This window comes from Podarcis bocagei, assembly GCF_964188305.1.
Source record: "Podarcis bocagei genome assembly, chromosome: 4".
Classification (NCBI taxonomy): Eukaryota; Metazoa; Chordata; class Lepidosauria; order Squamata; family Lacertidae; genus Podarcis; species Podarcis bocagei.
In genome coordinates, this window is record NC_138128.1 from 102,883,945 (window position 1) to 103,172,302 (window position 288,358).

General features: G+C 44.5%; 1 protein-coding gene and 1 long non-coding RNA gene across 2 annotated transcripts; one reads left to right on the forward strand and one right to left on the reverse strand.

Annotated features, from left to right (window-relative positions):
• Nucleotides 1-22,555: 22,555 nt before the first annotated feature.
• Nucleotides 22,556-171,410, forward strand: CCDC91 (coiled-coil domain containing 91). Its single transcript, XM_081191051.1, has 14 exons — nt 22,556-22,738; nt 27,097-27,269; nt 38,683-38,726; nt 42,696-42,774; nt 51,348-51,517; nt 53,359-53,553; nt 54,063-54,167; nt 72,050-72,127; nt 120,328-120,435; nt 127,796-127,888; nt 130,524-130,592; nt 131,546-131,719; nt 147,051-147,164; nt 170,449-171,410. Exons 1-14 carry the CDS (start codon nt 22,689-22,691, stop codon nt 170,578-170,580), a joined length of 1,584 nt encoding a protein of 527 aa, XP_081047177.1. The 5' UTR covers nt 22,556-22,688; the 3' UTR covers nt 170,581-171,410.
• LOC308585420 lies at nt 122,489-141,086 on the reverse strand. The gene is made up of 4 exons (XR_014007385.1): nt 140,366-141,086; nt 139,797-139,994; nt 136,421-136,482; nt 122,489-124,297 (listed from the first exon to the last, which is right to left on the reverse strand). It is a non-coding gene; the product is annotated as an uncharacterized lncRNA (long non-coding RNA).
• Nucleotides 171,411-288,358: the final 116,948 nt, after the last annotated feature.

The window sequence follows — 288,358 nt, forward strand, 5'->3', positions numbered from 1 at the left end:
GTCCGGGGCGATCTTAAAATGCTGGCGGGCGGTATTTTAAAATCGCCCGGGACAGCGGAGGACTTCTCCGCTGTCCGGGGCGATGTAAAAGCCCCTGGGAAGGCAGGCAGGGGTGACAAAGACTTTTGCCCCCCGCCCGCCTTCAGAAGAGGTCCTGGACCTCTTCTGAAGGCGGGCGGGGGGCGAAAGTCTTTGCTCCCCACCGCCTGCCTTCCAAAGCCGTCCGGGATAGCGGAGAAACGCGCTGCCTTTCTCCGCTCTCCCGGGAAGGCAGGCAGGGGGGGAGCAAAGACTTTCGCCCCCTGTCCGCCTTCAGAAGAGGTCCAGGACCTCTTCTGAAGGCGGGCGGGGGGCGAAAGTCTTTGCTCCCCCCCGCCTGCCTTCAAAAACCGTCCGCGATAGCGGGAAGCGCTTCCCTGCTATCCCGGACTGCTTTTAAAATGCTGGCGGTGGGGAGCAAAGCCTTTCGGCCCCCGCCGGCCTTCCTGGACCTCTTCTGAAGGCCGGAGGGGGGGAAAGGCTTTGCTCCCCACCACCAGCATTTAAAAGAGGTCCCCGGAGATTTCCCTATGGGCTTTCTTCTTGCGGGTTTTCCGTCTTGCGAGGCATTCGTCTTGCGAGGTACCACTGTATGAGGGCAACACTTAAAACCCAGTTCATTTTATTGACATGAACATGACTGGCTAAAGGCCAGGCAAAGCATCAGTTCAGCTATTGCCAAACCACTACAAACAAGTAAAATCAAATATAGTTTATTAGTGTTCTTGATATTTCTCTGAATTAGATTAAAGTTAATTTTGGAAGTGAGAATTTAGCTGTACTGTAGAAGGCAAGCCAGCTGACATAATTTATTTGGGCTTACATAAGGCCTCTGACAAAGACTCTCACAAGGGTTGTTAAAGAAGTTGAAAAGTCACAGTGAGAAAATTAAATTTCTGTCCTGGATCACAAGCTGTTAGAGAAACAGTAGCAGTAAAGCAATTCCCTTAAATGCATCTGAAGGATTCACAGTGACCATATTGAAGAAATCTGTAGAATCAGATTTGTTAATTTTTAAAAACCCTCTGTCAATTGCTTGGGAATATTAAAGCAGCAAGATACACTGATATAAAATATTGAGAGAGGAAACTGATAAAGGTGGGATGTGACACCAGTCACATGTAGTCATGCCCTGGTCCATCCCAGTAGCCTACTTAGCTTCTTCTTAAGGGGGAAGAGGATGACACAGTGGGAGGGGCTGTATGCCCGGTTTGCCCTGTGTGGCAGCATGCCCTACCCACTTCTGAGCAAACGCGTCCTCTCTTGATATAAGCATGCTGTCTTTTGAATACAAGATTACCACCAGATAGAATAGAAAATATGAAGCTGTCAGTCCAGCATCAGGTACACAGCATCAAGAGTAAGTGTTATTTGTCAAATATTGACGGAGTGGCTTCTTATATACAGACATGGCAGGGAGGGCACCACATTTTGGACACTCCAGCTGCCACTGGTCTTGTAATTAAAAGCTACACAGTGAGATTCTCTTAGAAAAGATTAAATTTAAGAGTGAGATCTTGGAGAGACCAATTTTTTGCCTCCTTTCTTGACACAAAATAGAATACATTTGGCACTGGCAAGAGTAGATTAAGTGTGGAATTGACAAAATTTTATTGACTTGTTTGCTTTGTTTCATTAAAAACCACTGTTTTGAGTCTTAACTCTACATATTTCTGTGCATGTTTCAGTCTTTGAATATTTGTATGCAAATATCAAGCTGTAAAACATTTTTCATAGCCTCTATTCATAGAAGGAATGCAATGTTGATACTGAATAGTCTTTTGCCAGTAATTATCATATCATATATCCCTCAGAAACCTGTAATTTGATAATAATGACCTCTTTCGTGATCTGAATTCAGGAAAGAAGACCACACATTATTGTTTAGGGTCTATTAAAAAGGAAGAAAAATAAGCTGGTTCCTATTTTTATATTAAAGGATTAAATGCTTTAAATAGTATCTACTAGGATAGAATGTTAAAGCAAACTTGATCGTATTTTAAGGAAATAATATCTACAAGCTGGGAAGAAAGAAGTCTAGCCATTCAAAAAATATGCAAAAATTATTACAGTGATCTGTAGCCAACTTGGCAAAATGACCCCCTTTAAAGGAATTGCAGGAGCTTGGATGGGATGACCCTTTGAGTCCCTTCCAATTCCACAAGGCGTCCAACATGCTACTGAGGAAGAGCGGAGGACAAGTACAAGTAGATTCAGAGCTGATGAAGCAGCTGGGCCAAAGCCAAAAGGTCGCTCAGTTGCAGATATGCCTGGAAGCGAAAGGAAAGTCCAATGCTGTAAAGAAAAATATTGCATAGAAACCTAGAATGTAAGAACCATGAACCTGGGTAAGTTGGATGTGGTCAAAAATGAGATGGCAATAAATACTGACATCCTGGGCATCAATGAACTAAAATGGACGGGAATGGGCGAATTCAGTTCGGATGACCATCATATCTACTACTGTGGGCAAGAATCCCATAAAAGAAATGGAGTGGCCCTCATAGTCAACAAAAGAGTGGCGAAAGCTGTACTGGGATGCAATCTCAAAAATGATAGAATGATCTCGATACGAATCCAAAGCAGATCTTTTAACATGACAGTAATCCAACTACTGGTGCTGAAGAAACTGAAATTGACCAATTCTATGAAGACTTACAACATCTTCTAGAAATGACACCAAAGAAGGATGTTCTTCTCATTATAGTGGATTGGAATGCTAAAGTAGGGAATCAAGAGATAAAAGGAACAACTGGCAAGTTTGGCCTTGGAGTTCAAAACGAAGCAGGGCAAAGGCTAAAAGAGTTCTGCCAAGAGAACTAGCTGGTCATCACAAACACGCTTTTCCAACAACACAAGAGACGACTCTACACATGGACATCACCAGATGGGCAGCATCAAAACCAGATTGATTATATTCTCTGCAGCCAAAGGTGGAGAAGCTCTATACAGTCAGCAAAACAAAACCTGGAGCTGACTGTGGCTCAGATCATCAGCTTCTTATAGCAAAATTCAAGCTTAAACTGAAGAAAGTAGGAAAAACCACTGGGCCGGTAAGATACAATCTAAATCAAATCCCTTATGAATACACAGTGGAAGTGAGGAACAGGTTTAAGGATTTAGATTTGGTGGACAGAGTGCCTGAAGAACTATGGATGGAGGCTCATAACATTATACAGGAGGCAGCAACGAAAACCATCCCAATGAAAAGGAAATTCAAGAAAGCAAAGTGGCTGTCCAATGAGGTCTTACAAATAGCGGGAGAGAGCAGGCAAGCAAAATGCGAGGAAGATAGTGAAAGAAACAGGAAACTGAATGCAGATTTCCAAAAAATAGCAAGGAGAGACAAGAGGGCCTTCTTAAACAAGTAATGCAAAGAAATAGAGGAAAACAATAGAATGGGAAAAACCAGAGATCTGTTCAAGAAAATTGGAGATATGAAAGGAACATTTCGTACAAAGATTACCATAATAAAGGACAAAAGTGGTAAGGACCTAACAGAAGCAGAAGACATCAAGAAGAGGTGGCAAGAATACACAGAAGAATTATACCAGAAAGATATGGATGGCTCGTACATCCCAGGTAGTGTGGTTGCTGACCTTGAGCCAGACATCCTGGAGAGTGAAGTCAAATGGGCCTTAGAAAGCACTGCTAATAACAAGGCCAGTGGAAGTGATGATATTCCAGCTGAACTATTTAAAATTTTAAAAGATGATGCTGTTAAGGTGCTACACTCAATATGCCAGCAAGTTTGGAAAACTCAGCAGTGGCCAGAGGATTGGAGATCAGTCTACATCCCAATGCCAAAGAAGGGCAGTGCCAAAGAATGCTCCAACTACTGCACAATTGCACTCATTTCACATGCTAGCAAGGTTATGCTTAAAATTCTACAAGGCAGGCTTAAGCAGTATGTGGACTGAGAACTTCCAGAAGTGCAAGCTGGATTTTGAAGGGGCAGAGGAACCAGAGACCAAACTGCAAACATGCGCTGGATTATGCAGAAAGCTAGAGAGTTCCAGAAAGACATCTACTTCTGCCTCAATGACTATGCAAAAGCCTTTGACTGTGTCGACCACAGCAAACTATGGCAAGTTCTTAAAGAAATGGTAGTGCCTGATCACCTCACCTGTCTCCTGAGAAATCTCTATGTGGGACAAGAAGCTACAGTTAGAACTGGATATGGAACAACTGATTGGTTCAAAATTGGGAAAGGAGTATGACAAGGCTGTATATTGTCTCCCTGCTTATTTAACTTATATGCAGAATTCATCATGCGAAAGGCTGGGCTGGATGAATCCCAAGCCGGAATTAAGATTGCCAGAAGAAATTGCAACAACCTCAGATATGCAGATGATACAACCTTGATGGCAGAAAGTGAGGAGGAATTAAAGAACCTTTTAATGAGGGTGAAAGAGGGGAGTGCAAAATATGGTCTGAAGCTCAACATCAAAAAAACTAAGATCATGGCCACTAGGCCCATCACCTCCTGTAAAATAGAAAGGGAAGAAATGAAGGCAGTGAGAGATTTTACTTTCTTGGGCTCCATGTTCAGATCACTGCAGATGGTGACAGCAGTTACGAAATTAAAGAACGCCTGCTTCTTGGGAGAAAAGCAATGACAAACCTGGACAGCATCTCAAAAAGCAGAGACATCACCTTGCCAATAAAGGTCCGTATAGTAAAAGCTATGGTTTTCCCAGTAGTGATGTATGGAAGTGAAAGCTGGACCATAAAGAAGGCTGATCGCCGAAGAATTGATGCTTTTGAATTATGGTGCTGGGGGAGACTCTTGAGAGTCCCATGGACTGCAAGAAGATCAAACGCACCCATTCTTAAGGAAATTAGCCCTGAGTGCTCACTGGAAGGAAAGATTATGAAGCTGAGGCTCCAATACTTCGGCCACCTCATGAGAAGAGAAGACTCCCTGGAAAAGACCCTGATGTTGGGAAAGATGCCTGATGTTGGGGGGCACAAGGAGAAGGAGACGGCAGAGGACGAGATGGTTGGACAATGTTCTCGAAGCTATGAACATGAGTTTGACCAAACTGCGGGAGGCAGTGGAAGATAGGAGTGCCTGGCGTGCTCTGGCCCATGGGGTCACGAAGAGTCGGACACGACTAAACAACAACATGTTACTAGGGTTGTGCACAGCCCACCCCTGCCCCAGTCCACAACTTTGGACTGACCCTGACTAAGGGCAGTCTCAGCCTCAATTTGGGTCAAAACTCATTCACAGGAGGGGGAGATGGTTTTCCCCCTTCCTCCTTCCCTTCCCAACCACACATTTAATCTGAGTTCAAAACCCCTAATTAAACATATGGTTGGTAGGAGGACAGGATAAGAGAGAGACACTGGGTCTCATGCTCTCCACAACCACATTGCAGCCTACAGGACTGGCGCCTTCTGTAACCCTCCCTGCAAAGCAGATCCCTGGAGCCAAGGGGATTGAAGCACCTGCTGTTGAGCTGCTGGCCCTCCTCCAGCCCACCACCGAGTCCAGACACTGGTCCAGGGGTTGCACTGGATCTCCTGGTTCAAATGTTACAGAGAACTAGAGCTGGCTATCATCAGTGTACCCTCACCCCAAATCTTCTAATAAGCGCTCCAACATCTTCATGCAGGTGTCAAATGGCACTGGGGACATGGTGGTACCCTGCAGCACAATTGCCGCTATTGTCAGCAACCAGCCCAAGACATTTTGCTGCTGTAGGCAAAACACTCTGATGCTGCTCCCACCCCAATGCTGACCCCCCACAAGATCACGGTAATTGACACTAGAGATCAGTAAGAGGATGCTGGGAAGAGAAAGCCTCTGGAAAATAGAAACAATAGTTTAAAAGAGGGACGGCAAACCAGTGCCTGGAAGGCCTTGGGTGTACCTTGGGCTCCATGCCACATGAAATAACAAATTGTTTTGATTACCGTATTTTTCGCCCTATAGGACACACTTTTTCCCCTCCAAAAATGAAGGGGAAATGTGCGTGCATCCTATGGGGCGAATACAGGCCTTCGCTGAAACATGGAGAGCGAGAGGGGTCGGTGCACACCGACCTGTCTCGCTCTCCAGGCTTCAGGAAGCTCTGCTGGGCTCCTGAGGGTTGCGCGGAGCTGCCTGCACTCCGGGGCTTGCCGCAGCTCCACGCAACCCTCTTGCATTCCGAAGCTGCCTGCATTCCAAAGCCTGGGGCGCGCTGAAGAGCGCACCCAGGCTTCGCACAGCTCTCTGCAAGCCTGGGGAGACCGGCGCGGCTCCCTAGGCTTGCGGATAGTAGGCTGTTCTGGGGGCTGGGGTCGGGGGAAGCTCGGGCTTCCCCCGCGCCAGCCCAGTGCCTGGGGGGGGGGGAATAATTCCCCGCTTTATTCCCCCCAAAAAAACTAGGTGTGTCCTATGGGGCGAAAAATACGGTAACTTCTGCAAAATAATTTATGGTACTTAAGTTAAAAACAGAAAGAAAAAGGGGTAAGAATTAACTAAAAAGAGTTTACCAAAAACGATAAAAGAACCATGTTGAGGATGAAGGAAGTCAATTGGAAAAAAACAAGAACTGAAATATGGTATGTATGTGTGTGTGTGTGTGTGTGTGTGTGTGGGTGTGTATGACTTTGTTTTGTATAAGTTTTCATACAATATCATGTTTTATTTGTACTTTTTTGTTTTATTTTTTTCCCCCCAGGTAAATATTTATTGATTTTTCAAAAAAACAAAGAAGAGAAAAAAACAAACCATAGCAGCAAACATAAGAAAAAAGAAGAATAGCGATAAAGCACAGAGTATATATACAATATACACAATAAAAGTTTTAACCTCTCAAATTAACATTGTCATCTCTTGCTGGACTTCCTTCAGCTCGCCCGTAAATCTTCCGTAGTAAAAATCAAGAATACACATTGCCTGGTTTGTATTGTCATTACACATTCCTTTTCCTCTATTTTCCTTAAACAATACCTCTTAGTTTTTCACAGTGCTTCTCTAAGTCCCCTTAACGTTATTTGACCTTTACTAATATATTCCAGATAATCTACATATTTCCCCCAATCCTTGATGAACTTTTGGTCTCTTAGGTATCTGATCTTCCCTGTTAATCTATCCAGGTCCGCTTAGTCTAATAGCTTCAATCTCCACTCCTCTATTGTTGGCATTTCCTTTTTTTCCACTTCTGGGCAAGAACTATCCTTGCTGCTGTGACTGCATAGTAAACAAATTTGTGATCTTTCTTTTTTATTTCGTGCCCTAACATCCCTAACAGAAAGATTTCAGGTTTTTTAGTAAACGTATACTTTAGCACCCTCTTTAATTCGATGTAGACTTCTTCCCAGAATTCTCTCACTCTCCCACACTCCCACCACATGTGGTAAAAGGAGCCTTCCTTCTCTTCGCATTTCCAGCATTTGCTATCTACTTTATACATTTTCGATAGTTTTACAGGTGTTATATACCACCTGTAGAACATCTTCATGACATTCTCTTTCACTGTCATACACGCAGTAAAATCCAAGCCTTCTTCCCATAGGTTCTCCCAGTCCTCAAATTGTATAGCATGTCCTACATCATTGGCCCATCGAATCATTACTATCTTTACTTCTTCATCTGCCAAATTCCAGTCCAACAACATCTTATACATTTTAGATATTATTTTCACCTCATTATTTATGATTTCCGTCTGAAATTTTGAGTCTTTATCTGCATACCCTCTATCTTTGGCCTCTTTTCTAAACATCTCATTAACTTGAAAGTGATGTAGCCAGTCATACACATACTCCTTAACCTGCTCGTACGGTTTTAGTTTCCATTTCCCGTCTTCTTTCATTAGCAGTTGGCCATATGTTGCCCAGTCACTTCTCATATTAATTTTCTTAACACTCATTACTTCAAGAGGTGAGAGCCAATGTGGGATTTTGGGTTCTAATACGTTTTTATACCTTTCCCATACTTCGATAAGTGGGCCTCTAAAAATATGATTTTCAAACCCCTTGTGTATTTTCCTCTTGCCACAACATAGATAGGCATGCCAACCGAACCTGTTGTCGAAGCCCTCCAAATCGAGTAGCTCCTTGTTCTCTAATTTGGCCCAGTCTTTTATCCAGCAGAGGCATGATGCCTCATAGTATAGTCTCAGGTCTGGCAGAGCAAAACCTCCCCTTTCCCTTCTATCTGTCAACAATTTGAATTTTATTCGAGGTTTTTTGCCCTGCCAGATAAATCTTGATAACACTCTTTGCCATTCTTTAAACGTTCGGTTCCCCTTAACTATGGGAATAGTCTGGAATAGAAATAGGACCCTCAGCAATACATTCATCTTAATAGTGTTTATCCTTCCCCAAAGGGACAGTCTCAATCCTCCCCATATTTCCAAATCTTTTCTTATTTCTTTCCACATTGGCTCGTAGTTATTTTTAAATAGATCTATATTTTTGGGCGTGAGCCAAATCCCCAAATATTTCACTTTCTTGACCGCCTGTATCTGTGACTGATTTTGGATTATTTCTATTACACTTTGATCTATATTCTTTACCATCATCTTTGTTTTACTTTTATTTAATTTAAAACCTGCTATTTCCCCAAATTGGTCTATTTCCTTTAGAATTTCTTCTATTGTAGTTGTTGGGTCTTCCGTCATTATTACTAAATCATCCGCAAATGCTTTGGTCTTATAGGCATTTTGTCCAATTGTTATACCTTTAATTTTCCTATTTTGCCTGATTGAATTCAAAAGTACCTCTAATACCATTATGAATAGCAGCGGGGAGAGTGGGCATCCCTGTCTTGTGCCTTTCTGTATCTTTATTTCTTCTGTCACGATGTTATTTATAATCAGTTTGGCTTTTTGTTCTCTATATATTGCATTCACACCATTAAAGAAGTCCCTGCCTACTTCCATATGTTCCAAGTTCTTCAGCATAAAGTCCCACGCTACATTATCAAAAGCTTTTTCGGCGTCTACAAACATCATTATCGCCGGCTTATCAATCCTGACCGATAGAAATTCTAGGATGTTGATTATATTTCTTATATTGTCTCTCATATATCTGCCTGGGAGGAACCCAGCCTGATCTTTGTGAATAATTTCTACCAGTAGAGACTTCAGTCTTCTCGCCAGAATTCCTGCGAAGATTTTATAATCCGTGTTCAGCAGCGAAATTGGCCTGTAGTTTTTAACCTGGGTTAGATCTGCATCCTGTTTCGGAATGAAGGTGATAAATGCCTCTTTCCAGGTCTCCGGGATTTCCCCTTTTCTTAAGATGTTATTCATAATTTCCTTCAAAGGTTTCACTAGTACGGATTTCATCTCTTTGTAGTAGCCCGCTGTGAGTCCATCGGGTCCCGGAGCCTTCCCTCTTTTTAAATCTTTAATCGCCTCCTCTATCTCTTCTATTTCAATTGGCTCGTTTAGTCGTTGTTTCTTGTCCGTTGGAATTTTCTGCACCATTTTATCTTTCAGAAATCTTTCTATCCTCCTTGAGTTGTTTCTTTCTTTGTTTTTATAGAGGCATCTATAATAATCTAGAAACTCTTTCCTAATTCCTTTTGGGTCGGTAACCTCTTCTCCCTCTATTATAATTCTATTTATTGTACTTTGTTCCTTCCTCTTCTTAATTTGCCATGCAAGCCACTTACCAGATTTATTTGAGAATTCAAAGTTCTTTTGTCTTAGTTTTTTGATATTCCACTCCACTTCTCTATTTAATATTGCAGCGAATTGGGCCTGCAGAATTTTTATGTTTTCTTTTGTTTTCTGACAGTTAGGTTTCCGAATTAGTTTTTGTTCGTTATCCACAATCTGCCTTAAAATTTCTTCTTTTCCTTTCTCTCTGTTCTTATTTTTAATCGCATTCTGTTGGATAAAATGCCCTCTTATCACGGCTTTACTTGCGTCCCAGACTGTGTTAATATTTGTACCTTTATCACAATTATCCATAAAGTATTCTGTTAACTTTTTGTGTACGTTTTCTACAATTCCCTGATCGTCTAAGAGATATTCTTTCAGTCTCCATCTGAAGGTTCTTCTCTCATAACTCTCCAATTCCCATTCTATCGGACTATGATCAGAGATTACTCTTGGTTTTATTTCAACTTGTTTAACCCTTGGGCATAGTTCACTTGATATCCAGACCTGATCTATCCGTGACATCGACTGGTGTGGTTCAGAATGAAATGTATATTGTTTATCCAATGGGTGTCTAAGACGCCAGATGTCTATCAAATTGCAGTTTTTCACCATTGAGGAAAATGATTTTGGCAATTTCCCTTCTTTACTTACTCCTTCCCTGAGCTTGTCCGTTTCTAGGGAAACCACACCATTTATATCCCCCATTAGGATAATTTTCTGGTCCATATACTCCGAGATTTTCCCTTCAAGATATTTAAAGAAATCAGTCTTACTGCCGTTTGGTGCATAGATCCCAATCACGACCAGACTCTCCCCTTGCCAATTAATCCGAACAGCTACCATCCTCCCCTCTTCATCTTTAAATATTTGTTTAGCTTCAATCTTTTTTTTTATATACAGCACTACCCCTTTTTTCTTTTCTCTATCGGAGGATTCAAATTCAATTCCCAATCTTTTGTTAATTAGCAGTTTTTTGTGTCTTTTCGCTCTTGTGTTATTTGCTCTTGAAGGCAAATAATATCCAGATTTTTCTTTTTCAGAAACTGCTCAATTTTATTCCTCTTTTTTTTCTCATTCATTCCATTAATATTCCAACTCAAAATTTTTAACCCCATAATGCCTGACATTCACCCAACTTTTCTCTTTCTTTTTCTTTTCTTTCCTTTTCCCCCTCCCCTTTTCCCTTGTTAGTTTTCTGTACTTTCTTCTTCCCCTTCTTCTTCGTCCGATCTGCTTTCGTTCGCTTCTTGTTCGTCCTCTGTTCTTATGTCTTTAAGTGGTCCTCCTTCTGCTTCTTTTACTCCACCCTCCTCTAGTTTCAGCTCCTTATACTTCCTCAAGAATTTCCCAGTTTCTTCTGGGTTTGATAATTTGTGCCTTTTACCTCTGTATTCAAATGATATTCCTTCAGGGAACTCCCATCTGAATTCAATTCTGTTCTTCTTCAGGGTCTGTGCTAGTGGCTTATAAGAGTCTCTTCGTTTAAGTAGTCTAATTGGAACATCTTTGAAGATAATTATGTAATTTCCCCCTATGTTCAATCTTTTTTCCCTATTCCTTTGTAATATCCTATTTCTTACTTCCTTGTCCCTAAATGTAATCAGACAGTCGCCTGAGAATTTCTTCATTTTTGTTGTTTTAACACGCACTCTGAATGCACTCTGGACGTTTCTGACCATTTCTTCCACTGGTACCTCCATCCAGGCCGCAAGCTCTTTTATCAGTCTTTCCTTAATGTTTTCACCTTGTAATTCTGGGATGGCTCTCAGCCTAAGATTCGCCTCTCTTTGTCGGAGTTCATTCATTGCTATAACATCTTTTATCTCCTCTTGTGCTTTATTTAAATCCGACATTTCAGCTCTGATCCTTTCCTTATCCCGTTTGATATCCTTTAATTCCAATCTTGTCTTCTTCATCCCTTCCTCTACATTTTGCGTTCTTCTAAATACTTCTTTTATCTGGCCTTTAAGTTCATTTACTGTTTCATCAATCTTTTTATCCATATTTCCAATTTTATTATCTACTTGTTCTAGCTTATGCTCTAAGTTATTCTGACTCTGTTTGATTTCCACTAACATCTTCATAATGTCTGCCTTAGAATCTGTTTCTTGTTTCGATCCCCTCCTTTCTCCAGGGGTCCCCCCATTCATACCTTTCTTTACTGTGTGCGACATCTTATATTCTTATATTTTCCCCGTTCTCCCCGTTTCCATATAGCACCTTCACTTATACCTCCCTCCTCCTATTCTCCCTTTTTTACTGTTTAATCTGCATAGAGTTACTATTTCCCGCTCAAGTATTTACTAAGCATATAACACTCCCCTGCGGGACCTTTTTGCCATTCAAAACACCCCCCCCCCAGTCAGATAAACAGGTAATTCCGAAATTAATTGGGAGAGAGGTAGATTATCCAAAAAAATAAAGGGAAGAAAAGGAAGGAAACAGAGGGATAGGGGGGGGGGAGAGTGAATTGTAAGTCAATTTAGTCTTAGTCTTTCCGCTAGAGGTCACCAGATCACTTCCAAGTAGCTCTGTTTCTCAAGGCGCAGCCATATCCTGTCCCGAAAGCATACAGTCTCTCCGTCTATCAAATAGTCTCAAAGAGTAAAAAAAAGGGGGGTGAATACAAATGCAGTAAAGCCGAAGTGTATGCCTCTTTCCCCCCGCCACAGGAGTGGATAGAGTTGCGTTCTTTTCTTATTCTTTCTTTCTCCTTGTACTCTTTCTCAGTCCACCATGCTCCGAGATTTTTTTAATAGCGTTGGAGCCTTCTCTTCCGGTTCCCCTTCTCTTTACGCTTTTAAGTTCAAAAGAAGAGATAAGCGCTCTTTCATCTACTTCAACCTCCGTTTCATCATGAACTGTCTGCAGCAGCAGTTTGTCCCTGGTCTCCACTTTCCTCCCACAAGCCTTTTAATACTAAGTCTCTAAACAAAAGTTACTTTTGAAAGGGAGATAAGCAAGGAGAAGACAATGTATCCGCCAAGGCAACTCACTTTCACTTTTCCCGGCACTGGAGTCACGCTGTGTTAAGCAGATTTCGTTTTCGGGCTGAACTCCATTTATGTTTTAATTGCTCCCCGACTTCCTTGTTGGTGTTGCCACAAAAGTTAAAGTTCATTAAGCCGGAGTTCTTTTGTGTGAGAGCGCAGCGCTTTCAAGACAAGCTCGGGGCTTCGCTAAATGGAGGTCGGCAATGGCTTCCCTCGACCGCTGAGCAGCACCGCCGTACTCTTCGCTCCGTTTTGGAGCTACCTGACAGCTGAGTCACTCGCTTTTGGTCGCAACTGGAGCCAGGCTCTCTGGACACCCTCCAGAGATGTTTTCGGGGGGCTTCCGCGCCCTGAAGCACTCCCAATCCTCCAAAATAGCCCGGGGTTTCCCTCTCGGTAAAACCCCCGCTTGTGGCGAGATCGCGCAGCACCGGAAGTCCGAAGTCTGTACTTTTTTGTTTTATGTCTTGTTGCTTGTTTCTCTTTTGATTCAGTATTATTTTCATGTTCAGTTTGACAGGTGTATGTGTGTGTGTTGTAAATAAACTCAATTAAAAAAAAAAGAAATAAATTGTGAATGATGAATGCAGCTACCACCACAGCTTGCCCAGCCCATTGGTACTGGGACCAGGAGGCATGCTGGACTCCCAGGGAGCAGTAAAGGGAAAGCACTTTGTACAATGTCCTAGAATCATAGAATCATAGAATCATAGAGTTGGAAGAGACCACAAGGGCCATCGAGTCCAACCCCCTGCCAAGCAGGAAACACCATCAGAGCACTCCTGACATATGGTTGTCAAGCCTCTGCTTAAAGATAGAATCCTGGGAGTAGAAGGTGGCACACGAATAGTGAGTAGCTATTTATTTTTATTTCATGGAATTTGTAAACAGCTCAATTACAAATAAAATCTCTAAGCAGATTTAGTGACTCCTTGTGACATGAATAAAGGCTGATGAGTCGATATATATTAGTAAAAGAAGCAAAGAAGGGAGGTGCTGGATGTGACTAGAGAGAGATGAAGAAAAAGAGAGAAATCAGAAATGCAGTTGGAAGGGGCCCTGAAAATCATCTAGTCCAACCCTCTGCATTGCAAGAATATCCAGCTGTCCCAGAATGCGGCAGCTAGACTGGTGACTGGGGGCGGCCGCCGAGACCACATAACACCGGTCTTGAAAGACCTACATTGGCTCCCAGTACGTTTCCGAGCACAATTCAAAGTGTTGGTGTTGACCTTTAAAGCCCTAAACGGCTTCGGCCCAGTATACCTGAAGGAGCGTCTCCACCCCCATCGTTCTGCCCGGACACTGAGGTCCAGCGCCGAGGGCCTTCTGGCGGTTCCCTCATTGCGAGAAGCGAAGCTACAGGGAACCAGGCAGAGGGCCTTTTCGGTGGTGGCGCCTGCCCTGTGGAATGACCTACCATCGGATGTCAAGGTGATGGACAACTACCTGACATTCAGAAAACATCTTAAGGCGGCCCTATTCAGGGAAGCTTTTAATGTATGATATTTTAGTGTTTTTTGGTTTCTGTGGAAGCCGCCCAGAGTGGCTGGGGAGGCCCAGCCAGATGGGCGGGGTACAAATAATAAATTATTATTATTATTATTATTACTGGATCAAACCTCCAACCTTGGCATTATCAGCACCATGCTCTATCCAGCTGAGCTATCCAGGAGGAGGAGGAAGCGGAGGGGGAGAGTGAGGGTAGATTGTTGTTGCAGGCTCTCTCCCCCCTTCCCCAGGCTGCATCAGGGATATGAACAGCATGTGCATCTGGAATAATTTCAGACCTGCCAGTCAGCAAGATGTCATTCCTGTTATGTTGGAGCCTCTTGGGAAAGGCAGATAAGGAAATGGTGCTCTTGGGCAGTCAGAAGGCAGAACAGAGAAAGGGGATTCTGCCTGTGCTGGATGGGGTCCCACTTCCCCTGAAAACACAGGTTCACAGTTTAGGCATGCTCCTGGACTCAGCCCTGAGCCTGGTTGCACAGGTCTCCGCAGTGGCCAGGAGTACATTTGCACACTTACAGCTAGTGTGCCAGCTGTGTCCATTCCTTGAAATGACTGATTTAGCTGCAGTGACCAATGCCTCAGTTACATCCTGTTTGGATTAAATACTTTACACGGGTATTACTCTATACCCCGCCTTTGAAAAGGGCTCAGAAACTTCAACTGCCTCAAAGAGTTGCAGCCAGATTGCCGACGACTCACTTGTTAAAACAGCACCACTGGCTACCAGTCTATTTCCAGGCACAATTCAAAGTACAGCTTATGACCTATAAAGCCCTACAAGGCTTAGGTCCAAGCTATCTGCAAGACCATATTCTTTCATATGAACCTGCCTGCATTTTGATAATGCTTTATTATATAAATAAAACAAAACTAATACTTAGAATTTCTCCGCTCTTTTATCTCTATGGAAAAGGACGAGAATAACAAAAAGTTTGGAGAACAGCAGTTTCTTGGGACTCTGTGTGTGTGTGTGTGTGAGAGAGAGAGAGAGAGAGAGAGAGAGAGAGAGAGATCTACTCCTTCTACCTGTTAGTGGGGAACCTTCAGAACTCTTCATTGGCACAACAGCCAGCGGTAGGGGCAACAGCAAGGTCTAAGTCTTCAATGTTATACCAACTTAGTTAGCACAGTAAGTATCATTGAACTCAGTGGACTTTTTTTTGAACAGACATGCATAGGCTTGTACTGTATGTCTAGCAAAAAGTCTCAGAACAGGTTCTTCATATTACTGTGTTGCTACTGGGGGTTGATTCAAATCAGTTTTTTAAAAAGTATTATTGTTTCTTGGCTCCTTACAATGCACATGACACCCACTGCTACTTGTATTGATACCGCTACTTCTGACCTTTATTTCTGTGATTTCTTGGACTGGCTTTACAAACTTCGAGATACTATGTTTTGCTAGGTCTGCCATACGTTCGGATTTTCCTGCACATGTTCCTGGAGAAAGGCGGAGTTGATATCCGGTGTGAGTGTGTGTGGAGAATATCCAAAAGGTGGTGCTTTGTCCTAGAGCTTAGGCAAGTTATTTTTTAAAAAATAGGTTTTCTAAAACAACTTTTGGGGTGTCCTGGTTTTTACTTTGTGAAATATGGCAACCCTATGTTTTGCTGCTGTTCTTCATCTTCTGTGTTTGGATGGGGAGTGTCTTTGCTCCTGCAAAACTGGTTTGAAGCACTGTTTTTCACTTTTCACATCCCATCTTTTTGACCTTACAGTGGATCCATGGAAAAGTTGAATCTTCCATTTTATTCTCACTGGCTGAGAATATGAGAGTATTAACAACAGTCATACTTAAACAAAATGTTTATACACTACTTCTCAGGGTTTATAACATGGTATTCCATACAATATGCCAAATGAGCAGCAATTGCATTTAAAAAATAATAATCTAATGTTGCCTACAAAAACAAGAGGCTACAATGTGGATCAAGCCTGGGTTTGTCCTCAAATGAAATTCAAGTTCTGAAAGTTCCTTCACAGGAAAAATTTCTTAGAAATTTTAATAAAACAAATAAATGAAATACTTTCATAGAATCATAAAATCTCCAAGGAATAATAGCCTACCACCTTCCAAGGGAGCCCATTCCACTGTCGAACAGCTCTTACCATCAGAAAGTTCTTCCTGATGTTTAGTCAGAATCTCCTTTCTTGTAACTTAAAGCCGTTTGAATGAATGAATCTTTATTTGCCATAGCAACAAAAGAGCAACGCAATATACAAAGAACAGAAATAAAAAGTTGATTACAGTGGTACCTTGGGATGTGAACGGGATCTGTTCCGGAGCCCCGTACACATCCTGAATAGAATGTGTTTTGTGGCTTCTGTGCGTGACATCATTTTGAGTGTCTGCGCATGCGGCGAAACCCGGACGTAACACGCTCCGTTACTTCTGAGTTGCCGCAGAGCTCAACCCGAAAGTGCTCAACCTGAAGCACACTCAACCCGAGGTATGACTGTATATAAAACACACTTTAGGATCCTGAATCAGCAGTCAAATAGCCATTGGTTTGAGTCCTAGACTCCAGAGCAGGAGAAAACAAATCTTGTTCCATCTTCCACGTCACAGCCCTTTGAATACTGGAAGAAGGCTATCATATCTCCTCTCAGTCTGCTCTTATCCAGGCAACTATACCCAACTCCCTCAAAAGTTCTTCATAAAGCTTGGTTTCCAGTCCCTTTATCAAAGTTTGTAAAATTATCAGCACTTACTAACTTCTATTAAGCGTATTCATACACTTTCTGTGATCACAAGATGCAAGACAAAGGTCAAAGTTTTTAAAAGTTATCGCCCCACAACCTGAGGCACAATTTTATAGACTTGTGTGTCATTGCCTCAGCTTTGATGGCCTGGGACTTGGGGTCGGACTTGGAGCCAGAGGAGTCTCAGTCCGCACTGCATCAACACTGCATCGAAGGTGGTCAACACCTGGTAGAAGTAAGAACCAACCACCAGTTCTTACTTGGAGTACCTTCAGACCACCCGTAAGTTGAACCAGCGGCAGATGTGGTGGGCGCTGCTCTTCTCCCAGTTACAGATCTGCTACATCCCTAGCTCCCAAAACCAGAAGGCAGACGCTCTGTCTCGGAAACCAGAGGACATCGCGGAGACGGTGCAGCAGGCGGAGCCAACAATGATCGTACCTCCAGCTGCATTCCTGACTACCCAGGAGAGCAAGTCACTGCAGGATCGAGTGCGGGAGCAGCAATGAATCGACGTGTGGACTCAGGAACATATTTGGGAATTGGCCAGCAGAGCATGCCCTCCAGAACTGGTTCTGCACCAGGGTTTACTGATGCACCAAGGTAGGTTGTACATCCCAGCGGGACCATTGCGGGCCAAGGTACTCTAGATGGCTCATGATGCCCTGGCAGCTGGGCACTTCAGGAGATATCGGACAACCCACCTGGTAAGTTGGGAATTCTGGTGGCCCCACTTGAAGGCCGACATGGCGCGGTACATTGGGGGTTGCAACGTCTGCCAGTGGGCCAAGGGATCAACCAAGAGACCTCCTGGGTTGCTTCAGCCACTGCCAGTCCCGCCTCATCCGTGGCACACGGTTTCGTTGGACTTCGTGGTGAACTTACCCCCGTCTCGTCAGTGTACCTGCCTCCTGGTATTTGCGGATCATTTCACTAAGACGGTGCACTGCGCTCCGTGCTCGTCTGTACCCTCAGCCAAGGAGAAGGCGTGATTGTACCTGCAGCATGTTTTCCACCTGCATGGCGTACCGGAACGCTTGATCTCTGATCGTGATGCTCAATTCACCTTCCTGTTTCTGGCACAGCCTACACCAGGCTCTCGGGACAGAGGTCTGTCTATCGTCGGTCTACCACCCGCAGACTGACAGACAGGCCGAACGTGGTATTAGAGCAGTACCTCCAGTGCTACTGCAGTTTCCACCAGGATGATTGGGTCAACTATCTGGCGTTGGCCGAGTTCGTCTACAACAATGCAGTGAACACTTCCACCCAACAGACCCTGTTCCAGGCCAACTATGGGCACCACCAGTGTTTGTTCCCAAGCATGCTGCCGGCGCCTGCGGTTCCCGCAGTGATGAACTGGCTACAGGAGCTCTAATCCCAGCAGCAACTTCTAATGGAGCAACTAGGCCAGGCCAAGAACACCTATAAGACCCAGATTGACCGCCACCATCAGCAGGGGCCAGAACTCGATGTCTGCGATCGGGTGTGGCTCTCCACCTGTCACCTGCACTACTCTTGGCCCTCGTAGAAGCTGGATGCCCAGTTCACGGGCCCATTCCCCATTACTGCCCAGGTGTCGCCTGTGGCATATCGCCTCTGGTTACCTCCAACGCTCAAGGTTCACCCAGTATTCCATCAGTCGCTGCTCCGTCCAGTCACCCCACCTGATGAGTTTCACCCACACCGTCTGAGGCCTCAGCCAGTGTCGGTGCAGAGGGAGCCGGAATATGAGGTGGAACGTATCCTCGATTCCCAGTCCCGCAGAGGAAAGCTCTAGTACCTCATCGACTGGAAGGGATATGGGGCAGAGGACCGTTCTTGGGAACCAGCGGACAACGTTCACGCACCTGACTGCCTCCAGGCCTTCCACACTTCCAGGCCTTACCCCAGCAAGCCGGGCCTGGACCCTTGGCCAGAGGGGGGGCTTGGGAGGGGGGATGGTGTGATGGCCTGGGACTCAGGGTCAGACTCGGAGCCAGAGGAGTCTCAGTCCGCACCGGATCTTTTGCCTCAGGTGGCAGTTGAACCTAGTCTGGGGTCTGAGTCTGCACAGGTTCCCCTGCAACAAGCACCAGCTGGGCCGAGTCAGGGGCCTGAGCCTGCCCTGGCTCCAGATGCGGAGATTACCTCGTTGCCTTCAGCTGGGCAATCACTTACAGCTGCTCCACCACCAGTTGGATCAGAAGAGGCTGAGGCGGCCTCTGGGTCTAGTACCCACTGACATCTCCCGAGCTGCAGAGACTGAGTTCTGAGAGGAGAGACCCGAGTACTCGCAGGAGCAGGGCTCTCCTTCGGGCGAGACAAGGAGGTGAGTCACTGGGGGATCAGGACTGGCCGTTACCCTTACAGAGATAAAAGGCTGCAGGGCCCTGCCCCAGATTGCGGGAGCAATGCTGCTGTTTGCCAGAACCTGCCTGTGATCCTGTGCCTGACCTTGCCTGGTTTCCTGCCTTGTGTCCTGCCTTGGCCCGGTCGGACTGACTCCTCATGGAACCCTTGGATTTGGGACCGGACCTAGACCGCGTTACTCGGGTTACTCCCGGGCCCAGCACATCAACAAGATGTATTACAATGCACATACATGCTTACTACTTTTCTCTTCTTTTTTTACACAAACTACCTGCACTTTTGAAAACAAGATCAATTTATGGACATATCCCAATACTTATTTACTGTGACATGTTCATCTGAAATATCTTAATTGAAATGCTAATCATTTCATAGGGATGCGGGTGGCACTGTGGTCTAAACCACTGAGCCTAGGGCTTGCCGATCAGAAGGTTGGTGGTTCGAATCCCTGCAACGGGGTGAGCTCCTGTTGCTTGGTCCCAGCTCCTGCCAACCTAGCAGCTCAAAAACACATCAAGTGCAAGTAGATAAATAGGTACTGCTCCAGCAGGAAGGTAAACGGCGTTTCCGTGCGCTGCTCTGGTTCTCCAGAAGCGGCTTAATCATGCTGGCCACATGACCCGGAAGCTGTCTGCGGACAAACGCCGGCTCCCTCGGCCAGTAAAACAAGATGAGCGCTGTAACCCCAGAGTTGTCCGCGACTGGACTTAACGGTCAGGGGTCCTTTTACCTTTACAGTGGAACCTCGGGTTGCGAATGTGATCTGTGTGGGATGCACGTTCGCAACCCGCAGTGTTTTCAACCCGCAGCGCCACATCTGCGCACGCGTGGTTTGCGATTTAGCGCTTCTTCACGTGCGCCCGAAACCTGGAAGTAACCTGTTCTGGTATTTCCGGGTTTGGTGTGGCACACAACCCGAAAACACATAACCTGAAGCATCTGTAACCCGAGTTACCACTGTACTCATTTCATAAAATGTTTTCTTTGAATGGGGCTGTTATTCACTTTTCTAGTTTTCAGAACACTTTTGCATACAGATTACTATTCTGAATGTTACACAACTGTTTGACATTCAGCATTCAGCTTCATGTTACAAGATGACAGTGTAATACGAAGAGATACGGATCTCAGAATTATGCCTCCTGACTACCACTACTTGTCTTGTGGACACTGAACGATGGAATAGTCTTTAAAGGACTACTAAATAACAGCTGACCTTTTAATCTGGCCCAATAGCTATAGAGTTTTAATTCTCTATGGGAGGTGTAAGGCATGCTTAAATCAAACCTCTTCCACTGAAATCAACAGGGCTTAAAAGCATTTCATTTTTGTTCAATCAGGATTAGATGAGCCTTTTGGTCCCTTCCAATTCTACAATTCTATGAAATCTGAATAGATTAATTTAAAATAAGAGAGGAAAGTTAATGGCACTTAAAAGATGGTCAGATTTCATAGATCACTGAATCCATGGTTGTAGCCTGCTGTTAAGAAGAAGAAGAAGAAGAGTTTGGATTTGATATCCCGCCTTTCACTCCCCTTCAGGAGTCTCAAAGCGGCTAACATTCTCCTTTCCCTTCCTCCCCCACAACAAACACTCTGTGAGGTGAGTGGGGCTGAGAGACTTCAAAGAAGTGTGACTGGCCCAAGGTCACCTAGCAGCTGCATGTGGAGGAGCGGAGACGCGAACCCGGTTCCCCAGATTACGAGACTACCGCTCTTAACCACTACACCACACTGGCTCTCTCATGAGGGTATACTGCCATAGCAATGCTACAAGAGCTAAGCTCTTGGCTGCACAAGTCTTTAGGCTATGGGAAATATTTGGGAGAATTTTTATGCGCCTGGTGCACTCCCACCAGAATACATATCCAAAGTATGTTTCCTAACCATCTTAAATACAAAACATTACTGAAGGGCACCTGCGTGTTGCTGGAACCATGACGCCTGGTGGCCCCTGAACCTGGCTGGGCTCTTTGGCACTTCATGAGCAGATCAGTGACGTGGCTGTTTTTCTGGTTTCCTCCCTAGCAAAGCATTGCAGTTGTACAGATACCTGGCAGCTGACGGAAGCCTGCGGCCACCATCTCGAGCATTCAGGAGCAGGCCCCCGTGAATTCCATGGGGACTGAGCTGCCCCACAGGAATAAAGATCTACCTCAGGATCTGCTGCCCCTGAGGATCCCGCCATCTGAGACGCTCGCCTCAGGTCCCCTTGAACCGGCTCCCCGCCACTGCCGCGCGCCCAAGGGGACAGCCCACGCGCGGCTTTTGTCGCTCAGGAGGGACTGCGGGAAACCAAGAGGAAAGCCCCCACAAAGGCCCTTTGGGGGACCCCCTCCCCTCTTCCCGCCTCCTGCGCTTCCCCTCCCCCTCTCGGCCCGACAGGAGCATGCGCGCGCCGGCCAGGGGGCGGGCCGCAGAGGCGGAGTCGGCGACGTCGCGCGGGCAGGTGAGGGGAGCGGCGGTTACGGCGAGCAGGGGGGGAGGGCGCTGTTTTTCTGCGGGGGGGGGGTGGCTATCTGCGTCCCCCCTCAGCTTCCGGGCCTTGGCGTGATCTGCTAGGCGGCGGCGGCCGGGCGGGGGGCTCCCCGTTTGCCTCCCTTGAAGCTCCTCTTCTCCCCCCCCGCCACGTGGGTCCCCTCAGAGCCCCCCCCGCTCCCTCTCGGCCCCCTCTCAAAGGCTGCCGTCCTCTACGCCCCAGCCTCAAATGCCATTCATTTCCTATACAGTGGTACCTCGGGTTACATACGCTTCAGGTTACAGACTCCGCTAACCCAGAAATCGTACTTCAGGTTAAGAACTTTGCTTCAGGATGAGAACAGAAATCGGGCTCCGGCGGCGCGGCGGCAGCGGGAGGCCCTATTAGCTAAAGTGGTGCTTCAGGTTAAGAACAGTTTCAGGTTAAGTACGGACCTCCGGAACGAATCAAGTACTTAACCCGAGGTACCACTGTACTTGGGAGAATATCCAGGTGGGATGGAGAATTATGTAGTCACGACCATAAGCAAGAGAGATGGCCATAACCCTTAGAGCACGTGCAAGATGAAAGTCACTTGCTGTAAATAGAGAGCAGGTTCAAATGGACATGTAGAAATGTGGGTGGTGAAGAAACGCACAAATTAGAGTGTAAGAAAACGGTTGGCAGCAGGATGGAAAACATCCATGGCATCACAACTTCAGGCGATAGTACATTGCAATCATTGAAACAGGTGCACCTTACTGTATTGCATTTTGTTTTGTGGCCATGTGTTTTGGGCAGGAAATGGACACAGGAGGTAACCTTGTCATGATTTTGGTTCCCTTTCAGGCAGAGGTATGTGCAGGAATAACACCATGGTTTATTTGTATTCTGCCTTTCCATGTCAATGCTTGTAGCTGGATCTTTGCCTGGTAATTAGAATGTGCAACAGGAAGCTGAAGAACATCATAGAATTGTAGAGTTGGAAGGAACCCCAAGGGCCATCTAGTCTAGTCTCCTGGAATGCAGGATCTTTTGTTGGAGGCCACATATGCAGATTCTTCTTGCTCTTGGTAAATATTTGTAGCCTGGCATTCTTCTTCTTTGGGGAACTGTACACGTGACCCACTATGTCTTGGCACCTGAGTAACACCTATCCCCTCCAGTACCACTGACAAGGTAGCGCTGTTGCAAAAATATCTTCCAGCAGAACTTTTCTATGGCCATTGAGAATTGCATTTTGTTAACATGGAAGCTTAACAAGTTGTTTACAGAGCAGTCTCTTCTAATTGCCACCAGCAGACACCAACTCATCTTACACCTCTACCCCTCTTGTCCTAAGGACACCAGAGAGAAAGAGGGCTTGATATTCATTCATGGTAATGAATTGACTGCACATCAGCCCCAAAAGTGAATGTTTGTTTCTGTTCAGCAGCAAGACTCAAATCTAACAGTAAAAAATGACAGAATGTACAGTGGTACCTCTGGATGCGAATGGGGTCCGTCCCGGAGCCCTGTTCGCATCCTGAAGCGAACGCAACCCACGTCTGTGCGGGTCGTGATTCGCTGCTTCCACGCATGCGTGCGACGTCATTTTGAGCATCTTTGCGAGCGGCGAAACCCGGAAGTAACACATTCCGTTACTTCTGGGTCGCTGTGGAGTGCAACCCGAAAACGTTCAACCCGAAGCTACTTCAACTCAAGGTATGACTGTATTGCCATTGGATTTGGCACTGCAGAGTGAAAAATACATCAGTGTTATGGCCAACATTTCTGAGGTTTGGCATAACTTGATAGTCATAGATACGTATTTTCAAATCTAAATATGGGACTTCATGTAGAGCATCCACATCATTACTATTGGAGTGGATAAGTGTTCATCTGTTCTCCAGCTTTTGTAAGCAACAGTGCCATAGGACATTCAACATTTATATCATTTGGCTAGCATCTGGGGCATTAAGCAGTTGTAAAATTAAGCAGTCTCTAGATGTGCTTACCATCACCTTGATCATTTTTTTATGTTCTGCTGATGCGGCAATGTTTGAATATTATGATGAAGCAAATTTCAAAGTTTTTTTCAGTGGATCATGAAACTGGAGTTGCACTAATTAATCTTTACTTTAATCACATTACACACTGCAATTTGTATTCCTCTGTCATTAGCAACCAGCAAATCTTTGGTCACATCATCCATGCCTATATCATTTGTCAGGGAGATGAAAGTTACGTTATTGTCAGGCTCTGATTTCTATAGGTGCTATATTGAACACATCAAATCTCAGCAGATCAGCTGCATCATATGTTTGTCATGAAGGAGACCCTCAAAGCATACAAATGCAACTTTCTCACCATCATATTCTAGGCTGAATAGGTGTTTCAGATCCAGTGAGGTGCATCGTCAGTTAGACTTTGTCCTAGAAAATGTATTCCTGATGTTCCTTGCTTTGCCATTCTGTGTGATGCTAATGTCTTATGCATCTTGCTGCTCTTGTTTAACCAATCTCTATAAAAGTATTTTACTTTTGTGTAGAGCTCATGGTTATTGGTTGTCAGCTAATCCAAGCCACCGTACACACCACTATTCTGTGTATGTCATATGTCCTTATGATGGAGGGCAAAACAGCACAATAACATGTTTTGTTCTCCATCCTATGCATTTAGGTCAATGGATTTATTATTTACTGAATTTATATTATGTTGATTTATTAAATTTATATCCTGTCCTTCCGCCTGAAGGATCCCAGGATAGCAGTGGTCTATCCAGACTTTGACTAACACTGTATAACGGCCTATGATTTTTTTAAACAATTAAACAAGCAATTTAAATAAAAAATAATTATTATTTTTATACTTTTGCTGTATAATAGTATTCAAGGGTTTTTGTGCATTGCTTAAAAAGCAATTTGTGGGTGCATTTTGTGAAGCATTCCATTGAGTAGGTACCACTACAGAGAAAGTTGTTCTCTTTGTAGGTGCCTACTGGGCCTCACTACTATGTGAAGGGGTAGCGAAAATTGGGAGGGTATCCATAGCAATTTCTTGCTCTCCACAAGAGTAACAGGTCGTACCACATAGCAGCCCTTTGTGCAAACAGTGTTGACCTGATGCCCAGGGCTCACAGCTCCTGAGTCACCAGATTTGCCACAAATGGGAGACTAGTTGTTTGACACTCTGTGTATGTGCTTCCCTCCATGCCCAGCCCCCTACAATTCTTGCCTATGCCCACTCCTTTCCTACCTGTTGACAACCTCAGAGAACTCCCAAAAGGTTGATAAGGCAGGACTTCCCTTTGCAGGACCCATGCTAATTCTTCCCTAGCCTGAAGCAAAGTTCGGGAACGGCCGCCGAGACCATATAACACCGGTCTTGAAAGACCTACATTGGCTCCCAGTACGTTTCCGAGCACAATTCAAAGTGTTGGTGCTGACCTTTAAAGCCCTAAACGGCCTCGGTCCAGTATACCTGAAGGAGCGTCTCCACCTCCATCGTTCTACCCGGACACTGAGGTCCAGCACCGAGGGCCTTCTGGCGGTTCCCTTGCTGCGAGAAGCCAAGTTACAGGGAACCAGGCAGAGGGCCTTCTCAGTAGTGGCGCCCTCCCTGTGGAACGCCCTCCCACCAGATGTCAAAGAGAACAACAACTACCAGACTTTTAGAAGACATCTGAAGGCAGCCCTGTTTAGGGAAGCTTTTAATGTTTGATGTATCATTGTATTTTAATATTCTTTTGGAAGCCGCCCAGAGCGGCTGGGGAAACCCAGCCAGATGGGCGGGGTATAAATAATAAATTATTATTATTATTATTATTATTATTATTATTATTATTATTATTATTATTATTATTCTTAACCTGAAGCACTATTTCTGGGTTACCGGAGTCTGTAACCTGAAGCGTATGTAACCCGAAGCGTATGTAACCCGAGGTACCACTGTAATGTAATATTTTTTCAAGTGAGGTACCATTAATGTAATAGTTTTCTTTTAAATTCACAATTCATATACCAAGGCCTCTTACTGTGAATATGCACTAATTTCACTATTCCTTAGCCAGCAGTGCAGCCATCTTTTAAAAGTTAAGCAGTTATCTTCTGGGATAAGCAACAGCAAAAGCTTGTTTTTGTTTTTGTTTTTTTAAAACCTCTGGTTGTGTATCTAGTTCTCTTACACATACATAAACTGCAAATTACCGTATTTTTCGCCCTATAGGACGCACTTTTCCCCCTCCAAAAATGAAGGGGAAATCTGGGTGCGTCCTATGGGGCGAATGCAGGCTTTCGCTGAAGCTTGGAGAGCGAGAGGGGTCGGTGCGCACCGACCCCTCTCGCTCTCCAGGCTTCAGGAAGACATCCGCAGCCTACTTCCCGGAGCGCCGGGCACGCTGAAAGCAGAGCGCCCGGCGCTTCGGGAACACATCCGCAGCCTAGGCAGCCCTGTGGGAGTTCCCGCAGGGCTGTCTAGGCTGCGGATAGCAGCCTGCCGCCCGGCGCGAGGGGCGCCCTGAAGCAGAGCGCCCCTCGCGCCGGACAGACATCCGCAGCGTGGGGAGCCCTGCAGGAGTTGAAATTTTGGGAAGTCCCCCCCCCCCTATTTTCCTTTCCTTTCCAGGTTCTGTTTACAGTTTCATTTAAGATCTTTCTTTTGGACTAAAGGTAGAAAGGTTTTGGTTTTTTAAATCACTTTATGGACTAAACCCAGACATTAATAACAAATAATGTAACATTTTTAGTTCTGGCATTGTAGCACTTGGAAATAAATTAACGATGTATTTACTGTACCCATGTGATAGGATACTTATTTTAGAGATGGATAACTTGCATGCTACATTTGAACTGGATTAGTTACTGATGACATTTAAGATTTCCCAGATAATCAAAATATGCTATAAAATAATTGGCCACTATTCTTGGGGCCTTTTTCAAAAGAACAAAACTATCCAACCCTGATGTATAGCAACTGACTACTACACATTCCTCCAAGAAAGAAACTCAGTGAAACCTAAACCCATATTAGGTGAGAAGAATTTGATTGGCTCATCTGGTTCACAATTCTTCTACATTATTCCATGACCTGAAAAGGCAACTCTTCAACGTAAAAGGAAACATCCTCATTCTGAATGACCAGTAAATAAAAATACAGTGGTACCTCAGGTTAAGTACTTAATTCGTTTCGGAGGTCCGTGCTTAACCTGAAACTGTTCTTAACCTGAGGTACCACTTTAGCTAATGGGGCCTCCTGCTGCTGCCGCACCGCTGGAGCCCGATTTCTGTTCTCATCCTGAAGCAAAGTTCTTAACCTGAAGCACAGTTTCTGGGTTAGCGGAGTCTTTAACCTGAAGCATATGTAACCTGAAGTGTATGTAACCTGAGGTACCACTGTATTCTATTGGTGGTTCCACCACTTTCTGAAGATTCCTTCTTTTGCAACTCTGTAGGGTCTGCACACACCAGTCTCCAAGTGAGCTTGTATGTCCACAAGATGGTGCTCTTGTGCTGGGAAAAGTCCCATTCCAGGTTGATTCTGGACAAAGCTTGGGAAGATGGAACATCAACTGTTGTTCTGAAACTTCAGGAGGGTATGCCAATGCCTGGACAGATTATGTCCATGGTAATCCTCACTTCTTTTAAATATGGAATGGTGACAACTGGAATAGCGGGTAGACATATTGGATAACTTCATTGAAAACCTCCAGACAATGTAGTAATTAATTGCTTTTTATAGAGTGGGTGTAATTGCTTCTGTGAAAGAAGTGAATTTCAAGAGAAGTGCTTTTAGAGTCATCAGTCCCGAGTAGTATATGACATGCTGCATTCATGAAATGGTGGGCTGATGGTGGTGGTTTGTGCCTTACTAGAATGATGGTCCTGCTTTGTGGAAATTGAAATGGAAACTTTTTCCCCAATATTGTGCTGATTCTAGTTTATGCTAGGCAAGAAAAGTTACAGTGGTGCCTCGCAAGACGAAATTAATTCGTTCCGCAAGTTTTTTCGTCTTGCGGTTTTTTTCGTCTTGCGAAGCACGGTTTCGGAAAAGTTTTGGAAAAGCTTCAAAAATCACCAAAGTCTTCAAAAACCTCAAAAAAGGCTACCACACCGCTTCTATGAGTTGCTCCTCGAAGTCAAGTCGCAACTGTATTAACGGTTTTAAGAAAAAGGAAACAAACTTGCAAGACGTTTCCGTCTTGCGAAGCAAGCCCATAGGGAAAATCGTCTTGCGAAGCAACTCAAAAAACCAAAAACCCTTTCGTTTTGCGAGTTTTTCGTCTTGCGGGGCATTCGTCTTGCGAGGTACCACTGTAATTGAATAATTTTTGTTCAAGGCTTGTTCTATTTCTGAAATATTGGATACTGATAACTAGAAATAGTGACTGCATTCATATCCCAGAACAGGAAAGGGCTGTCTGTTTAGAACTGTGCCACATTGTTATAATTAACTCTGTTGTAAATAATTGTGGATGAAAATTAGTAACTATGAATGTCTTGAAGACTGATTAGAGCACTTAAGGGAAGTCTCTGACTCCCAACCCACATCAGCCTCAATCTGCATTACTGATGAGAGTTGTTGTCCAATAACATTTGGAGGGCTGCATGTGCCCTGTTCTTAGATTAGAGTAAGATACAATGGAACAATAAATATAGTTTCAGCATTGTTAATTTTATCTACAATTATTGTGCTGTGTAAAGTTTGTTCCTCTAAATGTTTACTTAGAAGCCTGTCTCACTGAGTTCAGTGGAGTTATTGCCAATTAAAGTGTGCATCAGTAGACCTTTTACTAAAATATGAGTTTCTTTTGTTTTTGCACAATTTCTAAGATCTATATACTTTTTAAGTATAGTGTTTAATGGTTTTGTTCGTGGCTTCAACTTTCAACTTCTGCTTAGTTTTTCCTGTTTTCAAAAGTATGTATTAATACTTAACTTTGAGTAAACTCCGTTGAGCCCATTAGAGTTTCCCTCTTAGTAAACACATGTATATGTAGCACAGTTAGGTGCTTCAGTATAAAGCATCTTGCACTGTTCTATCTACCTCTTATAAGTGTATACAGGTGCCTCTCAACTTACATGAGGGTTACGTTCTGGAGATAGTACATAAAGCCCAAATCTCATAGAATCATAGAATCATAGAGTTGGAAGAGACCACAAGGGCCATCGAGTCCAACCCCCTGCCAAGCAGGAAACACCATCAGAGCACTCCTGACATATGGTTGTCAAGCCTCTGCTTAAAGACCTCCAAAAGAAGGAGACTCCACCACACTCCTTGGCAGCAAATTCCACTGTCAAACAGCTCTTACTGTCAGGAAGTTCTTCCTAATGTTTAGGAGGAATCTTCTTTCTTGTAGTTTGGATCCATTGCTCCGTGTCCGCTTCTCTAGAGCAGCAGAAAACAACCTTTCCCCCTCCTCTATGTGACATCCTTTTATATATTTGAACATGGCTATCATATCACCCCTTAACACTGAAACAGAAGTTGCCAGATCCTTCTATATAGTGAGAAGGTGGGGAGGGGTATTACTCAGAAGGGTGGTGGGAATGGGAGATCTCCAATTTTTTTATTGAGGCAAAGAAGGCATTGAGGAGTTCAGCCCTTTCTGTGTCCCCTGTTTGCATTTCACCATCTTCTCCTCTGAGTGACCCCACTGTTTCTTTGTTCTTCCTTTTGCTACGAACATATCAATAAAAGCCTTTTTTGTTGCTTTAAACCCCTCTAGCAAGCCTGAGTTCATTCTGTGCTTTAGCTTTTCTGACTTTGTGTCTACACGTGCTGACTATTTGTTTGAATTCCTCTTTGGTGGTTTCCCCCCTTTTCCATTTTTTGTACACATCCTTTTTTAATCTTAACTCAGTTAAAAGTTCTTTAGATAGCCACCCTGGCTTCTTTAGGCACCTTCCATGTTTCCGTCTCATTGGTATTGCCTGACGTTGTGCTTTTACTATCTCCCTCTTAACAAACTCCCAGCCATCATGAACTCCCTTTCCTTTTAGTATTACTGTCCATGGGATCTCACCCAGCACTTCCCTAAGTTTTATGAAGTCGGCTTTCTTAAAGTCAAGAAATTGAGTCCTAGTATGCTTGGCTGCTCCTTTCCGCTGTATAGTAAACTTCAGAAGAGCATGATCACTCGCGCCTAATGATCCTTCCACTTCTACCCCACTAACCAGGTCATCAACATTGGTTAGGACCAGATCGAAAATGGCTGTTCCTCTTGTTGCTTCTCCCACTTTCTGGACAATGAAGTTGTCTGCAAGGCCAGTGAGGAATCTGTTTGACCTTATGCTCTTGGCTGAGTTTGACATCCAACAAATATCCGGGTAATTGAAGTCCCCCATTACTACTATCTCCCTTCCTTTTGCATGCTTGGCCATCTGTTCCAGGAAGGCATCATCTATGTCCTCCGTTTGGCTTGGGGATCTATAGTAAACTCCCACAATGAGGTCCCTATTATTCTTCTCTCCCTTAATTTTGACCCAAATGCTCTCACTTTGTTTGTTTGTTAGCATGGGACAGATGATTGATATGCACCTGAATGCACATCCACTTTGCCAAATGCTCTCACTTTGGCTTTGAGGTTCTAAATCTTGGATCTCTTCACAGGTATACACATCCCTGACATATAACGCCACTCCTCCTCCTTTCTTGTCTGGTCTGTTTCTCTGAAATAGATTGTATCCCCCCATTATTACATTCCAATCGTGGGACTTATCCCACCAGGTTTCAGTGATGCCTATTATGTCATATTTAGTTTGCTGTACCAAGAGCTCAAGCTCATCTTGTTTATTTCCCATGCTTTGCGAATTAGTGTACAGACATTGAAGTCCATTAATCATTCCCCCATGTCTCTTATTTAAGGATTTTTTCCTCCCACCACTAGGTCTGCGTGCTGTTTGCTCCATTTGGTCTATGACATTTGGATGATCATCTTCATCAATTGATAGACTCCTATCTTCAGGAGCACTGTCTCCCTCCCCACATTAGTCAGTTTAAAGCCCTCCTGATGAGGTTTCTGAGATTTTTGGCAAAAACATTTCTCCCAACCGTTGTGAGATGCAGCCCATCACTTGCCAGAAGTCCATCTTCAAGAAACTGCAGTCCGTGATCTAAGAATCCAAACCGTTTCTGTTTACACCATTTGCGAAGCCAGCTGTTCACTTCCACTATTTTTACCTCTCTCCCTGGGCCACGTCATTCAACTGGGAGGACAGATGAGATGACAATTTGTGCATTTAATTGCTTCAATTTCCTGCCGAGAGCCTCGTAGTCTCTTTTGATCTTCTGGAGGCTATTGCTTGCAGTGTCATTGGTTCCCACATGAACCAAGAGGAAGGGGTATTTGTCAGTGGGTTTTATGATTCCTTGCAGTCGTTCAGTTACATCTTGGATCTTAGCCCCGGGGAGACAGCACACTTCCCTAGACATCTTGTCAGGCCCACAGATCACTGCTTCTGTTCCCCTCAGTAGGGAATCCCCTATAACCACTACATGCCTCCTCTTAGGTTTGGTCGGGGTTCTTCCGTGTGCTGTCCGTTCCAAGGTCGCCTGCACATTCCCTGAGGACTGACTTTGCTGCTCGTCTTCATATACCTGATCGACTGTAACGAGGGAGAGATCCTCAAATGGAGTCTGCTCTTCGTCTTCCATGCTAGGGGAGAGGACCTCAAAGTGATTGTGTATTTCTAAACAATCAGAGCGAACCCTGGGCCTCCTACTTCTTTGAGTCACGTTTCTCCATATATCTGGCTCCTGTGTTGGTGAACTAGCCTCCTTCTCAGGGGAGTCCCCTGTCTCCTCCTTGGTGGAGACGGTGTGCTCTGTTGCTTCCAAGAAGAGCTCCAGCTCTCTAATTCTTTAGAGCGTAGCTACACGTTCCTCCAGTTGCTGGACTTTGTCTTTTAAGAGGGCAATCGACATGCAATTGCTGCAGGTAAAGCTGCCTGCAACCTTTGGCAAGATGGCAAACATTGCGCAGGAACCGCAGGCGACTGCAGCTGTTCCCTCCCCCTCCATCTTGAGAACGTGTCGTTGGGGGTGGCTACAGCGGTCCTCCATCATAAAAAGCGTGAAGACAGGACAAATAACTCCCCCCCCACAAAAAAAACCTAGCTCTCCCCCAACAAACGTTTGAGACTATCTCCCCTAAATCTAAAAGATGGATCAGACTGCCCTGCAAGCTCCTCCCACAGCTAATCACCTGCCTCAACAGAAACCCTGCCCCCTCTGACCTTTGCACAGGGAGAACAGCTAATCAGCCACAAAGAAACACACACACACAAGAAAACCCTTTTTGCTCCTTCTTCAACTGCTGCCCTGCTAGCTCTCTGCTAATCTCTTTTTTAATTCTTCTTCTTCTTTTTTTTGCCAAGCGCTTAAAACTGAATCCACACAAGTTAAATGTACATGAGTTGCGAATTACCTGTATTTGTAATTTGTAATTATTGTTGGTCCTGAGAGTGTTACTTGTTTAGAACTCCAGAAAATGGGCCACATTTCTGTGGAATTTTGGAGTTTTGTAGCAGTTTGATTAAATTATTTTAAAGCACTACTTCAACCATTATTTCACTTATTCTGAAAGAGAAAACATTCATCAGAGGTTTTAATCCCCCCTCTCAGAATTGCTACTTCTTCACTGGGAAAATCAGGAAGTTCTCATGGGGAGGGAATCCTGTGTGTTCCAATTTGTATCCTTTCTTTGCCTCATCAGTATGATACTGATAGTACATGTTCATTCAGCCATAGCACTCTACTGCTCTGTGTACACTGGGTTGAGTAGCTTTTAATTTATGAGCTGGGAAACTAGAATTCCTTAATGAGAAATCAGTAGTAGCTGGAAGTTTATTCACCATTACTTAGGAACAAATAAAACGCAAAACTGGATCAGACCAAAGCATCTTCCCTTGAAATGCAGAAATGCAGCAGACTGTTGGGGATATTATAAAAGCATCTTATAATCATGCAACATCACAAGCCTCGTTAAAATCCCAAATATCTCTAAATTCTGCCATGCACTCAATCCGATGCAACTAAAAAATATCTGGTGAGATATGGCATATTGATGCTGAAGGATAGGACAATTCCATGTCCAGGCTCTGCACCCCCCACCTTCCCTGAGTGGTTGCCTTTTGTTGTCTTGGGAGGAGGAAAACTTCTCATATTGTACTGAGTAGCAGCCCTCCCAAGAGGGCTAGGGGCAGCTGTGGAGGTTTGGCCCTAACTCTGCATATGCAAATGTGAGATGCCATTGGATCATTCATTGTAGGTGGTATTTCTGCTGGATGTGGGCAGTGCTACATAGGATTAAGTGGGATTTGTTGCTGAAACATGGCTGTGAGAAGCATCTGTAGTGTAGACATGCAGACTTGAAAGTGGGCGGTGCCATGCCTGCCAGTGTAGTTGTACAAGATGACAGCAGAAAGCTGCCCAAGTTTTATCAGATGTGTAGTGCAGATGGCACTATAGTAATGTATTACTGTGCCACAACTTTAGACCCCACATAATTTTTCCTCAAGCTACCTCTGAGATCCTTTATTTACTTGAATGTGGGAAAATTTATGACTCTTCTTTTCAAGCAAGTACAGTTTTCTTCCTCTTTTTGAATAGTGATTGAAAAATCTTTTTGTTTTTTAAAGGAAACTGAAATGACTGATTAATTGAATGTTCATGTTTGAGTAAGGCTCTTGCATGGATATAAGTTTCTTAATAATGTTTAGCTTTTACCATCATTGAAAAATTCTACAGGTATCCTATTCAGCAGTTGCGCCTTATCTAAATTCATTGCAAAAGTACCATATTTCTTACTAGAAGAGTTTGGATTCTGTCTCCGGAAATAATTAGCTTAATTTCCTACCCTACAGGTCATGTGTTGGCGTAAGTTCAGAAGTTATTAATGTGAGTTTTGTGTAAATTTTCTTAAACTTCGCCTTTCCTAAGTATATGTATCATGTACAGAATCCTCATTTTTCCTCTGTCATCTGGTTTTGTGAAGCTGACCTTTTGGAACTTAATACATGTGCTCCAAATTGTAAATGTTAAACAGGATCATGTAATTTTGAACTGCAGAAATGCTGATGAGTGCCTGTGAAAACTGTTAGAGTGAAGGGCTTATCCACACTTTCCTTTCCTTTGCTCTTTCCAAGCATGGTCAGTGTTTTAAAGCTCCATGTCCAAGAGTGCCCTTTTTTTGCTTTGGATATTTCACTGTAAAAATCCACTCTTTAAAGCTCAGTTACAGATAGGTAGCCGTGTTGGTCTGCCATAGTCAAAATAAAAAAAATTCCTTCCAGTAGCACCTTAAAGACCAACTAAGTTAGTTCTTGGTATGAGCTTTCGTGTGCATGCACACTTCTTCAGATACACTGAAACAGAAGTTGCCAGACCCTTCTATATAGTGAGAAGGTGGGGAGGGGTATTACTCAGAAGGGTGGTGGGAATGGGAGATTGGCAGATAGCTGAGATGAGCCTGTTGACGACTCTAAACGACTGTAATAGGTCTCACTATATAGAAGGGTCTGGCAACTTCTGTTTCAGTGTATCTGAAGAAGTGTGCATGCACATGAAAGCTCATACCAAGAACTAACTTAGTTGGTCTTTAAGGTGCTACTGGAAGGAATTTTTTTTATTTTTTCTTTAAAGCTCAGTTGGAGCAAACCATAATATATGCTCTGATTGAACACTAAAAAGTAGGTTTTTACTCCAAGACGAAAATAATCCGTTCTGCAAGTCTCTTTGTCTAGCGGGTTTTTCGTCTTGCGAAGCAACCCTATTAGCGGATTAGCGCTATTAGCGGTTTAGCGGCTATTAAAGGCTTAGCGGCTTAGCGGCTAAAAGGCTATTAGCGGCTTAGCAGCTTAGAAAAAGGGGGGGAAGCGAAAAAAATCGCAAGACTCGCAAGACGTTTTCGTCTTGCGAAGCAAGCCCATAGGGAAATTCGTCTTGTGAAGCGCATCGAAAAACGGAAAACCTTTTCGTTTAGCGGGTTTTTCGTCTTGCGAGGCATTCGTCTTGCGGGGCACCACTGTATACATCAAGTAAAACGATCCAGAATAAAACAAATTCAAGCTTCAAGGAAAATATTTTAGACCCTTCTCTAAGTGACATTTTGCTTTCCTGATGCCCCATAGCAGAAGTACTCTAGGAAGACTTCTAGGAAGACTGTGTAGGTTAAGAGTGTTGGGACTAAAACCTGGGAGATCAGGGTTCAAATCTCCACTTTCCATAGGTAATGTTCACAGCTGAGTGGAAATTGTTGGATGCTCTGGCCACCTTCTCTTCTGTGTCAGCAAGCAGTAGAAAACAAAAGAGAAAACTAAAGCAATTGATTAATCACCGTAATCCTCTCAGTTTACTTTTATAAACTTCAGGTTAATCAGAATTAATGCTGAGTCTCTTCTAAATAGGAAGGTAGCTGGTTACCTTCCAGTTTACTAAAAATCTCACTTAAAAGATTTGTGGAGGGGGCTACTAATTGAAAATTACCTTTAGCTATCAAGTGCTGTTGTTCTGCATGGTGTGTGTTAAGGTTGTGTGACAGTTTGTTTGGTCCTGCCTACTTCTGGAATTCTCCTTCTCTCCCACTTTCCATGGGAAGATGCAGACCATCAAAAAAACTTACCATCCCTGCTTTAGGAAGGATTATTTTTGGTTCAAATACAACTTAACTTTCTAAGCCACTAGTTGAATGGCTTGATCTTATTTATTTTGACTAGATACCAGGGAAGCAGGGAGCCCATGTATGTAATCCACCAACCCCCCCATCCCTCTGTGTACTTTTCCATGGTCAACTCATGGCTGAATTTATCTTCATTAGCAGGGTTCATAACTTAAAATTTTTCCAAAGAAGCAAGAGTGCTTTAGTTAAAAATATATCTGGCAATAGCCACAAAAGTCATGAGTGTACCAATCAGCTTCCAAACTGTAAATGAACCCTTTTAATGAAACTTAGGGAAGAACGTCTGTGGGGGCAGACACTCACCACAGTCATGTGTAAAGCTGTAGTTTGTGCTGAACCCACCAGGAAAGCTAAGGGGCAATGTGAAAAGCAGGAAACATTATTGCAATGAGCTGCTGTGCCAATTTGGAACAGCAACAGAGAATGTAAAAATATTTCCATCCCTAGTGCACAAAACTTAAGATTTCAGAGTAAATATAAAGATGAAAATGGACTTTTACTAACATATTTACTACTAATATTACACAAAATTATTATACTTGAGTTTATTTATTAAACAATTTGTATATTATACATAAACATGTGTACAAATGTGATAATAGTGATATCATGATAGTCCAGTCTAATACTTAAATGATTAAGTACTTAACAAGGAAAAACCCCTTAAGAAATAAACGGTACCTAATATTTAATTAGGGACGCGGGTGGCACTGTGGGTAAAAGCCTCAGCGCCTAGGGCTTGCCGATCGAAAGGTAGGCAGTTCGAATCCCCACGGCGGGGTGCGCTCCCGTTGCTCGGTCCCAGCGCCTGCCAACCTGGCAGTTCGAAAGCACATCAAAGTGCAAGTAGATAAATAGGTACCGCTTACTGGCGGGAAGGTAAACGGCGTTTCCGTGTGCTGCGCTGGCTCGCCAGATGTGGCTTTGTCACGCTGGCCACGTGACCCGGAAGTGTCTGCAGACAGCGCTGGCCCCTGGCCTCTTGAGTGAGATGGGCGCACAACCCCAGAGTCTGTCAAGACTGGCCCGTACGGGCAGGGGTACCTTTACCTTTACCTTTAATATTTAATTTATAAACTTATTATAATATTTGATATTTGGTTTAACCAATACATAACAGCCTCTCAATTTTTCATTGAATTGATCACTGAGTCTGCTCTCTCTTCTAGTAACTAAATTAATCAATTTTATCATTTGAACACTCCGCCCTCAACCAATACTCTAGATATCCAATCACCCAGTTCTGAAAAACTGGATTTCCCCCCAGTTATAACTGATTGCCATACATGAAGCTTTTAATAAATGTATTAGCAATTATCTATCTTTGGCATAGCCAGGTTGGATAGCAAGTGAGCTCACCGGCAGGACATCTCCTCTGATTACCTCCATTTCTTTAATTACCGCCATCTAAAAGGCTCTGGTTTTCAGACATGTCATATATACACCCTTGTGCAAATTAACTGAAACAAACAATGTAGTTTATTGTATAAAACTCACATATACATGTACAAAACTCACATATACAGTAAGGGAAAAAAGTATTTGATCCCCTGCTAAATTTGCCCGTTGGCCCTCTGTCGAAGAAATGACCAGTCCATAATTTTAATGGTAGGTTTATTGTAGCTGTGAGAGACAGAATAACAACAGGAAAACCTCCAGAAACCCAGAAGACAAAAGTCAGAGATTGATGTGCATTATAATGGGTGAAGTAAGTATTTGATCTCTTTGCAAAAGATGACTTAGTACTTGGGGGCAAAACCCTTGTTGGCGATTACAGAGGTCAGATGTTTCTTGTAGGTGGCCATCAGGGTTGCAAACACCTCAGGAGGTATTTTGTCCCACTCCTCTCTGTAGATCCTGCTGCAATATCCCAGCACTGTCAGGATACCTCTTTTCCAGCTCTGGAATAACTCTCTTTCGTAGAACCTCAGTATATTGCGGCAAGCGCATAATTCCTTCTGTTGGCTGCAGGCTTCTGACACCATAATGATCAACTGGCATTTCGTGTGTTTTTTTGAGTACAGGATTATGAGTAAGATAGAAAACATTCTTTGTTTCAGTTAATTTGCACAAGGGTGTACCTGCACTTCTGTTGTTCCATCTTCAACATAGATTGTTTGAACCTCTCTGAATAGAGTTGAGCTCTAGGAAGGTTAAGTACCAGCAAAGAATTAATTAACAAAAATAACTAATGCTGATTGTTTGGTGTGGAACATTTTGCCATAACCGTTTCCAAGTGTGCAGACTTGGTGCATTAATTGTAGATTTCATTATAAGACAAACATCCTACTTCTCAGTTACTCCCCCTCTGGTTGCATTATTAACTTTTTGTTCCTCCTTGTCCTGAGGGTTCTTGGTGGTTTATAGAGTTGAGAATTCTTGCTTAAACATTGAGAAAAACCTGTTTACTCTACTTACTGAACAAATGGTTTAAAAATGACTACATAAAGTATTTTAAGTGTACGTTATATCATTTTTCTGGTCTGCAATCTTCCAAAGTGGTGTACAAAGTTTGAAGTGATAAAGATTATACAGTACCATCAAAGACATTAAACAGTCAGTAGGATTGAAATTGTATCTAAAACAGTCTGGCGTTTGCTTGGGGCTGAAAAAACTATAAAGTAGGGGCCAGTCAAATGCCTTTGGGGAGGGTGTTTGACAACTGGAATGTTGTCACACTCTCACCAGTAGCAGCACAGGTCAGCTCAGATGCTGGGGTCACCTGCTGGAAGTGCTCCACTGGAGATCTTAATATTTGAGTTCATGAGGTAGACTCCATGAGGCAGCTGCCTTGAGTGGTGGAATTGCATGGGGTGGTGTTCTGCTAGCCCCTGATGCCACTGCTGGATAACTGAGGAGAACTGGCAGTGGCTTCCAGTGAGATCTTGCTAGAAACTCCCGCTGTTCAATCCCAGTAAGTGAGGCTTTGCCAGGCTGGGCGGGGGTGAGTGACACCTTCCCGTTTGGCTTCAGACAGCAAAATGGGATTGGCTGCCCTGTGTTTGGATACATGCAAGCAGAGTTGCATACATGCAAGGGGGTGGTGTTCTCTATATTTTAACACCTGGGCACATGATCTCCCTCTTGGAACCAATCCTTATAAATCTCAATACAAAGTTCTACCCACTTAAAACCACACCTACCTGTGGATCTTTAGTAAAGTCTGGATCAAAAATACTGGTGTTTGTGAGAGCTCTATACTCCATTCATTATGTGTTTTTTAATTGTCATTTAAACGTAGACTCAGGAGGGAATTTCAACGACATTTTTACCACTTAAGTTATTTCAGAGATTAAAGAGAAAGAGGATTATTAATGAACGGTAAAGATTTGTAAATGAACATCTTATATTGTTCTCTAGGTATTTCCAGGAAAATGGATGACGACGACTTTGGAGGTTTTGAGGTATGGAGCTAAGAAATAGTTTGTAAGCATTCAGTTAATACAGTGTTAAACTAACTTATTTACTGTAGATTCCGGCGTATTAGGTGACTGGGCATATAAGACGATCCCCAACTTTTGCTGTTCAATTTTAGAATTTTAGAGTTATAGAGTTTGAGCGCTGCCAGGGGCAGAGCACGCACCCCTCTACTGCCTCTGCCGTCGCAGCAGCAGCCCGAGGCGAGGCGTTTGGCGGGCAGGCGGGTGAGTGCCACGCTCGGAAGGACTTTCCGTGTCCCCTTCTGTGGGGAGGGAGGAGGAGCGACGGCAGAAGGGGCGACTCTGCTCACCGGCTCCCTCTCCTCCTTCCCAACGCGTATACCCGGCTTATACCAGAATTAGAACTTCAAAGGACAACAGAGTAAACAAAGCAGGAGTGACCCTTTACCAAATGGCCATTCGCTTGAATCTAGTATTCTTGAACGGCACCTTCCCCCCCGATATACCGGGGGAGTTCACTCACCTGGGACCAACATCTAACAGTGTTATCGATTACTTCTTGATCTCCGCAAATTTGGCCGTTAATGTACTTTCCTTCCAAGTTGAAAATCAACATTTCAGTGATCACCTCCCAGTAGTGACCACTTTGTCATTGTTCCGGCGCCAGAAGGACTATAAACACTCAGTTCTTCTGGAAACCTCATCATCGGTCCAAATAAGAGGGATCAAATGGTCGGAGGCTGTAGCCCAAAAATACCAGGATTTTTTCCATAGGGAAATCACTGCCTATCTACCTCAAATAACTACTGATTTACAAGATTCCAATTCGGTTTTGAAACTTTTTAACCTTCTTACAACAAACCTTACCACCTTTTTTACATCACCTCCTCAAAAGGTGAAAGTGGCGCATTACAGTGCTGGGGCCCCTTGGTTTAACACCTCTTGCAAACAAGCAAGATCCCTTCTTCGTTCCATCTATAATGAATACAAAAACTCTAATGCCCAAGCTCTACCATCCTCCTATTTACAAGCCAAAAGAGCATACAAACAGACTTTAAAGCTGGCCAAACGCGAGTGGCATCAAAAGCGTTGGCGAGCCTTGATAGCGGCCTCTAAATCCCGCAGACCCCAGGAATTTTGGGCTCTGATAAACATAAGAGGAAGGAAGTACCCACTGACGACTATCCCTGCGCCCACATGGGAAAAATTCTTGAGTAAATATTTTTCCTTGGCAGAGGAATCCAACTCATCCACGGAATTCCAAGCCGACCATCTACCTCTGTGGCCCTCTACCGACCCAGACCTGATAATGGACTTGATATTAGATCTGAAAACGGGCAAAGCCCCCGGGCCGGATCTAGTCCCTGCTGAGGCTATTGTTGCGCAACCGAGGTGGTGGGCTGAAATTCTGGCCAAAGTCTTTGACGCAATTAATTCTACGGGGCTTATCCCTAGGTCATGGAAGGAGGCCGTGATCGTGCCAGTCCATAAAAAGGGTCCCCCTGCTGACCCGGAGAACTATCGGAACATCAGCCTTTTGTCTATCATCGGGAAAATCTATGCAAAATTTTTGCTGTCTAAGCTGTCTCATTGGGCAAACGACTCAAATCTGATTGGCCATGAGCAAGCGGGCTTTAGGAACAATTACTCGACCTCTGACCATATGGTAATTATGTATCATCTTGCCAGAAAATATTCTGCCCCGAGGCGGGGGCGCCTATGTGTCGCTTTCATAGACCTAAAGGCCGCCTTCGACAGTATCCCAAGAAACTGTCTATGGAAGAAACTAGAGAGATGGGGCATAGATAGAAGACTGTTATGGCTTATAACCCAATTACACCACGGGTCGTCGGCTAGAGTGAGACTCACACCTGCGGGAAACCTATCCAACGAGGTCCCAATAAATAGAGGTGTGCGCCAAGGCTGCATTTTGGCCCCACTCCTCTTCAACCTGTTTATTAGCGATATGAAGCTCTTTCTGAATGAGTCTCAAGCCAACATTCATGCCCCCCGCCTAGCCGATTTCCGCTGCCCTTTGCTCCTATACGCCGATGATGCAGCGATCCTTTCCTACTCTAGAGTCGGTTTATGCAGAGCTCTAAAGATTTTTGCGGCTTATTGCAAACTCAACCATCTGACAATTAATCATGGGAAATCTAAAGTCCTGGTCTTTACCAGGTCTCGGAAAACTTACAGCTGGAAGTTAGATGGAGTCCAATTAGAACAGGTTTTCAAATTTAAATACCTGGGAGTCTTTTTTCACTACAACCTAAGCTGGAAGCCACAGATACAGTATTTACTAAACAAAGGGAAAACAATACTTTATGCTCTACTCCAATTTTTTGCGGCTGACGGAGCCTCCCACATCCCCTCTGCATTGAAGGTATACTACGCAAAAGTGGTTTCCACCCTCTGCTATGCTGCCCCGCTCTGGGCCCCTGGGTCCAATTTAACATCGCTGGAGACATTGCAGAATCAGTTTCTCCGTCGCCTCCTGAAACTCCCCATGTGTGTGAGCAACGCAGCCATACGTCTGGAGTTAAGGATTGCAACATTGGAGACTGTCATCTGGAAGCGAGTCTTTGGCTATTGGCTGTCCAGCTGGCATAGGCTTCCCGATCATTACCTTTTTCAGTGCCTCTGGCGGGACGAATTTGTTAATCCGTGGGTAGGAAAAATCCATGCCAAACTTCTGAGCATCGGAATCTCCCCAGCGGACTCCTTAAAGATGAACTTACGCTCAGCTAAAAGCCTCATTGAGCAAAGATTAGCAGACATTGAAAATCAACACAACCTTGCCAGAGGTGGGGGTGTCTGCTCCCCCAGGTATCACGGAATAACCCCACCACTTGACCTTCCATCATACATGTCATCTCTTTCATCAGTACCTCACCGACTTGCATTTATTCGTGCAAGGTTCAATGTCCTTCCATCGAACCTGCTGAGCCACAGATTTTCCAAGGGTTTGGTGTCTCCGCTATGCGTGTGTGATGGGAAAACTGTTGAATCTCTTCCACATATAATGTTCAACTGTCCCTTACATAGCATAGCCAGGACTAAATTCCTGGGCCCTGCTTTACTGCGCTTGGTTAGCAGGCCTGTTGAGTCACACGCCGCACTGCTTTTGCAGGATACAGATCCTTCTGTTACTCTGCAGGTGGCGAGATTCCTGAATGCGGTTATCTCACACGCAAAAACCACCAAAAAACAACAACAACATCAAAATCTAATCGGACAGTTATGATGAGAGTGCATGTCGGATCTCGTCTTCAGTTTTCCTTTTTCTGTGAACCGTCCCTTGGAGCTCTCCGGGCCACATCCTATTATTTGGCTCTGCCCAATGACCCACCCTTGCATCGCAGTGTTCACCTTCTGTTGCCAGATATTTCGGTTTTTAAGCCTTTGTGCTTTTTTATGTTTGTACATATTTTATGGGCTAATAGCCGTAAATAAATGAATGAATGAAATACCCGGCTTATAAGATGACCCCCAACTTTTGGGGTGATTTTCCAGGGATAAAAAGTTGTCTTGTACGCTGGAACATACGGTATGTTCAATCTTAAATAATTAAAAGTCTCTTCTTAAATAACTGTTGTTTTCAAGGGCAACCCAACATAGAATGTACTGCTGTAGTCCCAAGGAGCATGGCTACCATGGCACCCATGTAACATTTGTGGACTACAGATCTGGAAGAGGAATCATGTGGAGGTTGCAGCAATAGAGATGTGATATCGCAAAGAGCACAGAGTGGAAATGTCTTCTGTTGTTGCCCATGTGACTGGATTAACATAATGGAACCTCTCATTTGCAGTCCCTTCACATTGAGCTGGGGCGGTGGGGGAATATCATATCCTCAAGCGTATGGCAAAAACATGTTTAAACTAACATGGTATGCAACACTGTACTATACAAGAAATGTAATGTGTACCTGATCAGGACGTGGTGCTGGAAAGTCCACGTCTTAAACACTAATAATATGCCTTGTATTTTCAGGCAGCAGAAACCTTTAAGGATGGAAATGGTGAACCCCCAGTTACTTCTCCAGCTATTCCTTGGGCAGCATTTCCTACAGGTAGAGAGAACAAGGAAAATCAGGTTTTACTTTACCAGTTTAAATTAGAGCATCTGGAATAAGTCCATGAACTCTGAACCATTTTGTTGTTGTCCATGGCTACTATTGAAGTGACCTTGGAGACTATTTATAGTGTAAATACTGTAATTTTAAAGCACACTGCTTGATAAATGTACATTTGTAACTTCTCTATTTAGTGCTAGTGTGCAGTTTTGTTACTGAAAAGCAACAGCTGTCATAAATATATATATATATATATATATTAATATAATTTTTATTAACAAACCAATCAAATCACATTATTTCCAAATTACAAAGCCAAATTTTAAAATTTTTGTTGGGGGTACCCATGCTTTGAGCTCAGAAAGGGATCCAAACATCTCTCTTGCTGCTGCTTTGATGTTATAGTTCTGTCCAAATAGTATTCACAGTTCTATCCAATCTTCTCTTTATTATTTTCCTCATTTTCTTGTTGTTGTCATATATTCCTTTCTTTGTGACCTCTGATAGTCTCCACAAGCGGGTTGAAAACAGACGTTGTTTATCCCGTGTGGATTTTCCGTTCCTCCAAGAGCCATATTTCACACAGACACGCCATTTCCACACTTCCGAACAAAACATCATTAAAGTCTGCCCATTAAATCCTATCAGGTCTGACAATCTCTCCTCAATCTTAGGGGGTTCTGCCAGGTCAAACTCACATTCCAATTACCATGGTCTCCTCCCCCTCAATCGTAAATCCAGTAGCCTGGCCTGCTATTAAACAAGTCTCTTTTTATGACTGCGTCATTCCAAAGGCTCTTCGTTCCTTCCCCGATGTTTCACAAACCATGTTGTCAGAGCTGCCCTAGGTCCCAGCTCACAAAGGACCAACGCCACTTCGTTGTTATATACAAAAGTCTTTATTGAAGTTCAGTTTGTCTTTCACATCCGCGCGTGCAGCTCTACGTCTGAAACTCTAGACCGCCGAAGCTCCGTCTGAATCTCCTCCCCCCGTACACCAGTTTAAGACTCTAGCCCTGCTCCACCTTTTCCGCTGCTCTTTCCGCCTCTGGCTCCGCCTGTCAGCTGGGGTCTCGCCCTTCCTAGACTCTTCTGACGCTGAATCCCCTGATTCTTCTCCTTGCCTCCGGCGGGCTTTAGGACCTGGTTCCCAATCTGCTGTCCCGCGCGCCTGTACATTTGAACTTGGCGCGCGCGCCCAGCCGGCAACCTTCCTCCTGACCGTTACACTGCTCCTGTCACTGCTTCCCCCTTCGGTGGGGCTAGCTGGACCCGACCTCCCTTCCGTTCCCTCACTCTCCGATGGAGGCGTGGTCAGCCCTGACTCATCTTCTCTCCCTGCTGGAGGAGACGCTGGCCCTGCCCCATGGGACTCTTCCCCCCCACTACGCTCTGGTGGGGAAGCTGGTCCTGATTTCCAGCTGCTGCTTTGGGAGTCCCCGCTGGCCCCTCGTTTCTGGTGTGTCCCCCCTGGCACCCCCCTTGCCCTGACCATGGGCGCCTCCTTCTGGGAATCTTCTGATTCGCTGGAGAAGCTCATGGAATCTCTCGGGTCACTGTCGTATTCCCCTACGCTGCCCTCAGATTCTTCCCCTTCGCTTTCCATTTCCTCTCTCCCCTGTACCTCTGCTCCTGAGCCCCTGACACATGTCTTTGATTAGTAATTCATTTCCACACAGTTCTTAATCATCCCGCTTATAATCGGTAATTGCAACGGTTCTTCTTGGGGGGAGAGTTGTTGGGTAATCACATAAGGTAAAAGAAAAGAAAAGTCCCCCCCAATTCCGTCCCATTCCGACATACCGACCCTTTGATGTATCTTCTTTTTATGTTTTCCTGTTAAATCCAACCTATTGCTCCACTTCACAGAGGTCACTTCAGTTAGCAGTCTTAACTCCTGTTCTTCGCTCGAAAAATGTGCATTTGCTTCTCTCTAATTGTTTATTTTAAGCTCCTGCAACCAGGCCGCACGATCAGAGACAGCGTCCGGGAGAGCCGTCTCATACGAGGGCTGTGTGCCTAGTGCCCTCACCCCCTTCTTTCGAATCCGGGGGTGATTTATGGCAACCGCAGGCAAGGCAGTGTTCCCCATTCCCTTGGGGTAACAAGGGAGGCTGCATACTCCCACGTTGTTTAGTCGTTTAGTCGTGTCCGACTCTTCGTGACCCCATAGACCAGAGCACGCCAGGCACTCCTGTCTTCCACTGCCTCCCGCAGTTTGGTCAGACTCATGTTTGTAGCTTTGAGAACACTGTCAAACCATCTCGTCCTCTGTCGTCCCCTTTGCCTTGTGCCCTCAATCTCCCATATCAGCCTCTTAATTACCTCATGTGACCCGGAGAGATGGTATTGTCGGCTATCTTCCAATGCGCCCCTAGTGCCCCCCCTGTCATAAATATTTTTGAATGGGTCTGGTGCTATTGTGAAAGTCTAATGTCAAACATAATGTATTCTGTAGCTTAATGCTTCTGAAGTTGATAGTCTTTCCTTTTAAATGGATAGAACTTTAAGGAATGGGTTTTTTTAATGCAAACATATACCTACTTGACTTACTCTTTTTAGTTGTTACTCATAACCTACAAGAAGAGGCAGTGTTAGCATTTGTACAGGTTTTATGCTGATTTGTCATATTTGATACCTTAAGAATCTTTTGCTTTTACTATTGGCAGGATTTATGTAATTGGATGTGGAATTCATTCTAGTATTTCCACTATATATTTCTAATTAACAACACTATATTTTCTGGTCCCAGCAGTAGTATAAAGCTTTTATTTTATTTTATTTTATTTTATTTTATTTATTGTATTTCTGTGCCACTTTTCATTCAAAACAGCTTACAAACAATAAATTACAATAGCATAATAAAACAGAAAATAAACATCACAATTACAACATAAGTCATATGATTAACAAATCAGTATAAAACAATAGTTACAAAATAGCAACTAAAAGCTAAATAAGCTAAGCTAACGCCTGTTGTTAAGCTTGCTCAGCCAGAAGCTGTCTTGGCTGGGGTCCTTGAGCAGTGGGCCATGGGGGAGACGGTGGGGCTGTTGGCCCTATTGCCAGTGGCAAGGTGAATGTTGGCCCCAGGTAGCCTGCCCAGGTTCTGTTGATGACGAACTTACCCACATCACTCATTAATCAGGAGGTCCATTCCCACTTGGGGAAGTCCAAGCATGAAGCCTCCGCTTCTGACAGATCCCTGCCCTTCTCCTGCTTGCTCGCAAGTGGAGTGGAGCGCAGAGCCTCCACTCCCCAGCTGAGAGATCCCTGCCTCCATTCCTGCTTGCTTGCAAGTAGGAGCGGGATTGGGCAGCTCAGCTGAGGAGCTCCTGGCTGCCTTCAGGTGGTACAGGGGCTCTGATGAGGAGGTGGGGGCTCCTTTAAACTTCTTCCTTGAGGGGAGTGCAGCTGCAAACTCCTCAACGGAAAGTGTTACAGAGCCTGCACCTCCCCAGCTGAGTGGCCCGGGTCCAGCTCCTGTTCCCGTGCAAGCAGCAATAGATTGGGGCTCTCTAAACTGGGAAGCGGGAGCTTCGCACTGCCTAGCGGAGCAGCCCAATCCGACTCCTGCTTGCCTGCAAGCAGGAGCAAGCTGGGGCGGCGGCAGCGGCGATATCCCTTGCCTGCTCGCTTGCCGCCCCAGCCCAGCCTTCCCTCGCTCAGCGCCAGGGCTGCATTCAAAATTAAAACTGAAACTTTCCAGAAAACCACAAAGCCAACAAACTTGCAACTCACGAAAAAGCAGCAACACAACAAATTGAAAAAGCAAACCAACCCCAAATGAAACAAAATCGCAAGAAAACATGAAACAACACTTACTCTAACCCAATCCTAAAATTAACCCTAACCCTAACCCAGAAATGGTCTGGTTAGATAGTAAAATTCATGTTAAATTGCTTTTTTAGGGGTTGTTTTTAAAAGTCTGGAATAGATTAATCTGTTTTGCATTACTTTCTATGGGAAAGTGTGCCTTGGTTTTTGATAGCTTTGGTTTTGGAACAGACTTCCGGAACTGATTAAGTTTGAGAACCAAGGTACCACTGTACATCTTCGTTGTCTCTCTTCATGAAGTATTCTAAGCCAAGATAAAACAAGCCAGTCTCAATTTATTGTGTCTGCTGTGAACTGCACATTTAGGCTTCCTCGTGTGAAAGCCACTGCTTTTTAAAAAGGTTATAACTTTTCGTACAATATCCTTGCACTGACAAAGATTGCAAAAAGACAGTCTTTTCTTTGTTTCAGAAAGCATTTTGCTGTATCTATATAAGTGAATTTACTTGTGAATAGGAGCAACAATCATTCTCCCACTTTAAGTATTTTAAAATCTAAATATGCACACAGGACTTTGTATTTCAGGCCTAGCTCAACACATTCCTCCTCTTAAAACTGTCGTCTTATTTGTCTACCTAAGGAGGCCAGTTTATTATAACAGTGATCAATGTTTACAATGCTGAACTCGCAGCTTGGTTCTTTATAGGTTTGTAATCTGTATCAAGGATCTTTTGATATTCCTTACGATGTTTCCAACTTATTGGATGATGTTTCCAATAATAATAATAATAATAATAATAATAATAATAATAATAATAATAATAATAATAATAATAATAATAATAATTTATTATTTATACCCTGCCCATCTGGCTGAGTTTCCCCAACCACTCTGGGTGGCTTCCAATCAAGTGTTAAAAACAATACAGTATTAAATATTAATTATTATCTTAATATCTATGCTATAAGCAGTGGTGTAGGATGATCCCCCCCAAAAAATTTCCACAAGTTTTCTCACTGATCCGTGTGGGAGGCACGTTCACAACCCGTAGCGTTGCGTCTGCGCACGCGCGGGTCGCACTTTGGCACTTCTGTGCATGTGCAAACGCCGAAACACGGAAGTAACCCGTTCCGGTACTTCCAGGTTCAGTGCAGTACGCAACCCGAAAATGCATAACCTGAAGCGTCTGTAACCCAAGGTACCACTGCATTGGTTAAGTGTGCCAGTTTCTAAGGTTTTAGCTTTGTTTACCTGCTCAATTAGATCACACTCTAGGGCATCTGAAAATTTGTCTGTGTACATTACCTAATCGGAAACTCCGTAATGCAGCCAATCCCTGTGTAGCTTGCTGTAAATTCTAGCCAGCTGATTGGTGCTTACTGAAAGCTTTGCTTGCCAAGGAACACTTGGAAGTGCACTTTAAGGCTTCAGCTTGCTCCTTTGTAGCCTTTACTGCAAATGACTTTTTGGATTATCTTTGGGAAGTACGGAAACCAGATGGACAAATGCAGGTCTTTCCATGTTGAGCATCAGCATACTCCATGGTTTCCTGTGCCTCATTTGTGGTGTTGCTTCCTGTCACCTTAACAGCATTCTAACCCCCTTGATCCCTTTTCACTCCCTCCATTCTCATGTCATTCCAGTAGTGGCTGTAAAATATCAAACAGTCTTTGGAATACAGTTCAGAAACAGTACATCTGTGCATATTACCATTAAGAAATAGGTTTCCACTGGTGCAGGCTTTGTGGTTTTTGGCATGCAGTGTCTTGCTTGTGCATAATGAGAACCTAAGAGACTAAGACACACCTGTGTCTATTATCCAAATCTTGCAACAGATGGGGAGGAGATTCATGCATGTGCTTTGGGGTGCTTTTTGGGTCTGGGAAAAAGCAGCTCAACCATACATTGTGATGAAAAATGTGGGAGGCCAGGTTTCTCTCCATTTCATATATGTGTGTAGTAATGAGATAGTCTTTAGAGTTAATCTAAAAATGAAACATGTGATACTTGAAACTGGTGTTATCAGGGCACAGGTCAAAATCTAATATAGTCATAAGTTGTGTGCAGAGTGGAAGCTTGCTTGATTTGTAGAGCCCTGATATCCCTGCTGGTACTTAGACTACAGCTGTCACCCATTTAAAATTTAAACAAGACTTTTAGCAGACTTTAAATCTGCATAAACTATGCTTCTGAAGAGGAAAAAGAGGTAAACTGTGCAGATCTATTGCGTTAATGGGGAAAGAATTAGATATATAATTCTGTGACCATACAAAAGCAGATATAACAAACGCACAAGCATAGGAGGAGGTAGGCGTGAGGAACTGGAGGAGTAGATGTGTATCTCACATATTAGCAGAATGGGGTGGGACCCCACCATGACAGGATTTTCTTACGTGGAGGCCAGTAGCAGTGTTTGCTCTTCAGTTAACATGAATAGATTTTAGTATCTTGAGTTAGAGCTCCCAAGGGAAATCTTTTTGCAATGTTGGCTTGGTGGTATTGCATTGTCCAAAGCTACGCATAAGACTTGTGAAATCAAAGGGGCTGGACTGGAAGACCATTGGAGTCTCTTCCAACTCTGCAATTCTATGCTCACCATCATTGAGGTGATCCATGCAACTATTTTGGCAGCTTTCTCATGATGCTACCAGTCTCCTTGCCTTGAAAAGGAAACCACACCGAAGCCACCCGTCTGGAAACAGCACTGAGTTTTGTCCCATTACATGTGGCCCTTAGTTGAGATTACTGCGTTGCAGGGGGTTGGACCCTTGGGATCCCTTCCACCCCTAGACTTCTGCGATTCTGTGTATCTTTGCTAGGTCTGTTTTCTTGTAGTCTAATGAATTGACTGTGCTTTCAGCAATGTCTAGACATGTCAACATAGACATTGGGTAGCTCTGCTTAGCATCCATCTTTCAGGCCAACAGTGTCCTTAACTTTTCTCCAGACAGCGGTTCTTTGGTAGCCCTCTCAAAGCTGGCACTTTCCAAGGAAGGATTAGAGAGCTGCTGACATGTCAGCCCCTGGAAGGGAAACGAATGAAACAAATGATAAAATAATTTACATCTTTTATTATTCATTTTATTACCTCTTCATAAACAGCATTTTCTTGAGATCTAAGCCTAAGGGCAGAGGATCTTAATGGTGTGCTAGCAAGAAGGTTGCTATCTCCTGGCATCTTTCTTAATACATTCCTCAGTGGGGCAGAGGCTTTAATCCTTGCCAGCGTGGAAATGCTGGAGCCTGCAGCAAAGGATTATACAGTCAAGTACTTGAGCTATCTAAGCGATTATTTCACTCCCTTTCCAGATCGAGTAACCCAGGAAAATATTAATGCCTGTCTTGGCAATTTGGCATCTTTTAGAGATGCAGGGCACTTGGGGGCTGGTGTAGACAAGCAGTTCCTCTGCAAATGACTTCAACTGATCGCTCACACGCAATGGTATGAGTATTGCAGGCATTTTCTAGCCTTCTCATTTTTGAAAGTGCTCTTGGAGGTGTCCTTCATTTGCTTACCATTGAAAGAAATATGTGGACACAAAACCATTCTACATCTCAGGGACCCATGTATGCATAAAAATCAACCACAGTGTACATCAACCTAATGACATCTAGAATGTGAACAAATGAATTTGGCTTTGCATATTGCCAAATCAGTGTTCATAGTCAGTGTTCATCATAATGCCAAGGAAAATTCAGAACATCCAACATTAATATTACTTTGTCAGTGTGCATATTATAAAACCATTAAAAGGCAGGTATTCTCTGGTTGAGAGTCCTTGCTCTTTATGTAATTCATCATCCAATGCTGAACTGGAGCTGTTCCTATTGACCAAAACAGTGTCCATAATTTTTGATACGTATACATTTGTCTTTGATCTCTAGTGACTGGTGAATAGCAGCTGTTTATCTTTAATCCACATTATCTGTCTCATATTGAGCCCAGCATATTGTCAGGCTTTGGAGAAATGGCTCCCTCCCCCGCTTTGGCTGTGCATTAGCAGAACAAAGCAATTAGAGTCCCTTACCAGTTTAAGAGTGTTTAATGATCAGAGCAAAGGAACAATGCAGCCATTCTCAGAATAAAGGTGCTCCCAATTAAGCTTCCTTCCTACTCCCCCCCCCCCAAGTTATCTTCGTCACTTCCCCCTTCTTGCAACCACTGAACCTTCTGCAAATCAACCTTATCAGCTCTCCTTGCCCTTGGAGATATAGGCAGGACACTTTCTAGCGAAGGGGAGTCAGTTATCTCTCTTCCTGTTCTGCTTCTCCTAGCTGTTCCCCACTCACTCTGCCCAGCTGTTGTTTTCCAAACTATGTCCCTCTGCAAACCAATTCTCTAAATCTATATACTTCTCCATTGTTAATGGGCAGCTTCAGAATTCTGGTCAGGAGCAGGAAGAGGGGGAGGTTCCAACCATTCCTCATCAGAGCTGTAATCCTCAGTCTGATCTCTGACACATATAGTATGACAAATGTGATTTTATGAATGAAAAGCAGCATTTGAAATTCACTGTGTAGTTTCTACCTGGTATCATGTTATTTTGTCTTGGCAAAATAGTCAAATTTGAAAATGTTTTTTAAGTGTAAAAAGGGGGGGGGGGAATCATGATAATACATGTGCGAAGTAATCTAGCCTTAATTTTTCTCCACATCATTACCTATTTTTCCATTGGTAACTTGTAAAATTCCTTTCTTTAATTACCAAGTTCCTATTTTTGTCATCTCTGTTAGATGTTGAATTTCAGAAATAAGTGTATATTGAGCTTGCTTTTTCATGTTTCCTATGTAGCACCTGAAATCCATGTACCTCCAACACTTTCTGCTGAGGTTCTTCAGGAGTTGTCTTCCACTAATGCCAGCTTTTTCTCTTGTGATCCATTAATTCCTTCAGGTGATGATATGGTGACAGATGGTCAGCCATCAACCAGCACTTTAAATTTAGCTGATCTTAAAGAACAGGTAAAACGTACCTATTTTTATCCTTTATGCACAAAATTGATATTAATCCACATTTAACTCAATGGGACTTAATTGTAAGTAGAAACATATAAGATTGCCCTGTAAATCATTTTGTTATGTGCATAATATTGCCAGGAGTAGAGTGGAGAGCTGAATTTTTGTAGGTAAAACATGCATTTTTACAACTAAAATCTTGGCTGCAGTCCACCTGACCAAAATCTCTTTAGCCTATTGAACAGATACATGAACTGCTGGCCTGTGAACTGGCTCTGGTTCTGGCTCTTCAATCAACTTTATTTGTCCTGTCCATGCAAAATTGGTGTTATATTAGGTACTTTCCAGTACCATGAGACATCACCAGCTAAACATTGCAACTCACCAATATATCACGATACCTGAAATAAGGATGGAGCTATGTCAAGGCACTGGCTGACTTCATGGTTTTTCTTGCATTGTGATTTTTGCCTGCGCCAGCTCTTTAATTTGCTGCCGCCTGCATGAGGCCAGGGAAAGCTGAGCCGGCAGAGTTAACAGGAGTTGCAGGAATCAAGAGAAGTATTTCCTGGCTTTACAGATTTCCTCACATTATGATTTTCCATAGCACACACAGACAAACACACACATACACACATAATGATTTGTGATATATTGGCAGGTCAAAAATTATGAAACTTATATAATGATACAGACTTCAGACCGGTTTTGGATGATATATCAGCCAACCCTACTTTCCGGTCAATCCCATACCTGAGGATCTGAGGGGCAATTGAAATCTCTGCTAAAAGGGGGGATTGTTTTAGGAGTTTCAATGTAAACCTCTTCCTGGGCTGAGAGCCACAATGACGAAAAATGCCCCTACTTCTCTGCTGATACAGTGAGGGGGGAAGTATTTGACCCCCTGCTAAATTTGTCCATTTGCCTTCTGACGAAGAAATGACCTACCATTTTAATGGTAGGTTTATTGTAGCTGTGAGACACAGAATAACAACAGGAAAACATCGGGTTGACTGAGGAGTGTGCGGCCTTGGCTCTCTTTAATGTCTCTGCATAGGTATTCACTGTGTGTGTGTGTGTGTATGCATGCATGTTCAAAAGTGTCATGGTGGCTAGTAATGCCCACTGCTGGCAGACAGCCCTCAGAGGGGTTGTTGTGAAACCCTTTGGTCAAAAAAGATTGGTCACAAGTGCTAACCTCTTTCAATTTCAGAGCTGCAGCACCCTATTGCAACCATAGAGCCCATTTGAAATCAGTGCTACAACTGCACCATCATGTCTTTAATTAAGTACTGTTGCTTTTGATAGTTTGTAGTCACAGGTCACATTAGGTGGGTTGGAGCCAAAATTTTGTCTCTCTCTTTGATCTGTAGCAATGTGCCCTGTGCATTTTGAAATGGAAGCTATGATACTGACCAGCTTGAGAAGAATATTGCATTTTCTTTTTGTCATTGTATTTTTTCTTATAGTTATGTAATCCATTAGAATAATTAAAAGAAACCCAGTGGTATTTTTGGCACTTTCCCCCTTCAGCAGCAGACTTCCTGTGCCGTGCTGATTTTGAGACTCTTCTCAGTTTCAAAAATGTCTTGCTACAGGGACTGCATTGGGTAAGTTCTGCTGTTTGGGAAACCAAGGTCCAAAGTCACCTTGGACACACACAATTAGTGACATGCTTCATTGGCTCATTGCGAAAATCCCTCTTATTCAGACAAGCCTGGAACTATATATATTTTCATATACCTTTATTATCTGCATCTCAGGAAGGTATTGCTATGGAAATGGTTTCTCATTGTAATTTTTATCTCTTGCCATTTCTATGCATTTTTGTATCTTCAATGAAATAGGTTCCATTATCAGTTGATCCTTCTTTGAATGTACCAGTTTCCTGTCTGAGTGTAACTGAAGATGTCGAAACAGCAAGTGAAAATGATAGGAAACTAGAATTGGATGAAGCAAATAAAGAAACACTTCAGCAAACACTTTCAAGTCTAGAAGTTAAACTTAAAGCTGCTGATGAAGAAAAATGTAGAATAAAAAAGGTATAACTAAAACTCCTCAGTGTCATCCTTTGAAATCTATGGGTAATTTCATTATGGTTGTAGCTGGCAACATCACCTATAGTTAGACTTGTCTAACACTTTCCAGTCCAAGATCCTGTCCTCAGTTGCTGTTTGCTTTGCCCAAATCTAACCATTTTGGTTTCCTTTCCATGCTGGGTGTCTGACTCAGTTTGACTTATTTGGAAAGTTTCAGGAAAGAAGGTCAAGATCCTTCGGAGAACAAGGTGGAAAAAAGTTATTTTGCTGATAGTCTAGGAATATGTTGTAGGGGCTCTCTCTTTCTATATATATACACCTTTCTGGTGAATATCATATTAATACTGTTAATTCTGCTGAGCTTAAAAAACCCTTAAATTCAGTGGCTTATCAATTCCTCTCTTTGCCCAAAAGTTGACTAATATTTAATTGTTTAATATTTTTTGTGGAAAGTCTGGCTTAGAATTTAAAAATAGGTTCAGTACTTCATGTTAATCTTAAATCTTTTTTAGGAGTTAGAAGATTTGTTGGAAAAATACAGAATTCTGGAAACAGATTTCCTGAAACACAAGGAGGATAAATTGATTTCACATGAAGATCAGTACAACAAGCTTCAGGTAACTTGTTTTTCTCTCACCACTTCCCTAAGGCTAAATATGTGGTCCAATACACATCTTTTCCAATGACTTGCATGGTTGCCTGAAAGTTTGGAAAACATTTTTTTTCTTTCAGAACAGGACTTTAAAAAAGTAGAAGCTCTCTTGCCACTGAATTTTATAACATAAAGCCATGGGTCCCCTCTTCCCAAGGTTAACCCTCCCCCCAAAAACCAAAACCAAAAAATGCATCCCATCAGCTGTTTGGCATTTTCATAGGCAAACATTAAATTTCTATCAGTTTTTCAGTGCTTTGGAGAACTTGTAACAATGACTTCAAAATTTTAATCTTTTTCTTTTCTCTGGAAGTATCACATGGTATTTCCCTTTGACGGTGTTTGTCTGGAATGAACGTATAATTATTTTGCCAATGGCTGCTCCCCATTATTTGGTGGTAACAAATTCAAAGGAAGCCCAGAGAGGTTGTTTGGTATCTGTGTGTTACATGCAACTAAATCATTCCTCGAGTATGCCCACAGAATTTTATGGATGAATTGGTTAAGTCCATTGATTTCAGTGGGATTACTTTGAGTATGACTTAGATGGGCACATGACTCAAATTCATGTTTTCACATTTGCTCCATACTAGGCATAATTTGCCCATAAAGGTTGAGTACATAATGTCTTCATTCAGTAAATAAATTGAAAATATTCTTTGTGTGGAAGTGATGTCATGGGTGTCTGAGATCCACTTGTTACCAGCTTTGACACCTGTTGCCCTGTGTAAAAAAAGGTAAAGGTAAATGATCCCATAAAGTAATGCTATAAAGTCATTTTTTTGGAGTGGCCTCTGCAGCATTTGTTTGGGGGAATGTTTAATGACTCACAATCAGCCCATGGAGCGGTAGGCTGTTTGTGAGTGCTCCAGCATGGTGGCCAAGACAACAAGGCAGAGCTGGCGATGGAGGAAACCAAGAGAAGTGAAGGTTGCCTTTCATTGTATCTATCTATTATTTCAACCAAATACCTCTCTAAATAGGCACAGGTTATTTAGGCTAAAAGTAATTAAGTTTTATTAAAGCTGAAGCTGTGGGAAACCCCAAAAATTTCATGTACAAAAAAGTTACAAGCCAGTCTATTTATAAGTCAGTTTATTTTTCAGTCCAAGATTATTAAATGCTATTTGCCATTTAGCAATCAGAGATCTAGGAATAGGGATAGGTAAAACTTGAAACAAGAACAACTTTTATGTAGATAGGCCTATGTAACTGTTAACATTTTTTGATCAGCCAATCATTTTAATGATAACCTCTGTCTGTTTCTATTGTTGTACACCACAGTGTTATATTGTATGTATTGGTGGCATATGAATACTTTTATAAGTAACTTAATTTACGCAATTCCATCATTTTTAGGAATTCAGTTCTTCCGTCAAAATACAGGTTGGATTTAGCTCATCCCTATTAATCTTATTGTTAACCAGGCTATAATTTAAGGTAAATCATTTAAGTTCCCAGGTAAATAAACACCTATATATTGAAGTGAAAGGGAAATCTTAATTCCAGTTAAATGACATGTCACAAGTTGTATGTTGGAGTCAAATTTAAGAAATAAGGATTTAGATTTATTATAATTTATCCTGTAGGCAGCCAAAATACTAAAGTCTTGGAGGTTAACCATAGCTTTTGGGAGGGAGGTTAACAGATTATATGACAAAACTGCCATATCACCTGCAAATCAACATAGGAGATGGGTCTTGGTTGTCATTTACAGCCCCTTATATATGCATCTGTGTGAAGAAACAAAGTGATGGCTGATCTTCCATTCTGGTCATCTTGGGCCCATCTGGGATTAGCACCACCTGGTTCTTGAGGCAGGAACTCTAGTTACTTCACAGGATCTTTTTCTGGTGGTGTTCCTGGAAGTGGCAGATTCAGTCTTATCTGAATCAGGGTGGGTTGAGGGCAGGTTTTATGAGCAAAATTGGTTTTCAGATGAAAAATGAGAGAGAAATTGCTGAGGTGAGGTCTAAGCAGTACTTGAACCAACTTGTGTTTCCCCTTTTGCTCTTCAAATCAGACTTCTTCCTTAACCTGCACGTTAACAGGGCAGACCTGCTTCCATCACACCTAGTTTGGTCATCGATCAGCCCATGTATTCAGCTCCACCCTTAGTTGAAAACCATGAATTTTTGAAATCAAACTTTAAAATGTAGAACAATGTTGTTTCATTTAGTGCACATGAATATGAACAGCATGGAAATATATCTTGGAGGTAGGTACATTCTGTGGCTAAGAGTATTAGAAAATGTATGTTTTCTTTTAAAAGTAATATGACTTACATCGTGTTAAATATCATCTTCTAACAAAATATTTAGGTTGGTTTTAGGTGCAGACATAGAGGAGACAGAACACTAATAATGAAAAATGGGTGTTTAAAAAGTTACCTATTATACCTGCCACTAAATTTATAGATGAAATTCCAGGAACTTTTGCAGGTCATAGAAGAGCTTGAAAATAGGGTGCATTGAGGAAAGTAGCAGGGAAAGGGTACTTTCTTAGTTTCTAGCCTTGTTTTTGCTAGTTGATTAAACACATTTATGCATATGCCCACTTCTGTTCAGTTTTTCTGCCTGGACATTTCAATTTATTTTTGGCATGTCTTTGTGCTTTTGAATTCCTTTCCTTGTTTTATTCAGTGACATTTCCCCCCCAAACCTCCCAGAGCCACAAACTCAACTTATACAGCAAACTGTGTATTGAACAAAGTAGATTAATGAAGAAGCACATAGAAAAGAATAGATAAATATAGCACTACCTAATGCTAGAATGTATCTGGAATGACTTTAAATCCTAAAGGCCACAATAACTGGCAGAAAATTTACTTTTTCCAATTTGTACACTTTCTAATACTGCCTGGGCTCCTTTCAATCCCAGCTGTATCCAGCAATGAGGGTGTCAAGCCTAATGCTAAGCATACATTGCTTTTCCTCCTCTTTTAGGTTTCATTTAAATATAAAGGTTTCCTACTAAATATAAAAAACCCCCAGAATTATGTTAGGACAAGAGCAATGATTTGATCAATGTGATCCATTATGAAAATGCTCACAAAATTCCTGCCTTTAAAATGGTCAGTTTGTATATTCCATAGTATTTGAAGGTCTTCATCTTGGAGTATTACTTTTGCTATGTAGAAACTTCTTTTAGGAACATGAAGATAACTTTAGCTCACTTCAGGTGATTTTCTAAACTAGGGGTAACCAATGTGGTGCCCTCCAGGTGTTTGGGAAGTGAAAAGAAGCTTTTGCTCCCCTCTTCTCAAATGTGTACGGCAGTGATTTTCAATCAGTGTGCCATGGCACCCTGGAGTGCCACAAATAATGGCCAGGGGTGCTATGGGCAACACTGGCCTATGTCCCTTTTTCCTTCCCTTCCTCCTCTGATGTCCTCTCGCATCTCTGCCTCCCAAAGGCTTGCACAACTGTTTGTTGCAGCAGCCTTGGCTACAAGCGCCGCAGAGGAATGGTGCTGGTTGCCAAGAGCTGAGGCGGCCTCAGAGTAAGCAGGCAGGCAGGCAAGGGAGCCCAGCCAGCCAGTCCATGAGCCCTTGTGTTGGGAATGGACAGACAAGTCCCATGCCCCTGTGGGTCCGTGTGAGGAAGCACCTCTCTTTGGGGCAGGAGGGGCAGCTCAGAGACAAGGCGGCAGCAGCGGCTGCCCAGAGGACACCCAAGGAGAGGGGAGAGGAGGCTGAGGTAACGCTCCACAAGGGAGGGTGCCTGAAAAAGGATGAGAGGCTGCTCGCTCTGCAGGCAGGAGGTGACATAACTGGGCTCCTGAGCCCCACAGGGCTACTGCAGAAAGAAGGTGGTTGGTTAAGGGAGCCGTGGACTCTAAAAGGTTGAAAACCTCTAGTGTAAGGATAGAAGAGAGGGAGCATGTGAATCATAGGGCTGCTTGCTGCTCATTAGCAATTCCCACTCACCCCTTCCCAACAGGTGGGCAGAGTTTGCGGCCCTAAGCGGGGCCACCTGGCTAGGTGCCCCCCCCCAAGTAACTGTGGGCTTGGCCCACCCCTGGTGGGCCAATGGGCTGCCGTCGGGGGTGTGGCCTGGGAGTAGGTTTAGGGGCCGGTTCCCGGTCAAGACTCACTTGTCTTTTTCTCTTCTAGGGTCATGTAAATCATGTTTTTTTAAGATCATGTTCTCAAGCCAGGTCATTGTAATTTGCTATCTATAAACAAACTATGGAGCAGCAGCAGTAATATCAAAAGCCAGTGGTGTAGACATCTATATTAGCACATCTGAGAATTCGTTATCACTGCCTTAAAGAACAAATAGAATAAACCTTAATGTTTGTTTTCATGTTATGTAACCTTACAAAAAGTAATGCCTGGCTTGTTTTTCTGTTATCTCTATCCCATTTTTCTGTTGTATTGTGTATACAGGTAACTTGCATTTTGGCTGGGGGGGCGTTATTTTTGTTTGTTACTATGTTATGTTATGTCTGAGAGCTTACTGTAAAAGCTCTTTACTCTGCAGGAAAACCCTGCACAAAAAGAGCTTCTGTGCCTTTAATTGGTGTAATTTCAACTGTCTTGCCTTCAGTTGCATAAAACTGAAATTGTACATGTTAAACGTGCATAAGTTGTGAGTTACTTGTATTAGATTGTAGACTTGTTTGTGGGGGCAATGATGTGCAACATCTAGAAAACTTTATGTGAAACTTTGTTGAGCATCTAGAAAACCTTACTTGTGGTGGTAATGGCAGTGAGAATTAGGACTATCTTTTATTTCTTCCCTAAAGTGTAATGTGAAATACCTTTCTTAGTTTAATACTCTAAACTGCTGTAATAATGTAGTTCAAATAGTCCATTTGCCTAGACATTTTGCAACATTACTAGTCAGAATTTAATTGAATCCTGGGGAATTTGAATTCTCCATTCCCAACAGAGAGCTGCCTTTTATTGAACAGGTTCCTCAGCAGAATGGGAGGAGTTACAGTAAGGGGACAGTGGTAACTACCTACCCTGTTTAAAAGTGGACTCCTAGAAATGAGCAGGACATGACACCCACCAATTTTAAAAGAGCAGTTCCATCTCTGTTGAAATGAAGATGAGCCTTCCAGTAAATGTAGTCTGACTTCAAGATCTAATGCTACTGTATTACAAAGGATATGGCCAGGACTCCGTTTCTTCCAGGCTTTGGTTATTGAATAGTAGCTAAAGCTTTAGGTGTCTAGACACTTGAATGTTCAGTAGCATTCTGAGTCATTCTTCTAACTTTAGAAGGTTATTTATGCTTCCATAAACACTTGGATATTAACAGTTTCAAGTTGGATGCAATTATTTCAAAGGACAGTTAGAGATGGAATCTGGGTGGATAAAATTAAATTGTGTCTTAAAAAACAAAATAAATTAGGTTTTTAAAAATTAAAAGATATTTTAAGAGAATATATATTGTTTGTATATATTGTTAGTTAATCTGTGTCCTTAAATATGCAGTAATAAAATGATATCTGACTAATGTAAATAAATGTAATGTTTGTACTCATAATCACTTTAAATTAAGAAAATTGCTGTCAAACTCATTGCATTAATACCAGCTTTCCCAGGTAAAGGAAAACGTGACTTTTGATGTTAATCATTAGCTGTATGACACAGTAATTCATATGCTGGCAGTTATGGACCCTGAGACCTTTCAACCAGACATTTTATTTCCATGTCATAGTGAAAGAGTGTTTTACCTAGTCACTACAATTCATCAGTTATAATTAACTAATAACAACAACAATAATAAATTTGTATTCTACTTTAAAAGAGAGAAACTTAAACTGGTTCATAGAAGAAAAATCATCGTACAAACAAAAGTCAGCAATTCAATAAATACTAATAGCAGCAGAAAGGTTAATAAAAATGTTGTGTTGTCTGGAAAAAAGCACAGTAGCAGCAGAAACAGTTAATAAACATTGAAAAAAATCTAAATCTGAAAGATAAAATAATTGAATTAGCTTTTTCAAAAATACTTTGGCTAAGACTTTTAATTGTTATAGATCTATTTCAGCAAAAACCTTGGCACCATAAACAATTTAGCACTGTAGTTTTGAAGTGACACATAATGAGGTTTACAAAATAGCTTAAAATATAAAACCAGTCTTTACTAAACAAATGAAGCCTGAAGCAGCATATTGGTGTGCCATCTCATTTTTTTCTGGAGAAAACATTTCATAAAAGTTGGTTTCACTACTAAGAGGTTCTGCTCCCGGGCTCTGCCAACCTAACTTCATTCAGGAGCATCACATGAAGCAAGGTGATGACCTGAATGAGGTTGAGGTGCCTGCTGTCTTGTGTATTAACATAGACCTTGAGGGCCCTGACTTTACCCAGCTTTGTCCAGCTCTAGTGACCTGTCGGGACTGTTCTTGAAGACAGACTGGAGGCTGCAGCTATTTCAAAACGTGGCTGCTAGGCTGATAAAAGTGGGACAGCCTGATGTCACCAGTATGTCACCAGTATGTCACCAGTCCTTAAAGCACTGCACTGGCTGCCGTTGAGCTATTGAGCCCAATTCATGGAATGGAACCAAAGTACCTAAAAGAGCACTTCCTGCAAGATCAAGCATCTCAGAAAGTGTGATTGGCAGCTGAGGTCTTAGTGGTGGTGGTGGTGGTGGTGGTGGTGGTGCTGCCACCAGGGGCTGTCCCGTTGCCATTGAGCTGTGATAGGGCCTTTCCAGTGGCAGTTTCCTGTGTGGAATGCCCTCCTTCAAGAGGTGCGTCTGTCCTCATTATTGACTTCCTGGAGAAATTCTTAAACATCCATGTTTTCTGGCTAACATTTTTATTCAATTTTCATAGCAAATTTTGTTTTCATAGCATAGTTTCTCCACAATGTGGTATAGTGGTAAGAATGTTAGACCTACATCATGGAAGACTAGGATTCAACTCTCCACTCAGCCATGAAACTCATTGGGTAACCTTGAGTCAGTCAGAGTCTCTAGTCTAGCCTATCTCAAGGGATTATTGTGAAGATAAAATGGGAGGAAGGGGAACAGTGGGAGGAAGGGGAATAATCGTATTCATGGGCCCATAGACAGTGGGCATGCCTTACTTAGGTTTGTTAAATAGGTTCATTAAGGAATTGAGGGGTATAACCTGTTCAAAAGGGATAGACCAAACAGGAAGGGGAGAAGAATACACTTGTGAAGAAATCCATAACCTGGAGCATGAAAAGCTGATTGAGAGCATATGGGTAAAAAATGCAGGGGAGAGAAACGACAATGACCTTACTGTGGGTGTATGCTATAGACCACCAAGCCAGACTGGAGACTTGGATGATGCCTTATTAGAGCATTCAAAAAGGAGAGAAATAGTAATCATGGGGGACTTCAACTTCCCCAATATCTGTTGGGACTCAGACTCTGCCAAGAGTGTAAGGTCTGATAAATTCCTCCATTGCCTCACTGACAATTTCATTTCTCAGAAGTCAAAATAAAAAAATTCCTTCCTGTAGCACCTTAAAGACCAACTAAGTTAGTTCTTGGTATAAGCTTTCGTGTGCATGCACACTTCTTCAGATACATTTCTCAGAAGGTGGAAGAACCAACAAGAGGATTGTCTATCTTGGACCTGGTCCTCACCAGTAGGGAGGAACTGATTGCTGAAGTGGAAGTGCTTGGAAACTTGGGAGGAAGTGATCATGTTCTCCTGGGTTTCAGGATACAGAGGCAAGGAGAAACCGAGTGTAGTCGGACACGCACTCTGGACTTTAAAAAGGCCAATTTTGAAAAGCGGAAGGAGCTACTGGGTGTGATCCCATGGTCAGAAATACTCAATGTGAAGGGAGTCCAAGAAGGATGGGAGTTTCTAGGAGGAGAAATATTGAAGGCACAAATGCAGGCAATACCAACAAGAAAGAAAAGTGAGAGGCGTCAAAGAAAGCTGGTATGGCTGCATAAGGAGCTTACAGATGAACTGAGGGTTAAGAAGGGCATGTATAAGAAATGGAAGAAAGAGGAAATCACAGAGGAGGAGCCAACGAGTAGCCAACAGGGGGAAGGTCAGGCCGGCAAAAGCTCAGAATGAGCTCAGGCTTGCAAGAGAGGTTTTAAAAAAAGTTCATTTGGCTATGTCCAAAGTAAGAGGAAAAACAAGCAAGTGGTAGGTCCTCTGTGTGGGGAAGATGGAGAAATGCTATTCGATGACAGAAAAAAGGCAGAACTTCTCAACACCTACTTTACCTCTGTCTTCACCCAAAAGGAAAGTGATGCCCAACTTGGTGATAACAGAATAAGTGACATAAGGAGGGAGCTGCAGCCCAAGATAGGAAAAGAGGTAGTAAGGGAACACCTAGCTGCTTTAAATGGATTCGAATCTCCGGGGTCTGATGAGCTGCATCCAAGGGTACTAAAAGGAGCTTGCAGATATAATTTCAGAGCCTTTGTCTATTATCTTTGAGAATTCTTGGAGAACAGGTGAGGTCCCTACAGACTGGAGGCGGGCAAATGTCCTCATCTTCAAAAAGGGGGTAAAGGAAGACCAGGTAACTACTGACCAGTGAGCTTCACATCATACCATGGTAGGTCCTAGAACAGATAATTTAGCAGTTGAGCTGTGAGCATTTTGAAAAGGATGCTGTGATTACTAAGATCCAGCATGGGTTTCTCAAAAACAAGTCATGCTAAACCAATCTATTTTCTTTCTGTGATGGAATTACAAACTTGGTGGATCAGGGAAATGCTGTGGAGATAGTGTATCTTGATTTCAGTAAGGCTTTTGACAAAGTCCCCATGATATTCTTGTGAAGAAGCTGGTAAAATGTGGGTTGAACGAGATAACTGTTAGGTGGATTTGTAGCTGGTTGACTGACTGAACCCAAAGAGCACTCAAAGTGACAAGTGGGGTGCCGCAGGGTTCTGTCCTGGGCCCGTTGTTGTTCAACATCTTTATAAATGACTTGGATGAAGGAATTGGGAGGATGCTTTCCAGATTTGCAGATGAAACCAAACTGGGAGGGGTAGCTAATGCTGCAGAAGACAAAATCAGATCTATCTATTTATTTGTTTGTTTCCCCTTCATGGATCACTGCCTTGCCGTGGCGAAGGGGCTTGAATAACTCAAAGAAGCTATGAACTATGCCGAGCAGGGCACCCAAGATGAACTCATAGTGGAGAGTTTTGACCAAATGTGATCCACCTGGAGGAGGAATTGGCAAGCCACTCCAGTATCCCTGCCAAGAAAACTCCATGGACAAAGACAACAGGCATATAAAAGTTATGACGCTGGAAGATGAGCCCCTCAGGTCGGAAGGCGTCCAACATGCTACTGAGGAAGAGGGAGGACAAGTACAAGTAGATCCAGAGCTAATGCAGTGGCTGGGCCAAAGCCAAAAGGACGCTGAGTTGCGGATATGCCTGGAAGCGAAAGGAAAGTCCAATGCTGTAAAGAAAAATATTGCATAGGAACCTGGAATGTAAGAACCATGAACCTGGGTAAGTTGGATGTGGTCAAAAATGAGATGGCAAAAATAAATATTGACATCCTGGGCATCAGTGAACTAAAATGGACGGGAATGAGCGAATTCAGTTCGCATGACCATCATGTCTACTACTGTGGGCAAGAATCCCGTAAAAGAAATGGAGTGGCCCTCATAGTCAATAAAAGAGTGGTGAAAGCTGTACTGGGATGCAATCTCAAAAATGATTTAATGATCTCAATACGAATCCAAGGCAGACTTTTTAACATCACAGTAATCCAAGTTTATGCACCAACTACTGGTGCTGAAGAAACTGAAATTGACCAATTCTATGAAGACTTACAAGACCTTATAGATGTGACACCAAAGAAGGATGTTCTTCTCATTATATGGGATTGGAATGCTAAAGTAGGGAATCAAGAGATAAAAGGAGCAACTGGCAAGTTTGGCCTTGGAGATCAAAATGAAGCAGGGCAAAGGCTAATAGAGTTCTGTCAAGAGAACAAGCTTTTCCAACAACACAAGAGACGACTCTACACATGGACATCACCAGATGGGCAGTATCGAAATCAGATTGATTATATTCTCTGCAGCCAAAGATGGAGAAACTCTATACAGTCAGCAAAAACAAGACCTGGAGCTGACTGTGGCTCAGATCATCAGCTTCTTATAGCAAAATTCAAGCTTAAACTGAAGAAAGTAGCAAAAACCACTGGGCCGGTAAGATACAATCTAAATCAAATCCCTTATGAATACACAGTGGAAGTGAGGAACAGGTTTAAGGATTTAGATTTGCTGGACAGAGTGCCTGAACTATGGGTGGAGGCTCGCAACATTATACAGGAGGCAGCAATGAAAAGGAAATGCAAGAAAGCAAAGTGGCTGTCCAACGAGGCCTTACAAATAGCGGGGGAGAGAAGGCAAGCAAAATGCGAGGGAGATAGTGAAATCGAATGCAGATTTCCAAAAAAATAGCAAGGAGAGACAAGAAGGCCTTCTTAAACGAGCAATGCAAAGAAATAGAGGAAAACAACAGAATGGGAAGAACCAGAGATCTGTTCAAGAAAACAGGATATAAGAAAGGAACATTTCGCACAAAGATTACCATAATAAAGGACAAAAGTGGTAAGGACCTAACAGAAGCAGAAGACATCAAGAAGAGGTGGCAAGAATACACAGAAGAATTATACCAGAAAGATATGGATGTCTTTCCCCAGGTAGTGTGGTTGCTGACCTTGAGCCAGACATCCTGGAGAGTGAAGTCAAATGGGCCTTAGAAAGCACTGCTAATAACAAGGCCAGTGGAAGTGATGGTATTCCAGCTGAACTATTTAAAATTTTAAAAGATGATGCTGTTAAGGTGCTACACTCAATATGCCAGCAAGTTTGGAAAACTCAGCAGTGGCCAGAGGATTGGAGAAGATCAGTCTACATCCCAATCCCAAAGAAGGGCAGTGCCAAAGAATGCTCCAACTACCGCACAATAGCACTCATTTCACACACTAGCAAGGTTATGCTTAAAATTCTACAAGGAAGGCTCAAGCAGTATGTGGACCGAGAACTCCCAGAAGTGCAAGCTGGATTTAGAAGAGGCAGAGGAACCAGAGACCAAATTGCAAACATGCGCTGGATTATGGAGAAAGCTAGAGAGTTCCAGAAAGACATCTACTTCTGCCTAATTGACTATGCAAAAGCCTTTGACTGTGTCGACCACAGCAAACTATGGCAAGTTCTTAAAGAAATGGGAGTGCCTGATCACCTCACCTGTCTCCTGAGAAATCTCTATGTGGGACAAGAAGCTACAGTTAGAACTGGATATGGAACAACTGATTGGTTCAAAATTGGGAAAGGAGTACAAGGCTGTATGTTGTCTCCCTGATTATTTAACTACTATGCAGAATTCATCATGCGAAAGGCTGGGCTGGATGAATCCCTGGCCAGAATTCAGACCTCACCTGGAGTACTGTGTCCAGTTCTGGGCACCACAATTCAAGAAGGACACTGACAAACTGGAACGTGTCCAGAGGAGGGCAACCAAAATGGTCAAAGGTCTGGAAACGATGCCTTATGAGGAACGGCTAAGGGAGCTGGGCATGTTTAGCCTGGAGAAGAGGAGGTTAAGGGGTGATATGATAGCCATGTTCAAATATATAAAAGGATGTCACATAGAGGAGGGAGAAAGGTTGTTTTCTGCTGCTCCAGAGAAGCGGACACGGAGCAATGGATCCAAACTACAAGAAAGAAGATTCCACCTAAACATTAGGAAGAACTTCCTGACAGTAAGAGCTGTTCGACAGTGGAATTTGCTGCCAAGGAGTGTGGTGGAGTCTCCTTCTTTTGGAGGTCTTTAAGCAGAGGCTTGACAACCATATGTCAGGAGTGCTCTGATGGTGTTTCCTGCTTGGCAGGGGGTTGGACTCGATGGCCCTTGTGGTCTCTTCCAACTCTATGATTCTATGATTCTACATTTGTTCCTAATGAAATTCATTTTGTTAGTTTGGGCCCGGTTCTCCAATCTGCTCCGTGTCCGCTTCTCTGGAGCAACAGAAAACAACCTTTCTCCCTCCTCTATGTGACATCCTTTTATATATTTGAACATGGCTATCATATCACCCCTTAACCTCCTCTTCTCCAGGCTAAACATGCCCAGCTCCCTTAGCCGTTCCTCATAAGGCATCGTTTCCAGACCTTTGACCATTTTGGTTGCCCTCCTCTGGACACGTTCCAGTTTGTCAGTGTCCTTCTTGAACTGTGGTGCCCAGAACTGGATGCAGTACTCCAGGTGAGGTCTGACCAGAGCAGAATACAGTGGCACTATTACTTCCCTTGATCTAGATGCTATACTCCTATTGATGCAGCCCAGAATTGCATTGGCTTTTTTAGCTGCCGCGTCACACTGTTGGCTCATGTCAAGTTTGTGGTCAACCAAGACTCCTAGATCCTTTTCACATGTACTGCTCTCAAGCCAGGTGTCACCCATCTTGTATTTGTGCCTCTCGTTTTTTTTGCCCAAGTGCAATACTTTACATTTCTCCCTGTTAAAGTTCATCTTGTTTGTTTTGGCCCAGTTCTCTAATCTGTCAAGGTCGTTTTGAAGTGTGATCCTGTCCTCTGGGGTGTTAGCCACCCCTCCCAGTTTGGTGTCATCTGCAAATTTGATCAGGATGCCCTTGAGTCCATCATCCAAGTCGTTGATAAAGATGTTGAATAAGACCGGGCCCAAGACAGAACCCTGTGGCACCCCACTAGTCACTCTTCTCCAGGATGAAAAGGAACCATTGATGAGCACCCTTTGGGTTTGGTCAGTCAGCCAGTTACAAATCCACTGAGTGGTAGCATAGTCAAGAACGCAGTGGATGTAGCCTACCTTGATTTCAGCAACGCATTTGACAAGGTGCCCCATGATATTCTTGTAAAGAAGCTGGTAAAATGCGGTCTTTGTGTCTACACATGCTGGCTATTTGTTTGAATTCCTCTTTGTTGGTTTCCCCCCTTTTCCATTTTTTGTACACATCCTTTTTTAATCTTAACTCAGTTAAAAGTTCTTTAGATAGCCACCCTGGCTTCTTTAGGCACCTTCCATGTTTCCGTCTCATTGGTATTGCCTGACGTTGTGTTTTTACTATCTCTCTCTTAACAAACTCCCAGCCATCATGAACTCCCTTTCCTTTTAGTATTACTGTCCATGGGATCTCACCCAGCACTTCCCTAAGTTTTATGAAGTTGGCTTTCTTAAAGTCAAGAAATTGAGTCCTAGTATGCTTGGCTGCTCCTTTCTGCTGTATAGTAAACTTCAGAAGAGCATGATCACTCGCGCCTAATGATCCTTCCACTTCTACCCCACTAATCAGGTCATCAACATTGGTTAGGACCAGATCGAAAATGGCTGTTCCTCTTGTTGCTTCTCCCACTTTCTGGACAATGAAGTTGTCTGTAAGGCCAGTGAGGAATCTGTTTGACCTTATGCTCTTGGCTGAGTTTGACATCCAACAAATATCCGGGTAATTGAAGTCCCCCATTACTACTATCTCCCTTCCTTTTGCATGCTTGGCCATCTGTTCCAGGAAGGCATCATCTATGTCCTCCGTTTGGCTTGGGGATCTATAGTAAACTCCCACAATGAGGTCTCTGTTATTCTTCTCTCCCTTAATTTTGACCCAAATGTTCTCACTTTGGCTTTGAGGTTCTAAATCTTGGATCTCTTCACAGGTATACACATCCCTGACATATAACGCCACTCCTCCTCCTTTCTTGTCTGGTCTGTTTCTCTGAAATAGATTGTATCCCCCCATTATTGCATTCTAATCGTGGGACTTATCCCACCAGGTTTCAGTGATGCTTATTATGTCATATTTAGTTTGCTGTACCAAGAGCTCAAGCTCATCTTGTTTATTTCCCATGCTTTGTGCATTAGTGTACAGACATTGAAGTCCATTAATCATTCCCCCGTGTCACTTATTTAAGGATTTCTTCCTCCCATCACTAGGTCTGCGTGCTGTTTGCTCCATTTGGTCTATGACATTTGGATGATCATCTTCATCAATTGATAGACTCCTACCTTCAGGAGCACTGTCTCCCTCCCCCACATTAGTCAGTTTAAAGCCCTCCTGATGAGGTTTCTGAGATTTTTGGCAAAAACATTTCTCCCAACCGTTGTGAGGTGCAGCCCATCGCTTGCCAGAAGTCCATCTGCAAGAAACTGCAGTCTGTGATCTAAGAATCCAAACCGTTCCTGTTTACACCATTTGCGAAGCCAGCTGTTCACTTCCACTATTTTCCCCTCTCTCCCTGGGCCACATCGTTCAACTGGGAGGACAGATGAGATGACAATTTGTGCATTTAATTGCTTCAATTTCCTGCCGAGAGCCTCGTAGTCTCTTTTGATCTTCTGGAGGCTATTGCTTGCAGTGTCATTGGTTCCCACATGAACCAAGAGGAAGGGGTATTTGTCAGTGGGTTTTATGATTCCTTGCAGTCGTTCAGTTACATCTTGGATCTTAGCCCCGGGGAGACAGCATACTTCCCGAGACATCTTGTCAGGCCCACAGATCACTGCTTCTGTTCCCCTCAGTAGGGAATCCCCTATCACCACTACACGCCTCCTCTTAGGTTTGGTCGGGGTTCTTCCGTGAGCTGTCCGTTCCAAGGTCGCCTGCACATTCCCTGAGGACTGACTTTGCTCCTCGTCTTCATATACCTGATCGACTGTAATGAGGGAGAGATCCTCAAATGGAGTCTGCTCTTTGTCTTCCATGCTAGGGGAGAGGACCTCAAAGTGATTGTGTATTTCTAAACAATCAGAGCGAACCCTGGGCCTCCTACTTCTCTGAGTCACGTTTCTCCATATATCTGGCTCCTGTGTTGGTGAACTAGCCTCCTTCTCAGGGGAGTCCCCTGTCTCCTCCTTGGTGGAGACGGTGTGCTCTGTTGCTTCCAAGAAGAGCTCCAGCTCTCTAATTCTTTGGAGCGTAGCTACACGTTCCTCCAGTTGCTGGACTTTGTCTTTTAAGAGGGCAATCAATATGCAATTGCTGCAGGTAAAGCTGCCTGCAACCTTTGGCAAGATGGTTCCTTCTTCAACTGCTGCCCTGCTAGCTCTGATAAGCTTCTCCCACAGCTAATCACCTGCCTTAACAGAAACCCTGCCCCCTCTGACCTTTGCACAGGGAGAACAGCTAATCAGCCACAAAGAAACACACACACACACACACGAAAACCCTTTTTGCTCCTTCTTCAACTGCTGCCCTACAAGCTCTGATAAGCTCCTCCCACAGTTAATCACCTGCCTCAACAGAAACTCTGTCCCCTCTGACCTTTGCACAGGGAGAACAGCTAATCAGCCACAAAGAAGCACACACACACACAAGAAAACCCTTTTTGCTCCTTCTTCAACTGCTACCCTGCAAGCCCTGTAAGGTTCTGCAGTTAGGAGGAAACAGATGCACAAATATAGGATGGGGAACACCTGGCTTACTAGCAGTTTATGTGAAAAGGATCTAGGGGTCTTGGTGGAGCACAAGCTTAACATGAGTCAACAGTGTGATGCAGCAGCAAAAAAGGCTAATGCTATTCTAGGCTCCGTAAACAGAAGTATAGTTTCTAGATCAAGGAAAGTAATAGTACCACTCTATTGTGTCTTGGTCAGACCACACTTGGAACTTTGTGTCCAATTCTGGACACCACAATTTAAAATGAATGTTGACAAGCTGGATCGTGTGCAGAGGAGGGCTACCAAGATGATCAAGGGTCTGGAAACTAAGCCTTATGAGTAGCACTCGAAGGAGCTGGGTATGTTTAGCCTGGAAAAGAGGAGAGTGAGAGGAGATATGATAGCCATCTTCAAATACCTTGAGGGCTGTCACATGGAGGAAGGAGCATGCTCTGGAGGACAGGACTCAAACCAAGGGCTTCAAGTTGCAAGAAAAGAGATTTCGACTAACCATTCTGACAGTAAGAGCTGTTCAGCAGTGGAACAGACTCCCACAAGAGGGGAGTTTTTAAACAGGTTGAATGGCCATCTGCCATGGATGCTTTAACTGAGATTCCTGCATTGCAGGGGGGTTGGACTAGATGAGCACTGGGTCCCTTCCATCTCAAAGATTCTATGATTATATAATTTCAGGTAAAATTCAGTTGGATATAACTCCCATGTAAGCCATTTTGAGCTCAGTGGAGAGTGTGGAACTATTTTTGTGGGAGGCATACCCTCTCCAGGTGCTTTGCCTTCTGAAGGATGTAATAATCCTCAAATAGTAATGGGGGACCAAAAAGGCAATCATGTGGCTTCCAAGGATAATTTTGGCATGTGATCTAAAGATAGATCCCCAAAGATCTTGCTATAATGCACGATCCAGTTACTGGCAGATATCTCTGCATTCATTAGGGGTCTAACTATATGAAACAATATACGTAGAAACAGGATCCAAAAGTTAGATTATTTCCTTTTGGCTGCAGCTTGTCCCAGTTGAGTCAATTTTTGCCCAGCATACTCCCTCTTTTTGCTCTTCACAAGTGAATGACTGTGGGAAGGAGTTAGTAGGTCTGTTTTTGCAGAACTGTTGAGATGGTTTCAGTAATTCTTTTTGGCACATCTTGGTCAAGTTACCCCTGCAATAAACCTCTGTTTCAGTTAAAATACTAATTATGGACTATCATAGGTCAGAGGTGCTGAAATACATTTTGTTAGGCTTGCAAAATGTCATAGTTCATTTCCAAGGCTTCCTGACAACGTGTCCAAAGAGTACAGCTTTTGAGTAACCCAACTATAGAAGAGAGTAGGTGTCTTGTCCATGGAATTCATCTTTCACAAAAGTGAGCGGAGTGATTAAGGGATGAATGTCTATAGTATTATAATAGCAGAACCAATGGATAATTATTAATTTTAACCATGTTGCCAACCTCAAAGCTATGAATACCAAATAAAGGAGGAGGAAACAAAAGTATGATGATTTATTATTATTTATTAGATTTTTACATGCCCTTCATCATGAGATCTTAGGGTGATTCACATAATAAAATACAGGATAAAATAAAATAATCAATGGTACTGGTTCCTTGAGAAGAAAAGTTGTTATAGGCTTCTAAATTCATATTTATTGCTGTGCAGATGATAAAAGTTGATGAAAGACTGAAAAGGTCAAGAAATTTCAGACCAGATTTATTTATTATTTTATCCTTCAATCAGGGATGATGGCAGCTTACTCCAGCAATCGTTAATTTAAATTTTAGAAGATTCTAGAGATGCTCTGTGGAGGTATAGAACTCAGTTGTATGGTTGCAGGTAGCCTCTTGAACACCAGTTACTGGTAAACAACCTGCTTATTTTCATTTTAGTGTAGGTATTAAGGTCTATATTTAAAACAAGTTGTGTTCACTTCCAGACTAAGAAGAAATAAGGATGCCTACAACAAACCATTGGAGAAGGGTGCATATGTAATAAAAACCCTTGCCCTCATGGTTCAAATGATCCCTGCATACACTACATAGTGGATCAGGTGATGCAGAGATCATAGGGTCAACATGGATGGTATACACAGTTAGCTTGACCAAAGGCATAGTTCTTTTCTTTCTGTTTCTGCATGTGTTATTTCTTGGGGCTTCTTTAAGCACTGAGGTTCACGCATGGCAATCTTGGAAATACCCTTTCCTATGGCTGATACTTATTTAAAAGTACCTTACCCTCAGGCTCAGTTGTTTTGTGCTGTTAAATGGTCTGCTCTCTGCACCATATGGAAACGGCAGTTTCACCTAAAGTCTAAATTGACTTTTGTATTTCTGCCTTAATAGTAAAACAGTGAAACTAGAAACACATACATGTTATATGTTTCCGATGTCACAAACAGAAAAGTCTATGGCACTTTAGTTTGTGTCGTGGACTGGATAAAGGGTTGACTAGATGTTGTCATGACTGTATGATTATATATTTCTTACAGGAGAAGCATAAACTTGAGTTGGAAGACTTGAGAAGAGCTGGCCATGAGGCCTTGGCTATTATTGTGGAAGAATTTAAGGTAAATATCTTTATAAAAATGCTACAGTGAGTTGACCCAATCATCTCTGATTGCTATGTGACTTTCCTGTGGATTTGGTGTAGGAAGCAGAAATGCTCACAGGATGTCTTGAGCCTGTTGTCAAGCCTATTATCATGTCTGCTTCAGGGATTTTTGGATGAAGCCAGTTATTTGGATCTGTTACTGTCTGATTTCTGTCCTAGTTTTGAAATGGAAACTGCCTTGGACATCCTGGTGGTGGGAGAGGGAAAGGAGTGCCATTCTGTTGATTCCTGTGAACTTTTCCATTCAGTACCATTGAGTGTGGCTTCCTTATCTGCTTCCTGGAAATTATTGCTCTCTGGAAGCTATACTTCATTGGGAGAAGTTATCTGCAGGTTTGGACTAAGGTGTCATCAGTAGTGGAATATATATTTCTCTGCTTCTTATTTCCATCATCAGTCCAGGAAGGCAGTAACTGATGGTCAGAACACATAACTCCATTTATATTTCTGTCACACTTTAAAGTGTTGCCCCCACCCATGTTACCCCAAAGACCTTCAATTCAATTCAAAGACCTGACCAAGCCACAGATTCACTAAGATGCCTTCTTCTTGGACCTGAATAACACAACAAACAGGGCGTTTACCGTGATGCTACCACAGTTTGAGATTACATTGTTAAATTGGTTTGATGCAGGCTATGTAAGTTCCTACTGCAATCTGGACAATGCAAGCCATGGGTACTTCACTCATTAAACATGGGTCACATTGAATCAACTAACTTGCATTCATCCCAGCATCTGCATTCATCCCAGTGTTTTTAATATGTTGTGGCAAGATGGTGCCGTGAGAGGAAGCACCACTTTGAGCTCCACATCAGTTTTAGAGAAAGTTTTAATTACCGGTCGGAATCATCTTCCGACTACTTATCAGTCGGAGTTGCTGTTAAACGTTCTATGATTCTATGATTCTATGATTTTAGAACCTTCTGCATAAAACAGAGCTCACTCCCAGGTAGGTGGGGACCCTCAAATGGGAGGAGACCACCCAAGGGAGAACTCATTGCTGAGCACCCATGAACTATTATCCGAGGGTGCGCCACTTTATGCAGAAATACTTGCGGACCACTGTTTGTTAATAGCAAGAACAGTGGAGGAAATAACACCAAATTAGAAAAGGTAATGTCTCTCCTGGCCGAGTTGGTGCTGCTGGTGGCTAGAAACATCCCTCCTGATACTCGAGGCTGGCCACAGTGTTGCCCCCCCCCTCCACCAAGACCCCTGTGTACAGGGGTGTAATCGTCCTGTTGCCGGCATCCGAGAGACTACCAATAGCAAAAACAACAAACGCAAAAGCAGCGAACTGATCCTGCAAAGCATGGAAGTAGTTCTTGACATATATCCTTTTAATGGGCTGCTGCCTTACTGGAAATCAATCACTAGATTAAAGCGAAATCTCAAGCTTTTATTAAACATCCAGTGCAACAAGCTAATTGCCATAAACTTGCTTTTGACGGACTCCTAGCACACTAGACTCATGTTGACATTCTCCGACTCAGCTACCCCAAAATTACTCCTGAAATATAGGGTCCACCTACAGGACTATAATATTGGCGAGGCATGTTTTAAAGAACAAAAACTTTTACTGTTGTACAGCCGGACTGATTCCAGTCAATCAGTGCACTTCCTGTCGGTGGGCACTCGTCATAGATTCAAGGTACAATCTCCAGGGCCAATAAGGAGGGCTTTGGGCGGTGCATTTGGCCAAAACATCCCCCTGGATAGGAAATCTTGAATAATTACATAAAGAAACCCTGCCGAACCTATCTGTGTCAAAGATAGGCTCCTCTATTAGACCTGTGGCAGACCCCAAAACTCACCATTCACCATCTCCACTGGAAACAGATCGGCCATCGCCAGGTGATGCTCCTCCTAAGGGAAGTGCAGCATTTAGACTGCCAGAGATAGATCTAATTGTCTTTGACTCTGGCCCGGGAGGCGGTGGAAGACAGGAGTGCCTGGCGTGCTCTGGTCCATGGGGTCACGAAGAGTCGGACACGACTAAACGACTAAACAACAACAACAACAAACTGCACGAGGAGGGACGCGGGTAGCGCTGTGGGTTAAGCCACAGAGCCTAGGGCTTGCCGATCAGAAGGTCGGTGGTTCGAATCCCCACAATGGGGTGAGCTCCCGTTGCTCGGTCCCTGCTCCTGCCAACCTAGCAGTTCGAAAGCATGTCAAAGTGCAAATAGATAAATAGGTACCGCTCCGGCGGGAAGGTAAATGGTGTTTCTGTGCGCTTCTCTGGTTGGCCAGAAGTGGCTTAGTCATGCTGGCCACATGACCCAGAAGCTGTACGCCGGCTCCCTCGGCCGATAAAGCGAGCTGAGCGCCGCAACCCCAGAGTCGGCCACGACTGGACCTAATGGTCGGGGGTCCCTTTACCTTTACTAAACTGCACAAGAGGGGACATCCAAGGGGGGGGGGTTGTAACTCTGGTCTCCACTTCCTTGATGTCACAGGTTACTGAGTGTACAGTCCTTGAGCACCTGGCGCAGGGGATCATCTTGCACTATGAGTCCAAAAGTATCATTCTTATCTCAGCTTATATTCCACCACACAAAGTGCAAGCACAGATTGAGAGTACATGGCATAAATGCCATAGTTTCCTTTACTCGCTTCAAATTAAGCGCGCCATTTTATATAATAGGATATATGAATGCCAGATTAGGCTCCAATTATGATTGCCTGTTTTTTAAAGACTGTCAAATCAATTATGCCGGCTTTTGTCTGCCCTTTTTACAAATAAGTCTTGACCTCATGATTATTAACAGGGCTCTCCCCCAGGACAGAGAAAGAGTGTTTACATTCATACATACTAACAGAGCTAGCAATACATACTAACAGAGCTAGCACAGTAGATCGCTGTCTCACTAACAGGGAGGCCTTTAAATTAACCAAAAACTTCTATATCGATAACAGGACTGAGATTGGCCATCTGCCTCTAATCATCTCCACTACTGGCCAAAATTCAATCCAGCGCTCTCACACAGAATAATAATAATAATAATAATAATAATAATAATAATAATAATAATAATAATAAAAAAAAAAAAAATTAATTATACCCCACCCATCTGGCTGAGTTTCCCCAGCCACTCTGGGCGGCTTCCAGTCAAGTGTTAAAAACAATACAGCATTAAATATTAAAAACTTCCCTAAACAGGGCTGCCTTCAGATGTCTTTTAAAGAGAAGATAGCTGCTTATTTCCTTCACATCTGAAGGGAGGGCGTTCCACAGGGCGGGTGCCACTACCGAGAAGGCCCTCTGTCTGGTTCCCTGTAACCTCACTTCTCGTAAGGAGGGAACTGCCAGAAGGCCCTTGGCGCTGGATCTCAGTGTCTGGGCTGAACGATGGGGGTGGAGACACTTCTTCAGGTATACAAGACCGAGGCCGTTTAGGGCTTTAAAGGTCAGCACCAACACTTTGAATTGTGCTCGGAAACGTACTAGGAGTCAATGCAGATCTCTCAGGACCGGTGTTATATGGTCCCAGCGGCCACTCCCAGTCACCCGTCTAGCTGCCGCATCCTGGATTAATTGCAGTTTCCGGGTCACCTTCAAAGGTAACCCCATGTAGAGCACATTGCAGTAGACCAAGCGGGAGATAACTAGAGCATGCCCCACTCTGGCAAGACAGTCCGCAGGCAGGTAGGATCTCAGGCTGCGTACCAGGTGGAGCTGGTAGACAGGCTTCCTGGACACAGAATTAACCTGCGCCTTCATGGACAGCTGTGAGTCCAAAATGACTCCCAGGCTGCACACCTGGTCCTTCAGGGGCACAGTTACCCCTTTCAGGAACAGGGAGACCCTCACACCCACCCGCCCCCTGTCCCCCCAAAACAGTACTTCTGTCTTGCCAGGATTCAACCTCAATCTGTTAGCCGCCATCCATCCTCCAACCGCCTCCAGGCACTCACACAGGACCTTCACCGCCTTCACTGGTTCTGATTTAAAAGAGAGGTAGAGCTGGGTGTCATCTGCATACTGATGAACTCCCAGCCCAAACCCCCTGATGATCTCTCCCAGCGGCTTCATACAGATATTAAAAAGCATAGGGGAGAGGACGGAACCCTGAGGCACCCCACAAGTGAGAGCCCAGGGGTCTGAACACTCATCCCCTAACACCACTTTCTGGACACAGCCCAGGAGAAAGGAGCGGAACCACTGTATAACCACTGTATAACAGGTCGATGGTGTCAAAGGCCGCTGAGAGATCCAGCAGAACTAGGAAGCAGCTCTCACCTTTGTCCTTAGCCCGCCAGAGATAATCGACCAGCACGACCAAGGCAGTTTCAGACCCATGGTGAGGCCTGAATCCCGATTTGAAGGGATCCAAATGGTCTGCATCCTCCAGGCGTGCTTGGAGTTGTTCAGCAACCACCCGCTCAATCAATTGAGACTGGGCAATAGTTGGCCATAATGGTCTAAAGATTTTTTTTTAAGAAGCGGTTTAATGACCGCCTCTTTCAGCGGGTCTGGGAAGGCTCCCTCGAGGGAAGCATTCACCACCCCACGGAGCCCATCGCCCAGCCCTTCCCAGCTTGCTTTTATCAGCCAGGATGGACAAGGATCAAGAAGACAGGTGGTTGGTTTTACTCGTCCAAGCAGCCTGTCCACATCCTCGGAGGTAACAGATTGAAACTGATCCCATATAACATGACTAGACAGGACTCTAGCACTCTCCCACCACAGCCCTGCTCCCATGGTAGAGTTTACCTCCTTCCGAATCTGAGAAACTTTACCTGCAAAAAACTTTGCAAAAGCATTGCAGGAGATCTTGGGGTCCCTACCTGGCCCAGATGACGAAGGTGGTTCCGATAGATTGTGAACGACCTGAAAAAGTCTCCTGCTGCTGTTTTCTGCAGATGCAATAAAAGCGGCGAAAAAGGTCCTATTCGCCGTTGCCATTGCCACTGGGTAGGCTCAACCTTGAGCTCTAACCCGTGTCCGGTCTGGTTCAGAATGAGTTTTCCGCCACCGGCACTCTAGCCGTCTCAACGATTGTTTCATAACCCTCAGCTCCGGGGAAAACCACAGGGTTGTCCGGGCTCCATGCAATTGGAGAGGACGCTTTGGAGCCAGACAGTCAATAGCCCTGGTTAACTCTGTATTCCAATGGGTCACCAGGGAATCAGCTGAAAGACCATCAACATGGGATAAAACATCCCCTACCACTTTCTGGAAACCATTTGGATCCATTAAGTGGCGGGGGCGGACCATCCGAATCGGTCCCACCTCCTTACAGAGGGGAAGGGTCGCAGAGAAGTCCAGTTGCACCAGGAAGTGATCTGACCATGGCACTTCTTTTGTTTCACTTTTACTTAATGTTAGATCACCAACATCCATAGAGGTGAACACCAGGTCTAAGGCATGTCCGCGGCTATGAGTTGGGCCAAACGTATTCAGGGACAGCCCCATGGAGGCCATGCTTTCCACGAAGTCCCGAGCGGCCCCTTGTAGGGTAGTGTCGGCATGGATATTAAAATCCCCTAGGACAACCAAGCTAGGTGTCTCCAGGAGAAAATCTGCCACGACCTGAAGCAGCTCGGGCAGGGAATCCTTGGCGCAGCGGGGAGGTCAGTACACCAAAAGGAATCCTATACTGCCTCCTATTGTCCAACTTCCAGAACATGCACTCATCTGCTTCATCCAACCAAGTCTCTGTCACACATGCCAGGTCAAATCCTCCTTCCACAATCAGGTCGTGGATGGCAGTGGTCTTAGTCATCATTGACCTGGCATTGCACAGCAACACTTTCAGGTCATGTGGGTTTCCCCTGCTGATTCCAGTATCCTTCCGGTCAGGACCAGACCCGGAGGTAGGGATAGTCCTCAGACAATGACTAAACCTGCCTCCTCGGTAATGACATGGTCTGGTATTAGTATAGCTCCTCCTCCTGCCCGTGATCACTGAGATTGGAGGTCCTGGTGCTTCTACCCCTGTGGAACCTGCCCCAGCCATTCTGTTGGCTGAGGCCCACTCCCAGGCAGCCCTGACCCTTTCCCCTTAAAAGCAAAATGCAAACTTTACAGTGGCCTAACAAAATAGTAAAAGCAAAACAAAGCCAAAAACAATTATACTAAAATAAAACTAATCCCCACCCCACTCAACATTTATCCCACCCAAACAAAATAAAATTAAATAAAAATACATAAATAAAAACCACTGTTCACAGTGCAAGAAAGTAAAAACGCTTTTAAAACATTTAAAAATATTTAAAAACATTTTCAACATTTGCTGCAGCAGTAGCAGCAGCATCAGTGTCCCGAGGCCTCGCTGGAGCCTCTTAAAGCTGTGGCGGTGGTGAGTGTGGGCCCCGTCCCCTAGGCCCGGTGTAATTGGCCTGTAGGAGGGAGCGGCCTTCCCCAACACTCACGATGGCAGAAAATTGATAAAGCTAAAGATCCAGCAATGCGCAGAAAAAATTGGACACCTGAGCTGGCTGTTGTAGCTGAGCCCAGATTGAATTCGCAAACTGCAATTAGAATCATAGAATCATAGAATCATAGGGTTGGAAGAGACCACAAGGGCCATCGAGTCCAACCCGAGTCCAATTAATTTAAGATCAACTATAATCAATGATCTATCAACGGATTCTTCCCTGACGGCTTACGATAATCTCATTGAGTACTTGCAGGATGTGGTCTCTGTTAACACAAACCCAGCCAGCAAGCTCCGTATAGCTAAAGGGCGCAGCTGGTTTGACCAAGAGTGCCACATGAAGAAGGAAGCCTTAAGGAACACTTATTTGGCCTATAGAAACACTGGCCTAAACTATTTACCCCCAACTTATTTCAAAATTTAAAAAGAGTACAAAGCCCCTTTGGCTTCGGAAAAAAGGCAGTTTGAACAAAACTCTTGGTCTCTGTTACTGAATGCCTCGCTTAACAACGAAACAAAACTCTTCTGGCAACTGGTCTCTGGCTTCCTGCGCAATAGCTCTCCAGCCCCCAGCTGTGCCATTCCAGCTCAGGTATGGGAGAACCATTTTAGAAATATATTCACAGGAAATTCAAATCTACCCTCCAGTTTTCATGATGAAGATTCGGCAGAACTGTCACTGCTCCCACAATGGAGCCCGGTTACAGTGGAAGAAGTCTATACATTAATTGGGAACCTGAAGAATGGCAAGGCCCCGGGAAATGACTTTATCCCAGCTGAATTGATCATATCAAATCAGCACTGGTGGGCTCCTCTCCTGGCGGCACTTTTTAAGGTACAGTGGTACCTCAGGTTAAGAACTTAATTCGTTTTGGAGGTCCGTTCTTAACCTGAAACTGTTCTTAACCTGAGGTACCACTTTAGTTAGTGGGGCCTCCTGCTGCTACCGCGCCACCACCGCGCGATTTCTGTTCTCATCCTGAAGCAAAGTTCTTAACCCGAGGTACTATTTCTGGGTTAGCGGAGTATGTAACCTGAAGCATCTGTAACTGGAGGTACCACTGTAGTTAATAACTCGGGCAAAGTACCATCTAGTTCACAGGAAATTTCCTATTGCCCTATTGGCAAAGTACCATCTTTAAGAGAGGCCAGCCAAACGTGCCTTCTAATTATCAGTCTGCTTTCAATAATAGGAAAGCTGTATGCCCGCCTTCTCTGTAATAAACTGACAACTTTTCTAAATGACTATAACATACTATCTGAAGCTCAGGCAGTTTTCCGCGAGAACCGCTCAACATCAGATCACTGTGTGATGTTGTCCCTCCTAGCCGAGAAGTACACCAGAGACCTTTATAGGGAAAACTCTTTGTGGCCTTTATGGACCTGAAATCTGCCTTTGACTCCATCCCCAGATCTCAACTATGGTCCAAGTTACATCTAGTATTGAAGGATAAATGCCTCCTACATCTTATTAAAGCCATGCACTGTGGAAGCAAATTGCAGGTTAGGTGTGGGTTGCAGGGCCAGCTCTCGGTCTGTATTGAGATGGCCAGGGGAGTGAGACAGGGATGCATTTTGGCCCCTACTTTGTTCAGTTCGTTTCTGAATGACTTGGAGGCAAGCTTAATGGACCCTGATGGCCATCTCCCAAAAATAGGAACGAGAAAGACCCCTCTCTTGTTGTATGCAGATGACGCAACCATCCTCTCCCAATCCAGACCTGGCCTGAACTACCAACTCAGGAAATTCTCAGACTACTGCTCTGGTAATGGGTTATCCATTAATTATGAAAAATCAAAAGTCCTGGTGTTTGAGAAAAGATTCTCCCCAAGTAAATGGGTACTGGATAGTCACAAACTAGAGCAGACCAAATATTTCCGGTATCTAGGGCTTCCATTCCATCATTCTGAGTCCTGGAAACACCATTGGCAGACTGCCTATCAAAAGGCAGAGGTAAGCAAACTGGCTATACTTCGATTATTTTATACAAGGGGAGGCCATTGTGTTCCATCAGCCTTTAGGGTATTTAATGCAAAATTTGTCTCTCAACTCTTCTATGCCTCAAACGTCTGTTTCAATGGCTCATTTCCCATGTTTGATGGGTTCCAGGCAAAGTTTCTCCGGTCCCTTTTACAGGTTCCAAATTGTGTTCCAAATGCAATTCTAATTCTAGAAACAGGTGAATGCCCTCTCTCAACTAAAGCATGGTGGGCTGCCCTGAGATACTGGCTCACGATCTCAGTCTTTGGCCTAGGGAAGGGGTTACTTTCACACCTAAACAACGAGGAGTTTTATCAGCTCATGGAAGAAAACTATGGTCAGAAAAGCCACGTTGATTGGAATGCCACCTTCTTCTACCATCTCGGCTATGGTACTGCCCTTGAATCTCTGAGGCAAAGGCTCTGGGACTTATCACATAGTGATCTCCAATCTCAATCTCATGTTATCTGTAGCCCAATAGCAGTAGGAATTCATTACGGGTATGATTTTCAGATACCTGCATATCTTAGAAATCTGTATGTACCAACTTATCGGCATCTCTTTACCAAAGCCAGATTAAGTGTATTTCTATCAGAAGTGCAGACTGCCAGAAGTGGCAGACTGAGAGGCATCCATTATCAGAATAGGCTCTGTGTATGCTCTCAGGACGTTGATTATATGAGGCATATCCTACCTACTGCATTTCGGACAATATGAGCAAGCTAGGGATCTATTGATTAAACCCCTACTGGCAAATCAGCCAGGTAAATCTGAAGCTTACTATACTAAATATCTTCTGGAAGAAAAGTCCAAGATATCACAGTGGCCGCGGCAAAGTTTCATAGAATCATAGAATAGAATCATAGAATCATAGAGTTGGAAGAGACCACAAGGGCCATCGAGTCCAACCCCCTGGCAAGCAGGAAACACCATCAGAGCACTCCTGACATATGGTTGTCAAGCCTCTGCTTAAAGACCTCCAAAGAAGGAGACTCCACCACACTCCTTGGCAGCAAATTCCACTGTCGAACAGCTCTTACTGTCAGGAAGTTCTTCCTAATGTTTAGGAGGAATCTTCTTTCTTGTAGTTTGGATCCATTGCTCCGTGTCCGCTTCTCTGGAGCAGCAGAAAACAACCTTTCCCCCTCCTCTATGTGACATCCTTTTATATATTTGAACATGGCTATCATATCACCCCTTAACCTCCTCTTCTCCAGGCTAAACATGCCCAGCTCCCTTAGCCGTTCCTCATAAGGCATCGTTTCCAGGCCTTTGACCATTTTGGTTGCCCTCCTCTGGACACGTTCCAGTTTGTCAGTGTCCTTCTTGAACTGTGGTGCCCAGAACTGGATGCAGTACTCCAGGTGAGGTCTGACCAGAGCAGAATACAGTGGCACTATTACTTCCCTTGATCTAGATGCTATACTCCTATTGATGCAGCCCAGAATTGCATTGGCTTTTTTAGCTGCCGCGTCACACTGTTGGCTCATGTCAAGTTTGTGGTCAACCAAGACTCCTAGATCCTTTTCACATGTACTGCTCTCAAGCCAGGTGTCACCCATCTTGTATTTGTGCCTCTCGTTTTTTTTGCCCAAGTGCAATACTTTACATTTCTCCCTTTTAAAGTTCATCTTGTTTGTTTTGGCCCAGTTTTCTAATCTGTCAAGGTCGTTTTGAAGTGTGATCCTGTCCTCTGGGGTGTTAGCCACCCCTCCCAATTTGGTGTCATCTGCAAATTTGATCAGGATGCCCTTGAGTCCATCATCCAAGTCGTTGATAAAGATGTTGAATAAGACCGGGCCCAAGACAGAACCCTGTGGCACCCCACTAGTCACTCTTCTCCAGGATGAAGAGGAACCATTGATGAGCACCCTTTTGGTTCGGTCAGTCAGCCAGCTACAAATCCACTGAGTGGTAGCATAGTCAAGACCGCATTTTACCAGCTTCTTTACAAGAATATCATGGGGCACCTTGTCAAATGCCTTGCTGAAATCAAGGTAGGCTACATCCACTGCGTTCCCTTCATCTACCAGGCTTGTAATTCTGTCAAAAAGCGAGATCAGGTTAGTCTGACATGACTTATTTTTCAGAAATCCATGCTGACTATTGGTGATCACAGCATTCCTTTCTAGGTGCTCACAGACTGTTTTCTTAATGATCTGCTCCAGAATCTTCCCTGGTATTGATGTCAGACTGACTGGGCGGTAATTGTTTGGGTCCTCTCTTTTCCCGTTTTTGAAAATAGGGACAACATTTGCCCTCCTCCAGTCTGCCGGGACTTTGCCTGTTCTCCAGGAATTTTCAAAGATGACTGCCAGTGGTTCTGAGATCACATCTGCCAGTTCTTTTAATACTCTTGGATGCAGTTCATCTGGCCCTGGAGACTTGAATACATCTAAACTAGCCAAGTATTCTTGTACTATCTCCTTAATTATTCTGGGCTGTGTTTCCTTTGCTGAATCATTTGCTCCAAATTCTTCAGGTCGGGCATTGTTTTCTTTATCGGAGAAGTCTGAGGCAAAGAATGGTTCCAGTTACAGATAGGTAGCCGTGTTGGTCTGCCATAGTCAAAATAAAAAAATTCCTTCCAGTAGCACCTTAAAGACCAACTAAGTTAGTTCTTGGTATGAGCTTTCGTGTGCATGCACACTTCTTCAGATACACTGAAACAGAAGTTGCCAGATCCTTCTATATAGTGAGAAGGTGGGGAGGGGTATTACTCAGAAGGGTGGTGGGAATGGGAGATCTCCAATTTTTTTATTGAGGCAAAGAAGGCATTGAGGAGTTCAGCCCTTTCTGTGTCCCCTGTTTGCATTTCACCATCTTCTCCTCTGAGTGACCCCACTGTTTCTTTGTTCTTCCTTTTGCTACGAACATATCAATAAAAGCCTTTTTTGTTGCTTTAAACCCCTCTAGCAAGCCTGAGTTCATTCTGTGCTTTAGCTTTTCTGACTTTGTGTCTACACGTGCTGACTATTTGTTTGAATTCCTCTTTGGTGGTTTCCCCCCTTTTCCATTTTTTGTACACATCCTTTTTTAATCTTAACTCAGCTAAAAGTTCTTTAGATAGCCACCCTGGCTTCTTTAGGCACCTTCCATGTTTCCGTCTCATTGGTATTGCCTTACGTTGTGCTTTTAGTATCTCCCTCTTAACAAACTCCCAGCCATCATGAACTCCCTTTCCTTTTAGTATTACTGTCCATGGGATCTCACCCAGCACTTCCCTAAGTTTTATGAAGTCGGCTTTCTTAAAGTCAAGAAATTGAGTCCTAGTATGCTTGGCTGCTCCTTTCCGCTGTATAGTAAACTTCAGAAGAGCATGATCACTCGCGCCTAATGATCCTTCCACTTCTACCCCACTAACCAGGTCATCAACATTGGTTAGGACCAGATCTAAAATGGCTGTTCCTCTTGTTGCTTCTCCCACTTTCTGGACAATGAAGTTGTCTGCAAGGCCAGTGAGGAATCTGTTTGACCTTATGCTCTTGGCTGAGTTTGACATCCAACAAATATCCGGGTAATTGAAGTCCCCCATTACTACTATCTCCCTTCCTTTTGCATGCTTGGGCATCTGTTCCAGGAAGGCATCATCTATGTCCTCCGTTTGGCTTGGGGATCTATAGTAAACTCCCACAATGAGGTCTCTGTTATTCTTCTCTCCCTTAATTTTAACCCAAATGCTCTCACTTTGGCTTTGAGGTTCTAAATCTTGGATCTCTTCACAGGTATACACATCCCTGACATATAACGCCACTCCTCCTCCTTTCTTGTCTGGTCTGTTTCTCTGAAATAGATTGTATCCCCCCATTATTACATTCCAATCGTGGGACTTACCCACCAGGTTTCAGTGATGCCTATTATGTCATATTTAGTTTGCTGTACCAAGAGCTCAAGCTCATCTTTTTTATTTCCCATGCTTTGCGCATTAGTGTACAGACATTGAAATCCATTAATCATTCCCCCGTGTCTCTTATTTAAGGATTTTTTCCTCCCACCACTAGGTCTCCGTGCTGTTTGCTCCATTTGGTCTATGACATTTGGATGATCATCTTCATCAATTGATAGACTCCTACCTTCAGGAGCACGGTCTCCCTCCCCCACATTAGTCAGTTTAAAACCCTCCTGATGAGGTTTCTGAGATTTTTGGCAAAAACATTTCTCCCAACCGTTGTGAGGTGCAGCCCATCGCTTGCCAGAAGTCCATCTTCAAGAAACTGCAGTCCGTGATCTAAGAATCCAAACCGTTCCTGTTTACACCATCTGCGAAGCCAGCTGTTCACTTCCACTATTTTTCCCTCTCTCCCTGGGCCACGTCGTTCAACTGGGAGGAGAGATGAGATGACAATTTGTGCATTTAGTTGCTTCAATTTCCTGCCGAGAGCCTCGTAGTCTCTTTTGATCTTCTGGAGGCTATTGCTTGCAGTGTCATTGGTTCCCACATGAACCAAGAGGAAGGGGTATTTGTCAGTGGGTTTTATGATCCCTTGCAGTCGTTCAGTTACATCTTGGATCTTAGCCCCGGGGAGACAGCACACTTCCCGAGACATCTTGTCAGGCCCACAAATCACTGCTTCTGTTCCCCTCAGAAGGGAATCCCCTATCACCACTACACGCCTCCTCTTAGGTTTGGTCGGGGTTCTTCCGTGAGCTGTCCGTTCCAAGGTCGCCTGCACATTCCCTGAGGACTGACTTTGCTGCTCGTCTTCATTTACCTGATCGACTGAAATGAGGGAGAGATCCTCAAATGGAGTCTGCTCTTCGTCTTCCATGCTAGGGGAGAGGACCTCAAAGCGATTGTGTATTTCTAAACAATCAGAACGAACCCTAGGCCTCCTACTTCTTTGAGTCACGTTTCTCCATATATCTGGCTCCTGTGTTGGTGAACTAGCCTCCTTCTCAGGGGAGTCCCCTGTCTCCTCCTTGATGGAGACGGTGTGGTCTGTTGCTTCCAAAAAGAGCTCCAGCTCTGTAGAAATGAAAAATCATGGGAGACGAGAGAGGCAGGTGTAACATGAGGCGTCTGTCAGGGCGGACCCTGAGAGCCTATTTTATTGAATATTGCAAGCATTGCCAAAAGTGTGCCTGTGGCTGATTGGTTGATACATACACACAGAAACTTGTAATTGGTTAACATAAGTACTAAGGCGGGAATTACATGTGAAAGGTGGGGATTACATGTGATCATTTATCATTGATGGAGAGAAGGCTGAGAATCGGAGCTGGAACTAGACAGGCATGAAGCCTCCTAATTGAATTGTAACTAGGGATTAATTGGCACAAACAATATAACAATCGGGTTTTATAGTTATGGTCAGCTAGGCATGGAGAGCAAGTACAGTTTGTTTTCCATGAGCTTGGGATGTCTGTTACTAATGATTGATCATATCATGTAACAATGTAACAATCAAGTTCTGTGGATGTGGTCAGCTAGGCGTGAAGAGCAGGTTCGTACAGTGTGTGCAAAAGCAGGGAAAAACCTACAAGCAAAATTTCTCAGAAAGCAAGAGAAAAGAGGAGCGAGGCTTCCCCAAAATGGAGCAGTTTTGTGCAGAAAGAAGACTTCCCTTTATCTCCCCCTTTCTTTTCTTGTTTGCGAGGCATTCTGGGTAGATAAGGCAAAAATATTTCAGGATTAGTGGTGTGCCAACAAATGCCCAAAATAAGTTCGCCAGGGTCGATGGGACAAAAATATTTCGGGATACGTGGTTTGCCAACGCATGCCCAAAATAAATCCGTCCAGGATCGATGGGACAAGAATACTTCGGGATACGTGGTTTGCCAACGCATGCCCAAAATAAACCCGTCCACATCTCACCTTAGGTTTACTGTTGGTGTTGCCATTTCGCAAAGTAGGCAGCAAGGAGTTTATTAGGTGGTTGAGGGGGAGAGAGAAGCCGAGAGAAAATACTTATGAGGCCAGGAACGCATTGAAGGAAGCAACATAACAAAATTAAGATGCATATAATGACAAGGGCATATTGAAAGAGATTACGAAGCCAGGTAAGATTAGGTAGCCAAGCAGTAAGCCACTGGGTGAAAGAGTCCCAGAGGCCAGAAAAACCAACGTCTTGTTTAATGTGGTGTGTGAGATTTTGCAAATGAGAGATCTGCTTTTGGATGGCTTTGGAATTATCAGTAATATTAAAGCAGCACATGTTGTCCACTTGTTCACAGCCATAATGATGAAGCATCAGCAAATAATCTATAGCGGCCCTATTCTGTAAAAGCCCATGTTGGAGCTCACTTTGCTCTTTATTCAGAAGGTGAAGGGCTTGAGAAGTGTAATTCAGTGCTTTTGCTGCAGAACAAGCTAAAGAATTAATGTTTCTACTGTTGCGTACAGCCAATCCAGGGACTCCTAGGAGAGAAACAGCTAAAGAGATATATTCAGACCTACTGGGGAGAGAAATTGAATCGTCACAATCGTTAGTTAATTCAACAGAGCGGCGATATCTAGTGCGAGACAAATGATGTTTTTTGGGTAATATGATAGACAAGCGGCTTATACAGCAAGGTGTGCCATGGCTAATGTTCGCAGGAATGTAATTAAATGTATAGCCTGGACACGACCAGAACCAGCCTTCAGGCAGCTCTGTGTATTTATATATATAAGAAATATTTACATAATCAGAGCAATTAAAATTATCCTTGCCCATTTTCACACAGTTGGTTTTTGTGCAATTCACCATACGGGCACAAGTAACATTAAAGGAAGCCACGTATGGGGTCAATAAATCAATGGCCAAAGGTGGGCGTCGGCGTACTTGGTTACCCCAGTTATGGTAGCCGGAATAACCAAGGGTGCGGAGAGAATCATTTTTGGGTAGAGATGAATAAAACCAGGTATCCTTTTGCAGTTCTAAGGGGTCATGGCAAACAGGGATAAGGCAGGAGCCAAGGATTTCCCCTATAGATACCTGTTGGGTTAGACAAAAGGAAGAAACATTGAGGGTCTTTGCAAAAGACTCCCACACATTCATCGGTGTGGAACCACCGTTCTTAGGAGCGGCAGCGGAAAGGGGCAAAAACAAAATGCTGAGAACGATCACTACCATTGAATTTATGTTAAGGCAAGAAATAATGCACATAAGCAAATTCTCAGGTGTGGCTTCAAGCTGCTTTTCCTTTCTAAGCTGTTCAGCTTGAAATGAGAGCGACTTTATTTGGCCCCATGTCACAGGTCCATTATGATTTCCCCGCTTGCGAATCCTGGGGGGGCTGGACGTCACATCCTGGGCGATCTGTAGTTTGCGATCGAACTGCGGTATTGGATCCGGAAGGGTCTGTCGCCACGCCATGGTGCAGACGAATGCAGCGTGCAGGAACCCAGTGAGCACCCTGTGGAGTAGAAACTGCAGCGTAACCCTTTCCCCAGGTGATCAGTTTTACAGGTTCACTCCATTCGTTGGAGGGCAATATCTTATAGCGGACCAGTGGGGCTGGGAGTATCTCTGTTTGTTGAAAATGCTTCTGCAGGCGAGTATAAGATTGATGATCCTGTATGGAGAGATTCAAATGGTTGAGAGTAAAGAGAACACTGGCCAACCAGCCTTCCTTTTCGGAGAGCGAGGCTGGGACTCCGGCCTTCTTTTCCTGTCGAATTAAGGCTGTTTTTAAGGTGCGATTGGCACGTTCAACGATCGCTTGGCCTTGTGAATTGTAGGGGATGCCAAATAAATGACGAATATTCCAAGTTTCACAGAACTGAGCAAAGGATTTTGCGCAGTACGCTGGGGCATTGTCAGTTTTTAAAGAATGGGGCTTGCCCATGACTGACATGGTGCGAACAAGATGATTGCAAACATGCTTAACTTGCTCACCCCTTTGAGGGGTGGCCCAAATAAAACCTGAAAATGTATACAGCTCTCTAATTCTTTAGAGCGTAGCTACACGTTCCTCCAGTTGCTGGACTTTGTCTTTTAAGAGGGCAATCAACATGCAATTGCTGCAGGTAAAGCTGCCTGCAACCTTTGGCAAGATGGCAAACATTGCGCAGGAACCGCAGGCGACAGCAGCTGTTCCCTCCCCCTCCATCTTGGGAATGTGTCGTTGGGGGTGGCTACAGCGGTCCTCCATCATAAAAAGCGTGAAGACAGGACAAATAACTCCCCCCACAAAAAAACCTAGGTCTCCCCAAACAAACGTTTGAGACTAGCTCCCCTAAATCTAAAAGATGGATCAAACTGCCATGCAAACTCATCCCTTGCCACTACTACTTGCCACTTTCTTGAGTTGTCCTTGAAAATGTGTTTATCTGTCCTACATGTAGTAATAACATGTACAGAGACTTCATTCAACTTTTCTGCATCTCCCGATCCCTTTAGCATCCGTTCCACTCCTTTATGTTATCATCTAAAGATATTAAATGTCTCTGTGGTCAGATTTCTGCTTCCAATATACTTAAAGAAATGTTTGTTGTTGGTCTTATTGTGTGTTTTATTCTGTTTTGCTTTGCTTTCCTTATTGTCAACATACAGGTATTTTCTCATGTTTTCTTTCCCTTTTTGTTCTTCTAATTTGGGAAAGACTTCATTTCTCTGAAGGAACTCATCTTGTTTTTCATAGCAACTTTGATTCTGCTTGTTAACCACACTAGCAGCCTCTTGGACTTGATGGTGCCTTTTCTAATCTGTGGTATCTGTAGCTGGGCTTCTATTCTTGTGGTTTTAAATAATCTCTAGCTATTTTGGAGAGAATTGATCCACAACTTCCCCTTTCAACTTCAATTTAACTCATCCCCTCATTTTTGGGAAGTTTCCTCTTTTGAAGTCAAATGTGATAGTGTTTAACATTTTGGCAATATAAGTATGTTTAATTGATAGCACTGTGGTAGCTGTTCCCAGTTGGTTCAATGGCAGATTTCACGGTTACTGTATTTTTCGCCCTATAGGACACACCGGCCCATAGGACGCACCTAGATTTTTTTGGGGGGGGGGAAATAAAGGGGAAAAAATTATCCCCCCCCGGCGCGGGGCTGGGGAAGCTCGGGCTTTGTCAGCTTTGGCATCGCTCTGGGAGCTTGTGGGGCTGGGGGCGGGGAAAGCGGAGCTTCCCCCTCCCCCAGCCCCCAGAACAGGACCCAGAGCCATGTGGAAGCTGTGTGCAGCTTTGGCATGGCTCTGGGAGCTTGCGGGGCTGGAGAAGGGGAAAGCCCTCTGCCAGCCTTCTAGCCAAGTCGGGGGACAGCGGGAAAGGCGCGCTGCGCCTCCCGCTGTCCCCCGAGTTTGCGGGGCTGGCGACGGGGAGGAGCAGGCTTCTCCCCCCCGCCAGCCTTATAGCCAAGTCGGGGGACAGTAGGAAAGGCGCGCTGCGCCTCCCGCTGTCCCCCGAGTTTGTGGGGCTGGCGACGGGGCTCTCCTGAAGCCTGGAGAGCAAGAGGGGTCGGTGCACACCGACCCCTCACGCTCTCCAGGCTTCAGCGAAAGCCTGCATTCGCCCCATAGGACGCACACACATTTCCCCTTCATTTTTGGAGGGGAAAAAGTGCATCCTATAGGGTGAAAAATACGGTAGTTCTAAGAGTCATTTAGGATTAAGTCCAGGGTCACTTTGCATCTGATTGGTTCCATGACCAACCAATTACTAAAGGACCAGTTATTTAGTAATACATCTTTGTTTTGACCCAAACACAGATTTGCCTCCATCTATGCAAATGTAACTGAAATAGTACAGCACATTCTCCTTCGGATATCACCCTGATTTCTTTCTCTGTTTCATCACCTTCAACATTTTGTTCAGGGTGGTGATAACATTTCTCCTGTTGGGTCTGCTATTGTAGCCATAGTGATTTGTTGGAGGAGTCTTCTTATGTTTACTCATTCATTGGACTCAGTCCTCCCTTTTGCACACAGAGCTACACCACTCCCAATATGCCCCTCCCTGGTCTTTCTATAATGTTTATATCCAGGGATTGTTTTATATTTATTAAATGTATATCCCACTCTTCCTTCCACTTTGGGGGGTCTTGAGCAGGCTGCCTCTGGGTACCCCCACTGCTTGCCAGTGGTTGGTCCCCTGACAGCAGCCAGCTTCAGCTCCCAGCTGTTCCCTGTTCTCAGGCCTGCTTATCAAGAGGTAGCAGTGGTGCTGTAAAATGAGTTGTTCAGCTCCTGGCCCATTACACTGTTTCTGATGTGTAAGCCAGATTGTGAGCAGAACAGAGAGGTCCTTCCCCTTGTTCCTACCCATGAACAAGTGGGTGGCTCTACTGCCACTGGAGGGGTCCAGGCAAGGTGTGAGCCCCAGTGTGTGTACATGGCCCCCAACAAATGCTCCAGTATGCTGGCTTCTGACTCTGGTTTTATGAGGAATAATCATAGCCCCTCGGTGCATAACCCCTCTATGCAATAAAGATTTTCTTTATTTCTCCTGTATCTATTTTCTTATTCAGCATTCAATACCCCAGCTCTCTTTCTTATATTCTCTCTCTCTACAAATAACCCTGGTATGCACATTTCCCCTTATGTCCATTGGATTTTCTGACAAGCCATCGTATGCTCATTGCTGAGTTCTGTGCCATCTCATTGGAAGATCTACCAACTGTACTCCAACACACCCTAGGGATGACTTGTCACAAATCAGCTGCTCTTCAGCTTCTGCTACCTTTCCCCCAGAGATTACTTTAAAAGCTGCTTTGTGATATTTTGATACTAACTGCCAACAGCCCAAGTCCATTTTGGTTAAAGTGGAGCATGTTCCTTTGCCAGTGTCTCATGATGTGCAATAAATTTTTACCCCTCTTCCAGAGACTCCTTCGGGTAGTGATAAAGCGGGATATCAAATCCAAACTCTTCTTCTTCTTCTTCAGAGCACTGGTGTAGTGTTGATTGTTGGCACCTGGGGTGTGCCGGGTGGGGCATGTGGGGTGGGGGGACAGTGCCTGGTGGAGAGATGCCAACACTCACCACCACCAGAGTAACCCCACCCCCTACTGGAGCAAAGTGGGACCTGCTTGCCTGCACAGGGTGGACCCTGGCCGGCCAACACGGCCCTTGGCTGGCGGAGAGGAGCACCATGTTGTGGTGTGCTGGGGTCGCCTGTGTGGGGGAGTCTGGTTCGCACCCACTCAAAAATGGTGTGCCTGGGGCAATGACACCCCTGGCACACATGTACACCCCCCCATATCCCCATGCTACACCCTTGCTCCAGAGACCACTGACTCACCCACACATTGAAGTCTGACTGTCTAGGTGGGCCATGTCTGTGGAAAGGGTCTCATTTCTGAGATATTTACTTGGGAGGTCCAAGATTTGACAAGGCATTTGACAAGGTGTCCCATGATATTCTTGTAAAGAAGCTGGTAAAATGCGGTCTTGACTATGCTACCACTCAGTGGATTTGTAACTGGCTGACTGACTGAACCCAAAGGGTGCTCATCAATGGTTCCTCTTCATCCTGGATAAGAGTGACTAGTGGGGTGCCACAGGGTTCTGTCTTGGGCCCGGTCTTATTCAACATCTTTATCAACGACTTGGATGATGGACTCAAGGGCATCCTGATCAAATTTGCAGATGACACCAAGTTGGGAGGGGTGGCTAACACCCCAGAGGACAGGATCACACTTCAAAACGACCTTGACAGATTAGAAAACTGGGCCAAAACAAACAAGATGAATTTTAACAGGGAGAAATGTAAAGTATTGCACTTGGGCAAAAAAAAATGAGAGGCACAAATACAAGATTGGGGACACCTGGCTTGAGAGCAGTACATGTGAAAAGGATCTAGGAGTCTTGGTTGACCACAAACTTGACATGAGCCAACAGTGTGACGCGGTAGCTAAAAAAGCCAATGCAATTCTGGGCTGCATCAATAGGAGTATAGCATCTAGATCAAGGGAAGTAATAGTGCCACTGTATTCTGCTCTGGTCAGACCTCACCTGGAGTACTGTGTCCAGTTCTGGGCACCACAATTCAAGAAGGACACTGACAAACTGGAACGTGTCCAGAGGAGGGCAATCAAAATGGTCAAAGGCCTGGAAACGATGCCTTATGAGGAACGGCTAAGGGAGCTGGGCATGTTTAGCCTGGAGAAGAGGAGGTTAAGGGGTGATATGATAGCCATGTTCAAATACCGTATTTTTCGCTCTATAACACGCAGATTTTTTCTCCTAAAAAGGAAGGGGAAATGTCTGTGCGTGTTATGGAGCGAATGTGTGGTCCCTGGAGCCGAAAAATAAAGCAAAAATCAAACCGCGCTTCAGGGAGAAGGGAGCTCCGTGAGACAGGAAGTTGCTGCTTTCCTGCATTCTGCCTCAGGGTCTTACTGCCCACCCTGCTCTGTTTCGTTGCTGTGTTTGCTCAAACGGAACAAAGAGCAGGGAAAGCCCCTCCCCTCCAGGCAAGAAGAGAGGAAAGCAGAGCGTCCGAACAAAGAGCAGGGAAAGCCCCTCCCCTCCAGGCAAGTAGAGAGGAAAGCAGAGCGTCGCTCTATCCTGTCCCTGCTCCGGAGGGAACAATGTATGTGAAGGGAAGAGAGATTACAGGTTCGGCTTAAAATTCTGATTTGACTTCCTGCTTTTTGTTTTTGGGGACACACAGCATTCAAATATGCTTTCTTCCATTTAAAAGGATGAAATCCTTAAACAGTGGCTGGCTTGGGTGGGTGGGTGGGGGAAAACTTTTGCCTTCCTTTCCTCACGTTATAGCCCTCTCCTGCATTCTTAGCCTTCTGTGTTTTTCCTTCCCTCCCCACTTAAAATGTGGTTACAAAGCATGGATCCACATGGATCCTCAGGATCTTTGCATTGGGTCACCCCAAATTCACCATCAGAGCACACAGCACGTCCATGGCTACAGCCTGCCCCCCCAAAATCACACACCCATTGTTGCCTGGGGCTGCAATGGTGCAAAAACGTGGTTACAAAGCATGGATCCACATGGATCCTCAGGATCTTTGCATTGGGTCAGCCAAAATTCACCATCAGAGCACATAGCATGTCCATGGCTACAGCCTGCCCCCCCCCCAAAAAAATCACGCACCCACTGTTGCCTGGGGCTGCAATGGTGCAAAAACGTGGTTACAAAGCATGGATCCACAGGGATCCTCAGGAACTTTGCATTGGGTCAGCCAAAATTCACCATCAGAGCACATAGCATGTCCATGGCTACAGCCTGCCCCCCCCCAAAAAAAATCACGCACCCACTGTTGCCTGGGGCTGCAATGGTGCAAAAACGTGGTTACAAAGCATGGATCCACAGGGATTCTCAGGATTTTTGCATTGGGTCACCCCAAATTCACCATCAGATCACATGTCTGTGGCCACAGCATGAAGCACAAAAATGATACGTCCACTGTTTGATTCAGAATATTTTTTCCCTTGTTTTCCTCCTCTAAAAACGATGTGCGTGTTATGGTCAGGTGCGTGTTATAGAGCGAAAAATACGGTATATAAAAGGATGTCACATAGAGGAGGGAGAAAGGTTGTTTTCTGTTGCTCCAGAGAAGCGGACACGGAGCAATGGATCCAAACTACAAGAAAGAAGATTCCACCTAAACATTAGGAAGAACTTCCTGACAGTAAGAGCTGTTTGACAGTGGAATTTGCTGCCAAGGAGTGTGGTGGAGTCTCCTACTTTGGAGTTCTTTAAGCAGAGGCTTGACAACCATATGTCAGGAGTGCTCTGATGGTGTTTCCTGCTTGGCAGGGGGTTGGACTCGATGGCCCTTGTGGTCTCTTCCAACTCTATAATTCTATGATTCTAAGATTTTAACATACAACCCAATCCCTATTTTCCACCCTTGACCACGTCACTGCATTTTGTGGTGTCAGCATGCACCAGCACCCCTTCACACACACACAATTTTTTTTACCTTCAACATTTGCACCAAGCAAGCAACGTGATAAACACATCGAGTCCAAACCCCTGCCAAGCAGGAAACACCATCAGAGCACTCCTGACATATGGTTGTCAAGCCTCTGCTTAAAGACCTCCAAAGAAGGAGACTCCACCACACTCCTTGGCAGCAAATTCCACTGTCAAACAGCTCTTACTGTCAGGAAGTTCTTCCTAATGTTTAGGTGGAATCTTCTTTCTTGTAGTTTGGATCCATTGCTCCGTGTCCGCTTCTCTGGAGCAGCAGAAAACAACCTTTCTCCCTCCTCTATGTGACATCCTTTTATATATTTGAACATGGCTATCATATCACCCCTTAACCTCCTCTTCTCCAGGCTAAACATGCCCAGCTCCCTTAGCCGTTCCTCATAAGGCATCGTTTCCAGGCCTTTGACCATTTTGGTTGCCCTCCTCTGGACACGTTCCAGTTTGTCAGTGTCCTTCTTGAATTGTGGTGCCCAGAACTGGACACAGTACTCCAGGTGAGGTCTGACCAGAGCAGAATACAGTGGCACTATTACTTCCCTTGATCTAGATGCTATACTCCTATTGATGAGGCCCAGAATTGCATTGGCTTTTTTAGCTGCCGCGTTACACTGTTGGCTCATGTCAAGTTTGTGGTCAACCAAGACTCCTAGATCCTTTTCACATGTACTGCTCTCAATCCAGGTGTCACCCATCTTGTATTTGTGCCTCTCATTTTTTTTTTGCCCAAGTGCAATACTTTACATTTCTCCCTGTTAAAATTCATCTTGTTTGTTTTGGCCCAGTTTTCTAATCTGTCAAGGTCATTTTGAAGTGTGATCCTGTCCTCTGGGGTGTTAGCCACCCCTCCCAGTTTGGTGTCATCTGCAAATTTGATCAGGATGCCCTTGAGTCCATCATCCAAGTCGTTGATAAAGATGTTGAATAAGACCGGGCCCAAGACAGAACCCTGTGGCACCCCACTAGTCACTCTTCTCCAGGATGAAGAGGAACCATTGATGAGCACCCTTTGGGTTCGGTCAGTCAGCCAGTTACAAATCCACTGAGTGGTAGCATAGTCAAGACCGCATTTTACCAGCTTCTTTACAAGAATATCATGGGGCACCTTGTCAAATGCCTTACTGAAATCAAGGTAGGCTATATCCACTGAGTTCCCTTCATCTACCAGGCTTGTAATTCTGTCAAAAAACGAGATCAGGTTAGTCTGACATGACTTATTTTTCAGAAATCCATGCTGACTATTGGTGATCACAGCATTCCTTTCTAGGTGCTCACAGACTGTTTTCTTAATGATCTGCTCCAGAATCTTCCCTGGTATTGATGTCAGACTGACTGGGCAGTAATTATTTGGGTCCTCTCTTTTCCCCTTTTTGAAAATAGGGACAACATTTGCCCTCCTCCAGTCTGCCGGGACTTCGCCTGTTCTCCAGGAATTCTCAAAGATTGACTGCCAGTGGTTCTGAGATCACATCTGCCAGTTCTTTTAATACTCTTGGATGCAGTTCATCTGGCCCTGGAGACTTGAATACATCTAAACTAGCCAAGTATTCTTGTACTATCTCTTTAGTTATTCTGGGCTGTGTTTCCTTTGCTGAATCATTTGCTCCAAATTCTTCAGGTCGGGCATTGTTTTCTTTATCAGAGAAGACTGAGGCAAAGAAGGCATTGAGGAGTTCAGCCCTTTCTGTGTCCCCTGTTTGCATTTCACCATCTTCTCCTCTGAGTGACCCCACTGTTTCTTTGTTCTTCCTTTTGCTACGAACATACCCATAAAAGCACTTTTTGTTGCTTTTAACCTCTCTAGCAAGCCTGATTTCATTCTATGCTTTAGCTTTTCTGACTTTGTGTCTACACGTGCTGGCTATTTGTTTGAATTCCTCTTTGGTGGTTTCCCCCCTTTTCCATTTTTTGTACACATCCTTTTTTAATCTTAACTCAGTTAAAAGTTCTTTAGATAGCCACCCTGGCTTCTTTAGGCACCTTCCATGTTTCCGTCTCATTGGTATTGCCTGACGTTGTGCTTTTACTATCTCTCTCTTAACAAACTCCCAGCCATCATGAACTCCCTTTCCTTTTAGTATTACTGTCCATGGGATCTCACCCAGCACTTCCCTAAGTTTTATGAAGTCGGCTTTCTTAAAGTCAAGAAATTGAGTCCTAGTATGCTTGGCTGCTCCTTTCCGCTGTATAGTAAACTTCAGAAGAGCATGATCACTCGCACCTAATGGTCCTTCCACTTCTACCCCACTAATCAGGTCATCAACATTGGTTAGGACCAGATCTAAAATGGCTGTTCCTCTTGTTGCTTCTCCCACTTTCTGGACAATGAAGTTGTCTGCAAGGCCAGTGAGGAATCTGTTTGACCTTATGCTCTTGGCTGAGTTTGACATCCAACAAATATCTGGGTAATTGAAGTCCCCCATTACTACTATCTCCCTTCCTTTTGCATGCTTTGGCATCTGTTCCAGGAAGGCATCATCTATGTCCTCCGTTTGGCTTGGGGATCTATAGTAAACTCCCACAATGAGGTCTCTGTTATTCTTCTCTCCCTTAATTTTGACCCAAATGCTCTCACTTTGGCTTTGAGGTTCTAAATCTTCACAGGATCTCTTCACAGGTACACACATACCTGACATATAACGCCACTCCTCCTCCTTTCTTGTCTGGTCTGTTTCTCCGAAATAGATTGTATCCCCCCATTATTACATTCCAATCGTGGGACTTATCCCACCAGGTTTCAGTGATGCCTATTATGTCATATTTAGTTTGCTGTACCAAGAGCTCAAGCTCATCTTGTTTATTTCCCATGCTTTGCGCATTAGTGTACAGACATTGAAGTCCATTAATCATTCCCCCGTGTCTCTTATTTAAGGATTTTTTCCTCCCACCACTAGGTCCGCGTGCTGTTTGCTCCATTTGGTCTATGACATTTGGATGATCATCTTCATCAATTGATAGACTCCTGCCTTCAGGAGCACTGTCTCCCTCCCCCACATTAGTCAGTTTAAAGCCCTCCTGATGAGGTTTCTGAGATTTTTGGCAAAAACATTTCTCCCAACCGTTGTGAGGTGCAGCCCATCGCTTGCCAGAAGTCGATCTTCAAGAAACTGCAGTCCGTGATCTAAGAATCCAAACCGTTCCTGTTTACACCATTTGCGAAGCCAGCTGTTCACTTCCACTATTTTTCCCTCTCTCCCTGGGCCACGTCGTTCAACTGGGAGGGCTGATGAGATGACAATTTGTGCATTTAATTGCTTCAATTTCCTGCCCAGAGCCTCGTAGTCTCTTTTGATCTTCTGGAGGCTATTGCTTGCAGTGTCATTGGTTCCCACATGAACCAAGAGGAAGGGGTATTTGTCAGTGGGTTTTATGATTCCTTGCAGTCGTTCAGTTACATCTTGGATCTTAGCCCAGGGGAGACAGCACACTTCCCGAGACATCTTGTCAGGCCCACAAATCACTGCTTCTGTTCCCCTCAGAAGGGAATCCCCTATCACCACTACACGCCTCCTCTTAGGTTTGGTCGGGGTTCTTCCGTGAGCTGTCCGTTCCAAGGTCGCCTGCACATTCCCTGAGGACTGACTTTGCTGCTCGTCTTCATATACCTGATCGACTGAAATGAGGGAGAGATCCTCAAATGGAGTCTGCTCTTCGTCTTCCATGCTAGGGGAGAGGACCTCAAAGCGATTGTGTATTTCTAAACAATCAGAACGAACCCTGGGCCTCCTACTTCTTTGAGTCACGTTTCTCCATATATCTGGCTCCTGTGTTGACGAACTAGCCTCCTTCTCAGGGGAGTCCCCTGTCTCCTCCTTGGTGGAGACGGTGTGCTCTCTTGCTTCCAAGAAGAGCTCCAGATCTCTAATTCTTTGGAGCGTAGCTACACGTTCCTCCAGTTGCTGGACTTTGTCTTTTAAGAGGGCAATCAACATGCAATTGCTGCAGGTAAAGCTGCCTGCAACCTTTGGCAAGATGGCAAACATTGCGCAGGAACCGCAGGCGACTGCAGCTGTTCCCTCCCCCTCCATCTTGAGAACATCGTTGGGGTGGCTACAGCAGTCTTCCATCATAAAAAGCGTGAAGACAGGACAAATAACTCCCTCCACACAAAAACCCCTAGGTCTCCCCCAACAAACGTTTGAGACTAGCGCCCCTAAATCTAAAAGATGGATCAAACTCCGCGCGCCACTAGGCGTGCGCCGCTGCCCTGCTACCTCTGATAAGCTCCTCCCACAGCTAATCACCTTCCTCAACAGAAACCCTGCCCCCTCTGACCTTTGCACAGGGAGAACAGCTAATCAGCCACAAAGAAACACACACACACACACACACACACACACACACACTAAAACCCTTTTTGCTCCTTCTTCAACTGCTGCCCTGCTACTGGATTGCGGGCTCTACTGGTCAAAACGGGCCTCAGCAATTGCCCTCTCCCACCAGAAACAAACCAGAATTGCTCTAAGAAAACACACATGGCAAGAAGGAGCGCTAGGCCCTGGTGGGCCACCCCCTTACCCGCTTGTGATCGGCCAAGCAGATAGCCATCCAATCAGGATTTTTTAAAAAATAAAAAATGATTTTTTTCCCTTCACTTTTCACTTCAGTCTGTGGCCCCCTAGCCTTGTGCTGTGGCCCCCCATTTATGTGATTTTCATGTGTGATCCCCTTGAAATATCCTGCCCCCCCCAAGGTGAGATATGGCCTCCGGTTGGGAAATACTGATCTAGTCCAACCCCCTACAATGCAAGAATCTCAACTAAAGCATCCAAGACAGATGACCATCCAATCTCTACTTTAAAACTTCCAAGGAAGGCTAGTTTACCTCTTTGCAGGGAAGCCCGTTCAATGTCAGACAGCTCTTATTCACATAAAGATCTTCTTGATGTTTATTTAGAATTTCCTTACTTGTAACTTGAAGCCATTGTTTCAGGCCCTAGCCTCTGGAGCAGGAGAAAACAAACTTTTTGTTCAGGTACCTAGTACCTGTGTAAATAATATTCTGTTGAAAGTTTTAAAGAGGCTAAAAGTAGGTTATATATTTGGTAATCTGGGTTGGTCCCCTCCATTCTTATTTTCAGTCATTATTAGTAATCTGAAAGCAATAGTCATCAATATAAGACCCGTGGTGTGACCATACTGTATTACAGAACATCTCAATATTTTGTATTAAGAAAGAGCTTGGGGCTTTCTTTTTACTCCTTCCCTACTCCCAGCTTTTGATAGTCCTCTCAGATTCAAAGGAGGCTTGCTGTGTGAGGTGGGTTGAGGCTGGCGGGCCAGTAAGCATGTGTCTAAACCCCCCTTGAGCACATACTCACAGTGTAGGGTGGATTTTTAAATTTATTTTTAAAAACCCAATTTCACATAAGGCTTTCGTTCCCATCATTAATAATTATTGAAAAGAATTTTCCAAAGGAAATTCTATCTGGACTAATATTTAAAAGTTCAAAGTAACATGACTGAAAGTTTTAAGTCACATGTCAAAGTAAGAGTGGAAAACTTTCTGAAAATTTAAGTGAACATCTTGTTTTTATTTATCTCACAGCCCACTTTACTAAAAATGTCAGCTTGCCTGAACTATTTTGTTCTTTTTTAAAAAATATGCATAACCCTGATGTTTGCTTTCATGTAAGAATCATCTCATTTCCTTCATCAGCAAGAGATGTGGGCCATTTGCTCAGTCTTGCATGCAGAAGTTTTTAGATTCAATCCCCACCAGCTCCAGTTATAGAATGTCATGTTATAGGACAGAGAAAGACACAGACCCTGCCCCACATTGACTGACAAGGGCTTTCCTTGATCAGAGTGATAATCACTGGAGTAGGTGGACCTGTCTAATTCAGTGTAAGGCAGATGATTTCCTATGTGCCAGAAAAATGTGTCAGAAATTTTGTGAATGTTTCCATTGACCAATAATTCTTAACGTTTTAGGAAGTCCTGCAAGAAGTATCAGAAATGTTTCTAGCTGTTGACATTTAAATTTATCAGTGGTATGGTGAATTTTCTTCACTAGGAGATGATGAAAATTAGATTAACAAAAATGTTCAGTGGAGGCTTCAAGCTTACCAGGCAGTATCAGATTTTTTTGACATTTGCCTGTGGGCCTCTTAAAATGCAAGGAAAAATCCCTATCAATAAATGTAAATTCTGACATGTATGATATGACTTTGACCAGTACTTTGCAGTTTGACCAATTAATGGTTTGCTTGAACATTATGGTTTGTTAAGAATTTTTATTTGCTCTTCATTTTAAGTATTCAGAACTGAAAGGCAGTGCATATTAATCTATGGTGCATTCTAGACTGGTATAAACATTAATGTATTCCATACCTGACTGCTCAGCTCATATGTTTTGGTATAGTTTTTGTAGCTTTTTAAAAAAAGTAAAAACAAAAGAACAGACTGCTCGGAATCATTTAGTTGTAGAATGTTTAAACAAAATAAAAGAATTAGGCATATTAATTATTTTTAGACATCTTAAATTCTTTTTATTTTTATTTTTTTTAGCTTCTTAAAAGCATTGTGGTTTGTGGATAAGCACTTCATGTTCAATCAAATTCAGTGGAAAGGATTTAAGCTTAACTCTCTTATTGGAATCAAAAAGTACTTGGCACTGGATGGATCATATCCTATATGAAATGTATATTCTATTCCTCACATCTTACTGATTCATATGAACACCCCCTCCCCCAAGTTTAAGATTGCTCTTGAAATACTGCTTTCAGTGGGGGAGTGGGGGCATAGTAACACAAACCCTTTAAAAAAGCATTTTTTCTGACTTTATATTAGTACATCCCTTAAAAAAATTATTGTTGTTGTTGTTATTATTATTATTATTATTATTATTATTATTATTATTATTATTATTATTATCATTATTATTATTATTATTAAAAAAGGAGCTTGTGAAATTTCACAATATTGTCATGCTTAAATTCCTCATTTTTAGTTTGTTGTCATGTCTGAGAGCTTATGTTTCTTGAATCTTGAATCCTTCAAATCTTTAGGAAGCTCACCTGAATTTGGTGTTTCTTGTAATTCTCATGTCTGCCAGGAAAGGGGGGGGGGGGAATACTTGGACTCTTAAGACAAGAACTTGGTATTATCCACATCAACCCATTTGTGCATCGACCCATAATTCACACCTAAGAATTGTGGCTATCGCCTACACTGATGCCATTTTGACATTGGCTGAACTCTCATTTACTTTCTGAGCCCTAGCTGGCCACTAACACCAGGTGGTTTATTTTAAACCTAATGGTAAATGTTCCAGGAGCTGTTGTTTAGTTCAGAACTGAAGTTTTGTTTTACTTGACTTTTTTGTACACTACTTTGCTATTGCACATGAAAGGTGGCATAGATAAATGTTCATAAAATAAATAAAGTCAATTCCATCTTTGCCTTGTATTGCATTGCATCGGAAAGTATGAATCTGTGATGTGAGCTTGGATTACCTGTGGAGGTCTTATGAGTTTAAATCCTCAGATAATCCATGTGTGTTGCCAAGATTGGACCCCAGAGTTCACTACCAGCAGATCGGTGGCAGAGCTAATTACTTTAGCATATAAATCTTAGAGTCAACCACCACTCACAGGGGTTATGGCACCCTTTGTACGATCAGCGGCTGCCATGAACATCAACATCTTATTGGAAAACATGGTTGCAGTTCTTTGATGTAGTAGTAGGCTGGATGAGGGCAAATTGGCTGAAGCTGAATTCCTAGAGACTTTGTAGGTGGGATATGGGTGCGGATGGGGTTTGTGGGCCTGGGATTTGGGCATGTGGCCTTTTCTGGGCAGGGTCACATTCCTCTGAAAGAACAGATGCTTTGTCCAGATGTGCTCCTGGATTTATCATTATTGTATTGCTGGAGACACTGGACACAGTGCAGTTTGTAATGGCTCCTAACCTGTGCCTCCACATGTAATATTTGTAGGACTGTTGAGTTCATGTATACAGCTTTGACAAAGGCAGACCATGAGGAAAGAAATAAAATTCATCTCTGATGGTTGTTGGTCTTTTACTTAATATTTTTTATTAAACATAACTGCATTTTCTCCTTCACTCATAATATTGGCACATTGATCAGAGGGAGACCTTTTTTATTTAACTTGAGCAACAAATCAAACTATCAGTTTCTTTTCCTGATCTATAAGCCAGCATGTAGCTATAGATTAAGGTGCAAGATTTAAAACTTGGCAAAATTGTATCTTTGATTAGCCAGCAAAGCTATTGAAGGCTGTGCTAAGTTGGAAATTTAAGAGCCTTTTCTAGGGCCAAGTTTAGTCAACCACCATCAGTTTGAACATTAAATCTTCATTTTTCTCAGTCCCCTTCTTGTCCTGCTTATTATGATAAAATGGAGATTAAGTGAACTGGAAGAAGGAAGCATTGAATGACAAAACAGGATATAATTCAAACCATTACTCTGGATTACTATTCTGAATTGCAATAATGTTCACAAACATTCTCAAATACTTTATTTAATACTGAGTACTCAAATATTAAGAGTGTCTGCTCTAGAGAATTGTCTTATTGTATGTGGAATCAGTGGGAATGAGTTAAGAGGTTGGTCCATGATTATCTGCTCTATTTTTGGATGCAGAATTGAAGTTGCCATGAAATTAGGATTACACGTCAGAAGGGTGTAACCTAACACACTTGAAACGGAGCCATGTTCCTTAAAAAGGGATGCCAGCTGTCAGACCCCTGTTACGAACAGAAATACAGGATTTGGCATTACTACTAAACGAAATGGGCACCACTTAGATCTACAGAAATCTTGCTTGATGGGCAGTTGTTTTGTGGCTTAAAATCTTAACATATATATATATTAAAAGCACATGTCTTGAAGTCCTATGGTCATTTTTTTGACATTGAAGAATTCTTTCTTTTCTCTTGCCGAATTTGTGCTCCTCTGGTATCCTTTTACAGCGCTGTATTTCCTGAACCACAAGAGAACCCAATGCCTTTCACAGAAATGTTTCTAGAGAATGAAAATTTTAAAATAGCCATGATATGGTATACAGTAAATTCCAAAAATTTTGTACCAGGACAATCACTAGAGATGAGAAAACAACACTTTTGAATGCTCAAATTTTATTTTAATAGAGCAGCAGCTACAAACCCTGGGTAATCAGGCTTCTAATTCCCATGTGAAACTTCCGTACCTTGAACAGACTTCCTCCTTCAGAAGTTATGGCCCATCAGTACAGTGTCAGGAGGAGATGCGTGACTTGGGGACGTGGAGAGAGCTGAACATGCAACCCTGCTGCCCCTTTCACACCTGCAACACCTGCATTTTCACACAAGCAACTACTAGAAAATATGGTAGTTGGCTTCAAAAATAATTTTAGTTGTGTATATTCTTCATAAGTGATTATGGATTGTATCCAACTGTGACATTCAGATCAGACCCACTGATTTCATCGGACCTACTCTGAGTATTTTCATTGAGTAAAACTCTATAAGAACAGCTTAAGTAGGAGGGAAACCATTAAAATATAGTAGAGAAGCTCTGGGGAAAGGGGATTGAAAATACTGTGGTGGCATCATCATTATTATCAATAACTAATAAATGATGCAGAGGACGAGATGGTTGGACAGTGTTCTTGAAGCTACCAACATGAGTTTGACCAAACTGCGGGAGGCAATGGAAGACAGGAGAGCCTGGCATGCTCTGGTCCATGGGGTCACGAAGAGGCGGACACAACTAAATGACTAAACAACAACAATAAATGATGTGGGTTTTCTGGAAAAGTTTGAACAGAGATTTCCCTATGCAAATTAGGGTAACTTACATTAGGGCAGGATAACCTTTAGCATGTTTCTTTTGATTGTATGTGGTAAAGAAATCTTTAAAACTGCAACATTTGCCTAATACTGGTTTGCAATTGACATCTATTTGTTACTAAACTGTTGTGTATTTTATTTTATTTTTTAAAAAATAATTATTATTGATTTTCTTTTCCCATAAAAAATATCCAATATCATTACTAAACATTCATTTTTCAATTTCACCCCTCCCTGTTGACGTCCCTCAACTTCCATTTCTGGTTTATTACATCAAATGCTACATTCTGCTGTTTATATATTATACTATTGTAGTGGTTGGGAGTTACTCGTGCGTAATCCTGCTCCGTTTGAGCATCGGATTGCCTGGTTAAACCCTCCGGACTACGCAGCCCATATTTGCGTGGCTGTCCTTAGTCACTCGTAGAATCTGTCTGTGGGCGTTTCTTGAAGCTTTGCCAACATAAGAGTTGTTTGACGCCCAATCGTTTCAGCCTCTCACTGCGCGGGAGTCTCCTGCGCAGGGTGGGCGTGGGCAGCGGGGTGCTTGGGCTCTCCTCGCTAACTTCCAACGAAGAGTCCTGGAGCCCCTGCACCTCCCTGTCCCGTTGCTCTCCTGGATCCCTGGTGTTACACTCATTCTCTTCCCCTTCTTCCCGGCTGAGTCTCCCTCTAGTGCTTGGACCTTCCCCTGCAGAATCAGAGACCCTCTCCTTCTCCCGTGCCTCTGATGGCAGTTCCCTGACATCCACCTCCCTCCCAGGGCCCCCTTCACTCCCCCTCCGACCCGGGTGCTCTATTGCTGCCTCTTCTCTGGTCGGCGAGCCAAGGAAACCCCTGAAAGAGCTCTCCTCCTCATCTGTGGGTGTGAACACCCCTTCCCACCTGCTAAGGTTCCCACCCAAGGAATGACTCTCCCAATCCGATTCTTCTTCGGATTCTGAAAACCCTTCGAAACTCTCTTCCTCCTCCGTGGTGCCGAACTGTTCTTCCCAGAATCGCTCTAAGGGCTTGGGTTTATCTGGGAACCGTCGGTGGAACACTTCCACCATATGCTCGTCGCCAACTGCCTCTGCTGGCACCCACGTGTTTTCCGACCAGGGCTCTCCTTCCCACGCCACCAAGTACTGCACCTGCCGCCCTCGCCACCTTGAATCCACTATCTCTGCGGCCGAGCTCTGGTGTTCCCTCTCCTACCTGTGGTTGTGGCAAGACTTCTACCTCCCGCCCCTCGAATTCCCGCCCCTCTCTGTGTGGTGAGAGCAAGGACCTATGGAACACGGGATGTATTTTCATGTTGTTGGGCAACCTGAGCTTGAACGCCACGGGGTTTATCTGTTGTATAACTTCAAACGGGCCCAGTCTTCTGGGCTGCAACTTCTTGCACCCTCCCTTAAAGGGTAACCCTTGAGTGGACAACCACACGCGATCCCCCACCCTAATGGTTTCCCCTTCCCTCCGGTGTTTATCTGCTTGCTTCTTGTAACTGGCTTTAGCCCTTTCTAGGTTCATCTTGAGCTGTTGATGTAACGCTTCCATTTCTTCCACAAACTGTTCAGCTGCAGGCACACTCCAGCTCTGTTCCTCATTGCCCGGGAATGCCCTGGGATGACACCCATAATTGGCCAAGAAGGCCATGTTCAGCATTATTGTACGCAAATTCTGCTAGCGCTAGTTTCTCTACCCAATCATTCTGCCTTTCGCTAACGTAGCAGCGTAAGTATTGCTGGAGTACACTGTTTGCCCTTTCCGCCTGCCCATTGGTTTCTGGGTGTCTCGCTGTCGAGAAGCTGACCTCGACTTGCAGTAGGCTCATGAGCTTCCTCCAGAACCGGGACGTAAATTGTTTTCCGTGGTCAGATAAAACCCTCAAGGGGGCGCCATGCAGCCTAAAAATGTGTTCTACAAACAACCGTGCCGTTTCTTCCGCCGTCACCGCATGGGAGCAGGCGATAAAGTGGCACATTTTGGTTAGCAAGTCGACTACTACCATCACTGCTGTTTCCCCCCTCGATTTGGGCAAATCCGTCATGAAATCAATTGACACCACCTCCCAGGGTTTGTTTGGCGTGGGTAAGGGTTCCAGCAAACCTGCTGGCATCGTGCGTTCCCCTTTGGCCCTCTGGCAGCGGTCACACCCTCTTACATATTTGCGTACATCTTCCCTCACCCGTGGCCACCAAAATTGTCGGGTCACCAGCATCATGGTTTTGTGTTGCCCAAAATGCCCCGCTGTGGGGGTGTCATGTAGTTGTTTGAGTACCCTTCTTCTTAGAGCCTCCCCCGGTACGTACATCACCCCCCTGTAGTACAACACCCCTTCCTTCTCTTGAAACCCCTCTGGTGCTCCCCTCCCCTCTTGGAGTTCCCTGATTTTGGTCCGGGCGAATTCATCGTCCCTAGTGAGTCCTGCCAGTTCTCTCGTGCCCACTAGAGTACCCCCACACACCCATCGGTCCTCAGGTATGACGTGGCGGGTCTCCGGCGGCCCTTCTCCTTCGAAGTACTCTGGTTTCCGCGAGAGAGCGTCTGCTCTCATGTTTTGCTCGCCGGGCACATACTTGATTTCGAAAGAAAACTTGGAAAACCCCTGCGCCCAGCGAATCTGTCTCTGGTTGAGCACCCGTGCTGTCCGCCAATATTCCAAGTTCTTGTGATCTGTGCAGACCTGTATCTTATGCTGCGCCTCTATCAGCAAATGGCGCCACCGACGAAAGGCGGCGTGAATTGCTAGCAGTTCTCGGTCGTACACGGTGTAGTTTTGTTCCGACTTGCTCAGCTTCCTCGAGAAAAAGGCGCACGGTTTCCATTCTTGCTGGTTCAGTCCTGGCTGCAACAGAACCGCCCTGATGGCTCTGTCTGACGCGTCCGTCTCCACCCTCATTGGTTTCTCCAAATCCACATGTAGTAATTGTTCCTCCGACGCGAATGCCTTCTTCAATCTTTCAAAGGATTGCTGGGCTTCCTCCGTCCACACAAACTTTCTTTTACTACTGAGACAGTCCGTGATTGGGGCCGTCAAGTGTGCGAAGTTCTTGATGAACTTCCTGTAGAAATTGCCAAAACCTAGGAACCTCTGCACATCCTTTCGTGTCTTTGGGGTCTTCCACTCCAATACTGCTTGCACCTTGCTTGGGTCCATCGCTAAGCCTTTGTCAGATAACATGTACCCCAGGAACTTCACCTCTCGGGCATGAAACTGACATTTCTCTAGCTTGACCCACAACTGGTGTTTCTGCAAACGTTGTAGCACTTCTCTGACATCTCTCACATGTTGCTCCTCATTTTCTGAATAAATCAAGACGTCGTCCAGGAATGCTACACAGTTCTTGTAAAGCAGAGACCCCAACACGTGGTGCATGAACGCTTGAAAACAGGCGGAGCCTGACTGTAAACCGAAAGGCATAACGAGATATTCAAAAGCCCCCAGGGGTGTGAACATGGTGGTCTTCCATTCATCCCCCTCTCTCATCCGGATTAAGTTGTAAGCCCCCCTCAGATCTAGCTTGGTGAAAATCTTTCCCTTCCTCACTCTCGTCAGAATGTCATCAATTCTGGGCATCGGGAAAGTCACAGGTTCTGACACCAAATTTACCCCCCTAAAGTCCACGACCAGCCTCGGTTTATCAGTGTCCTTTTTGTCCACAAAAAATACTGGACTTCCCCCCACTGCCTTTGACTCTCTTATAAACCCTCTCTTTAGGTTCTTGTCAATAAAGTCCCGTAACTCCTTCATCTCTCTGTCTGACATGGCATACAGCTTACCTACCGGCAGCTGCGCCCCAGGGAGCAAATTGATCTGGCAATCGAACGGCCTGTGGGGTGGCAGTCTATCTGCTTCCTTTTCACTAAAAACCTCCTTCAGATCAGCATATTGCGGTGGCACCTTCCCTTTACCCACCACTGCAGTGCTTGCCACTCTGGCTACGCTCATCCTTGGCGTTTCCCCGCCTAAGCAGTGCTGCAGGCAGTAGTCAGACCCAAAGCTGACGGTCCTCTGATGCCACGCCACCACCGGATCATGTTGCACTAACCAGCTCATCCCTAATATTATTGGGGGACCCGCTAATGAGGCAACGTGGAAGGCAATTGTCTCTGAGTGCCTAGACACTCTCATTCTCATCAATTGGGTCTGGTGCGTAACTTCCCCCCCAATCAGTTCCCTCCCATCAATGGTGGTGACTTGCAGAGGTGCATCCAGAGGTAGCAGGTGAAGCTGATGCTCTAAGGCAAAGTCCCTGCTAAAAAAATTGCATGAGCTTCCTGAGGCCAGCATACCTTGAACCTTCACTGGGTGCCCATTTGGGAGTTCAAGCACCACCTCAATGGCAATTGCTGCTCTTGGAAATCTGGTTTGGGCACATTTATTGGTTGTGGGCTTGGCTGCTGTGCCCGCTGATTGGCAGCCAAACGTTTCCGTTTCCCTGCTCCGGAGCTTGGGGTTCCTCCTCCTCGCCCCCCACTGCCCCCACCATTCCTTTCCAGGCCTTTCTTTGTGGGCAGACTCTGGCAAAATGTCCTGGCTTTTGGCAAAGGAAACATTTCTTGGTCGTTTTTACATCCTTTCCCTCCTTTTTGCGACTCTCGCTGGCGTTTGAAACTTCCTGGGCGTGCGCACCGCCTATTTCCATTGGCTCCGCCGGCGGGGAAGGCTGCCTAGGCATTCTAGGAATGCGGTAGTCATGACAACGCTGCTCTCTCCCTTCCCGCCTCTCTTGAGCCCGCGCTTCCTGTCTTACTCCAATCGCAAGGGCTGCCTTGGTCAGCTGGTCCATAGACTGTGGGCGGGGTGCGCGCAAAAGCTCATCTTTGACCGTTGGTGACAACCCCTCCTCAAATAGCATTTGTATGGGTTCTGAGTCCAGCTGCCACCCCAGACGATGAACAAGCATGGCAAAACGTGACCAATAGTCTCTAACTGACCCTTCTCCCTGCTTACAGCTTAGCAGTTCCCGTTTGGTCACACTCTGTTGCACATCGCTACTGAACATCGCGTCCATCGCCTGAAAGAATTTCGATAGATCCTCCAGGGCGTCATTCTGCGTCGCCATGAGCGGTCAAATCCACTCTCTCGCCCCGTCCTGCAAGTGCCCCACAATATAAGCAACTTTGGCTGCGTCATTTTCAAAATCATTTTTCTGCAGCTTCAAGGCATATTCTATTTCTGTTCTAAACGCCCCATACTCTTGAGGCTTTCCCCCAAACTTGTGCACCAGTCCCGGTACCTTCCTCGCTATGGGGGTGGGTTTCCCCTGAGCATCCAGCGACCGTCGTTCTTCCAGCCTTGCCGTCAGGATGGCTATGTGCTCTTCCAAATCGCGGTTTCTCTCCTCCAGCGATTGGCCTCCGGCCGCCCCTCCCGTGGCTCCTGCTCCTCCGGTCTTACTCATGATGCCCCCTTCTGCTTGTTGCGCACGAGCAACTTTCAGGGTCAGACAGATTGCTGTAGTGGTTGGGAGTTACTCGTGCGTAATCCTGCTCCGTTTGAGCATCAGATTGCCTGGTTAAACCCTCCGGACTACGCAGCCCATATTTGCGTGGCTGCCCTTAGTCACTCGTAGAATCTGTCTGTGGGCGTTTCTTGAAGCTTTGCCAACATAAGAGTTGTTTGACGCCCAATCGTTTCCGCCTCTCACTGCGCGGGAGTCTCCTGCGCAGGGTGGGCGTGGGCAGCGGGGTGCTTGGGCTCTCCTCGCTAACTTCCAACGAAGAGTCCTGGAGCCCCTGCACCTCCCTGTCCCGTTGCTCTCCTGGATCCCTGGTGTTACACTCATTCTCTTCCCTTTCTTCCCGGCTAAGGCTCCCTCTAGCGCTTGGACCTTCCCCCGCAGAATCAGAGACCCTCTCCTTCTCCCGTGCCTCTGATGGCAGTTCCCTGACAACTATGTTATCACATTGTTACACTCTTGTTCTCTGTAAATAAAATTGAAAATGTTTATTTAAACCCTGCCAGCGAGTCCATTTTTTTTTGTTTCTGCAAATATATTGTAAACAGTTCCCATTCTTTTTCAAAATCACTATTGTCCTTTTCACGCAGTTTGTCCCTTAACTTTGCTAACAGTTCATCAATTTTTCTTGCCATTGTTCTTTTGATGGTACTTCTCTGGTCTTCCAATTTTGTGCTATTAAGATTCTTGCTGCTGTTGTAGCCTACATAAATAATGTCCGTTTTTCTTTCAGCAACTTTTGTCCTAAAATACCTAACAAAAAAGCTTCTGATTTTTTAACAAATGATATTTTAAACATTTTTTTCAGTTCATTGTATATTATTTCCCATTTATTAAAAATAATCTTGCAATCCCACCACTTGTGGTAAAATGTACCTGCCCCTTCTTTACACCTACAGCAGTTATTTTGTTCTGTTTTATACATTTTTGCCAGTTTTACTGGTGTGATGTACCACCTATACATCATTTTCATGTAATTCTCTTTCAACAATATGTAATCTGTAAATTTCAAATTCACTTTCCAAAGCCTTATCCAATCCTCAAATTGTCATCATCAATCTTTATTACGGTCCAGAGACCCAACAAATCGTTACAAAGCAATACATAATTCATACAGCCTACCTCCAGGTTAAACAAGCATTTTGTTCAGAATATAGGGATCATTGGTTCTTGCAACCACCAATAAAAACTTTGCCATTGCTAATGTTCTAGCATTTGTCCAGTCTTCCAATAGGAACCTGACATAGTGAGCCTCTGATTTTCCCTGGAAAGGTACCAGCAAGGGTAGTATCAGTTCAGCCCTGGCTTGCTCATATTTTGCACAAAGCAACAAAATATGTTTTATGGAATCGATGTCTTGAGCACACCAGCAAAGTCTGTCCTGGTAGGGAACTCCTCTCAACCTACCATCCAACACTGCAGAAGGAAAGACGTTTAGTCTGGCTTTGGTGAAAAGCCTTCGATAGTTTGGTACTGTCAGGTTTTTAATGTAAGATGTTAACTTAAAGACATGCCCATATTGTACTCCTACTGCCAGCGGACTACAGACTGTGTGTGATCGAGATCGCAAGTCACTGTGTGCATTATCCCATAATCTTTGCTTTAACGTCTTTAGGGCGCCTTCATAACCCAGGTAATACAGTTGGGGGGGGGTGACAGACCAATAGAGGTGGCTTTTTTAGCCATGGTTTTCTGCCATTTGCTGACAAATTCCTCATTGGTCAGGTGTTGGTAGAAACCCTTCCCTAGATCAAACACTGAAATCCTGAGCCAATGTTTTAGGGCAGCCCACCACGCTTTAATTGAAATTGGGCATTCACCAGCTTCTAACAGAAGTATGGAGTTGGGGACACAGTTGGGAACCTGCAGCAGAGATTGTAGAAATTTTGCCTGAAAGCCATCTAGCTTTGGCAGGTCCCCATTATGCCAGACATTTGCAGCGTACAGGAGTTGGGAAACGGGTTTTGCGTTGAAAACCCTTACGGCTGCTGGAACATATTTGCCGCCCTTTGTGAAAAAGAATCTGAGTATGGCTAGCTTTGTGATCTCCACCTTTTGAAGGGAGGTTTGCCAGTGGTGCTTCCAAGATCCTGTATGATGCAATGTGAGCCCTAGATAACTGAAGTATTTGATCTGTTCAAGGTTATGGCCATCCAGCACCGGGAGAAGCTTCTTTCGAAAACTAAAATTTTAGATTTTTCATAATTAATGGATAAACCATTTCCAGAACAGTAATCAGAAAAATTTCTCAGCAGATAATTCAAACCCGGTCTGGAACGTGAGATGATGGCCGCGTCATCAGCAAATAACAACAAGGGGGTCCTTCTCATTCCTGTTTTTGGGAGGTGTCCATCTGGGCCCATTAAGCTCTCTTCTAGGTCATTTAAGAATAGACAAAATAATGTGGGGGCCAAAATGCATCCTTGTCTCACCCCCCTAGTCATCTCGATGCTGTTCGATAACTGTCCCTGTCGACCGCATCGTAAAAAACCTGCAGTTTGGTTCCATTGTACAGGGCTTTTATAAGAAAGAGGAGTCCTGCAAAATCAGATTTAATTTGGACCATAGCTGGGATCTGGGGATGGAGTCAAATGCTGATTTCAGATCCATGAAGTTTACCCTGTAGAGGCCTGGTATATTTCTCGGCTAGGAAGGACAGCATTAGACAGTGGTTTGATGTTGAATGGTTCTCACGAAAGGCTGCCTGGGCTTCAGATAGTATATTATGTTCATTTAGAAAAGTTGTCAGTTTTCTACTGAGGAATCGGGCATACAGCTTCCCAATTATTGAAAGCAGGCTAATTGGCCTATAATTGGAGGGTACATTTGGGTGGCCTCTCTTAAAGATTGGGACTACTATAGCATGTTTCCAGCTATATGGTACTTTACCCGAGTTATTTACTACCGTAAAAAGTGCTGCCAGAAGTGGAGCCCACCAGTGCTGGTTTGATGTAATCAGCTCCGCTGGGATAAAGTCTTTCCCCGGAGCCTTTCTGCTCTTCAGATTCCCAATTAATGTATGGACTTCCTCCACAGTAACCGGCCTCCAATGAGGGAGCAGTGACAATTCTGCCCTGTCAACATCCTGGAAGCTGGAAGGGAGGTTTGGATTTTCCATAAATATATTTCTGAAGTGGTTCTCCCAAACCTGAGCTGGAATGGCACAGCTGGGGGCTGAAGAACTATTTTTCATTGAGTCGGAGACCAGTTGCCAAAAGAGTTTAGTTTCATTGTTTAGTGAGGCATTCAATAGCAGGGACCAGGAATTTTGTTCAGACTGCCTTTTTTTATGAGGCCAAAAGGGCTTTATACTCTTTTTTGATTTTGAAATAAGATGGAGGTAAGTAATTTAGTCCAGCGTTTCTATAGGCCAAATAAGCGTTCTTTAAGGCTTCCTTCTTTGTGTGGCACTCTTGGTCAAACCAACAGCGCCCTTTAGCAGTGCGTGGCTTGCCGGCTGAGTTTATGTTGACAGAGACCACATCCTTCGTAAGCCGTCAGGGAGGAATCTATTCATAAATTGTTTATTATAATTGATCTTAACTTAATTGCAGTTTGTGAATTCAATCTATTCTCAACTGCAATTGCTATCTCAGGTGTACATTTTTTTCTACGCAATGCTAGATCATTTGCTTTATCTATTTCCTCATGTTCTATGTAAGAGCGCTGAATTGAATTTTGGCCAGTAGTGGAGATGATTAGAGGTAGGTGGTCGCTTTCAGTCCTATTATCTATGTTGAAATCGAAGGCCTCCCTGTTAGTGAGACAGTAGTCTATTGTGCTGGCTCCATTTGTATTTATGAATGTGTACTCGCCTTCTCTGTCCCCGGGGAGCGCCCCATTAGCAATGATAAGGTCAAAACTTATTTGTAAAAAAGCCAGGCAGAAGCCAGCATAGTTGATTTGACAATCTTTCGAATGTCTACATGAGGGTGGGTTTGGAAAGAGGACACTATTTTCCTTTAGATCTCTTAATATTAGGAATTTTATTTCCAGGCTATCATCATTTGAGCCTATTCTGGCATTCATATCTCCCATTAGGTAAAATGGCGATCTGGGGTACTTCATTTGTAGGGAATAAAGGAAACTATGGAATTTACGCCACGTGCTCTCTATCTGTGTTTGCACTGTATATGGTGGGATATAAGCTGAAACAAGAATGATACTCTTGGATTCCAGATGCAAAGTGATCCCCAGTGCCAGCTGCTCGAAAACTGAGCACTCAGTAACCTGTGATGCCAATTGAGTGGAAACCAGAGTTACTAGGCCCCTCCTCGGTCATCCCCTTCTGAGCGGTTTAGAGGCCTTGATTTCATAGGCGGGGTGACCGTCGAGAACTATGTTGTTAGTTGCCCAAGTTTCCTGTAGCATTATTATGTCAAAACACGTTATATATTCATGAAATGGCTCGTCCCCTAGTTTGTTGGCCCAACCCGCTATGTTCCACGAGATAATGTTAAAGCTGCACATTCCATAGCTGGCTTGGCTTCATTGTGGAGGTGAAATTGTTATCAGCTCTCCCACTGGTTCGGTAGTGATGCAACCGTTCTTAGGATATGCACGGTGTTGTTGTTCTCGGGGTTGAGTTGCAGCATTTTACCGATTTCCCGGCATCGACAGTGTTATCTGAATTGCTGGGACCATCAGGGGGGTCTTCATCAAAGACAATTAGGAATGAGTTCTATTTGATGTAGTAGGTTCTGAGTTCTGTGCTCTTACAAAATCATCCATTTTAGTCTGCTTTCTCTTCTGCTGTGGGCTCACTTGTGGAGATGAGGCCGGTCGCTTCTTTTTCCTAGACATTTCCCCAGCGATAAAGCCGCTACTAATTTCTGCTGTAAATCAGGAAGCTCTGTCTCCTCCCACAAATTGTATATTATGACCTAAATCCTGGGCCCACTTAATCAATACTAATTTAACTTCTTCATCTTTAGTTTCCCATTCCAACAGTATATTGTACGCCTTCTTTAATGATTTGGAATGATTGTCTATAATATCCTTTTGGAATTTAGAAACTGTGTAAGTGAATCATCTCTTGTCTTCTTTGAAGATTTCATTTAATTGCCTGTGGTGCAACGAGCTCTGAAGATGTTCCTTTATCTCATCATAATCTTTCAATTTTAACTTTCCTTCTTGTTCTGTTAGTAAATCTCTATCTGTTAGCCATGTTCCTTTCATTGTTGACATTTTAACTGATAATGCTTCAGTGGGTGATAACCACCACAGGGTTTTGGATTCCAATAATTATTTGTATTTTTCCCATACCTTTATTAAAGATTTCTTATTATATGATTGTGGAATCCTTTTATCCTTTGCTTTCTCATACCACAAGTATGTGTGACATATCATGTCCTTCCTACTCTATTGCCTCTTCTTTTTCCAATTTGATCCAATCCTGAATCATGCTGCTTCATAATAAATTTTAAAATCTGGAAGGGAAAAGTCTCCTCTTTCTTTTAAATTTTAAATTTGTAAGTATTTTATGCTTTATACTTGGTCTTTTCCCACTCCAGATAAATTATGAAATATCTTTTTGCCATTTTTTGAAACAGACATTATAACTTATTATCGGTATTGTCTGAAAGAGGAACATTTTTGGTAGTACATTCATTTTAATTGCTGCAATTCTTCCTAAAAGGGAAAGATTCATCCTGTTCCATATTTGTAGATACCTTTTTATTTCATTCCAATTTTTTTCATAATTATCTTTGTAGATATTGTGATTCTTTTTCATCAACCATATTCCCAAATATTTTACCTTTTTATGGATTTCTATGTCTATAGATTCTGATAGCTTCTTCCTTTCTTTAAGATTTTTGACTAACAATTTAGTTTTATTTTTATTAAGTTTAAAACCTGCCACCTGTCTAAACTTTGAATTTTTTCTATTACCCTGGTATAATGGTTGGGAGTTACTTGTGCGTAATCCTGCTCCGTTTGAGCATCACATTGCCTGGTTAAACCCTCCGGACTGCACAACCCATCTCAGCATGGCTGCCCTTAGTCACTCGTAGAATCTGTCTGTGGGCATTTCTTAAAGTGTTGCCAACATAAGAGCTGTTTGACGCCCAAGCGTCTCCGCCTCTCACTGCGCGGGAGTCTCCTGCGCAGGGTGGGCGTGGGCAGCGGGGTGCCTCGGCTCTCCTCACTCACTTCCAACGAAGAGTCCTGGAGCCCCTGCACCTCCCTGTCCCGTTGCTCTCCTGGATCCCTGGTGTTACACTCATTCTCTTCCCCTACTTCCCAGCTGAGTCTCCCCCTAGCGCTGGGACCTTCTCCTGCAGAATCAGAGACCCTCTCCTTCTCCCGTGCCTCTGATGGCAGTTCCCTGACACCTAGGGAGAGAATTCTTTGGATCTTCTACAGTAATCAAATCATCTGCAAAAGCTTTCAATTTATACTCACTTTTCTTTATTCTTATTCCTGCCACATCTTTGTCAGCTCTAATATTTCTTGCTAAAACCTCCAGGACCAGAATGAACAAGAGTGGTGATAATAGACATCCTTGTCTGGTTGCTTTTTGTATTTTACATTGATTTGTTATCACCTGATTAATAATTAGTTTTGCATTCTGTTCTGAATATATAGCTTGGATTCCCTTATTAATTTTTTCTCCAAATTCCATTTCTTCAAGGACTTTTTCATAAAGTCCCAAGAAACATTATCAAATGCTTTTTCTACATCTATAAACATCAATGCAGCTTGTTTTTAATTTCAAACTTCCAGGTATTCTATTATGTTTAAAACATTCCTAATATTATCTTTCATTTGTCTACCTGGGAGAAATTCTGCTTGACCTTAATGTGTATATTCTTCCAAAAAAAATAAAAATCCTTCTGTTGGCTAAAATATATGCAAACAGTTTATATCACTATTTAATAATGAAATGGGCCTATAATTTTTAACTAAAATTATCTCTGAATCTTGTTTTAGGATTAATGTTATATACTCCTCTTTCCATCTTTTTGGGACTTCCTCTGTTTTTAAAATCTCATTCATCATGTCCTTTAAGGGAACCACAAGCTGTTCACTTAATTTTTTATAATACTTTGCTGAGATTCTATCTGGTCCTGGAGATTTACCTGTCTTTACTTGATTTATTGCTTCTAAAAATTCCTGCACTGTTATTTCAGCATTAAATAATGTCAGTTTTTCTTTTATTTTTGGAAGGTTACTACTCTTTATATATTCTTCCATCAACATCTTCTTTTCAGTATTCAGTTAAATATTTAATGAAGGCTTCCCTTATTTTCTTTGATTTATCTGTGACTTTGCCATTGGATTTTATCTTATTTATATATATATATTTTGCTCACTTTTCCTCATTTGCCTTGCCAGCAGTTTCCCTGGCTTGTTGGCATGTCCAAAGTACTTTTGTTTCATCCTTCTAATTTTCCATGCTATTTCCTCATTAATCATCATTAAATATTGTGTTTGTAATAATTTAATTGCCTGCTTAACTGTCTCCTTATTTGGTTTTTTTAATTAATTCTTTTTCTTTCTCTAATATTTCACCCAATATTTCCTTTTTTTCCTTTTCCCTTAATTTCTTCTTGGTTGAGTTTTGTTGGATAAGCAGTCCCCTCATAGCTGCCTTACTGGCATCCCATACTGTTTGCAGCTTGGTTCCATTATCAAGATTTAATTCAAAATAATCTCCCAGTGCCTTTTTTGCGATTTATAAAAAATTACTGTCATCTAATAAATCTTCATTCAATAAACTGCTGTTGTCAGGGGTTCAGGAGCAGAGGCGAGGGCAAGGGAGGAAACAGAGAGCGAGGGGGAGGAGGCAGAAGAAAAGATGAGCGATGACGACGACCCGAGATCTCCGAGTCTTTCCAGTGAATCAGAAGATTCACAGAAAGGAGCACCAGTGGCCAGAGCAAGGGGGGAGCCTAGGGGGACACCCCAGGAAGAAGGGTCCAGAGGGGGCTCAGAGGGGAGCAGTTGGAAATCGGGACCAGCGTCACCAACAGAGAGCAGGGGAGAAGAAGGGCGCCAGGTATCAAGTGCTGGCAGCTCGCAACAGGAGGGAGGGCACGAGTCAGGAGTGGCCACACCTCCATCAGGGAGCGAAGAAACGGTCAGGAGGAAAGTGGAAGGTTGGGCGCGCGCGCCAAGTTCAAATGCACAGGAAGGTGGCGCAGTAAGCAGCCCGGAAAGGGAGCCAGGTCCTAAAGCCCGGCGCAAGGAGACAGGAGGGTCCGGGGGGTCAGCGTCAGAAGAATCCCGGAAGGAAGAGACCACGGGGGGCAGAGGGACCCAGAGAAGAACGGTCAGGCGGAAGAGGTGGAGTAAGGCTAGGTTAGTAAGCTGGTGCACAGGGGGCGGAGACTCAGACGGAGCTTCGCCGGTCTAACCCATAAGACGTAGAGCTGCACGCAGCAGCTTGAGAATGGAAACTGTAACTCAATAAAGACTTTTATAAAGTGAACGCTGGCTAGCGTGATCCTCTGTGAGCTAGGATCTGGAAGCAGCTCTGACAGCTGTGTATTTTAAAAAGTTGTCCTTTTGTTTGCTATGCATTTGGACACCTTAAGACACCTGATCACCTTACAGGTTCTATTCTAGGTGTGTGCTGCTTTTAAAAAAATGTACTTCTCTTACTCTGTCCTTCCTTTAATTGGTTCTTGAAAGCTACCTTGGAAATTTTAAATCGGAAGATGGGATAAAATGTTTCAATAAATAATAACTGAAATAAAAATAAAATTGGAGTATCATTGGTTAGGTTAGGGTATACAGTGGTACCTCGGGTTAAGTACTTAATTCGTTCTGGAGGTCTGTTCTTAACGTGAAACTGTTCTTAACCTGAAGCACCACTTTAGCTAATGGGGCCTCTTGCTGCTGCTGCGCCACCGGAGCACGATTTCTGTTCTTATCCTGAAGCAAAGTTATTAACCTGAGGTACTATTTCTGGGTTAGCGGGGGGGGGGGGGCGCTAGGGGCGCCTTGGAAGATGGCGGATATTAACATCTATCCAGCCCGCACAAGGTAATTAGAGGCTGATTATGGGGAGTAAATCAGTCTCCCTTCATCTCTCCTGGGATCAATCCAGTCTTATGCATATGTAGGAACTTACCATGGAGTAAGTTCCAGTAAGCTCAGTGGTGCTCACTTGCGAAAGCAGCGCTGCTTACTTTTGATAACACTGAGTGTTATCAATGACCTTCAGCAGCAAGGTGGCTTTTAAGCTTTTCCTTAGAAATAATAAAAATAAACCCTTACAGAGAATGGTTATCATTTAACTGCTAGCCTGAAGTAGTAATCCCTTAAGTTAGGAAACAGGCTATCCATTCTCTCATTGACTTCAAGGGTTGCTGATGGAAAGAGATTTGGTACTTAAAAACAATTTAGCTTTTTTTCATCTTGGTTCCCTGCTTAGTTGATTAGCATTGATAAAATAACTACAGGTAACCTACAGAGAGATTGGCTCTTGCCCTGTCTCCTCACCTTCTGAATTCGAGATGATAAGCCGCAAAAATTGCAAAACCTGAGAACCTCATTGTAACTGAAGTAATTAATTGCCCTGGTGAGTACGTTGTCAAAGCCTGCAAGTACCACTGTATGGGTATGAGAGGCAAGTACAGTGCTAAAAGGCAGCAAATAGGTGTATTAACAGCATTTGCTGAGACAGGTAATTGGAAAATGCCAATGACTAGTGTGTTTTTTTGTTGTTCTAGGCTGTTTGCATATATGCATCATCTTGCTTAATGCTTTCCACCAAATACATATTTTATTTTTCAAAACCAAAAATCTATTTTAGATTTGGAATGCTGTGCTTGCTTGCCTGGCTGTCTGTGCATGCCAAGGATCTGCTTTTTATAAAATAAGCCTCTTTTAGCATAATTGTAATTGCAAATAGTTCAGTCAAACTTATTTAAACATTATGTTGCCTATTTAACCATAGTGTTATATCTTTTGAGTGGATAGAACATCCGTTTTAAAGGAATAATGTAAATAGCATATGGTATTAGAATTTGAATTAGACGGTGCCACTGCAGGAAGGATGAGACAGAGCTAAGACTAGCAATCAACTAAAGGAAATTGCTGGGCATAATATGAGCTGGCTTCTCTTATAACCCTTTTCAAAGGCTGATTCCGTCCCCCTCCTGCTTTGCTTAGCTGAGCCTGGTATGGCTCTGATTCTGCTTGCGTCATACTGCTGTTTTAGCATGTTGGTGGGGTTTATTGGGGGGGGGCACTTTCTTAATGTTCACAGTTCTGATGTCTGATCTCTTCAAGTTGGTGCGTGAACTATTTTGGGGGCATTGCTTCTATGTTTTCAAATAACTCATAATTTCCATCTGTTTTTACTTGTGGTTGTGAAGATCATGCTTGGCCCATGGGATCTAAGAGTGTGTGCTGAGAGGATGTGGAGTTTTGTCAGCCAGGGAAATATGTCTGGCTCCCCCCCCCCCCCCGCCTCCATGGCTCACATAAGCATTTCGTCTTGTGTGGTCCCACTGAATTGGATCTGTTTAACAGCACTACTCACCTTCCCTATCTGTTACCAGTCTTTTGAATGTAAGATTCTAAAAAGGAACATGAGAAGCAAGAATGTAATTCTGTTAGCAGAAATATAAAACTTGCATTAGACTAATATTAACATTTGCCTTAGAAATTGTACATATCTGTGGGTGTACTTTGATACCAAATTCTATTTGCATGCATTTATAGTCACAGGCTGACTGTCTTCTCCATTTATACCAATCTGCTGTATCTTTGTTTCAGGCCTTACTGCAGTCTACGGTTCAGCAACGCAAAGAAACCATTGAAAAACAGTATGCATCTGTGATTGAAAAACAGGCACAAAAGTGTGAAGAACTGCTTATTGCTCAAGTAATTGCAATGTCTCTTTGCAAAAGTTTATATAAAAATATGTATATCTGGGACAGAATTCAAAGAGCTACTTAGACATACAAGGGCAAATTAAATGTACAGTGGATTTTCTTGCATTTTAAGTATCCATATTGTATCCCAGATACATTACGGGATTTGAAATGTTTCTTGCTGTGCAGCCTAAATGGCTGCTGTTGGAGAAACTCAAGTCCAAAGCTTCCTTTGGTGTATTGAAATTATTGTGTAATTCTACACTCTGTTCCTTTGATTATAATAATAATTCTATTATGAACCACCATAGCATATAGTATGGCTATGTTTAGATAAATTGGGTGCAACAATGAACTGTTATTTAATTAAATTTAACTCTCTGTTGAGAGGTTCACTGGTCTGGAGGGAAATAATTAAACTTTTGTGTAAGCCTGGGTACCCACTATACCTTTAAAGAACATTTTAAGCACATTTTATATAATAATTTATAATTTATATAGTGTACAGTCATACCTCGGGTTACAGACGCTTCAGGTTGCATTTTTTTGGGTTACGGACCCGTCAAAACCTGGAAGTACCAGAACTGGTTACTTCCGGGTTTTGGCGGTCGCGCATGCACAGAAGCGCTGAATCTCAACCCGTGTGTGCGCAGACGCGCCGCTGCGGGTTGCGAATGTGCATCCTGCACGGATCATGTTCACAGCGCGAGCGTCCACTCTATCTCCTTGAAAGAATTCTGGGCATTGTAGTTGATTAAGAAAAAAAATGTGCTTTAAAGGTATAGTGCATGCACAGCCTCAGCCTTCCATAATTTGCTATCCAGGTAGTCCTTAACTATGGCGATTTGTGATTTGCCATGTGGTATTTTGGGCAGAGAGGACCCTTTAGTGAGAAATCAATATTTTTACTCTTATGGCAGCAGTAGGAAACCTCTGATCCATTGTCCTAATGAGACCCACCACACCTATTCATTTGGCTTGTGAGGCTGTTGGAACAAAGCCACAACCATTTGTTCCACTCCTGGCTTTGTATATGATATAAGATGTGGAGCAGGTACAAAGGCAGCTGGGCCAAAAATGCATTTGTGGGCACCTGCAAATGCCTGTGCCTAGCACCTAGCATGGCTGTTTTACAAAATGCTACATGCAGCTGTTTGCAAGCTGTGTGGGTGAAAACTGGTCATCTGGTACCATTGTAACATTAGATGTTAGGTGGTTACACTCCCCCGACCTTTTAAACTTTGCCTGCAGGGCATGCTGGAGATAAGGATCCAGCCCGCTGGTTGAATCCAGTTCCCCACCCTTGCATTTCAGCTTAGTCCGATCCCTGTTTCAATGAATGAGAAATCCAAAGCACCATACATAAAAGGTGCAAGGGCTCAAAGTGTCCCAATCAAACACGGTTTCAATTCATTAATGGTCTGTTTCCTGATGCTTAATCCAGAACCTGCTAGAATGGTGGATGAAAACCTATTCTCTTCAATCCTCCACTTTCACATAAGCATTGTCCTTTCAGTTTTACAACTAATCTTGGTTAGTGCAATGTCTATATAGTGGGGTGGGAGAGTGGAAAAGAATGCCAATATATTTCACATCTGGCAACCAATGTGCCGCTTTGGTTTCAGATAGAATTTTTTTTCAGCTCTCCCACCCCACTCATACTGGAATTACGGTTTGCAAACCTGTTTCTAACCATTGTTGTAAACTGTATCTTGGCACGCCTTATAGTTTGTGACAATGTACAGTGGTGCCTCGCAAGACGAAAATAATCCGTTCCGCGATTCTCTTCGTCTAGCGGTTTTTTCGTCTTGCGAAGCAACCCTATTAGCGGCTTAGCAGATTAGCGCTATTAGCGGTTTAGCGGCTATTAAAGGCTTAGCGGATTAGCGGCTAAAAGGCTATTAGCGGCTTAGAAAAAGGGCGGGAAAGCGAAAAAAAATCGCAAGACTCGCAAGCAAGCCCATAGGGAAATTCGTCTTGCGAAGCGCATTGAAAAACGGAAAACCCTTTCGTCTAGCGGGTTTTCCGTCTTGCGAGGCATTCGTCTTGCGGGGCACCACTGTATGTGGTAAAACTAAAGAGGAGGAGTTGTTAGGGGGGAGTTAATGAATCCATAGAACGCCCTTCCTTATATAACTCTTTGTGGCAGGAGACTGAGCAGCATTTTATATGTACCAGCTCAGTGAAGCCATGTAATGAATGGTATGTGAAGGATTACTTAATGTGGTCAAAGGGAAGCTTTACTTACACATTTTTCCTGAGAAATTGACTTTTCTACATAGTTTTTCAGTGCAAGAGGAATATTTTTAGCAACTGTTACTGAGTTAGACATACAGTATGCAGCCTGCTCGTTTACACCTTCATGTTTGTAACCTTGATTGTAGCAGTTTCTGTACTGCGTTTCAGTTCATCTTGTTCTTGATAGATGGGTCTTTTGAAGTAGCTGTGACTATATGCAGCTGTGTACCTGCTGTGATTCCTCAGACACAAGCTTAATATAAAAAAGTAACTGCTTCTGAACATGATAAAATCTGTTTACATTATCTTCTTTGACTCACATTCCAGGAAAGAGATTTTTTCCTTTGCCTGGATTTTTTTTACCAGGAATCATGAAAAACCGCAAGACCGTATTTATATTTGACTCTACATCAAACAGTTTTCATCTGTAGCTGTTGCTTGAAAAACTACTTGCAGAAGAAATGTAGCCTAATTCTGAACTTTTGTTTTGAGCTTCATTTTTACAAAGGTGCAGACAAAAATTATGTGATCCAAATACAGTTTTGCCTTACTTTAAGATAAGGTTGAGGAACCTTTTCCAGCTTGAGGGTAACATTCTGGGGGCTACGTGCCAATGGTGAGTGGTGTCAGAGCCACAAGTGGGTGATGCCAAAGCCACCTCTGTTCTTCCACCATTAATACATATGCAGTTGTCTATACACCATCCATCCATATTGTCATTCCAAACATCTGCACATCATCCACATAATCATTTAAACTTTATCTCCCTTTCTCCATCAATTCTTCCCCCACTCCCTGCAGCAAAAAAGGGTTTGCTAAAAGTCCCCATTCACAGGAATGGTACTCCCCCCCCAAAAAAAAAGCCTATAGTCCTGTGCAAAAAGATATTTTTTTGGGGGGGGACAGCAGGAAGAATGTCAAGGGGCCTAGGAAATTGCAACACAGGTAAGCGTCCCCCAACACTAGACTGAGGATGGAGTACATGACATGGAACACTTTTCAGCAACAGTCTCATATCAAGTGCAACTTACAGGGGAAATTTTCAATTCAGTGGTGGTGTCATCTGGCAAAAAGTTCAATCACACTCTGATTATTGAGACATTAAAGTAGCACAGTCCTGTGTTCAGGCATTTTATCCTGGAAGTGACTAATACTTGTCCTGATCCTAATGCTGCTGCTGGTGGTGGTGGTGGTTAAATTTATATCCCACCCATCTGGCTGGGTTGCCCCAGCCACTCTGGCCAGCTTACAACATATATAAAGTCACAACAAAACATCAAACATTAAAAAATACCCTATACAAGCAAGAAACAAACCAATAAATCAATAGAAACTAATAATAATAATAATAACAACAACAATAAACAGTTTACAGTTACCCAAATTAAAATAACCGCCAACCTCAACTAAACATTTAGCCAACACTAAATGACAAAAACAAAACAGGGGAACCAAAATTAGAACAGTTTAAAACATTTTAGCTAGTTACCCCAACCCAAGAGTTGTTCCAGCAGTGTCTCTCTGGCCTCCCAGGAGCCTCTTAGCTGTTCAGCATAGTGGTAGGATACTGTGTTTGCTTGTGATACTTGAGAAGGGAGCCTTGCTTGTAGCTTCTAGATCACTGGGGAGAATCACTAGAAATGTACAGAATAAGGAAGGTGGTGTAGTCTTGAAACAGCAATGTGGTGGTTTTTTTTAAAAAAATGGAGTGCTTTCTAATTTTTATGAGGGGGGAATTAAAGAACATGAGAGTTAGCAAGCTGAGAGCTCAGCTTCTGAATTAAAGTTCATAAAACGATAGAGGCTTGGGGTCGTGAAATTTGTCGCTATAGTAATGAGTAGATTGAGTGACTTCCCTATGTAGAAAGGTGGCAACGTTCAGGACTTTTCAGTTTAGAGAATAGGTAAGTAAGAGGTGACACAGTAGACATTTATAAAATTATGCAAGACATAGAATTATAAAAGATGTTTATTAGACGTTTATAAAAGCTTTTCTCCCTCTAACAATAAAACTCATGAACATCCAATGAAGTTGAGCATTGGAAGATTCAGGACGGATGAAAGAAAGTCCTTCTTTGTGCAGCTGGATTTTCTGTGAGCTATGACTACCCCTACTCCCTGCAGGTTTCCCTTAATTGCTTCTTTGCTCAGTGACTGACCTTTTGAAAGAGACCAAACCATTACTCTTAGTTGTGATTCCTGCATTGCAGGAGGTTGGACTAGATGACCCTTGGGGTACCTTCCACATCTACAGTTCTGAGGCTCTACTATCCCCAGCTATGCCTTGTAATGCACATCACTTCAGCCATTCATCTGTAGATGACAGATGTCTTTAAGTACTTACCGTATTTTTCACTCCATTAGACGCACCCTTTTCTTCCTCAAAAGTAAGGGGAAATGTCTGTGTGTCTTATGGAGCAAATGCATGGTCCCTGGAGCCAAATTGCCCATGGGCAAAAAGCAGATTGTGCTTTCTTTTTTAGAAAGAGGGAAGGGGGTGTTGAAACAAAGCCGCTGAGCAGCTGATTGGCAAGCATTCAGGAGGGAGATAAGGGATGCTAGCGATAAAGAAGGCTGCCTGGGAGGGGGGAGGTAAAGGAAAGGAGACAGGAATACTAAAACAATGAGGAGAGAAATTAGAAGAAAAGGAGGAGCAAAAAACTGCTCCAGCTAAGGAAAAGACACTAACACAAACAAGAGGGAAGGGGGTGTTGAAAGGAAGCAGCTGAGCAGCTGATCGGCAAGCGATGAGGAGGGAGATAAGGGACTGTAGAGATAAAGGAGGCAGCCTGGGAGGGGGGAGGTAAAAGCACATGGATTTTTGCATTGGGCTACCCCAAAGTCACCATCAAATCACATATCATGTCTGTGGCCACAGCATGAACCGCAAAAATCATACATCCACTGTTTCGTCCAGAATATTTTTTTTCTTGTTTTCCTCCTCTAAAAACTAGGTGCGTCTTATGGTCAGGTGCATCTTATGGAGCAAAAAATACAGTACTTTTATTTAATGCATACATAGGTTTGGTGGCTGATGGTTCTGGATTCCTAGGTAGCAGAGGCCTGGAGAAAGCATTTCCGTCTCTGGGACCCTTTTCCTAATAAGGGCCAATTACACAGCCAAAAGTGTGTAAAATAAATAACTGGCACAATATAAGGTATAATTGTCCTGTTTCCATTTCTCATTAATTTATTAGTTTGTCAGGGAAACCATTGATGTGTAAACATCGTAAGCTTCCTGAACAAAATAACCACATTTTTAGGATTTAAACTTCACAAACTGCTGTGTCAGAGATACTGTCTTTGTTAATATCATACTGAGAACAAAGAGAAACTCCTAAATAAAATATTCAGGTATGTAGATGAACTGCATTTCCCAAACTCGGTGTAGCAAAATAACAGAAATATAGCAACTGTATTGCAATTGACACTAAGCTGAGGTCTTCATTCAGATAGGTATTGATAAGTTTCAAGAAATACTTTTCTAAATCTGTTTTCCAAACCCAGTTGAGCTTATGTGTCTAATTCCTCCCCATTCCACCCACTACACAAATGTTTTGTAGGAACTGACTGAAATTATTTTAGCAAATGTTTCCTGTCTGTACATACCAAACAGTTTCCCAAAATATTTTACTTAAAACTCCTTAATTTCTCCCTACAGATGTTAAGGTTTTTTTAAGAGTGTTGGTAGAGGATCCTGCTTTTAGAGATCAAGGCCAGGGAAGATGTCTTGAGAAAGCCAGAGGGGCAAAAGCATTGCAAACAGTTATGGTGATTTATTCAGGCTTTTATCCAAATTTCTGAGCAAAACCTGTTCTTGAAGATGGTCTGTAAATCTCTTCAGTTAATTTTACATACTTTATACTGAACAACATAGTCAATAATCTTTAAAACCTCTTGGGCCACCCTTATTGTTTAATGGGAAAGGGACACACTTGTGTGCATTTTAGAACTAACTGTTCTTTGTCATCTTTGATATCCATATTCAGAGCCATTGCAGATATTACTTTGAAAAACATCCCCCTTTGCTTTTGTCTTTTAAAATTTACACTTGAAAGCATGGCCACATGGAAGATTGCAGAAGCTACATCAGTGATTAGAAAAAACTTCAAGTTTTATTATTTTTATATTAATAGATTGTGCAGTTTTTCTTAGCGCAGTAGCAGCTGCTGTCATATCCCCATGTGAACCTAAAAGAGATGTTGCACTTGCTCACAAGTAGACTTGTGAGCAACTATTTTCACATATTTGTTGGCTCTGGCAACATCTGTTCTGGCTCTCTAGGGACGGGCTTAGGAGGCACAAATGGATGTTCTTGTATCCACTGTTTGCAGATCAAGGGCGGGGGATGTTTAATTTTTATTGTAGAAGGGGCATATGGATGAGGGGAGCTGAACAATGCCCATCTTGTCTTTATCTCCCCGTGCCCTTGCACTTTTGCTTTAGCTCACTTGATATCGGAGCCAGGCTGGGAGAAAGTGATAAGCATGCACAGTGAAAGTTAGGGGAAGAGACCCCCTTCCTCACCATTTGTCATGAAAATTAGACACACACACACACTGCACTTTTCCTTAGGGAAAGCCATTTGGCCCCATCATTGCCCATCAAACAGTAAATACTTTTTAGTTCCGGTGTGTTTTTAATTAAATATACAATATTTTATAAAAAGCAGGTCCATATATCATTTATGCTAGCTTCAGTTATCATTTTTAAAATTGTGAATGGAAAAATATAGTTTCTGATAATAGGTGGGATATAAATTATTGGAATAAACAGTGGTAAAAATAAGCACAAACTAAATTGAAATGTCTTTTTAAAATCCATATTTTAAATACTTACTAACATTACAAGTGAATTGTCACCATTTTTACTGCATATGCTAGTGGAGTCACTGATCTTGTTTCTATGTACTACATAAAAATGAAGTTGTGCACACACAGCAGATGACAAGGTATCAGTATAATTTCATATAACCTGCAATTTCCCTTTACTGCTGCTCAGTACACACACAGAACCTATATATGTTTCTACATGTGTTATATATTATATGTAACAACCTGTTCCTTTTACCAGCTCTCATTTGCCACTAATGCAGTTGCAGAGTCATAACATATGATCCTCTTCTTTTATAGCATCAAAGGTTGCTTGATATGTTGGACAAAGAGCACAAAGTGTTAGAAGAAAAAACAGAAGAATCTTTGATGCAGCAATCACAAAAATATAAGGTACATTGTATATACAAACTTTAAAGCTTTTAAAACCCAGGGGTCAACAATTTCCTGCAGGTACCCATAGAAAGCTTCCCTGGTGCCCACCCCCCGGTGAAATTGGCCTTGAGAGAAGCACCCTGTGGCAGGCAATAAAATAGGTTCTGATGTGTGCTTGATTGTGGTGTTTCAGCGCATTTTGCCCACAATAATTTCTCCAATTTGCAATTAACACGCAAGTCCAAAAATATTGGCAACCCCTGCTTAGAAGCTTGGTGGTAGTAGAGTGTCATTTGAGGTACATAGCGCTGAGAACAAATAACATTTATTTGGTGGTTTTGGGGTGCAGGCAATCTTTTGTTTGGGGTGGAAGACTCCTCTGCATAAAATGGGCTGAGGAAATGCATTTTTCTGAAAAGGGTTTTTAAAGCAATGCTGGCATTTTACACTTTCTGTCCACTATTTTATCTCTTATTTCAAGTCCTATCTCTCCTCCCTCCAGATCTTCCTTCCTTCACTAAGACCCTTTGTTAAAGTTTGTTGGGTTGTATATCTATTGGCCCACTGAGTCTGCTGCAACGGCCCTGCAATAAATTTGATTTATTGCCACTCCGACAAACTTCCAATGGTGCCCACACGCTTCCACTCCGCGTGCTGCCACTCTCTCCAGTTGCCGGGTAATAGCATAGTTCACACGCAGTGTAAAATGGCTTGTCTGTGTCGACATGGTGTCCTCAATAACTCAGCTTGACACCAGTGCTTCTAATCTAAAACTCTTTATTTAGAAGCATTCAAAACAGAAAAGAAAAACCTACAGAATCTAGCTGCATGTTTGCAGCTTTCTGCCTCTTAACAAAAAACGAAATGACCTTGCTCACATTCTCAGACAGACTGCTCTTCAGAGAGAGCTCAGCCCCCACAGAGCACAGATCAAAGGAATAAAATGCTTGGATCCTGTGGGCAGTGCACCCAGTCAATAAGAACGCTCCTGGAGTGTTAACTCCTGACAGTCCAGAACCACAACACCCCTTCAGGAATGGAAAACCTCCCCATAGGCTAGGCTATGCCACCCTACCCTTTTATTTTGTTTTTTCTGTTGAGTGGGAGAGGAGAAGACAGAGGGTTTAAAAGGTTATATTTATTTAGCTGATCTTACTGGGGGGATCCTTTGGGTTTGTTTGTTTTTTAACCCTGAAATAAAATAAAATTAAAAAACAAAAGCCATAGGCTAGGCTTTTCAACTTAGGCATTTCCCTCTTGCCAACATTTAGTGTGCTCCTCAGTCCTCTTTGGGACCGAAAATTGTGCTCTGTGGCCACATCAAAGCTCTAGGATCTAGAACAAAGTTCATGCCTTGCACCTCTCCTTAGGGCTGATGACTGCACATCAGGGGAAATGGGACCTTAGAGGGTAGGGTTATTTGATTTAGTTGTTTATTGAGTAAAAATTATACACCTCTCGATTGTAAAAAACAACAACCTCAAAGCAGCTTACAAAAAGATAAGACAATAAAATCACAAAAAATAACAACGCTATTTTAAAACATACAAAAGGTAAAATACTAAAACAGAATAAAATTATTTCAACCTTCTAAGCATCTGGGTAGGCTTGTCAGGATTTAACCTCCTTCCATCGGGCCTGTAAGACAGAGCTATTCTGCCTGGCCTTTAATTTGAATTCAGCCTGATCTTTTATTCCCCTTCCTCCCCCCTCCCCTTTTTATGAAGATTACCCGCTCTGGGACCCCACAGCTAATTCTCCCCATGTCTCCTCGCTGGCCCAAGTAGGACTAATTCAGCCAGCTAGCCCTGGTGACTATCTAATGCTTATTAGATGGATTTTCCCCAAATTGATTTTTGAACTTTGAATTTTATTGTTACTCATGTTTTTATATTGTGTTTTATGCTGCTTCTACAATTAAGTGTTTTAAATTTGTTGTTAGCCGCCTTGAGCCCGGTTTTCTGACCCGGGAAGTGCAGGGTATAAATAAAATAATAATAATAATAATAATAATAATAATAATAATAATAATAATAATAAGCAAGAATGTTTTTAGCAGGCACAGGAAACAGCAGAGCAAAGGCGCCTGCTCTTCTCAGCTCCCGTTTAATCTTAATAGGCAGGGAGTTCCATATTGCAGGTGCTGCCACACTAAATGATCAAGTTCTTACAAATGTGGAACCAGTATTATGTGGCACCTGTAGTAATGCCAATTCCGCCGATCGAAGCAGTCTCGTAGGTAAGGTGGTCCCAAGTTGTTGAGGGCTTTATATACTAATAGTAGCACCTTGAACTTGGCCTGGTAGCAAATTGGCAAACAGTGCAGATCTCTGAGCACAGGTATTCTATGTTGACAGGCTCTTGTTCCTGTCAGCAGTCGTGCTGCAGCATTCTTCACTTAACTGCAGCTTCCAGGTCAAATGCAAAAGAAACGCCACACAGAGTACATTGCAGTAATGCAGTCTTAATCCAGTCTAGGTTTATGCTCCTTCATAACTTGGTATTCACTTGGTATTATGTATAATAAGTTTTAAAAGTCAATATAAAGTTTACAAAGGAAATGCCCAGTTATTATAAAATAATGAATTTAATAACAAACTAAGCACTTGTATTTTTACACTTTAATATGCTTTACTTTGTATTGTATTTGCAGAACATGCTGGAAAAATGCATGGAGAGCGAGAGGGAAAGCAATAAGGAAGCTTTGGCAGCCTTTGCAAAGGTACCTCGGCTTGCAGAAAGAATTGATGAAATCACCTTTTGAACTGTTTTATGGTTATTCTGTATGGAATATTGTTGGCATGAGAATAAAGTAATTAAAAACAAAACTACACAGTCCTGTGCATATCTACTCAGAAGAGAAAACCATTGAGTAGAAGGTGAACAATGTCTGAAATTTGGAATTGCTAGTTATTTTTTCCTCCTGGCCCAGCCCAAAAACTGAATCAGTGACTTAAGATTAAATTGAGAGTTGTGTCCAAATTTTGAGAGTTAATCTTCTAAAAACAAGAAAGTTAGTTGTTTTGGTTTCTCAATGCAAGTCAATGCAGTTTACTAATAATTGCATTTCCAGATCACAGTCCGAATCCTGGGATCCAGTTGGGTTCAGATCATCCTGGGGCTGATCTAAATTGCTAAATAAAGCCCCAAATTGGATTGAGGGGTCCATGCACAGCCCAAGGTGTGCATCCAAAAATTTGGGACACCCTGCCATTGAAAGGTGAGAGCTAGGCATGCGTGTCACAGCCTTAGTCTGTAAATTCTGGCATTCCTTGTGCTCTGGGCATGCATTTTTTTCTCTCTCTTCAGAAGGGCTGATTGAGCCAGTATGTCTATCGGGATTGTATTCTCTCTCAGTCCCCGTGCTAGGGCCAGTGCTCCCAGCCTCTGTAGAGGAACAACAACAGTCTGGCTGAGGGAGAGTGACGCTGACTGTGGTTAGCTGGTGGGCGGACAAGCTTTGTTGGAGTCAGATGGTCAGTTCTACCTCCAAAAGTCTTCAAGCTTTGCCACCAGTGAGGGAGATTCTCGCCTTTCCTTCTGCCTAGAAGAAAGGTTGGGAGAATATTTATTGTTGGTGCCTAGACTTAGGAATCCTATGCAACATTGTGTATCTGTGTGTATGCTGAATAAATAGATAAAACTATTTTTAATTTCCCTTTATATGATTTGAAGATTGAAAAAGAAGAGCTGGAAGCTGCCATTGTAACAGCAGTAAAAGCAGAAAGAGAAAACATGAAAAAACTCCATGTAGAAGAAAAGGAACTATGGCAAGCAGAGAGAAACAAAGATCAGGAAAGGATTGCTCAAGCAATTGCAGATGTAGTTGAAGAACAAAGACAGAGTCAGGTTAGTTAATTTCACATGCACTTACCTGTTACTGGACTCCAGTGCTATTACTGTGAAAGCAAGAGCACCCTGTTGTAAGCAGTAAAGCACTGGCCAATACATTTTGGTCACATTTTTATTTTTTATCACTATTATTATTACTTCTATACAGCTGCACCACTGTTGTTAACAGTCTTAAGTTAGATCATGCCTTAGCTGCTGAGAGAGGCTTTTTATAACTTGTCTTACTTATCCTTCCCCTGTATTTTTGTGTGAGTCCTTACTGGCTGGACTTGTTGCAGAATTAGGGGGAGCCACTCCTTGCCTACTGCTGCTGAATCATTGACTCTTCACACCTGTAGCTTGGAGGAGGCAGCTCCAAGAGCTGTGTGGGCAGTCCTGGCTAGCCCAAGGACTTTCTAAAACCAGCTGCAGAAGTGCAGCAGGTTAACTGAAGGGATGACATCAGAGGGCTGAGACAAGGACAAAGGTGCGGTGCTATTTGACTTGTTTTTACTTCGAGAATGGTGTTGTTATGTGGTTGACTATACAGATTGCTGGTTGTCCCAGGAATGTCAGGGCAAGAGAGTGTTGCAGTCCTGTGGACTTAGTACCTTTGCAGGGGGTAGTTTGGTTATGTCCCAGATGAGAGCTGGGGTCAGAAGTGAGAACTTAAGGTAGACTATGGGGGCAAGAGGAATTGCTGCCATCTGCATTTTCTGCGGCTCATAAGGATCACAGAGCCCCTGAGCTATGCGAAAACCTGAGACCAGCAGCAGAGCAGGCACAAGATACTGGTTAGGCCACAAGATCAGTGTGGCCATTTTCATTATTTGTAGGAATAAATGCAAAAAGCAGAACACTGCCTACCACCCAAGGATGCAGGGACACACATCAGCCTCCTGTCATTTAAGAACCACCACTGAAATATAAAAAGCTATTAAAAGCAATTTAGACTTCTAGGCTCCTGTACTGGCCTCTCTCTTTACTTGCATCTGTTGGTATGGACAGGCTTCCTCAGATTGGGGGTTGGCAGTCATAGTTTCCATTTTCGAAAAAGGGTTAAAAAACAATCCGGCAACTACAGAGCAATTTGTCTGTTTAACACCGTTAGCAAGCTCTATGCAAAAAAGCACAGGAAACTCTTGGATTGACTGGAACAAGAGAACATTCTAGCAGACGAAAAAGCTGGGTTTAGGGAAAGGCGATCTACCATTGATTAATGTTTCGTATTACGTCATTTGATTAAGAAATATTCCTCTAGTAATACAACCTCTCTATAATGCCACCTTTATAGACTTTGACTCCATATCCCTACCCACCTTGTGGGGAAGAATTGAAGGCATCTTCAAATGATAGATGGTTACTCCATCTCAGGGGTGTCCAGCTTCCAAGACACTGCAATCTACTCCCACTATTAAAAAACTGGCAGTTGTTGATCATTTTTGGGGGGAGGATAAGCCAACGTTATTGTGCTTTTGGGGGGGAGGGGATTGGGGTCCCAGGATAGACCACGGACACCCCACAATCGACCAGTAGATCGCGATCGACCTGTTGGACATTCCTGCTTTATCTAATACAAATGGATGGAGGCTCGCAACATTATACAGGAGGCAGCAACTAAAACCATCCCAATGAAAAGGAAATGCAAGAAAGCAAAGCGGCTGTCCAACGAGGCCTTACAAATAGCGGGGGAGAGAAGGCAAGCAAAATGCGAGGGAGATAGTTAAAGATACAGGAAATTGAATGCAGATTTCCAAAAAATAGCAAGGAGAGACAAGAGGGCCTTCTTAAATGAGCAGTGCAAAGAAATAGAGGAAAACAACAGAATGGGAAGAACCAGAGATCTGTTCGAGAAAATTGGAGATATGATAGACTATATGGGACTGGCTGAAATGACTGGCAGAATCCGTGACCAGGGGAAAGAGACGGCGGATGAAGATTGGAAGAAATTTAAAATTTATCTTAAGAAATATTGTAAAATTAATGAATGCTAAAATGTTAAGGTTTTAGAGAAAAAGGGGATTACAGCTGTAAAAGATTAAGTAAAAGAAAAGAATAAGGGGAAAATTTGATAAAACCAAGGGCTAGGATTTGCTGAAACAAATTTGGAAATTGGGATGTAGAAAGGGGAGGTATGGGGAAGTCGGCGAAGTAAGGTTTAAGAAAAAAAGGATATGAAACTATACATGTTTGTTTGTGTGCTTGTTTGTTTGTGTTGTGTATTGTTTGTGTTTATAAAAACTGTGACAAACCAATAAAAAATTTTATTAAAAAAAAGAGAAAATTGGAGATATGAAAGGAACATTTCGTACAAAAATTACCATAATAAAGGACAAAAGTGGTAAGGACCTAAACAGAAGCAGAAGACATCAAGAAGAGGTGGCAGGAATACACAGAGGAATTATACCAGAAAGATAGGGATGGCTCGTACACCCCAGGTAGTGTGGTTGCTGACCTTGAGCCAGACATCCTGGAGAGTGAAGTCAAATGGGCCTTAGAAAGCACTGCTAATAACAAGGCCAGTGGAAGTGATGATATTCCAGCTGAACTATTTAAATTTTTAAAAGATGATGCTGTTAAGGTGCTACACTCAATATGCCAGCAAGTTTGGAAAACTCAGCAGTGGCCAGAGGATTGGAGAAGATCAGTCTATATCCCAATCCCAAAGAAGGGCAGTGCCAAAGAATGCTCCAACTACCGCGCAATTGCACTCATTTCACACGCTAGCAAGGTTATGCTTAAAATTCTACAAGGCAGGCTTAAGCAGTATGTGGACCGAGAACTCCCAGAAGTGCAAGCTGGATTTCGAAGGGGCAGAGGAACCAGAGACCAAATTGCAAACATGCGCTGGATTATAGAGAAAGCTAGAGAGTTCCAGAAAGACATCTACTTCTGCCTAATTGACTATGCAAAAGCCTTTGACTGTGTCGACCACAGCAAACTATGGCAAGTTCTTAAAGAAATGGGACTGCCTGATCACCTCATCTGTCTCCTGAGAAATCTCTATGTGGGACAAGAAGCTACAGTTAGAACTGGATATGGAGCAACTGATTGGTTCAAAACTGGGAAAGGAGTACGACAAGGCTGTATATTGTCTCCCTGCTTATTTAACTTATATGCAGAATTCATCATGCGAAAGGCTGGGCTGGATGAATCCCAAACCGGAATTAAGATTGCCGGAAGAAATTGCAACAACCTCAGATATGCAGATGACACAACATTGATGGCAGAAAGTGAGGAGGAATTAAAGAACCTTTTAATGAGGGTGAAAGAGGAGAGCGCAAAATATGGTCTGAAGCTCAACATCAAAAAAACGAAGATCATGGCCACTGGTCCCATCACCTCCTGGCAAATAGAAGGGGAAGAAATGGAGGCAGTGAGAGATTTTACTTTCTTGGGCTCCATGATCACTGCAGATGATGACAGCAGCCACGAAACTAAAAGACTCCTGCTTCTTGGGAGAAAAGCAATGACAAACCTAGACAGCATCTTAAAAAGTAGAGACATCACCTTGCCAACAAAGGCCCGTACAGTGGTGCCCCGCAAGACGAATGCCTCGCAAGACGAAAAACTCGCTAGACGAAAGGGTTTTACGTTTTTTGAGTCGTTACGCAAGACGAATTTCCCTATGGGCTTGCTTCGCAAGACGAAACGTCTTGTGAGTTCTTGCGAGTTTGTTTCCTTTTTCTTAAAGCCGCTAAGCCGTTAATAGCCGCTAAGCCGCTAATAGCCGTGCTTCGCAAGACGAAAAAACCGCAAGACGAAGAGACTCGCGGAACGGATTAATTTCGTCTTGCGAGGCACCACTGTATAGTAAAAGCTATGGTTTTCCCAGTAGTGATGTATGGAAGTGAAAGCTAGACCATAAAGAAGGCTGATCGCCGAAGAATTGATGCTTTTGAATTATGGTGCTGGAGGAGACTCTTGAGAGTCCCATGGACTGCAAGAAGATCAAACCTCTCCATTCTTAAGGAAATCAGCCCTGAGTGCTCAATGGAAGGACAGATCCTGAAGCTGAAGCTCCAATACTTTGGCTACCTCATGAGAAGAGAAGACTTCCTGGAAAAGACCCTGATGTTGGGAAAGATGGAGAGCACAAGGAGAAGGGGACGACATAGGACGAGATGGTTGGATAGTGTTCTCGAAGCTACCAGCATGAGTTTGACCAAACTGCAGGAGGCAGTGGAAGACAGAAGTGCCTTGGCGTGCTCTGGTCCATGGGGTCACGAAGAGTCGGACACGACTAAACAACAACAACAAGGGTCATCTTACTGGAGCAATATATTCTTACAAAATCCTGTTCAGCATAAATCTCCTCTGTCTGGCTGAATGTGTGCCCACAAACAAAAACCACAGGGAAGCAAGCAAATTTCTTTTGGTTGTTCTACCCCCAGAACAACTTTAAGACACCTTGTATAAAAATCCTTTGACCTATTTGTCTGAAATTTGGCAGGTTTCTTACTGGGGGCACCTCTCTCCTGTTTCCTGTTTTCAGACCTCTTCCCTATAAAATACTGGGAAGATTACACAATTTCCCCCCAACCCAAACTAAAAAGACTGGTCTTGTGGGCAAACCACTACAACCATCCTCCAGAAATCTTACAGGATTCCTCCCCTCAAAATTTCATCTAACTGTCAAAAAAGAGGGTTTTTTAAAGAAGAAGAAAAAAAACTTTAAAGATGGCCAGCATTTAAAAAAAAATAAATGGAAAAATTTACCTCTAAGTTTCCGACCTTATCCACACTGGAAGGGGTACTATGCCTGGATATTTCATCCACTTCTGTTAAAATAGAGTGTGGGTAGGGGAAAGCAAAATATTGAAGTTGGTAAATTAAAAGAAAGTAAATATATTTTAGTTACCTTGTTACTTCCAGGATTTATGAGCACCCTGTATCTTCAGTATGCCATACGCATAGAAATCAGAAAAAATAGAATAGCTTTTTTCAGTGCCTAGAAAAAATCCGGGTCATCACTGCATAATAGTGATAAACAATGCTGCTGTCAAGGAGCTATCAATGAGCCAGGACATCCTCAAGGCAGGGCACACACACAGAAGATATGGAATGCAATTAGCTTTTTATTAGCAGAGAAACAATGATACAGCAATGTCCGGCATCTTAATGAAGGTGTTACTGAAACTAAGCTCTAGGCCCACCCTTCTCCTCTAACCACTCATCCTACCAAGCAGACAAAGGCTGCATCAAGGGGGTGGGCTCCTCCTCAAGCAGAGCTGGGGGGGAAGGGCAGTCAGCAGAACTGGGACTGTCTCTGCGCATGCTGTGACTCTCAGCTTCTAATCCTGTCTTTGCAAGGCCCTCCTTCTCCTGATCCCCTTGATCACTTAGCTCTCCTGCTTCTATCAGCTCCCAGATTGTCCCTTCTGCTGAGTGCTCCTCAGTGTCCTACCACCAGGCTCCGGTCTCTAAGGTGTCATCTTAGGAGCCCTCCTTGGGCTGGTGGCTCCCACCACTCTTCTTCATCCAGTCAGTCCCTGACAGCTCCTCTCCCCTCCCCTTCTATGGCACAGCCATGAGGAGATACAGAGAAGCTTAACCACAGTTTAGCATAGCACCTGAACCCTAAACTATGGTTAATCTTAACGAAGGTTAAATGAAACATGCCAGTTCATAAACAATGGTTTGAAAACTGAACATAGTTCAGATCAATTAAAAATTCTGAATTAAAAAACAGAAGCAAGAGCTTTAGCCATTTCAGAGTGGGGATAGGGCAAGCACGGGAAACCAAAGCTCACTGCACCTCATTCTTGTAACAGTAAACCGTTGTTTATCATTATCTGTACAAGGCCAATGTGTATCAAGCCCCTCCATTAAAGTTCTGAAAATGTTTCAGTTTTCTAACTTTTCCCTATAAAAACAACTTGTTTTCTCTACAAACATCTTGAATGTTACATAAATCCAAGTTTTCCAGGTAACTTAATAAATTGGAAATATTGTTCCTTGTGGAGACATAAATATGACAGTGATAAATGATATTATATCACCAGGGGAATGCTAGACGTTTTTTACAGTGGTATCTGTAGCAGATGTACAGCATAAGCGAGTCCAAAATATTATTTGTTTCCTTTGAGCAGGGTATGTTGGGATTTCCATTTCAGACATATGCTATCCAGGTGGATAAATGCAAATTATAAAGGAGACTTACTATATTCAAAGAAAGGCTTTGCATAAAACTTCTTAGTTTTTTTGGAATGTAATATGGGTGAAAAACATGACTTCCTAAAATAAGTAAAGTTCTGATTACAGTAATACACTTGGCTTTTCCTCTGCAGCTTTGTGTTCTTTGTAATACCAATGCTGCGGATATTGCATGGTGTGCAAGCAGGATGGCGTGCTGGCAATGTTCCACTATTTTTGTTCTGTCTTTGGCATCTTGCTTATATTTGACATGGTCCTTTTAAAGGCCAATTCATATATGGTAGCTGTCAGAATAAATTACAGGAGGATTCTTAAGTCAGGTAGGGTTTTTTTGGGGGGGAGGGGTGGAACTCTCAACTGTTTGCGTGCCACCAACTGAAAAGGATAAAATTGTACACAAGGTTCAAAATCCACAGTTTTATTTATGTGAAAATGTTGCTCTCATCTATTTCATATAAAATCTAGTAAACATTTTAACATAGCAGAAGCAAGCATATTATTCAGGGATGTTGGATATAAGAGACTTCCTTGAAAGCAATGGAAAGCAAGTGAAGGTGCAGCTATGTTAAATTCAGTGGAGTTTATTCTTTAGTAAATATACCTGGGTCTGAAGTGTTGGCCATATATTTATTAAAATAGTTAACATCTTCAGTTTGAAAAATAATAATCTCCAAGGTATAAAAATCCATATTAAAAATGATAAGACCAAAATGAATTAATAAAGTAAAACAAATAATTTAATCGTTCAATAATCAGTAGAAAGAAACTGCAGGAGGGGAGCGTGTTCTTGAGGGGCTGCTTCTTGGCCACGGTGAGAACAGGAGGCTGGACTAGAGGGGCCACTGACCTCATCCTGCAGATACTCTTCTTCTGTTATTGTAGAGCTACGTCTGCCGACAATTCACTACATGTGTCTTTTAATGATTCCTTCATCCAGGTTTGTTCCCAACAAAATAATAATCCGTGATGGTGCAACTTTGCTACAAACTGGCTGTTGTGCCTTCCACATTCATTCTTTTGGTAATGTCTCTTCCTGTATTTATGCTCTTCTGTATATTTGTAAATAAAGGAACTATTTATAAGAAAGGAGATTCCAACTAAACATCAGGAAGAACTTTCTGATGGTAAGAGCTGTTCCGTAGTGGAACGGACTCATTCTGGAGGTGGTGGACTCTCCTTCCTTGAAGGTTTTTAATCAGAGGTTGGATGGCCATCTGTCAGGGATGCTTTAGTTGAGATTCCTGCATTGCAGGCAGAGCTGTAGCTAGGTGATCTTTCATCACTCCTGGCAGAACCGTCCACGGACAAATAAGCCCTTTTAGCCACAGACAAATTAGCTCTTCTTTCCGCCTCTCCTCCAACCCCCATTGAATTCCTCCTGCACTTCACCTTGTAATGAATTCTTTCACAGAAAATCCAATATTTAATTTATTATTTCTTAATAAAAGGTTTCAGCAATGAAAATGACATTTTGATGTGAGTTGATAGTTTTTTAAAATGTAATTCAGTTGTAAAACAATACACAGATAGACCTAAATGAAGCATACAAACAATGCCATACTGATTTGTTCCACAATGATAACTTTACATTATAATCACCTGCAATGCTCCCACTGCTCACTTCTTACCAATTGTGCTAATATTGCTCCACCAGTGGTAGGTAAGTACTGGTGGCAGGCAGCGTAGAGAGTGGCTGGCAGGCAGGCAACGAGGGCAGAGGCTGCGCTGAGCCAAGCCCAGGACAGCTGCCAGCCACTGCCTTCGTGGGTTGCAATGTCAGTAGCTGCGGCGGCAGCAACCTCCTCATTCGACGAAAGGAACCTCTGAAGCCTGGCGCTGGGCTGGCTTCCTCCACCATGCACACATACACACACACTCCCCCCTCCCCCGAGAGACGTGTGCCCTCTCGGCTTCCCTCACATTACACGCTGCGCCCAACCTCAACTTGCCCCCCTTGTCGGGATGCCGAGAGGGCGGGGAGAGTTGGCTTCTGCTCGGCAACGCCCACCTCCTCTCTCTGTCTCTCTGTCCGGGCCGCGTGCATGCTCCTCCCGCAGTCTCCTCCAGCTCCCTTTCCATTCCGAGTGGCTATGTTGTTGCTGCTGCTGTGCCCGCCTCAAAGTTTGGCCGGCAGCTCCTGCAATAATATTTTTATTTATGGACATATTTTTAGTCGATTTTGCGTGCCCCCTCGCCTGTGCTCTTGTTGTGGCCGGCGAGGCAGCGGCGGTAGCGCTTGGGCCCTCCTCCCTCAGCGGGGACTGTGGCCATGGGGGCTCCCAACTCCAGCTCTTTCTCCCCCCCGTGGTGGTTCATTCCCCCCCCCATATAGTCCAGCCCCCCCCACAAGGTCTGAGGGACAGTGAACCAGCCCCCTGCTGAAAAAGTTTGAGGACCCCTGACCTAAACAATCAAATACACTAAACAGTATGTCTCAGGGAGCTGGTTCATATGAAAAAAATGATATTTGTAACTCTTGGTTGTATATTTGGATAATCCTTAAATTACTGTTGTGGTTAATTGTGGATTATGCCAGTAAAGAAACTGTGCATCATGAGTGTTGGCTAAGTGCTGGATCTCTTGAGCTTTTTTTATCCACCAGGTGTTTTTCAGTTCTCTGGTTCATCTTTCAACCTCAGCCTTAGCGTTGGCATAGGTTTTTTTTCTTAGTGGCATAGTTTCTATCTCTTTGCCAGATCTAAAAGGCCTTCCTTTTCTTGTCAATCATGCGTTCAATCTCACTGTCATTTTCATCAAACCAGTCCTGGTGTTTCTTGGTTTGGTATCTAATAGTTTGTTCACAGGTTGCAATAATGGATGCTTTTAGCTTGGTCCAGTGTTCCTTGATGTTATCAGGGAATTCTGAAAGCAGAAGGTCCTTAAGAGTCATTTGGAAGCAATCCCGCTTAATGGGATCTTGAAGGGCTTGAGTGTTCATTTTGCGCCTTGGTATAATCTTGATAGCCATCGTGGAGCGTATTAATCAGTGATCTGTCCAGCAGTCGTTGGCGCTTGTCATAGTTCTGGTAAGGAGCACATCACGGCGATCTTTAGCACGGACAATAACATAGTCTAAGAGGTGCCAGTGGTTTGACCGAGGATTCCTCCATGAAGTTTTAAATTTATTTTTCTGTCGAAAGAGTGTGTTGGTAATAACAAGGTGTGCTGCACATATCATCAAAAGTAAGATTCTGTTCTGGTAGCTCTTGCCAACTCCTTCTTTCCCAATAGTCCCAGGCCACAGATCCTTAGGCGTCTCTGATAGGATGGTATCCAGCTGAGAGTAAAAATTTTCTTTAATGTCTTCATCAGCATCCAGTGTTGGTGCATAAGTGCTTAGAATAGTAGCTTGTTGGTTTCTGGTGACCTTTATTCGAAGGGTTGAGAGTCTCTCATTAATGCCGGTAGGAACTTCTGACAGGAGCTTCATAGGGTCGTTTTTGATGGCAAAGCCTACCCCATGTATTTGATGTTCTTGTTCAGATAGACCTTTCCAGAAGAATGTGTAGCCTTCTTTTTCTTCCTTCAGTTGTCCCTTGCCTGCTCTTCGAGTTTCTTGAAGCGCTGCAATATTGATGTTAAAACATCGTAGCTCTCTTGCAGTGATAGCAGTTCTGCATTCAGGACGCTCGCTGTCTGTGTTATCTGACAAAGTCCGTAAATTCCATGTTCCAAAGTTCAATTGTCTTTTACGACCGCTAGGTGGTGACCCCACTGGGTGCGGTAATCCAGATATGGAAAAAGGGAGGCAAACTATGTTTAGGGCACCTTTTCTAGCCCCTCCCCCTTTTCGGGGTGAGCAGATCCTAAAAAGGGCTGATCAGTCATGGATACAGCTGCTGAGCTGCTCAACTCCCTCATTCCTTGACTCGGAACAACTGAATCTGTATCCACCATCCATGTGCTGGTTCATGATGACTAGGGCAGTGTTTCCCAACCGGTGTTCCGCGGCACACTAGTGTGCCGTGAGACATCGGCTGGTGTGCCGTGGGAGGGAGGCGGGCGAGTCGGGCGGTGAGAGGCGGCGGCGGCGAGGATCCGCGTCGAGCCGGGGGCGGCTCCGCGGTGGTGGTGCCGAGCGGCGGGGCAGCGCGTGCAAAAGGGAGGAGCGCGAGACAGAGGAGGAGGAGGAGGCCAGCATGTCCGGGCAGCAGCAGCAACAACAGCAGCAGCAACTCCCGCCGCCGCCCCCTCCTCCGCCCGCTATCGCCGCCACCACCACAACAGCCGCCGCCGCCTCAGCTGCCGCCATCCCTCAGTCCCTCGCTCTGCTGCCTCCTCCCCCCTACCCCCAAAGCTTGGAGGTCCCCCCCCCGGCAAGGGGGAGGAAAAAAAATTTAAAACTTTCACTTTCGTGCGTCCCTCCCAGCGTGACGCTGCGCGCTGACGTCACGGGGCTGTAATGGTGGTGTGCCGCGAGATTTTTTTCATTAAACAGGTGTGCCGTTGCCCAAAAAAGGTTGGGAAACACTGGACTAGGGGCTTCCAGATTTCATGATCCTGCCCCCGTTACCATTTGCCGATCGCCATGGAGCTTAGGACTTGCTGATCAGAAGGTTGGCGGTTCGAATCCCCGTGATGGGGTGAGCTCCTGTTGCTCGGTCCCAGCTCCTGCTCACCTAGCAGTTCGAAAGCATGTCAAAGTGCTAGATAAATAGGTACCGCTCCGGCGGGAAGGTAAATGGCGTTTCTGTGTGCTGCTCTGGTTCGCCAGAAGCGGCTTAGTCATGCTGGGCACGTGACCCGGAAGCTATACACTGGCACCCTCCGCCAATAAAGCGAGATGAGTGCTGCAACCCCAGAGTCAGTCACGGCTGGGCCTAATGGTCAGGGCCCCCTTTACCTTTACCTTAATGGGACTTTTGGGGTTTGGGTTGGGTTTTTAGAAGACCACAAAGACCATCTATGGGCCAATAAATCATGGCATATGCCCCCTACACTCAGCAGATGGTATCACACTTCTAAAAGATAAAGAAGCTATTGCACTGCACTGGAAATAACATTATCAACATTTCCTTAACCGCAACTCCCCCATAGCTGCTGAGGTCCTCTCACAAATTCCGCAAAAACAAGTTAGAGATGAGCTCGCAATATCTCTAAATCTGGGAGAGTCTGTGTACAGCTATTAACCAAATGAAAAACAACAAAGCCAATGGACCTGATGGGATATCTGCCAAAATCTTCAAAGTGGGTGGAATTGAACTTACACAACAACTCCACAAGCTCATTGAAAAAATCTGGGAAAGTGAAGAAATCCCAGCAGACTTTAGGGATGCCAAAATTATCAATCTCTTTAAGAAAGGTGACAGAACTGATTGTGGAAACTATCAAGGCATCTCTCTATTAGCTGCGGCCGGCAAAATTCTTGCAAGGATCTTAGCAAACCGCCTCGTAACAATATCCGACGTGACCCTTCCTGAATCCCAAAATGGCTTTCTGCCTTCTAGGGGGACAGTGGACATGATTTTCACCGCTCAACAGCTTCAAGAAAAATGCAGAGAGCAAAATCAACCCCTGTATATGGTGTTTATTGACCTGACTAAGGCTTTTGACACTGTAAATCATAATGCCCTGTGGACTGTCCTTCTGAAAATTGGCTGTCCTTCTGAAAACTGGCTGAAGTGTGGAGTGTTTGAGGACTGGGACATTCGCAGGGAAACCAAAATACTGAGACTTCCGGGTTGGCGCGATCAGCTAATGGCGGATTCCCTCCGAGCTCCGGAGGGAATCGGCTCTGCTGGGGACGGGTCTTGCCGCGACGGCGACGCGGAGACCCTCAAAAACCGCAGGCGCGGATGCCTGCGGACCTGGTGACTCGGTGGGCACCTTAAGCGCCCCCCGACCCACGAAGAGCCTTTTTAAAGGCTTCGGAAAGGGTACGGAGAGCGGCGGGGTGCTGGGAGTAGACCGCTACCCCAGTGGAGCGAAGCCGTGTGCCATGGCTGGAGAGCGCTGACTTTTTTCTCTAAATTCGGACCTGAAAAGAAATAACCCGTGAGTAGAACGGAATTTGGACTTTAAAATATTTATCTTTGAATTCGGTACGACCGGGGGATGTGATAAAGGGAAGTCCGCACCCCCCCCCTCCTGCAGACGATCTAAAGCAATAACAGGAGAACTAAGTTGGAGAGCCTACCCTTTGTGGGGTGAGTTAAAAAGATATTAACTTCCACGATTTGACAAAAGAAGTTTTGAGCTGGAGTGTGAGAGTGGAACTTTAAAAGTTTTCTTTTTGTTGGGTGCAACCCCCCCTCCCGGTCCCGGGAGCGTCCTGTGTCTAAGTCTGTTGAAGAGCAATAAGGAGTTTGACAGCTGTCAAAACTGTCAAACGAGCAGTTTAAAGCTAAAAAACTTGTTACTTAAGATCTCTCTGGACTAAATGTGTTATAATTGAATCAAAGTTGTTGGAAACAAAGAAATAAACAACGAGGTAAAGGACTGTTGGAAAAAGATTACTAAGTAATCAGAATCCCTCTAGGGGGAATTCTGAGACACTACAATGGCTGCGGACGGAAAATTACTAGCTGAGATAGAAAGAATGTTCTTCCTTGTGGGAATTCTACAAGAGCAGAGTTTGGCTATGAATAAACAACTTACGACCTTGACCTCTGGAACAAGCAGCTCTGCTGAATGTACTGAGGACTTGAATGAGAAAAAATCTGCAGCTGAATTGGAAGAGATATCCCAAGAACTGAAGGAGACTAAACAAGGAATGGAGAAAGTACAGATGGAAAGTACCAACCAGAAGCCTACACTAGTGGATTATAAGCAAGAAGACCCTTGGATTACATGGATTACAAATCTGCAAAAGATGCGAAAGATGAAGGAGGAGGCCCCTGGAGCATTTGGAATACAAGAACTTAAAAGAAAGAAGAAATATGATTGGGGCCTCCATTCCGAATATGAAGGATTGGTGGAACTTTTGCAGCAGTTGTTTTCAAGTATCCTTGCGGGAAGAAAACCTGGTTTGATTGGGACAGAATTCCTTCGAGATTTGAAGACCAACACAAAGGGCTACCAACAAAACCGGCAGAGAGGGACTGAAAGAGACTTGAAGGCCTCGGATGTGAGGAATCCAGGCTAAGAACTGAAATTGTGGACATGTATTTGGGAAGGGACGGAAACCGGGGATGGGAGGGAGGGGAAAACAGAACTACAAAAACATTTAGGACTGTTGGGTTCAATTAGTATAAGTTATATTTAATATAAAATGGGAAATCGATGGAAGGGAATTTGGGTCCAACCTAGGAAAGAACTTAATTTTTCATAAAAGATGTAATATGAATATGGTAAGGAGGAGAAATAATAACTTGCTGACATAATTATGGGAATTGGGATGCATGAAGGGGAGGTGGGGGGAAGTCGAGGAACAAGGTTAAGGAAGCAAGATTTTTGAAATTATACATGTTTTTGTCTTTGTCTTTTTCGTGTGTGTTATGTCTCTATAAAATGTGAAAAACCAATAAAAAAATTTATACAAAGCTGTTGTACTGCCAACCTTACTATATGCTTGTGAAACATGGCCCACTTATAAACGCCACCTCCAACTCCTCGAAAGATTCCATCAACGGTGTCTCCGGAAAATTTTACACATCACTTGGGAAGACAGGCAAACTAATATCAGTGTACTGGAAGAAGCAAAGATCACCAGTGTTGAAGCAATGATTCTTCAACATCAGCTTCGTTGGACTGGTCATGTTGTGCAGATGCCTGATGATCGTCTTCCAAAGCAACTACTCTATTCCAAACTTAAAAATAGAAAGCGTAATGGTGGCGGTCAACAAAAGTGGTTTAAAGACTGTCTCAAGGCAAATCTAAAAAAATGTAGTATAAAACACTGACAACTGGGAGACACTGGCCTGTGAGCACTCCAGTTGGAGAACAGCCTTTACCAAAGGGTGTCATGGGCTTTGAAGACACTCGAACTCAGGACACAAGGGAGAAACGTGCTAAGAGGAAGGCACGCCTGGCAAATCCACACCGTGATCAACTCCCACCCAGAAACCAATGTCCCCACTGCGGAAGGACGTGTGGATCCAGAATTGGCCTCCACAATCACTTACGGACACACTGTTAAAACCGTGTTTATGGAAGACAATCTTACTCGGCTACGAGTGATCGCCAAAGAAGAAGATGCCAGGAAAGAAAGTGCTACTTTCTAATGTTATTGTAAAGCAACAAGGGATGCTTAAGGCTAGTAATGAAGTAATAACCATGTGTTGCAAAGATATTTGTTTATTTTTCAGAAGAGTTTTATAACCCACAAGTGACTTAGCTACAGGCCTTCTTATAAACAGTTTGGCAACAGCATTTTTGCTTTACATTGTATGGCGGGGGGGGGGGCTGTGTGTTTTGCAGTGGGAAACAACTATTGGCATAACTAGGTAAAGGGCATGCGTCAGGAGGTTTGGGGGCAGTTCACAGGGAGACCTGCCCTGGATGAAAGGCAGACTGGATCCTTTTATTTGTATGACAGAGTTGTGGGGTCAGTGGAGGTTGATCCATCTGGGCAAATGGGGCTCTACTCCAGCCTTCTCAGTCTGCCCTCAGCCAGCCCTCAGCTGCCTGCCTTTTTACAATCCATTCATAGAGGGGGCACTACTCCATTCACTCCTCCTTGATCTCGGTGTTGCCCTTGTAGAGCACGGCAGGGAGGAAGAAGGGGAGAACATTTGCTCTGCCTATCATGGGTTCCACCACCACTCATTGTTAGCCCCCCTCTTTCCATCCATCCGACCAGTCAAAATGGGCACTAGCAACCACTGTGGGATCCATCCTGTACAGGTTTCAGTCACCTTTTTGGTGGTACATAAGAACATAAGAAGAGCCCGCTGGATCAGGCCAATGACCCATCTAGTCCAGCATCCTGTTCTCATAGTGGCCAGCCAGATGCCAGAGCATCTGGATAGTAACAAAAACCCTCTCCTACTGTTGAAAGGGCTGTCTTGGTTGCTTCTAAGGGTCCTGGAGGTGCAGGTGCCAGTACAGGATGCAGCCCTGTTATTCTGCCCACTTACATGCCTCTGCTTCCTGCATCCCTTTTGCAAGAATTGTCAGAGGCTGATATCCAAAGCATTTATGTGCTGAGGCAGGTGTGTGAAAGGAGGAAAATCTCCTTTATCTCACTATATGTATATGAGGGTGAATATTTGAAGCAAACTCTTTACACACTGTAACTCTTATTTTTTTATAGTCAATTGTAAAAGCAGCCATTTTAGAAGAGCAAGAAAAAAGTGAAAAAGCTATAGAAAAAGCTGTGAAGCAAACAAGAGAAGAGCTGATGGAATATATCAAGGAACAGAAAAGGGTAAGCAGCAGTCTTACATGACACTTGACGTTGATGCTAGAGAGAAATTATTAGCTCTGTGTAATCTTTTGAGAAGATGTACAGTAAATGTTCTGGGAGCTTTGCTGAATGGCATGAATCATAGAGTGTACTGTGCATCCCTGCCACATGCTATTGATTAGGAATCACCATATTTTTCGCTCTATAAGACGCACCCGACCATAAGACGCACCTAGTTTTAGAGGAGGAGAACAAGAAAAAAAAAATCTCTCCCTCTCTGTGCAGCGCCCCTTCAGAGACCCTTCCATTTCTCCTCCTGCTTCACTGAAGGGGTGCTGCGCAGAGAGGGAAAGCTGTGCAGCGCCTCTCCAGTGTGGTGTAGTGGTTAAGAGCGGTAGTCTCGTAATCTGGTGAACCGGGTTCGCGTCTCCGCTCCTCCACATGCAGCTGCTGGGTGACCTTGGGCCAGTCACACTTCTCTGAAGTCTCTCAGCCCCACTCACCTCACAGAGTGTTTGTTGTGGGGGAGGAAGGGAGAGGAGAATGTGAGCCGCTTTGAGACTCCTTAAAGGGAGTGAAAGGCGGGATATCAAATCCAAACTCCTCTTCTTCTTCTTCCAGTGAAGCGAAGCCACCGACCCCTTTTGCTCTCCTGGCTTCAGTGAAAGCAATTCAAAGCCTCCGGAGCGCTTCGTGTTGCTTTCACTGACGCCATGGAGCCTGCATTCACCCCATAAGATGCACACACATTTCCCCTTACTATTTAGGAGGGGGGAAGTGCGTCTTATAGAGCGAAAAATACGGTAAACAAAAAAAGACTTCCTGTGCAAATGTGAAATGTCATACTGATGTAATTACCAAGTTTAAGCAAAGACCACTAGTTCCAACACAAACAAAACTAGGATACTATCAGTTGCCTACTTATGTCATGGATTCTTTTCTTCTTAACACACTGACAAATGGAAGTTTATTCATTCCCAACCTTTTCCATAGTCATATGTTTAGAAAGTTCATGTACCAACAAAAAATATTTATAAATGTGTGACTAGATTCCATAAACTAGTGGTCACAAACAAGAAGCTATGTTCTTGAAATATTGTGGAGTGTGCAAGAATGTTTAAAAACATTGGTATTTTTTCTGTTGTCTAGGGAGTGAGCAATTTTATGTGGGTTCTTTGTTAATATAGAATTTGGCAGTTTACCTTGACAATAGGGGGATGGTATGGTTATAATAGCAACTGTCAACCTGGTCAATTACAGATAAGGGGAGCATGTGGGTTCTAAGCACTGGGGATCTGAGTTCTTCATAAGAAACAAAGGGAGCCTCCACCATTAAAGTTTAAATTATGGATATATTAATGCAAGCTTAATGGTTGTACACGTTCTCTAAAATAAATTCATTTTCTGGTCAACCTGCCGTCTCTATCATCAGTTGCTTTGATTGTAAGCAGCTGGGATGACTGTAAATGCATGAGGCACAACACAACATGAAGCTCTGCTTCCCACTGAAATCAATGGATTGTGCCCCATGTTTGTAGAATCATTGTAATAATATTGAATTATTAAAGGTAATTAATTATGTTCCAACAGCAAGTTAATGGCATATCACAGAATACAGTGGTACCTAGGGTTTCAAACACCTCGGGTTACAAACACTTCAAGTTACAGAAGCTTCAGGTTACAGACTCCGCTAACCCAGAAGTAGCACCTCGGGTAAAGAACTTTACCTCAGGATGAGAACAGAAATTGTGTGGCTGCGGCAGCGGAAAGCCCCATTAGCTAAAGTGATACCTCAGGTTAAGAACGGTTTCAGGTTAAGAACGGACCTCCGGAACGAATTAAGTTCGTAACCAGAGGTACCACTGTAATGCATACAATATTTTTTTCTGTGGGTTGTTTGCCTGCCCTATTCCAGACATACAAATAACAACTCTACTATCCAGATTTTGAAAAGGACATTAATAAAATTCATACTGAAACACCAATATAAAATTAAAATTACTTCATGCTTGCTTAGCACAGAATCAAATAAAAATGCTTTATAGTTCTTCTGGAAAATGTTCAGGCTTTGATTTTGCCAATACTCTAGTGTTAAGGGAATTCTGTGTTGTTAGGCAGCCACCAATGATGTTTTTCATCCTGTAGTGGCAATATAGGGAATGAGAATCTATTTACCTACATGAAATATTTTCATTTTAAACCTATGGTCCTTACCTGCCATGCATTGTAAAAAGTTACAACAGCTAGGTGTTTCTGTGCATTTGTAAGTGTATTTGCTTTGCAGCTGTCCTAGCTGAATATGATTAGTCTTTTTCCAAGTCAGACCATCGGTCAAGCCAGCCCATTGTTTCCCTGCTTCAGACTTCCAATCCTACCTTGCAGAGTTGCACTTGCAATTCTGTGGTGCAGTGTGAATCATTATGAACTAATATCAAACACTTAGAGAAAGCATTGTAGAGCATAGTTTTAAATGAAAGTGTCAGCATTTTGCTGGTCCTTGGGGAAGATTCAGCTCCAGCATCAGAAAGGAATTACGCTTCCTTGCATAATTTTGTTTTGTTTTGTTTAGTGGAAGGGTATTATGTTGGTTAGCAGTAACAATTAATCCCTAAATTATTGAATTTATAGAGTAACTTAATAAAAGACATTGGCTTGGATCCTAAGATAACTTAAGTTCAAGGAAGGGAAGCTCCCCCCTCCCCCCCTTGCAGCCATCTGCAACCCCGAAGAGTTTCTCCAGATGGTTGTTGGGCGGGGGGCAGGCTCCTGAGCAATGTGGCATGTGATGCAGGAGGCTGCTGAGGAAGCGGGGGGGGGGGGAGAAACTTCCTCAAGTTAGCATCTCAGGATCCAACCTGCTATTTTGTTCACAACAAATTTAAAGCAAAAAGATGATTTTAGTAATAATGTGTTTGCATTGTCATATTAAAGGAACAAGGTACATGTTTTGTGGGCACATGGCAAGCGGCTAAAAATATTCTAACGTATCCAGGCATGAGAAATTTTGGGAATGCCTACATTGGTTTACAATGAGGATATTCTTTTCAACAGCTGGAATGAGCTGTAGAGCTCCATTTCATACAGAACACATGCCTGCAAATTCTGATGATTTTGCTCATTGATGTGAAGGCATGGGGCATGGGCTCAGATGAACAGATGGCCGCATGTGAAGCATGATTCCTGTCTCCTGCCCCTTCTTAGGTGATGGTGCCCCGATAGTCAATGTGCTTCCACTGGTGACAGGTCTCTTTCCTATAAGCAACCCTTAGTGTCCCTTCTCCTTGGCCACATCTACTCTTTATGGAGAGGGTAGGGGACTGTCAGGCAGCAGTGCTGTACCCTGCTTTCTACAATACCATTTACCTGTTGATTCTGTTCTTGTAAGTTGTCAAGAAATTGACTCGGTAAAATTTCAAAACATTGGCAAATCTCAAGGAATAGTCCCTTCTCTCTCGAGCAATTGGCTCTTTAATGCCTTCCATTTAAAAATAGTTTTCAATTTTTTGTTTTCATTAAAACCCATTTTGTTCTTCGCTTCTAGTTCCCATAGCATAGCTTAAACTATTTTATGTCAGCATAGATTTTCTTGTTGACTAAGAATAAATCAGTTTGTCTGTTCTCCACACATTACGGCTTACCGTATTTTTCGTCCCATAGGACGCTCCGTCCCATAGGACGCACCTAGTTTTTTTTCCTTTATTTTCCCCCCAAAAGCAGGTCGGGGAAACCGAACCAGGTCGAGGAACAGCGGGATGACGGCGCTGCGCTTCCCTGCTGTCCCCCGAGCTTGTGGGGCTGGCCCATGTCTGCCCGGCGCGGGGGCGCTCTGCATCAGGGCGCCCCGCCGGGCGGCAGGCTGCTATCTGCAGCGTGGGGAGCTTTGCGGGGAACTCCTGCAAGGCTCCCCACGCTGCGGATGTCTGCCGGGCGCGGGGGGCGCTCTGCTTCAGGGCGCCCCTCGCGCTGGGCGGCAGGCTGCTATCCGCAGCGTGGGGAGCTTTGCGGGGAACTCCTGCAAGGCTCCCCACGCTGCGGATGTCTGCCGGGCGCGGGGGGGCGCTCTGCTTCAGGGCGCCCCTCGCGCTGGGCAGCAGGCTGCTATCCGCAGCGTGGGGAGCTTTGTGGGGAACTCCTGCAAGGCTCCCCACGCTGCGGATGTCTGCCGGGCGCGGGGGGCGCTCTGCTTCAGGGCGCCCCTCGCGCTGGGCGGCAGGCTGCTATCCGCAGCGTGGGGAGCTTTGCGGGGAACTCCTGCAAGGCTCCCCACGCTGCGGATGTCTGCCAGCCGCCCAGCGCGAGGGGCGCCCTGAAGCAGAGCGCCCCCCGCGCCCGGCAGACATATTGCAGCCTGGTTTCACCCACTTATTTGTCATTCTGACTAGTGGATGAATAACCAAAATATTGAAATTGGGTATTTCCTGTCATAAGTGAAGTCCTGGACTAAACATTATCCTTGAAGTATTTCTCATAATTTTAATAAATGTGTGTGTAGTCATGCACTTTCTTATCTTCTTTATAGTCAAAGTGGGAGTAAACCAGCACACCAGAAGTTAAAGCAGAGCAATTACCAGTATCACCTGCTGAGCAGGCCATTTAAGCAGGCTCTTTAAAATGATGAAATGTTCAGAGTGATGGTTGTTTTTATGATTTCAAAGTTCAAGACCCACCACAGCTAGTCAAGGTTAAGTTTTCCCTATTGACTGTGACACCCAGCTTTCTCTAATAAAATACTTTCTGTTTCCTGACAACTAAATGCATTGGATAAACACTGAACGTGCTCTGATAATACATGAGCAACTAATACATTTCTAGCAACTTCAGAGCGCTTAGTTTGGCTCTCATATTGAAACAAAATCCACACTTTCTAAATAATTCCCATATTATTATTACTTGTTTATATGCACACCCTTGTCACTTAGCTATTCCTCTGCAATTTTAAGGCCAAAGCTTGGCTGAAAGATATATCAATTGTAATCAAAGTTACTGTGTTCATTTCTATTGCATTGTGAATTCCACTCATAGCCTCTACAGGAGAGTAAGACCAAACACACCAGATGACCAAACATATAAGATATCACACTGCCTGATTAATATTAAGGAAATAACATTGCTACTTTGCTGGTTCGCTATCTCAATATTCATCAATATAAATCAAATTCATCAGTCATGTCTTTGTTCTTAAACTAAGTTACAAGCTAATTACAACAAACTAGGTTGTTTTTTTTAAGGCTAATAATTTGATATTACCATACTTGCCTTTTCTGTTGTAGCAGTATTTTACAAGATAGAAAACAAATGTGATTTCCTTAATAATTTGGTGTTCATCAGTAGTTTGGGGTTACGCCCATTATTTTGGCTTTTAGCGCAGAACTGATACAAACCTTGTTAGGTAAAGGTAAAGGACTCCTTGACTGTTAAGTCCAGTCAAAGGTGACTATGGGGTTGCAGCGCTCATCTCGTTTTCAGGTCGAGGGTGCCGGCGTTTGTTGGCAGACAGCTTTTCTGGTTCATGTGGCCAGTATGACTAAACCGCTTCTGGCGCAACGGAGCACCGTGACAGAAACCAGAGCGCACGGAAACACCATTTACCTTCCCGCCACAGCAGTACCTATTTATCTACTTGCACTGGCCTGTTTTCGAACTGGTAAGTTGGCAGAAACTGGGACAGAGCAATGGGAGCTCATCCCGTTATGCAGATTCGAACCACCAACCTTCTGATTGGCAAGCCCAAGAGGCTCAGTGGTTTAGACCACAGCACCACCCTTGAACAAAGGATTCTAATTTGTGTCCTCTATTGGCCCATCAAAATTTCTGGATTGTTCCTCAGTCATTTGAGTGTATATTTCGGCTAGAGGACCACTTATTCTAGCTCTCAAAATCATCATTTTATCTCCCTCTCTCACTTGAAAATCGTGACAGGCTCTCTCGAAGGATACTAGAAATGCTTCTGGGCTATCCTTATCTCTAAACTCAGGAAAGCGTTTTAAATCTATCTTCAGTTGATTCTGCCCATCAGTGTTATTACTATTATTACGATTTTCTAAAACTGTTAATTCCAACCGTCTCCTCTCTAACTGAAACCGCTGCTGTTCCCTTTCCTGCTCAGCCCTCAGTTTTTCTTTTTCCAATTCTTGCTCAAGCCTAAATTGTTCAGTTTCTTGCTCAGCCCTCAATTTTTCTTTTTCCAATTCTTGCTCAAGCCTCAATTTTTCTTGTTCAGTTCTATTTTTCTCAAGTTCTAATTTCAAGTTATATTCTTGTACTAATTTCCAAACTGACCCGAGCCCTTTCTTACTTTTGCCAATAAAACAGTTGTGAGAACTAGGCTGCATTTCCACACTGATCATGAAATCATACTTATTGCAAAACCTGTATTATGTTGAAGGTCAGTAATAAAAAGCAGAGAGATTCTCATCTTCACCCACTCTGTGTACATTGTTGTTGAGGAAAGTCTTCGTTGTTTTTTTTCTTTATCTTTTTCTTCTACAAACATGAAAAAAGAAGTTTCTAAGCAAGTACAGTTTAGACAATGGGAAAAATAATCCTGTGTGCATGTATTTGAGTTTAAAATTTGAGTGTTGCTATCTCTTTTCCCCTTTTCTGTGATTTAATATTACTGAACAACAAAAAAGGATCTTTGCTCTTCTTGTTCCTTAGTATTTGCATTGGCACTGGATGTGAGGCCTCAGCTACAGGTTAACATGCCAGCAACTGACTGCGGTGGGCAAAGTTGAAGATTTAATTTCAGAAAGTGCGTTTGTGTTTTCCCAGAGGCCACGTTAATGATCGTCCTCCAAGTCCTGTATTTTACCACCAACACATGTTAACAGACTTGGTACTTGGTACTTTTTAAGAGAGTGGTGACACATGGAGTGTTTTTAAATAATTTCTTCACTCATTTGTTTGTTTGAACTTTCTGCATTGTTCTATTTATTTCCCACCCTCCAAAATACTTTAAAACCAAAAGCAATAAAGAATAATTTCACATTGGACTGATGTCACATCCAAATTTGGGGATAGAAATTCTGTAATCTATCTGCAATTGGAGAGATGTGTAATCGAACCCTAGAGCTCAAAGCATTGTAAACATCAGACACCACAGAACACAGATTGGCCCAGCTGATCCATACAAAGGAGGTCCTACAAGTGGGACTGGGTCGCTTTCCTCGTCCTCAGCATGACCTTGTGGCCACCATGCTGGTGCCAAGAGCGACAGTGCAATCAAGGTCACAGAGAGTTCCTGAGCTCAGTTTCCTGCTCATTCAGCTAGGCCTGTTTTGTGGCTTTCATAGGATTAAAGCAACATTTACATGAAGCATTTTCATGCTGCCGCTTACCCTAGCTCAAAAAGCAGTGTAAACCCAGAAGATTAAATAAGGGATTTGTGAGAGGTTGTAATGTAAGATGAGTCTGTGCACCTGGCTGTCCTTGAAGAAGGCCAAATGAATCTAAAGAGAAGAAAGATTTGGATTTTTCATACACAGAAAAGTTGAATAGGCATTTGGAAATGTCACCTCTGTGGATTGTAATATTAGTGACATTGTCCTTATTGCATGCACATGTAGTGCAGCTTGCTTATTTTTGTTCTGTCATTTATTCAAGACTTAAATAATTCGGTTCAGTAATTCATGCAATAGGGTGTTGGTGTACATTTTAATTTCTACAAAATTTGGGACAAATACATTAAACCGTAGCTGGGCTTTCAGTATTTTATGTGAACACTGCTATTAACGAAGTGCTTCACACACAGGCACACACGCATGCCATAGATACACCATGCGGTTTCCCCCAGCTCATTGCTCTCAAGCAGCACACTTCTTCCCACTCAGTAAGGAGGCAGGATAAAGGCCCTTCCTCCCCTTTTTTACATACCAAATATCTATTTGAAGCGGTAATATTAAGGAAGTTAAATCTCTAGTCTTCTTCTAGTCCACCATCCTTATTGAGTGGAAAGAGGTTTTGCTGGTCCCATGCTGTGGAATACTCTTCCAGCAGAGATTTGGCAGGTTTCCTTGCTTTTGACTTTTAGATGGCTCTTGAAGATTTTTTTTTTTTTAATGCCAACAGGCCCAAGTGGTTGTTCAGAATTTCCTTCAGTAGCTACTCATTTCAATTATTGTTTTGTACTCCTTTTAATGGGTTTTATATTGTGGTATATAAATACTAGTATGAATAAATAAATGCATTCACGGGATGCCTTGTTCTTTCACTGAAATTATGGGACTACATGTCATTTCATATGTTACCCTCATGATGAGAGATCAGATACAATAGTCTCCCTTTCCCCCTTAACAGCAGCATCACCCCATACTCTATCAAAACTGCTTTTGAAGCTCCATCCATATTTAAAAATCCATTTGCCTCCCTCTTTTAATGTGTTTTCATTTAAATAAAATAAGGGGGGGATACAATAATGTGGCAAAAAATAGAATACAAATGACTATTATTACTATTATTACTATTACTATTATTATTATTATTATTAATTGCTTATAACCCGCCCATCTGGCTGGGTTTCCCCAGCCACTCTGGGCAGCTTCCAACAGGAGATTAGAAATACATTACAACATCAGTCATTTTTTAAAAAAACAAAACAAAACACAACTTCCCTAAACAGGGCTGCCTTCAGATGTCTTCTAAATGTCAGATAATTATTTATTCTCTTGACATCTGATGGGAGGGTGTTCTACAGGGCAGGAGCCACTACCGAGAAGGCCCTCTGCTTGGTCCCCTGTAACTTTACTTCTCATAGTGAGGGAACTGCCAGAAGTGATGAAAGCCATGTTAAAAAGAAGTGGCAGATAAGAGTTGGATAAAAAACATCACTACTGCCCCACCACTGTTGCACATTCCTGTTTTGAGTGGGACATCTGATTATCAGAAGCTGTCCCAGCTTCTGATCCCAGTCCTGGATATCCCATTTTGGCTGCCTCCGCTGCAACCGCTGACATGCTTCTGGAAGCTGCCGTCACACTTCCAGAAGCGCTGAAAGCGCAGCACCTGCTTCCAGAGGTATGTTGGTGGCAGAAATGGGATGGGCGGGCAGTGGTGGCAGCATGATTGGGAAGGCAGCAGAGGGTGGGCAGTGGCAGTGGCAGAATGGTGGCGACCCAATGGTGTGTGTGTGTGTGTGTGTGTCCCTATTTGCCCTCCCAAGATGTTGGAGCATATGCAGCCTTAGACAAGTACAGGGATCCTCAATGTATGGGGGTCTACTGCCCTATCTGAGCAGAGTTGGTGGAGACATTTCATAGAATTGTGGAGTTGGAAGAGGATCTTGAGGGGCATCCAGTCCAAACCCTTGCAATGCTGGAATCTCAACTAAAGCACCCATGATAGATGGATGAAGCTGCTTCTCTTCCTTTTGCTCACACTGTCTTCCAGCTATGTAACTGGCCAGGACAGACATTTCTGAACTTGCTCCAAGTTCAGATAACATGTTGGAAACTATCTTGTGTATTTTGCACCCAATAGTAATCTGCTTGTGTTCTCCTTGCTGCTTCATGGGACAATGCATGAATCAGACGTTTGGGTTTAGTAAGCAAATATTTTAAACTTACTTAAGCGTATGTGATCTGTTCATTGCTGGAGTGGTAAAGTGGTGGGGGACAAGAGCTTTAAATCAGTCCAAACAGGATATGCAAAAAGGCACAACAACCTATATTCCATGCTATGCTGGTGGTTAACTCTGAGAGTATTTTTAACTGCTAGAGACTCTCTCCTCCTGGCATGTGTGCAAAGCCCCATGTTCTGAATCTAGGCACCCAGCTGACTCTGTTCAATTACCCACAAGTGGGTCAGATCTATTTTTCACCTTCGATAGTTATGAGGGTAAGTAGGAAAGAAGATTATTGAATGCCACCTTAGAGGAAAAATGGAATGGATATACATGTAATACTGATGTAGAATATTAAGAATAAATAGTCCATATCCAGCTTGCCTATCTCTGAGGGGTTTGGATACAACCAGAATATTGAGACTTACAAAAAATGGACTTTGACTGTAGGTCCTTCGAAAATCCAGTATGTGGTTGCTTGATGGGACAGGCTAGCCTGCGCAAAGTGTTGACTGAGTTCTCTGCACCATCCTACTTTTTCGCAGTAGCATTTTCAGTTTGCCAAAGTGTTTTCTAGTCTTTCTCTCTTCTCAACAACCCTAAAAAGTATATCAAATAAAAGAATAATAGCATCTTAAAATACTTATCCATCCTCACATACAACCCATTCTCTGTTTCTCAGTCCCCCTTAGTAAAGGTAAAGGGACCCCTGACCGCTAAGTCCAGTCGCAGACGATTCTGGGGTTGCGGCGCTCATCTCGGTTTGCAGGCTGAGGGTGCCAGCTTTTGTCCGCTTCTGCAGACAGTTTTTCCGGGTCATGTGGCCAGCATGACTAAGCCGCTTCTGGCGAAGCCAGAGGAGCGCACGGAAACGCCGTTTACCTTCCTGTTGGAACAGTACCTATTTATCTACTTGCCCTGTGTGCTTTCGGTAGTAGTAGTAGTGTTTGAATTTATACCTGGGGATCTCAGGGCGGTTCACAAAATAAAATCAAGATATAAAACCACAAAATACATAATAAAAATAAACCCAATAACCGCCCCCTACACACAAAAAGACATTTTAAAAGGGCATAGGATGTAAATCGGATTAACCAAAGGCTTGGTTAAAAAGGAACAATTTTGCCTGGCACCTAAAGGTGTACAATGAAGGTGCTGGGCAAACTTCCCTAAGGAGAGCATTCCACAGATGGGGAGCCACTGCAGAGAAGGCCCGTTCTCATGTTGCCACCATCCGGACCCCTCAAGGAGAGGGCACACAAAGGAGGGCCTCTGAAGATGATCTCAGGGTCTGGGTAGGTTCATATGGAAAGAGGCAGTCCTTGAAGTATTGCAGTCCTGAGGCTTTATAGGTCAAAACCAGCATTTTGAATTGAGCCTGGAAACTACTTAGTAGCCAGTGCAATCAGACCAGGATTGGTGTAATATGCTCAAACCGTCTTGCTCCGGTGAGCAACCTGGCCGCTGAATTCTGCACTAGCTGAAGTTTCCGAACCGTCTTCAGAGGCAGCCCTACGTAGAACGCATTGCAGTAATCTAACCCTGAGTTTACCAGAGCATAGACAACAGTAGCTAGGCTATCCCTGTCCAGATAGGGGCGTAACTGGGCCACCAGCTGAAGCTGATGGAAGGCACTCGGGGCCACTGAGACCACCTGAGCCTCGAACGACAGCAAAGGACCCAGGAGGACCCCCAGGCTACGAACCTGCTCCTTCAGGGGAAGTGTAACCCCATCAAGAGCAGGTGATCTTCCACCCATCTAGTCTAGGGTGCCTCAGTCTTATCTGGATTGAGCTTTAGTCTGTTGGCTCTCATCCAGTCCATTCCCGAGGCAGGACACTGGTCCAGCACTTCCACTGCCTCACCTGCAGATGTAAAGGAGAAATAGAGCTGGGTGTCATCAGCATACTGCTAACAACATACTCCGAACCTCCGGCTAACCCCACCCAGTGGTTTCATGTAAACAAGATGGGTGATAGGATTGAGCCCTGCGGTTTCCACAGGGCTGAATAGCATTCCCCAAGTAATAGAACCACCACAAAGCGGTGCCACCCACCCCTAGTACGGAGAGTCACTCCAGAAGGATACCATGGTCGATGGTATCAAAGGCCGCTGAGAAGTCAAGAACAATTAACAGGGACATGTTTCCCTTGTGTGTCTCTCGACAGAGCTGTTTCTCTGCCAAAACCAGGCCTAAACCCCGATTGAAAAGGATCCGCAAAATCAGTTTCTTCCAAAAGCACCTGGATCTGGTCTGCGACCACTCGCTCCAGAACCTTGCCCAGGAAAGGGAGATTAGCAACTGGCCAGTAGTTAGGTTTTCTGAATCCAGGAAAGGTTTCTTAAGGAGTGGTTTTACCACTGCCTCCCCCTCTCATAACTACTTCCCTGGCCCAGCCAGCTGTTCCCTCCTTGCTGGTTTTATCAGCCAAGAGGGGCAAGTGGTCACCCTGACTGATCCGAGCACCTTGTCCACATCCACGAGCCTTGCCAGCTGAAACTCATCCAACACAACTGGACTAGACTGTGCTCTGGACACCCCATGAGATTCATCTGCTATAACAGCAGAGTCAAGGTCTTGGTGGATGCAAGCAATTTTATCCTCAAAATGCTTTGCAAACAAGTCACAGCAAGCTACCAGCAAGCTACCATTGGTTCTATCACCTCCTTTGGGCCAGCTTGTAAAAGACCCCGTACAACCCAGAAAAGTTCTGCCAGACAACATAATGAGGATGCCACGGAGGCAGCAAAGTACAGTGGTACCTTGGTTCTCAAACTTAAGCCATTCCGGAAGTCCGTTCCAAAAACAAAGCGTTCCAAAACCAAAGCATACTTTCCCATAGAAGGAAATGCAAAATGGATTAATCCGTTCCAGACTTTTAAAAACAACCCCTAAAATAGCAATTTAACATGAATTTTACTATCTAACAAGACCATTAATCCATAAAATGAAAGCAATAATCAATGTACAGTACTGTAAAATAAATAAGACAGTATTGTAGGTGATAAAAATTAATTTTTTTTTTCTTACCTGCACTGATGATAGTCATTGTTTGGATTTTATCCATTTCTGCAGTCACACAATCAATCAATCAATCAATCAGTAGCTGAACTGGGTTCCACACAGTCACAAAAACAAATTAACCAAAAAAGCCTCAGAAATAAAGATGCAAAATAAATACAGTGGTACCTTGCAAGACGAATGCCTCGCAAGACGAAAAACGCGCAATACGAAAGAGTTTTCCGTTTTTTGAGTCGTTCCGCAAGACGAATTTCCCTATGGGCTTGCTTCGCAAGACGAAACGTCTTGCGAGTTCTTGCGAGTTTGCTTCCTTTTTCTTAAAGCCGCTAAGCCGTTAATAGCCGCTAAGCCGTTAATAGCCGCTAAGCCGCTAATAGCCGCTAAGCCGCTAATAGCCGTGCTTCGCAAGACGAAAAAACCGAAAGACGAAGAGACTCGTGGCACGGATTAATTTCGTCTTGCGAGGCACCACTGTAGCAAAAATAAAAGTGCCAAACATAATCCATTCCAGAAGTCCATTTGACTTTTGAAATGTTCAAAAACCAAGGCGCAGCTTCTGATTGGTGCAGGCGCCCCAGAAACAATAGCCGACAGCCACATTTGGCTTCCAAAAAATGTTCGAAAACACTTCCAGGTTTTTGGCGTTTGAGAACCAAGGCTGTTTGAGTACCAAGGTGTTTGAGAACCAAGGTACCACTGTATGCCTTCTTTGCTGCCTTCACTGCCACTAGGTAGGTTTGATAATGAGCTCTTGCCATTGTTCGGTTGAAGTCATTTGAATCTTTCCTCCACTTGTGTTCAAGCTTGTTTCCTCACCCTTATTTCCAGAGTATACCTGGGGGCCAATTGGGCTCCATGAAGTGGGAGAGGGCACTCAGGGGCAATCATGTCAATAGCCCAAGCCATTTGGGTGTTCCAGAGGTCAGCCAGGGCTTCGACAGGAGCACCAGTCATATCAGCTGGAAAAACCCCAGAGCCATTTAGAATCCCATCAGCCTCCGAGGGCAGACCTTCCTAATAACCTCTGAGGACAGGAAAAGGTGCTGACATCCTAAATCTCAACAGGAAGTGATCTGACCACGACCAGGGACTGGTCTTCCTGTCGGAAATCAAGCCTTTATCAGGAGAAACTGGCAACTCTCCCAGGCCCCCCGCTTGGTCTCCTGTTGACCTCCCTGTCTGCTTTCCCGGCAAGATCCAGGCAGAGGTCGCGATAGGCGATCCTTCTCAGCGTGAGAAGAACCCCCCCCCCCCCCCGGGCAGGAGAAAGAGATAGACAGAAACGTATTTACATGCCTTTATTTCTGTCTTTGCAGTGTTACAGAAAACATGACTGCTCTCTTCAAACTCCAGCAGTCGAGAGAGAGCAAACACTTCCTGTCCAGCTCATATTACACTCTGAGTTAATTCCGGTGCCCTCTGCACTGTGAATTGACTGTCCCTCTGTTTCCCACGGAACAGTCCCAACATTCCCATTATGTTTTGTTTTCAAGCTAGCAGCTCGCGGCTGCATTGCTTCAATATCATAACACTTCCTGCCCAGTCGAGAAAACAAGATCCAGAGTGTGGCCTGCCATGTGCATTTGGCTATGATATGCTGGCCATGACTTTGTAACAACTAAAGCCAATATTCTTCCCCATATTTCATGCAGTATTGCATATGCAAAAAAGAGGCACTCCCAGGTATCAGTTGAGGGGTGGGAATTTCCTGTTCAGCCAGAAGAAGCAGTTGGCTTGTCCCATGATGATCTGGAGGGGGAGGGTGGGACAGGACAGCTGCTCCAGAGAAAACTACGAGAAAAGGAGGTGGCACCTGACATTTAAGGCAGGCCCTATATGCCTCTCCTGTTTTGCCTTTCCTGTGGAACTCCACCATCTCATCCTTCCTTCACAGAAGGAGGTGCATATGAACAGTTTTTCTGACCACCTTGCTTTTAGTAAAACATAATAAGAATTATAGGAACAGTGTGATAGTGTTCTTGTTCCATGAGCAACTTGATCCTTTTGTGCTTTGTTTGCTTGGTTCCCCACCACCACCCTCTATCCTTAAGCTAGTTCTGATTCCCCACCGCCCCAGATTTATAAATGGGAATATAAAGATAAATGGGGAAATTATTCTGTAATATTTGACTTTGAGGTTTTTTTAAAAAATAATAACAAATGAAGTTGTGCCTCTAACGAGCTCAGTAGCAACCATTTCCTTTTCTCATTAACCCTCTGGCGTCTCATGTATTTCCTCTGGAGCATCCGCTGCTGTCAGAGGCAGGATACTGTGCATATCCTTTAATATCTGCATGAGGAGAACAGGTACACTTCTGTTCATCAGCTGAGTGGTTAGGTTCATGTGGTGTTGAATGAGACAAGCCATTTCCAGCCTGAAAAGCTATGAAGGAGTCGGGTGGGGAGACAGCAGCAAACCTTTCCTCCACTGAGGCTCCAGAGATTTAATTTGAAACTTAGAAACCAACCCTTGAAATCTTGAAACAGCAGGCACCTATTCCCACCACTTTCATAATAGATGTAATAATGATGATGATGAAATCTATGCACACCATTCCTATATGCTACTACTATAAGCAAGTAAAGGAAAAAGGTAAAGGACCCTGAACAGTTAAGTCCAGTCAAAGGCCACTATAGGGTTGTGGCGCTCATCTGGCTTCAGGCCGAGGGAGCCGGCGTTTGTCTGCAGACAGCGTTCCGGATCTTGTGGCCAACAGGTTGGAGACCTTTCTGCACTGTGACTGAAAGTTTCCAGCAGTCTGTTGCCTATTTTGGTCCATCCGTGGAGCGGCTAATGGGTGAATGGTCTGCCTTCGAGCAGCAAGATGGGCCAAAGATCTTCCTGGCTTTGGAACTTTGTTTGGGGGGACCTCTGCAGGCATTGGCAACTTAGTAATGGTGAGCAAGTGTGCCTGAAAGACACCATGCCTATTATTGCCAACTTTTCTCTGCAGTTCATAGGCAGAGTCCTGAGGTTTCTTGAACTTTCATCTTCAGATTTATCACCAGTGGTGCGTTCCTGGAGGTCTCCCAGCAGCAGCGAGGTGGGCAGGGCTGCCTGCTGTTGCAGAAGCAGCAGCCTGCATGTGCCCGGAGCTGCAGGCAGGTGTTCTCATGATCCAGCTTGGCCACTTGCTGCTCAATCTTCTCCAGCAGCTCCTGCTGCATCTCAACGATTTTGTTGAGTTCCTTGAGGTACTCCGCTGCTTTGCTTGGGTTCTCTGCTGGGGTCTTCATGGTCCCAGCCAAACCACTGAGAAGGCTGGTGACGGCCTTACACTGCGCTTGACTGCAAGTGCTGAAAAGGGACAGTGCTAAGCCATTCCAAGCAACCAGTCTAGCTGCACCTTTCCCCCCTTTTCTTCTGCACGGTTGCAAGTCTGCTTCTTTGCTAGGGAGCACCGACACAGCTGCTCTTACTTCGAGCCACCATTGCCCAAGGGCCCTCCTTCAGCTCTCAGCCAGGCTTGCTGTGGCTGTGCCTAGACCCAGAGGGTCCAGCTGTTCTGCAGAGCCTCCAGACCTCTTAAGGTTTTGTGTGTTGATTCAGTACTTTGTTAAGTTTTGTTTGCTACATTTGGGGGGAAAATGAATGTTTCATTGGAGTACCAATCTAGCAGGCTGGTATTTTAATGGAATTTTTGGAGCTTCTCCAATGTTGTTACTCATCTTCTGCTTGCTACATATAACAAGCAACTTAATTTTTATAAAACAAAAGCAGAAAACAAAGACAATTCCCTGGGAATCCCTTAAATTTGATTTATATGCACTAAAGGGAACAAAAGTGTCATATTTATTCAGAGATCATATTAAAGGAATTCAGTAGCTAAAGAGAATGAAGAAGCACATGTATTCTAAAATTTCATTAAAAACAGACTTCCGGAGGCGGCGCGAAACAGCAATGGCGGTCCTCTTCGATCTCTGAAGAGGGGCTCCGCGGAAAAGGGTCGTGCGCTGCGGCACAGCGACGACCCATCAAGAAAAACCATGGACAGAGTGAGCCTGTGGCCGTGGGACTCGGCGGGCACCAGGAGCGACCCCGGAAGCGGGGAAGGAGCCTCGTAAGGGGCTCTGGAACGTGGAAGGGGAAGCGGTGCTGTGAGTTCATCGCTCTTTCTGCGGAAGCGAAGCCGCGCGGCTGCTGCTGATGAGCGCTGTCCTTTCTTCCTGGAACATCTGGCTACAGAATTTTATACTCGTGAGTAAGGATTTACAAGTGTCTATTTGAGTCAAAAAATTTTAAAATTCGGCTGAAAGCGGGAGGTGAAAACAGGAAGTCCGCCTTCCGACTTTGCTAAGATCAAAGCAAAAAACTTTCGCAAGCTGGGAGCGCTGTGAGAAGGGCTTTAAAAGGAAGCTGTCAGAATCGTGCAAGTTGGAACTTGTTTATTTGAAAGTGAAAAGGATCAGGAGGTCGGTGAGTGATTTGATTTGAACGGAAACCTTCCCTCTCCTTTACTAAGTGGATTACAAAATAACCAAATGCTGGGGCTGCCAGGACATTAGGAACTGTCAAATTGCAGAAACTGTAACTAAAAGTGGATGTGCTACTGTTGGGCGTGATTGGATACAAATAAGAAAGAAACTGTTACTTGCATCATTATTGAAACGTTGTTGTACTTTGGGAAAGCTCTTTATAAAGGGACATTGAAGGTACCTTTTTAAAAAATTTTGTACTTTGGGCTGCTGTTTAATGGTGGAAAAAGTTTATTTTTCCACTGAATTACAGGAAAGCTCCCTCTAGTGGATTCAGGACTAACAAATCTCTGGGAACTGCTTATTATTTGGGCTATCTTCTTGGTGGTTGTTTATTTTCTGGATTATTTTTCCCATGGGACTTACAATTTGACCTTGACGCATAGACAGCTGTGGAATGAGTGGCACAAGGAAAAGGGCAGCTAAAACAAAAGCAGAACAGCTACTGTTACAAACAACATTGCCTGTACAGCCTGTACAGTCACGTAGATCATCTGTTCCTGCTATTTCAACACTGAAAGAAGGACAAGGTGCTCAGCCAGCCCAAGAGCCAGTTTTAAAAGATATGGCTTCAGGAGGGATTGACCCAGTTTCTAAACAAATTTTGGATCAGCTGGCAGCTTTAAATACAAAGTTCGATCAAGTTACAACTACTATGAACAAGCTGACTGACCAAGTTTCCCAAAACACACAAGTAATTGGGAACCTCCAAACAACAACTTTAGAAAATCGGAAACTGGCTGAACAAGCAAATCAAAAAGCAGAAGAAGCCAATAAGAAGGCTGAGGAAGTAAGAAGGGAAGTAAGGCCACTCTGCAGGCAAATTAGTGAACAGCAGGCCTATCTGTCTATGGTGGAATTGAAAAATCGGGAAAATAATCTTAGACTACGATCAATACCAGAACTTGAACAAGACAATTTGATTGGCTTTTTGACATCAGAATTATCAAAGTTCTGGGCCATAGAAGAAGATAAGGACTTTAAAATTGTCACCGCTTTCAGACTGGGAAGAGTGGTGAGGAAGGACAGAGCTAGAGATTGCCTGATCATTTTGAGATCTAGGCAAGAAAGTGACAAAATACTAGGCCTACATTTTAAAAAAGCATTGGTGATTCAAGGTAAAAAAGCAGAAATCTACAGAGATATCCCGAAACAACTTTTGGATTTAAGAACTACATACAAGGACCTAGCAGGATTATTGAGAAACAACACAATTCCTTATAGGTGGGAATTCCCCCAAGGACTATCTTTTACTTTCAAAGGGAAAAAAGTTAAAATCAGAACAGCAGAAGACCAACTAAAATTTTTGAACGACTACGGAGAGGACCTTCGGAAGGGAGTAGCAGGAGCCGGGCCAGTATCTTTGCTTGAACCAACACCTGTTCTACCTCCGGGTCTGGACGAAAAGGAAGATTCACACCAAGAGGATCCTTAGATTGATCCAGGATGTCTCTGCAGCTTCTTAGTTGGAACATAAATGGCGGGAATTCCCGGAAAAAAGAAGGAGGATCTTTCACATATTGAAAAAAGAAAAATTGGACATTATTTGTTTGCAGGAAACCCATGTGACTAGGCTCCATAGGAAAGTATTAATTAACAAAAGACTAGGCCAAGAATTTATTTCATCAGACAAAGTTAAGAAAAGAGGCGTTGTGATTTATGCAAAGGAGAACCTGTCACCGAAATTTCTATTTAAAGATGAGCATGGAAGAATTTTGGCAATTGAGATACAAACACAAGGAGAAAAGTTTTTGATAGTAGGAATCTATGCACCAAATGAAGGGAAGTCAGAATTTTATAAGAAGCTGCATGAGATATTGCTGGATTATTTGGACTATTCTAACATCATTTTGATGGGAGATATGAATGGGGTGGTCTCTACGTACATGGATAAGTCGCAAAACCAAAATCTAACCAAAGATGGCAGGCTACCTAAAACCTTCTTTGAACTGACTGACAGTATGGATTTGATTGACATTTGGAGGACAAAGAACCCCCTAGGTAAAGAAGGAACATTCTTTTCTGAGGCTCATTTGTCATGGACAAGAATAGACCAAATTTGGACATCTAGAGGACTGGCACCTAAGACTATAAAAGTGGAAATCTGCCCAAAAACCTGCTCCGACCATAACGCTTTGAAAGTGGAACTGAGACTTACTCCAGCCGGTTTCTTCAGATGGAGAATGAATGACACTCTGCTAAGAGATCAAGAGATTGTGAAAAAGGCCCAAAAAACTTTAAAAGACTACTTTGAAATAAATTTGAACACTTCGGTCGAAAAGAGAATAATCTGGGACGCAAGTAAAGCAGTAATGAGAGGGTTTCTGATACAACAGAACACGATCAAGAAAAAACTCTGGAATGGAAAAAAGGATAAGATACTAGAGAAGATAAGAGATGGAGAGAAAAAACTGAGACTAAAACCAAAATCTAAAGAGATTCTGAGAGAAATCAAGTTTTATCAAGCACAATATGCGAAATTAATAAATCAGGAAGTGGAATGGAAAATTAAACAAATGAAACAAAGATCTTTTGAATCAGCGAATAAATGTGGAAAACTGATAGCATGGCAGTTGAAAAGGAGACAAAAATTGAACTTTGTTACCAATCTGGAGGTTGAAGGGAGAAATATACAGAAACCGGAAGAAATAAGAAAGTGTTTCCAGAAATATTTCAAAAAACTTTATACGCAAGGGCCTCAGGAAGTGACTGAGATAGACCAATTTTTAAAAGCTAATGGATTACCAAAACTATCTCAAGAAAAGAGAACAATCTTAAATCATCGAATAACACAACAGGAAATCGAGAGTGCCATCCAGAATATGCAACTTGGCAAATCTCCAGGCCCAGATGGACTTACCTCCAAGTACTATAAGGCTTTAAAAGATCACTTGATACAACCACTAATGGAGGTTTGCAACCAGATTATGGAGGGGAATAAGGCACCGGAAACATGGAAAGAAGCTTTCATCACATTGATTCCTAAATTGGAAACTGAAAAGACTCAACTAAAGAACTACCGTCCCATCTCACTCCTAAATGTGGATTACAAAATCTTTGCAGACATTTTGGCAAGCAGGCTTAAAAGAGTGTTAAATGAAGTAATTCACAAGGACCAGGCAGGCTTTCTCCCAGGCAGACATTTGCTTGATAACACTAGGAACATTATTGATATTTTGGAACTTTTGCAAACAAATATCAATACAAAAGCAGTTTTAATTTTTATTGACGCGGAGAAGGCCTTTGACAACATTTCTTGGAAGTTTATGAAGAAAAATTTGGAAGGGATGGGAGTGGGACGGGGGTTCGAAAATGGTATAGAAGCAATCTATTCAGAACAAAAAGCTAAACTGATAGTGAACAATGTGGTGACAGATGAGTTTAAAATTGAAAAAGGAACACGACAGGGGTGTCCTTTATCCCCTCTTTTATTTATTTCAGTCCTGGAGGTGCTTTTGAGCATGATAAGGGAGGACCGGTCGATACAAGGAATACAGGTCGGAGCGAAACAATATAAACTGAAAGCTTTTGCAGATGATTTGGTTTTAACGTTACAGGAGCCAGAATCTAGTACAAAAAGAGTTTTAGAACTGATTTACGAGTTTGGTCGGGTGGCGGGATTCAAGTTGAATAAGCAAAAAACCAAGGTTCTGGGTAAAAACTTGACACCTTTAGAAACAGATGAGTTCCAGAAGGAAACAGAATTAACTGTGGTTAAAAAAGTGAAATACCTGGGGGTCAATTTGTCTTCCAAAAATTTGAATTTATTTAAGGACAATTATGAAAAATGTTGGTTAGAAGTTAAAAAGGATTTAGAAATTTGGTCAAGATTGAAACTTTCCTTGTTGGGTAGAATTGCAGCAGTAAAAATGAATGTATTGCCAAAGATGTTGTTCTTGTTTCAAACCCTTCAGATTGTGGACAGAGTGGAATGTTTTGGTAAATGGCAGAAGGATATTTCGAAGTTTGTTTGGCAGGGCAAAAAGCCCCGAATAAAATTTAAAATACTAACTGATGCAAAAGAAAGAGGGGGGTTTGCCCTGCCAGACTTAAGGTTATATTATGAAGCTGCAGCCTTCTGCTGGATGAAAGATTGGTTACTTTTAGAGAACACTGATGTCCTAGATCTGGAAGGGTTCAATAACTCTTTAGGATGGCATGCATATCTGTGGTACGACAAGGTAAAGACTCACAAAATGTTCAAAAACCATATTGTCAGAAAAGCAATATTTATGGTCTGGACAAAATACAAAGACTTATTAGAAAGTAAGACCCCGAGGTGGCTATCACCAGTGGAGGCCAAGGCCCGAAAAAACCCAATATGGAGGCCGGTTGGCTGAAATATGGGGAAATAATAGAAAAAATAGGCGACAATTGGAGGTTACAGAGCTATGAAAAATTAAAGCATAAGGTGCAAGACTGGTTTCATTATGCTCAAATTCAAGAGGTTTTTAAGTTGGACAAAAAAACAGGATTCCAGGTGGAAAAATCGAAATTAGAGACAGAACTGCTAGAACCAAAGACTAAGGTACTTTCGAGAATGTACAACTTGCTGCTTAAATGGAACACTCAGGATGAGACAGTTAAATCAGCCATGATAAAATGGGCTCAAGACATTGGGTACAACATCACCGGTATGAAGACACCGGGCTCAAGACATTGGGTACAACACCACCGGTATGAAATTCACGGCATGTAGTTCCTTGAAAGAAAATATTATGAAAATGATATATAGGTGGTACATGACCCCAGTCAAGCTTGCTAAAATATACCATTTGTCTGATAATAAATGTTGGAAATGTAAGGAGGCTGAAGGGACATTCTTTCACCTCTGGTGGACCTGTCCAAGGGTGAAGGCCTTCTGGGAAATGATCTACAATGAGTTAAAAAAGGTATTTAAGTATACCTTTCCTAAGAAACCAGAGGCCTTCCTTTTGGGCATTGTTGGCCAGAAAGTGTTAAAGAAGGATAGAACATTTTTTATGTATGCAACAACAGCAGCAAGAATACTTATCGCAAAGCACTGGAAGACACAAGATTTGCCCACACTGGAAGAGTGGCATATGCAATTGATGGACTATATGGAACTGGCCGAAATGACTGGCAGAATCCGTGATTTGGGAGAAGAGACAATGGAGGAGGACTGGAAAAAACTCAAGGACTATTTACAAAAATATTATAAGTTATATGAATGCCAATAATTTGCATGAATTGAAAAATTAAGCTCCAGCAATAAGATTTTGTATATTGGAAATTAAGATATGACTATGAAAGGACTAAAGTTTAAAATAATATTGTGTTTATTTTAGGGCAAAAGTAAATTGATAATAAGTATTTTGAACCCAAAAGAGAATTATTTGAAAGTATTAATAACACATGAAACAAGCTATTAATTTGCTGTTATTTTTATTGTAAAGAAAGCAGGGTGAGGGAGACGTGGGGAAGTCCAGTCGGTTATGGAAAGATGTAATGGAAAGTTGGATTTCTTTTGTTTTTCTTTTCTTCTTTTTTCTTTCGTTATCTGACTTTATATTTATATCTGGAAAAAAGCAATAAAAATATATTAAAAAAATAAAATAAAATTTCATTAAAAACAGATTATTAAAAAATACATGGCTTGCTTTCCTAGTTAAGAAATTTGACGACAACATTAGATATGTGGAAATCCTGTTGATGGTTATTTATATTCTGACTCAATTTTCAGGAACAGCTAAGATGATCTAAAGCCCCTGCTTGCCTTGTAATGATGAAATATCTACGTAGATTCACAGATTTAGGTTTTGTTTTTCTCTTTCATATTTGAAGCTGAAAGGAAATCAGCCATTGGTCACGCTTTCTAATATGCAATGTACTGAACTCCCACAAACGTCCAGTGGGTTGTATCTGACTAAGTCCTCCATTGTTGTTGTTTAGTCGTTTAGTCGTTTAGTCGTGTCCAACTCTTCGTGACCCCATGGACCAGAGCACGCCAGGCTCTCCTGTCTTCCACTGCCTCCCGCAGTTTGGTCAAGCTCATGTTGGTAGCTTCAAGAACACTGTCCAACCAAAGTCCTCCGCAGAGTGGACCTATTAACAATAATGGGCCTGAGTTGGTTATAGCCATTAATTTCAATGGATTTACTCTAAGTAGAACTAGCACTGGATACAGCTGAGTGTCGTTTAATAAGGCAAAGTGTTCACTGATTATAGTTGCAATTTTTTTTCTTAATACAGATTACTTTTCTAAGTATATTTTTCTTTTGTCCTCACAGATTGATTGTGTTATCCGTCAACGTAGCCTATCAAGTCTGGAATTGTTCCTCTCTTGTGCACAGAAACAACTGAGTTCTTTATTACATGAAGAATCTACATTAGATGCAGAACAAAAGAAACTGTCCCTCTAAAATCACAGAAAATGTATGTAGTTACTAAACTAAATGCTGCAGATGATCATTCTAAGACACTGAGAATTGAGTTATTGATTCAAGATTAATCAGATGGCCTTATTTGTTTTAGTCTTTGATTTTCACTTTCATGGCCATATGAAATCTAGTTAAAGGATGCCTCCAAAGATAAAGGGTTTTACAATGGCAACTTTTTATCACAAGGGTTTCAGTAATGGCTGAAGAATGCAGTAACTGACAAGTCCCTGTTGAATAACTTCAGTATCACATTCTTTGAGAAGAAGCTCATATGGTTGCTCATTTAGAACTCTATACATGTTATTTATCACTCTGTTAAATGGATGTAGAATCTTATTTTTCATTCCAAATCCATTTGACTAGAAGCAGGAGGTGGGAAACACTACCATTTACTTCTGGAAACACAAGGGGTAATATCTGAATTAAGTCATACAGAGAGCAGACTCACTGACCCAGTGGACTTAATTTTATTGATTTCACTGGATGTGCTCTGGTTATGGATTAGCCTTAGTGTATTTAGCTAACTCTTTTGAAAATGAAAGAACACATCTAAAGGCTTCTAAATTCTCAAATCAAGTCAAATGAGAAGGTATTGAAGATATCTGTATGTTTTTCACATATGTATAATGTAATAATTCATGAGAAATCATTGCAGAGATCATTTTAAACTCTCTTAACTTCATTGCATTTAGCAATAAATAAAGTTTCCAAAAATAAGATAATAATTTACATGCTGAAATATTTAACAGCCTAGTTTTTCTATGCTTTCTATATTAGAAGTTATTCTCACTTTTCTTTATAATTTTTATAAGTTTTTCCAGAAAAATACTGTTACAAAAGTCGTGTGCCTGCCCCTCTCTGCCAAGCAGTGGCAAGAGCCCATGGGGTCCCAGGCACCCCCACAGGGTCTGTGTCACTTTAGAGAATGGAAGACATGGTGGAGACTGTTGTGCTTTACGAAATATGGTTTATTCACCTATTTATACCTTCAGTCTGCATGGAGGGAGTCTAGATCTTATGGCATACACAGTTCGAGAGGCAGCAGTGCAGGCAGCCTTCAGCTGCTTTCCTCAAAGTTGGATCTCCGCTCTTTCTCTCCTCCTTCTCAGAAAACCCCTTGCTTGAAAACTCCATTTTCCTGTCCCCTCAAATGTACACCCCATCACTCACCCCCCACATTAAAGGATTTCTCTCCATAGTGTCCCGTCAAGACCTTTTGCCATGTTAGGTTTGCTTTTCCCTAAGCCAGCCGGGCTGGTTTGCATAAACCAGCCTAGAAATTCCTTTGCCGCTTGCATTCTCTTTTCATATCACAAATAACCAAAACCCTGGCATTTATGCATTTCTAAGGTTTGCCCTAAATCCATAACAATACAGTTTGCTTAGTAGGATAGAGGTCAGGCATTCACTTGATGGGGTGACCTCTCCAAGCTGGCCAGCGACTGATTGCCATCTCAGCAGGTGGGAATCATTTTCCATTGTCTAGATCTGCACTGACATAGTTGCTGGAAACTGGAGTTCCAGGTGAATTTTAGAGAATTTATCCTGTTTTGCCTTGTTCTTTACTTTATGTATTTATTTTTCCTTCTCACCTCTTTTTCTACTTTCTTTCTCACTACCACTTTCCACATAAAGCACATGACTACAGGTGGGAAGGGGAGAAAGGAGAAAAAGTGCTTTCAACCCACACAGTGTCTGTGCTTGCACCAGTTAAAGCCACCTTCTCCCCATCCTAGTCACCTGTATCTTCTCTGCTTTCAAGCAGGACAAGGAAGGCGCACCTACTCAAATGCCACAGTAGGTGAAATGTCCATCAATATGGAGCAGGCCACCCAATATAAAATACTTAATCAAAGGTGCCTGCTGGACAAAGATAGGACTACTGGAAATGCATTCTGCTTACCATTTACTGTATGACCCTGGAGAACAGACAAGTTGGAACTTTATATTCAGACATAAATTTATCTGGCTCATGAGTATCAGGAGATCTGCTGTATGCTTAGTTGGTTAGAGTGTGGTGCTGACGATACTTAGGTTGCAGGTTTGATCCCTGTATGGGACAGCTGCATATTCCTGGGTTGCAAAGGGTTGGATTAGGTGATCCTCAGGCTCCCTTCCAACTCTACAATTCTATCATTCTACTTGTCAGTGTCCTATGTCTACTATTCATCAAACTTATAGCAAATAAAGAAGCAGAAATCTGGAGTTAATCCTGATAGCTCCCCATTGGTCTGATTTTCAGACTCCACAGCATCATAGAATAGCAAGGTTAGAAAGGGCCACAAGGGTCATGTCACCCCCTTGCAATGCAGGAGTCACAGGTAAATGCCCTGCTAGCAATGTCTCACATTGGAAACTACCAAGATGGATAGTTCTTACCATTCAGCACCAATATTTCAACAGAAAGATTTTCCAAATGGTACAGTACTTAGATTTTGAACAGGAATGGTTTGAAGGGCTTTGGATACCCTGTAGATAGATGTACTGGGTACTTTTCTGGCCTCTTGGTGCCTGGCACTTAAGAAGCCTTCCTGATATAGTTCAAGGATGGCAAGATTTCAGGTAGGTTGCTAAAAAAAAATAATTCACAAGAAAGGGTGTTTAAGGCCTTTAGTACCAGCACACCCAAGTGTGAGGTAGATGCCTTGAATAGCAATTGCCACAGATTGGTGGGGATTTTCCTGTTCCCAAAGTGGGCAGCCTTATCCTTCCTACATACAGCTACCTATTCACTTAGGTACAACCAGTGGTTTGTTGTCTGGGGGGACGCATACCCCTAAACATTTTGTGAATCTTTGCACTTTTGTCCATTTACTGAATTTATTTTTTCCAATTTGAACTATAAAATGGTGGTTTTCTTGAGTCAAAATGAGAGTACCCCTAAACATTTTTTTTAGAAAAAAGCACTGGGTAGAACCATCCACCTGAGCAGCCAAGGCACCAAAATCCTGGTGAAGGATGGGTACCAATGAATCCAGATAAAGCTTACTATCCAACAGAAACACAACTCAAAGGAGAGATAGTAAAAACTGAAATCAGAGGAAAAATGCAAAGAAGATAAATATATGACACAAAAAGACAACTGAACCAATTTCCCCCAGTACCAGTATACTTAAATGGGTGGAGTTAGAGTTAGAAGATTCCAGTTTCCCAGAGGGAGAAAGCATTCCCCAAGGGGGGAGGGAGGAGAGCAGTGAATTGAAGAGAAGAGAGCAAGAGGAACAACAGGGAGGGACCGGCTGTTCCCAGGAAAGGAAAGGCTTCAGTTCTAGCTCAGATTGGGAGGAGGGGAGATCCAAGCCAGCTCTAGCCAGGAGGGTAGGAAAAAGAGCAGGAAAGCGAAGGGAAGGGCGCCTTCGCCATTTTGAGAGTGGCTGGTCATGGAGAAGCAGAGCTCAGAAGGTATCTGAAAGAAGTGACTCTGAGGAATAATAGTTAAGAACCGTTTGTAAGAATGTTTTGTTAATACGCAATAAAAAGTTATAAAAGAACAAGAAGCGTTTGTGTGGTGATCTGAAGAGGACAACGACCAGTCCTGACAGAATACCTTCTGCTCTGCGCCTCTTCACTATAAGTAAAGAAGGAGAAGCCAAAATGGAGGGAGCTGTGGCGCCAGTTGGGCAAGGAGAAACCCCAGCGCTCCAGCTAACATTACAGGACTTATGGCAACAGAACTTACAGTTGAAAAGTCAAGTCGACATACTATCAGCAGCATTGGGAGAACATAGAGCCATGTTGCAAGCGACGCAGGGAAACAGAGTGAGTAAAACATTTACTGTACGTCCGCGTAGCTTCAAGGGAGAAAGCTCTGAATACATGGCTTTCAAGACAGAAATTTCTTACATAATAGAGATAAAGGATAAAGAATTTCAATCTGAGCAAGAGAAGGTTGCTTATGTGATTAATTTCTTGGAAGGGAGGGCTAAGGACTGTGTTATACCCCTAATATCTCAGAGGGATGCTGCCCTAGGAAATCTACAAATTTTTCTGCAGTATCTAGACACGATTTTCTTAGACCCTGAACATGAAACAACCACAGCTAGGCAGCTGTTGAGAATGAGACAAGGAAAGGACACTGTGGGAGTTTATTGGTCCAACTTTAGTTTGCTGGTGCAGAAATTAAAATGGGATCTGAATTCCCCAACAGTTCCAGCCCTTTTTAGGGAAGGACTGAATAATGAGATTTTAGACCAATTGGCCCAAATGCCAGAACCTAGTTCCTTGGACTCTTTGGTCCGAACGTGCTTGCAATTGAGCCTACGCGTGGAACGGAGGGCTAGTGAAAAGAAGGAACAATGGCGAGCACGGTGGCAGGAAAACAATATTATTGAAAGTACAGAGAGCAGAGCGGGCAACGTGCCAGGACGAGAGCGGCCAGAGCCCATGGAATTAGGAGCAGCCAGACCCCTCCCAGTGACTACCACTTCCATAGTAAGAGGAAATGCAGGGAGAGGAAGAGACACAAGACGTTGCTTCGTCTGTGGAAAACCAGGGCATCTAGCACAACAATGTCGCAATCGTAAAGGATGGGAGTCTCTATGTGGAGCAGACATGAGAGAAGAAAATTGCCCGAAGGAACTGCATCAGGGAAACGAATGTCCCCGGCTGGAAATGGGAGCTTGCAGCCGGGTGGAGAAGCAATAGAAGGCTCTCACGCGGAACCACCTATTCCAGGACTAACGGTGAAGGTGCAACTACAACTACCCAATGGACATAGGGTCCAGGTAGAGGCGCTGTTAGACTCAGGAGCGTCAGCAGATTTCATAGACCAGAAATTGGTACAGGAACACAAAATCGCTTTGTTACCTTTGAATTTCCCACTGCGAGTGAAAACAATCGACGGCAGACCACTACTGTCAGGAGAAGTGACTTACGAGACTCCACCAATGAGAATGGATATGGGTCATCACTCAGAGACCAGGGCATTTCATGTGACCAAACTAGCTGAGCACCCGATGGTGCTGGGCATGAGTTGGCTCAATCGTCACAATCCGGTGATTGCCTGGCATCAAAGGTCTTTGGTTTTTGGTTCAATCTATTGTATTTTTTTTTAAATATTTATTAAATTTTCACAAATTATAAAAACACATACAGTACACACAAAACACATTACACATAAATACATACAAAAACAAACAAACACATATAATTTCAACTCCTTTTTTCCCTTAAACTTACTTCATCGACTTCCCCATACCTCCCCTTTCTGCATTCCAATACCCAAATTTATTTCAGCAAATCCTTCCCCTTAATTTTATCCAATCTTTCCTTTTCTTTTCTTTTACTTAATCTTTAACAGCTGTAATCCCTTTGTATAACCACAACATTTTAACATTCATTAATTTTACAATATTTCTTAAGATAGATTTTAAATTTCTTCCAATCTTCTTCCGCCCTCTCTTTCCCCTGGTCTTCGATTCTGTCAGTCATTTCAGCCAGTCCCATGTAATCGATCACCTTCATTAATCTATTGTATGACACATTGTTTGGGGCAAAAGGGAAAAATCTCAGTGGAAGTAATGGGAGCAGAGGTGGAAGGGAAGTTGATGGGGAATGAAAGTGAGATTCTGTCACAATATATTGCTTATCGGGATGTTTTTTTGTGAAAAAGAAGTGGATAAACTTCCACCACATAGGCCCTATGATTGCAAGATAGATCTGGTCCCTGGAGCACAGTTCATAGAATCATAGAATCATAGAGTTGGAAGAGACCACAAGGGCCATCGAGTCCAACCCCCTGGCAAGCAGGAAACACCATCAGAGCACTCCTGACATATGGTTGTCAAGCCTCTGCTTAAAGACCTCCAAAGAAGGAGACTCCACCACACTCCTTGGCAGCAAATTCCACTGTCGAACAGCTCTTACTGTCAGGAAGTTCTTCCTAATGTTTAGGTGGAATCTTCTTTCTTGTAGTTTGGATCCATTGCTCCGTGTCCGCTTCTCTGGAGCAGCAGAAAACAACCTTTCTCCCTCTATGTGACATCCTTTTATATATTTGAACATGGCTATCATATCACCCCTTAACCTCCTCTTCTCCAGGCTAAACATGCCCAGCTCCCTTAGCCGTTCCTCATAAGGCATCGTTTCCAGGCCTTTGACCATTTTGGTTGCCCTCCTCTGGACACGTTCCAGTTTGTCAGTGTCCTTCTTGAATTGTGGTGCCCAGAACTGGACACAGTACTCCAGATGAGGTCTGACCAGAGCAGAATACAGTGGCACTATTACTTCCCTTGATCTAGATGCTATACTCCTATTGATGCAGCCCTGAATTGCATTGGCTTTTTTAGCTGCCGCGTCACACTGTTGGCTCATGTCAAGTTTGTGGTCAACCAAGACTCCTAGATCCTTTTCACATGTACTGCTCTCAAGCCAGGTGTCCCCCATCTTGTATTTGTGCCTCTCATTTTTTTTGCCCAAGTGCAATACTTTACATTTCTCCCTGTTAAAATTCATCTTGTTTGTTTTTGCCCAGTTCTCTAATCTGTCAAGGTCGTTTTGAAGTGTGATCCTGTCCTCTGGGGTGTTAGCCACCCCTCCCAGTTTGGTGTCATCTGCAAATTTGATCAGGATGCCCTTGAGTCCATCATCCAAGTCGTTGATAAAGATGTTGAATAAGACCGGGCCCAAGACAGAACCCTGTGGCACCCCACTAGTCACTCTTCTCCAGGATGAAGAGGAACCATTGATGAGCACCCTTTGGGTTTGGTCAGCCAGCCAGTTACAAATCCACTGAGTGGTAGCATAGTCAAGACCGCATTTTGCCACCAAGCAAGATATATGCCATGTCGGAAGTAGAATCTGCAGCATTGAGGGAGTTCCTGCAAAAGAATTTGCAGAGAGGTTTTATTAGAGAGTCCACGGCCTCGGGGGGTGCTCCTGTCTTTTTTGTCAAAAAGAAAGGGGAGGAAGGGGCACCGAGATTAGTATGTGACTTCAGAATCCTTAACAGCCAAATGAAGCCTCGTGTGTGCCCACTGCCACGTATTGATGACCTCTTAGAAAGAGTAAGGTCAGCCAAAGTCTTTACCAAGCTTGATCTACGAGGAGCATATAATCTGATAAGGGTCAGAGAAGGGGATGAGTGGAAAACCAGTTTTTGTACTAAGTATGGTGCATTTGAATTCTTGGTAATCCCTTTTGGCTTACAAAATGGCTCAGGGGTATTTCAAACCTTCATCAATCACGTCTTAGCAGGTATACTGGATCAGTTCTGTGTCTCTTATTTAGATGACCTCTTAATATATAGTGAAAGTATAGAGGAACACGTAAAACATGTCACACAGGTGTTAGAGAGATTGAGGACCAACAGGTTATATGTGAAGTTAGAGAAGTGTAAGTTCCACACACAAAAGGTGGAGTTCCTGGGATATTGCATTTCCCACAAAGGGGTGCACATGGACCCCAGTAAAGTTCAGGCAGTGGTGGAATGGGAGGCACCTAAAACTAAGAAAGATCTACAGAGGTTTTTAGGATTTGCTAATTTCTATCGTAAATTCATAGGTAATTACTCCAAAATCACAACGCCACTGACTGATTGTCTAAGAGGCAAGGGCCCATTTAGATGGTCTGAGGAAGCACAGAAGGCCTTTGATAAATTAAAGGCGGTGTTTGCTTCAGAAAAATATCTTACGCACCTAGATCCAAGTAAACGTATGAAGGTAGAAACTGATGCCTCTGATAGGGCTATTGGGGCCATTCTGCTGCAACAGGACAAGGAAGGGGACTGGAGACCCTGTGCATTCTACTCTAGAAAATTAAATCAATCAGAACAAAACTACACCATATTTGATAAGGAACTTTTAGCTGTGCATGCTGCCTTTAAAGTGTGGAGACATTTTTTGGAAGGGGCGTCACATCAGGTGGTGGTACAAACAGATCATAAGAATTTAGAGTATTGGAGAACTGCTAGACAGCTAAACCAAAGGCAAATTAGGTGGGCGGAGTTTTTTGCTGGGTTTAATTTTAGGATTGAGTACATACCTGGGCATCAAAATGTTCGCGCAGACGCGCTATCGCGCAAACCTGAGTATATGGAAGGGGAAGCACCTCCCAAGTGGCGAGAAATGCTGGGATAGGATCAGTGGGGGTGTGCAGCCGTAGTAGTGGACGGCAGGGAATTCCAGCAATTGACAGTAACAGATGAGTTTGCACAAAAGAAAATGGAGGAACTGAGAAAAGGTAGAGGGAAAGAGGAAGGTTTCAAGGAAAAAGGTGGATTGTTGTACTGGAGAGGGATGCTGTATGTACCTGCAGGTGAATTAAGAGGTAAAGTGTTGAGGCAACATCATGATAACCCGACTGCAGGACATTTTGGTAGAGAAAAAACCCTGTATCAGATAACATTCATTCATTTATTTACGGCTATTAGCCCATAAAATATGTACAAACATAAAAAAGCACAAAGGCTTAAAAACCGAAATATCTGGCAACAGAAGGTGAACACTGCGATGCAAGGGTGGGTCATTGGGCAGAGCCAAATAATAGGATGTGGCCCGGAGAGCTCCAAGGGACGGTTCACAGAAAAAGGAAAACTGAAGACGAGATCCGACATGCACTCTCATCATAACTGTCCGATTAGATTTTGATGTTGTTGTTTTTTGGTGGTTTTTGCGTGTGAGATAACCGCATTCAGAAATCTCGCCACCTGCAGAGTAACAGAAGGATCTGTATCCTGCAAAAGCAAGCGTGTGACTCAACAGGCCTGCTAACCAAGCGCAGTAAAGCAGGGCCCAGGAATTTAGTCCTGGCTATGCTATGTAGGGGACAGTTGAACATTATATGTGGAAGAGATTCAACAGTTTTCCCATCACACACGCATAGCGGAGACACCAAACCCTTGGAAAATCTGTGGCTCAGCAGGTTCGATGGAAGGACATTGAACCTTGCACGAATAAATGCAAGTCGGTGAGGTACTGATGAAAGAGATGACATGTATGATGGAAGGTCAAGTGGTGGGGTTATTCCGTGATACCTGGGGGAGCAGACACCCCCACCTCTGGCAAGGTTGTGTTGATTTTCAATGTCTGCTAATCTTTGCTCAATGAGGCTTTTAGCTGAGCGTAAGTTCATCTTTAAGGAGTCCGCTGGGGAGATTCCGATGCTCAGAAGTTTGGCATGGATTTTTCCTACCCACGGATTAACAAATTCGTCCCGCCAGAGGCACTGAAAAAGGTAATGGTCGGGAAGCCTATGCCAGCTGGACAGCCAATAGCCAAAGACTCGCTTCCAGATGACAGTCTCCAATGTTGCAATCCTTAACTCCAGACGTATGGCTGCGTTGCTCACACACATGGGGAGTTTCAGGAGGCGACGGAGAAACTGATTCTGCAATGTCTCCAGCGATGTTAAATTGGACCCAGGGGCCCAGAGCGGGGCAGCATAGCAGAGGGTGGAAACCACTTTTGCATAGTATACCTTCAATGCAGAGGGGATGTGGGAGGCTCCGTCAGCCGCAAAAAATTGGAGTAGAGCATAAAGTATTGTTTTCCCTTTGTTTAGTAAATACTGTATCTGTGGCTTCCAGCTTAGGTTGTAGTGAAAAAAGACTCCCAGGTATTTAAATTTGAAAACCTGTTCTAATTGGACTCCATCTAACTTCCAGCTGTAAGTTTTCCGAGACCTGGTAAAGACCAGGACTTTAGATTTCCCATGATTAATTGTCAGATGGTTGAGTTTGCAATAAGCCGCAAAAATCTTCAGAGCTCTGCATAAACCGACTCTAGAGTAGGAAAGGATCGCTGCATCATCGGCGTATAGGAGCAAAGGGCAGCGGAAATCGGCTAGGCGGGGGGCATGAATGTTGGCTTGAGACTCATTCAGAAAGAGCTTCATATCGCTAATAAACAGGTTGAAGAGGAGTGGGGCCAAAATGCAGCCTTGGCGCACACCTCTATTTATTGGGACCTCGTTGGATAGGTTTCCCGCAGGTGTGAGTCTCACTCTAGCCGACGACCCGTGGTGTAATTGGGTTATAAGCCATAACAGTCTTCTATCTATGCCCCATCTCTCTAGTTTCTTCCATAGACAGTTTCTTGGGATACTGTCGAAGGCGGCCTTTAGGTCTATGAAAGCGACACATAGGTGCCCCCGCCTCGGGGCAGAATATTTTCTGGCAAGATGATACATAATTACCATATGGTCAGAGGTCGAGTAATTGTTCCTAAAGCCCGCTTGCTCATGGCCAATCAGATTTGAGTCGTTTGCCCAATGAGACAGCTTAGACAGCAAAAATTTTGCATAGATTTTCCCGATGATAGACAAAAGGCTGATGTTCCGATAGTTCTCCGGGTCAGCAGGGGGACCCTTTTTATGGACTGGCACGATCACGGCCTCCTTCCATGACCTAGGGATAAGCCCCGTAGAATTAATTGCGTCAAAGACTTTGGCCAGAATTTCAGCCCACCACCTCGGTTGCGCAACAATAGCCTCAGCAGGGACTAGATCCGGCCCGGGGGCTTTGCCCGTTTTCAGATCTAATATCAAGTCCATTATCAGGTCTGGGTCGGTAGAGGGCCACAGAGGTAGATGGTTGGCTTGGAATTCCGTGGATGAGTTGGATTCCTCTGCCAAGGAAAAATATTTACTCAAGAATTTTTCCCATGTGGGCGCAGGGATAGTCGTCAGTGGGTACTTCCTTCCTCTTATGTTTATCAGAGCCCAAAATTCCTGTGGTCTGCGGGATTTAGAGGCCGCTATCAAGGCTCGCCAACGCTTTTGATGCCACTCGCGTTTGGCCAGCTTTAAAGTCTGTTTGTATGCTCTTTTGGCTTGTAAATAGGAGGATGGTAGAGCTTGGGCATTAGAGTTTTTGTATTCATTATAGATGGAACGAAGAAGGGATCTTGCTTGTTTGGAGGAGGTGTTAAATCAAGGGGCCCCAGCACTGTAATGCGCCACTTTCACCTTTTGAGGAGGTGATGTAAAAAAGGTGGTAAGGTTTGTTGTAAGAAGGTTAAAAAGTTTCAAAACCGAATTGGAATCTTGTAAATCAGTAGTTATTTGAGGTAGATAGGCAGTGATTTCCCTATGGAAAAAATCCTGGTATTTTTGGGCTACAGCCTCCGACCATTTGATCCATCTTATTTGGACCGATGATGAGGTTTCCAGAAGAACTGAGTGTTTATAGTCCTTCTGGCGCCGGAACAATGACAAAGTGGTCACTACTGGGAGGTGATCACTGAAATGTTGATTTTCAACTTGGAAGGAAAGTACATTAACGGCCAAATTTGCGGAGATCAAGAAGTAATCGATAACACTGTTAGATGTTGGTCCCAGGTGAGTGAACTCCCCCGGTATATCGGGGGGGAAGGTGCCGTTCAAGAATACTAGATTCAAGCGAATGGCCATTTGGTAAAGGGTCACTCCTGCTTTGTTTACTCTGTTGTCCTTTGAAGTTCTAATTCTGGTATGTTCCAAGTCAAAGTTGTCCAAACATGGGGGAGTCCACCATTTGGACTTAGTTAGTAGGTCCCAATTAGTGGCAATACGAGCATTAAAATCTCCCCCAATTAAGGAATACGAGTTAGGGCATTTGGTATGACATGACAATAGGTGATTTTCAAATGATTCCCATCTCCAATCAAGATCAGGTGCTGAGCCTTCGGGGGGGAGATAAACATTAGTAATTAGTAATGAGGACTTCCCTTCTGTGATCAGTCCAGATAGAGCAAAAGGCGGGGAAGCCCGTACCAGAGTGAATTTGGCGCGAAGTTGGAGTGAGATCCCAATCAAAAGACCCCCTTTGGGGCGACCTCCTTTCAAGGAAGGGGAGGCCGGAAGTGTTAGAAGATCGAAGCCATCTATGATAATCTCTTCCTCATCCCACGTTTCTTGGAATAGAATGATATTAAATGAGTTTATGTACTTCCTGAATTCGGGGTCTGATTTTTTGGTTCTCCAACCAGCGATGTTCCAGCTAAGTATTGATAATGTCGGGTCCTTGTGCTGTCCCGGTAATTGTCACTTTGAGTTGTTTAATGGGTTCTTGGAGGTAGAACGAGGACCTATAAGAAAATCGGTAATTTTAGTTTGTGTGGATAAGGTCTTCTTCTGTGTTGATTGAGTCCATGATTTGGTAACATTAACAGGCAGGAAGGGTTTTGCCGGGGAGGAAGAATTAGGCAAAGTTGGTGAGGTTGGATGCTGTTCATTGAGGTGAGTAGTAGCAAGTCTTTGATGGGCTATACTAGTAGATCCGTCGGAGTTGTCAGTCTTAACCAGGGTAGCGCTAAGAGGTGTTCCAGCCATCACTTGTAGTTGCTGCGCAGATGGGGAAGAATTATCACGCAGATGTATAGAAGGACGTGAACGTGGGGATGGTGCATGCGTAGTCATTTCCTGGTGATCTTCAGGCAGGGATGATTCTAGCTCAGGCATTGAGGCAAAGGAATCATCAACCTCCATATTTTGATTGGACATAAGGTCTGAAACGGGAGTATTGAGTTTGTCAACTTCCTCCACGGTAGAATGGTGCTGTTGGTCAGCAGGTGACTGCTGATTCAGATCAGTAGTGGGTAACAAAGTAACAGGTTGAGAGATTATCAAGGTATTTGATGGAGACGCCTTGTGGGACGTGGAGCACCTGCTCTCCTCTCTCATCGGCATAGAGGGGTCCCCTTGCGATAGGAGTCTTTGTTTGAGTAGATCCAATCTATCGAGAATAGCCTGCTGTTCTTCCGAAGGGAGTTTTCCATAGGAGGAGATAAGATTTCTCTCTTCAGGGATATTCCAATCTCCGCTTGCAATTGGATCACTCCTCAGCTTAGCTAGATGGTCACTTGCGGTCGCAGGTGGAACAGGGGGTATCCGGCTAGGTGTTTTTCCCTTTATTATAGGGACAGAGGAAGGAAACAGGCGTTCATTGCCGGTTAGAATGTTGGGAAAAAGAGGTTTAACACTCGTGTCCTTAAAGACTCTTGTTGTTACAATCTCCCACAGTGCCAGCCGATCTTTTTGTCTTGCAAGAAGATGTGGGATCCTTGCAGACTGGAAGGAGAGCATAAATTTCCTTGGCCAGGGCGTGGCATTTAGGGGTACTACAGATAGAAGATCTATCCGGGAAAAAGGAATATTTAACAAATCACGTAGGTACCCTTTAGCCATCATCAGGTTATTCCACCTAAGTCTGGGGGCGTCACGGGAAAAAATGGATAGACATATGTCAGGGGTTTAGGTGCAGAGGCACGGGCAAGGGAGGAAACAGAGAGCGAAGGGGAGGAGACAGAGGAAAGGATGAGTGATGACGACGACCCGAGATCTCCCAGTCTTTCCAGTGAATCAGAGGATTCACAGAAAGGAGCACCAGTGGCCAGGGCAAGGGGGGAGTCTAGGGAGGCACCCCAGGAAGATAGAGCCAGAGGAGACTCAGGGGGGAGCAGCTGGAAATCGGGACCAGCGTCACCGCCAGGAAGCAGGGAAGAGGAAAGGAGCCAGGAGGGAAGCGCTGGGAGCTCACCACAGGAGGGAGGGCAGGAGTCAGGAGTGGCCACACCTCCATCGGGGAGCGAGGAAACGGTTAAGAGGAAAGTGGAAGGTTGGGCGCGCGCGCCAAGTTCAAATGCAGAGGAAGGCGGCGCAGTGAGCAGCCCCGAAAGGGAACCGGGTCCTAAAGCCCGGCGCAAGGAGGCAGAAGGGTCCGGGTCAGCGTCAGAAGAATCCCGGAAGGAAGAAGCCCCGGGGGGTAGAGGGACCCAGAGGAGGACAGTCAGGAGGAAAAGGTGGAGCAAGGCTAGGATATTAAGTTGGTGCGCACGGGGCGGAGACTCAGACGGAGCCTCGCCGATCTAGCTAGTAGACGTAGAGTTGCAGACAGCAGCGTGAGAATGGAAACTGTAATTCAATAAAGACTTTTACTTAATGACCGCTGGCTAGCGTGATCCTCTGTGAGCTAGGATCTTGAAGCAGCTCTGACAGTAGGCTCCGTCTCAACATTGTGGGCATCTGCAGCCTCGAGGAGAGGAGAGAAACAGGCGCCCACTAGCGAGCTCACGAACGGCAGGAGACATGACGGCTGAGCAGCAGATAGAGGACCTCAGAAAAGCAGTGGCACAACTGAACGCCGAGGTTCTCGCATCCAGGAAGAGAGAGGACGAGGCAGCTGCCGCCTGCAGGGATCTCCAGGTCAGGTTAGACGTACTGGCAAAGCAACCACCCCGGCAGGAGGGAATTGGGTTGGCGAGACGGACAGGCGGGCTGCTCTCTCACTTCGATGGGAACCTGCAACAGTATCCCAACTTTAGAGCCGACGTACTGTGCGCACTGCAACTGTTGCATAAAGACTTTAGAGATGAACAGGAGAGAGTGGGGTTCATCATGTCCCATCTGCATGGGGAGGCGAAAGCATGGTTGCGCAATTTATGGAGAGATAACGATCCGGCGCTCCAGAATGCGGATGCCTTTATTAAAGCGATGGATGGGTGTTTCTTATCAAGTATTGACATTGATCTTGCACGGAAGGAGGTGCATGGGCTGAGACAAGGGAGGGCCAGCGTCAGACAGTATCATGCACGCTTTTTCGCCTTGGTCAGCGCCCTGGAATGGGACAGAGATTCGGCTCCTGTAAGAGACCTCTTTTGGGAGGGACTGCACAACTCGATTAAAGATGAGATAGCGAGGGGGGACAGACCCCGAACCACCCAGGAAGTCGTTCAGAGGGCGCTGGCAGTGGGGGTGAGGCTGGAAGGACGTCCGTGGAGCAAGGACGAAGGACGTGGAGGGCGCGAACCAGCCGGGGGCCCCTCCTTCTTTCCCAGAGAAGCAGCGCGAACGCAATCCACGCCTCCGCCAGGAGGAGGAGCCGAACCTATGGAGGTTGGAGGTGCAAGGGCTCAGTCAGCAACCAGAGCCCTAGCACCGGCAGCAGTGAAGGCGAAGCCTCCTAGAGGGACCAGGAAGTGTTACGTCTGTGAGCAGCCAGGGCATATGGCGAAAGAGTGTCCCCAGAGGCCCCACAAGCTTACTGCAGCCTCAGCAATGGTGACTGCAGCAACGCAGCAGGGAGGACCACAGCAGGGAAACGACGATGTCTGGCTGGAGGAAGAGGCACTGGGGCCCAGCCAGACGTGTTAGTGACGCAGTCCCCAGAAATTTTACAGCCAGTGAACCCCCTCCCGCCCAAACCAGTAGTGAGGCTCACAGCATCTCTCCAGCTGCCCAATGGAATCACCATGGACGTGCCAATCACCATCGACTCCGGCAGCAACGCGGACTTTATAGGGCAGGAATTTGTCGACAGGCACGCTGTGCAGTTGCTGCCGGCCACACTGCCCCTGCAGGTTGTCACGGTGGATGGCAGGGAGCTGCTAGGGGGGCAAGTGGTGAAGCAGACGCCACCAATGGTGATGCGACTTGGGAATCACAGGGAAGTCATCAGCTTCAACGTCACTCAACTGTCTGACACGCCCATTGTATTGGGTATGAGTTGGCTGGACAAGCACAGCCCAACGATGGCTTGGTTCCAGAGGCAGCTGGTCTTCGGCTCTTCCTTTTGTGCTGAACACTGCATCGTACCCAGGCAGGAAGGAGAGGAAGAGGAGTCACAGCTGCTGCTAGGCACGCTGCAAGCGATTCCCCACAAGTACGCAGAATTTCTGGAAGTTTTCTGCGAGAAGGAGGCGGACAGGCTACCCCCTCACAGACCATATGACTGCAAAATTGACCTGCTGCCGGGGGCGGCGCTGCCTAAAGGGAAGCTGTATTCCATGTCTGAGGACGAACTGCAGGAACTCAAAGACTTCATCGATCATAATTTGGAGCGCGGTTTCATCCGGGAGTCTAAGGCAGTGGGGGGCAGTCCTGTATTCTTTGTTAAGAAGCGAGACACGCCCCAAAAAAGACTCGTAGTGGATTACAGGATTTTGAACAGTGTGACCAAGCCGTCGGACTTCCCCATGCCCCGCATCGACGACCTCCTGGCGAAGGTACGGAAGGGAAAGGTGTTCACCAAGTTGGACCTGCGGGGGGCGTACAACCTCATTCGCATGCGGGAAGGTGATGAGTGGAAGACAGCCATGTTCACGCCACTGGGTACCTACGAATACAGAGTTATGCCTTTTGGACTGCAAAATGGCGCTCACGTTTTTCAAGCATTTATGCATCACGTGTTGGCGGGACTTCTCTACAAGACGTGCGTCTGTTTCTTGGATGACATCCTGATCTTTTCGGAGTCGCAGCAAGAACATGACAAGCACGTCAAGGAAGTGCTGGGCAGGCTAAAGCAACACAGGCTCTACGCCAAGCTGGAGAAGTGCCAATTTGACGTGCCGGAGGTGGATTTTCTGGGCTACAAGCTGTCTGCCAAGGGGCTCGCCATGGACAGCGCCAAGGTTCGAGCGGTGTTGGATTGGAAGAGCCCACGCAACCGGAAGGAGGTCCAACGGTTTGTCGGCTTTGCGAACTTCTATCGCAAGTTTATCAAGGGCTTCGCGATGCAGACGGCGGCCATCACTGACACCCTTAGCTCCAAGAAGAAGAAGTTCATCTGGACAGAGCAGGCGGAGCAGTCCTTTCAGGCCCTCAAGCGTCTCTTCGCGTCGGAAGAGCAGCTGCTTCATGTCAACCCCAGCATGCCGATGAGGGTGGAGACAGACGCTTCGGACAGAGCAGTGGGGGCGGTCCTGCTGCAGAAGGACCCGCAGGGCGTGTGGCGGCCGGGAGCGTTTTACTCCAGGAAGCTCAGCAAGTCCGAGCAGAACTACACCATATGGGACAGGGAGTTGCTGGCCATTCATGCAGCGTTCAAGGCGTGGAGGCACTTTCTGATCGGCGCCAAGCACACGGTGCAGGTTTGCACGGACCACAAGAATCTGGAACACTGGCGCACGGCACAGTTCCTGAACCAGAGGCAGATACGTTGGGCTGAGTTCTTTGCGGACTTCGACTTCCGAATAGAGTATGTCCCGGGGGACACCAACATCATGGCAGACGCTCTCTCCCGCAAGCCACAGTATCTGGAGGACGCAACACCAGCGGCCGCCATGCACATCTTTGCACCGACAGTGTGGGCGTGCGCCGCGGCGACCGTGGACCTAGAGGCGGTGCGGCGAGCGTTGCAGGGGGACTCCTTCGCACGAACGAAGATGGCAGAGGTGCGAGGGGGCAAGGCAGCGGCCGACGGTTTCCAGCTACGAGATGGCTTGCTCATCCGTAAAGGGGCCATCTACGTGCCGGGTGACGAACTTCGAGCCAAGGTGCTACAGCAGCTGCACGACGCACCCACGGCCGGGCACTTTGGCAAGGAGAAGACGGTGGAATTAGTAGCCAGGGATTTCTGGTGGCCTGGAATGAGAGGGGAGGTCGCAGACTACGTAGCGAGGTGTGACACCTGCCAGAGGGCAAAGCCGGTGCACAAACCGCCGGCTGGACTGTTGGAGCCGCTGCAAACTCCGGTCGAACCTTGGGAAAGGGTGGCTCTGGACTTTGTCACGGATCTGCCCAGCTCAAGGGGCAAGACGGCAGTGTTGGTGGTGGTGGACCTGTTCTCCAAGATGGCGCATTTCATTCCGTGTGCTAAGGTGGCCACGGCGGAGCAAACCGCCAAACTGTTCATAGACCACGTGTTCAAGGTTCACGGTCTGCCACGGTCTATTCTGTCCGACCGCGGGCGGCAGTTCATCTCGAACTTCTGGCAGAAACTGATGGGCTTCCTAAACGTCAAGATCAATCTGGCGTCGGCGAGACACCCGCAGACCAACGGGCAAGCGGAGCGAGCCAATGCCATCATGCAACAGTACCTGAGATGTTATGCAAACCAACAGCCTGCGACGTGGGTAGATTACCTGCCGCTTGCAGAGTTTGCCTACAACAACACGAAGCACGTATCCACGGGCGTCACGCCGTTCTTCGCCAACAACGGGCGGCACCCTAGAACCTTTCCGGGACTGGAATGCAGGGGAGAAGGGGAGCCGCAGTCAGCAGATGCGTTCGCGTCGGAGCTGCAGGAAGTCCACGATCAGCTGCGGCGCCACCTGGAGCTGGCTAAACACGCATACAAGGTACAAGCGGACAAACACAGAAGGGTTGGCGAAGAGCTCCACGTGGGAGACTGGGTCTGGTTAGCAGCCCACGCAGTGCCGGCCAGGTCGTTGGCCAAGAAGAAACTAGGGCATAAACAACTGGGGCCCTACCAAGTCGAAGAGCAGGTCAACCCGGTGGCTTTCAGGCTGGCGCTTCCGGAGGGTTCCAGAATGCATCCGGTGTTCCACAGATCGGTGCTCACTCCCTACAAGGCACCGCACAGGTTCCAGGAACCCGGAACAGCGCCGAGTCCGCTCAGAGAAGGAACGGGGCACGCGGGAGTGGCACAGGAGGAGCGCATCAACGAAGTCACGGAGATTTTGGACTCCAGATGGGGGGAAGAGGGAGTAGAATACTTTCTCGCCAGGGAGGGCACCCCGGCCAGTGCGAACAGCTGGGTGCCGGGCTACGCTTTAGACGAACCTCTGCTCAAAGACGAGTTTCATGCCCTCTTCCCACATAGACCTATGCCAGCAGACTTTTTCGACGACTGGCTTTTCACGCCCACGCTTTCGGACAGCACGTTCAGGGGGTTCGACTCGGACGAGGAACCAACACGAGACGTCCGTTCCCCGGAGGGGTCACCCTCGGGATCGGTCTCAGAACCCTCGTATTGGTGGGACGATAGGCCGGAGGAGCAGTTCCGCAGGAAGTGGCTGGACTGTTCCGGCCGAGCAACGCCGCCTGGAGGAAGTGCGGGAGAGACGGACATGGACATTTTCGGGGACGACCCTGGTTTCGAGCACGGCGGCACAGAGATGGAAGAGGAGGTGACTGTCGTCAACGAGAGCAGAGAGGAAGACCTGGAAGAGTTCCGCTGGAGGCCTGCCACGGGAAGCGACCGATATCCGACGTTCGTCCCTTTGCAACAGCAGCCCCCAGCTCCAGCACCGGAAGGAGGGGAGGGGGGACTGGGGGGCTTCGAGGGGGGGATGGATGTCAGGGGTTTAGGTGCAGAGGCACGGGCAAGGGAGGAAACAGAGAGCGAAGGGGAGGAGACAGAGGAAAGGATGAGTGATGACGACGACCCGAGATCTCCCAGTCTTTCCAGTGAATCAGAGGATTCACAGAAAGGAGCACCAGTGGCCAGGGCAAGGGGGTAGTCTAGGGAGGCACCCCAGGAAGATAGAGCCAGAGGAGACTCAGGGGGGAGCAGCTGGAAATCGGGACCAGCGTCACCGCCAGGAAGCAGGGAAGAGGAAAGGAGCCAGGAGGGAAGCGCTGGGAGCTCACCACAGGAGGGAGGGCAGGAGTCAGGAGTGGCCACACCTCCATCGGGGAGCGAGGAAACGGTTAAGAGGAAAGTGGAAGGTTGGGCGCGCGCGCCAAGTTCAAATGCAGAGGAAGGCGGCGCAGTGAGCAGCCCCGAAAGGGAACCGGGTCCTAAAGCCCGGCGCAAGGAGGCAGAAGGGTCCGGGTCAGCGTCAGAAGAATCCCGGAAGGAAGAAGCCCCGGGGGGTAGAGGGACCCAGAGGAGGACAGTCAGGAGGAAAAGGTGGAGCAAGGCTAGGATATTAAGTTGGTGCGCACGGGGCGGAGACTCAGACGGAGCCTCGCCGATCTAGCTAGTAGACGTAGAGTTGCAGACAGCAGCGTGAGAATGGAAACTGTAATTCAATAAAGACTTTTACTTAATGACCGCTGGCTAGCGTGATCCTCTGTGAGCTAGGATCTTGAAGCAGCTCTGACAACATATTTTATTACGTTGAAAAATCAAGGATTGCTTATTCCTTTGGGGCAGTGGTAGCCTGCATCTTGAGCCCTTAAGGAGAGATTTCTGGTCAAGTTGTCTCTTTAAGGTACTCACAAGCTGCACAGGAGATTGATGCAAATTAGATAGCTCAGTTGAGGAAGGTAGATGAGCTAGAAAGGCCCGTGTAAGTTTATTCAATGACGAAGAAATCTCCTCCAATTCCTTGAAGATGAAGCTTAAAGTCCTGATTACCAGTTGTATTTGATCAGGTACTAATTCATGGGCAGTTTGCCCTAATGCTTCCCGTTTCAGTGACGGAGGTGTAATTAAGGTATCAGGGAGGAGGGTTTCCCTATGGCTTCCATCCCCCGCTGGATCAGCTAGCTTTTCCAACTCTCCTTGATCATGCAGTGGCCAAAAGCGGTTGTATGTTTCGACCGCAGAAACAATTACTTGCTCCGTTTTGCTGTTATTGCTAGTAGATGGTGGGGGAGATTCAAGCTTTGACTGCTTTGCTCTTGGGGGTGAACAACTTTTCTCAGCAGATCTTGGTCGCTTGCCATGACCCATTTGTCGCTGCCTCACTAACTACGAAGGTTCAAAGTAGTGGTAAACGGAGATAAAAGAGATAAAAGAGAACTTATCTTTATGGACGCAACTCCTCTGCTACTCCTCGTCCACTGCTCAACATAGCCCGGTCTTCAAGACGGCGTTACTAATCAGCAGCAGGCTTTCTCAGCAGGGGGTTTGAATATCCTTGTTGTTACGTATATGGCCCCGACAGGCCAACCATAGAAGTAAAACGATTAAAAACTTCCAACAGAGGTAAAATAATTTAAAAGTCAAATAAAAACAGCTATAAAGACGGCTGTAAAAGGCTATAAAAGGCAATAAAAGGTTTGTAATCCGGAGGGTTCACGAAGGAGAAGTTGTTACAGCCGCCATCTTCTTTGGCCTTTTTTCCTGAATGGTTTCCCTATCAGATAACACGGCAGTTCTGGTGGCCAAAGTTGAGGGAGGAGGTAACGCAATATGTAAGAGGTTGTGAAGTATGTCAACGAGCTAAGGCACCCAGAGCAGCTCCCGCAGGGTTGTTGCAACCTATGCCCACGCCGGGAAGGCCTTGGGATGTGGTGTCTATGGATTTTATAACGGATCTACCATCATCGCATAGGCAAACAGTGATCTTTGTGGTGGTTGACATGCTAACCAAGATGGCGCATTTCATACCATGTGCCAAAATTCTGACCGTGCAGGAAACTACAAAGATGTTTTTAGATAATATTTTTAGGTTGCATGGTATGCCATCACAAATCATTTCAGATAGAGGGGCCCAATTTACATCACAATTTTGGAGAAGGTTAATGCAGTTACTAGATGTGGAGCTAAGCCTCACGTCGGTGAGACACCCACAAACCAATGGGGAAGCTGAAAGAACGAATGCAACACTACAACAATATCTGAGGTGTTATGCTGGTTGTCAGCAGAGCGGGTGGTTAGAGAAGTTGAGTCTAGCAGAGTTTGCGTATAATAATGCACTGCATGTGTCTACGGGCAGAGCCCCATTTGTGGCAAACTATGGCTTGCACTCAAGGGCATTCCCAGGTCAAGAGGAGCAGTTAGCAGTACCAGCAGCAGAACAAATGATAGAGGAGTTGAGGTGCATTCATGAGATATTAAAAGAGGATTTGGAAGAAGCTAAAGAGGCTTACAAGAGAGCTGCAGACAAGCACCGGCGCGTTGGGGAAGAAATCCAAGTAGGGAGCTGGGTATGGCTGTCTACCAAGGGACTACCAATGCGAGGGAGGTGTAAAAAGCTAGAACCAAGGAGATTGGGACCTTTCCAAGTAAAGGCTCAAATTAACCCAGTTGCTTTCAAGCTTCATTTACCTGAAAATATGAGAATACACCCTGTATTTCATAGATCTTTATTGTCAGTGTTTGTACCAGCGCATAAGTATCAAATTTCAAGGGAACCACCTCCTTTTCCCACCATGATGGGGGAAGAGGAGGCTGAAGTGGAAGAGATATTAGACTCGAGAATAAGTAGGAGGAAATTACAGTATTTGGTTGCATGGAAAGGGTTAAATGAGTCTGAGAACTCATGGGAACCAACAGAAAAAATTAACGTTCCGGAATTGCAGAGAGAATTTCATAGAAAATATCCCCACAAGCCAAAACCCCATAACTGGCATCTTCAAGAAATTTTTGAAGAGACAGAATCATAGAATCATAGAGTTGGAAGAGACCACAAGGGCCATCGAGTCCAACCCCCTGGCAAGCAGGAAACACCATCAGAGCACACCTGACATATGGTTGTCAAGCCTCTGCTTAAAGACCTCCAAAGTAGGAGATCCACCACACTCCTTGGCAGCAAATTCCACTGTCGAACAGCTCTTACTGTCAGGAGGTTCTTCCTAATGTTTAGGTGGAATCTTCTTTCTTGTAGTTTGGATCCATTGCTCCGTGTCCGCTTCTCTGGAGCAGCAGAAAACAACCTTTCTCCCTCCTCTATGTGACATCCTTTTATATATTTGAACATGGCTATCATATCACCCCTTAACCTCCTCTTCTCCAGGCTAAACATGCCCAGCTCCCTTAGCCGTTTCTCATAAGGCATCGTTTCCAGGCCTTTGACCATTTTGGTTGCCCTCCTCTGGACACGTTCCAGTTTGTCAGTGTCCTTCTTGAATTGTGGTGCCCAGAACTGGACACAGTACTCCAGGTGAGGTCTGACCAGAGCAGAATACAGTGGCACTATTACTTCCCTTGATCTAGATGCTATACTCCTATTGATGCAGCCCTGAATTGCATTGGCTTTTTTAGCTGCCGCGTCACACTGTTGGCTCATGTCAAGTTTGTGGTCAACCAAGACTCCTAGATCCTTTTCACATGTACTGCTCTCAAGCCAGGTGTCACCCATCTTGTATTTGTGCCTCTCATTTTTTTTTTGCCCAAGTGCAATACTTTACATTTCTCCCTGTTAAAATTCATCTTGTTTGTTTTTGTCCAGTTCTCTAATCTGTCAAGGTCGTTTTGAAGTGTGATCCTGTCCTCTGGGGTGTTAGCCACCCCTCCCAGTTTGGTGTCATCTGCAAATTTGATCAGGATGCCCTTGAGTCCATCATCCAAGTCGTTGATAAAGATGTTGAATAAGACCGGGCCCAAGACAGAACCCTGTGGCACCCCACTAGTCACTCTTCTCCAGGATGAAGAGGAACCATTGATGAGCACCCTTTGGGAAGTGAGGAAGAGGAGTTCATAGGATTTGGTCCTTCAGAAACAGAGGAGAGCAAGGAGGACGAAGGGGGGCTTAGGGGAGGGGGTGATGTCAGGGAAGAGTTAGAGTTAGGAGATTCCAGTTTCCCATAGGGAGAAAGCATTCCCCAAGGGGGGAGGGAGGAGAGCAGTGAATCTAACAGAAGAGAGCAAGAGGAACAACAGGGAGGGACCGGCTGTTCCCAGGAAAGGCAAGGCTTCAGTTCTAGCTCAGATTCGGAGGAGGGGAGATACAAGCTAGCTCTAGCCAGAAGGGTAGGAAAAAGAGCAGGAAAGCGAAGGGAAGGGCGCCTTCGCCATTTTGAGAGTGGCTGGTCATGGAGAAGCAGAGCTCAGAAGGTATCTGAAAGAAGTGACTCTGAGGAATAATATTTAAGAACCGTTTATAAGATTGTTCTGTTAATACGCAATAAAAAGTTATAAAAGAACAAGAAGCGTTTGTGTGGTGATCTGAAGAGGACAACGACCAGTCCTGACATTAGGCAACACTCTGCTGCTATTAATTAGTGGGCAAAAGCTGAAGAATTCTTTAGATTAGAAGACCTAGAATGGACTGCATACTTGCAAAGAAGGAAAGATAGTAAGGGATCCAACACAGAAAGAGAGAACAAAAACAGAGTTGGGAAAACAGGCAAGAGGTTTGGAAGGGTCACAATTAAGATACTGTGTGCACAAGAAATAAAAAATATAAGATGATTTTATACTCATCAGGCTAAAATTATATTAATGTTAGTTAAATGGATTATAGCTGCCAGAGAGAGAAGATAAATTGAGAAAACGACCCCAAGCCTTAAAATTTTGGGGGACAACCACAGCTGAGGGGCAAAAGAGAGAGGAATCCAAACAGAAAAACGCCGGCTAAATAAGAACTCTTGAGACACATGAGTTAAATGTGTTGCCCAGAAAAAATGTCCTTACAAGCTATACCAAAATAGCAATCCTGTTTCACTGATTAAATCCATGCTTTTCTGGCAGTACAAAACATTCCACAAATCAAGTATAATTTAAGAACCTCTCTCATTTATGCTCTGCTAACACCAGCCCTAAAGGGGCCATTCCTCTACTGAGGATGACCATAACATCCACACCCACTTCCTCCACCACCATGAGAGCCCCAACAGACTTGCAAGTGGAAAAAGAGCAGATTTTAAGGCAATAGTTTCACGATAAAGAGCACTCTTCTGCTACAGTTGCCTTTGCCGGTGGATTTTCATCAAACATTCTACAAGAAAGGAGGCCACAACCAATGTTATCAAATATTTTTGCTGCTTGACAAAAAGTGACTGATTTTCACATTAGAAATAAAATCAGCCTAAATGCTGAGGGGAAAATGCCATTAGGGAATTAATGGGGCCTGACCTTTTGCTACAAATACTCTTGACAAACTGTTTTTTTTTTATTCTTTATTAAACAGAAAGTTGATGATGTAGGTATATTAATATTCTTCCAATTTTATAAATAGAATGACCCAATATCACCATTCCAAGTTGGCAAATCTGTGTGTTTTTTGTGCATCCTCATAGCATAGTCAGCAAACAAAATCACTGCATACGTATAACTAGCTCTAAGGCTGCAAAACAATCATGGATCACAGTCTTGAAGCTCTTCAAGCACTGGATCGCCCAGGATATGTCAGTAGTTCTCATGGGGCCATGGTCATTCCCCCTTTGGTTTCCTCAGACATAAGAATATAAGAGGACCCTGGTGGAACAGGCCAAAGGCTGATGTTCCAATACTGTTCTCACATGCAGAGCTAAGAAGCTAAGCCAGAATTCTTGGGATGGGTCCAACAAAAAATTGCTCAGGAAATTAAAACTCATGGTAGCGGCATGATTACAAAGTGGCTACATTAAAAATCATCCTCAAAGAAAACATCAGAAGAAATTATACTGGAAATTATTGGTGATTCTATTGACAAATCTACTCCAGAGAGTGGTACTTCTACTCTCTATCTACAGCACTTGTGTTATGAGCAACTCCTACTTTTCCCCTTCTGCTTTTTAACATTTACACAAAACTGTTGCAGATCTGCAGTGATGTGCCAGCAATATGGCGATTCCAAAATGGAATATTTTTGATTAGGCCAATCAAAATACCACAAAATAGTGTAAAAACTTTGTGGCATTTTGGTGGGCATAATAAAGATATTTCCCTAATTTGAATTTAATATATTTGCATTATTGTGAAGACACTCAGCCCTCTTCCACTTTTCACCACACAGTCCATGCCCTCTTCAACAGAAAAAAGGGTCTTGCCTTATGTACATGGCCTCAGTCATCCATAATGATACAGTATCTAAAAATGTCCTGGTGGTTCCTTTGCACAGTGGTACCTTGGTTTACAAACAGTCTGGTTTGCATATGTTTTGGATTACAAACATGTCAAACCCGGTTTGCAAACTTTTTTTGGATTACAACCCTTTTTTTTGGATTACAAACAAAAATATTTTTGGAGGCCCCATTGGCAAAAGCGCACCTTGGGTTACAACCTGTTTGGGTTTACAAATGGACCTCCGGAACGGATTATGGTTTTAAACCAAGGTACCACTGTACAAGGAAGAAATTTTCAAGCTTGACATTTACTACTTAACTTATTTGCACACGATTGCTATGGATAAAAGAGGAACTACAGCTGAGGGTGGAAGCAGTCAATGACATGATCTTTAGAAAACCTAACTTTGTGGGCGTGCCTGACCTGTGATCATATCTATTTTACAGAGAGCAATTTACATTCATGGCATCATTTTAAGTTGAGTAATTTTTAGCAATAAATGACACTTCCATATTTTTCCTGTCTTACAAACTGTCTCTCTTTTTTAAAAAAGACATTTTAATATGTTCCAATTTCACATTTGTTTACTTAATCTATAATTCTTCAAGTTTCTGACTTCCTTATAAAACCAGCATTTTTTACGTTCTTTCCATTGTCCTTCATGACTAATGTAGCACAAGAATTTTGTAAGAATAAACACTTGTGCTAATCCATTTTTCTCTTTCAGTGGTATTTTAAACAGTTTGACAGTTGGCTCTAGTAAAGGTAAAAAGTTTTTCTTAAAACTGGTTCTTAGCAAAGAGTTGTTGATGAATTGCTACATGCCTGAAGTTTGGCCTGTGATCTTAGTGTGCAAGACAAGCAACTAGAGTGTGATCCACTTTCTCTGATGTTTATAGATAACGCTTTTCACATTGTACTATTTTATCGTTAAGTGGTATTGTTTGCCCTCCCTCCTCCCTCCCCGGGCTTAGATGCTAGTTTCATTTAATCAAAAACACTTCAGTGTCTTCAGTTGCCAGCAAACAGCAGAGTTGGTTTCCTTTGGGCCCTATTTAGCTGCTGGCACACGCAAGTGGGCGGAAAATTCTGATCAGTGTCTCCTGACTTACAATGTGGGGTTTCTACTATTGAAAAACACTGAATCCTTATCTTTGTAGACACTTCGTTCACTCAACAGGTGAATAAATTTTTGTGTCTGGTTCAGGGGTCAGCAACCTTTTTCATCCAGGGGCCGATCCACCATCCCTCAGACCATGTGGTGGGCTGGACTATATATTGGGGGGGGGGGGGAGAGATGAACAAATTCTTATGCCCCACAAATGACCCAGAGATGCATTTTAAATAAAAGGACACATTCTACTCATGTAAAAACACGCTGGTTCCCGGACTGTCCGCAGGCCAGATTGAGAAGGCGATTGGGCCGTATCCAGCTCCCGGGTCTTAGGTTGCCTACCCCTGCTCTGGTTCAAAGAAATATATATGCAAAGTATGACTTTAAACGCTTCCTCGGTGATCCAAACGTAGAATAGAATCATAGAATCATAGAGTTGGAATAGACCACAAGGGCCATTGAGTCCAACCCCCTGCCAAGCAGGAAACACCATCAGAGCACACCTGACATATGGTTGTCAAGCCTCTGCTTAAAGACCTCCAAAGAAGGAGACTCCACCACACTCCTTGGCAGCAAATTCCACTGTCGAACAGCTCTTACTGTCAGGAAGTTCTTCCTAATGTTTAGGTGGAATCTTCTTTCTTGTAGTTTGGATCCATTGCTCCGTGTCCGCTTCTCTGGAGCAGCAGAAAACAACCTTTCTCCCTCCTCTATGTGACATCCTTTTATATATTTGAACATGGCTATCATATCACCCCTTAACCTCCTCTTCTCCAGGCTAAACATGCCCAGCTCCCTTAGCCGTTCCTCATAAGGCATCGTTTCCAGGCCTTTGACCATTTTGGTTGCCCTCCTCTGGACACGTTCCAGTTTGTCAGTGTCCTTCTTGAACGTGTACCAGAAGGCCCAGACTGCAACTTCCATCAGCACTAACAACCCCCTCCTAGATTCTGATCGCAGAGTATAGACCATTTGTACTGGCACTGCAACCAGTGAGATCCACTTCTACGCATTTATTTGCTGCTTCAGCAGGTTGTGCTACTCGTTGAAGGAATGAAAGTATCTGAGCAAAGATGAGGATGATGATGTCACTTTCCTCACAAAAGTGACCCAAAGGGACTACCAATACGAGGGAGGTGTAAAAAGCTAGAACCAAGGAGATTGGGACCTTTCCAAGTAAAGGCTCAAATTAACCCAGTTGCTTTCAAGCTTCATTTACCTGAAAATATGAGAATACACCCTGTATTTCATAGATCTTTATTGTCAGTGTTTGTACCAGCGCATAAGTATCAAATTTCAAGGGAACCACCTCCTTTTCCCACCATGATGGGGGAAGAGGAGGCTGAAGTGGAAGAGACATTAGACTCGAGAATAAGTAGGAGGAAATTACAGTATTTGGTTGCATGGAAAGGGTTAGATGAGTCTGAGAACTCATGGGAACCAACAGAAAAAATTAACGTTCCGGAATTGCAGAGAGAATTTCGTAGAAAATATCCCCACAAGCCAAAACCCTATAACTGGCATCTTCAAGAAATCTTCTTTCTTGTAGTTTGGATCCATTGAATCATAGAGTTGGAAGAGACCACAAGGGCCATCGAGTCCAACCCCCTGGCAAGCAGGAAACACCATCAGAGCACTCCTGACATATGGCTGTCAAGCCTCTGCTTAAAGACCTCCAAAGTAGGAGATCCACCACACTCCTTGGCAGCAAATTCCACTGTCGAACAGCTCTTACTGTCAGGAAGTTCTTCCTAATGTTTAGGTGGAATCTTCTTTCTTGTAGTTTGGATCCATTGCTCCGTGTCCGCTTCTCTGGAGCAGCAGAAAACAACCTTTCTCCCTCCTCTATGTGACATCCTTTTATATATTTGAACATGGCTATCATATCACCCCTTAACCTCCTCTTCTCCAGGCTAAACATGCCCAGCTCCCTTAGCCGTTTCTCATAAGGCATCGTTTCCAGGCCTTTGACCATTTTGGTTGCCCTCCTCTGGACACGTTCCAGTTTGTCAGTGTCCTTCTTGAACGTGTACCAGAAGGCCCAGACTGCAACTTCCATCAGCACTGACAACCCCCTCCTAGATTCTGATCGCAGAGTATAGACCATTTGTACTGGCACTGCAACCAGTGAGATCCACTTCTACGCATTTATTTGCTGCTTCAGCAGGTTGTGCTACTCGTTGAAGGAATGAAAGTATCTGAGCAAAGATGAGGATGAGGATGTCACTTTCCTCACAAAAGTGACCCAAAGTAACTCAGAAAAACAGTATAAACACTAAAACCAATTGTAACAAACATAACCCATAAAAGCCTAAATATCTATACAAACAAAACATAGGTTTTGCAGATCCCACCCAACTAAAAGAAGCCACAAATAACTATATACACAACCAAAAATTATTGTTAATATCACTAGCCAAAATGGCTGCACGAACAATGCTTTCCTAATGTTATTCATCTAGGAACCATCCAGCAAGTCACATGCTGAAAAGTCTCTGCTATGCTATTAATTGTGGACTAGAAAAAGTAAGGTGCAAATTTTGCTAGCCATCTTTAAAATTATGAAACATAATAAAATTATGCACACAGCTAGATGATTTAGAAGTGTTGTTTAATGAAGAAGAAGAAGAAGAAGAAGAAGAAGAAGAAGAAGAAGAAGAAGAAGAAGAAGTCTATGAGGCCTTAAGCTTCAGTACAGACAGAGACTGGCCAAGAGACTTATTTCTGAAAGTTAAAATAGACAGAATTGCGGAAAACCCGAATAATAATTATTTTGTGTCTGGACATCAGACACAATAACATCAGTTATTTGAGACAGAATTATATTAAATATTTTTAATTTATTGAGACCTAGAAGAAGTCCAGATGGCTGCCCTCATGTGATGACTGCCTTCAGGTTTATAATTTACTTTTGAGTAAATGATTAAAGACTTTTGGTCTTGTAGCCTAATTTTATTTATTTGCAATAAATTTCTGGGGACGAAAGAGTGATGTTAGAAATGACAATTGCAGATGGTTGTATGCATGAATTATTACAGTAATTGTGCTTGCAGCCAACTACACAGTGTCTGCAGATCAATCTATTAAACGCAAGCAGAATTAGGTCACCTCAAAGCATAACTGTATAGGCCTACTATACTGCATTGTATAGGCCTACTACACTATAAAATCTCTATCCAGTTTGTTGGACTTAGAAGACAAAGAAAGTATGTATTAAAGCAACTTGTTTAAATGTTACTTCTGTTGACGATTAACCATTATTACATTATGTTGGAATTTGGTTTACAGTCTTTCATTTGGCTCCTGAACTGTGTGTGTCATAAATGACTTCATTACAGCTGCTTCCAGCATGAGGCTCAGAAATGCTAATTAAAAGAACTTTAAAATAGATTTCTGACATCATCTGTGGTAAAGAGTGGATTCTTAACTAGTAGAGAACTGTTCCATATCAGACTGCATAAAATGAATTGGGTTTCCCACAACACACACACACACATGCACACTGCCATTGAAACAGCCTTTGCAACAGTCTAAATCTCTCAATTTTGTCTTTGGGAAATACTTTTGAAAAGAGTTGATGTGAATTACTAAAATTGTTTTCAGGGTTCAACTCTCTCCCCAGGCTCTCCAGAAGTCTGCTCTCTGAGGAGGCATGGGAGAGGGAACGCTCCTCATCTCTAGCATCCATCTCTATAAATGTATGCACATGAACACTAAAGCATGAGAGGGTGCTTTGCTTTTTAAAATAATTTTTAATAAGATTTTCACATTTTTATACACTTTATCTCTAACCAATTCAAACATTGAATCGCAAGGACTTCCTTCTCTCCCTCCCATGGGTTCTTATATTAAAAGTTTAAGTTTTCTGCATCGTTTACTTTATCCAACTATTGTATATCCGGGTGGCGCTGTGGTCTAAACCACAGAGCCTAGGGCTTACCGATCGGAAGGTCGGTTCGAATCCCCGCGACGAGGTGAGCTTCTATTGCTCAGTCCCAGCTCCTGCCCACCTTGCAGTTCAAAAGCATGTCAAGTGCAAGTAGATAAATAGGTACCACTCTGGCGGGAAGGTAAACGGCATTTCCGTGCGCTGCTCTGGTTCACCAGAAGCAGCATAGTTATGCTGGCCACATGACCCGGAAGCTGTCTGGCTCCTTGGCCAGTAAAGAGAGATGAGCGCCGCAAACCCAGAGTTGATCGTGACTGGACCTAACGGTCAGGGGTCCTTAACTTTACCTTTAATTATTGTAATCAATTTCACATTGCAATGCTACCAATGATTTTAATTGTTTACTTTGGTTTTTTAAGTAAACTACAAATTTACTCCAGTCTCTAACAAATACTTGATCCTCTTGGCTTGCTTCTCACATTGAACTTTTACCAACAGATTTTTCCCAGAAGTGGAAAAATCATTTTTCCAGATGTTGCTGAACCCCAGCTCCCATAATCCCATAATTGGCAATATTCAGTAATAACTAGAGAGCACAGGCTCCCTAATCCTGCTTCAACCTAAGTGTCAAACATCTTGCAAGCTTTTAAAAGAGCAGGACAAGCTATAAGAGTAAACAAATGAATCTAGCATACAAATGATGGGCATAGACGCCTCAGCAATATATGCAGAGGAAGACTGTAAGATAATGAGGGAAATATAGATGATTCCCTATTATTATTTGCAAGAATTTGGAGGGTATGACTTCTTAAAAACAGGTCAATCACAGAAGTACAGAATAGTACAGTACTAACCAAAAGAAATCAGTCCTATTTTACCTCAGCACTTCTGCTTTGGGAGCCCCAGCTATTCACTACCAGAGTAGATCATTCCTAGTAATTGTAATAATTCCTAGTAATTTCTACAACTTAAGGCAAATTCTTGCATTATCTGCTTTGACATGGGAACTGCTCATTCTACAGTCACAGTAATGGTTGAGGCAGTAAGATGGTGGTAAGCCACAGTCATCCATCCACCAAAATGGTGGCTGACCCACATTGGAGTTTAATATGGATTTGTACTTCCACATGTCCCATTTCTTTTCACTCCTGTCCACATGACATCTGCACTTTTGCCACAGTAAATTCAGATTTACTCAGTCTGGGGGAAATCCAATAAGAGGAGTTAATTCAACATAAAATCAGTTGCTATGTGACTGTGGATGCAGTGCATCACATTTTCTGGGTTTTGGCAGGGAGAAAACAGGTCTCTAAAAATACTCATTTTTACAAAGGGGACAAGCAATCCATTTGCCCCATTATATAATCTCTAGCCATCATTCATCAGTTGCTATGTCACACACAGCATTTTCCATCCCCTTTTGTCTTGGGGGTGTCTGGTATTGCTCAACACCACTAGGCTGTTGATTCTGGACCACAAACTACTACTGGCTAGCAAACCTGATTTCAGGATGACTTAATTGTGTCAGATCAATGGAATAGTTTCCAATGTACACCTAAGGAGGCCCTCAGCAAAGCAAACATTGATTTTGGAGGCACCTTTTTGAATTTCTCTGTGCCAGAAGGCTGTAAATAGGATCCCTATATTCTCTCATTAATATCAGTCCATTTTGGAGCTCAGAGGTAAGCTGCAAATTAGTGGAACTAGTAAAAATCTGCCCACATTAGTTAAAACCAGGACAGGCCTAAACTGCTGGTGGCTGTGTACCACTTAGAGTGAGGGAAGGCATCGGAGGCAACACAGACCACGATGGGTGGCCTGTGACAGCTGATTCACTGGGTTCATTCTCTGCTCAGCAGACCAACTCACTATCATAAATCATATAGCTGTGATTTTCTTCCTGAAGTAACTTGTTTGCTTTATTTATTTGGAAAAATTCAGTAACTACCCTCTCCAGTTGGAGAGGAGGCTTACTCAAAGAATGTTAAGTCTTAACAGCATGCGGTTTCTTCCAGTGACTTATGAACCACACTCTGAAGAGAGACATGCTGGCACTGAAGGGTGGCAAATACTGAACATACACTTTTAGATAAGCCATCGCTACCTCAAAAACAGCCCTCTTCAAGAAAGTCATGGTCACAGGGGGTCAGGTCCCTCTACTTCCCCCTCCTTCCTATTCCCCACTCTTTCTTTCTCAGCCCCAAATGTTAAGCATCTGGGTGATGGCAAGCTTAGAACAAAAAAATAAACTATTTTTAGTGTATCTTACAATTTATTGACAGCTTCACAGCCTTTCACGTTAAGTGGTTTCCATGTAAAGAAACTTGTGTTTACTGAAGCTTCTGAAGAAGATGAGGGAGGGAATCCATTTGGACAGTAAACAACCTAAAGTATTTGTTTGAAGCTGATGTTAGAAAGTCCTAGGACTTCCCTCAGTTGAAACAGACAGAAATGCAGATGCTTCTCTCCACTTTGATGAAGAGCCTGGCCTTTAACTGAGGAGCACAGCTATAATCTACAGGTGACCAAAGATATCACTTACTTCTGTGTGGAAAAAACAATAGTAAAATGTTTTCCACCTGATATTAACATACACTGTAGGAACTAAGCTGTAACCCTAACCCTATTTACCTAGGAGTAAGTCCCACCTTTAGTGTAGTTTATGTCTGAGTAAACATGGTTAGGATTATAGCCTTACATATAGACTGCCTCAGGCACCTGTTGGAACAATGGCAGCTAAGTGTCAATGAATATGTAAACAATGTACATTGCAAAGTAATTTATAATGTGTGATTTAAAATTAAAAGAAGTTCATTGTAGTGAGCTAAAGTGAAAAACATTTATAACAAGAATTTGTGCTGTGATGTGGTGGGTGGAGAGAGGCAAATTGGAGCATAGAAGGAAATGCTCTTGGTATTTTGCTTTCAACAGATTCCTCCAACTAACCTCCCTAGAATCTAAATTTAAGAGATTAACTGAACCAATTTGTGTGTGCTGGCCAAGGGCTTTCGCACTTTTCTGATGACCTTTTGACAGTATTCACCATCCTGAAATTAGATACATGCTGAAATGAGAAAGGGCATTTTGGTACAGGTGTCCTGAATTTGGGGTGTCCTCCTTTCACAAGTTGCCCAGTCACTTCTAACAAAACATTGCAGGTATTAATATGTATGATAACAATCACTCTGGGTTGGGACTGATGAAGAGACATATACTCCAAAACATCTGGGGGGCACCAAGTTGGAGAAGGCATATAGACTTTGTGAGCACTTCTACAGTAGGCGTTTCCTGGGCCTGCTCTCTTCACTCGCTTTCTGCAAGGCGTTTACATATTTAGGTGCCCTTTTAGCCTACTTTGTGTTTTTCACCTATAACATCTACATGCTGACACTTAAAAGTGGTTTTAAGAACAACAACAAAAGTAAACAGCCTGCTTACTAAGCAGCTTGCTGCCTTTCTGGAATTTTCACATAGGTTTATTTGTTTAGAGGGATCTTTCCCCCCCTCCTTTTTTGAAATACTGGCTAGGTGTTGGAAGACTGTGGGGCAGGCAGCCATCCCGTGACATCAATAAGCTGCCCTCCCCACTCTGATTGCTGAGAATGAGAGTGCCCAAGGGGCTCTGAGGAAGTGCCTGGACAGCTGCTATCACTGCCCCAGCCTTAGCATCTGCTGCCTAAGGTGACTGTCTCACTCTGCCTAACAGTAGAGCCAGTCCTGCTTCTTTGCTTACACTTGAGTGGAAGAAGACCTATATATGTGTACATATATATTATGTCCAAACATTACATCCAGAAACATTTTAATAGAACTTTGATAGGGAATCAAAAGTATGGAAGAGGTGGGGAAGATGGAAAGAAAGTGGAGAAGGCGGAGGGAAAGGAACAACATGAAGAAGAGGTGATGAGACATAGGAGGGGAGGTTGATATTTCTCTGAAGGTCTCAATCATTGGTGATGCCGGATGCTGGACAGAGCAGTCTGTTTACAGTCCATGTTGTTCATTTGCAAGCAGAGCTGTTCCAAGACATTTTGATGCCTGGGGTGAAGGAAAAGATAGTGCCCCCCCTCCCAATTCCACATAACATTGTCAGCATCGCCCTAGAGCCAGTGCACCAACTGGACTCATGCACCTCAACCCCGACTGGGCTAGGCGAGCTGGGTAGCACCACCAGAGACCTCCTTTCTCACAGGAACAGGTCACAGTGCTGTGGACTCACAGCTTAGAGCTGAGAGCACTGGATTCACTGTCTCAATAATACAGTCGTTGCGCAGCAGAGTTTTGCAGAGTCTTGCAGAGTATAAACCACTCGGAGAGCAGCTCTGTAGAATATCTTCCTTTTATTCTGTAACTACAACTATGATACAAAACTATATACAGAGCTGAATATTCTAAGCATAAATCAATGCTACACTGAGAGTCTGCAGCTGCTCTTAGCAGCAACCTTATCTCTAGGATCTCTAACACTCTCACTCTCTCCGATACACTGACTGACTGACTCTCTCACACACACACAGATATGTTGCTGGGCAGAATAAGTAGATAGGCAGGACACGCCTCCTTCTCTCTGGAGAGTCAGCAGAGACCATCAGGAGATGATCAGGAGATTCTTGGGTATGGGAGGGGTGAAATCTCCTCATCCTCCCCCATTTCATCCGACCATTTCAAGAATCTTTTACATAACTGCAATTTACACACACACTCCAAAAGTTGTTCTCTGCTTACAACCTTGGTTAACATATCTGCAGGTATCTCTTTTCCCGGCATATAAAACACTTTTACAATACCATTGAATAAGCAGCTTCTGGAAAAATCTTCACACACATTTCTTCCTCTCAAATGCAAATTGACATCTCTAATTAGGCAGATTTGAACAAACCATTTTTCAGAACTCAAATACATGCTTTCCTTCAAATATCAGGTAAGGAAATAAATAAAGCGTTTTGTGCTACTACTCTCAGCACACTTCATGCCTGGTTTAAAAACCCCACCAGAGTTGCTCGTGACCGCAGTCTTTGCAAACTCTTCAGAAAACCTTTTTGGTGGTACACCCTTGGTTGTTCTCTCGGACCTGCGCAGAACTCTTTGATTCTCTTGTTCTGGTGCTTCCTCCTCTTTGGGAGAATGGGGAGCTAAAGTATATGAAGCTGCTAAGTCTGAGTCAGCGTCAGACTCACCTGAGGCTTTTGGGCTCTGATAATCTGTGCCATCATCTGGAACTACATTGGCATCAGGATTATCACCACCAACAACACTTGCCTCCCTCTTAACTTTCTTTGCCCCTTTTGCACCATCATCACAAATGGGATGGCACTGAAAAATGCCAACTCTGTCCCATTGTGGATTGTCATCAATACTCCTGGTCAGCCTTATGGTTTTCGTGTCTGTGATCAGAACACGATAAGGCCCTTTCTCATATCCTAGGAAAATACCATGTTCTCCACGCTTGCTCAGTTTGTCACCCTGCAAGGTGTGCACCCAAACCTCCGAACCAAATTTTTTAAAATGCTTTACACATGGCTTTCTTCCATGAAGCATCTCATATGGGGTGCAATTTACACTAGACTGGTACCTCCTGTTATACACATGACAGAAAAACGAAAGAGCTTCAGCCCAATAGGGATTGGGCAGCCCCGAATCATGTAACAGCGTTCTGATTCCTTGCTGTAGGGTCTGGTTCACTCTCTCACATAAACCATTCTGCCAGGGTGATCTGGGCGTGGTGGTTCTATGCTCAATGCCCTGTTCAGAAAGAAAACTCTCAAACTCTTCTGAACAAAACTCTCCACCCTTGTCTGTGAAAAGACAACATGCATTCTCATTATGTACATTTCTGAGCCACTTACAAAACTGGCGAAACTTGGTAAAGGCTTCAGACTTTTTCTGCAGCATATAGACCCAAACATATTTCGAATAGGAGTCTATCAGAACCATGAAAAACCTTGAATTGCCTCTAGAGAGCGCTAGAAGCCCCACTAAGTCTGCATGAATGACTTCATATGGTTTCTTGGCCTCTCTCCCAGACTCTGTACCTTTGGGAGCTTGCCTTGCCTTACTCTCAGCACAAGAAACACATTTCATGTGGTAGGGACATTCTTTCAACTTCATACCCTGAACCATATCAGGCATTTTTGCCACAGCCTGGAAATTCAAATGACCATAAACGCGATGGTAATAATGAATACATTGGTCATGCAACTTCTCATTCTTATCCACAGATAAATTGCAACACTCTTTCTCAGTTGCTTCTGCAGTGCCTGTACCTGAAACAAAAGGCAATTGGTACAATCCATTTACACATTTTGCATACAAAATGAGCTTGCCATCTCTAAGAATTTCACAGCGAGATTTAGCAAACACCACCTTGACGATCAAGCTGGGAAACACTCAACAAATTGTCCTGAATATCAGGCGCATACAGGACATTCTTAATAGTTGCATTCAGGCTCTTTAAGAACACAGTTCCCTGAGCCACACTTGTGAGAACTGTCCCATCTGCTTGATGAATTGCTTTCTCTTGCTTCTCAAGCTGAACAAAGAGACTCTTGTCTTTGGCCACGTGGTTTGAACAGCCAGAGTCGACCATGAAGAAACTCCGCCCACGTTGACTGGAACAGCGAGAGATCAAGGCCTTTGAAGTAGCAGGTGCTTGGGGATTTCTTCCTCCTCCCCCTCTGCCTCTGAAGTTTCCCTTCTTCTTTGAAGACTTCTTGCACTGGAAACTCAAATGGCCTTGTGCTCCACACGAAAAGCACCGCTTCAATTTCAAAGCTTTAACAGCAGCCGTTTCACTTTCACTTTCCCTTGCTGAAGACTCAGGCACATTTTCAAGCACATTTTTAACAGCACAGTCCCGGCTTTCTCTAACAGCCTGTCTGCGGTCCCACTCATTCAGAAGCACTCTAGACACATAATCTTCTGTTAGCCGGTCAGAAGGCATTGTGGAAATCTGGGCAGCTACTCCATCATAAGACTCATCTAGGCTATTGATCATTAGCATTGCAAACACAGCCTCTGAAATAACCAGGTCTCGCTGAACATGGTCCTGTCTGAGACGCTTTAATTGAGACAGATGGCTAGGCAAATCACCACCTTTCTCCAACTGCAGCCTGCACAGCTTCTTAAAGAAAATCACACTGGAACCAGCATTTTGTCTCAGATGCATATCTCTCAACTTATGCCAAACAGCTTGTGCAGTCTCTTGACCCTCTAAGTTCACCAACAAGTGGTCTGAAACACTCAAAATAATTGTCCCTCGGGCTTTCATATCTGCAGCATGCCATTCAGCCCAATCATCATCATCCTTATCTGGAGGGTCATCTTCTATCGTGTGAAATAGCTTTTCCCTCTGTAAAAGCGCTTTCATCTTTACTTGCCAAATTGCATAGGTTTCAGGCGTGAGGAGAGGAAAGGACAGAGCCATCTGGCCAGAATGTGCACAGGCCATGTCTGCTATTACTTAGAGCAAGACACTTCCCTCGTGCAACACAGATAAAGCCTTGACTCCTTCAGCCACTCTCCCACTCAGAGCGCAATTAACAGGCAAACAGGGATGCTATCTTCTTCCTTTGGCAGTCAGCAACATACCTCCATAAATCAAGCAGCAGCAACAGCAACAGTGGCAGCTTGAACACTCTGCTCCAAAACAGCTCTGCTTCTGGGCACCACAAATCAGTCCAGCATGCAGCGTCCGTTCCACCGTCCGGCAATCAGCAACAGAAACCTCTGGCGACTGGGACGACTGGGACGACTGGAACAATGCCAGGTCAGACGACTGGAACAACGACTGGGCCCATAACCGATGTCAGCATCGCCCTAGAGCCAGTGCACCAACTGGACTCATGCACCTCAACCCCGACTGGGCTAGGCGAGCTGGGTAGCACCACCAGAGACCTCCTTTCTCACAGGAACAGGTCACAGTGCTGTGGACTCACAGCTTAGAGCTGAGAGCACCGGATTCACTGTCTCAATAATACAGTCGTTGCGCAGCAGAGTTTTGCAGAGTCTTGCAGAGTATAAACCACTCGGAGAGCAGCTCTGTAGAATATCTTCCTTTTATTCTGTAACTACAACTATGATACAAAACTATATACAGAGCTGAATATTCTAAGCATAAATCAATGCTACACTGAGAGTCTGCAGCTGCTCTTAGCAGCAACCTTATCTCTAGGATCTCTAACACTCTCACTCTCTCCGATACACTGACTGACTGACTCTCTCTCACACACACAGATATGTTGCTGGGCAGAATAAGTAGATAGGCAGGACACGCCTCCTTCTCTCTGGAGAGTCAGCAGAGACCATCAGGAGATGATCAGGAGATTCTTGGGTATGGGAGGGGTGAAATCTCCTCAAACATATGTACGGTAAGTTGAATGTCACATGGAAGATGGAGCAAGCTTGCTTTCTCTTGCTCTGGAGGGTATGACCCAAACCAAAATTCATCTTTTAGAATTTTAAATAGTTCAGCTAGAATACCATCACTTCCACTGGCCTTGTTATTTGCAGTGCTTTCTAAGGCCTATTTGACTTCACTCTCCAGGATGTCTGGCTCAAGGTCAGCAACCACACTACCTGGGGTGTACGAGACATCCATATCTTTCTGGTATAATTCCTCTGTGTATTCTTGCCACCTCTTCTTGATGTCTTCTGCTTCTGTTAGGTCCTTACCACTTTTGTCCTTTATTATGGTAATCTTTGTACGAAATGTTCCTTTCATATCTCCAATTTTCTTGAACAGATTTCTGGTTCTTCCCATTCTGTTGTTTTCCTCTATTTCTTTGCATTGCTCGTTTAAGAAGACCTTCTTGTCTCTCCTTGCTATTTTTTGGAAATCTGCATTCAATTTCCTGTACCATTCACTATCTCCCTCGCATTTTGCTTGCCTTCTCTCCTCCGCTATTTGTAAGGCCTCGTTGGACAGCCACTTTGCTTTCTTGCATTTCCTTTCCATTGGGATGGTTTTCGTTGCTGCCTCCTATATAATGTTGCGAGCCTCCATCCATAGTTCTTCAGGCACTCTGTCCAGCAAATCTAAATCCTTAAACCTTCAGGCACTCTGTCCAGCAAATCTAAATCCTTCCTCACTTCCACTGTGTATTCATAAGGGATTTGGTTTAGATTGTATCTTACCGGCCCAGTGGTTTTTCCTACTTTCTTCAGTTTAAGCTTGAATTTTGCTATAAGAAGCTGATGATCTGAGCCACAGTCAGCTCCAGGTCTTGTTTTTGCTGACTGTATAGAGCTTCTCCATCTTTGGCTACAGAGAATATAATCAATCTGATTTCACTTTTTTCACAAAATGCACGTTTGGTTTGTGTGCATTTTATTCTAAAAATATGGGTTTTAGTAAGCACTTTAACCTAAGATACACATTTCATGCACAATTTTTGGGACATTTTTTGATTCAAGAAGTGTATTACAAAAGTTGGATCTTGAAGATTAAAGATTAAAGAACAACTGCATTCTGATCCACTTTTTGGTGTAAGAAATGCTAATCAGCCGACTTCACTTAAAAGCACAAACTGGAATCCTTGAATATCTCTGTGATGTCTTGAGCATGATGCAACAGGGGTCTATAAGGCTTATGAAACTACTGTCTACCCAGCTCTTGACATGGTAGAATTACAGCCAACAAGAGACATCATGTTTTCCAGGTGACAAGATATTTTCCCTATGAGACTAGGAAAATTAACTTTCCCCAGAATAGAAGCAGGCCCTCCCCTGGAGATGTCAAGATCTTTCAAAACAGAGAAATCACTCACCATTCCTTATTCCAAAAATTGACTGATTTACTGATTGAGTCACATTAAAACCTGGCTTAATTAATTAGTTCTTAAATTACACTCATAATGCCCTTAGTCAATCCTTTCACAACAATAAATTCTTTTGACCTTGCTCAGTAATCGTTCATTAAAGAAGATGGCCGGGCCAGCCTACCTGTGAGGCAAGGTGAGGCAACTGCTTCAAGCAATAGGATCTACCAGGGCAGCGGATCCCAAGCTAATCCTTCTTCCCCCTTGTTTCTGATGTAGCTCGCTCTTTACCCACGGCAGGGAGCAGTGTGTGATTTTGGGGTCTGCCTCAGGAGCCAAGATGTCTTGGGCTGGCCCTGGGAGATGTCTTCTAGCAGACATCTATGCATCTAAGGAATCAATAAAACTAACCAATAAAATAATGTGCTCAAAACAAGGATAATAAAAGGATAACATTGCTAGCATGGGTTTCTCAAAATTAAGTCATGCCAAATTCATCTCATTTCTTTTCTTTTTTTGATGGAGGTACAAGCTTGGTTGACCAGGGGTGTCCAAACTTTTTTCAAAGAGGGCCAGATTTGATGAAGTGAGCATGCGTGAGGTCCAACCAAAGTTGTTGACCTCTTTTTTGGATTGATTGAAGTTTTTTAGGATTCCCCCCCCCCCCGACCTTTTTAAGGATTAGTCAAATACCTTTTGGCTATTGGATTGCAGGCAGCACAGAGGGAGAGAAGGCAAGGCTGAACGCTAGCCGCCTGTGAGAGACAGCAGACGGACAGGATACAGAGGCGGGCGCATGCAAAAGCTGATGGGTGGACAAGGACCTAGAGCTGCACACAGGGCGCCAGTGTGAGGGGAGAGACTTCATCAGGCAAGACCTCCTTCCACCTGCCTTGCTCCACCCTCCAGTCTCTGCTTCTCATTTTGTGTTGTATTATGTTGTGCACTGTGGTTTGCTGTTGTTTTATTGATTGGAGTTTAGAAATTACTTATTGTAACTGTTGGGTGGATTTCTGTTTAATTTTGAAATGCTGATATTTAATATTATTCTATATTGTTTTAATGAATGTTGAATGTTATTTTATTTGCATATTGTATATTGTATTATGCATATTGTCTCATTTATATGATGTTAGCCGCTCTGAGCCTGGCTTTGGCTGGGGAAAGCGGGATACAAATAAAATTTATTTATTTATTTATTTATTTAGTGTGAGCAGGCAACCAACAGGGATAGAAAGGAGGGCGCATATGCAGGACGACAGCTGGACGGGTTCTCGAGCCGCACGCAGGGTGCATGTGTGAGCCGGCCAACGACCAGGGTAAAGAGCAAGGCACATCCGTGAGCCAACGAATGGCTGGCTCCAAGAGCCGCACAGTGAGCAGCTGTGAGAGCCGACCGGTGGGCAGGTTAGCAAGCCACAGTGAATAACTGCCCAGTGGAACCGCCGCCCACGCCCACACCCAGGAAAGAAACTGCCGGTGGGGCTGGATTAAACTGACTGGCGGGCCACATCTGGCCTCTGGGCCAGACTTTGGACGTGCCTGCTGTGGACATAGTGTATTGTGATTTCAGTAAGGCTTTTGACAAAGTCCCCCATGATATTCATGTGAAGAAGTTGGTAAAATGTGGATTGAATGAGCTAACTGTTAGGTAGATTTGCAGCTGACTGACCAAACTCAAAGAGTACTCATTAATGCTTCCTCGTTACCCAGAAAAAAATGACACAGGGTGAGACCTGTTGTTGTTCAAAGTTTTTATAAATAACTGGGATGAAGGAACTGAGGGAATGCACATCAAATTTGCAGACAATACCAAAGTGGAAGGGGTAGCTGATGCCGCAGAAGACAGAATCAGGATTCAATATGACCTTAACAGATTGGAGAACTGGATCCAAGCTAACAAAATGATCTTCAGTTGAGACAAATGTCAGGTTCTGCACCAGCTGCAGAAATACAAGACAGGAGACATCTGGTTTACTAGTTGTTCATGTGAAAAAGATCTAGGGACCTTAGTGGACCACAAGATTAACATGAGTCAACAATATGATGCATCTACAAAAAAACTAATGCTATTCTAGGCTGCATCAACAGAAGTATAGTGTCCAGATCAAGGGAAGTCATAGTACCACTCTATTCTGCCTTGGTCAGGCCACACCTGGAATTCTGTGTCCAGTTCTGGGTGCTGCAATTTAAGAAGGATATTGTCAAGATGGAACATGGGCAATCAAGATGATCAAGGATCTGGATACAGTTGAAGGAGCTGGGTATGTTTAGCCTGGAAAAGAAGAGACTGAGAGGAGCTATGATAGGCATCTTCAAGTATTTAATGCACTGCCACATGGAAGATGGAGCAAGTTTGTTTTCTCCTGCTCTGTAGGATAGTACCAGATGGGTGGCCATCTGAAATATACGAAGACAAGTGTGAATTTCATGCTCTTTATTCAGCTCATAGTAGCAATGAATGAAACTTTCCCCAAAACGTCTGCTATATATACATTATTTACACAATGGGCCCCACGTGATTGGCTAATTCCAGGCTGCTCCTGCAGGCCAATCAGGTTGCTGATTCACTTCCACCTGGAGCTGGATTTGGTGGCTCCTGTGGACCAATCAGACTGCTACATTCTGGGTCCTATTGTTCTAGGTTTCAGCTCAGTACAAAACACCATCTGTCATGAATGTTTTAATTGAGATAGTTAACCCCCAGGGTCCCTTCCAACTCTACAATTCTATGATTCTATGATCATGCAAGGCATGATGGGGCACAGAAGTAGAGGGCACTCACTTTCAAGTTCTCCAGTTATTTTCCTATTTTTGCCACATCTGTAATAATTAAAACAGAAAGTTTGCAAATAGGCCAAGTTAGGCAAAAATATAATATCATTTGATGTAAATTCTGCTTTTGAACTGTTAGCAGTCAGAAAGGAAAACAAAGTCTGTGTGGTTTTTAAAAAACAATTTTCTCTATGAAGGAATCTAGAACTTTTGACAAGTTTGCATCTTTTAATGAAATTATTAGATGGGAAGTGAAGTCATTTCCCCCTTTAAAAGCTACTATTTTGGTTTACATACTGAGATGACATTTAGCATTTTTCCACACATCTCTTCCTTTCCAAAAACTTGGTTACATTCCATTTCAACTTTAATAGCATATCTAAAGCAACAATTTGTCCCTTTTGTCTAGAGATTTAGAGATCATGCATTTACATGTCAGCAGCCTTTGATATGGTCGATCACGTACTTTTGGACCACTGCCTTGCTGGTATGGGGATTCAGGGCACAGTCCAACAATGGCTGCGCTCCTTTATCTCAGGTCGGGGACAGAGAGTGGCACTAGGGAGGGAGTTGTCTCCGCGGCACTCCTTGGTGTGTGGAGTCCCACTGGGCACAATCCTTTCCCCGATGCTTTTCAGTATCTTCAGTATCTTGCGCAGATTGTCTGGGGGTTTGGGCTGGGTTGTCATCAATATGCTGATGACACCCAGCTTTATCTCTTGATGGACGGCCGCCCTGACTCGGCCTGGACACACTGACCAGATGCTTAAAAACTGTGGCTGGATGGCTGCATGGGAGCCGGTTGAAGTTAAATCCTTCGAAGACAGGTCCTTTGGCTGGGTTGGGACGACATGGGGTTGGAGGACCAACTCACATCTCTTGTGGGGGCTCAAATTAGTGCCAGCGCCTTCTGTCAAGAGCTTGGGTGTAACCTTTGAAGCCTCCCTTTCCATGGAGGCGCAGGTTGCAGCCACAGCAAAGGTGGCATTTTTCCATCTCTGCCATTTCAAGCAGTTGGTCCCTTACCTTTCTCACCCTGATCTGGCCACGATGATCCATGCGACGGTCACCTCCAGGCTTGATTATTGTAACTCGCTCTACGCGGGGCTGGCCGTGAAGCTGACCCAGAAACTCCAGCAGGTGCAGAATGCAACGGTGAGATTCCTTTGTGAGGAGAACCTGAGCTTACAGGGTTAAACAGCTCAGAGTGTGCGTCCTGCCCTGCTGTGGGGTGGAGGAACCCTGTGTCATTTCCGGGGTCTGTTTTTCTTTGTTTCAGTCTAGTTTCGCTTTTGTCCGATGCAGACATGCTTTGTGTGTTAGACAATGGCTGATCTATGCTGCTGTAAAATAAATCGCTTTTAGCTTAGTAAAGCTGTGCGAGGTCTTGATTTATGCACACTGCTGCACAGAAGACAGAAAGCCAAGGACCTGGTCTGCTTTGCTCGGAGGTCTGGAAATGCATGCTGGGCGCAGGGAAGCCTGCTGGACTTTATCTCTCTGAGCAATAAATCTTCAGATCCTTACGGGGTCTTTGCCGCAGGATCACATTCATCCAGTGCTATACCAGCTGCACTGGCTCCCAGTGGAGCACAGGAGTACAGGGTCAGGTTTAAGGTACTGGTTTTGACCTTTAAAGCCCTATGCGGCCTAGGACCCTCGTACCTACGGGACCGCCTCTCCTGGTATGCCCCCCAGAGGACCTTAAGGTCCACAACTAACATCACTTTGGAGGTCCCAAGCTGCAAGGTGGTTAGATTGGCCAGGGCCTTTTCAGTATTGGCCCCAACTTGGTGGAACGCTCTGTCACAAGAGACTAGGGCCCTGCAGGGCTTGACATCTTTCTGCAGGGCCTGCAAGACAGAGCTGTTCCACCTGGCCTTTGGTTTGGACTCAGTCTGACCTTTTTGTTTCCCTCCCCTTATGGTTTTGATTTATGGGCTACTAATAAAATGAGGCTGCATTTTAAATTGTATTTTAAACCGTATTTTAATTAACTGCTCCCCCCCTCTTTCCTATTATGTTTTATTGTAATTTTATTAGTTTTAGCCGCCCTGAGCCCGGTTCTGGCCAGGGAGGGCGGGGTAGAAATAAAAAATATATATTATTATTATTATTATTATTATTATTATTATTATTATTATTATTATTATCATCATTTCTTTAAATAGCTTCTGAAGCATCCAAGAAACAGCTGTTTTCCCCAAGTTGTGTCTTGGAAACACTATGAAGATTTGGTGCAGGTCTGCATCTCCTAGGGTGCTATCGCTCCCTAAGACTTCACATCCAGATTTCTTTGCAGGAAATCCGGATCCAATTTAAAAAGGTAATAACATTCTAAAAATGTCCCCATAAGCATTGACTTGAAGTCATCAGCAAAGAAGTCAAGTGCATTTTTGTTGCATTTTTTAAAGCATAACACTTCTGATTGTTTGAACTCTTGGAAGATATGTTCCTGCTGTATCTCATGGATACCAATACATTACATAGGTTTCCCATCCATGTTGCAAAAATATATTCCTTCTTAACTTGCATCAGTGGGATATTCCAAATGTATTGTGCTGCTATTTCTCACATTGCTGAAAAACTCCTGTATGTCTCCTCCCTTTCAAACGATATCATGGATGCATCAATTACCGGTAACTTCGTTAGCGCTCCCTTCAAATTATTGTGAGCACTTCCTTGTACAGAACGTTCCATGTCTGTGTTCAAGGAAGGAAGCCAGCCAAAGGAATTGGTTGTTTATTTTTGAGGTAATGTAAAAGTAGACCATAAGCAGACATCACCTGCTGCAAGTGAGACCTGACAAAGAGGTCATCTTTGTTGCATGTGGCTAAAAAGTTGTCTCGTCTGCTGATTGGTAGTTTTTACAAATAGACTTGATAATCTGCTATTCTCAAAGTATATTCATTTCCATCTGAAGAACAAAACCACATAGTGAAGGAAGAGAGATCAAGAAGGCAGGAAGGTTAACACAAGCTGTGTGTCTGTGTAAAGAAATGTGATGACATGGTTGTCTCAGGTGCTGACAACCTTATTCTGGCACCACAAATATACTAACAGTTATAGACTGGGAAAAGACCCTGGTCCACAAGTACATAATGGTGATGTCAGTGTTACATAGGTATATAAGATTACAGAAAATTGCACCTAATTACGCTAGATCGTCATGTACAAAATTTATAGATCAAGATAAGTTACTGCTTCCATAGCTTGGAGCAGAAAAGTAAATGGAACCTTGCAACAAACACAGTTTGTCTCCACAGGTGCACAGTGGTACCTCAGGTTACATATGCTTCAGGTTACATACGCTTCAGGTTACAGACTCCGCTAACCCAGAAATAGTGCTTCAGGTTAAGAACTTTGCTTCAGGATAAGAACAGAAATTGTGCTCCGGCAGCGCGGCGGCAGCAAGAGGCCCCATTAGCTAAAGTGGTGCTTCAAGTTAAGAACAGTTTCATGTTAAGTACAGACCTCCGGAACAAATTAAGTACTTAACCTGAGGTACCACTGTAATAATTTTGCACAGTTCTGTCACATATTTGATCACTCCACAAATTATGTTCAGAGTGTTGGTGCAAAAAACAAAACAAAAAAGGTATTAAAAATGAGAATTCCTTGGATGATAGGATTCAAGTTTAGGGAAAGTACTATTTTGTGAAAGAACCCTAGCAGAGATTTAAAATCACAAAATATGCAGCAAAGTAAAGTGTGGAAATATAGGCTTTTAGACTTTTAAAATATGCCCTTCTGAGTTTCAAAAACTTCCCTCTTCCCATATCCTCCTCCTAGGACTTGCCAATCAGAAGGTTGGCGGTTCGAATCCCCGCAACGGGGTGAGCTCCCGTTGCTCGGTCACAGCTCCTGCCCACCTAGCAGTTCAAAAGCATGTCAAGTGCAAGTAGATAAATAGGTACCGCTCCGGCGGGAAGGTAAATGGTGTTTCCGTGCGCTGCTCTGGTTGGCCAGAAGCAGCTTAGTCATGCTGGCCACATGACCCAGAAGCTGTACGCCGGCTTCCTCGGCCAGTAAAGCGAGGTGAGCTCCGCAACCCCAGAGTCGGCCACGACTGGACCTAATGGTCAGGGATCCCTTTACCTTTTTTAGCTGTCTTTTAAAGACACAGAAAATACCCACTACAGCAGGCTTCCTCAACCTCGGCCCTCCAGATGTTTTTGGCCTACAACTCCCATGATCCCTAGCTAGCAGGACCAGTGGTCAGGGATGATGGGAATTGTAGTCTCAAAACATCTGGAGAGCCGAGGTTGAGGAAACCTGCACTACAGTATAGTATGTTGCTCTCTTAAAGAACTATCCTTTAAATTAGATTATGGACACAGATGAAGAACTACATGCAAGTTCATCAGGTCTCTCTCCTCTTTCAAATCAGATCCATCTTAAGACACCCTTCCATTTTTGCCTTCCCACAAACCATTGTGACAGGAAACATTTTTTTTTGTCACCTGGTATCAAGTGCCTTGTCCGCTCATCAGCTGGCGTTCAGGACTTGGGAGGAAAGCTAAAGTAAACTGAGGAGCTTTGTAAGTGGGGAAGTCCTGTGAAGTCGTTCTGTGAATCTAGGAGGGCGGGGGGAACACTGGTTAAAATGAAATCCTCTTGGTATGGTTCAGCATTTCTATATAATAGAAGTGTGGGGAAAGAGCCTTTCTCCTCTGGGTTGTCAGGTCTGTTTTGAAAAGGTGTTAAGAAGGCATCGTTATAAATTACTTGGCAGCTGTCAAAAGTATTCTCGAATAATTTGGGTTGGCGTCTAAAAGGGAGTGTTTCATTCTGTGTACGTAAGCATGGAAAAATAAATGAAAAACTTAACCGTGATACCACAGAGTCTATCTCTGAGCCCACATCAGAGTGGTGAGAGAACTGCTAAGGTGGGGGGGGGGAATCCACCATGGATGTTGCTGACTGTGATTTTTTTGTAATGTGTTTGAATGGCTTAGGGGATATAGAACAAGGCTTCAGTTGTCAGAGTATGAGGTCCTGCTGTTTCAGAGGTGTCAAATTATTACTCCTCAGCGGGATGAAGCAGGGCTCCCGTGCCAGGAGCCTGTAGCCTTTGGCACATTTCTTATCCACTCCTGGCAGACCAGGCTTGCCTGCTTAGGGGGAGTCTTGTTGTTCTTCTTAAACTTTAAAAAGAGGCAACGTGGTTTTGATTTCCATAAGAGTATCTTCTTGGTATTATTATCAAAATGGAGGAGAGTCAATGTGCTTTTGGGGCTTGATAGCTGTGGAAGGGAATATCACATAGAGGTATGGTGCCTATAGATCAAGCATCACATAAGCAAAAATCCAAAATGGTGCAAGTCAATATTTATTCAAATTGCCTATGGTGTTTTGAAACACAGCTCTTCACCATAAGCATAGCATACAAAAAAGAAAGAAATACGTACTTTTAGATGACAAGTTGGCACTTATACAAATAATATGAACCATTCAGTTTGACACAAGCTCTAATGATGTGTAGTATTGTCTGCATTAGTTATCGTCTCATTCATGATAATACTATCAATGTACTTTAATAACACCTTAGCTTAATTAACTTAATTTACAAGCACTTTGTTCTTCTCACCCATTTTTCTCTGTTCATTAAAAATAAGCTTAATTCAATTCCTTTAAGAAAACCCATAGGGTAGGATTCAGTGTCACACTCTTCCAATCCGTCCATCTGTGAAAGCATTGCAGCTGGCCAGGTGCGACAACCCCCATCCCAACCCACATGTTGTTCTGGGGGTTCCCCCAATCCCCCCAGTCAATTTTTAATAAATAAAGGCAGCACAGGGGGTACCCAGGGAGAGGAGAGTAAAGCCCCCTTACACAAGTGGGAGACCTTGAGCAGGGGCTGGTTAGGTGAATCCCTCCTATATTGTGTTGTTGCACAAAGTAGCAAAGAGAAAAGACAACCTGTACTTACTTGTTTATTCTACACATAAGACAGCAGCTTGTGTATTAAATAATGCCATACAATATTAGAGGTTGTGACACATTTTAATTGCTGTTTAAATTTGTATAAACATTTGGCAAGACCTAAATTCATCCCTTGAATCAGAGCTCTGGATCAAAACATGTTGAGACTCTTGCACCACATTGAATTTTCTTTTTATTATTATGCATAGAATGCTGCCACTTGCAGCTTATCATTGTCTGTGTAGAGCATTCCACATTACATGTGCATCTGTGAGGCTGCATATGTATGAGATGATTATACCATGTTGTTGCCAGAGAGCACCATTTATCTCCATTTTATTTCTCACATGATCACGATGACTCAAGACTCTCCATTTTGTCTGTAAAGTGACAGTTATTTTCCAGCAAGGTCTAATCAGTTAATATACTACATTTGCAGTTCGCACTGTAAGAATGGAAAAGGAAGCACTTCAGTTCTGCTTGTTGAAACTTGAACCCTCAAATTCAAGAAACAACCCAATGTCTGGCTGTACCAACCCCTGTGCATTGGGGCTGAAGTTCTGAAGTGGGGGGCCTGCTGTACACACATAGGCTACCTGTGTAAGCTAGAACCCAGATCATGCAGGGCTCTAGATTGCCTCAAGGGCCCACATGCATACAGTGGGCTGCTCACTTTAACCTCACCATGTGGATGGCATTGAGCTAGTCAATGTAAAACTTCTCTCTAACAATGAGGAATGTGTCAACAACACAGACAAATGTATTTTACATCCTCCCTTATTCATGCAACAGAATTGTTCTGCAAAACAAGCTAAAACCTGGAACATAAAACTGTGTTGTAAATACCTTTCATTACAGTTCTTAGAAATAGTCTGGGTTTTTTAACTGGAAAATTACAAGATCCAGAGATACCAAAGCAATGTTTTATTCCTCAAGTTGCTCCAGAGTGCTGCTTTTAAAAAGCACCTGGTGATAGACTTAAGGCAGTCAAAGTGACAGTAATAAAACATGGACAGAGAGAAGCTTATTAAACTTATGTTTAGACAGTGGGAGATGTAATTTTTTAATGGAATAAAAGGTGTTTTCACAGCTTGGTTCAGCCCTTGACCATGGTGGTGGCCCATAAAGCAAAATATATAAATAATCAACATGTCCCTTTAGGTTGCAAAAAATAAGGCCTGCTTTGTGTTATGGCTGTGGGTTTGTGGCCAAGGAGAGAGAGAGAGACCCAAACACGGCAGGCCATTAGCAAGAGCATCTCGGAAAGCAGCATCGTCTGTCTGCAGGGGGAGCACCTTTGTTTGCCCTGCCAATCTAGACTAACTGGAGGGAGAGAAAACCCCTCCACAAAGTTTTATGCAGACAGTTTACAACCCATAAACTTTAGCTAGTGAATCCTTTGCACACACAAAAATGTAATGCTTTCCATGTTCTCGATAATTCATTTTTGGAGCATTTTTACTTTTAATATTTCTCTCTTTGCCAATCTGAATTAGATAGGAGATATTCAAAGCAATAGGTTCTATTATTCAAAGAGTTGTTTCTCTAGAATGATAAAATCTGGAATTGATACTGCAGCAGCATCAATGTCTGTGACGCTAGACAGTAAAAGCAGAAGGAGATCACACCCTGCCACTAAAATTGCTCTGACAATGGGGACAAGACAGAATAATGCGAAAGGCAAGGAGAACAAGTGATGAGAGACACACACGTCATGTTGTATACAGTGGTACCTTGGGTTACAGACGCTTCAGGTTACAGACGCTTCAGGTTACGTACTCCACTAATCCAGAAATAGTACCTTGAGTTAAGAACTTTGCTTCAGGATGAGAACAAGAAATAGTGCTGCAGCGGCAGGAGGCCCCATTAGCTAAAGTGGTACCTCAGGTTAAGAACAGTTTCAGGTTAAGATTGGACCTCCAGAACAAATTAAGTTCTTAACCTGAGGTACCACTGTAAATTGCATTCAAGAGACAAATTGCTTGTTGATTACTCTGGTACGTGGATGAATCATGTGGATAAGCCATCACAAGCTATGTCACAGATGAGATTTTTGGAGAAAGAGCCGTAACTCACTGTTGGAGGATGCCAAAGGAGCCAGGATCACACCTGGCATCAGGGCCGGCCCATTCATGAGGCAAGGTGTTTCTGTTTGTGTGTACATATGTGTATAATCAAATTGGGTTTCAAATAATGACAACAGATTTTACAACAAACAATAATAAATAGCCATTTTGTTATTTTTCTTAGTCTAATTGGAGGACGAGATGGTTGGACAGTGTTCTCGAAGCTACCAGCATGAGTTTCACCAAACTGCGTGAGGCAGTGGAAGACAGGAGTGCCTGGCGTGCTCTGGTCCAGGGGGTCACGAAGAGTCGGACACGACTAAACAACAACAATTGGAGTACTGTACTATCCATATATATATATATATATATATATATATATATATATATATATATTAGCTCTTATGTTCCTTGAGGTTTAGCACTGTAAGATGATGGAGTTGTGTTGGCTACAGCTGCATTCACGCATTGGGTTTATTTCATTAATGTTACTGATTATAAATCTAGCAGTTCTGTCGCATTTTCTATCACTCTTTTCTCACAACAGAATCTTTAATAATGTTACCTTTACCTATTCTGAATTTAAATCACACTAGTGAGTCTGTCATGTAGTGTGAAAGGAAGTTTAGAAATTGGAATCTTGCCTCATTTAGTGTTGCAGCACAAACACTTGGGAACCCCCTGCCTATTGAGATCCAGAAGGTTCCTTCACTGAACTCTTTTTGGTGCCTGCTTAAAACATTCTTATTTAGGCAAGCCTACCCAGCTGCTTAGAAAGTTTAAGGAATTTTAATCTGCTTTCGTATTATTTTTTTAAATGTTTTACAGTAGAGTTGTGTTTTTATTTTATCTTACTGTTTTATCTTTTTAAAACTGCTTTGAGGTTTTTATCAATCAAGCAATTTGGAAATTTTATAAAATAAATTAAGGCTGTATTTCTAATATATTTCCAATAGTATATAAAATAATGCAAAGACCACAAACATGTCCTGTTTCTGAGGTGAGGCTTTTGCTGTGGAAAATGGGAAGCAATAGCATAGGATTATGAAGAAACTTCTGGAAGAAACTGGAATTTCCCAGACATAGCCGGGATTCATCCTTCGAAAATGACGTCCAGGTGGAATCTCCGAAAAGTGGCTAAAATGTCTGGGAAAACCTGGGCGTATGGCAGTCCATATCGGAAGTGTTGGGCCAAAAAAAAAAAAAAAAAAAAAAGTTCAACAACATGGTCAAGTCACAGTTCATGGGATGAGTCAAAGGACCAGTAATAATGCAATGCTCTTACAAGAGGTGCTTCAATGATTATCATTGAAAGAAAAGTTGGAGTAGCAAGAGTGAGAGCTGGACAACTGAAAACATGCAACTGCTCTTCATCATCAATATGCAGGTGTCACTATGAGATATGATCGATCTGATCATCATGAACCTAGTCAACTACTTATGACAAATGTCCTATGAGTGGCAGGTGCAGAGTTCAGAAGGACACTCTCTTGCCTGAAGATCCAGTACCTGCTGTTGCACTTGCAAAGAACACACTGCCATATAAGGGTATTATACAGCAGGTGCCATATGATTACTTGTGTGTAAGATATCACAGCTCAGGACAGCCCCAGGTTTACCGTCGGTACTTGGACATGACCAAGATTCCAAGTAGGAGCATTGATGCAACTGGAGGATTGGTCAGAAAGATAGATGGGGTGGAAAGGGTGAAAAATCCAGGCACTTACTTCCGTATAATGCTGTTGTTCAAAATCCTGACACACACACCCCAAATCAATCTGGTGCGCAGCATGGTGCTTGAACAACATGATACAGAAACTATCCAATACTGGCTGGGAAGGTGGATCTGTGATGGTCAAAACAGCCTAAGGACATTGTTATGGACATATCACTGTGTCATCACACAATTTCTGTCCCTGTCAGAGTACCTGAATGAATGTGCTAAGATTCTGAATGAATGCCCCACCCCCCAGGCCACCATGGACTGGCCAAATCTCAAAATCGGGTCAGGAGGGAACCCAAAATGCTCTGTGGCGGCTGGGGAGGAAGTCAACAGTTGCAGGCATAATGGTGCTGTTTCAGGGAGTAGCGGAGCTGCTGCAACAGGTTGCAACCGCCGCCCATCCCAAACTAGGTAAGTGGCCATTGTCAGTGGCTGTTCCCAGTAAACACACTCTCTTCCTGGATACTCAGTTTTACAATACAGTACAATTCCTAAATGGTGGCTCCATCTTACAGCTTTTTAAACATGGAATCTGTGGGCATAAAGCTCATAATTCCTCAGTCTATTCTGCTTCCATCGACTCCTCACAAATTATGCCTCCTGGGCTTCATCTCACTCAGCCATGGGGTTCAAGAGTAGGAGGAAGACTTTCCTACTGCTGTATGAGCTTTTCAATGTCTTTGAGAAACGTCTGCTCCACTGAAAATAAAGTTGTCTAAATTTTTGTGTAAACACAGTATGGCCTAATTCCAGATCAGAGTACACTCTTCTTGAAAGAAAAATCTAAACATCAATGCAAAGCTTAAATAAAAATTCTACCTAAAGAACAAGAACCTCATTGTCCAGTTTGGCAAATTTATCTAAAGCTGTTTTTATCCTTAATTGAAAAATTGAACACCCAGCAGCCAATATACACACTGAAATGCTAAAGACATTCTGAGCACTGGCATTTGGGGGCCCAGAATCACGGCTGAAGCAAGGAGCCTTTTTGCTGTGAGTCAAGCTGAGATTTAGCTTTGTCACAGCGGAAATTCATTTGCAATCATGATGTTCTGGTGCCAGAACTTGAAAACAAAATGAACGCGGCATTTTTCTGATCCTGTTTACATGCCCTGTTGTCAGGGGTTTAGGAGCAGAGGCACGGGCAAGGGAGGAAACAGAGAGCGAAGGGGAGGAGGCAGAAGAAAAGATGAGTGATGACGACGACCCGAGATCTCCTAGTCTTTCCAGTGAATCAGAGGATTCACAGAAAGGAGCACCAGTGGCCAGGGCAAGGGGGGAGTCAAGGGGGGCACCCCAGGAAGATAGAGCCAGAAGGGACTCAGGGGGGAGCAGCTGGAAATCGGGACCAGCGTCACCGCCAGGAAGCAGGGAAGAGGAAGGGAGCCAGGGGGGAAGCGCTGGCAGCTCACCACAGGAGGGAGGGCATGAGTCAGGAGTGGCCACACCTCCATCGGGGAGCGAAGAAACGGTTAAGAGGAAAGTGGAAGGTTGGGCGCGCGCGCCAAGTTCAAATGCAGAGGAAGGCGGCGCAGTAAGCAGCCCCGAAAGGGAACCAGGTCCTAAAGCCCGGCGCAAGGAGGCAGGAGGGTCCGGGTCAGCGTCAGAAGAATCCCGGAAGGAAGAAGCCCCGGGGGGTAGAGGGACCCAGAGGAGGACAGTCAGGCGGAAAAGGTGGAGCAAGGCTAGGATATTAAGTTGGTGCACACGGGGCGGAGACTCAGACGGAGCTTCGCCGATCTAGCTACTAGACGTAGAGTTTGCGCGCAGCAGCGTGAGAATGGAAACTGTAATTCAATAAAGACTTTTACTTAATGATCGCTGGCTAGCGTGATCCTCTGTGAGCTAGGATCTTCAAGCAGCTCTGACAGTAAGCTCCGTCTCTCCATTGTGGGCATCTACAGCCTCGAGGAGGGAAGAGAAACAGGTGCCTACTAGCGAGCTCACGAACGGCAGACGACATGACGGCTGAGCAGCAGATAGAGGACCTCAGAAAAGCAGTGGCACAACTGAACGCCGAGGTTCTCGCATCCAGGAAGAGAGAGGAGGAGGCAGCTGCCGCCTGCAGGGATCTCCAGGTCAGGTTCGACGTGCTGACAAAGCAGACACCCCGGCAGGAGGGAATTGGGTTGGCGAGACGGACAGGCGGGCTGGTCTCTCACTTCGATGGGAACCTGCAACAGTATCCCAACTTTAGAGCCGACGTACTGTGCGCACTGCAACTGCTGCATAAAGACTTTAGAGATGAACAAGAGAGAGTGGGGTTCATCATGTCCCATCTGCATGGGGATGCGAAAGCATGGCTACGCAATTTATGGAGAGATAAGGATCCGGCGCTCCAGAATGCGGATGCCTTTATTAAAGCGATGGATGGGTGCTTTTTATCAAGTATTGACGTGGATCTTGCACGGAAGGAGGTGCATGGGCTGAGACAAGGGAGGGCCAGCGTCAGGCAGTATCATGCCCGCTTTTTCGCCTTGGTCAGTGCCCTGGAATGGGACAGAGATTCGGCTCCTGTAAGAGACCTCTTTTGGGAGGGGCTGCACAACTCGATTAAAGATGAGATCGCGAGGGGGGAGAGACCCCGAACCACCCAGGAGGTCGTTCAGAGGGCACTGGCAGTGGGGGTGAGGCTGGAAGGACGTCCGTGGAGCAAGGACGAAGGGCGTGGAGGGCGCGAACCAGCCGGGGGCCCCTCCTTCCTTCCCAGAGAAGCAGCGCGGGCGCAATCCACGCCTCCGCCAGGAGGAGGAGCCGAACCTATGGAGGTTGGAGGTGCAAGGGCTCAGTCAGCAACCAGAGCCCTAGCACCGGCAGCAGTGAAAGCGAAGCCTCCTAGAGGGAACAGGAAGTGTTACGTCTGTGAGGAACCAGGGCATATGGCAAAAGAGTGTCCCCAGAGGCCCCACAAGCTCACTGCAGCCTCAGCAATGGTGACTGCAGCAACGCAGCAAGGAGGACCACAGCAGGGAAACGACGCAGTCTGGCTGGAGGAAGAGGCACTGGGGCCCAGCCAGACGTGTTAGTGACGCAGTCCCCAGAGATTTTACAGCCCGTGAACCCCCTCCCGCCCAAACCAGTAGTGAGGCTCACAGCATCTCTCCAGCTGCCCAATGGAATCACCATAGACGTGCCAATCACCATTGACTCAGGCAGCAATGCGGACTTTATAGGGCAGGACTTTGTCGACAGGCACGCTGTGCAGTTGCTGCCGGCCACACTGCCCCTGCAGGTTGTCACGGTGGATGGCAGGGAGCTGCTCGGGGGGCAAGTGGTGAAGCAGACGCCACCAATGGTGATGCGACTTGGGAATCACAGAGAAATCATCAGCTTCAACGTCACTCAACTATCTGACACGCCCGTTGTATTGGGCATGAGTTGGCTGGACAAGCACAGCCCAACGATGGCTTGGTACCAGAGGCAGCTGACCTTCGGCTCTTCCTTTTGTGCTGAACACTGCATCGTGCCCAGGCAGGAAGGAGAGGAAGAGGAGTCACAGCTGCTGCTAGGCACGCTGCAAGCGATTCCCCACAAGTACGCTGAATTTTTGGAAGTTTTCTGCGAGAAGGAGGCAGACAGGCTACCCCCTCACAGACCATATGACTGCAAAATTGACCTGCTGCCGGGGGCGGCGCTGCCTAAAGGGAGACTGTATTCCATGTCAGAGGACGAACTGCAAGAACTCAAGGAGTTCATTGATCATAATTTGCAGCGCGGCTTCATCCGGGAGTCCAAGGCAGTGGGGGGCAGTCCCGTATTCTTTGTTAAGAAGCGGGACACGCCCCAAAAGAGACTCGTAGTGGATTACAGGATTTTGAACAGTGTGACTAGGCCATCGGACTTCCCCATGCCCCGAATTGACGACCTCCTCGCGAAGGTACGGAAGGGCAGAGTGTTCACCAAGTTGGACTTGCGGGGGGCGTACAACCTCATTCGCATGCGGGAGGGTGATGAGTGGAAGACGGCCATGTTCACGCCACTGGGGACCTACGAATATAGAGTTATGCCTTTTGGATTGCAAAATGGCTCCCACGTTTTTCAAGCATTTATGCATCACGTGTTGGCGGGACTTCTCTACAAGACGTGCGTCTGTTTCTTAGATGACATCCTGATCTTTTCGGAGTCGCAGCAGGAGCATGACAAACACGTCAAGGAAGTGCTGAGCAGGCTAAAGCAACATAGGCTCTACGCCAAGCTGGAGAAGTGCCAATTTGACGTGCCGGAGGTGGATTTTCTGGGCTACAAGCTGTCTGACAAGGGGCTCACCATGGACAGCGCCAAGGTTCGAGCGGTGTTGGATTGGAAGAGCCCGCGCAACCGGAAGGAGGTCCAACGGTTTGTCGGCTTTGCGAACTTCTATCGCAAGTTTATCAAGGGCTTCGCGATGCAGACGGCGGCCATCACTGACACGCTTAGCTCCAAGAAAAAGAAGTTCATTTGGACAGAGCAGGCGGAGCAGTCCTTTCAGGCACTCAAGCGTCTCTTCGCGTCGGAAGAGCAGCTGCTTCATGTCAACCCCAGCAAGCCGATGAGGGTGGAGACAGACGCTTCGGACAGAGCCGTGGGGGCGGTCCTGCTGCAGAAAGACCCGCAGGGGGTGTGGCGACCGGGAGCGTTTTACTCCAGGAAGCTCAGCAAGTCCGAACAGAACTACACCATCTGGGACAGGGAGTTGCTGGCCATTCACGCAGCGTTCAAGGCGTGGAGGCACTTTCTGATCGGCGCCAAGCACACGGTGCAGGTTTGCACGGACCACAAGAATCTAGAGCACTGGCGCACGGCACAGTTCCTGAACCAGAGGCAGATACGTTGGGCTGAGTTCTTTGCGAACTTCGACTTCCGAATAGAGTATGTCCCGGGGGACACCAACATCATGGCAGACGCTCTCTCCCGTAAGCCACAGTATCTGGAGGACGCAACACCAGCGGCCGCCATGCACATCTTCGCACCGACAGTGTGGGCGTGCGCCGCGGCGACCGTGGACCTAGAGGCGGTGCGACGAGCGTTGCAGGGGGACTCCTTCGCACAAGCAAAGATGGCAGAGGTGCAAAGGGGCAAGGCAGCGGCCGACGGTTTCCAGCTAAGAGATGGATTGCTCATCCGTAAAGGGGCCATCTACGTGCCGGGAGACGAACTTCGAGCCAAGGTGCTGCAGCAGCTGCACGACGCGCCCACGGCCGGGCACTTTGGCAAGGAGAAGACGGTGGAATTAGTAGCCAGGGATTTCTGGTGGCCTGGAATGAGAGGGGAGGTCGCAGACTACGTGGCGAGGTGTGACACCTGCCAGAGGGCTAAACCAGTGCACAAACCGCCGGCCGGACTGTTGGAACCGCTGCAAACTCCGGTCGAACCTTGGGAAAGGGTGGCCCTGGACTTTGTCACGGATCTGCCCAGCTCAAGGGGCAAGACGGCAGTGCTGGTGGTGGTGGACCTGTTTTCCAAGATGGCCCATTTCATTCCGTGTGCTAAGGTGGCCACGGCGGAGCAAACCGCCAAACTGTTCATAGACCACGTGTTCAAGGTTCACGGTCTGCCACGGTCTATTCTGTCCGACCGGGGGCGGCAGTTCATCTCGAATTTCTGGCAGAAGCTGATGGGCTTCCTGAACGTCAAGATCAACCTGGCGTCGGCGAGACACCCGCAGACCAACGGGCAAGCGGAGCGGGTCAATGCCATCATGCAGCAGTACCTGAGATGTTATGCAAATCAACAGCCTGCGACGTGGGTGGATTACCTGCCGCTTGCCGAGTTCGCCTACAACAACACGAAGCACGTGTCCACGGGGGTCACGCCGTTCTTCGCCAACAACGGGAGGCACCCCAGAACCTTCCCGGGACTGGAAAGAAGGGGGGAGGGGGAGCCGCAGACAGCAGATGCGTTCGCGTCGGAGCTGCAGGAAGTCCACGATCAGCTGAGGCGCCACCTGGAGCTGGCCAAGCACGCATACAAGGTACAAGCAGACAAGCACAGAAGGGTTGGAGAAGAGCTCCACGTGGGAGACTGGGTTTGGTTAGCAGCCCACGCAGTGCCGGCCAGGTCGTTGGCCAAGAAGAAACTAGGGCATAAGCAACTGGGGCCCTACCAAGTCGAAGAGCAGGTCAACCCGGTAGCTTTCAGACTGGCACTTCCGGAGGGTTCCAGAATGCATCCGGTATTCCACAGATCGGTGCTCACTCCCTACAAGGCACCGCACAGGTTCCAGGAACCCGGAACGGCGCCGAGTCCGGCCAGAGACAGAACAGGGCACGCGGGAGTGGCACAGAAGGAGCGCATCAACGAAGTCACGGAGATTTTGGACTCCAGATGGGGGGAAGAGGGGGTAGAATACTTTCTCGCCAAGGAGGGCACCCCGGCCAGTGCGAACAGCTGGGTGCCGGGCTACGCCTTAGACGAACCTCTGCTCAAAGACGAGTTTCATGCCCTCTTCCCACATAGACCTATGCCAGCAGACTTTTTCGACGACTGGCTTTTCACGCCCACGCTTTCGGCCAGCACGTTCCGGGGGTTCGACTCGGACGAGGAACCGACACGAGACGTCCGTTCCCCGGAGGGGTCACCCTCGGGATCCGCCTCAGAACCCTCGTATTGGTGGGACGATAGGCCAGAGGAGCAGTTCCGCAGAAAGTGGCTGGAATGCTCAGGACGAGCAACGCCGCCAGGAGGAAGTGAGGGAGAGACGGACATGGACATTTTCGGGGACGACCCTGGTTTCGAGCACGGCGGCACAGAGATGGAAGCGGAGGTGACCGTCGTCGACGAGAGCAGGGAGGAAGAACCGGAAGACTTCAGATGGAGGCCCGCCACGGGAAGCGACCGATATCCGACGTTCGTCCCTTTGCAACAGCAGCCCCCAGCTCCAGCACCGGAAGGAGGGGAGGGGGGAATGGGGGGCTTCGAGGGGGGGATGGATGTCAGGGGTTTAGGAGCAGAGGCACGGGCAAGGGAGGAAACAGAGAGCGAAGGGGAGGAGGCAGAAGAAAAGATGAGTGATGACGACGACCCGAGATCTCCTAGTCTTTCCAGTGAATCAGAGGATTCACAGAAAGGAGCACCAGTGGCCAGGGCAAGGGGGGAGTCAAGGGGGGCACCCCAGGAAGATAGAGCCAGAAGGGACTCAGGGGGGAGCAGCTGGAAATCGGGACCAGCGTCACCGCCAGGAAGCAGGGAAGAGGAAGGGAGCCAGGGGGGAAGCGCTGGCAGCTCACCACAGGAGGGAGGGCATGAGTCAGGAGTGGCCACACCTCCATCGGGGAGCGAAGAAACGGTTAAGAGGAAAGTGGAAGGTTGGGCGCGCGCGCCAAGTTCAAATGCAGAGGAAGGCGGCGCAGTAAGCAGCCCCGAAAGGGAACCAGGTCCTAAAGCCCGGCGCAAGGAGGCAGGAGGGTCCGGGTCAGCGTCAGAAGAATCCCGGAAGGAAGAAGCCCCGGGGGGTAGAGGGACCCAGAGGAGGACAGTCAGGCGGAAAAGGTGGAGCAAGGCTAGGATATTAAGTTGGTGCACACGGGGCGGAGACTCAGACGGAGCTTCGCCGATCTAGCTACTAGACGTAGAGTTTGCGCGCAGCAGCGTGAGAATGGAAACTGTAATTCAATAAAGACTTTTACTTAATGATCGCTGGCTAGCGTGATCCTCTGTGAGCTAGGATCTTCAAGCAGCTCTGACACCTGTGAACCAGAAATAAACATCTCCAAAAAACAGAACCATGTTGGCTTAACCCTTGTTTCTTTGTCTTTGCGTACAGAAGTAATGGAAGGGAAATCCCACTTGTCCTGAAGAAGGGGCAGACCCAAGTGCCACGTTTCATTGCCTCCCAAAGCAGTAGCTAGTTTGAGGGCGTGAGTGGCAGTCTGGGGCCATATTGCTTGCAAAGAAGGATGATATCACTAAGATCTGGAAAGCAAAAATGGGACTTTTCAGACTAAAGAGATGCAACATTTTGGGCTAATTAATTGAGGTGCTTCTATATTCATTAATAGTTAGCATGAAGGTTACTAAAGTCTACTATGTAAACATTTGGCTACGATATTTAAAAAGTTTGATGTCCACATGTTATATAGAAGTATAGACATAGATTAGCCATTTTCATTTCTGAAACATTTTTTAGGGCTAGTCTTAAACTGGATATTTGAGATCACTGTGGTCACTGATTATGGTTTTTTTTAATGGAAAGTCTATGTACCACAGTTTAACAATGGACTCACAGTATGGTTTAATGACAGTCTCTTGGCATCATAGAGCTTTTTCCGCCATAATAACCAGTACTTGCTTGCTTGCTTGCTTTATTTATTGAATTTATAGGCCACCCTATACCCACAGGTCTCAAGGCAGTTCACAGGATAAAATCAGAATATAAAACCACAAAATACATAATTAAATAAAAACAACAACAACCCAATAAGCCCCTCCCCCTTGGTGGCACTCAACGGTATACAGTAGTGGCACCTTTTTATTTTACCCCAAATCATGCAATAAGGTATATAGAGGGTGGGGAGAGCAAACAAAACAACCGTGGCTGAAAGGGGGAATAATAATAATAATAATAATAATAATAATAATAATAATAATAATAATAATAATAATAATAATTTATTATTTGTACCCCGCCCATCTGGCTGGGTTTCCCCAGCCACTCTGGGCGGCTTCCATAGAAGCCAAAAATACACTAAAATATCAATCATTAAAAACTTCCCTGATCAGGGCTGCCTTAAGATGTCTTCTGAATGTCACGTAGTTGTTTATCGCTTTGACATCTGATGGGAGGGCGTTCCACAGGGCGGGCACCACTACCGAGAAGGCCCTCTGCCTGGTTCCCTGTAGCTTTGCTTCTCGCAATGAGGGAACCGCCAGAAGGCCCTCGGCGCTGGACCTCAGCATCCGGGCAGAACAATGGGGGTGGAGACGCTCCTTCAGGTATACTGGGCCGAGGCCATTTAGGGTTTTAAAGGTCAGCACAAACACTTTGAATTGTGCTTGGAAACGTACTGGGAGCCAATGTAGGTCTTTCAAGACCGGTGTTATGTGGTCTCGGCGCGCCCCCCCCCCCAGTCTAGCTGCCACATTCTGGATTAGTTGTAGTTTCCGACTCACCTTCAAAGGTAGCCCCACGTAGAGTGCATTGCAGTAGTCCAAGCGGGAGATAACTAGAGCATGCACCACTCTGGCGAGACAGTCCGCGGGCAGGTAGGGTCTCAGCCTGCGTACCAGGTGGAGTTGGTAGACAGCTGCCCTGGATACAGAATTGACCTGTGCCTCCATGGACAGCTGTGAGTCCAAAATGACTCCCAGGCTGCACACCTGGTCCTTCAGGGGCACAGTTACCCTATTCAGGACCAGGGAGTCCTCCACACCAGCCCGCCCCCTGTCCCCTCAAAACAGTACTTCTGTCTTGTCAGGATTCAACTTCAATCCATTAGCCGCCATCCATCCTCCAACCGCCTCCAGGCACTCACACAGGACCTTCACCGCCTTCACTGGTTCTGATTTGAAAGAGAGGTAGAGTTGGGTATCATCTGCATATTGATGGACACCCAGTCCAAACCCCCTGATGATCTCTCCCAGCGGCTTCATATAGATGTTAAAAAGCATGGGGGAGAGGACGGAACCCTGAGGCACCCCACAAGTGAGGGCCCAGGGGTCTGAACACTCATCCCCCACCACCATTTTCTGAACACGGCCCAGGAGGAAGGAGCGAAACCACTGTATAACTGTGCCCCCAGCTCCCAGCCCCTCTAGACGGTCCAGAAGGATGTTATGGTCGATTGTATCAAAGGCCACTGAGAGATCCAGCAGAACTAGGAAATAACTCTCACCTTTGTCCCTAGCTCGCCGGAGATCATCAACCAGCACGACCAACGCAGTTTCAGTCCCGTGATGAGGCCTGAATCCCGATTGGAAGGGATCCAAATGGTCCGCTTCTTCCAGGCGTGCCTGGAGTTGTTCAGCAACCACGCGCTCAATCACCTTGCCCAAGAATAGAAGATTTGAGACTGGGCGGTGGTTGGCCATACTGGCCGGGTCTAAATATGGTTTATTAAGAAGCGGTTTAATGACCGCCTCTTTCAGCGGATCTGGGAATGTTCCCTCACAGAGGGAAGCATTCACCACCCCGCAGAGCCCATCGCCCAGCCCTTCCTGGCTTGCTTTTATTAGCCAGGATGGGCAAGGATTAAGGAGACAGGTGGTTGGTTTCACGCGTCCAAGCAGCCTGTCCACATCCTCGGGGGTAACAGATTGGAACTGATCCCACGCAACTTGACCAGACAAGGCTATAGCACTCTCCCGCCCCAGCCCTGCTCCCACGGTGGTGTCTAGCTCCTTCCGAATATGAGTGATTTTATCTGCAAAAAACTTTGCAAAATCATTGCAGGAGATCTTGGGGTCTTTACAAGGCCCCGGTGGTAAAGGTGGTTCCCTTAAATTGCGAACCACCTGAAAGAGTCTCCTGCTACTATTTTCTGCAGATGCAATAGAGACGGTGAAGAAAGTCTTCTTCGCCGTCGCTATCGCCACTTGGTAGGCTCGACGTTGAGCTCTAACCTGTGTTCGGTCAGATTCAGAGTGAGTTTTCTGCCACCGACCCTCTAGCCATCTCAGCGATTGTTTCATCGCCCTCAGCTCTGAAGAAAACCACGGGGCTGTCCAGGCTCCATGCAATCGGAGAGGACGCTTCGGAGCCAGACAGTCGATAGCCCTGGTTAATCCGCATTCCAGCGGGCCACCAGGGAATCATCTGAAAGGCCATCAACATGGGATAAAGCATCCCCTACCACTCTCTGGAAACCATTTGGATCCATTAAGTGGCGGGGGCAGACCATCCGAATTGGTCCCACCTCCTTGCAGAGGGGAAGGGTCGTGGAGAAGTCCAGTTGCACCAGGAAGTGATCTGACCATGGCACTTCTTTTGTTTCACTTTCACTTAGTGTCAGATCACCCACATCACTAGAGGTGAACACTAGGTCTAAGACATGTCCATGACTATGAGTTGGGCCAAACTTATTCAGGGACAGCCCCATGGAGGCTATGCTTTCCACGAAGTCCCGAGCAGCCCCTTGTGTCGGTATGGATGTTAAAATCCCCTAGGACAACCAAACTAGGTGTCTCCATGAGAAAATCCGCCACGACCTGAAGCAGCTTGGACAGGGAATCCTTGGTGCAGCGGGGAGGTCGGTACACCAAAAGGAATCCTGTACTGCCCCTATTGCCCAACTTCCAGATGTGGAAGTTGGGCAATACCTGATGTGCACACCTGATGTGGATCCCTATCGCACCCCCCCCCCATTGTCAAAGGGACACAGCACCAGGGCTGCTGCTGCAGCAGTGAAGGCCGGGCCAGCAACATTCCTTGCACTTGCCACCCAGCCCAACCTTCCCGCCAGCGATGGCGGTGGTGGCAGAGGGTCCCAGCTGGGGGGGCAGCAACATTCCTTGCCCGCTTTATTTAATCCCATGATCGACCACCCTGGAGAAGAGTGACTAGTGGGGTGCCACAGAGTTCTGTCTTGGGCCCGGTCTTATTCAACATCTTTATCAACGACTTGGATGATGGACCCAAGGGCATCCTGATCAAATTTGCAGATGACACCAAACTGGGAGGGGTGGCTAACACCCCAGAGGACAGGATCACACTTCAAAACGACCTTGACAGATTAGAGAACTGGGCCAAAACAAACAAGATGAATTTTAACAGGGAGAAATGTAAAGTATTGCACTTGGGCAAAAAAAATGAGAGGCACAAATACAAGATGGGTGACACCTGGCTTGAGGGCAGTATATGTGAAAAGGATCTAGGAGTCTTGGTTGACCACAAACTTGACATGAGCCAACAGTGTGACGCGGCAGCTAAAAAAGCCAATGCAATTCTGGGCTGCATCAATAGGAGTATAGCATCTAGATCTAGGGAAGTAATAGTGCCACTGTATTCTGCTCTGGTCAGACCTCACCTGGAGTACTGTGTCCAGTTCTGGGCACCACAGTTGAAGAAGGACACTGACAAACTGGAACGTGTCTACAGGAGGGCAACCAAAATGGTCAAAGGCCTGGAAACGATGCCTTATGAGGAACGGCTAAGGGAGCTGGGCATGTTTAGCCTGGAGAAGAGGAGGTTAAGGGGTGATATGATAGCCATGTTCAAATATATAAAAGGATGTCACATAGAGGAGGGAGAAAGGTTGTTTTCTGCTGCTCCAGAGAAGCGGACACGGAGCAATGGATCCAAACTACAAGAAAGAAGATTCCACCTAAACATTAGGAAGAACTTCCTGACAGTAAGAGCTGTTCGACAGTGGAATTTGCTGCCAAGGAGTGTGGTGGAGTCTCCTTCTTTGGAGGTTTAAGCAGAGGCTTGACAACCATATGTCAGGAGTGCTCTGATGGTGTTTCCTGCTTGGCAGGGAGTTGGACTCGATGGCCCTTGTGGTCTCTTCCAACTCTATGATTCTATGATTCTATGATCTCTAGACAAAGCTTAACCACTTCTCCTGACTCCTTTAGGGTGAGATATTAGGAGCTGAAGTGTTAGGTTTAGCACTCTGTTGCTTGCTTGAGGTGGAATCAGGCTACAATCAAATTTGGATCAAATTTGGATCAACACTTCTAAAGCAATATATTTTGCTATCAAACCACACAACCCAATGGAAGCACATTTGTTAAGTCAAATATTTTTGGTGAGTGGTATGTCAGGGCAATTAAGGTAAATTACCCACAACTACGGTGCTCTGCTTATTGGCAGCATGATTTGCTTCCATGATAATTTGAAAGGTGTTTTTGATCTTTTGGTGTTTAGAAAGCATGGCAAATTTGACTTTTATTATGCTTTGACCCAGTGGAACAAAGCTTTCATGGGTTTTAGAGTGTGCACACGTATGTATATCTTGTGGCTTAAATTCGGAAACTGCTGTTCCAAAACTTCCACAGGTGGTAAATTTCATCTTCATCATTGTAAGAACTTCTGTGGGTTTCCTGTTATTCTGCAGAACAAGTAATTAGCTGCTCTCCACTTAAGGAAGGAATAACACTGGGTCTTTAGGATTTACGCCAAACATTCAGAGGGAGGCTGGTATCCAACCAATTTCAGAAGCCAGCAATGGGATGGAGGAGTTTCAGGCGTCTAGCTTGGCTTGGAATACATTTAAGCTGAAGACAAAATGAAGCTGGCTCCCCCTAGCATAAGAAGAGAGGGAAAGTCATGAAGAATATTTTATGGAGGAAAGCATTTAGTACACCCCACAGAGAAGCCAAAATATACTAATTTATGAAAAGTGAACTTGCTTAGCCTAGCCTTTGCTTGCTTTTACTTTCCTTTGGGCCCTTAATTCCTATGCTATGTGCCAGGACATCCCAGTGTGCTATGTGCAAATGTGCCATAGGAAATATATTAAATAATTAAAGGCTCCTGTGAGTCTACACAGGATGTTTTTGGTTGCATCTCCTTGATGTGTTGATCTGACCATGTCTGCTTCCAATCAGTCTCTGCAGCTGGAGGGGGGCTAATTCTGCCATTCCACAACATGTATTCAATCAGTGACTCCTAGTACAGAGAGAGGGCAGAATTATCTGCCATCAGAGGGTATTTCACGTTGTGTCTCTGCATGAATCTCTGGTCTTGGCTTGTTTCCAGTAAGTAGGCAAGCCCAGGATAGTGATTCATATAAAAAAATACATAGGGTAGGCACTTGTGAGAAAAGGTAATTTTTACTCTTTCTTACTTTCAACACAAACCCTTTCTCTTGTAAGATTAGTGCTTTTTTTCCGTGGGGGGATGCAGGGGTATGCACACCCCTAAACATTTTGTGAATCTCACTGGAGAAGAAACAAAAAATTATAGCATGGTGAATCATCAGTTCTGCTGCTACCCCTGATGGTGGCCCCATTTCCTGTCACGGTGTTTCCTGAGTCTCAAATGGAAGTGAGTGTTTAATGTGAGTACTCCTAAACATTTTTTAGGAAAAAAAGCACTGCATAAGATTAATATATTTTCTAATTTTAATTCTGAAAAAAGTGCCTCTGATATCAGAAGTTTAGGAAATGTGGCCTTAGGCTACAGAAATATCCACTGGCAGCACTCTCTCAGGCTGTGTTTCCACTGAAGTTGCACTCTAGTGCTTCAAAACTGATGTAGGACTCACATAATGCACTGTTTCTCCCTACAAAACCATTCCACATGGACAATTATATATTGATATTATTTCTAGCTTAGTTTCTTTCATGAGAAACTGTCAGGAGCCGGAGTCAGGAGTAGGTCAAAAATAAAACACTTGGTGTCAGTGAACCCAAACATCACAGGCCTGGTGATCACAGCAACTCTTCTGAGTAGGTCTTGCCCCAGTGAGGCAGCTGCAAGGACTTAAGCCCCCCCCCCCCGCCACTGTTCCCTAGTTTCCTCTTCCCCTGGCTTCTTCCCAAGCAATCTGAGGCTTCAACACCTTGTCTATCTCTGTTTCTCTCCATACCTCTCTTCATATCTTCATATCTCTTCATACCTCTGTAGTTTCTGGGAGACCAGGGGAAGGGGAGCTGGTCGTAGCAGAACGACTAGACTCCCTGGATTCTTCAGCAGCCTGCCTCATCTCTGTCTCTTGCCCTCTCCTCCTCTCCTGCCTCTGAGTCTGGATTGCTCTCTGCCCTAGCCTCTTCCTGCACTGTTGCCTCTTCTGCTTCTGACACCTCCTCCTCCAAGCCTGCTCCTTTTCTTCCTCTGACCACTCATCGTCATCCCACCACCAATCCCTGGCTCTGAGCCTTCTTCCCCTGGGGGTTCCCTTGGGGGTTTCCCAGTTGGTGCCTTTGCATCCAGTCAGTCCATGAAAGATACTCAAAAATAAATGCTACCACTCAGTGGATTTGTAACTGGCTGACTGACCGAACCCAAAGGGTGCTCATCAATGGTTCCTCTTCATCCTGGAAAAGAGTGACTAGTGGGGTGCCACAGGGTTCTGTCTTGGGCCCGGTCTTATTCAACATCTTTATCAACGACTTGGATGATGGACTCAAGGGCATCCTGATCAAATTTGCAGATGACACCAAACTGGGAGGGGTGGCTAACACCCCAGAGGACAGGATCAGACTTCAAAATGACCTTGACAGATTAGAGAACTGGGCAAAAACAAACAAGATGAATTTTAACAGGGAGAAATGTAAAGTATTGCACTTGGGCAAAAAAAATGAGAGGCACAAATACAAGATGGGTGACACCTGGCTTGAGAGCAGTACATGTGAAAAGGATCTAGGAGTCTTGGTTGACCACAAACTTGACATGAGCCAACAGTGTGACGCGGCAACTAAAAAAGCCAATGCAATTCTGGGCTGCATCAATAGGAGTATAGCATCTAGATCAAGGGAAGTAATAGTGCCACTGTATTCTGCTCTGGTCAGACCTCACCTGGAGTACTGTGTCCAGTTCTGGGCACCACAGTTCAAGAAGGACACTGACAAACTGGAACGTGTCTACAGGAGGGCAACCAAAATGGTCAAAGGCCTGGAAACGATGCCTTATGAGGAACGGCTAAGGGAGCTGGGCATGTTTAGCCTGGAGAAGAGGAGGTTAAGGGGTGATATGATAGCCATGTTCAAATATATAAAAGGATGTCACATAGAGGAGGGAGAAAGGTTGTTTTCTGCTGCTCCAGAGAAGCGGACACGGAGCAATGGATCCAAACTACAAGAAAGAAGATTCCACCTAAACATTAGGAAGAACTTCCTGACAGTAAGAGCTGTTCGACAGTGGAATTTGCTGCCAAGGAGTGTGGTGGAGTCTCCTACTTTGGAGGTCTTTAAGCAGAGGCTTGACAACCATATGTCAGGAGTGCTCTGATGGTGTTTCCTGCTTGGCAGGGGGTTGGACTCGATGGCCCTTGTGGTCTCTTCCAACTCTATGATTCTATGATTCTATGAAATGGGTAAGAAATGGGTAATAAAAATGTCCCTTGGGATGCGGGTGGCGCTGTGGGTAAAGCCTCAGTGCCTAGGACTTGCCGATCGCATGGTCAGTGGTTCGAATCCCCACGGCGGGGTGAACTCCCGTCTTTCGGTCCCAGCTCCTGCCCACCTAGCAGTTCGAAAGCACCCCTAAGTGCAAGTAGATAAATAGGTACTGCTTTCTAGCGGGAAGGTAAACGGCGTTTCCGTGTGCTGCGCTGGTGCTGGCTCGCCAGATGCAGCTTTGTCACGCTGGCCACGTGACCCAGAAGTGTCTCCGGACAGCGCTGGCCCCTGGCCTCTTAAGTGAGATGGGCGCACAACCCTAGAGTCGGACACGACTGGCCCGTACGGGCAGGGGTACCTTTACCTTTACTAAAAATGTCCCTTGTGGAGGAACATTAAATCAGTGACACATTCCATCCCTAATATCAAAAACAGTACTGCAGAAACATAGATTTACCACTTCAGTGAATATTAGAAACAACAAATCATATCAACTCTCTGCGAAGGAAGTATCTGCACAGAGCAGTACTACACAAAATAGTGTAAGACCCTGTGGGAAGGATTTGCAAAATCAAGACTCATTGGTATAAATTTATTCAATATTGGAGCCAAACAAATAATTATCAGAATATTGAAAAATAAGCATGGGTTATTATCAGAACAAACAATATGTGCAAACCCCACCTCCCACAAATGTTAATAACCGTATTGTTAAAATCATGGAACTTTGGAGTGTCAGGCATAGCCCTACTGGCTTTAGCCCAAACGTAGCAGAGTTTTCCTGCACAGCGAAGAAGCTAGTTGCGGCAGTAATGACTAGTCAGCTAGACTCAGAATAACTATTTACAGGATTTATTAAAAGGAGAAAATAAAACCAGCAGAGTTTCTGCATACAAATAAAAGCAAAGTAAATCCTCTTTCTTTCTTTCTCTCTCTCTCTCATAACCATACACAGCACTTCTAACTCCTAACACACCTCACACCAAACTGTGCTAGCAATCCCTAGATAACAGAGTTGAGTGCTGCTCGTTAACCAATCAGAGTGAGTAGTTTCTAGGTCAAGCAGACCTGGGCTTTCTGCCAAGAGTAAATTGACTCCAGCTTGAGTTAATTGGTGAAGCTAGAATCTGCAAGTTTCCCACGAGAACCAATTAACAGAAACTGAACACCCCCTCACAGATTCTGCTGAACAATTAACTCCAAATACACCTATGTAGAAGATCATTTTTCCAGCAAACCTAAACCCTTGCACATTCGCTTGTTCTTTACCTTTGCCAATGGTTTAGTTAACACATCTGCTACATTTTCTTCACTTGACACATAAGTACAGGTGATTACATTGTCTTGTACACAGCAACGTACATTTTGGTATTTTACAGAGATATGTTTGGAACGCGATTTGAAACCCTCTGTTTTACTTAAGGTTATACAAGCCTGATTATCAATGTAAACTTGTACTGGTTCTCCACAATTTACATTTAAATCTGCTAACAAATGCTTGAAATAAATCACCTCGTTGCACAATTCACTCAATGCGGCGTACTCTGATTCCGTTGATGACACACTTACAATGTCTTGCTTGCGTGACCGCCAGCTGATTAAAGCTCCACCGACCATTATGATTAGTCCTGTGACAGATTTTCTATCTGGCAAATTTCCCCAGTCACTATCACAGTAGCAACTCAACATTTCATCCTCTGAAGAATTTAATTGTAACATATAGCCAATTGTCTGTTTGAGATACCTCAGAACTTGTTTTACCCCTTTCCAGGCATTTAGTGTGGGTTTTGAGACCAATCTACTTAATATGCCTACTGCATAGCTAATATCAGGTCTGGACCACTGTGCTATATACAATAAACTTCCAATTACAGAGTGATATACATCAGGATGTTCAAATTCAGGACTCTCATCTACGTGAAGTGTTTTTATGAAACCTGGATCCATAGGCACCGCTGCCCCTTTGCAATCCTGCATCCTGTATGTAGTCAGTAGTTGTTTAACTTTGTTCTGCTGACTAATTAGGCAGCTGCCATCTTGGGCCCAGCACACTTCCAACCCTAGATATGTCCTAACCGGACCTAAGTCCTTCACTTTGAACTTACTGGACAATTGCTTGGCAAACCTTTTAGTTTGTTTATCTGTTTTACAGGCATACAATACATCATCTACATAAATCAGACAAAACTCTTGATCACTGCCTGTACCACGTACATAAACACAATTGTCAGCTGTACTCTGCTTGAAACCAAATGACACTAAGGCCTCATGGAAACATCTGTTCCAAGATCTTGCAGCCTGTTTGAGACCGTATAGAGCTTTGTTTAATTTCAACACTCTATTGGAACCTGTCTCATAACCAGGCGGTTCGGCTAGATACAGGTCTTCTGATATTGGTGCATGTAAATATGCAGTCTGAATGTCAAAATGGTTTAACAGGAGTTTTCTCTTTGCTCCAAGCGTTAGAATCAGCCTTACACTGTCCCCCTTAGCAGTAGGGGAAAAAGTTTCGTCATAATCTTTTCCAGGCCTCTGAGAATATCCTTGAGCAACTAAACGAGCTTTGTATTTGTACTCTCCTGTCACCAGATGTTTAAGTTTGTACACCCACCTGCAGCCTACAATCTTTGCCCCCTCAGGCGCTGCTACTGGTGTAAAAACCTTGTGCTCATTCAGAGAGGACATCTCTTCCTCCATTGCCTGTTTCCAGAGCTCTGCCTCCTCTTTTGGTAACTTTAACACCTCCTGAAAACTCTTGGGCTCTGCAATTACACTAAACACATTTGCAGTATCTGGGGAAAAACGCACCGGAGGCACTCCTTTGTTTTGTCTTTTAGATCTTCTGGGAGAAAATTTTTCTTCTGACCCACTTTCCTCCTCAGAACTACGACCTCTCTTTTGTTGCTTAGCAACTGGTCTCTGGTTAACTCCACTTTCTTGAGAGCTCTTATCTGAACTTTCCTCCCCCTCAGACTCTGATTCTCTATGTTTACCTTCAGAGTCATGAAGCTCCTGGGAAGGTTCAAACCAAACCTCAGTATTGGCATGTAGTCTCTCCCAGCCACTATGTTCACAAAAACTGGCATTCCTGGAGATCACAATGCCATTTGTCCCTTCAGCAAAGCGGAAACCTTTTCCCAGCTCCTGGTAACCCACAAACACTAGCTGTTTGGTCTTAGGATCTCCCTTTTTCCTCATTTGTTTCGGAATTAATACCCAGGCTTTTGATCCAAACACATGCAAATGGTCAATTTTAGGTTTTTTCTGAAACAATTTAAAGTACGGGGTTGTACCTATTGTTTGATGAAAGAGCCTATTTTGGAGATAACACGCGGTGAGCATGCTCTCCCCCCAATAAGACATGGGCAAATCAGCATCATCAAGCATGGCAAACATCATATCTTGTAAAGATCTGTTTTTTCGTTCTGCAACGCCATTCTCCTCTGGTGAAAAAACGTTCGTTTTTCTATGCCCAATGCCACGCTTTTGTAACCAATCTTTAAAGGCGTTTGACATAAATTCGCCACCTCTGTCCGTCTGAATCCTTTTGAGTTTAACAGACAGAAATCTTTCCACAGATGCCACCCAGCCTTTAAACTTAGTGAACACGTCGCCCTTATTTTTCATGGGAAAAACCCAGGAATAACGCGTGGCGTCATCCACAATTGTTAGTGAAAAGCGCGATCCACCCCTGCTTACAGCAAATGGACCAATTACGTCCATGTGAACCAGCTGTAGCGGTGACTCACTAACTCTGTCACTTCTGGGGTAAGAGACTCTGTGGGTTTTAACCTTTTTACACACATTACAATCAAGGTACTTGTTACAACTCTTTAAATTACCCCCATCAGCCAATTCAGACATTTTTAGTACACTTTTCCAGCAAGCATGCCCCATTTTCCTATGCAATAAGTGCACACAGTTGTCATGTATAGCTTTGTTATTCACTGCAGGCTGAGATTTACTGACTACTGCTGCAACTTGAGATCCTGCTTTAAGCCAAAACAAGCCTCCCTCTGACTTAGCAGTGTCTAAAATCTCACCAGCCTTCTTAATAATGCAACTGTCTCCTTCAAAATACACTTTAAACCCAGCTTTCAGCAAACAATCTACAGACATCAGATTGCTCCTTAATGACGGCACACAAAGTACATTTTGCAGGCACTCACGAAGACAAGGAACAAAAACTGCACCCCCCGAAATCACTTCGGAAGTACTTCCGTCTGCTAGAGCCACCTGGCTGCGCTGTGCTGAGTTCTTGGAAACAAACAATTCATCTGAATTCACGATGTGGCGAGATGCTCCCGAATCGACCACCCAGACCGCTTGTTTCTCATCAGCAATCTTGACCTCGCCGGTCACCAGCTGAGCCGACTGTTTTCGTTTGAAGAATTTCCTTTTACGCTGCTGCTGCTGCTGCTGATCTCGTCTCTGCTCCTGCGCCGGTAACTGAGACTTGACCAACTCCGGACATTGTCGTTTTAGATGCGCTGAAGACCCACATCGGAAACAACGCCTAACAGCAAACGCTGACTCCTCACCGGTACGCTGCTCTTGCTTCACCTCTGGCACGGCATGAGAACTCCCTCCAAACCGTCCACCAGTAGAAGCCTCTGCAGCCATCGACCTTTCTTGCCTCTTCTGCCATTCTTCAATCAAACGCCCAGTAACGTAACTGACTGATAAATCACGCTCCTGCATGCCTTCTAGAGACAAAACTAAATTATCCCAGCTTTCCGGGAGAGAACTCAAAATAATAGCCACCTTCTCCTGCTGGTCTAATGCACAGTCTCTTTCCTGGAGCGCAGAAAACTTTAACTGTAAACTGTGTAGGTGTTCCTGCATTGTAAGCCCAGGCTGTAACATTGCCTTGTACAATGCCTTGCGAATGAACAGCTTGGAAACCGCTGTCTCACGCACATGGAGTTCTTTAAGTGCTTGCCACACACCTCTAGCTGTCTTGATTCCCCTCACATACGGCAACTGGGAATCTTCCAGCCCCAAGACAATTGTGGCCCTTGCTCTTTGGTCTTTATCGAGGTCTTCATCATCAGGCTTCGTAGGAAACTTACTCACCACTTGCCAGAGACGATCCCTCTGCAGCACTGCCTGCATGCGTTCCGACCACAGCAAGTAATTGGAGTCATTCAGACGCTCAAAAGCCATCTGAACTGGTTGTGAGGTCATCTTGAGAGCGATGTCCCTGGAACCCGGAACCAGCTACTCACGACCACCGAGAGAGAAAACAGGAACCACAGCACCCAGCACTCACACGCTGCAGCTGTTGTCCTTGTGTCCGCTGCGTCACCAGCTCACCACGGTCAGGAACCAGCCAGAAAACAACAACTTCTGGAACTACTGGAACCAACGCCGTTGATGCTGACACCACCGCAACTCAGGCTGGCAGCACAATGCCCATAACCTCATGGAACTTTGGAGTGTCAGGCATAGCCCTACTGGCTTTAGCCCAAACGTAGCAGAGTTTTCCTGCACAGCGAAGAAGCTAGTTGCGGCAGTAATGACTAGTCAGCTAGACTCAGAATAACTATTTACAGGATTTATTAAAAGGAGAAAATAAAACCAGCAGAGTTTCTGCATACAAATAAAAGCAAAGTAAATCCTCTTTCTTTCTTTCTCTCTCTCTCTCATAACCATACACAGCACTTCTAACTCCTAACACACCTCACACCAAACTGTGCTAGCAATCCCTAGATAACAGAGTTGAGTGCTGCTCGTTAACCAATCAGAGTGAGTAGTTTCTAGGTCAAGCAGACCTGGGCTTTCTGCCAAGAGTAAATTGACTCCAGCTTGAGTTAATTGGTGAAGCTAGAATCTGCAAGTTTCCCACGAGAACCAATTAACAGAAACTGAACATAAAATACTCAAACAAATGTTATAATTTAGGCACCAAGATGCAGAAGATACATATTGTTGAGAGTTTGGGGAATTTGATTGTTGAAATAGCCAGGCAAGACAGTTTCTTGGTGAGTTAATGCCCCTTAGTTTGTTCACAGGCTGCAATAATGGATGTTTTGGTCCACTGTTCCTCGATATTATCAGAGAATTCTGAAAGCAGATGGTCCTTAAGAGTTGTTTGTAAGCAGTCCTGCTTAATAGGATCTTGAAGGGCTTGAGTGTTCATTTTGTGCCTTGGTTTCCTTCCTTGAAGCCTGCGTTAAGGGTATTATATTGATAGCCATTGTGGAGCGTATTAATCGGTGATCTATCCAGCATTCATCAACATTCATCATACCTCTCCATGTATTCAACGTTCTTGTTCAGGTAGACCTTTCCAGAAGAATGTGTAGCCTCCTTTTTCTTCCTTCAGTTGTCCCTCGCCTGTTCTTCGAGTTTCTTGAAGCGGTGCAATACCAATGTTAAAATATCGCAGCTCTCTTACAATGATTGGCAGTTCTGCATTCGGGACACTCATTATCTGTGTTATCCAACAAAGTACATATATTCCATGTTCCAAATTTCAATTGTCTTTTACCTCTGCTGGGTGGTAACCCCACTGGGTGTGGTAATCCAGTCAGGGGGAAAGGGAGGCAGACTATGTTTAGGGCACCTTTTCTAGCCCCTCCCTCTTTTCGGGGTGAGCAGAGTAGATCCTAAAAAGGGCTGATCAGTCATGGATACAGCTGCCGAGCTGCTCAACTCCCTCATTCCTTGAGTCGGAACGACTGAATCTGTATCCACTACCCATGTTCATGACTTGGGGCTTCCAGATTTCACAATCATGCCCCCGTTACCATTTGCTGATCGCCATGGGACTTTGGGTTGGGTTTTTGGAAGACACCTGTGTGTGAATTTGTTTTATGTGTGTAGATCAGTGCACGCTGACCAACGCACAGTCTTCGCAGTAAGGCTTTATTCCGATGGCCTGAGTATCACAACAACCAGTAGATTCTTATCTGCTGCAGTCTTCATCTGTCTGCACAGTTGTTGTAACATACCGCTTGTTATCATCCACCTGTTCTGCCATTGAGGACTTCTTGGATCATTCTTTGTCTGGCTCCTCCCCTTTGACCTTACCACCTTGGGTGATCCTGCTGGGAGTATTAGATTCCCAATGGCTTCGCTCACAAGGGTCATAGGAACATGCAAGCCCACTCACCACGAAAAGGTGATGATCCAGCGAGTGAAAAGGGAAAGGCACACTGAGATGGGAGGAAGGGTGTGCGCAGCCTCAGTGTGCACATGCATGTGGCCCTTGCTATCAGAGATGATGCTGATGCCTGGCCTAGTCCCACCAGCACCTAATTCATTCCCACATAGCCCAAGATGTCCCTGAGTGTTATCCAAATTTCATTCAGTCTGTTAAAGAAAGTCTGAAGGATTCTGAGATCCAGTGGCTTTGTACCCTGTTGGATTCAACCAGTGCTATTTTTCTGGAAAAAGAGGTGCTGGAATTCACCATGAATGCCTCCCTTGTTCTCTTATAATGGCAATGGTGTCCACCTGAGAACTGAGTTTTGGTTCAATGCAGAATTAGATCTATTACCTCTGCTAAGTAAGTATTATTCAGTTGATTGTAAACAGTTCAAAGGCAGCCCTACATATACCGTATTTTTCGCACTATAGGACGCACTTTTTCCCCTCCAAAAATGAAGGGGAAATGTGTGTGCGTCCTATGGTGCGAATGCAGGCTTTTGCTGAAGCCTGGAGAGCGAGAGGGGTCCGTGCGCACCGACCCCTCTCGCTCTCCAGGCTTCAGGAAGCTATCCCAAGTCTTGCAAGCCCGGCGGGATGTCCCGCGGGCTCGCAAGGCTTGCGGGCAGCAGCCTGCACCCAAAAGCTGGGGACAGCGGGGAGGCGCAGAGCCGCCACCCCGCTATTCCCCGACCTGATCTGGAGGCTGGCGGGGGGAGAAGCAAGCCTGCTTCTCCCCCCCCCAGCCCCACAAGCTCGGGGGATAGAGGGATGGCGAAGCGCCGCCATCCTGCTATTCCCCGACCTGATCTGGAGACTGGGGGTGGGAGAAGCAAGCCTGCTTCTCCCCCCCCCACCATCCCCACAACCTCCAGATCAGGTCGGGGAATAGCGGGATGGCAGCGCTCCGCCATCCCGCTATTCCACGACCTGATCTGGAGGCTGGGGGTGGGAGAAGCAAGCCTGCTTCTCCCCCCCCCCACCATCCCCACAACCTCCAGATCAGGTCGGGGAATAGCGGGATGGCAGGCTTCAGGAGAGCCCCACCGCCAGCCCCACAAGCTCGGGGGACAGCGGGAGAGGCTATTCCACGACCTGATCTGGAGGCTGGGGGTGGGAGAAGCAAGCCTGCTTCTCCCCCCCCCACCATCCCCACAACCTCCAGATCAGGTCGGGGAATAGCGGGATGGCAGCGCTCCGCCATCCCGCTATTCCATGACCTGATCTGGAGGCTGGGGGTGGGAGAAGCAAGCCTGCTTCTCCCCCCCCCCCCACCATCCCCACAACCTCCAGATCAGGTCGGGGAATAGCGGGATGGCAGGCTTCAGGAGAGCCCCACCGCCAGCCCCACAAGCTCGGGGGACAGCGGGAGAGGCGCAGCGCGCCCTTCCCGCTGTCCCCCGACTTGGTTAGAAGGCTGGGGGGGGAGCCTGGTTTTGCGGGAGGCGGGGGAATCCCCCCGCCTCCCAGGAAAGCCAGGAGAAGCCGTGCAGCCCTTTTAAAAGGCGCGCGGCTTCTGCCGGTTTCGCGGGAGGTGGGGGAATCCCCCCGCCTCCCAGGAAAGCCAGGAGAAGCCGTGCAGCCCTTTTAAAAGGCGCGCGGCTTCTGCCGGTTTCGCGGGAGGTGGGGGAATCCCCCCGCCTCCCAGGAAAGCCAGGAGAAGCCGTGCAGCCCTTTTAAAAGGCGCGCGGCTTCGGGGACTTCCGGGTTGGCGCGATCGGGAAATGGCGGATTCCCTCCGAGCTCCGGAGGGAATCGGCTCAGCGGTGGATGGGTCTTTGCCATGCCGGCGACACGGGGACCCTTAAAAACCGCAGGCGCGGAAGCCTGCGGACTGAAGACTCGGCGGGTGCCTTAAGCGCCCCCCCTGATTCGCAATGAGCCTTTTTAAAGGCTACGGAGGGGATACAGGGGACGGCGTGGCACTGAGAGTCGACCGCTACCGCCGCTGAGCGAAGCCGCGAGCCATAACTGGAGAGCGCTGACTTCCTTCCTTGAAATTCGGACTGAAAAAAGAACCCGTGAGTAATTTGGACCTGAACTTTAAAACTTTTACCTTTTGAATTTGAGACGACCGGGGGGTGTGCTAAAAGGAAGTCCCCACACCCCCCCCTTGCAGACGATCCAGAGCAACGAAATAAGAACTAAGCTGGAGTGCCTACCCTGTAAAGGGTGAGTTTTAAAAAGACAGTAACTTCCAAGATTTAGAAAGGTAAATTTGAGCAGGAGAGTGGAGTGTTGGAAGAGTTTTTGTTTTGTGGTAAACAACCCTCCCTCCCGGGCCCGGGAGCGACCTGCTTCGGAGCCTGTATAGAGGAGCAGAATTTGACAGCTGTCAAAAGCTGTCAAATGGACTATCAATAGTGAAAAAAATTGCTGTTTAAGACCTCTCCGGATTAAAAGGAGTTATAATTGAACTAAAATTTTGAGAAACAAAGAAACAATAATAGGACAGAGGATTGTTGGAGAAAAGGTTACTCAGTAACCAGATTCCCTCTAGGGGGAATTCTGTGGAATTACAATGGCTGTGGGTGGAAAGATACTGAGAGAAATCGAAAGAATGTTCTCACTGGTGGGAACCCTACAGGAGCAGACTACAGCTATGAGTAAACAATTGACGACCTTGGATTTGGAAACAAGTAGCTCTGCTGAAAGTAATGAGGGCCTGAGTGAGAAAGAACCCACAGCTGAATTTGAAACAATAAACAAAGAAGAGGAGAAGACAAAACAAGAAAGAGAACAAGTTATCTGGGAAAGTACTAACCAGAAGCCGACATCTGGAGAACACAAGCAAGGAGACTATTGGATTAAATCCACTCTAAGCCTACGAAAGATACAGAAGATGAAAGTGGAGGCCCTGGGACTTTATGGAATTCAGGAGCTTGAAATAAAGAAGTACAATTGGGGCCTCCACATAGACTTTGATTTTGACTATCAGCAAGACTTAGGCCTTGTGGAAATTCCTCAGCAGTTGCCTTTAAATATGGGAAGAGACTATGGACTGATTGGATTGATTGTTAAGGAAATCTTTCGAGACTCGATGATAGACAAAAAGGACTACCAACAAAACCGGCGGAGAGGGACTAAAAGAGAATTGAGAGCCTCGGATATCCGGAATCCAGGCTAAAAACTGTTAATTTGGACATGTCTCGGGAAAGGACGCAAAGCGGGGAGGGGAGGGAGGGAAGTATCAAATTTAAACAACACTCAAGACCAGGGGGTTTAGTATTAAGAAAATTATGTAAGAAAAAATGAGAAATCGAGGGAAGAGAATTGGGGTCCAGCTTAGGGAAAATTTATTTTTGTTTTTTATAAAAGGACTAATATTAAGATGGAAGAAATGCCAACTTGCTGACATAAGTTTGGGAATAGGGATGCAGGGGAGGGGGTGGGGGGAAGTCAAGGACTAGGGTTAGGAAATAAGATTTTCGGGAACTATTCATGTTCGTTGTTTTTTATGTTTGTTTTGGTGTGTTGTTTGTGTTTATATAAAATGTGAAAACCCAATAAAAATATTTTTTTTAAAAAAAAATAAAAGGCGCGCGGCTTCTGCCGGTTTCGCGGGAGGTGGGGGAATCCCCCCGCCTCCCAGGAAATCCAGGAGAATGTCCCATTAAACTTTAATTAGTTTAATGCTAATCAAATGTCCAGTGCGCTTCCGATGCCACAATGTCCCATTACAGCAGAGCTTTTCGCACAGCGGCTCAAGAAGGGCTGGAGAGTCAGCATCTTTTCAATAAAGGAATCTTGGAGCAAGCGGTTTGGAACTCAAATAAAAGGTTTATTTACACAAAAACAAAAAACTGGTGAAGAATCACACATTTCAGCAAACACGCCCCAAAAGAAAAGGAAGGGGGAAGGGGGCAAACACACGAGTGAGTTGACTATTTATACAAACTCACATTCCTGGAAGCCTAACTACCTCCAGCTGCTCAGTGATTAGAGCGTCTTGATTAGAGCTTCTTAACCCTTTAATACCAACACCCCCTCTCGCTCGTAACACTGAGCTGTAACAACCTTAATTCAAATTTAAACCTGAACAGAAACATTTATGAGATTGCGGACTCAAAGCTTTTGTAAAACCGTCTGCGAGATTTTCCTGGCTTGGACAATACTTTAGTTCAATTAAACCTTGTTTTACACTTTGGCATACATTTTGATAACGGATATCCAAATGTTTTGTGTGTGCCTTGAATTGACCTGATTTAGCTAGTTTAATACAAGGTTGATTGTCTTCCCACACTCTGATAGGTAGGGAACATTCTCCAAACAATTCTTGTACCAGTTGCTTATAAAATTCCAGTTCTCTACATACATCTGATAATGCATTGAACTCAGATTCAGTTGAACTTAAAGCTATAAGTGATTGTTTTCTTGATCTCCAACCAATTAGTGCATTTCCAAATTTTATCGCCATTCCTGACACTGATTTTCTATCTGGTCCAGCATCAGCCCAACTGCTGTCAGCCCAACATTCAAGTTGTGTGCTGCCCTCTGCTGATAGTTTTAAGCGAAACCTTTTGGTAGTTTGGAGATACCTTAAAACTCTTTTTACTCCTTGCCAAGCATGCATTGATGGTTTTTCAGCTTGTCTACACAGCATGTTGACAGCATATGTTATATCGGGCCGAGTCCACTGTGCAATGTGGAGTAGACTGCCTATCGCTGACTGGTAAACCCCGGGATTACTGAACTCTGTCTGCTGCTCAGTTTGAGCATCCTTTGTGTAACTTAACTCCATTGGGGTTTTAACACCAGCACAGTTGTCCATTTTAAACCTTTCCAGCAACTGCTGGATCTTAGCTTCTTGGCTGAGCCAATAGTTCCCATCTTCATCTTGCTGAATTTTAACTCCTAGATAAACAGATACATTGCCTAGTGATTTTATCTGAAACCTTTCTCCAAGCTTTGTGGCAAATTGTTGTGCAAGTTTATCGTCCTTTCCACTGTATAATAAATCATCAACAGATATCAAGACTGCTTCTTGTTCACATCCCGAGCCTTTTAGATAAAGACACACATCTGCTGCGCTCTTTCTGAACCCCATGCTCTCTAGAGCATCGTTTAAGCAGGAATTCCAATTACGGGCGGACTGTTTCAACCCATAAATGGATTTGTGTAAGCGCCAGACGTGGTTTGGCTTGTCTCCTTCAAAACCTGGTGGTGGCGTCATATAGACTTCCTCCTGTAAGTCTGCATTTAAATAAGCCACATTGACATCAAAATGAAACAGCTTATTTCCCTTCTTAGCTGAAGAGGCTAAAAGCATTCTTAACGACTCCGATCTTGAAGTAGGGGCATAAATTTGAGAATAGTGAACTCCTTTGCGCTGTGAAAACCCTTTTGCAACTAGTCGGGCTTTATATTGCAACTCCTCAGTAGTTGTGGGCTTTAAACGATATACCCATCGACAACCTACAGCTTGTTGCCCTTCTGGAAGCTCTGTACTTGTAAACACACCGAGAGACTTCATTGAAGCTATCTCTTTTTCCATTGCTTCCTGCCACTTTGCGGCTTCTGAGCTTGGAAGCTGTTGTACCTCTACATAGCTATCTGGCTCACACTGTGCCATATTTACGTATACACTTGTCACCTTAAACCGCTCTGGCGGCTTGCCCTTTGTGGCACGTTTTGACCTGCGCAATTGCTCCTCTTGTGCCCCCTCTGACCGTTGGCTGTCAGAATCTGTCTCAGACTTTATATCTGGACGCGCCCCTAGGGATAAAGACCTCCGTTTAGATACCTCCCTTGGGCTTGGTGTTGCAGGCGACCTGCTTCGCTCTTGCTGTCTGCTAGGCCTAATGACTGGCGATGTTGGAACACTTTTAGATTCTGGCTTTTCTACCTTAGGAGAAGAACCTTGTGCCTGGTCAGAATCTGCATCTGAACCATGTGCACCATCCCCTTCTGGCTCAACATCCTCTGGACTTTCTTTCTCAGCATAAATGCCTAAATCATCTCTCAAAATGTCAGGGTTAGCATGTAAGTGAGTCCATCCGGATTGCTCACAAAATTCAGCGCTCCTACTGAGGACCACTCTTGTAGTATCCCCATCTGGGTTCACGAACCTCCAAGATTTGGCGTGTGGTTCGTACCCACAAAAGATGAGTTTCCTAGCCCTTGGACCTCCCTTCTTCCTTAACGCTTTTGGGATAAGTACATAGGCTTGAGATCCAAACACCCGAAAGTAATTAACTTTGGGCTTCTTCCCATATAAAGCAAAATATGGCGTAGTATCAATTACTGAATTATATACTCGGTTCAGAACATGAGTAGCCGTCTGCCAGGCTTCCGCCCAGTAACTTTGAGGAAGTTTAGCATCAAACAACATAGAGTTTGCCAACTCTTGCAGAACCCTGTTTTTACGTTCAGCCATGCCTCCTTCTTGGGGGAATAAGGTGTAGACAGACGATGCTTAATTCCCTTTTTCTTAAAGAAATTCTGCAACACGGACCCGGTAAATTCTGACCCTCTGTCTGTTTGAAAAGCAAGTACTCTAGTACCGAATTCAAGTTCTACTGCATGAACCCAATTTTTAACTGTTTCTGCAGTATCTGCTTTTGTTTTGAGAGGAAAAAACCATGTAACCTTTGTTTTGTCATCTGAGAGACACAGTGCATACCTCGAACCTCCCATGCTAGCAACAGGCATTGGGCCACATAGGTCCATATGCACAAGTTGGAATACTTTGTCAGATTTCCTATTTGAACTGGGATAGCTGCATCTATGAACCTTCGCCCTTTTGCATGCAGTACAATCCAAATACTTTGTAGGGCAGCAGTTGAAGAAGGAGCAAAAAGGGTTTTCTTGTGTGTGTGTGTTTCTTGTGGCTGATTAGCTCTTTTCCCTGTGTAAAGGTCAGAGGGGGCAGGGTTTCTGTTGAGGCAGGGGATTAGCTGTGGGAGGAGCTTATCAGAGTTTGTAGGGCAGCAGTTGAAGAAGGAGCAAAAAGGGTTTTCTTGTGTGTGTGTGTTTCTTGTGGCTGATTAGCTCTTTTCCCTGTGTAAAGGTCAGAGGGGGCAGGGTTTCTGTTGAGGCAGGGGATTAGCTGTGGGAGGAGCTTATCAGAGTTTGCAGGGCAGCAGTTGAAGAAGGAGCAAAAAGGGTTTTCTTGTGTGTGTGTGTTTCTTGTGGCTGATTAGCTGTTTTCCCTGTGTAAAGGTCAGAGGGGGCAGGGTTTCTGTTGAGGCAGGGGATTAGCTGTGGGAGGAGCTTATCAGAGTTTGTAGGGCAGCAGTTGAAGAAGGAGCAAAAAGGGTTTTCTTGTGTGTGTGTGTTTCTTGTGGCTGATTAGCTCTTTTCCTTGTGTAAAGTTCAGAGGGGGCAGGGTTTCTGTTGAGGCAGGGGATTAGCTGTGGGAGGAGCTTATCAGAGTTTGCAGGGCAGCAGTTGAAGAAGGAGCAAAAAGGGTTTTCTTGTGTGTGTGTGTTTCTTGTGGCTGATTAGCTGTTTTCCCTGTGTAAAGGTCAGAGGGGGCAGGGTTTCTGTTGAGGCAGGGGATTAGCTGTGGGAGGAGCTTATCAGAGTTTGTAGGGCAGCAGTTGAAGAAGGAGCAAAAAGGGTTTTCTTGTGTGTGTGTGTTTCTTGTGGCTGATTAGCTCTTTTCCCTGTGTAAAGGTCAGAGGGGGCAGGGTTTCTGTTGAGGCAGGGGATTAGCTGTGGGAGGAGCTTATCAGAGTTTGTAGGGCAGCAGTTGAAGAAGGAGCAAAAAGGGTTTTCTTGTGTGTGTGTGTTTCTTGTGGCTGATTAGCTCTTTTCCCTGTGTAAAGGTCAGAGGGGGCAGGGTTTCTGTTGAGGCAGGGGATTAGCTGTGGGAGGAGCTTATCAGAGTTTGTAGGGCAGCGGCGCGCGCCTAGCGGCGCGCGCAGTTATATCCATCTTTTAGATTTAGGGGAGCTAGTCTCAAACGTTTGTTGGGGGAGACCTAGGGTTTTTTTGTGGGCGAAATTATTTGTCCTGTCTTCAAGCTTTTTATGATGGAGGACCTCTGTAGCCACCCCCAACAACACGATCTCAAGATGGAAGGGGAGGGAACAGCTGCAGTCGCCTGCGATTCCTGCGCAATGTTTGCCATCTTGCCAAAGGTTGCAGGCAGCTTCACCTGCAGCAATTGCATGTTGATTGCCCTTTTAAAAGACAAAGTCCAGCAACTGGAGGAACGTGTAGCTACGCTCCAAAGAATTAGAGAGCTGGAGCTCTTCTTGGAAGCAACAGAGCACACCGTCCCCACCAAGGAGGAGACAGGGGACTCCCCTGAGAAGGAGGCTAGTTCATCAACACAGGAGCCAGATATATGGAGAAACGTGACTCAAAGAAGTAGGAGGCCCAGGGTTCACTCTGATTCTTTAGAAATACACAATCGCTTTGAGGTCCTCTCCCCTAGCATGGAAGACGAAGAGCAGACTCCATTTGAGGATCTCTCCCTCATTACAGTCGATCAGGTATATGAAGACGAGCAGCAAAGTCAGTCCTCAGGGAATGTGCAGGCGACCTTGGAACGGACAGCTCACGGAAGAACCCCGACCAAACCCAAGAGGAGGCGTGTAGTGGTGATAGGGGATTCCCTACTGAGGGGAACAGAAGCAGTGATCTGTGGGCCTGACAAGATGTCTCGGGAAGTGTGCTGTCTCCCCGGGGCTAAGATCCAAGATGTAACTGAACGACTGCAAGGAATCATAAAACCCACTGACAAATACCCCTTCCTCTTGGTTCATGTGGGAACCAATGACACTGCAAGCAATAGCCTCCAGAAGATCAAAAGAGACTACGAGGCTCTCGGCAGGAAATTGAAGCAACTAAATGCACAAATTGTCATCTCGTCTGTCCTCCCAGTTGAACGACGTGGCCCAGGGAGAGAGGGGAAAATAGTGGAAGTGAACAGCTGGCTTCGCAAATGGTGTAAACAGGAACGGTTTGGATTCTTAGATCACGGACTGCAGTTTCTTGAAGATGGACTTCTGGCAAGTGATGGGCTGCACCTCACAACGGTTGGGAGGAATGTTTTTGCCAAAAATCTCAGAAACCTCATCAGGAGGGCTTTAAACTGACTAATGTGGGGGAGGGAGACAGTGCTCCTGAAGGTAGGAGTCTATCAATTAATGAAGATGATCATCCAAATGTCATAGACCAAATGGAGCAAACAGCACGCGGACCTAGTGGTGGGAGGAAAAAATCCTTAAATAAGAGACACGGGGGAATGATTAATGGACTTCAATGTCTGTACACTAATGCGCAAAGCATGGGAAATAAACAAGATGAGCTTGAGCTCTTGGTACAGCAAACTAAATATGACATAATAGGCATCACTGAAACCTGGTGGGATAAGTCCCACGATTGGAATGTAATAATGGGGGGATACAATCTATTTCAAAGAAACAGACCAGACAAGAAAGGAGGAGGAGTGGCGTTATATGTCAGGGATGTGTATACCTGTGAAGAGATCCAAGATTTAGAACCTCAAAGCCAATGTGAGAGCATTTGGGTCAAAATTAAGGGAGAGAAGAATAACAGAGACCTCATTGTGGGAGTTTACTATAGATCCCCAAGCCAAACGGAGGACATAGATGATGCCTTCCTGGAACAGATGGCCAAGCATGCAAAAGGAAGGGAGATAGTAGTAATGGGGGACTTCAATTACCCGGATATTTGTTGGACGTCAAACTCAGCCAAGAGCATAAGGTCAAACAGATTCCTCACTGGCCTTGCAGACAACTTCATTGTCCAGAAAGTGGGAGAAGCAACAAGAGGAACAGCCATTTTAGATCTGGTCCTAACCAATGTTGATGACCTGGTTAGTGGGGTAGAAGTGGAAGGATCATTAGGCGCGAGTGATCATGCTCTTCTGAAGTTTACTATACAGCGGAAAGGAGCAGCCAAGCATACTAGGACTCAATTTCTTGACTTTAAGAAAGCCGACTTCATAAAACTTAGGGAAGTGCTGGGTGAGATCCCATGGACAGCAATACTAAAAGGAAAGGGAGTTCATGATGGCTGGGAGTTTGTTAAGAGGGAGATAGTAAAAGCACAACGTCAGGCAATACCAATGAGACGGAAACATGGAAGGTGCCTAAAGAAGCCAGGGTGGCTATCTAAAGAACTTTTAACTGAACTAAGATTAAAAAAGGATGTGTACAAAAAATGGAAAAGGGGGGAAACCACCAAAGAGGAATTCAAACAAATAGCCAGCACGTGTAGACACAAAGTCAGAAAAGCTAAAGCACAGAATGAACTCAGGCTTGCTAGAGAGGTTAAAAGCAACAAAAAAGGCTTTTATGGGTATGTTCGTAGCAAAAGGAAGAACAAAGAAACAGTGGGGTCACTCAGAGGAGAAGATGGTGAAATGCAAACAGGGGACACAGAAAGGGCTGAACTCCTCAATGCCTTCTTTGCCTCAGTCTTCTCCGATAAAGAAAACAATGCCCGACCTGAAGAATTTGGAGCAAATGATTCAGCAAAGGAAACACAGCCCAGAATAACTAAGGAGACAGTACAAGAATATTTGGCTAGTTTAGATGTATTCAAGTCTCCAGGGCCAGATGAACTGCATCCAAGAGTATTAAAAGAACTGGCAGGTGTGATCTCAGAACCACTGGCAGTCATCTTCGAGAAATCCTGGAGAACAGGCGAAGTCCCGGCAGACTGGAGGAGGGCAAATGTTGTCCCTATTTTCAAAAAGGGGAAAAGAGAGGACCCAAATAATTACCGCCCAGTCAGTCTGACATCAATAGCAGGGAAGATTCTGGAGCAGATCATTAAGCAAACAGTCTGTGAGCACCTAGAAAGGAATGCTGTGATCACCAATAGTCAGCATGGATTTCTGAAAAATAAGTCATGTCAGACTAACCTGATCTCATTTTTTGACAGAATTACAAGCCTGGTAGATGAAGGGAACTCAGTGGATATAGCCTATCTTGATTTCAGCAAGGCATTTGACAAGGTGCCCCATGATATTCTTGTAAAGAAGCTGGTAAAATGCGGTCTTGACTCTGCTACCACTCAGTGGATTTGTAACTGGCTGACTGACCGAACCCAAAGGGTGCTCATCAATGGTTCCTCTTCATCCTGGAGAAGAGTGACTAGTGGGGTGCCACAGGGTTCTGTCTTGGGCCCGGTCTTATTTAACATCTTTATCAACGACTTGGATGATGGACTCAAGGGCATCCTGATCAAATTTGCAGATGACACCAAACTGGGAGGGGTGGCTAACACCCCAGAGGACAGGATCACACTTCAAAACGACCTTGACAGATTAGAGAACTGGGCAAAAACAAACAAAATGAATTTTAACAGGGAGAAATGTAAAGTATTGCACTTGGGCAAAAAAAATGAGAGGCACAAATACAAGATGGGTGACACCTGGCTTGAGAGCAGTACATGTGAAAAGGATCTAGGAGTCTTGGTTGACCACAAACTTGACATGAGCCAACAGTGTGACGCGGCAGCTAAAAAAGCCAATGCAATCCTGGGCTGCATCAATAGGAGTATAGCATCTAGATCAAGGGAAGTAATAGTGCCACTGTATTCTGCTCTGGTCAGACCACACCTGGAGTACTGTGTCCAGTTCTGGGCACCACAATTCAAGAAGGACACTGACAAACTGGAACGTGTCCAGAGGAGGGCAACCAAAATGGTCAAAGGCCTGGAAACGATGCCTTATGAGGAACGGCTAAGGGAGCTGGGCATGTTTAGCCTGGAGAAGAGGAGGTTAAGGGGTGATATGATAGCCATGTTCAAATATATAAAAGGATGTCACATAGAGGAGGGAGAAAGGTTGTTTTCTGCTGCTCCAGAGAAGCGGACACGGAGCAATGGATCCAAACTACAAGAAAGAAGATTCCACCTAAACATTAGGAAGAACTTCTTGACAGTAAGAGCTGTTCGACAGTGGAATTTGCTGCCAAGGAGTGTGGTGGAGTCTCCTACTTTGGAGGTCTTTAAGCAGAGGCTTGACAACCATATGTCAGGAGTGCTCTGATGGTGTTTCCTGCTTGGCAGGGGGTTGGACTCGATGGCCCTTGTGGTCTCTTCCAACTCTATGATTCTATGATTCTATGATTCTATGACTTAGTACATTTGTTCAATTTGCACCCTTCTGATAATTCAGGTTGTCTTTTAACATACTGAAAATTAATATGTCCCAAACGGCGATGCCATAAATGAACACAAGAATTATGGGTAGGTGAGTTCACACAACCAGCATGAACCTGCTCAACTTCATCTGGACTTGTCTCAAAATAATATAACCCATCTCTGCATTCCACCTGCAAAAGAGATACGTTATTCTTTGAAATAGTGCAAACCCCATTTTTAAACACAGTTTTAAACCCATTTCTATCAAGTTCTGACACAGACAAAATACACCCCTTCATTCCCTTTAGCACGTAGGTATCAATTTCTGTTTGCAAACACTTCAAAAACACTGTGCCTACAGTCTCTAAGGAACGTTTAGTTGAATCTGCCATTGTCACAACTTTAAGGGTTTGCAAATGTCTGCAATTCTGCAAACGGACACTAGATGGCGCCACCAAGTGATGAGATGCACCACTGTCGATCAACCAGCGTAGATTGCTGCCTTGGCCACGCCCTTGCATCAACGCCATTGCTGAAGCCATGTGCTGTGTGCTGTGGGAGTAGCCACGACCTCCTCCTCTTCTTCGACGTCCCCTGGAACTCCTTGTCTGGTAACTAGGGGCAACGGCCTTGGTGCTATCTTGACCAGGTTCACGTGTACAATTCCTGATTAAATGGGAAGAGGAACCACAGCGAAAACAGTGTCTAGCTGCGAAAGCATTTACTGTGTTCTCAAACTCAGCATCCCCACTCTTAGGCACAGCATAACTCCCCTTTGAAGACAAACCTCTTTCTCTTTGCCTTTTATCCTGTTCATCAGCAAGTCGAGAAGAAATGTATTCAAGGGTTAATTCAGATGAAGGCATAGCTTCCAAAGTTAAAGCTAGAGTCTCATAGCTTTTATCAAGAGAAGACAACAAAATGTATGACTGCTGCTCCATAGAGAAAGGAATGCCCAGCTGTCTTAGTTGATTAAAGGCAGACACCATTTTGGCAATATGTTCTTTCACACACGCTCCCGGTTGGAGACGTAAATCAAACAAACATCTTGTAGCATGGATCTTGGCCCCCGCAGTGTTTCTGGAATTTAACCGCTGCAGAACCGTCCAGACCTCATGCGTGTTCTTTAACTCAGAAACATAAGGCATTTGCTCTGGTCCCACTGCCAAAACTAGTAAACCTTGGGCTTTCCTGTCACGTTTCTGTGAAGCTGCCGCTGCTGCTTTGTCTTCTGCAGACGCGTCTGCAGCTGCCTGTAAAGGCGGTGCTTCAGTACAACTCCACAACTCTTTTGCTTGCAACCAAACCCTTACTCTAGCCTTCCAATCTTGCCAATTTTTCCCATTGAGTCGCGTAAAGGGGACAGTAAAACTTTCCTGGGACTCTGCCATCCTCCCTGGGGCTTAGGAACGATACTCACAGACCTGTAGACCGTCTCCCAGCTGCTGAGGTGGCTCCTCGAGGAATAAGGCGTCTTCCAGCGAGTACAAACTGTGCAGTGCCTCTTTAAAACTTTTCCTAGGCACGTTGCAGGACTCAAGCTGCTTTGAAGGCTTTCATTGTCGGCAACCGCTTCTGTCTTCGCTCCAGTCCTTGCATAAATCACTCTTAACTGCACTCCTTATCTCCTTCTTGACGTACAAACAACCATAACCTGTCCCATTAAACTTTAATTAGTTTAATGCTAATCATATGTCCAGTGCGCTTCCGATGCCACAATGTCGCATTACAGCAGAGCATTTCGCACAGCGGCTCAAGAAGGGCTGGAGAGTCAGCATCTTTTCAATAAAGGAATCTTGGAGCAAGCGGTTTGGAACTCAAATAAAAGGTTTATTTACACAAAAACAAAAAACTGGTGAAGAATCACACATTTCAGCAAACATGCCCCAAAAGAAAAGGAAGGGGGAAGGGGGCAAACACACGAGTGAGTTGACTATTTATACAAACTCACATTCCTGGAAGCCTAACTACCTCCAGCTGCTCAGTGATTAGAGCGTCTTGATTAGAGCTTCTTAACCCTTTAATACCAACAGAGAAGCCGTGCAGCCCTTTTAAAAGGCGCGCGGCTTCTGCCGGTTTCGCGGGAGGTGGGGGAATCCCCCCACCTCCCAGGAAAGCCAGGAGAAGCCGCGATCTCTTTAAAGGGTTTGCACGGCTTCTGCGGGCTTTTGGGAGAGGTGAGGGAATCCCCCCACCTCCCAGTAAAGCCAGGAAAGCCCTGTGCAGCCCCTCCGCCAAGGAGAGGCTGCACGGGGCTAAAGGGGAAGCCAAAACAGCGAGCGGGATCCATCCCGCTCGCTGCCTTGGCTTCCTCCATAGCTGCGCGCAACCCCTCTGCCAAGGAGAGGCTGCACGGGGCTATGGATTCTTTAGCCCCACGCAGCCTCTCCCGGGAGGGAGAGGCTGCACGGGGCTAGGGGAAGCCAAAACAGCGAGCGGGATCCATCCCTCTCGCTGCCTTGGCTTGATCCATAGCTGCACGCAACCCCTCCGGCAGGGAGTGGTTGTGTGCAGCCTGTACGCTGCTCTTTGGGGCTGCGGGGGGGAAAAAGATTTTTTTTCTTGAATTCCCCCCCTAAAAACTGGGTGCGCCCTATGGTCCGGTGCGCCCTATGGTGCGAAAAATACGGTAACACATATTTGCCATGGGTAATGCAAAGGTGGCATTGGGGAACAGCGTTCTACATGGTTCTGTAATTACTTATTGGCCAACTAAAAACTCTTGGGGTAGCCTGAGCTTCTTAAATAATACTTCCATTGTATTTTTTTATATGCATGAAAGGCCAAATGCCTAGTGGGCATGATTAAAATGGTTCATCTGAATATAGTGTTTCAGAGAAGAATCTGTCCTGTTCTATTAGAGAAGATTGATCCACACACCAGTGCAGATAATTTTGTGTAATTTTTAGAGTTCCTAAATACTTTGCAATCAGAAATTCAACTTTCTTTGTTATAGCTTAGCAAACACCAGAGATATTGAAATTTTGTGAACCCAGAACTAGGATCATGAACGGATCTCACCAATGATCTCTATACCTCTTGATTTGTGCCAATATAACATGAGGCAGAGAGTTCAGGGTTTTTCCAAGTTTCAGTCACATGCACAGTTGATAATAAGCAACTATTGTTAATGCATCTAGTCTGAACATGCAGCTTGTGCAACCAAAGCCAAAGTATACTTGTTCAGAAAAGATTAGGGAAAATCTGGTACAATGTTTTGCACAACAGCAACTGAGAAGCCTACATTCTCACATGTTGACACAAGGTTGACAGGCATGTGTATTAGGGAATCCCTTGTGTGTGAAATGCCCACCCACCTGATTCCTAAAACACTCTGCTCCAATGGGACTTTTAGTCAGAGTTTAACCAAGCCCCACCCCTTGCATGCATCAGAACACTCTTCAATCTAGAAAAGGTGTCCCACACAGAGATTATAGAAAAGGAAGTGATTTATTATCACACATTAAAGGTAATTTTAACAATAAAATGCAGCATAGTACTGGGCACACACAAACAATATTCTAACACAACCACGCAGGCGTTCTAACTAAAAATGGGTGATTGGCAATGAAGGCAGAGATTACCTCTGATTTAAATCACTCTGGAAATGGTGTGTGTGGTGGAAGAGCTGGAACTCAGGCACTGATCTCAGGAGTCTATGCCAAGTGATTTCAGAAAGCAGGATTCGTGCCATAGACGCATTGCCAAGTCTTAGGTTTGAAGTCCAGCAGCAAGTTAAATATGTCCCAGGGTGCATACAGAGGTTACTCAGAGGTCATCTCCACAGAGATGGTAGATTGAAATGGCACCCTCGGATATCACACAGAGATGACATGCCAAGCAAGCCGGAAGTCTGGTCTTAAATAGATTTGTAGGGGATCCGAAAGTGTGTCTGGGTGAGTTGGCATCATGACTAATGAGAGGAGATCAAAATGAGAGAATGTAAAGAGATTGTGTTAAATCCATGTAAGTGTGTTTGGGGATCGGGGAAGGGTTACAGGAGAGAAGACCCCCAAAAGATATGGGGGAAGGTTCTGGTAAGAGGTCATTTGGATATATAAACAAACAAAAAAAGCATCCTTCTGAAAGGATTTACCTTTCAATAAGAGTTGTTTTTCACAGTGGAACAGACTCCCACAAGAGCAAATGTGATTGGGCCCTCCCAGCCTCCTACTGAGGATCAAGTGTTACAATACCTTGTGCACCTCAGGAGGCTAGGGTACACTGCTAAGACATAGAATCATAGAATCATAGAATCATAGAGTTGGAAGAGACCACAAGGGCCATCGAGTCCAACCCCCTGCCAAGCAGGAAACACCATCAGAGCACTCCTGACATATGGCTGTCAAGCCTCTGCTTAAAGACCTCCAAAGTAGGAGATCCACCACACTCCTTGGCAGCAAATTCCACTGTCGAACAGCTCTTACTGTCATGAAGTTCTTCCTAATGTTTAGGTGGAATCTTCTTTCTTGTAGTTTGGATCCATTGCTCCGTGTCCGCTTCTCTGGAGCAGCAGAAAACAACCTTTCTCCCTCCTCTATGTGACATCCTTTTATATATTTGAACATGGCTATCATATCACCCCTTAACCTCCTCTTCTCCAGGCTAAACATGCCCAGCTCCCTTAGCCGTTCCTCATAAGGCATCGTTTCCAGGCCTTTGACCATTTTGGTTGCCCTCCTGTAGACACGTTCCAGTTTGTCAGTGTCCTTCTTGAATTGTGGTGCCCAGAACTGGACACAGAACTCCAGGTGAGGTCTGACCAGAGCAGAATACAGTGGCACTATTACTTCCCTTGATCTAGATGCTATACTCCTATTGATGCAGCCCAGAATTGCATTGGCTTTTTTAGTTGCCGCGTCACACTGTTGGCTCATGTCAAGTTTGTGGTCAACCAAGACTCCTAGATCCTTTTCACATGTACTGCTCTCAAGCCAGGTGTCACCCATCTTGTATTTGTGCCTCTCATTTTTTTTGCCCAAGTGCAATACTTTACATTTCTCCCTGTTAAAATTCATCTTGTTTCTTTTTGCCCAGTTCTCTAATCTGTCAAGGTCATTTTGAAGTCTGATCCTGTCCTCTGGGGTGTTAGCCACCCCTCCCAGTTTGGTGTCATCTGCAAATTTGATCAGGATGCCCTTGAGTCCATCATCCAAGTCGTTGATAAAGATGTTGAATAAGACCGGGCCCAAGACAGAACCCTGTGGCACCCCACTAGTCACTCTTCTCCAGGATGAAGAGGAACCATTGATGAGCACCCTTTGGGTTCGATCAGTCAGCCAGTTACAAATCCACTGAGTGGTAGCATAGTCAAGACCGCATTTTACCAGCTTCTTTACAAGAATATCATGGGGCACCTTGTCAAATGCCTTGCTGAAATCAAGTTAGGCTACATCCACTGCATTCCCTTCATCTACCAGGCTTGTAATTCTGTCAAAAAACGAGATCAGGTTAGTCTGACATGACTTATTTTTCAGAAATCCATGCTGACTATTGGTGATCACAGCATTCCTTTCTAGGTGCTCACAGACTGTTTGCTTAATGATCTGCTCCAGAATCTACCCTGGTATTGATGTCAGACTGACTGGGCGGTAATTATTTGGGTCCTCTCTTTTCCCCTTTTTGAAAATAGGGACAACATTTGCCCTCCTCCAGTCTGCCGGGACTTCGCCTGTTCTCCAGGAATTCTCAAAGATGACTGCCAGTGGTTCTGAGATCACATCTGCCAGTTCTTTTAATACTCTTGGATGCAGTTCATCTGGCCCTGGAGACTTGAATACATCTAAACTAGCCAAGTATTCTTGTATTATCTCCTTAGTTATTCTGGGCTGTGTTTCCTTTGCTGAATCATTTGCTCCAAATTCTTCAGGTCGGGCAATGTTTTCTTTATCGGAGAAGACTGAGGCAAAGAAGGCATTGAGGAGTTCAGCCCTTTCTGTGTCCCCTGTTTGCATTTCACCATCTTCTCCTCTGAGTGACCCCACTGTTTCTTTGTTCTTCCTTTTGCTACGAACATACCCATAAAAGCCTTTTTTGTTGCTTTTAACCTCTCTAGCAAGCCTGAGTTCATTCTGTGCTTTAGCTTTTCTAACTTTGTGTCTACACGTGCTGGCTATTTGTTTGAATTCCTCTTTGGTGGTTTCCCCCCTTTTCCATTTTTTGTACACATCCTTTTTTAATCTTAACTCAGTTAAAAGTTCTTTAGATAGCCACCCTGGCTTCTTTAAGCACCTTCCATGTTTCCGTCTCATTGGTATTGCCTGACGTGCTTTTACTATCTCCCTCTTAACAAACTCCCAGCCATCATGAACTCCCTTTCCTTTTAGTATTACTGTCCATGGGATTTCACCCAGCACTTCCCTAAGTTTTATGAAGTCGGCTTTCTTAAAGTCAAGAAATTGAGTCCTAGTATGCTTGGCTGCTCCTTTCCGCTGTATAGTAAACTTCAGAAGAGCATGATCACTCGCGCCTAATGATCCTTCCACTTCTACCCCACTAACCAGGTCATCAACATTGGTTAGGACTAGATCTAAAATGGCTGTTCCTCTTGTTGCTTCTCCCACTTTCTGGACAATGAAGTTGTCTGCAAGGCCAGTGAGGAATCTGTTTGACCTTATGCTCTTGGCTGAGTTTGACGTCCAACAAATATCCGGGTAATTGAAGTCCCCCATTACTACTATCTCCCTTCCTTTTGCATGCTTGGCCATCTGTTCCAGGAAGGCATCATCTATGTCCTCCCTTTGGCTTGGGGATCTATAGTAAACTCCCACAATGAGGTCTCTGTTATTCTTCTCTCCCTTAATTTTGACCCAAATGCTCTCACTTTGGCTTTGAGGTTCTAAATCTTGGATCTCTTCACAGGTATACACATCCCTGACATTTTCCATTCAAACCGCTGCTATTGCCTTCTTTAGTAAATGTATATATTCTGTTGACCCCTGCACAACATTCGTGGTACGCAGGGCAACTGAAGGCTGGTGTAGACTTCAGCCACCAAGCATGGAGGGAAGGAAGCCAATCACTTTTGACCTTTGCTGCATACATAGGGTTTTAAGAGACATTTGCTGGTCAAAATACGAATGTTGCTTGTTCTCAGTGGCATACGCCATAGCATTCTTTGTGGCCCTCAGAGTGGGTGAAATTGTCAATGAGGGTGAGCCAGGTTAGTGGACAGAAATTTGTCTCCCTCAGAATTGGTAATATGCATCTGACAATCTAAAACTGACCAATCAGGTAAAGGCACCCTTATCAGACTCTCGGCATTGGAGCACAAGGGTCTGTGTCCCGTAAAGGGTGCCAGGAGATAACTCTACTCGGGCCTCCTGGTCCAGGCCCCTTCCTTATTCACCAAGATCACTCTCGCCTGGCTTCACACCAGTTTACCCGCGTGATGTGTAAAGCCATCCAGGCCTGTAGTCTTCCAGCCATGGAGTTCACGGCGCATTCCTTCAGGAATGGTGCTGAATCAAGGATATGGGATACTGGAGATCTGATGCATACAGAAGGCATATCCACAATAACCCACAGTAATCACACTCTGTTACTCCTTTATTTTCAGGTTACCCAGTGATGAACATATGGATAGTGGGACACAGTGCATGCCATCGATACCGGCTTGGGTAGCTGCCTGGGGCTTCCTGAAAACGTAAGTCTCCTGGGTCACAAGGCATGGCTTGAAATGGGAGGAGCTGCCTTACATGCCTCCCCCCCAGCACTCTGATTGTTCAACTGGGAGAGAAGGATCTGGTTTTAAGGAAGGGCACTTGACTTTAATCTGGTCCCAACTTTTGGAGGGGTTGTTGGCATGAGTGCCATCACCCGTCAGCAATCAACAGAGCCAGGAAAATGGCTAATCATTCAGTGGCCTGGACGGTGCAACTCTTGAATGGTCGAGTGATATGGCACCCCACCATTACTTTTGACCAGGAGGCCTTGTTTCACAATGATGGCTTTCACCTTTCCGATTGAGTAATGATATTTGGCTGGCTGACATCATGGAGAGCATTAGAGATCAGTTGCAGGTGTGAGGGTGTTGGTGGCGAGCCCTTCGGCTTGAGTGGCAATTAGGCATTGGGTAAGCCTTTGTTTATGGGAGAGGAGGGTGTAGCCCTACGCCTGCCCCTCCTCAATAAGGGTATCCTGTTAAAGGGATGCAGGGGTGTGGATTCTGTCCAAAGCTTGGTCGTGGGCTAGGGCCACGCCATGACCCATCAGGGACCCCGGGGGTGCCCCCAATTTGATGTATGTCATAGGGTTCCCCCTACTGGTGGTTCACCCTTAGTGGGACTACCTGCAGACAGGTAGGAGTCATGATATAGTTGGATTACACTCAATGCCTAAACTAAACCGCTCACATCTGTAACCAATAAAGTTGTGGCCTATTTAACCTAAATATTTGTGTCTATGTGTTTATTATCTAAGGCAGTGTTTCCCAACCTTTTTTGGGCAAAGGCACACTTGTTTGATGAAAAAAATCTCGAGGCACACCACCATTACAGCCCCGTGACGTCAGCGCGCAGCGTCGCGCCGGGAGGGACGCACGAAAGTTTAAGTTTCTATTTACAGTGTGCTCTCCCAAAGACCTTAACCGTGTAGGTATATGGCCACGAAAAGTAACAGTTGCATTAGCAGTCAGGTTACATTATTTTGACAAGCAGCCGAAGAAGTGAATCTTCCACAAAGCGGCCTGTAGAGGGATGTGTGCGTGTTTTGTTGCTGCAAAGATCAGGACACCCCCACTCCCCGCAAAAGTACTTGGTATTAGGTGCATTTTCATCGGGCTTTTCCTTGCAATGCACAACAAGAGGAGTGATGTAAAAGCGGGTCGGGGCCCGTGTCGGACTCGGGTTCACACGTTAAGTGTTGGCCACCCTGCCAGCACTTTGGATCGGCAAAAAATAACACAGGTTTTATTATTATTATTATTGCGCCTGCATTGACGTCAGCTCATGTCTGGGCGCTGGTGCGCGCAGGGCCGCGCTATCGACTGACCGCCGCGGAGCTGATAAGGGCGGGTTTTGTTGCAATTCCTCGGGTAGAGGAGGAGGAGGCCGGTCGGTGAGACGGCGAGCTCGGCACGTCGGGGAGCTCCGTAACTCGAGCCGAGCAGTCCAGCCGCAGCCAGAACTCACACGGCGAGCTCGGCTGGGTCCTAGCGCCTCCCGGGATCCCAGCCGTGTAAATTGCTGCGGGAATTGCATCACGAGCGAGGGGGGAGGGAGGGGAGAGGAAGCACCCGGAGCTGCTGCAAAAAAGCATATCGTTTCATCAGAAAGAAGGAAACTCCATATAATAAACTGCAGGAGGGCTTAAGGCCGGACTGACTCACCCGAGGCGCTTGCCGCCGCCGCCCCGCCTCTCGCCGCCCGACTCGCCCGCCTCCCTCCCACGGAGGTAGGCTGGTATGCCGTGGGAGGGAGGCGGGCGAGTCGGGCGGCGAGCACACGCGGGGCGGCGAGCGAGCTCCCTCCCACATCCCATCGCCGCTCGCTTCGGCCGGCCTACTGGGCTGTCGCAGGCGGAAGGCCTGCGCATGCGCGAGGTTTTCGCACCTTCCTCCAGTAGGCCGGCCGAAGCGAGCGGCGATGGGATGTGGGAGCTCGCTCGCTCGCCGCCCCGCGTGTGCTCGCCGCCGCCGCCCCGCCTCTCGCCGCCCGACTCGCCCATCTCCCTCCCACGGAACACCGGTTGGGAAACACTGATCTAAGGGAACTGTGGGGTCCGGGGCCTCACCACACAAGCAACAGACAGTCTCTCACGTTTCCTTCTTTGTGATGGCAGCAGAGACTTGAAAATAGCCCAGCCCTGGGACCTGTTCCACAGAGGTTAGGGGAATATGGGAATATGGGTATGGGAACAGTTGAGAATAACTAGGAACAAATCTTTTGTTATTTTAATACGTTGAAAAGAAATTCTGTTTTTGTTTAAACTTTATATTGGCACTGCTACAGGTGCCACATCATACCCGTTCCACATTTATAAGAACATGAACATTTAGTGTGGCAGCGTGAGACAATTGTTTAGTGTGATCAGATGACACTTTGGAGCTCCCTGCATATTGAGATCAAGCAGATGTCTCTTTTCAGTGCCTGCTAAAATATTGTTTAGACAAGCCTACCCAGATGCTTAGAAAGTTGAGGCAATTTTAATCTGTTTTAGTATTTTAACATTTGCATGTTTTAAAGTAAAGTTATAATTTTAATGGCTTATCCACACGTACCGGTATCTTTCTTCTGCTCTTTCCAGGCATGGTCCATGGTTTTTTTGCTCCAAAAAGTAAGTGTGAATAAGTCCTGTTGGGGGAGACCTGGGTTCAAATCCCTGTCCAGACATGTTCACCTGGGCATCTTCAGCTGAAATCCTATCCCACATCCATGGAATTGTCCTGTTAGACCAGCCATTTCTCTGTCTCTCAACCTAGCCTTATCTCATGGGGATGTTGGGAGGACATAACAGGACAACTTCACAATACCCTTGCAGAAAGCTTTACCAATACAGTGGTACATCGGGTTAAGAACTTAATTTGTTTTGGAGGTCCATTCTTAACCTGAAACTGTTCTTAACCCGAGACACCACTTTAGCTAATGGGGTCTCCTGCTGCTGCCGCTGTACCGCCGCCACATGATTTCTGTTCTCACCCTGAAGCAAAGTTCTTAACCCGAGGTACTATTTCTGGGTTAGCGGAGTCTGTAACCTGAAGCGTCTGTAACCTGAAGCGTCTGAAACCCGAGGTACAGTGTATTCAGTATTCAGTACCCACTGTACCTTACTGATAAATATCCATTACTTATACTCTCCTGACACTATTCTTAAGAGCAGAAGTTGGAACTACATCTAACACATCGGTTCTTCTTCAGCTTCAGCACCAAACTAATCTAGAAAAGTGTCCCATTGTCAAGACTTGGCCTTTTGGTTTTCTGATGCAAACATGAGCAGCCAACACACTTTTTAAAGCCTGTGTCATGACTCTGTTGCTTGGAAGAACTGCCGGCCAAGTGAAGTTGGCAAAATTGGCAGGCAACCGACCAGCAAAGCACACCTGTGCTTCAAAGCCTCTACACTAACAAGCCTGTGACATGTTAAAAGCTTGCCCTCCCTGCCTGAGTTTCCAGAGATCCCCCACACAGGGCTGCTGGATCAGGGACTTGTACAAACTAGTTTACCTCACACAGTGTTGCATCCTCAGGCTAGTCTTGTTGCTTAGCAAAGAGGAAGGAGAGAGAGAGAGAACACCAAAACGATACTACACCAGAGGCACCTTCAGGGAAGGTAGAGGGGAACAATGTCATTCCCAGCCTGCACCTTCAGAACACTTGAGATTATTCTTCCAGATCATCCATTTTCTGGCCAACTTTTCCTAAACAATTACATGGGTACCAGAAATACACACCAAAGAAATAAATCCCTTGCTTTAGAATAAATAATTATGTTTGAATGTTTCATCAGTGCTGACATTGTTGCTGCAGTTATATGAACTATAAAAAGTAACCAGAATAAATGTTATAAAAACACACTGCTGTTTTGCTTTTGTTTTGCAATTTAATCCTGATTAAATTTCAGTGCCTGCCTTCGAATCTTGCTAAGAATATTGTCCCTTCCTCACTCCTAACAGAACTGGCACCAGTCTCTTGTCACTGCTGCACCTGTTCCTGGAGAATGCAAACACATGCCTTATTGCATCATATTTGGATTATTATAATGTACTGTACTTGAGGGTTGTCTGCCTCTCTCCCTCCTTCTCTTCTGGAAGAGCTGTTGGAAACTAGGTGGCCCAGAGCACAGTGGCCAACTTTTGAGCAGGGGCCAGCCTGCATATAAGAAGCTTGTCACTCATTGAGTGAAATAGCAGCACTATCTTCTATTTCGCTCTGGGCACAATTCAGAGTAGATGGCTGTTTTCTTGAATTGTTTAAATCTGCTGATTTGGAATAACTTTTACTGCTGCCATTCCATTGATGAATTTTGTTGGTTTTGTTTTCAGAGCTTTAAAACACAGACACTGCACTCAGCCCATTGAACAGCTACCACACCTGTGCAGTGCTGAAGCAGCTGTGCAGATATTAAATATTGTATACTAAACACTGCATATCTCTTATTATCTGATTACGACTTCAGTCTCCTAATAGCTGCTAGTAAGATACTATAATGTTATGATTTGGTGGAAGGTTGGCTGTATGCCAGATACCCTTCTAATCCAGCACATATTCAATTCCTGGAATAGCCAAACTAGCTTCCTAAATGTAATTCCCTCTAAGAATGGGCCATTAAGGAAGTGGCTTTGTGACAGATAAAAATGAGTACCCCCCCCCACTTGCTGGTAGTTAGAAAGACAAAAGGCCAGAGTTGAGAGATGAGGTGTGTGAGAGATAGAAGCTAGAAGCAAGGCAGCAGGCTGGGAAGACAGAGCCATGCCTGATTTCTGCTGGAATCTGGGCCTATGGCCCAGAACTTCTTGGGGTGTGAATGCTTTGAGCCCATCCATCACTGGCTCAGGTTGTATATTTCTATAGAGGTAAATAAACCATATATCATAAAGTTACTACAGTCTCCGCTATCCCTCATTCTGAGGAAACCAAACCTAGGAAGGCACCTGGAATCTCACACCACTTGGAGTTTGGAATGGCAGACAACAATATAAACAGAAAGCATATAATGGAGCAGCAAAGAAGAAACAGTTGAGATAAATTGTTAGGTGTTTTGCCCAGGAAGAAAAAATGTTAATGTGGGGCAGACTGAGCATTCATCTTTATCCTCTGAAGTCATGCCTAAGAGAAGGACCCAATTTATGGAATATTGTACACCTGATAATGGAAGAACCATCTTATTTATCACTGAATTGCAGAAAAGAAAGAACACTACTTTTATTGTGTTCTGCAACAGTCTTCAAGCTGGAACATCCCACGTTGTCAGGAAAGCATAATGAAGGCAAGAAGGGTGGAATGTTCCAAATAGAAGACTCTTTATATACCCCTCCACCCCTCATCAGTTGGAGACTGGATCATCCTCCTTTAGCATTGCAAATGGAATGAGGGCATGTCTTAGAGCATGTAAGAACGAGCTCTGAATGGCCGCCATTGTCACTCATCCTTTCATCTCCTAATAAATTTTGGCTCCTGTCTAATTCATTACATTACCTGATATGAAGTCATGTGCCAGGAAAAGAAAGCCTGCTGTAAGCAATCTAGATGAAAGATTAGCTTCTTTTAGAGATGTGCATTACATAGTTTAGGAAATTGATCTAGTAATTAGCTACTTTAATTATTTCTTTCCTATCTGCAATAGATGAGGCCAAATGTAAACATTTTAATAGCCATATAATTGAACATCCATTGAAATAAAAATTACAGTCTTGATTTATCTTCTGCCCCATCTTTGTAATGCAATAAATCTTCCTTTGTGGTATAGATCAACAATGGATCATTGTTTTAATTGAGTTTGACACCATTCCCCCCCCCCCAAATGGCAATATGCTGTAACACAATGCAAAGACCAGATTTGATTATCAGAATACTTTGGATGGGGAAGGGTGAATGAAGTGGTGATGCACACATGGGGAATAACCAGGAACACCACTTATTTGCTGTATGGCTGCCACCTTTTAACCTGGCAAATTTTAGACACTCTTGTTATTCACATTTGCTCACAAGTCCCATTTACAAAGATTCCTAACAACATTCATTAAAAAAATGTCCTCCTTGGATTGGAATAACTGTTGACCAGTTCTTTGGGAAGGTGGCCTAACTGGATTGGAATAACTGTTGACCAGTTCTTTGGGAAGTTGACCTTTCTTTGGGAAGGTGGTGGAGAGAGTAGTGGTAGGGCAGCTGCAAACATTCTTGGATGCCATGGATCTGTCCCAATCTGGATCCAGGCCTGGCCATGGGACTGAGCTGGACTTGGTTGGCCTTTCTCTTCTTCTTTGGCGATCACTCGTAGCCGAGTAAGATTGTCTTCCATAAATACGGTTTTAACAATGAGTCCGTAAGTGACTGTGGAGGCCAATTCTGGATCCACAAGTCATTCCACAGTGGGGACATTGGTTTCTGGGTGGGAGTTGATCACGATGTGGATTTGCCAGGCGTGCCTTCCTCCTAGCACATTTCTCCTTTGTGTCCTGAGTTCGAGTGTCTTCAAAGCCCATGACACCTTTGGTAAAGGCTGTTCTCCAACTGGAGCGCTCGCAGGACAGTGTTTCCCAGTTGTCAGTGTTTATACTACATTTTTTTAGATTTGCCTTGAGACAGTCTTTAAACCGCTTTTGTTGACCACCAGCATTATGCTTTCCATTTTAAAGTTTGGAATAGAGTAGTCCAACTACTCTATTCCAACATGACCAGTCCAACAAAGTTGATGTTGAAGAAGCATTGCTTCAACACTGGTGATCTTTGCTTCTTCCTGATATTAGTACACTGATATTAGTTCGCTTGTCTTCCCAAGTGATGTGTAAAATTTTTCGGAGACACCGTTGATGGAATCTTTCGAGGAGTTGGAGGTGGCGTTTATAAGTGGGCCATGTTTCACATGCATTTTGGTAGTACAATACCTTGTAAACAAGTATTTTGGTTCCCCTGTGAATGTCCCAGTCCTCAAACACTCTGCACTTCAATTGGGAGAAAGCCACACTTGCAGAGCTCAGGCGATGCTGGATTTCGGCATCAATGTTGGCCCTTGTGGAAAGATAACTGCCTAGGTAGGAGAAGTGATTGACATTTTACAATGTTACACCATTGAGTTGGATTTGTGCCGCTGCAGAGGAGTTATTTTGTACTTGTTGCTGCAGCACTTTGGTTTTTTGGATGTCTGACTCCTCCCCTTGGACCTTACTGCCTTGGGTGTTCCTGCTTGGAGTACGAGATTGCTGACGGCTTTGCTCACAAGGGTCATAGGAACATGCAAGCCCACTCACCACGACAAGGTGATGATCCAGCGAGTGGGTTGGACTTTACAGACAGTGGGACAAGGGGAGTGTGGCCTGGGTCTGGGTCTCTCCATGGCTTTCAGTCCCACCCTCCTGAACTGGCTTTGTGGAGTGGGAATTGTGGGCACTCTTACAATGGTGTCAATCCTACTTCAGCTGAACCTTCCACACAGGATTATTGTAAAGAAAAGAATGTGTGAGGGAAGGGATTGTGTACAACACATTCCACAGATAGATAGAATGGGGGGGGGGAATGTAGCTGTAAGCTGCCTTGGGTCCCTGTCAGGGAAACGGGCGGAATAATGATAATAACAATAATAATGATAGAAACTGTGAGAATGATCATAAACATACCAGACAGTAAATCGTATTTACTCAGACTAGGTTCTGAGTAAAAATGCTTAGGATTGCAGTTACCTGGGAGTAAGCTCCATTGAATACAGTGGCACTGACTTATGAGTAGACAGTATAAGGCTCCATTTACAATAAAAGAATCAACAACCCACACGTTACCTAAAAAATTGCTCGTTGCTGAAGCATTGCAATTAAAGAATTTAAAGTGGATTGGTTACCTTTTCCTTCAAACTTATAGGAAGGGCTTTGTATGCCAGCTTCACCATCTCCTTCAATTTGATGCAGGTATTTTATTTTCGGTACGAACAGGACTCCGTTTTTGCACCTTACACACACATCACTTTTGATTGTTCTAGAGGGAGGAAGGGAGGAAAAAGGAAAACCAAGATATTCTGGGATCAAATCAGAAACCAGGAGGGCTTCTGTAATTCTGGGACTGTCCCTGGAAAATCAGGATACTTGGAGAGTATGAGGGAGCTTTCCAGCTCCCTGCTGGTTATGCTATTTGGGTTGCCACAATGCACTAATGTATCCCCAGTTGTATTTCATAGAATCATAGAATCATAGAGTTGGAATAGACCACAAGGGCCATCGAGTCCAACCCCCTGCCAAGCAGGAAACACCATCAGAGCACTCCTGACATATGGTTGTCAAGCCTCTGCTTAAAGACCTCCAAAGAAGGAGACTCCACCACACTCCTTGGCAGCAAATTCCACTGTCGAACAGCTCTTACTGTCAGGAAGTTCTTCCTAATGTTTAGGTGGAATCTTCTTTCTTGTAGTTTGGATCCATTGCTCCGTGTCCGCTTCTCTGGAGCAGCAGAAAACAACCTTTCTCCCTCCTCTATGTGACATCCTTTTATATATTTGAACATGGCTATCATATCACCCCTTAACCTCCTCTTCTCCAGGCTAAACATGCCCAGCTCCCTTAGCCGTTCCTCATAAGGCATCGTTTCCAGACCTTTGACCATTTTGGTTGCCCTCATCTGGACACGTTCCAGTTTGTCAGTTTCCTTCTTGAATTGTGGTGCCCAGGACTGGACACAGTACTCCAGGTGAGGTCTGACCAGAGCAGAATACAGTGGCACTATTACTTCCCTTGATCTATATGCTATACTCCTATTGATGCAGCCCAGAATTGCATTGGCTTTTTTAGCTGACGCGTCACACTGCTGGCTCATTTCAAGTTTGTGGTCAACCAAGACTCCTAGATCCTTTTCACATGTACTGCTCTCAAGCCAGGTGTCACCCATCCTGTATTTGTGCCTCTCATTTTTTTTGCCCAAGTGCAATACTTTACATTTCTCCCTGTTAAAATTCATCTTGTTTGTTTTGGCCCAGTTCTCTAATCTGTCAAGGTCGTTTTGAAGTGTGATCCTGTCCTCTGGGGTGTTAGCCACCCCTCCCAGTTTGGTGTCATCTGCAAATTTGATCAGGATGCCCTTGAGTCCATCATCCAAGTCATTGATAAAGATGTTGAATAAGACCGGGCCCACGACAGAACCCTGTGGCACCCCACTAGTCACTCTTCTCCAGGATGAAGAGGAACCATTGATGAGCACCCTTTGGGTTCGGTCAGTCAGCCAGTTACAAATCCACTGAGTGGTAGCATAGTCAAGACCGCATTTTACCAGCTTCTTTACAAGAATATCATGGGGCACCTTGTCAAATGCCTTGCTGAAATCAAGGTAGGCTACATCCACTGCATTCCCTTCATCTACCAGGCTTGTAATTCTGTCAAAAAACGAGATCAGGTTAGTCTGACATGACTTATTTTTCAGAAATCCATGCTGACTATTGGTGATCACAGCATTCCTTTCTAGGTGCTCACAGACTTGTTTGCTTAATGATCTGCTCCAGAATCTTCCCTGGTATTGATGTCAGACTGACTGGGCCGTAATTATTTGGGTGCTCTCTTTCCCCCCTTTTGAAAATAGGGACAACATTTGCCCTCCTCCAGTCTGCCGGGACTTCACCTGTTCTCCAGGAATTCTCAAAGATGACTGCCAGTGGTTCTGAAATCACATCTGCCGGTTTTTTTAATACTCTTGGATGCAGTTCATCTGGCCCTGGAGACTTGAATACATCTAAACTAGCCAAGTATTCTTGTACTATCTCCTTAGTTATTCTGGGCTGTGTTTCCTTTGCTGAATCATTTGCTCCAAATTCTTCAGGTCGGGCATTGTTTTCTTTATCGGAGAAGACTGAGGCAAATTGAGGAGTTCAGCCCTTTCTGTGTCCCCTGTTTGCATTTCACCATCTTCTCCTCTGAGTGACCCCACTGTTTCTTTGTTCTTCCTTTTGCTACGAACATACCCATAAAAGCCTTTTTTGTTGCTTTTAACCTCTCTAGCCAGCCTGAGTTCATTCTGTGCTTTAGCTTTTCTGACTTTGTGTCTACACGTGCTGGCTATTTGTTTGAATTCCTCTTTGGTGGTTTCCCCCCTTTTCCATTTTTTGTACACATCCTTTTTTAATCTTAACTCAGTTAAAAGTTCTTTAGATAGCCACCCTGGCTTCTTTAGGCACCTTCCATGTTTCCGTCTCATTGGTATTGCCTGAAGTTGTGCTTTTACTATCTCCCTCTTAACAAACTCCCAGCCATCATGAACTCTCTTTCCTTTTAGTATTACTGTCCATGGGATTTCACCCAGCACTTCCCTAAGTTTTATGAAGTCGGCTTTCTTAAAGTCAAGAAATTGAGTCCTAGTATGCTTGGCTGCTCCTTTCCGCTGTATAGTAAACTTCAGAAGAGCATGATCACTCGTGCCTAATGATCCTTCCACTTCTACCCCACTAACCAGGTCATCAACATTGGTTAGGACCAGATCTAAAATGGCTGTTCCTCTTGTTGCTTCTCTCACTTTCTGGACAATGAAGTTGTCTGCAAGGCCAGTGAGGAATCTGTTTGACCTTATGCTCTTGGCTGAGTTTGACATCCAACAAATATCCGGGTAATTGAAGTCCCCCATTACTACTATCTCCCTTCCTTTTGCATGCTTGGCCATCTGTTCCAGGAAGGCATCATCTATGTCTGACTTTGGCTTCTGTAAATATGGGACTGTCCCTGGAAAATAGGGACACTTAGAGGGTGTGCTCTTTAATTATCAGCAGACAAAGTTGAAAGAATATTTGAAATTCTTACCTGCACATCTCCTTATCAGTAAGCCTTCATTTTCCCCACCCTTTTCTTTTAAAGAGTCATCAGAACATGTGGAGACCCATTGTATGGCATTGGGTCCTTTGCTCTCCTTTACACTTTCAGTCAAAGGGGAGAACAGGGGTAGGCAACCTAAGGCCTGGGGGCCGGATGCAGCCCAATCGCCTTCTCAATCCAGCCCATGGACGGTCCAGGAATCAGCATGTTTTTACATGGGTTGAATGTGTACTTTTATTTAAAATGCATCTCTGGGTTATTTGTGGGGCATAGGAATTTTTCATTCCCCCCCCCAAAAAAAGATATAGTCCAGCCCACCACATGGTCTGAGGGACGGTGGACTGGCCCACAGCTGACCCCTGGGGTAGAATAATAGAATCATAGAATTGTAGAGTTGGAAGGGTGGCGGATCCTACACCTCCCCCCCCCCATTTGAGACAGATTTTACTGCCAATACTGAGGAACGAAAAAGCCTGAAGCTGTTGTAGCTTGGATGCCATTGCCCCCCCCCCCCCCCACTATTGGCCCCAGAGACTGTTAGCCTTGTACCAGCCTATGTAGTTCTTTGGCTTGGTTTAAAATATTGTCCCACCTTCCCAGAAATGTTGCCTCTTGGGTATATACAGCGGTACCTTGAGTTACATATGCTTTAGGTTACATATGCTTCAGGTTACATACTCTGCTATCCCAGAAATAGTGCTTCAGATTAAGAACTTTGCTTCAGGATGAGAACAGAAATCGTGCTCTGGCGGTGCGGTGGCAGCGGGAGGCCCCATTAGCTAAAGTGGTGCTTCAGGTTAAGAACAGTTTCAGGAGAGCCAGTGTGGTGTAGTGGATAAGAGCGGTAGTCTCGTAATCTGGGGAACCGGGTTCGCGTCTCCGCTCCTCCACATGCAGCTGCTGGGTGACCTTGGGCCAGTCACACTTCTTTGAAGCCTCTCAGCCCCACTCACCTCACAGAGTGTTTGTTGTGGGGGAGGAAGGGAAAGGAGAATGTTAGCCGCTTTGAGACTCCTTAAAGGGAGTGAAAGGCGGGATATCAAATCCAAACTCTTCTTCTTCTTCTTAAGTACGGACCTCCAGAACACATTAAGTACTTAACCTGAGGTACCACTGTAACTCAGTCCCAGAACAGATTGCAGAGTGCACCGTTATTTAATATAGCCCCCCCCCTTTTATCCTGGCACTTTGAGTCTTATGAGTTAAACAGAAAAAGGAATTATTTCACAATAAGAATGGTGGAAAGCTTTGAAGAAGCAGTAAACTATATACCGTATATATTGAATTCAGTAGGTGCCACAGGCTTTTCAGTAAGATGATAAATGTACAGCTTAGATTTACTTCAATTACTTAAAACTATACAGAGGTGTGCAGAGGGACGCGGGTGGCGCTGTGGGTAAAAGCCTCAGCGCCTAGGGCTTGTCGATCGAAAGGTCGGCGGTTCGAATCCCCGCGGCGGGGTGCGCTCCCGTTGCTCGGTCCCAGCGCCTGCCAACCAAGTAGTTCGAAAGCACCCCCGGGTGCAAGTAGATAAATAGGGACCGCTTACTGGCGGGAAGGTAAACAGCGTTTCCGTGTGCTGCGCTGGCTCGCCAGATGCAGCTTTGTCACGCTGGCCACGTGACCTGGAAGTGTCTCCGGAAAGCGCTGGCCCCCGGCCTCTTAAGTGAGATGGGCGCACAACCCTAGAGTCTGTCAAGGCTGGCCCGTACAGGCAGGGGTACCTTTACCTTTTATACAGAGGTGTTATAGCTTAGGTTTCAACAACTTGTGGGTTCTGAAAAAGGCTGGTACTTTCAGTCAGGGTAGTATTAATCTGCCTGTTGTCCTTTAGAAATCTCACGCCTGAGGCTCCTCTATTAGACTATCAGGCCAGGGAATCCTCACACCCTGCCTTTGAAAGTCCCACTGACATTCAAGCTAACCCTCAGCCCAGAGATTGCCTTCTCTGGCTGTAAATATTCCATCAGGGCAGATTTTATACCGCTCAGAGTTTATGCTGTTATCAAGTTGACTGCCAGGAACAACTCCCCACCTTTCCACATCCCCTCTCTTTTGTTTTTAAAAAATGCTTTTTTATTGGTGTTTCATTTAATACAAACAAACAAAATACAGTAAAATTCAACGATCATTTACCCACATTCTTTCCCCACACTCTGCTGAGCATTGACTTCCTTCCCTCCCTTCAACAGGTTTTCTTATGTCAGTTACCTACTTTCCCACAATATCCAATCCTATCTACATCCTAAGATTTATTTCAGTCCTGCCAGAGTCTTTAGATTTCTACAGTTATTATTTATGTACTCCATAAATTTACTCCAATCTTTTTGGAATTTTGCTTCCTCCTGATTTTGGATTCTACAGGTCAGTTTTGCTAGTTCCGCATAATCAACCATCTTTGTCTGCCATTCCTCTATTGTTGGTAATTCTGGTACTTTCCCTTTTTGGGCTAACAGAGTTCTGGCAGCAGTCATAGCATACATAAATAACCTGTATTTGATCTGCTTTTTCTATTTCTTCTCCCATCAAGCCTAGCAAAAAAGCTTCCAGCTTTTTCGGGAAAGTGTATTTAAATATATTTTCAATTCGTTATAAATCTGTTCCCAAAACTGTTTCATCTTCTCACATGTCCCTCACATGTGATAAAAATCTCCATCTTTATCTTTGCATTTCCAACATGTCTTACTACTCATCCTATACATTCTCACCGTTTAACAGGTGTCAAATACCAGCAATACATCATTTTCATTATATTCTCTCTTAAGGTGGTACATGCTGTAAATTTTATACTCTCATTCCACAGTTTTACCCAGGCATCATACTCAATGTTATACCCCATCAGATGTCAAAGCGATAAACATCTACCTGACATTCAGAAGACATCTGAAGGCAGCCCTGTTCAGGGAAGTTTTTAATATGTGACATTTTAGTGTATCTTTCATCTTTGTTGGAAGCGCCCCAGAGTGGCTGGGGAAACCCAGCCAGATGGGCGGGGTACAAATAATAAATTATTATTATTATTATTATTATTATTATTATTATTATTATTATTATTAGTTGTATTTCCACATCCCCTCTCAAGGTGCTCTCAACCACCCCCTTCTAGCTAGCTGTATCCACAGCCAATTAGAGTGAAGCTGTAGCTCAGCATATTGAGAGAGATAGCACTCTGTTGGAATTTATTATTATTATTATTATTATTATTTATTGATTTTTCAGTTACTTATTCATATACACTTTCCATTTCTTTCCAAATAAATCAAAATACACATAATAATCCCATCTCTTCCCCAGTGACTTCCCACCACCTCATTACAGCTTCTTTTATTCTCTCTCTCTTGCCCACGGTGTTGTTTTTCTTGTTACCTCATGATATATCTTGCCTATCTGCTCTTTTACTTTGCAAAATTTAGTTTAAACATATCAAGCATGTAATTTGAGGACAACATTTCTCTAGATTTACACATTCTTTACACATTCCCACTCTTTTTGAATTTTTTGTTTTTGATTATTTCTAATTGCCTCTGTCATTTTAGCTAACTTCAGATACTCACACATTTTGACTTGCCATTCCTTCTATGTTGGTTTCTTTTCCCCCTTCCAATTTTTTGCTGTTAGCATTCTTGCTGCTGTTGTTGCGTAAAGGAACACCTTTTTATCATTTGTGATGTTAACTGTCATGACACCCACTCTGTTGGAATTCTGCCTGTTTTGTACCATCAAACTCTGCTTTACCTGGGCCATCTGTCACAGAAGGAACCCCAAGGGTCATCTAGTCTAAACCCCTGCAATGCAGGAATCTCAACTAAAGCATCCGTGACAGATGGCCATCCAACCTCTGCTTAAAACCCTCCAAGGAAGGAGAGTCCACCACTTCCCAAAGGAGTCAGTTCCACTGCTGAACAGCTCTTGACTTCAGAAAGTTCTTCCTGATGTTTAGTTGGAATCTCCTTTCTTGTAACTTGAAGCCATTGCTTTGGGTCCTTCCCTCCAGAGCTTGCTCCATCTTCCATGTGACTCCCATTGTAGGGGGTTGGACTAGATGACCGTTGGGTCTCTTCCAACTCTATGATTCTATGATTCTACAGCCTGTGTTATTGTGCCCAAGCCCCTCCATGCATTTTCAAAAAGTACTTTACAACCAGATTACAGACCTTTTCTATAGTTGAGGTGCTATGATTCAGAGGGGAAGGGAAGAAACCTTTATTTGTTGTGGGAAGACTTTTGCTTTTATTGGTAGATGGACTGGTGAAAGGTGGTTGGGGCTGGGGGTTGGGGGTGACCAGTTAGCAAACATCAGCTGCTTCGTCAGATGTATATTTATGAATCAGAGACCCGTTATGCCCACGCATGACTAAAATCCAATCTAAGTTAAGCCCTTGGAATTGAATGTGTGCAAGGAAAGCTTTTATGAGTCAATGGCAATTTTATAGACCTAGTGTTGTGTGGTCCAAGCTCAGAGAACATGAGGGTCAGAGATGCCTTACTGGAATGGGTGTTCTTGCTAGGTGTGATTTACAGGGCTTAAAGCCTGGTGAAAATGAAGTCATATGGTGCATCAGGGTTGCCCTGAAAATAAATCCAATTAAACATTGCCATCTTTATTCTTTTTTAATATTTAAAAGTGCTGGGATGAGGAATGAAGTCCAGCTGCAAAGGCAAGTAAAGTAAAGTAAAGGGAGAATTTGTGCAATGCAAGATGAAGACTCCCAGTACTCCACACACTTACCCCAGTATGTAATTCAACAGGTACAGGGTGTACCTGCTATGTTAACCATTTCTATTTATATTCTGAAGCACAGGAATGTAGATGGGCAATAAGTACCAAGTTATTGTATAATTTTTCAAAATTTTACGATTACCCTCCCTGCTTCCTCTGTACATAATGGCCCCTGTGTGCCACTTGGAGGCTGTTCATTATGTCTTTCATATGTTTTTTACCACTTCAGCAGATTCTAATTTATTAGAGACATTCTAAAAAGTAGTAGGTAAACAATCCTACAGAACGAAACTGATTTATAAGACTGTGGAGGACTTTTGGAGATGACTTGGTGAATGCAAACATGCGGGAATTTTTTTTCTAACTTTCTCTCTCTCTGCACACACTTGGCAAGAAGAAAAATTGCCCTGAGGGTGGGATTGGATAGAAGTACAGTAGAACCTCTATTATCCAGATGTCTTGGAATCCATGACATGTATTTGCCCGAGGAAGGGCTTCTGAGATATAGTTGAGACATAAAGCATGCCCAGTACATAGAAGGGCCCAGATTTGGGAGGTCTGGTTAAATGAGTTTTTCTTGTAAAACTGAAAGCCACCCACCAATCTTTGGAATATAAGGTTTATGTGCTATGGGAAGTCAAGAGGGAAGGAAATGAAATTTGTGCTGTTTCCATGGATAAAACCTGGCTTGGAAAAGAGACCAGATCTCATGCAGTCTTTCACTACAGAATGGACTGTTGTGCTCTACAGTATCACCAAGAGCTCCTGGTATAAAACTTTTGCTAGTACTAGATTGATATTCCCTAACCATTGGGTTCATTCATAAAGGATGTCACAGATAAAAGAGATTAGAAGGAATAGCTAGCTGTAACATATTAGCATTTTTAGTACTGTTTAGAATAGGGACACAAGGCGAGGTCTTGTTTCGTTTCTTGCCTTCCCAGTGCAGTCCTATGCATTTCTACCACTTGAAATCAGTGTAAAATCATACAGCTGAGTGTAAAAATGTGATAATTTATACATGGCTCCATTTAATCAGACACCCTTTTGGGAGGGCACCATCACACCCCTCAGCTAGTGTAATTATTAAGCAATATATGATTATATGCCAAGAGTTCCCCTTTAATATTAACCAGAGAGTTTCTGGTCAATTCTCTGGTTGATACAGAAAGGGAACCAATGACCACTCCCCACATAAAATGGGGGGTGCCCTTTGCGTGGACGCGCGCAGCCCCTGGATCTGGGGCGGCTCCATCAGCATAGACTTGGCTTTGCCTTCCCTCAGGTGGGATACCTGGAGGTCTCCGCCTACCCCAGTCAGTTGTCCAATCCCACCTGGGGGAAGCGTTGCCAAGGAGACCAGGCCAGGTAGGGGAGGGATTACCTGCCCACACAATAGAGGGATGATCTTACCTGGGAATCCTCACTTGGCTCCAGAGCTTCTCCCACCCTACCCACCCTCAGTTAATGTCTTATTTTGCAGGTTAACTTTTCTTCACAGGTTTTGCAGGTTAACTTTTCTTCACAGGTATGCGGGCGTTGCTACGTTAAGGTCGCTGTTAAAGGGCCGGAAAGGAATTTCCCTGCATTGGCAGGTTTCGCCTTTCCCGTAGCAAAATGCCACAACTTTGGTGGTATCAGGCCTTGGGCTGAATCCTTTAGTCCATCTTCCTCTTTGCGGCGGCGATACCAGGGTTCCCCATTAAAGGGGTTTCTGAAGGGAGGCATTGACCGTACGCCGAAAGGTCGTCATTGCTCTCCCCTGCGGCGGCGGCATAACGGGGGCGGCTATCTCTGCTTGAACATATGTTCTCCAGAGCTGGCCCATTCCCCCCCCCCCCACTGGATAACCCTGATGCTTCCTAGATCCCCGGCTGGGGACTAAGGAGGGAGAACACCCAATGCCTGAGCCAAGGTCTAACCACATTTGAAATTTAATAAAGTTGTAGCCAATTTAATCCCATAGCACGTTGTCTTGAGTCGTTATTCCACATGACGGGGGAGACCGCTCGGGATCTGGGGACTCCGCCTGTCCACGCAAAACAAATTCTCTTAAAACACATAAAGTGCTACACACTGGGGCAAAATAATAATAATCCTAACTTCATATACTGTACTGGTGATGACTGCCCAAGAAAGAGAGATTGGGATCATGGTGAAAATTTTGACCCAATGTGAAAAAAGGAAGTTTCATGTTATGGATCGTTAGTAAAAGGACTAGAAATGGAACTACCAATATTACAATGCTGTTAAATAAAGCTGCATTATACTTGTACCGCTGTGGACAGTACAACACAGGGCTGGTTGCTGCACCATAGGAAGGATATTGTAGAGGTTCAGAACAGGGCTATCAAAAAAGGACTAATTCCTGGAGGATATCAATGGCTGTTAGCCATGCTGGTTACATACAACCTCCAAGTAGCCTCTGAATACCAGTTACTGGAAGGACACATGGGACAGTGATGCTGGGTTTAATCAGGCCAATGGGACACAGGCTAAACAGATCAAGGGACCTATATATACACCTATGCACGTGACCCAGAGCTTCTTCTTTTGGTGCATGCATCGAAACACCAGCAACATGTCTGCTGCGAGCCGAGAGAGAGTGATCTACCTTCAACAATTCTGGTGATCTGTTTTCGTTATTCCTTTCTTTTCCCGGTTCTTTTCCTTTAGCCGTTTATTCCCTATTTCTTTTCCCTGGCTGCGGCTGCAGCGTCGGAGCTCGGAAATTGAAGCCAATTCTTGTTTGGGTTTGAAGGGCTCGTAAACAAAACATGGCCTTTCTCATTCATCTCTTGCAGCTTTCCCACGAGAAAGATCAGCTCTTTCAAGCCAGCTCGTATTTCCTGTATTCCCTGTTTTAGTTCCATTCTTGTAATGTCCAAGAATCCCCTCTAGAGGGATTCTGGTTACTTAATGTTCTTTTCCCTTCCGATCCAAAAGTTAGATTTCTTTGTATCAGTCTTTCTTTACTTTCAATATTTTGTAACAATATAACCGGTTAGAGTTTAAGCTTTCGGTTTTTCCAACTTTGACAGCTAATTTGACAGCTGTTAAAAGTTCTCTATAAATCCTCAGCAGGCTCTTTTCACGGGTTACTCCCGGGCTTGAGAAAAGTGGTACTTAATCCAAACAAAGTAAACTCTCGTCCTCCAGCACATTAACTTAGTCCTTTAAATCCGTGGAATTTATATCCTTATCCAATTACGACAATTCTTCCCGCAACCTTAGTTGACAGGTCCTTGCTTTAAACTGTATACAATAGGGGGGGAGACAGACTTCCTTTTTTTTCACTTCCCCCGCTCGTGCCAAATCCAAAACCGAAATATTTGTAATCCAATTTCCAATTTACTCACGGGTTGTTGTTCTTGGTTTTAAGTCCAGATTTTAATAGGAAGAAGTCAGCGCTGTCCAACAAATGGCATGCGGCTTCGCTCGGCAGGGGAAGCGGAGGACTCACAGCACCACGCCGCTCCCCGGCACCCGTTCCGTAGCCTTTAAAAAGGCTCCTTCACGAGTCGGGAGGGCGCTTACGGTGCCCGCCAAGTCACCATGTCCACGGGCTCCGTGCCCGTGGTTTTTAAGGGTCCCCGTGTCGCCGGCACGGCAAGACCCAGCCCCCTGTCAAGCCGATTCCCTCCGGAGCTCGGAGGGAATCCGCCATTAGCCGGTCGCGCCAACCCGGAAGTCTAAAGTAAGATCATTATTAATGGAACATATAGATATGAGAATTATTGTGTTAGGGGATTTAAATGGAGTAATGGAACCAGAATTGGATAGATCGCAGAAGAAGGGGGGGGGGATGAAGGGAAGCTGCCAAAAAAAAAGCTTTGTGGAAATGGTAAGGATTTTTGATTTAGTGGATATATGGAGCTACAAATATCCTGTCGAAAAAGAGTTCACATATTTCTCAGAACCAAAAAAAATCGTATAGTTGAATCGGCAGTATATGGATTACTAAGGATATGACAATTAAGCAGAGAATGCTGAAATATTACCAAAAACACTTACAGATCACAATCCAGTATCATTAACTCTTAAAGGAAAAGAGGAGAAAGGGGGGGGGGAAAGGTGGAGAATGAATGTTTTCCTATTAAAAAACCAAAAAGTAATACAAGGAGCCAGGAAGTTGATGAAGGAATATTTTGAAAACAATTGGAGAAAAGGGACAGATGTAAAAACAGTGTGGGATGCTGGGAAGGCAGTTGTTAGGGGATATTTCATACAAAAAAAACTCAATAGCATATAAGAATAAAGAAAAAAAGAAAAGGGAGCTTTTAGAAGAAATTAAAAGGAATGAAAAATTGGCCTATGCAAGCAAAAATAGAGATTAAATCAAGAAATTAAATTACTGAGAGTAGAATACAATAAAATTATAGAACAGGAGGTAGAGCAACAAATCAAATTTTGGAAATATAAAAATTTTGAATGGGCAAATAAACCAGGCAAGATCCTTGCCTGACAATTAAAGAAACAAAGAAATGAAAAATTAATAAATAAGATAAAAGTAGAAGAGAGGACAATAAGGGATATAACAGAAATTAAAAAAGAATTTGAAAAAATTATAAAAAATTATATCAAAAAGATGAAGTGTCAATAGAAGAAATAGAGGAATATATAAAGAAAAATAAATTAGAGATAGCAGAAGAAGACCATAAATTATCAAATGAACCAATATCAACCGTAGAAATTAAGGAATCAATTCAAAAATTAAAAATAGGGAAATCCCCAGGTCCAGACGGCATACCAGCAGAATACTATAAAGAAATGTTAAATGAATTAATCAACCCACTAAAAGAAGTAATAGAGGAAGCGGTAGAGAAGGGGAATATTCCAGACTCTTGCACTCAAGCGTATATAACGCTCCTGCCAAAACAAGGTACGGACTTGGAATCTGTCTCAAATTATAGACCCATTTCGTTGTTAAATTCGGATTATAAAATTTATGCAGGATTATTGGCTAACAGGTTGAAAAAAATTATAGGAAAAATAGTACATAAAAATCAGGCTGGATTTGTGGAAGGAAGACAAATAAAGGATAATATTAGAAATATAATAGATATAATTGAATATCTACAAGTAAGAAGAGATAAACAAGCAGCCCTGATTTCAATTGATGCGGAGAAGGCTTTCGATAAAATCTCATGGGAATTTATGAAAAAACTGTTAAAAGAATTGTGTCTAGGTGAAAAATTCGAAAAAGGTATAAATGCAATATATAACCAACAGAAAGCAAAAAATATTATTAATGGAGAGTTTGGAAAAGAAATCAATATCTTTAAAGGTACAAGACAAGGATGCCCCCTATCCCCAATGTTATTTATAATAGTATTAAAGGTTCTATTAAAGAAAATAAGGCAGGACAACCAAATAAGAAGAATAGTAGTTGGTGAAAAAAGATATAAGTTAAGAGCCTTTGCAGATGATGTTATGATCACAACAGAAAATCCCCTACAATGCACACCTAGAATATTGGAATGTATAAACGAATATGGGAGATTAACAGGATTCAAATTAAACTATGGGAAAACCAAAATACTAGTGAAAAATATATTTTTTTAAAAAAAATATTTTTATTGCATTTTTTCCAGATAGAGATACACAGTCAGATATACAAAGAAACAAGAACAACAAGAAAAGAAAAGAAAGAAAGATGAGTCATTTCCAAGCTTTTTTCAGTCTTCTACCGGACTTCCCCACATCTCCCTCACCGTGCATTCTTGACAATAAAAATATCAGCAAATTATAACCTTGTTTCATGCGTTTCTTTTGTACTTTCAGATCATTGCATTTTAAGTTTAAGTTACTTAATTAATTAACTCTAAAAGCAGATATAATGTTATTTTAAACATTTAAACATTAGTCCTTTCATTGATATTACTTAGTTTCATATATCATCCACTCTCATTGCTGGAGCTAACCTTTCCAAATCGTGCGTGTCAGGGGTTCAGGAGCAGAGGCAAGGGCAAGGGAGGAAACAGAGAGCGAGGGGGAGGAGGCAGAAGAAAAGATGAGTGATGACGACGACCCGAGATCTCCGAGTCTTTCCAGTGAATCAGAAGATTCACAGAAAGGAGCACCAGTGGCCAGGGCAAGGGGGGAGCCTAGGGGGACACCCCAGGAAGAAGGGTCCAGAGGGGGCTCAGAGGGGAGCAGTTGGAAATCGGGACCAGCGTCACCAACAGAGAGCAGGGGAGAAGAAGGGCGCCAGGTATCAAGTGCTGGCAGCTCGCAACAGGAGGGAGGGCACGAGTCAGGAGTGGCCACACCTCCATCGGGGAGCGAAGAAACGGTCAGACGGAAAGTGGAAGGTTGGGCGCGCGCGCCAAGTTCAAATGCACAGGAAAGTGACGCAGTAGGCAGCCCGGAAAGGGAGCCAGGTCCTAAAGCCCGGCGCAAGGAGACAGGAGGTTCTGGGGGGTCGGCGTCAGAAGAATCCCGGAAGGAAGAGACCCCGGGGGGCAGAGGGACCCAGAGGAGAACAGTCAGGCGGAAAAGGTGGAGCAGGGCTAGGATATTAAGTTGGTGCTCAAGGGGCGGAGACTCAGACGGAGCTTCGCCGATCTAACCACTAGACGTAGAGTTGCACGCAGCAGCTTGAGAATGGAAACTGTAACTCAATAAAGACTTTTACTTAATGATCGCTGGCTAGCGTGATCCTCTGTGAGCTAGGATCTGGAAGCAGCTCTGACAGTGCGAAATCTTATGATTCATATAGCTTATAAAATTTTTGCAAGTAGTCCTTAAATTTTTTCCAGTCCTCCTCCATTGCTTCTTCTCCCAAATCTCGGATCCTGGCAGTCATCTCGGCCAATTCCATATAGTCCATCAATTGCGTTTGCCACTCTTCCAGTGTGGGTAAATCTTGAGTCTTCCAATATTTTGCAATAAGAATTCTTGCTGCTGTAGTTGCATACATAAAAAACGTTCTGTCCTTCTTTAACACCTTTTGGCCGACAATGCCCA

Bases quoted from the DNA above. Each gene is read 5' to 3' on its own strand.
- CCDC91 (XM_081191051.1), top strand. From the start codon at position 22,689: ATGCAGGATCTTTTGTTGGAGGCCACATATGCAGATTCTTCTTGCTCT. The intron at 22,739-27,096 runs GTAAATATTTGT...GCAACTCTGTAG, and splicing joins GCAGATTCTTCTTGCTCTTG to GGTCTGCACACACCAGTCTC. The intron at 42,775-51,347 runs GTAGAGAGAACA...TTTCCTATGTAG, and splicing joins TTGGGCAGCATTTCCTACAG to CACCTGAAATCCATGTACCT.